General features: G+C 38.0%; 10 protein-coding genes and 1 pseudogene across 17 annotated transcripts in view; 5 read left to right on the top strand and 6 right to left on the bottom strand.

Moving 5' to 3' along the window:
- Nucleotides 1–17,287, top strand: part of LOC131438672 (uncharacterized) — a 21,974-nt gene extending 4,687 nt beyond the window's left edge. Inside the window, exons 2-3 of the mRNA XM_058608840.1 lie at nt 16,716–16,932; nt 17,019–17,287. Coding sequence (XP_058464823.1) covers nt 16,716–16,932; nt 17,019–17,166 — 365 coding nt within the window. The 3' untranslated portion in view covers nt 17,167–17,287. The remainder of the gene's footprint in view (nt 1–16,715; nt 16,933–17,018) is intronic.
- A 6,288-nt stretch (nt 17,288–23,575) lies between these two features.
- On the top strand, nt 23,576–26,490 carry LOC131435837 (protein tumorous imaginal discs, mitochondrial-like). Of its 2 annotated transcripts, XM_058604068.1 has the most exons (6): nt 23,579–23,902; nt 23,997–24,202; nt 24,293–24,891; nt 24,955–25,234; nt 25,297–25,360; nt 26,102–26,490. In XM_058604068.1, the coding sequence occupies exons 1-6, from the start codon at nt 23,710–23,712 to the stop codon at nt 26,224–26,226; spliced, it is 1,467 nt and encodes a 488-aa protein (XP_058460051.1). In that variant the 5' UTR covers nt 23,579–23,709; the 3' UTR covers nt 26,227–26,490. The 2 variants fall into 2 exon arrangements, with proteins under 2 accessions (XP_058460049.1, XP_058460051.1); XM_058604066.1 differs by lacking the exon at nt 26,102–26,490 and having other exon boundaries at nt 23,576–23,902; nt 25,297–25,983.
- On the bottom strand, nt 26,370–27,859 carry LOC131435838 (DNA repair protein complementing XP-A cells homolog). The gene has a single exon (XM_058604069.1). It carries the CDS (start codon nt 27,325–27,327, stop codon nt 26,500–26,502), a length of 828 nt encoding a protein of 275 aa, XP_058460052.1. The 5' UTR covers nt 27,328–27,859; the 3' UTR covers nt 26,370–26,499.
- Nucleotides 27,860–43,410: 15,551 nt separating this feature from the next.
- On the top strand, nt 43,411–138,919 carry LOC131439439 (lysophospholipid acyltransferase 6). 5 transcript variants are annotated; one of them, XM_058610435.1, is made up of 6 exons: nt 43,411–43,563; nt 43,954–44,261; nt 120,494–120,717; nt 128,248–128,590; nt 128,828–128,966; nt 137,089–138,919. In XM_058610435.1, exons 2-6 carry the CDS (start codon nt 44,163–44,165, stop codon nt 138,336–138,338), a joined length of 2,055 nt encoding a protein of 684 aa, XP_058466418.1. In that variant the 5' UTR covers nt 43,411–43,563; nt 43,954–44,162; the 3' UTR covers nt 138,339–138,919. The 5 variants fall into 5 exon arrangements, with proteins under 5 accessions (XP_058466418.1, XP_058466419.1, XP_058466420.1 ...); XM_058610436.1 differs by having other exon boundaries at nt 43,423–43,628; XM_058610437.1 differs by lacking the exon at nt 43,411–43,563 and adding an exon at nt 43,658–43,787.
- Nucleotides 138,920–145,508: 6,589 nt separating this feature from the next.
- Nucleotides 145,509–155,766, bottom strand: LOC131436488 (condensin complex subunit 3). The gene is made up of 6 exons (XM_058605213.1): nt 155,502–155,766; nt 154,631–155,433; nt 154,359–154,550; nt 147,985–149,425; nt 146,910–147,923; nt 145,509–146,829 (listed from the first exon to the last, which is right to left on the bottom strand). Exons 1-6 carry the CDS (start codon nt 155,658–155,660, stop codon nt 145,672–145,674), a joined length of 4,767 nt encoding a protein of 1,588 aa, XP_058461196.1. The 5' UTR covers nt 155,661–155,766; the 3' UTR covers nt 145,509–145,671.
- A 6,198-nt stretch (nt 155,767–161,964) lies between these two features.
- On the bottom strand, nt 161,965–163,431 carry LOC131438031 (putative methyltransferase C9orf114). Its single transcript, XM_058607810.1, has 2 exons — nt 162,971–163,431; nt 161,965–162,904 (listed from the first exon to the last, which is right to left on the bottom strand). Exons 1-2 carry the CDS (start codon nt 163,353–163,355, stop codon nt 162,000–162,002), a joined length of 1,290 nt encoding a protein of 429 aa, XP_058463793.1. The 5' UTR covers nt 163,356–163,431; the 3' UTR covers nt 161,965–161,999.
- A 3,757-nt stretch (nt 163,432–167,188) lies between these two features.
- On the top strand, nt 167,189–169,085 carry LOC131434398 (uncharacterized). Its single transcript, XM_058601066.1, has 3 exons — nt 167,189–167,208; nt 167,279–167,889; nt 168,595–169,085. Exons 1-3 carry the CDS (start codon nt 167,189–167,191, stop codon nt 169,083–169,085), a joined length of 1,122 nt encoding a protein of 373 aa, XP_058457049.1.
- Nucleotides 169,086–169,238: 153 nt separating this feature from the next.
- On the bottom strand, nt 169,239–170,224 carry LOC131435241 (uncharacterized; annotated as a pseudogene).
- Nucleotides 170,225–171,710: 1,486 nt separating this feature from the next.
- On the bottom strand, nt 171,711–172,857 carry LOC131437750 (ubiquinol-cytochrome-c reductase complex assembly factor 1). The gene is made up of 3 exons (XM_058607300.1): nt 172,652–172,857; nt 171,885–172,589; nt 171,711–171,821 (listed from the first exon to the last, which is right to left on the bottom strand). Exons 1-3 carry the CDS (start codon nt 172,682–172,684, stop codon nt 171,741–171,743), a joined length of 819 nt encoding a protein of 272 aa, XP_058463283.1. The 5' UTR covers nt 172,685–172,857; the 3' UTR covers nt 171,711–171,740.
- A 57-nt stretch (nt 172,858–172,914) lies between these two features.
- LOC131437749 (activating signal cointegrator 1 complex subunit 1) lies at nt 172,915–179,626 on the top strand. The gene is made up of 4 exons (XM_058607299.1): nt 172,915–173,151; nt 178,450–178,537; nt 178,600–179,025; nt 179,090–179,626. Exons 1-4 carry the CDS (start codon nt 173,025–173,027, stop codon nt 179,502–179,504), a joined length of 1,056 nt encoding a protein of 351 aa, XP_058463282.1. The 5' UTR covers nt 172,915–173,024; the 3' UTR covers nt 179,505–179,626.
- Nucleotides 179,547–247,389, bottom strand: LOC131437748 (activated Cdc42 kinase-like). 3 transcript variants are annotated; one of them, XM_058607298.1, is made up of 9 exons: nt 246,836–247,389; nt 204,058–204,127; nt 202,539–203,979; nt 197,023–197,319; nt 196,661–196,958; nt 196,495–196,597; nt 196,100–196,430; nt 180,107–181,597; nt 179,547–180,020 (listed from the first exon to the last, which is right to left on the bottom strand). In XM_058607298.1, exons 1-9 carry the CDS (start codon nt 246,837–246,839, stop codon nt 179,832–179,834), a joined length of 4,224 nt encoding a protein of 1,407 aa, XP_058463281.1. In that variant the 5' UTR covers nt 246,840–247,389; the 3' UTR covers nt 179,547–179,831. The 3 variants fall into 3 exon arrangements, with proteins under 3 accessions (XP_058463281.1, XP_058463279.1, XP_058463280.1); XM_058607296.1 differs by lacking the exons at nt 179,547–180,020; nt 180,107–181,597 and adding an exon at nt 182,404–189,485; XM_058607297.1 differs by lacking the exons at nt 179,547–180,020; nt 180,107–181,597 and adding an exon at nt 182,404–189,485 and having other exon boundaries at nt 197,023–197,307.
- Between the last annotated feature and the right edge of the window lie 6,184 nt (nt 247,390–253,573).

The raw sequence follows: 253,573 nt of genomic DNA, 5'->3' as shown, positions 1-253,573 counted from the left end.
TTATCTTGACAACCAAAGCTCAAACAAGGTGGTGCAAGTTAGTGAAACGCAAATATTTTTATCCAAATCGTACCGAAACGCCTTTTTTCTCATCCACTTGTGTACCGAATAGCCTGTGACAACCGGAAAACGACGCACAATGAGTTTTGGTTAGAATAAATAACATACAATCTACTAATTTTAACAAACTAATGATTTACTTGGGTTTCAGGAAGTGCTTTGTCTTACAAAAAGCTAACGGATTTAATGATTGCTGGTAGAACTAATAAGGACATTTTACAGTATATCATTCAAGAATCGCGTATGAAAACCCCCACCTGGCGTGTTAGCAAACTGAACAAGACCGTGAAGGGAAGGGATACAAATATAAAAACTGCGTTTAGAGAACATTTGGGCCTACGTATCGGTGAGCCATTGCCATTAGGAGGTAATTTCAACGACGGAAACACGGCCCGGAAATTTTTCTAGAAGTGGAAAAAATAACAGATTTAACAGGCCTTGATGAAACACTGTTGGAAGGATTTCACGTTGTTCTCAGTGTAATCAATAGCCGATAAGATAAAGGTCGACGAATTCCAAAGTTACACTGAGAAAATACGAGCGTTGTATGTATCGTTGTATGGCTGGTATCCACTATCACCAACTGTTCATAAATTGTTGATACATGGAGCCATGATAATTAGACACGCAATTTTATCTATTGGTATGCTTAGTGAAGAAGCTCAGGAGACTCGAAATAAAAGTATCCGGAACTTCAGAGAGCACCATGCTAAAAAATTCAGCAGAATCGCGAACATTGAAGATGTTTTTAAAAGGCTGCTGTTATCTTCAGACCCTATCTTAGCATTGTCGAATAAATAAAATAAGAGAAGTTCAGAAGACTTACCCGAACAAGCAAAATGTTTAGTTTTAGATAATAATTAGTATAATTCATTGCTTAATTTATTCAATACATACCAAACCGTAATCAACTGTTGTCTTATGTTTTATTTTGAATGTTAGCGATACGATCATTACGATAACGGAATCGAAATCAATTGAATCAGTTATTTTGGTAATAAATTAATTAAAATTGTTCAGCAAAAAATCTATTTTCGGCTGTAGTTTTTGTGTGTCTCATTTCTCGAATGAACAATGTATGGAACACTTGTAGGGCTAACTTGATACTATTATTTTGCTGAAGGAAGTATGTTGATACGTTAAGGCGTTTAAGAGTTATGTAATGTTTGTGAGTTTTTTCAAGGTATTTTTAAGACTAATTTAAATGAGTTAAAAAAAAACACCCTCCCAATTTTCTCTTAAATGTTTACTTATATTATGACCTTTCAGGAACCGCATAGGATACATTTTTATCGATCTGGCATCTAATGAATATTGATATTTGAAGCATGACTAGTTTTTGATGAAAAAATAATCATAACTTTTTACTGGTAGCTCATATGAATAAGCTTGGTGGAGCAAAATTGTGCACAATGATTAGTTCAACAACTCTTCTGAAGACAACTTTTCCGTAGAACGTTTCACAAAAAAGTTAGAACAAAAAAATCGATTTTTCGGGAGCCACCCTACTCTTACCCGGGACAATTGATGTAACTCGGTCAAATGAAAAGCTAGAGAGGTGCTTTTTTCAGCAAAGTTGCTCAAAATAAAATTTCCTACAACTTTATTGTACAATAAAATCATTTTTGAGCTCAATTAAGAAAGTTAGGTTTCATATTTCAATCTAAATAAGGACCACCCTAGTAATATTTTATATCAAAAGAAGCGCCAATTGATAACAAACAACTTTTGTGAAGACACCAACTACAAAAAACTAATATTTAATAGTGAAAATATTTTTGTCACGCTCATTTCCCGTTTCAAACCATAGTGCACTGCTAGGTGGATTAAGCACGTTTTTATTTCAAAAGCTTTTTCAAGTGTCTCAAATATATGTCGGATTGACAAATTAAAGTAACGATATGAACAGCTGAATGCAAGAATCGAACAACTTGCATTTTTCAAATAAAATAAATAAAAAATATCGAGTACAAAAATCGTATGTCCTATCCAACATTGTTTGAATTTCGTCTCGTCAGTTCAGTAAACATGAACCGACTTGATTTGGCTTTTAGCTGGATTTGAAACGCTCAGACACATCTTCAGCAAGTGATCTACTGCCCATACTTGCATATCAGTCCCATATTGAAAATCGACAAGTTGAGAAAAAGATGAACATATATTTCGGAAATAATTCGCTTTCTTCCGCTTCTATGATTCTTGATCCGTGATACTATTGAATCACATACATGGATTACATTATAAACTTTTCATCTGAAATGAAATACTGCATTTTTGTGATTCGTTTATATAAAATCTGTTAACGAACGAAAAAACTTATACGAAACTTTTAATCGTTCGATATAATTAAGTTTGGGATATCATGTCAACTCTTGATGCAACATTGAGAAATATTCTGAAATCTCTCGTTCAGTACAGTACATTCAAGATAATTCGAATTTAAAATATTCGCATATGCCTATATCTGTTTTTGGTCAAAGTTATGGCAAAAGAGTTGATTTTTTTCTTAAAGTTGTTGGTTAGGCGGACGAAATTGTGAGTATAAATAATAATGGGTAATAGGGTAACGGCTCCCTATTTCTTCTGAGCTCCTATTTCCATCTCTTCCCTTCACCTCATTACTTTGAACATGAATAATATTTTACAACCTACTTGAACCAAACTGTGAAATGTTTTAAAATGATTATAAAAACTATTGTCACACATTTCCATTGAAAGAAATGGTTTCAAATTCCTCGGTGAGCGTTTTTTTTATTTAAATAAACTCACTTTTCAATTTAGGACACATTTTCGTCTCAAGATTTACAGTTCGTCATGTTTCTAAATATCTACTAATCGATATGTCTCAAAACATGATCACTATTTCGCACAATTCCACTACCATTGAATGCTGGATGACTTCATAATTAGTAATGTTCACTTACCACTTGTTTAATTAACGATTAAAACTTCAAAAACTACCCGACAAGCAATAAAAATCTTCAAACATGTGGAATGAAAGTTTTTCACTTAGTTCACTTGATTGCGCTTTGTTTTCATCTCATTTGGTTTCGCAAAGTTGCCAAGTTTTCTCATAATGTTACAAAAAATTGTTTTTCTTCTTCAAATATCATCAAAGAGTATGTTTTTGGTATCCGTGACATTAGTTTAATTATATTATTGATATTAATATTTCAATAAAACTGTTTCGGCTTCGAATATTACTAGAAAGAGCGTGTTAATTACTAATGAAATAACCATTGTGGCAAATCTAGTAGCATTGATTTCATTCCGCTATACGTCAACATAACGCTGTGTGTGTTTCATCAGCTGTGCACAGAGATGCCAGATGTTTTCATAGAAAATATTACTTTGCATAAAAAGTCTATATCTGCTCTATCTGTTTTCACTAATAAAATGATGTTAAAAAATAGTTCTTTATTTCCACTTTAACATGTGATTTGTCCGTTGAATAATAAACTTTTAAAGAATCACTGAAATCAAATACTAATAGATACTCAGAGAGAAAAGTCTAATTTTTACTTCTCCCTTTTTTTTTAATTTAGGATATTTGTATAAAATCTGAACTTTGATTTAAATCAGTATGCGAACGCAAAAATCTATACAATATAGATAAATCTGCATAAATGGCATCTCTGGCTTTGCATTTTGTTTTAAGAAGGGCTAATGCGTAAATAGTAATAATTTCACTTTTTGGTTTTATTTAAAGTTCACCAAATTAACTTTATAGTCAAATTTTAAATTCAAAGCGAAAGTAACGGAAACGACCGAAAAATTTTTACACGTTAAAATTATTTCAAACTAGTTCTAAAAATATCGTGTGTTGTTTCATAGTTGGCATTAGGCCGTTTTTAAGAAGAATTCTGACATTTTGAACCTGAGAGTGTAATAGTGGAATATTTTGTTCTGATTGCTGTCGCCATTGCAAATTTATAGGATGAATAAAGGACCAACGATAGGATGGATAAAAATCCATTGAGATGAAATTAGGAGCAGAGTAGTGAACACATCATAAGTGTTTTTAGCTGTTTTATGAATATTAGTTAAATTTTCAAGAATTGTGAATCAATTCTCAACTTTGAGCAAGGCGAATGAAGCAGTAATACGAAACAGTTATAGTGATTTTAGTGGCTAAATCGGAGTTTTGAGGCGACGTCCTTACAAATGAGATGAAATAGGCAGCCCTTACCCTACATTTGATTCTGAAGGAAGCTATTTTGGCGAGGAACTAAGATCGAATCGCAAAATTCAAAGAAAGTTTATCTTACATTATCTAAATTTTTGCATTTACTGCCAGCGCTGAATATTGGTACTGTGACAAGGAAAAATAATATGGCACTGATATGCGAGTATGGGCAGTATACAACCCCGTATAAATTAAAAATCTACAATGTTTACTGTAATATTATAGTACAGTGCAATGAGTAAAAATTTTGGAACCTTCTCAAAATTTCAATATTCAGAATAGTTCAAACATCACTTGAAAACTATCTGCTCTGGGCTGTCTTTTTAACAGTGTTGGTGATTGGCGATAATTTGACAGAAGCTGCTACATGAAATCGCTTCACTTCATATTCTGAGTATTTCACGGCCCTTAAAAAAATTTACAGTTTGGTAATGATCGGTGCTGTGTGGAATTTACCAAGAGAGAATCGCAAGTTGACAATTATCGCAAAAAATCGAATCGATTATTCGACTTGATGATTCTCATACTAGGTTGCAATATTTCTAACCTCTTGTGTAGAGCATTCACATACATTTTCATAGACACCACTTATACGAAGGTTATATGCACATAGTTAGAATAAGCGGCAATAGTAAAATGATTCTATCGCAATTATCAACTGCCCGTATAGAATCGGATCGCAAAACGAGAATAAGTGACCGTTTGCTGCTTCAAAGAGAATCCCCACAGCAGCGTGCTCACCCGTGATGCTCAGACAGGTCATCGAGAGAAATTTCGCTTGACTAACACGACGAAACAAGTCGTATTATGATGGTGACAATGGAGTCAAAATAACACGGAACGACCGAAATCAGCATTTTCGCGAAAAATTTAGTTGATTTGCTGATTTTAGTTAGTTATTTTTTGAGACAACTAAAAAAATCTTACTTTTGCTAATTTAGATTTTTTATTCTCATTCCCTTAATAATAATAAAATATTTGTTGAAATGACTATTTTTTTAGTTGAATTCACAAATTAAACGTGCTGTCTTTTCTTAGCTAAGGCACATTTCATTTCCATTCAACTAATTTTTTAGTTGAATTAAAGAAATAAAATGCTATTTTCAACCAATATGAATGGTTGAATTGGCTTCTGCCATCTGCAGCTATATGGCGCCCTGTTACCGAAACGGTAACACCTTAATGACTACTAGCCACTAGATGGCACACTACTGCCGACAAAATTTCAAACGCGGTTGTCTTTTCTATATTGGCAGGTATAAATATGATGTTGTATTGGAGAAAAAGACATAAACGAAACATAAACATCTTTTTGAATTTTTTTCTTCTAAATCACTGTTTTCTTCATTCTCACTGAAAACTTTGAGCACTCGGAAAACAAAAACCAAATACAAGTAGTACACCGGACGGCGCAGCTCGGAAGGTTTGAAGATACAAAAAAACTTCATCACAATTAGAGTGAAACATTCGAAATTCACTTCACTGTTCCGCGTAAAAACATTATTACGCACAATCGCTTCAAGTGCGCACAAATTCTGAATAAATACGATTTCCACTAACAGTTTACGACATTTTTAAATATCGGTTTAGAAATTTGAATAAAGATATATCGAACACATGCGAAAAACATCAAAACAATTTTCAAGCAGTTTCAACAAGACTGTCCTTTTTAGTTTTCTAATGAATTGTTTTGCTTTGACACTTCTCATGAGTTTTTGGCTAATAATCTTGTTTATAAAACCCATTTCATTTTTGTGTTCTTTCTGCTGTCCTTCAGTAATGATCGTGATAGATAAATAGAAACAAATTTTCTGATTTTAATAACAAATTAGTTGTCAATGAGAATTTCGTGTTGGATTGAAATATTGCTGATTTATGTCCAGGATATTCACCAACTAAACATATTCTCTAAAAATAAGAGTTTTTTCAGCAAAGTAAATTCTTAATTTTAACTAATTTTATAGTTATTTTGGATTTTTTTTTGTTAAAATCAACTAATTCAAAAACAGTAATACGAATTAGGCGCAGAGCTAATTTCGGTCGTTCCGTGAATGTTACGAATTGACATCTCATCATACTAAGTTACAATAAGTTCCAACATAACTTTTCGGAAATCTAACTCTTACAACGTGCTCGCATTGACTGTTTTTAGTCGCCAACTGGTCACCGTAACAAAATGCGACAATGAAAAAGTGACACACTATAAGACAAAGTTAAGTAATTCTTTCATATCGGTTACCGTTTTCGTTGTGATGCAACAAAGAAATACAATTACAGTGTCGGTTGAAAGCTTCCGTACACTATCCCGGACAATAATATCAATTCAATGAGTAAAATAAGTAGAAAATTCCTTTAGTTTGAAAATTGGCTAAAGTTAAATCTGCGCTCATATGCAAATTTTTTACCGGTACAAGTGCGAAGCAAACTTGTTTAGTTTTGGGAAGTACATTCGCACTAACAGGGAGAATATTTCTACACTTTGTCACGGCAGTGTATGCATGGATAAACTTATGCCAATGGCTACCATTATGACCAGGAAATGAAATATTCATTACATTTGAAAAAAGGGGAATTTTTAATTATTGCGATTGGTCAAATGTTTTATCTTTGGTATATGAAAAATTAATATTAATCGCAAAAAAGTTCTAACTGAACACATTTCGACTTTTTAGCTGTAAATTTCATATGACGGGAATGAAAATATGAATATTATTTTGTATGTCGATGTTCTGAAACCCAAAATATCAAAGGCGCGCACGTTTTCAATAAGTACAATGATCAACTTTACCATAAATATCGAATAGCACTTAGATTTTAAGTAGATGTAGTGAGTTCAAAGAATATTTAATTCTATATTTTTGCTCTCATTATCGGATGCAAATTTTTGGTCGTAAATGTTGAATGGGAAAGACATCAACAAATTGTAACTTGACACAAACTTATATTTTCTGTTTCATTGTGACTGATGTGCGCGCTGAATCAAATCAAATATTCTTTAATGAGAAGTTGTTTGGCAACCCTCGGTAAGTCGCACAAGCTCCGCTTCTTACACTTTTCAGGTTACATAGCAGTTATAATGCACGTTGCACAGTCCTCAACTTGTTCCATGAATTTGTGTCATATAAGTTACTGTCATTGAAGTGTAATAACGTGTGCTACTTGGGATAGGCCTCTTCAAGTGTATGCGTAATAAACGTACGCCATTTAGAATACCGGGGAAAAAATCTTCCACTTTTCTTTTTCGATAGAGAGAATCTCTCCGTATTGGGACATAGTTGCGCGAATATAAGAATCGGTGACGCTTGAGTGAAGATCATGCACACGCAGTCTTATAGCACCATATATACTGGAATGTTGTACTTAATGTTCTCGTGCTCCACATAGTGCACATTGTTATTGTCTTTTGCGAATTGAATTGCATCCAACTCTTTATAAAACTGGATGTAAACAACATTATTCGTCTTATTGCATTGAAGTAAATGTACACGTTTAATGTCAAGATGCATTTGCTCCTTAAGCAAACCTTCAAGTTCTCGTATCGTAGGTCGAATTTTGCACTGCCTGAAATCAACAACAATTGTGTTCTTTCGTGTCGGCGGTAGCTTTTGTTCGTTTGGTTCACTCATTTCGAGGTCGTTTTATTGTTCACTACACAATACTGTACTTGGTTTCTTCTGTCCCGAACGTAAGCGGTTTTGTTTTATCGACTGACTTGGATGAGATGTGAAACCGAACTGGAAAAATACAGTTGTAAATGTGCAGAGATACAATGCATATGGTTACTTGGGTAATATCTAATTGAGGTATTTCCAATACCAAAATAATATCCAAATATTTTTAAACTATCTTTAAGGAACGATTGACGATTTCGAAAAGTATGTTTTTATTGTTGATGCATACCAAATGAATGACACCATAAAATAAATCGATGAAAAACTATTTTACTTTTAATGAATATCATACAAAAAAATTGAGTTTCTCTTGGATCTTTACTAAATTCACTAAAAAATATTCTAAAACTTTTCAAGAAATTGTCAAAATTTTCTAAGAATTCATATACATTTTTTTTTAAAGAGGCTTTAACATTAATGTCATTCGCCTCTTCGGGCCAGAAAAACTTTCTGACCCTATGTGCGGGGTTGGGAATCGAATCTAGGCGGGCGGCGTGAAAGGCATCGACTTCCCCATCACGCTATACCCGTCCCCTAAGAATTCATAAAATACGTTGGTCTTATACCTACATGAATAATATTATCTCGCAATTGCGAAATAATAGCAAAACAAGCCTTTATACCAAATGGAAGCATTATTTTGCAGTTTCAATAATAAAATAATGCCTGGCAACACTATCTGAATCATCTGAGTCGCGGCTCGGTACCGAATTCCACTTTGGCAACTGCAAACCACTGTTCCACTGTTCCGTGACTGCAATTTCCAAGCGAAAAGCAACGAAAGAAAATGATGCGATCATAAACGGTGACTGTTCCTCCACGCTGCATCTGTCGAAGATCCTTGACCGAGTACCGCAGATTACCTAATCGCGTACTGACTTGATTCCACCATACCGTCGATTTTTCTCACGTAGGCGCACAGTCGATATCGCAAACAAAAACAACGCACTCACGGCAGAAGCCGGTTGGCCTACTTTTCACCTTCTCCTTCACTTTCGATTTCGCATAAGACGCGCATCCATTTGCCATACCGGGCCCGTCCGAGCGATTTCAAACAGCTGATTGAAATTGATGGCTGGTCGTGCCGAATTTCAATGGCTGCTGATCGTGCTGACTGGATGGAGAAACGTCATACGGTCCGATTTGCCCACTGACCATCACACGGAGACTCTAATTCGCTGCGAATGATCGTGCGTTGCCTCCAAAATGCCGACCTCTGATGACGATGTGCAACTCACAACAATGTGGACATCAAGGTGATTGACATGCACCGACATATATGTATCACACGGCATCGAGTTCAATGATCTTTTTTTGATCGACGTTGAAGATGAATCGTTATCGTGCAGATCATGACATTTGGGTGTGCGTGACCGGTAGTGTTATATTGAATAACAGATAAATAGAAATAATTACAGATTCGCTTACCAAAAAACGTAAAAAGTAAACTCGTCAATCAAGCGATAACTTTTTTCCAGGATCAATCTCTCACGCTTCTAGAGATTCCACAACACAGTTACATAATCAGAAAAAATAAACACAACAATTATAGCACAATTCAAAATACACAATTAGGCAATTTAGTTTTTCTACACTTCGAAACATGCAATACTGCCCTACTAATCAGTTCCATCAATTTGACAGGTAAAATATGACTTGCTATGATTTCAAACCAAGTCGTTAGTTTGTTTTACAACAACAGTTTTTTTTAAAATGGGTCATTGCCGACCGACATGCTGTTGTTAATTCGAACGCTTTGCCTGCATAATTAGGATTGCATATGGATGAAATACTATTAAACTCACACCGACCGATCACGTTGGTTATTGAATTGTTATTTGTTTTGCTTGGACATGATTCACCGTGTTTTCACTATCGCACTCCTTCAGCCAACCAACCATTGAAGCATAATACATGCTTTTAATCGTGCATTCTGTCAGCACAGTTGCCATACCTACGCCGAAGGTTATTGAGTTCGTTTGACGTAATCGCGTACAACTTGATTGAATTTTTACAATTGACTCGATCAGTGAGGGGAAAACTAAAATCTCGAGAATCCCGACTGAAATTTTTCACTAGTGATTCTCAAAAACAAATAAAATCATCGATCAGAAAACTCTCTGAGGAAAAGTTCACTACTGAATTTTGGCAAATGCGATTCTAATTGAAACTGATCTCACATGGTAAAAAAATCAGTTGTGAAAAATTCACTAGCTGATATTCGTTTCCGATGATATTTAAGAATAAAGTTCGCATATTGAATATATCTGATATGACTCTCGAACAGAAGATTTTTGGGAATTGTCATAGCTGTTATATCTCAACCCTTTGCCGAATACTTGATGAATTAGTTCGCCGATGAACAAAAACTGAACTTTTCTGAAAATGTCGAATAAGATTAGTGTAGTTCAAATGGGACAAACAAAACTCAATTTTTTAATTCTTGCAATTTGATGCTTTGTTGATTGACGAATAAAAAGCACTTTAAATATTATCATTTGAAAATTCTTAGTAGCTAGGATAGCTACGAAAATATGTAACATTTTTGATGGGATGGAGTGTTGACTAGTGCATCAATTGCAGTTTAAATTTGAAAACTTTAGGCATTTTCAGTGAACGTAGGGTGGCTCAATTCATAAAAATGTAACATTTTCAATATTATCAAACAGATGCTCTGTTGATTAGTGAATCAATAGTACTTTGAATATAATAATTTGGACACTCGCGGTGAGTGTAGAGTGGCCCAGTATGGAAGAATGTAACATTCTTCACTATTATTAATATGATGCTATAACAGCTTGAATATGATTACATTGGACACTTACGCTTACTTCTACCGATTCACCTATCAACAGAACATCGCATCGGTAATAGTCGGGAATGCTACATTTCTCCAACTTGAGCCACCCACATTGACTCACTGAAAATATTCAAAATTGTCAAATGCAAACTTCTATTTATTAACTTATCAGAAGAGCAGTGATTCGACAGTAAGCAAAAATTAGTTTTCATATTGACCGCCCTTTGTGCATCGAAGATATCACAATCATTATTTCTCATTTGCGATTCAGTTTCGAATTTATTCAGTAGTGATTTTTTTATTGTTGAGAATATAATAATTAAATCTTGCTCGAATCATTTCGTTGTTGAACTTAAGCGCAGGAGAAATTCAGCATAGAAATATCATCGATGGCTCTGCTCCCTTTTGATTATCTCTCAAGCGATATTTCAGTAGGTGAAAATTCGTTACCAAATTTCACTGACACAAAAAATCACAACTTCGAGCTTCAGAGTTCTGTAGATCCATGTTTCATAAATGAAAATTTCGGAAGGGATTTTTTCAATCACTGAGTTTTTTTAAGAAAATATCTTGAACTGATTTGTTCACGAATAATAATGAAATTATTTTTTTTTCTGATCACGATTTTCCCAACACTGGACTCGATATGTTAACATTTTTAGAATCTAATTTCAAATTACTGACTCGCTTAGGGTTATTGTACCAATAGTCAGCGTAATGGTAGAATCTCCATGTTATTTAACCGGTCACTCGACTTTCAATCAACGAATTATAATATAATCTTTGACTCTAAGAAACAATACCGAAGAAAAAATGGTTTAACAATAGGTCGATACTGCTGTAATAGGAATGCGAAAACTTGAAGCGAATACACCTATTTGCATCTTACACGAAAAAAAAAATCCATTGCCAGTACCATTATTAAAAAATCGTGAAATCATGAAACATTTCCTGTTCATGAAATCATGCCTATAATTAATCATTTTATGAGCAAAATGATTCATATCATGAACAATTACTAATCTTACATGAAAATTTTCATGATATGAATCACTTTGCTCATGCAACCATGAATAATAGTCATGATTTTCATACGTGTACCCTTCCAGTCAATAGATCATTCAGAGACAGCAGATTTAACTCTAACTCTTGGTTTGAGTATATGACAGGGCTACTGGAGCTGAGATGAATAGTAGAACCGTCACCTTATTTAAATGGAAAATAGCACACTGAAAAGACGCAGCGTTCAGAAAAATTTTCCTGCACGGAACGACCGAAATCAGCATTTTCGCGAAAAATTTAGTTGATTTGCTGATTTTAGTTAGTTATTTTTTGAGACAACTAAAAAAATCTTACTTTTGCTGATTTAGATTTTTTATTCTCATTCCCTTAATAATAATAAAATATTTGTTGAAATGACTATTTTTTTTAGTTGAATTCACAAATTAAACGTACTGTCATTTCTTAGCTAAGGCACACTTCATATCCAGTCAACTAATTTTTTAGTTGAATTAAAGAAATATAATGTTGTTTTCAACCAATATGAATGGTTGAATTGGCTTCTGCAATCTGCAGCTATATGGCGCCCTGTCACCGAAACGGTAACACCTTAATGACTACTAGCCACTAGATGGCACACTACTGCCGAAAAAAATTCAGACGCGGTTGTCTTTTCTATATTGGCAGGTATAAATACGATGTTGTGTTGGAGAAAAAGACATAAACGAAACGTAAACATCTTTTTGAATTTTTTTTCTTCTAAATCACTGTTTCTTCATTCTCACTGAAAACTTTGAGCACTCGGAAAACAAAAACCGAATACAAATAGTACACCGGACGGCGCAGCTCGGAAGGTTTGAAGATACAAAAAACCTTCATCACAATTAGAGTGAAACATTCGAAATTCACATCACTGTTCCGCGTAAAAACATTATTACGCACAATCGCTTCAAGTGCGCACAAATTCTGAATAAATACACTTTCCACTAACAGTTTACGTAACACATGCGAAAAACATCTAAACAATTTGCGAGCAGTTTCAACAAGACTGTCCCTTTTAGCTTTTTAATGGATTGTTTTGCTTTGACACTGCTGTCCTTCAGTAATGACGGTGATAGATAAATAGAATCAAAGTTTCTGATTTTAATAACGAAATTAGTTGTCAATGAGAATTTCGTGTTGGATTGAAATATTGCTGGTTTGTGTCCAGAATATTCGCCAACTAAACACATTCTCTAAAAATAAGAGTTTTTTTCAGCACAGTAAATTCTACATTTTAACTAATTTTATAGTTATTTTGGAAATTTTGTTGTTAGAATCAACTAATTCAAAAACAGTAATACGAATTAGGCGCAGAGCTAATTTCGGTCGTTCCGTGTGGTCAAATTAAACTATTGTTTACTAGTTATTATGTGTTAAAGGTCTACATTGTCTGAACTTTTCACTACACGATGACGACACAAACGAACTGCCGATGAATCAAGTTCAGCTTTGACAGCTGCCGGTGGTCTGTTTTGTTTTGCGACTGCAATTTAAAAACTGAAAAATTACGGAAAAAGTGCCTGTTAAAAACGTGTTCCACAATGAAAAGAACTAAAAAGATGGCCCTGTATGCGTTTCTAGCGTCAAGGAGTGATTTTTGAATAAATCTGTTTAGTGTGAGGCCTTGCAAATTTTGCATTTAAACGATGAACCTCTGATGAACTTTTAAACTGTAAACAAACCACCGGTGGCTGTCAGGAAATGTTTATTCTGTTCATTTTGTGAGGTTATGTCATGTTCGTGTAAAACCTAATAGTGTAATCTATGTAATTTTGTTGATCCTTCGTTAATAACCATGGCAACAGCACAGGTCTGGAAAGAGGTAAACATATGTGAATATACCGAATAACGTTTCTGATTGATTAATACTTTCATTTTGAAAGAACTACTCGATACACATTTAGAAAATTTCGCAGTATTCGGTAATAATCAGTTCGGTAGGTAAATTGATTACCGATCGTTCGGTAATTGCTGAACTGTCAAACAACTACCGTAAACTGTAAACCAAATGTATCTAAGTGATTGTTCGGTAATTTTTTGTTAGTTTGTTTTCCTTTGGTTAAAATTCTGTATTTTCGGATTTCAAAAAACAACACAAATTCACAAAAACGAATGAAGAAAATTCCAACCAGTTGTGGCTATGGTTTTATTCCACGAAAAAAATGGTCAAATGTTCCGGCTGACCGGAATTATGAGCGCCGTCCAAAACACTGCACAATCCGTAGAGTTCACCAGAAATTACCCTCGAACGATTAGTGTAGGCAGCAAGTGGACAAGTGATACAAAAAAAATTTCTGCCTAGAAGTAAACAAAAAGCTTTTAGTGGTTCTAATGTTTTAAAAACTTTAGCACCTGTACCTTAATCCATTCGATGAACACTTCAAGATTCTTTTCGTTTGGTTAAAAAAAGGAAATTACTGAAAATTTTAATAACTTTTTGACAGTTAGTTTCACGACAATCAGTTTTCACAGAAGTTCGGTTATTGGAAGATAATTTTACCATACGGACAGTATGGTTTTTACCGTACTCGTCGACTATTCAGATTTACCGTATGAATTGTATATCTATTTACAGAATTCTGTAATGAAAATTTACGTAAGACTGATCGTCCGGTAAAAAATTGCATAATTATTGTAAAAGAAAACTCATGTACCGAAATATCGGTCATTTCTACAGATTACCGAAATTTCTCGTCAAAAATATTATTCCGTAATTTCTTTCATGTTGTAGCTCGAGGTTGATTCTACATAAACTAACATTGTCATAGTTACGAAGTATGTAGACGCTTGACGATTTGTTTCAAACAATAATTGAACTGAAACTGACGGTGAACCGAGTTCATCGAGGGGTCCTATTCTAATGATACCTGCAAAATTTTGCAGACCAGTTTATCTTTGTTTATAACACGAACGAAAAATTGAGGGGTTTGCCTATTTTGAAAGTAAATATTTACGAAAATATCTGTGTCATCACATTTCATCCAGATCGAAACACTAGATTTCACATAACAGCCATGTGAATTTTTGTTTAGAAATATTTTTCCAACAACATCCAAATTAAGTTTTATTCACTGAATGTCCAAAATATTTTCAGACTCCAATTATATACATCGTAAGCAAACAAAATTCCTTCCCATTAAAAGTCAGTATATCAGTCAGTAGTATATAAACTCGTAACTAATCGAATTCGATCATAGACGAATCAATTCACGAATCATCCAACATTGGTTTCATCACCGGCACGGCGAGACAGCTGCTGCCTTCAAGGTCAACCAGTTTCAGAGCAATGTGCGCTTCAATTCAAGTGCCGGCTGAACGAGAGTGAAATTTATCACGTTTTCTTTCTTTCTCATCCGAGGAAACACCGTTGCCGGTAGTCTTGCATATCCGCCTGAAATGGGGAACCGGTCGGTCCGCAGATTCGAGCGATGACGAACGGATAGGTGAAATAGAAAATAGAAAAAAAATAAAGCAATTTAAACTGTAATAACTTGACTGATCTAGTCTACGTGAACTGGTTTTCGGTTAATGCTACGGCAATAAACCGATTACAATCTTTAAAGTCTCATTTGCCGAAAAAGAGGCCTTTCATTACGTGGAAGTAATCTATGATATCTATGACAAAATATCGAAATTTAAAAAAATTGGCTGAATTTTTCGTCCCGTTTCAAATATAGAATATAAACATAAAACCATTCATAATTATTAATTAAATTTAACACGAATAACTTGAATCTGTTCTTCCTCAGGTTTCATCTACAACTCGTCAGCGCATAACAGTTTTATATTGAACTGCTATGCCACTAAGTAGTTCAACTTAAATGGCTCAATCTCTACATGAGTTGTATCTATTTAATGTGAAGCAAACATATGATCAATCAGTAGAACTGTTTGTTCTAAACTTGTATCCTGGGTTGGTTTCGGGATTTTAATACGAAAGTGACATAGATGGTGCAAATTGAAGGTAAAACCATACCAAAAACCTTGAATCTTGAATACGCCTAGTGAAATATTACAGATTCTTCAAAATACTCCTTATTGATTTTGGAATAAAAACAGCAAATTTTACATGAGCATCAACAAGCAAATTTAGGAGTTTTTGACCACTATTTCCGGAATCGGGAATTGGAATTCGCTAAATCTGATGTCGGTCCGTTTGGTCAGCATCTATCATAACCTTCAAAATGAAATAGTTGGCGCTTTTAATGACGGATTTGAACTTGTAACACTAATCACCCTGTAATTTCGGTGCCGAAAGTCGAATCCGAGTCTCACTTGAGCCTTCTATGATAAAATTAAGTGACATTCATTTTGGAGCTGTTGACGAGTTGGCGGCTCAATGCATAGGACACTGGTCTTACAAACCAGTTGTCGTATGTTCGAGTCCCGACCTGGAAGGATTCGTAGTGTCAGTAGAATCGTAGCACCAGCCATGCTATGGTTCTGCACACTCTGAATCGGCTGCAAAGTCTGTTGAAACAGAAGGTCAAATTCCACTACAGGAATGTAATACCAAGGCTTTGCTTATTGACGAGTTTCCGGCTCTTCCGGAGCCAGGAACCGGTATAACCGAAGACGATTCGATTGACCAGCTACTAACATAACTTACAAAGGGAAATATTTATTTTTAATTTTAATTTAGATGATTTTGAATGAATTACTTTTCGTTCACCCTGTAATTCCGAATACCGGCCATAATCAACATCAAACAGTGACTTTTTTTGGAATACATTTGTAGCTCTTGCAATGCTTCTGGCTGGTCTTCACGCCAGATGTGGAAATTTTTCTTGTTGACGTAACCATTTAACCAGAAATGAGCTTCGTCGCTGAATACAATTTGTTGATAAAAAATTAATCTTTCTCCAACTTTGCTAACGTCCATTCATGGTTAAATTATAGACCAAACGAAGAATTTACAGAAAAAAATTCTTCCATTTACTATTTTAATTTATTCCAGAAACCTACCAGTCTCGAAGCCGACGGGAAACTTTGGCCGGATCGATCCCAACGGAAGAGGAAATATCTGCCATGGCCGTGGCAATAGCGCAAGCGGAGCGCAGAATACTACAGGAATTTGGCCCGAAAGCCTGCATCGAAGAGGAGCCCTGTCGGTTGCATGCCGCGCAAACCAACCGCAGTGACGACTATCAACCGGATTGGAGTGACATTTTGAAGTTGATTGAAATAATCCTTCTGGGAGCAGTTGGTGGAACAGACACGAACTAAAATCGTTTCTTCTTTTCCGTTTTCTATTTTTCAGAAATTACAAAGTACGGGCAACCGGTATGAAGCAGTGGTACCTGTTGTCGGTTTTCATTGGTGATTACATCCAGGATGTACAGTTCTGTAAGCAGCTGTCCAAACGGTTATCCTGTGATCGAGGACACAAGGAATTCGTCCGAGACTAGGACGCGGAAGGTTTAGTGTTTAGATCTGACTCCCTAGTAGGTTAATTTATCTTGTGTAAATATTTCCTGATTTGTAAGAATGTTACCAAATAAAAAATATTAAAGAGTATAAAATAATCAAGTGAACATAATCATATTCAAACCTCGTTTTCAATCATCAAATGAAATATTACGCACTTTAATACTCTGAAATTCCGAAAGCCAACTGAACGGTTTTGTAAACTACCATGGTTAACTGCAATCGACTATTTTACTAAAATCAGTAAATTGAAGATATCAACTAGCTCGGTAAAAAGCTTCCAGAGATCCGAAATTCGACGACTTGTCGAATTCGTCAATTTTGCTCAGGTTCAAGGCTAAGATTTGTTTATATGAGCAATTTTAAAAATAAAATGATGAAATTCTTGGCTTAATTTGACGAAAGAATTCGTGACCTGTAAGTAGCAATGCTCAAACTCGGCCAAAGGTTTACAAATCACTGAATGATAGCAGTCAAAATTAGTTCATTTTGTCCATATTTGTGAGGTTATGTCATGTCCGTGCAAAACCTAATCAAAAGATGAACTTGATTCATCGGCAGTTCATTCGTGTCGTCATCGTGTAAAACCTAATTAGGTTTTTTATCGTGACGACACAAATGAACAAGTATTCATCCTTGACAGTTCAGCGGTACTGTATACAAACAAGCTTAAACAAAAATCGAAGAGCACATCTAAAACAATCATCTTTACACTTTGCAACTAGTCACTTTTACCTAATAAATATCAAAAAGAACCATATTCAATCGTGAACAAATGTTTAAAAACTTTATTTAGGCGATACGGACCGTAAATGGTCTGATCCAATTTGTCAATAAACAAACAAAAGAAATTTTTGTTTACAAACAGTACTGCTGGACTGTCAAAAAGTGTTCATCCGATTGAGGTTAGCAGTGACGGTAAAAAACCTAATTCAAATATGACCTTTCGATGCATTTGGTTCACCGTCAGGTGCAGTTCAATCAAGTTTTGCAAGAAGGCATCACAAATGAACTCGTGTTGAATAAAGTTCATGTTCGACATGTACCGGTTGTAAAAAAAATGAGAAAATATATGAAATCTTTATTGGAATCGGTAGAACGATCAATATAATTTAATGTTTGAAGATGAATTCATGCAAATGTTGGCCACGACTCCGCTTTAGATGGTCCATGCCCAAGGTCCAATTTTGGCACACTCTTTTCAACATATCGGCCGAAATTTTACGAATAATGCCACCGGCGCATTATCGACATCTAATAGTGACTTTTTTGGGATGAATCGCTGGTCTTCACACCAGATGTAGCAATTTTGCTTGTTGACGTATCCATTCAACCAGAAATGAGCGTCGTTGCTGAAAACAATTTTTCGATAAACATATGGATCTTCCTCCAACTTTTCCAGCGCCCATTGATGATTAAATGATAGACCACACGACGATTCATAATTAAATTATAGACTAAAATGAACTAGTTTGACAATGACACAAGACACGATTCACGTGTGATCGTTAAAAAACAGTGTTGCCAAGAAGATACCAGCAAAAAATCACCCTTTTTTTAAATGTAGAAGTAGTTTAATATATTCAACTAATCAGTGTAAGTTTTCATTCGCTTTAGAAGTAATCAGATCAAAAAATCTAACGCGCGAATCTTGTATACATGTTTATTCTCTTTCGCCATTAGATAGTGTAACTCAAGGGAAAGATCCCTTTAAAAATGCAGCTTTAATTTATAGCCAATTGGCAAAAATGATAATGAATTTACGTTTTCACATTAACTTTCATTGTGGAAATAGAAAATGTTCAGTTAATGTTAAGTCAATGCTGTACACGTACTAAACAAAGAGAATTGATAACTAAAACTAGAAGAAACCCGTAATTCAGAGTTCATACCATTAAATTTCGTTAATATAATAAATATATCAAAAATGATCCACCGCTTAGTGTAACCATAATATTTTTGCAACGAATTTCTTTGATTATGGACGTTTTTTTTTGAAAAGGTGTTAATAAAAGTATGCCATTACTGAGTTCAGCAGTGCACGATTACTGAACAAGCATTATTCATTGATTTATATGGGGCTTCGGAATACTGAGTTTAGCTTTAAAGAAAGTAACCAAACAGAATCTGTTATTGATTTCTAGGTCAATTTGCAATGCTCACGTCGAATTTATTCAAATAGCATTCAAAATAGTGCGATAGTCCCACGACAAAAGGGCCTAACTGCAAATGAGAGCCTCTCTTTGTTCGCAGTCGTCTTCTCAACCGGCAGCAACAACATCAGATTATCAGTAATCGCATTCAGCTTCTGAGTACTGGATGTAAATTCGGGAACTGAGTTTTAAATTAGATTCTGGAACTGAATTTTGAACCTGAATTCTGTACTTAATTTCTGGTTTGAGAATTCAAGTGCAGAACTTTGTGCAGATTTTAAAACTAAGACTCTTAAGCTGATTCCTAGTTCTGGATTCTGGAACTAGATTTTGGAATTGAATTTAGATCATTAGTTTAGTTTTGGAATTCGAATCCAGAATTCCGATTCAGAAATTATTTTTTCAGAATTCTTGAATATAATTCATAATATGATTTTTAAATTCTTTAACTAAATTTCAGATCTAAATTCCGAACCTGAATTTTGGAACAGACTTCTGAACTAGAATTTAATTCCTGAATTCGATTCCAGAATTTGGAACCTACATTTTGGAACCAAATTCGGAACATGAATTCTTGAACAAGAATTCAGTCCTTTAATTCAGGTTCGAAATTCAACTTCAGAATTCTGTTCGAGAATTAAATTCGGAACCTGCACACTAATTTTTTTTTTTTTCACTGAATCTCTGCAAAATAATTGCAGAGATTTGCGCCACCGAGTACTCAGTAATCATCTCGGCAAAGGATAAAATTTTGGAGTCTCGGCAATCTCAAACCTCATAACCTTTACTGAATGTTCGACAAAAGCAACAATGAATTACTGAACCTTACGGATTTAAAAGTAAACAAAGAATTCATTTATTTCCATATAAACACAAAAAGTATATATTACATTACTTATGTTTCGGAAAAGTATCATTGTAAAATATGCAATTCTGACTCAACGCTGATTGTCGAATAAGTTGGTTGACATGTCGATTATAAGTCCAAGTGTAGATGCACCGCTACAATTCTGGAAGCGAAGCAAAAAAATCTTCAAAATTCACACAAACGAACAACTGTTGATTATCGGAAGTGTGAAAGAATCATGCAAATTTTATTCGTACTCACGTTCTCCAGTCATGGCCAGGGATCCCAAATGCTAGAAAATAAAATCTGGTCCTTTCTGAAGAAAAAGTCTGACAAAATCTGGCGTCATCTATATTAACAAAAACGATTTTGAATCATTTGTTCCGAGCTTATTCAAATAAAACTGAGAAATCTGACATTTTATGTGCAGAAAATTTGAACATTGGCAATTCTGGTCATTCTTTATGGAGATCTTGACTTTTTTCGAGTTTACAGACTTTTTCAACCCTGCCTGACGCTGCTTGAAAATTTCACCTAAAAAGCGATAAAATAACTATTATAAATTATCTCTTCTTCTTCACTTCTGGATGGTGTCACCAGAGATGCCAGGTCATTTTTTCAAAAATCTGTGATCAAACCCAAAACCTGTCTGTCCCCCCGTTTTCCGTACCCCAATAGCAGTTCAAAATCAAATTTGGTGAGCAAAAAAAACAAGGTCTCACCACCAATTTTCCGTACCATTTCTGCTGAATCTGTGAAAATCTGTGATTTATTCAAGAATCTGTGAAAATCTGTGATCATTTTCAGAAATCTGTGAAAATCTGTGTTAGTTTTGAAATCTGTGCAGAAAACTCAAAATCTGTGAAACACAGATTAATCTGTGAACCTGACATCCCTGGGTGTCACCTCACGCAAGCAAATGTTGATGAGGATTCAGTAAATATTGCTGTTTAGTCAGCATTTGTTTTACGTTGAAAAGTTACCGAACCAGCGGTTAAACCAACTGATTGAATCAGTAATTTTTACAGTTCAGTGCAGTAGAAAATTAATTTTGAATGATTAAATTATTTCATTTGAAATTTCGGAAAAAAAATCTTGAACAACTGATTGCTCTACGTCCGTTAGTAAGAGTTCCAATACCATATAAAGTGTTCATAATGAACAAATAACACAGTTTATCTGCAGGATGACTTTTACAGTTGAATACTTCAAAACACTGGCACAGCAATCCGAAGCAGTACAGAATATCTCCCTCTACTGGAATTCTAAGATCGCGCCAAGTAATATCTCCTCCTTCAGCTTTGTAAAGTAATATCGGGATATAGGAATTAACCTCAGGAAACGGGTCATCAACCTGGAATAACACATATAAATTCACAGATATAACAGCGTAATTAATACTAATATTATATTCGTTCTTTGTGATGGTATTAACAAGACGGAATTTAAAAAACAAAAAATAGAGTTATTTACCTTTAACCACTGAATTATACCGTTTAACGGGTTTTTTTTCTGTATCTGCATCCTTTGTTCTTTTAGCACCACGAGAATTTTTAATTTCATCCGTTTCGGTATGTTTAGTGTCTTCATTAATTGAATTTGTTGACTCATTATCAGCTATTTCCGCATATTCAAATGCAGATTGAAATGACGAAGAATTCACGAGATATTGCGGTTCTCGGGGATGTTTATCCAAAATATGTCTTTTTAAAGACCAGAACCGACTATAACGCATATTACATTTCGAAAATGTACAGCGTCAGGAAGAAAATCGCGATTTCGGATATGTAAAGAGACATGGCGTCCAAGGTCTTCTACATAACCGGAAACTGCCTTTCGACAGAAAAAAACAAGTGATTGCATCCATTTATTGTAAAACTGAAATGTTAGAAGGTAAACCATATTACTTACTGAATAGTTCGAATAACGATACATCCAAAGATTGGATTTTGTTCAATATATATTCCATTTTACTCACAGTATACAAAAACAAATATGGCGTGCTATGTGCTTGCGTTTTGCAAATTGATTCGGTACTTTTTACCGAACAATTCGCTAAAAATCGATAAATTACTGATCGATCAGCACGATTTCTATTCAATTTACCGAATAATTTCAAAGCGAAGACAGTTCGGTAGATAATTGCCAAATTTTCAGTACATGTTTTTAAAGAGCTGAATTTCGTTAACAAAATATGCTGAATACGTCAATTTTTATTAGAACAGCAGACTAATCGGTAATTTGGATAAAAATAACGAATTTTCCTGTAAAAATATTACCGAACTGAAAATCCGAAAATAAGTGTGTAGCTACACATGCCAATTGATTTTCGTTTAGATTCCAAGGGACTTTCTTTACACCGGACTACACATTTAAAGGAGAGATTTGCACAGCACAGCACAGAGTGCTCGGCAATCGTCTCGACAAAATGTATAATTACTGAGAATCTCGGGAATTGGTTAACTGTCAATTATTACCGAACTTGTCAGCAGAAATTTTGCTGTCAGCTCAGTAAAAGTTATCAGGATAGAATTATGAATTGCCGAGTCATCAGTAATCGAAAAAAGGAAAGATTTTCCTTGATTATTGTATGAAATTAATATCACATAAGCTAATGTTGGTATAAAGGGTATTTTATTGATGTTCTTTCAATTCAGCAAACAAAATAAGCGCAAACACCAAAAAAAATGACGGCTAAGGACAATTGTTCCTAGTGCTCCTTAACGCTCTTACCTGTAATTAAGGGAATATTTATAAATATATATATATATATGCAAAGTAGATAGTTTTCAATTTCACTTATCTTTTCACAAAACGCACAAATCATTTTCCAAAGTCGAAAAGAGACATTAGATGATAAGTGTCTCTCCGAGTTACAGTAACTTACTGTTCGAAATCCCGGTAAACGGTATGCTGATCTCGGTATATTTGTTGTTTACTGACAAGTTCAGTATAATATTATGCCAAGCTTCGGCAAAAGAACGCGCTTTAGCGAGATATCAGCATATTACTTTAACGATTTTCGGAAAAGAGCATGGGAATTACTGAATGATCAGTAAAATGTTGTGTTGCTGATCTAATTCCGCATTTCATTATGTCGAGCTCGAGAAACGGATGTACGTACGAACGAAATTCCTTTCTTTTTCGCAAAATACTCAAATTTTTACCGTACTAACACGATACAACGTGTTCACTCGTTGAGGGTTTCACCGGAAGTCTCCCCTTAACTCATGGTTTCGCTGGAATTCCTTCGCAAAGTTGTTCCACGTTTTTCTAATACCGTAAAATCAGTTTCTTAGCCCCCAACAGAGGCTCGACGGCTAAAACATGAAGCTATTTTAACAGCCGTCGTCAAAACCGCCTGTCACAAAAGAACTGTCAGATTTTGTCGCATGCTCTCGGATGGGTTTCGCAATTTCTGGAGGTATATAGTTTTCTTTGCTGTTTCGATCCCGTGAATGCAAGCTGATAGTGCTAAAAAATAGTGTAACTATCTTACCGAATCAGCTGAAATCGTGTGGAAAATGAACACACGAGGTTTGCTGCAGAAAAGTCTTAGATTTATCAATGGAAAGAAAATTCTGACCGCGCCATCCACAAGGCAGAACAGCTTCTTCAGTCGGTGTGCCGTGTGTCGGAACACGAATGATTCGATCGTAGGTAACAGCAGGTTCGGAACAACAACCACAATCCTAGCCGATAGACAACAGAATGGATGTAAGTAACTTGGGAAAAAAATTCGGTGGAAGTTGCCTCCAGATTACATCACCATAGGAGCAAGGATTTGAAAGTGTTTTCTTTGTTATGATAGGTACGGTTCTGCAGACTAGATCGATTAGCACTAGTAATGCACTGTTGAAAAAAGATTATTACAACATTTTGGGAGTTGCGAAGAATTCCTCGGCCAAGGAAATTAAGAAGGCGTACTATCAGCTAGCGAAAAAATATCATCCAGACACAAACAAGAACGATCCAGACGCGGGAAGGAAATTTCAAGAAGTTTCCGAAGCTTATGAGGTAAGCAATGTTTATAGTTTGTGTTGATCGTTACGTAACAAGTGTGACCGGGGAACTGTCAAACAATAATATGAAATAATTAACACTCAGGTACTCAGCGACGAAACCAAACGACGTGAGTATGACACATTTGGTCAAACATCGGAACAAATGGGTCGTTCCGGTGGAGCCGGTCAAGGTCCTCAAGGATTCTCACAGAATTGGCAGTTCCGCAGTACTATCGATCCGGAAGAGCTGTTCCGTAAAATATTCGGTGATGGGGGATTCAAAAGTGGCTTCGATGATTTTTCCGATTCTCGGTTTGGATTCGGTGGTGCCCAGGAGGTGATGATGAGCCTAACATTCGCGCAGGCCGCCCGCGGTGTAAACAAGGACATCGACGTGAACGTAGTGGACACCTGTCCCAAGTGCACTGGATCGCGCTGTGAACCGGGTACGAAACCGGGCAAGTGTCAGTACTGCAATGGTACGGGAATGGAAACGATTTCCACGGGACCGTTTGTGATGCGTTCGACTTGCCGGTACTGTCAAGGTAGCCGGATGTACATCAAATTTCCGTGTCTGGAATGCGGTGGAAAAGGTCAGACGGTGCAGAGGAAACGAGTGACTGTTCCAGTGCCGGCCGGGGTGGAAGATGGACAAACGGTCCGAATGAGCGTAGGCAACAAGGAGCTTTTCATTACATTCAAGTGAGTGATTTTTTGGGGAAATTAATGAGGGTTGAATTAATTCGGTTTCTCAATATTTTACAGTGTTGAGAAAAGTCGTTACTTCCGTCGGGATGGTGCCGATGTGCACACCGAAGCTAACATTTCTTTGTCACAAGCCATGCTTGGCGGTACGATACGAGTCCAGGGCGTGTACGAAGATCAAACGATACAGATCACGCCGGGAACGTCTTCGCATACTCGCATACATTTGAAAGGCAAGGGTCTGAAACGGGTGAATAGCTATGGAACTGGTGATCACTACGTGCACATAAAAATTCAAATTCCAACCAAGCTAAGCAATAAACAAAAGGCACTGATACAGGTAAAGTCATTAAATTTTATCCAACGATTGAACTGTGAAATATAATTTTCATGCTCTCGCAGGCTTACGCTGAGTTGGAAGAGGATACTCCGGGTCAAATCATGGGTGTGACATTTAAAACCGACGGTAAGTCTTCTTCCTCTGGGTCAAGTTCCGGATCGTCCACCGGGGATTCCTCTTCGGGTTCTTCTTCGTTCTGGTCATCAAACTCTTCGTCCACGGCCTCGTCCCGCTCGAAAACAGCCACCGATGAAACCATTTCTGATAAGTTTACTCAGCGCTCCCAAGATGATGATTTCAAATCCTATAAAGCACACGATCGCTCCAGTGTCCCCAGGGACGAATTCGGTTCTCGATTCTACTTTGGGCTAGGGATTTTGCTTGTATTTGCCTGGGTTGTGTATTACAGTTACGCAAGGATTCCCCAACAACTAGAATTGGAACGGGACGCGGCGTTGGAACGACAACGGCGGGCCGCTGCCAACATCCCGCCCCAGCGTAGTCCATTTGATGATGCCTGAATAAGTGCTCTTCAATGGATAGCAGTCAAAAACAAACTGAACGTTTTTCGGGAATGTTATTTTCGAAACAAAAGAAAAGTTTAGTTCAACAACGATTGTTAAGGTGTTTTGTTACTGCAAGCAAAAGCATCGGCGTTCGATTGGCAATTCATGTAAATTTTTTAAAGTACGAACAGATTATGATAATAAACATTGAAGTAATGCAGTTGCATTTGAAACACTTAACAATCGTTGTTTTAATTGAAAAATCAGTCCCAAAAGAAATTTATTTCATTTTTGTCGTTAACATAAATAATTTCATAGATTTGCTGATTTTCAACTGTATTTTCAATTGACTTCTCGATAGGAGGCAAAGTGTGTTACGCCGAACCACAGGATCTGACGGACATTGTGCGAGAGGCCATCAAGGAACGGAAGACTCTACCAACCAAAAGCGAAGACGAAAAGAAAAAGGAACGAAGCAGCAACTAACCGTCAGTGACTCCAACTCCGAATCAATAGTCCAAAGCGTGAAAACTACTACAGACGCGAAAAAGAATCGGGTAGTGATCTGTAGTTATAAATTCGTGGGCAAAAAAAACGTATAAATCCTTGAAAATTTATAACGAAGAATGTGATTTGTTTGTATAAGAAAATTTACTACAGTTATCTGTTTTAATGATAATCTTACAAGCTACTGATGTTCACAGATAAATAACAAAAATATATCAAATAAAAGCAACCACTAGATCCAAACACCCAAAGTTACATTTTCTCATACGTCTCGCTGTGATTACAGCTTTCACAAGTTCTCGTGTAGGTGTCTTCTTCCTCGTTATAAACCTCGCTGTCTCCCCAGCTGTGAACGTGACCCTGAATAGTCTTATCGTACAGACTACTGCGGACATCCATCCTCAGTTCCTTCAAACGCTTGTTGTACTTTTTAACCTTGGTAACCTCGCGTTTTTCTTCACGCAGTTCCTTTTCTTTGATCAAGTTCTCCTCGGTTCCCCATACTTCTAAAGCACGCTGTTCAATTTGAAGGTGCAAGTACAGTTTCATTTCTCCCCAGCGCACATTGTGCGGATTCTTTCGGCTGATGTACTTCAAAATTGGCTCCCGTTTATCCAAATCGCAATCCTTAAGCAAATATTCCTGCTTGGCTTCTGTTCGGGTAATCAAAGAATGCTTCCCATCCGAATCCCGACACGCATCGCAAATTTTGTAATCGAATGTGTTTAGTAAATACGAATCCGCGAACCGGTCTCCACAATCCAGACATTCGTCAAACTCAATCGGCACTGGAATGGAATCCTTCTCGATTTCTTTCTCATCAACGGGAACATCCTCCACCGGATCGACGCAAGTCCGTTGTTCGATCAGAAATCCACCACCGCTATCGATAAACTTGGTACCGGAAACCTTTATCACGTTATTTACTGCAATGGCCGTTTCCTGTGGACGTTGTTTACCGTTTCCATACGGATGAGCGGTCAATCGTGCCTGACGAAGATTGAGCGCACGTTGACGGTTAGCCTCTATACGTTGACGATCCGAATCCGAGATCGAACTACTGGAAGCAAGACCATCCATGGTTACAGTTGCACAATATATACTAAAATGCCTCAGATAACATGCTACGATCTGACAATTAGTTTTACTGTATAAAAATCAAATCTGCAATAGTCTTTTTTTTTTTTTTATTTGCTTTGTCACTAACGTGATAGGCTAAGGCCAGTGATGGCCCATCTTGCCTTTGTATTGTTAGATTATAATTTAATTTTGTGTTTTAATTCGATTGTGTTTTTTTTGCACATGTGTTGTTCATTTATTTTCTTGTAGGTTATGTTTGGTTGTATTATTATTTTCGATTATTTTATATTTTTCGATTGTAAATTCTTTTACATTGACTCCCGATGATGTTTCGCGGCGTCGCCACACGGATTCACTCTAGGACGAGAAAAAATTTTTCTTCCGCGAAACGAAATACACAAAATTTTATCGCACTAGTGCGAAACGATATGCTAACACTTTGAGAGCTTCACCGGAAGTCACAATAGTCTTTTATTAAGCAGAAACGAGAAATTTTGTATTACTTCAACACACAAAATTAATAACAAAACTAATACGGCGAACGAAAGCTCGCATAAAAGCTTCATACAATTTCATAGCCTTACACACTAAGAAAATACTATTTAGTTTGAAGTAATTTTAACCCAACAGAGAGGTACACTGAAAACCATTTTTACATATTTTCACTCATTAGGCTCTCTGACAGCTCACTTACAACCACAAATGCAAATTAGATTGGTTTGTTTTCATCAGGAAACGAATGCATTAAACACAATTCAGACGATCAAACTACTTCGGTCGACGTTCAGATTAATTTATTATTATTTTTAGCCGAATATTGTTCGCGTATCCGACGTTAAAAAGTTCCGTGAACTTGACGTAGTGTCCTTTGATATGAATTGCTTACAATTAATGTTGTTGTTCCGTAATCGTTCCATTCAGGTGATAGTCGCTTGATGCTGCGTGTGAATCGCTTTTACATATTGTTTTGTTTTCATCAGGAAACGTGTTGGCCACCCATTTTTCAGTAGGGCCACCGTTCATTTTTCACCGGGCATAGAAACCTCAATTGTCGAGTTCTATTAAGTCGTTATCTACTCAAACTTTGACTTGATCGTAAAAAATAGGTAGCTTGATTTGTTATGACATAACACTTTGAGTAAACTTACATTGACCTAAATTGTCAGGTCATCACTCGTTACCTAAAATTAGGGAGATCCCAAGGGGAAAGTTGCTTAACACAAAATATATTGTGCCTCTAAAAATAAACACGTGATCCCACACTCAAATAAAAATTCACGTTTGATTCACTTGAAAAATCACGTAAACTGGTTTCAAATGTCAAATTGAATATTTTACGTGACGAAAATGAATGTTATACGAACAGCCTCTAAAATGAATAGAGTCATCACATAAGGTTTACGTGAATTGACCAAACGTCAAACAATTTACGTGAATTTCCAGTGTGAAAAACTCGATTTTGAAAATGGCGAACAGTGGCCCTCAAAGTGTGAGTATTGTAAATATTTGCGAGAAATGTTATTCAATTGCAAATTTTCTACTACATCGATCGGTTCATTCCAGTATGAAAGTTCCCATGTGTTCGACTGGACCGAGTGCCTGCGTGGGTCCGGAAGTATGCCCGCTCCTGCCGAATGCTTCAAACAGACCGTTGGTTCACCGAACAACGAGTTCAAAATCGGTATGAAACTAGAGACACTGGACCCATGTAATGGGACCTCAACCTGCATCGGTAGTGTTGTGGGAGTTCTCGGATCTCGACTTCGGCTTCGGTTGGATGAAAGTGACAACATAACGATTTCTGGAGGCTTGTCGATAAGAGATTCCACGACGTTATTAGTTGCTTTTTATTTTCATTTTGCTTTTTATTTTTATCTAAAATTCTATGCTGATTTTCTAGAATAAATGTTTGATTTTCCATGGCATTTTTCATTTTGTAGATTTATATAGAAATCTGAAATTTCCCTTTTGACTTCAACCAATATATAAAATAGTGATTCTTTGGTATCTAAATTTGATATCTAAATTTGATATTTGATTATGCATTAAACAGCTTTTAAATTCCAGTCTATTAAAACCTACGTGAAAAGTAGGGTGGAAAATATTCACATAACTTTTCACGTAACTATAACACAGACTAACAGACATGACAGCATGAGTAAATTCTTATAAAAATAATTTTTCATGATGCACTAGTTCCACCTATATTGTACTGCGCGAACTATTTACTATCTGTACACCCCTTGTGTTATGTAAAAGTTTTTTTACTAGTTGACTTCCCCTCGTTTGTCAACACCGATCAGCTGCTTGCTGGGATGCCTGATTTCATCAAAATATTCGAAAATGAATCGTCACAATAAATTATTGGATTACGTTGATAATATATATTTAACTTTTTCGCGATGTTGGAAGGTAACCATTTATTTGACTCAACGTTGTTCATCTAGACTATTTTTTATTGTGTTGGTAGTTTTCACCCGAAATTAAGTGGCGGCAGACCAGAAGCAAGTAAATATTGTAACAAATCGGGTTCAATTTTGTATTGCGTTGGAGGATGAGAAGTAGGCACTATTATGTATATAGTTTTGGCAATATGTATTAAATCTGTATCCTGCATGAAATTCGCATGGACGTATACAAATCAATACGTTACAGGTAATTCTGTAGGAATGGCAACTCTGTTGGTGAATGAAAAAAATAAACACAGTTTAGATGACAGACAGGATGTTTTTGATAGGGTAACGTGGCGCCATCATGACACATGTGAGTACTGTCCCAAATAAAGAAATATTCGAAATGACCGTTAAAATGATTGAAAAATGTGATTTGAGTGTCCTGTCTGTTAGTCTGTGACTATAACATGATTATTATTTTGAGTGCACTTGTACGCGGCGGGCAGATATCCCCCCAGACGGCTGGCTATGTCTGCCAGAATTCCGGCAAAAGTCTGGCAACAATGCAACAACCGTTTCCGGTAGAGAATTTCGCCTAGCGGTTATTAACGGTTCTTTTCTGTCGGATTCTTGCCATACAAGATTGGCAGAACCGTTTTGAATCGGTTCTACATTTTAAGCGTCTTGGTTTTATTTTTTCAATAAAAGATACTTATGGAAGGCAATAAGTTATTGCCCTTCATATATACTAATCATGGAAAATGTTATTGCCAATAACATTACTTTCTCACTACCAAACATACCCATATTTCAATCTTATTTACCTCGTCTCAAGATTCGTTTTTTGTACGTACATGCGGAATTGACGAATATTAAATGAAGTCAAATAAAAAAAAAGGCGGGTGGGTAATGTCAGAGACATAACTGGATGTCGTGAATACGAAAACAACTGACATGATCCTTAACACTTCCGAATATCAATTGTATGAATTATGCACGCATTCCCCTTTTTCACATTTTTCGCAAAAACAAAGAAAGCTTCACTTGATCTCGATTACTGTGAATTTCACACAGCGAAAAGTGCACAAATCTAAGCAAACTGTTCTTGATTTGTAGTAAACTGAGGATATTTCCCTACGATTTGCAAACAACAAATCCTAATAGTTCTTTAGAAAACTTTTAGAGCCATTAGAACGGCTGATATTGTGCAATGCTCTCCACCGTTGTTTTTTTCCCAATGCTAATGACTGGCAGCTGTGACGAATTCGCTCTTGTCGAAAGCGAAACTAGCTGTGCAGACGACACAAAACACATCTGCTCATAGGGGCGATAGAATCCAAACTGATTCAATTTTTGTTAAGAGATTTCCTTTTATGTGATTTCGTTTGTAGCTTTTTTACTAATGGGCGGTCCTAACGGCTATAAAAATAGCCGCATTCAGAATTTTAATGTTGATTATTTCATTTCGGATTTGCATAATTTATTGAAAGAAACTATCAATATGCTGAAGGGACTCGTTTCTAGCATTCACAAGGACCAAATTGAGGAACTCACTGCGATATTCACCACTTTTCGGAACATTTTTCCCGGACGATTTGTTGTACAGCAGCAGATATTTTGTTCTCTTCCTTAGAACGCGTTCTGATTCTTATCACTCTCTCAGAGGGTAAATTTTGAAAAGGCACCCCATAGTAAAGTAAGTCGTATTCACGACAAAAATGGGTTGTATAGAGGTACAGTAAAGTAAATTCCGCATAATTCTTTAGGAGTAATATTATGGTGTTAATAACAACCGAATAGAAGTCTGGAATAGAGAACTGGACCCTGAGTTCAAGACCTAAATTTATATCCAATAACACTCAGAATCCAGTTTCAGTCGCTGCTGCTTCTCGCCTTGGTGGCCAGCAAACGAATGAGAGATGCGACCTGAGCGTTTGAGGATTTAAACCACGCAGAAGGTGCATTCTCCGTCGCTGCTGCTGCTGGCTGGTCCTCTCGCCTCGATGGCCAGCAAGCGAATGAGAGATGCGACCTGAGCGTTTGAGGTTTTTATTAACCACGCAGAAGGAGCATTCTCTCTCGCTGCTGGTGGAAAGTTTAACTCCCGCTGCTGCTGCTGGCTGGTCCTCGCGCCTCGATGGCCAGCAAGCGAATGAGAGATGCGACCTGAGCGTTTGAGGTTTTTATTAACCACGCAGAAGGTGCATTCTCTCTCGCTGCTGGTGGAAAGTTTAACTCCCGCTGCTGCTGCTGGCTGGTCCTCTCGCCTCGATGGCCAGCAAGCGAATGAGAGATGCGACCTGAGCGTTTGAGGTTTTTATTAACCACGCAGAAGGTGCATTCTCTCTCGCTGCTGGTGGAAAGTTTAACTCCCGCTGCTGCTGCTGGCTGGTCCTCGCGCCTCGATGGCCAGCAAGCGAATGAGAGATGCGACCTGAGCGTTTGAGGATTTAAACCACGCAGAAGGTGCATTCTCCGTCGCTGCTGGTTAGCTCTCGCTGCTGCTGCTGGCTGGTCCTCTCGCCTCGATGGCCAGCAAGCGAATGAGAGATGCGACCTGAGCGTTTGAGGTTTTTATTAACCACGCAGAAGGTGCATTCTCTCTCGCTGCTGGTGGAAAGTTTAACTCCCGCTGCTGCTGCTGGCTGGTCCTCGCGCCTCGATGGCCAGCAAGCGAATGAGAGATGCGACCTGAGCGTTTGAGGTTTTTATTAACCACGCAGAAGGTGCATTCTCTCTCGCTGCTGGTGGAAAGTTTAACTCCCGCTGCTGCTGCTGGCTGGTCCTCTCGCCTCGATGGCCAGCAAGCGAATGAGAGATGCGACCTGAGCGTTTGAGGTTTTTATTAACCACGCAGAAGGTGCATTCTCTCTCGCTGCTGGTGGAAAGTTTAACTCCCGCTGCTGCTGCTGGCTGGTCCTCGCGCCTCGATGGCCAGCAAGCGAATGAGAGATGCGACCTGAGCGTTTGAGGTTTTTATTAACCACGCAGAAGGTGCATTCTCTCTCGCTGCTGGTTGATGATTCCACTCCCACGACGTCTGCTTCCATCGAACGCACAAGAAGAAATGATCGATTTTCGACCACGGTTCCCCTTTTATACGCATTCAGTTGAAGATATGTGCCTGACTATCTCAAAATCGTCGTCCTTGCGCGAAAAACCCAAGCGAAAGTAAAAAGTTTTCCGCGTTGTTTTCAAATTTTAAGAAAACTTAATTTTTGAGTTGTTTGTGGTTATCGCACACTGTTCAAAATATTATCCTGAATTCCTGATCATATTTTTGATGAAATGGTGAAAGAATTATGTTGCTACCATTAATACAAGTCGAGATATTCGCGATTAAGTTCCGCCCATTCTTCCATATGGCTAATTTTGAAAAGGCGCCCCATAGTAAAGTAAGTCGTATTCACGACAAAAAGGAAAAAAGAAGGAGGAGGAAATAAACAAGACACGTACGGCGAGATAATGCCGCAATTTCGCCTGGACAATTTTGACAGCAGCCGAAATGCAGCCAGGCTTCTGATGGTTGCCAGAATTTCTCACAAGCGGGATACACTGTGAGCAGAAATGCCATTTATACAGATTTATCGGTATTATACAGATTTTTACATGCTCATACAGATTTTGTACAGATTTCGTATGTTTAATACAGATTTATACAGATTTAATAAAAAGTACGATTTTTTTCTTTATTTGGCCTAATCCATAATTTAGGATTTAGTACTAGAGATGAGATAAAAGTTTCGTAACCAAAGAACAAAATTTGATTTAATTACTAAGTTGTGAAAAGTGAAAATGTCTTTTTCTTCAAGAAAAAATCGAGTTTTTCAAAAACGATGGCGAATTGTTTTTTATTTGAAGTATTAGCATTTTACCTGGAGCGGACGGTATTAATTGTTTCGCTAGGTTCAAAATGTTCGTAATTCACTATTCCTAAATCCATCAGACACTTATCATTGTCTTTTTCTCAAAACTATACGATCTTTAACTCGATGTTGATGATTGTCCTGGCGTTATCCATGATTTCTGCGTTTCGGGTTCCCAGATATATTTATCTTTCGTCGACAGTTACAATCCAATGCAGTTTTCTGAAAGGAGCATTTCGCACTGGGTTTTTGCATGTTCATTCTGTTTGTGTGGAACCCATTTACAAACCGTTTTAAATTTTACCCAAGGCTCTTAGACTATCAGAAATAGCTTGAGGATGAAATTGAAATGCTAGGCCATAATTTATTTTATTTTTGTATCATTTTAGTCCAATGACAATAGTAGTTCGTCATCTACATACATTTACTGTCGGTTTTAAAGTTCTTTGTCAATAACATAATAATAATCTGTTTTGAAACGTTAAAACTAAAGCTCACAAGCTTTGACAGTTGCAACAAGATCCCCATAAGTCTCAACAAGAACTCGGTACCTTTTTCACTTAATTGAACAATAAAATCCTATCAGGCTCTAGTTGGTAAGTAAAATACATTAAAATGCTTGTTTACATTTAAACATATAAATACACAAGTGAAGCATGAATAGATTTCCAATGTCTTTGGTACTTTATACTCATTTACAAATATCAACAAAAGGGAGTAATATCTACTCAAATTTTTTGAGAAGCATATTTCCCCAAAATGTCGTAATACCCAATTTTCAATTTTATGTAGGTATGGTTTTTACAGCCATTGAACTTCTATGCCACCTCCGAGTGAACACGGTGAAAAATCACGCATTGAGATATTCACTTGTGGTCCAGTGAAAAGAAACGAAAATTAACTGGTAATATAGCCCAACTTGCTGTGCCATCAATCGGTGTCATTTCAAGTGAGGTGACACCATCCAGAAGTGAATAAGAAGAACTTCTATGCAGATTTTCTGAAATAAATGTTTATGTTTTTATGGTTAGAATCCTAATGATTTATATGAAAATTTTGAAAATTTCCAACCAATATTTAAAATAACAGTTTTCTGGTATCTGAATGTGATATGAGTACTACACTACAGTTTATATATGAATCAAATAATTTTTACTGGATTGTGCATTTAACATCCTTATAATGGCAGTCCATTAAAACCTACGTGAAAAGTAGGGTCTGACCGTAACATCTTATACCGTTTTCGTTTATTGATCAGAGCAGCCCGAAAGCTGACCCAGAGTCGCCCAAACAACGTTTGATATGTTTGTTTTAGCAACCTGAGGTCGCTCTAGATCGGACTCCAATCGCGTAGTTTCGCTCTCAAAATTTTCTCGGGTTTGTTTATTTTTCGGAAGAATTGTTTTGCAATAAAAAATTCTCGTCAACGTGTTAACATATTTATGTGAAGTACAAATGGTCGGGTAATCGATCAGAAAAAAAAAATTTTCCGTACCCGAGTGAGCAGTAAATTTTTTTACCCGACCCGACCCGTGCCCGATTGAAAATAAAAATTTTTACCCGTACCCGACCAAAAACCCGTCGGGTACGGGTCGGGCGACGACACGACCTGCCACTCGCTATTAAAAACTGTATCGCAAATTTAACTACCCCTCAGTAACTGGTAATGTCAAAACGACATTCCTTAAGAAATTTTTAAAACTGGCAACCCAAATTGATAGATTATTGATTTTGAATAATAGTTATTGTAACCTTGATTACTGTATATTATAGACCAAATGAATGTAATCAAAACAAATCCCGAATCATTTTTCATATGCGAAATAAATGAATGGTAGAAATCGTTATCCTAGATCACTACGTAAACCGAGCGAAGAGAATAAATTACTCACAATGACGCGTAAGTTAGCGACTGAAAAAGCAAAAGCTTATCTACTCAAGGATGATTTAATTTAAAAAAAATTATTGAAAACTGCACTAAACAGTTTACGGCAAGATAAAATATATTGATGGACAAATCTCGAGGTTATTCGATGAAGAACTGAATCCAAAGAGAATGAACTAACAGTGGCATTTTTTTCGAATGGCATTTCCAACTTATGTCAATTGGCAATTGTTGTATATCTCATATATTTCCATATATTGTAGACATTAGAAAACACACAAATATATCTTGCAATTTGGCTTTGTAATTGTTCTTTTTTCTAAACAATGAATTTAATGTAATACAAAACAGTTTGTAACTACCTTCTTAGAGGCTCCACTACCGCCTGAAACAAGGAGATGTCGACTGGTTAAAATATATTGGTGATTACTGGTGATAGTCATCATTCAGTAAAAACCATTCAAGCGAAGAGGTTGTGTTTCGATTGTACTGGCTCGTGAGTTAACGGCTGATACCGAGACAATTCTAAGCTTCAGGTAGTTAAACTGCCCATAGCAAACGTAATATTCGGGGCGTTTCCCGACTGGAAAGCTAGCAACGAAGGCCATCCCGTTCATACGCACAGAGGTGTAGAAACACAGAGGTGCGAGAGCATAGAAGTGACGAGTCACAGAGGTGCCATCGCATAAAGGTGCGAAGACGAAGGGGTGCAAAGGCACAAAGGTGCTAAAGCAACCCAGTGCTGATCTACCAGGTACCAGAATTTGTACGCTGCGTAGGATCAAAAGAGACGGCATATATCGCGAGGTGCTACACTGCAAGCATCGCATTTGATCGCCACCAAGAGCAAAAGCACTGTACCTGGGGTCAGGTACAGGCAGCACAGCAAGTGCAGTGGTGTTCACAACGACGGCAGAGCAACTGAGATAGCAGTAAACGACAGAAGACTGCCAATTGGAAACAGCAGAAGACTGCCAATTGGAAATCGTTGGAAGAGCTTCACGTCGTTCTTCACGATAAAGGAACAGAGACATCAGCTACAAGGTAGATTTAATTTAATTTATTTTTTATTTCTTATATCTGAAATTTTACTAAACATAAGTTTTTATTTTGGTATTATTAATTTACAAAAAAATTTAATGTAATGGATGATCTTATGGAAGATCATCCGAATCCGATTCCGGATACTAGTAAGAGTTTAAATACTCCGAGGGCTAAACATTATCCACAGGGTACCACTGGGCCATGGATAGTCTATCTTCGAAAAAAAGAAAAGATTTTAAATTTGATGCAAATTACCAAGGATTTGACATCACATTTCTCTGAAGTTAAAGAAATATGTAAAGTTAATAGAGATAAAATTCGAGTTGTTGTCAATGACTTGAAACAGGCGAACGAAATTGTAACCTGTAAATTATTTTCTGTTGAATATCGAGTTTACATTCCATCGAAGGAGGTGGAAATTGACGGTGTCGTGACTGAAGCAAGTCTGACGGCCGATGATTTACTTAAAAATGGAGTTGGTCGTTTTAAAAACTCCATGCTTGAGGGAGTTAAGATACTCGAGTGCAAGCAATTGTACTCAGCATCTATTGTCGATGGAAAAAAGTCGTATCGTCCCTCAGATTCGTTTCGTGTAACATTTGCCGGATCTGCGTTGCCTAGCCATGTCTATATCGATAAAATTCGTCTTCCTGTTCGGCTTTTCGTACCGCATGTTATGAATTGCACGAACTGTAAAAAATTCGGGCATACAGCTACTTACTGTAGTAATAAGTCCAAATGTATCAAATGTCAAGGGCCTCATAAGGATAATCTTTGCGATAAAAATGTTGAAAAATGTGTTTATTGTGGGGAGAGACCTCATGATGATCTTTCAGTATGCGCTGCATTTAAGTTGCGTAAAGACAAAATGAAGCTTTCTTTAAAAGCACGGTCTAAGCGCACATATGCAGAAATGCTTAAAACGGTCATACATGTCTCCCCCTTGGAAACCGAAAACGGTTTTTCAAATCTTATGGAGCCAGAGGAATCTGACTCCGACGGAAATAGTGAAGATACCTCGTTTGTCACTCCTCAAGGGTCTGTTAAGAGGAGATTAACAAACCACAAAATACCTAAAAAGACACCTAAAATTACATCTTCAAAAAAAGATCCCCGTGTTAAAGCTAAAAAGCCAAATTTAAAACCAAAAACTGTGCCTCCTGGTTTGTCAAATTCACAAACCAATCCAGAAACTAGCTCAAGGAAAGACAATAATCCAGTGGGCTCCGTTTCACATTCACCAACAGGATTACTTAAGTTTTCGGAAATTGTAGAATGGATTTTCGCAGCATTCAATATTTCTGAACCTCTAAAGACTATCATAACGGCATTCCTTCCAATAGCTAGAACTTTTTTGAAACAGTTATCAGCTCAATGGCCAGTTCTTTCAGGTTTTGTATCATTTGATGGATAATTTATCATCCGCCGCAAATGATTCAATCACTGTCCTGCAGTGGAATTGTCGAAGCATCATGCCAAAACTTGATTCATTTAAAGTTTTGTTGCATAGTCAAAAATGTGATGTATTTACTTTGTGCGAAACATGGCTTACATCAAACATAGCCTTAAGTTTTAATGACTTTAACATTATACGTCTCGATAGAGACTCTCCGTATGGTGGAGTGCTTTTAGGAATTAAGAAATGTTATTCCTTTTATAGATTAAATATTCCTTCGACTTCTAGTATAGAAGTTGTTGCTTGTCAAATAAACATTAAAGGAAAGGACATTTGCATTGCTTCAGTATATATTCCTCCAAGAGCTCAAGTTGGACAACGACAGCTTAATGAAATTGTCGAAGCCCTTCCTGCTCCACGTTTGATTTTAGGAGATTTCAATTCGCACGGAATGATGTGGGGTTCCGTTTACAATGATAGCAGATCATCCTTAATATATAATATTTGCGACAATTTTAGCATGACGGTACTAAATATGGGTAGCATGACACGGATCCCAAGACCTCCTGCACGTCCAAGTGCATTAGATTTATCTCTTTGCTCGACTTCAATTCGACTAGATTGCACCTGGAAAGTATTTCCTGATTTACACGGTAGCGATCATTTACCAATCATCATCTCAATTAGCAGTAACAAAGGCATTGCTAATTCAGTTAATATTCCATATGATTTGACAAAAAATATTGACTGGATTAAATACCAAAGTAATATTTCAAGTGCCTTAACTTCAATGGAAGAGCTCCCCCCACTTGAAGAATATGACTTCCTCGTTTGTTCGATTCTGGAGGCCGCAGAACAAGCCCAAACCAAACGATTTCTTGGTCCATCGTCTAACAGAAGGCCTCCAAACCCTTGGTGGGACAAAGAGTGCTCAGATGCTAAGCACGCGAAACAAAATGCCTTCAAGATGTTTTTAAAACGAGGAGGAGGAACTCCTCAGAATTTTGAAAAATTCTTGACTTTAGAAACCAAGTACAAGAGCATACTTCGGGCCAAGAAATGTAGCTATTGGAGACATTTTGTCGAAGGTTTGTCAAGAGAAACCTCAATGAGCACTCTTTGGAATACGGCCAGACGAATGAGGAATCGTAACGTAGGAAATGAGAGTGAGGAATACTCGAACCGATGGATATTTGATTTTGCGAGGAAAGTTTGTCCAGATTCTGTTCCTACGCATAGCATTATTAGGGAATCTTTTTCAAATAATGGTTCCATTGATAGCCCCTTTTCTATGATGGAATTTTCCATAGCACTCATGTCTTGTAACAATAACGCTCCTGGGTTGGACAGAATTAAATTCAACTTGGTGAAGAATCTGCCCGACCTCGCAAAAAGACGTTTGTTGGAATTGTTCAACAAGCTTCTTGAGCAAAATATTGTTCCACCTGACTGGAGGCAAGTGAAAGTTATCGCCATTCAAAAGCCGGGGAAACCAGCTTCCAATCACAACTCATATAGACCCATCGCGATGTTGTCCTGCATCAGAAAATTGTTCGAAAAAATTATTCTACGACGTCTCGACACTTGGGTCGAGACGAACGGTTTGTTGTCAGATACTCAGTTTGGCTTCCGTAGAAATAAAGGGACGAATGATTGCCTTGCATTACTTTCGTCTGACATCCAAATTGCCTTCGCTCAAAAGCAACAAATGGCATCTGTATTTTTAGACATTAAAGGAGCATTTGATTCAGTTTCCATTGATGTTCTTTCAGACAAGCTTCACCAAAATGGACTCCCAGCGGTTATAAATAATTATTTGCACAACCTTTTGTCAGAGAAGTGCATGTATTTTTCACATGGCGATTTGGCAACATTCAGAATTAGCTACATGGGTCTCCCGCAAGGCTCATGCCTCAGTCCGCTCCTCTATAATTTTTACGTGAATGACATTGACAGCTGTCTAGTAACCCCATGTACACTAAGACAATTGGCAGATGATGGCGTGGTTTCAGTTACTGGACCCAAAGCTATTGATCTGCATAAACCATTGCAAGATACCTTAGATAACTTGTCCGATTGGGCTGTTCATCTTGGTATCGAATTCTCTGCGGAGAAAACAGAGTTAGTCGTCTTTTCAAGAAAGCATGATCCCGCGCAGCTTCAGCTCCATATGATGGGAAGAATGATCCAACAGGTTTTGACTTTCAAATACCTCGGGGTGTGGTTTGATTCCAAATGCACGTGGGGAGGACACATTAGGTTTCTGATAACAAAATGCCAACAAAGAGTAAATTTTCTTCGAACAATAACCGGATCTTGGTGGGGTGCTCATCCGGAAGATCTAATAAAATTGTATCAGACAACGATACTTTCAGTGATGGAATATGGATGCGTTTGCTTTCGTTCCGCTGCAAACTCTCATATTATCAAATTAGAGCGAATTCAATATCGTTGTTTGCGAATTGCTTTAGGCTGCATGCATTCGACACATACAATGAGTCTTGAAGTTCTGGCGGGAGTTCTTCCATTGAAGGATCGTTTTTGGGAGCTTTCGTCGCGACTGCTAATAAGATGCGAGGTACTGAATCCCCTAGTTATTAATAACTTCGAAAGGCTAGTTGAGCTTCAATCTCAAACAAGATTCATGACTGTATATTTTAACCATATGTCACAGGAAATCAACCCTTCAAGATATATTCCTATCCGTGTCAGCCTCCTAAATGTCCCTGACTCAACTTTATTTTTCGACACATCCATGCAGCGCGAAGTGCGTGGAATTCCGGAACACCTACGCTCGTTGGAAATCCCAAAAATATTTACAAGTAAGTTCAGGCATATCGACTCTGAGAAAATGTTTTACACGGACGGATCGCGAATTGAAGAAGCGACAGGGTTTGGTATGTTCAACAATAATGTTTCGGTCTCCTTTAGGCTTCAAGAACCTGCATCTGTTTATATAGCAGAGTTAGCAGCAGTTCATTATAGTTTGAGTATAATCGTCACATTATCTCCAAACCATTATTTTCTTTTCACAGATAGTCTGAGTGCAATTGAAGCCATTCGCTCAAAGGCTGCTGGCAAAAATGAACCTTTTTTCTTGGGCAAAATAAAACAGTGCCTGAACGTCATATTGAATAATAATTATCAAATCACAATAGTTTGGGTTCCGGCTCATTGCTCCATTCCAGGCAATGAAAGAGCCGATATTTTAGCCAAACGTGGTGCTATTGAGGGTGAAATTTATGAGAGACCAATTGCTTTCAATGAATTCTATAGCGCGTCTCGCCAAAGAACACTTGCCAGCTGGCAAGCTTCTTGGGATAAAGATGATCTGGGTCGGTGGATGCACTCAATTATTCCTAAAATATCGACAAAGGCATGGTTCAGAGGACTGGATGTGAGTAGAGATTTCATTCGTGTGATGTCCAGACTCATGTCCAATCACTACACGTTAGATGCACATCTCCTTCGAATTGGACTTTCCGAGACTAATCATTGTGCTTGTGGCGAAGGTTACCGCGATATTGACCATGTTGTTTGGACATGCGTGGAGTATCGTGATGTCAGATCTCAACTAATAAATTCCTTGCGTACCCAAGGTAGACTATCCAATGTCCCAGTTCGCGACATTCTTGCTTGTCGTGACGTTCCTTACATGAAACTTCTTTATTATTTCATTAAGTCCATTGGAGTTCCAATTTAAATTTTATTTTATGTTAGATTGTTTTCTCTTCCATGAGCTCAACCAATAGCCAGCTATCTTATATTAAATAAAAGTGATGAACTGATACAAACAAACCTGAAATAGTTATAAGATCATGTACAAAATAAATGTATTTCATTTAATGTAATTTATAATAGCAACTCGCTTGATAAAAACAGTGTTTAGATTAACTAATGAATACCAACATACTAATAGGATATTCGAAATGTATTAGGTTTAAAGTACTATGTATTGTAGATGCCACGGCGAAGAAAAACTTATGTATATTGCCTATGAAATAAACGTATTTATGAAAAAAAAAAAAAAAAAAAAACTGGTGATAGTAAACCTTTATTGGGAGCCATTACATCTATTATTGAACCACTAATAATTTTTTAAACTATTCCAAAAGACAAATTGATTCACATTTCAAACCTGTTATGCACGCTTGCACGTATCTACGTTCTTAAGTTGTTTGTTTATTTATTCTTGAACTCCATAGCAACTTGTTCTTAGTAAATTGAACAGTGTTGCTCGAGAAGATTATTTCGATCATTCTCAAGGGGTCACTATATTTATGGTAACTGGCGGTGAATCGTTAACGGACAATTTTCATGTAGATTTTTCTTCGAAGTGCCTGGTCGTGTCGTCGGGTCGGGTTTCGGGTAAAATACCCGATACCCGACCATCTCTGTTAGGCACTGAAATACCATGTCGACTCAATAACTCAAAGAGCTTTGTGCATATTCTAAAAGTTTAGCATTATACTGTTCAAAGACTTGGAGGGAGGGATTGCTGATCTGGCATCTCTGGACTGTTCGCCTAAGTGTGCCACTCTGTGCCCCATGAAACAGCTGGAAACACTGTTTTGACACAACTAGTTTATTTCAAGATAACGATTTGAATTTTTTGGCAAAATTTACTTCATCCATTGCAAACTTAGCAGCGTCCGCCCTTTGGGAAATGGACTTCAGCTGATTTTGGGTAGGTTCTGACCCAAAATTAGATAGCGTCTGGTACCCGCTTGTGAGAAATTCTGGCAACCGTCAGAAGGCTAGCTGCATTCCGGCTGCTGTCAAAATTGTTCAGGCGAAATTGCGTCATTATCGCGCCGTACGTGATTTGTTTATTTCTCTCTTACTTTTTTTTCTTTTTTTATTCGACTTCTTTTGATATTTGGCAATCCCGCATGTATATACAAAAAACGAACCTTGAGACGAGGCAAATAAGATTGAAATATGGATATGTTTGATAGTGATAAAGCATAGTTATTGGCAATAACATTTTCCATAATTAGTATATATGAAGAGCAATAACTTATTGCCTTTCATATGTACTTTTATTTGAAAAAATAAAACCATGACGCCAATAATGTAGAACCGATTCAAAACGGTTCTGCCAATCTTGTATGGCAAGAATCCGACAGAAACAGAACTGATAATAACCGCTAGGCGAAATTCTCTGCCGGAAGCGGTTGTAACATTGTTGCCAGACTTCTGCCGGAACTCTGGCAGAATTCCGGCAAAAATAGCTGGCAGACATAGCCAGCCGTCTGGGGGGAAATCTGACCGACGCGTACAAGTGGGTGTGGGTCGGTTCTTACCAAAAAGTCCCGGCAGTAATCGAAGTGTAAATTAGGTTAGGAAAATTCAATTATTGCATACATTTGTAGCATCGTGTAGACTCTCACGAAACTCATCCTGAATTCGCCTCTGGAAATCTTCGAACCAACTGACAATTCTCTGCCATCTTCGGAGAGCTCTCACGTCATCCGATCAAGTCGAACACAAACGAAACAATAATAATAAGAATATATTTTAATAGTACATTCAGTTCGAATAAAAAGTCCGAACAGTGTGGTTTGCTTTAGGGGCTGTTTCCACGAAAAGCGTCTGTACTGCGGTCAGCGCGTTTCAATTGTTGGCTGCTGCTAGTGTTCAATTTTTTTCGTACGAAGCTCTCTCTCTCTAACTTAGGCATAGCGAATTAAATTTCATTGTTCTTGTTATTTCTGGTGCGACAAAAAGAACAAAAGAATACATTCTTCCCTTCATTCTCTTGAACTGAGATCATGGATTTCCTCTGTGTCATTCAATAGTTTTTGTATAGTAATATGCTTGTTTAGGATGCTGAAGAAGTGTTTTCTAATTCGAGTGCTATAATTTTGAAAAAAGTAAAATTCTAGTTGAAACGAGTGCAGATTACGTAAAGAATTTTCCGTCGAGAGTGTGGAAGGCGAAGATGAGAAAAAAATAAACACAACCCCTTTCCGTACCTCCATCGTAAAATTGGGTTATGGAAGGTGTGTCATTATTTGTGTGATGTGTTTTTTTTTGCAGCAAGAAAAATCTACGGATTGAAAAATTAGAAGAAAAGTTTTTGTTGTAGAAAAAAGAAGTGTGCAACAACAATACGGTGACTTTCGGTCACTGGTGCTAGAAGTGAAAACGAAACCAGTGGATTACCTAAATTTTTTCTATCGTTCATCGGTAGCAGCAAGCGGTGCCGGTGGCGCAAGCCCCACCCGCAAGCAACAGTGACACCAACAATGCAACAAATTGCTAACATTGTTGGAACCAACGCCTACTACGATGGTAGTCGGGTCTTCACATGGTTGGCCGATCTGTGCGGTTTATCGGTTGATTTGGTGAGTGTAAGATTGTCCACACGTAAAACAAATATTGCCCGATGATCTGTCATCGTTGCGTGCGTTGTCACCTGAAGGTCACTTGTTGGTTTCACTGCCTTCTATAGACGAGACGAACTGAAACAAACGGTTCTGTTGCGACCAAAGCTGAGTAATAGGTTTTAGTCTATTTAGCAATTCGTCCAGTTTAACTCATGATTGTGATTAGCTAAAAAGAAGCATTGATTCGAAGCCTGCATATGAGTCATCATACTAGGTACACTGCAACGATGTTTTTGTCCAGTAACAAATTTTAAGTTCACGCTAAACTTGGGTATAATTTAAGTCAAATGTTATTCCGACGCAAGAAAAAAGTAAACGTAAACTGCGTCATATTTTAAACTAGCGGAAATTTCCTGTGTAGACCAGATAGGTGACTATAACAAGGTTTTATTCAGCGCATTGCCAGCTGCAGTTCGCTTGACGTCGAAGGAAATGTTTTGCGGTTCGTTTTCCCATTCCTACAAAGTTATTAACTCTGAAGAAATTCTTTTGAAGATGACAGAGGAACCAAAGTTGACCAAGCTTTTATTACTTAGTTTTCACTTCCGTTCCATAACAGTCCCTATCTTACCTTCTCAATTAGGTTACACTTTATCAGTAGGAAAAAGTTTCAGTGGGTTCTAGGTATTTGCTGAGCAAGAGGTTCACAAACTGAGACGTTAATTAATAGCGTCAGAGTAACTTACGTAGAGTTTGCGGGTAATTTCGGAACACTTTTTTGATCATTAGTAAACTGCCCCTCTGACGCAAAGTCATATTTGGGACAAATTTTTGTTGTTTTTGTAAATGAAAATCTCTTGCAAATATTATCATACAGTAATTATATTCATCATCAGTTGAACAAATTGTAAACAGAAGGGCGATTATTGATCTGAGTAATTTCGCGAGTTCACTTCTTCGACGATCGTCCAACCGCTGTAAAAATAGAACAACTTACCAACCGAGCTAGCGTTTACTGTATAAACCGGTCAACGATCCATAAACACACCAGCCAGCAACCGACTCGCCTTGAAAACAGCTTCCTTTTCTGCACAAAGAACGGTTGCATTTTCCAGCCCAGCAGCGTGAAGACTTTAGAAGCACAGAATTGTAATGGGACGCAGTAAGAAGTCTAAAAAAGTATTACCTATGGATTTGCAGTAGTCGCCGCACCTTGATTTGAAGCATCGTGCGATGCTTCGCAAATTAAATGTCTGGGAGATTCATACATTATGTTGGTTGAAATTTTGACAAAACGGTGGTGAGCATTGTTTTGCATCACGACGATCTTGAGTATTTCGGAACGTTGCAAGACCGACCGTTCACAGAAGCAGCAGACAGTTTCACAGTCGTGTTGTTGCTTCACCTAACCTTGGGCATATTTTTCTTGCACGATACAATAACTGGCTTTACTCGGCATATCTTAAAGCAGTAGAGCTGGCCGAAACGAAACGAGCTTCAGTGTACGTAGTTGTTTAGATGATGATGATCTTAAATTGTAAGTAAGATCTGTATATAACGTCACCTTCCATCATGTTTTTATGCAATTATTTTTTGGTGTGACTAAGTGATCGTGCATTCTGCTCTATTAAGCATAACTGTAAAAATCTGGCTCCATTGATTCAGAAATGTCTTCATCGGTTTATAATAATATTTTAAGCTGTATGAGATAAGCATGTATATCAATATGTGATGTGATGTGCATAAAGTTCGGAGAAATAGAAAAAAAAAAAGCTGTTCACAGTTAGGCAGTTCAAATACAAGAGAGCCAGCTCTCAAGCTTTATTTAGTATCAAACCTGAATCCGTCGATATATTCGAAAAACTATTCCGAAAACTCAAAAAAATAAGCTTATCAAATCGAACATGCAACATGTGCAACTATCTTTTGAAACATACACAAAATTTTCAATATTCAAAATGATCATACAATTTTGTTTTTTCGAACACGCTTCGATCGTCGAAGTTGCTGGTGGGTTGGGCAATCCCTGTCTCATTTTGTTTCCTTTTATTTCCTGGAATTCGATCGTCCTCAGGGAATCCGCAAAATTCCTCTTCACTGATAATATCCCTTTGATCCATCCGAAACCAAAGTGGAAATCACCACGTTTGGCCGAACATTTCGCTCGCTAGCTCTAATAACCCGAAGTTGATTACGATGCGCCATCATTTCGCCGCTTCCAATGAATATCTGAAAAACATTGTGAGAATATTTTTTAGAATGTGATGATTTTATCCATCTAGCCTGATTGTGGGGATTATCATTCTTATACCAAACTCCATCACCTGCAATCAGATTATCTAAAGGGTCAGTTGACTCCTTTGCAGGGTGGCAAGTGACCGGGAAAATCGGGAAAACCGAGAAAAAGTCGGGAATTTAGTTTTACCGGGAATAATCGGGAAAAGTTGGGAATTTTATTGCAAATCCGGGAAAAAATTTACTAGTCCTAATCTTAGTAACGATTTTCAGCATCATGATTTTCCTGATACAACAAATGAAAAGACGAAGGCCATTTTGTGTTTGAACTAGATGTTCAGTACAAGTTTTGAAACTTCTTATTGTCCCTCACAGGTTCAATGGTGCACAATCCATTGAAAATGGGGCCAACACGTCAGCAATTTTAAACCAATAAGAGCTTTCTTAGTTGTCATCAATAACAGCACAATGAATGCTCATAATGAAAAATAAGAATGATTTGAATGCTTCTACTGGATTTCTATTAAATCCCTAAAAATATTAGAAAAGATTCCAAGTGCAAATGACAGTTTCTCTTTGGTTATTTTTTTTTTCAATTATTACGGCGTATTCCTGTATTTTTCAACATATTTTTAACAGCAAATCGAAAGTTGATAGTTTTAGTCGTTATTCTATTCAAAGTGTAAGATACAAAGATTGCCTATAGGACCGTAATAATCGATAGAAAGAGGAACTGTCATTTACATTTAGGACCTTTTCTAGTGTTTCTTCAAATTTCAGAATAATGCATAATGGTAAAAGTAACATCAGGTGTCGTGTTTGATAAATTTTATAAGAATTCTTAGGGGCCGTGTTTTTAGTTGCCAGCCAATGATTTCCCTAATTTCACCAAAATTTGTCTCAGTAATGTCAAATTGTGACAATACTTGTTTAGTAAACTTGGTATTGATTTCAATAGGGTTCACAAAATCGACAAAGGAGTCGGATTTCATTTTATTCACCGTTTGCAAGGAGTATTTGATTTCCTTCTTTGACAGCTAAAATCGATTTTTCAGAGTTCGTAAGAGCTTGTTCAGTGTCGATGATAGGAGAATCAAATTTAGATCATCTCAGTCACTAGAGGCATAGATTGTTGTTGTTTTTCCAAAGTAACAAGCGTACATTTTAAGAATTCTAAAAGGATTTTGTTCTCTCGCCAAAACCCAACTCTGAAAGAATATCGTATATGTTGTTAGCAATGGCCTCTCGTCCTCATGTGCACCTCGTGCACTCCACAATTGGTCAAATAGGCTCTGTGAGAACTTGTATGCACACATTCAGGAGAGGCTTCAGTGGCTTATGCTTATGGCAGTTGAAAACAAATTGCTGTCTCAGTTGCAATGTCGAAACGGTTCTGATGTCATACCATATAAGCAGTGCACAACCCGTAAATTTTGACACGAGACGCCACTAATTGTTAAAACGAATCGGGTTTGCGGGAGGAGTGTTGTGCTTTAGTTCATTCATTTTTAATGTTTAACCTTATACTATACCAGACTAAAAAAGTATTGGAATACAATAGGGATGGTCAGTCCGCGTACGGTCCGAAAGAACTAGTTTTCCTCGAAGATTGAGTGAACTGGAGTTCTTTATTGAAGAATGATTTCTCTATATTCCTCTCAATAGAATAGTCTTTCGAAACGTTTGCTGGCTTGTGGAATCTGGTAGAAGTTTGCGAACTTTGAAAATGTATACAAAAGAGAATGATTATTGGTAGAACACATGCAAAAAGACTTTATTATTTTTGAATCCATTTACTACAAAATATAATTTATAGCTCTCATATTAATTTAGAAGAAACATACAAAGTTTCAGAAAAACGAAATAACGGTTTAATGTAACTAATTCTTTCGGTACAACTATCAAGTTTTCAACAGTTCTTTGAAATGAACGGTTTTGCCCATTTCTAGAATACACTCCTAACTGGCATAAGTTTTAAGAAGAACTGATTTTCCAGATAGCCTTTGAAAGATTGATTCAGTGGTAGTCTTGAAAAAGATTGAATAGTTCGAAAAATAATTATTTTAATTTTATTTGTAAGACTTAAAATTTATTTTTTCATCATTATGCTTTCAAATATCTAATGGTATTTCTGGAAAACTACAAAACACCACCAATAATCGTCGAATATGATGTGAAAGCTGCGCTTAGGAGCATTCTTGGAAAAAGCAAGAAGATTAAATAAATGGTGTTGATTTTTCAAGAAAATTGCAAGAATTTTGATGCTTCATTCCTTCATGAAATCACTTTCATCACCGTTGGAGAGATATGTTTCTTGTTTTAATCCTATTGCTACATCGAAGTTACTGGCGAAGTAAAAGAAAAAAAATAAAGATGGAATACATTGGGCTGGACTTAGTTCAGAAGATAAACGTTTGGACAAACTATGGATGAGGTGTCCAAGGAGATACCCGAAAAATAGTTGTTTCTCAACGCTCGATGTTTTTTGGACATGTTAAAAAAACCGGGAATTATAAGTCTCGCGCACCGGGAAATTGAAATCACTATTTCACTTGCCACCCTGCCTTTGCAGGACAAACGACATTGGCCGGTTTGTCTACGTCATCATTACTTTTGGGCAAATTATCTTTATCAGTATGGCTAATTAGATGTTTTTGTTAGGATTTCAATGGAATGCCAAATTGATGTTTGATTGATGTCTACTGACAATGACTATTAATTGGAATAATTTCGAGGCAAGTTAAGAACATTTTTTACGTGTTTTGTTTCGCCGCTTCAAGTGACGGTATCCAATTTTTAACACACTTCACCATATAATTCCGGAACCGGAAGTCGGATCCGGATGAAATGCAGAAGTTTTGTTTGAGAACATCGGTCACGCCATCTCTGAGAAAAGTGAGGAAGTAATTTGAAATAAGATTTTTTTCACTAATTGAACTGTAACTCCGGAACCGGAAGTCGGATCAAATCGTCGGAATTCAGGAACTTTGTATAGGACAATTGTACCCAGTGTTGGTGATTACCGAAAATTTGACAGAAGCTGCTATATTGCTATCTATATTGTGAACAACATTTTCAATCCGGTAGAAGATGCTACAAGAACTCGAGTCTCTCAATGCATGAACCGCGAGAGAATTTCCTACATTCCTTCGCTCCACTTCATACTCTGAGTATTTCACGGCCCTTAAAAGAAATTTCAGTCTGATAATGATCGCCGCTGTGTGGAATTTACCAAGAGAGAATCACAAGTTGGCAATTATCGCAGAAAATCGAATCGATGATTCGACTTGATGATTCTCATACTAGGTTGCAATATTTCAAAACCCTTGTGTGGAGCATTCACATACATTTTCATAGACACAAATTATACAAAGGTTATAAGCACATAGTTAGAATAAGCGGCAACAGTAAAATGATTCTATCGCAATTATCCACTGCCTATACAGAATCGGATCGCGAAACGAGAATAAGCGACCGTTTGTTGCTTCAGAGAGAATCCCCACAGCAGCGTGCTAGCCGTTGATTCTCAGACGGTTCACCGAGAGAAATTCGCACTCGCACTAGTGTCTATTCTATGTTAAATGAACCATGCCGGGTTTTTGTTGTTGCGATGATTTCCAACTCTCTTTGATGGCACTGATTCAATCGTTGAAGAGTTGCCAGTGAACGTTCTTTGATACGATAAAAGCCATCCTTGATCTCCACACTACCGCGGAGAGAATCCGGTTTCGAACTTAGGTGATTGGAAATGCGAACTTTTTGCGATTGCTATGGACTGTAAGTGTTAGCTATAAGCGTTAGTGAGTGTATGAAGTTCTAAGCATGTATAACTAGGAATGAGAATTCTTCGACACAGTTTGTGGACTACTTAGAGGAATATACAAATTAAAATTTTCTTGATGGCTCCTCTAAGCCACTAGAGTATTATTAAGAATTAGCCCTAGGTTCTGAAATCTGAGACTTTCAATATTCGATGTTCGAACTTCGTAAACAATGAATTTTTCCATACTGTCGGATATAAAGTTAAGGGTATTTTCAGAACGGGTTTGGTGAGTAGATTATTTTCGCCATCCAGGATTACAAATATCGAAACATTTTTTAAACTGAACGCAAAAATTGTTACAGGATCTGATACTTAGCGTATCTGGAAGGAAATTGATGACGTCAAATATATTTCTCATATCAAGTTCTGAAATAAGCTCCTTCTACGGCTGACGACCAGCAAGATCGGCATGCCAAAGCCACTATTCAGATCGACCAGCTTCAAACAAACGTAGTACCGATGATCGCCAATTTAACTAATGCCTCCCAGACGTGTGGTTTGACACTAATATTCTGGTGGTTAAAAAGAAGGAGCATTATTTGCGTAAAAGTTGAAAAAATCGTTTCTTCGCGGTTATGGTTGCGGTCAACTGCAGGATCTCGGCAGGATGTCAAAGCATTTTTGTAAAAGGCAAAATAGGATTGAAAGAATAATTCTTCCATTGAAACTTAACTTTGTATTTTTGTGTTGCCATTTGAAATTTGCTCAATTTCAATGGATTCACTTTTGCCTTTAAACAACCAAATGATAACATAATGTGATAATAATTGAAAATTTGATGAGTCGATATCATATTAGGATTTCAATATGATGTTGCTATCATAATCAGATTTCAATTTGATCTCATTTTGATGTTAGACTTTACTCGGGTATTGTCTCAAGAAACGTCACACTGCACATTCGTGAATACGGAGTTACAATTTGGGCTCATGTTTACATCGGTCTTGGCTGAATCGTCTTTAATTACCACGTTACGAGAATCGCGGTGTCCTCATTAACCTAACCTAACCGGAAGAAACCATAACATATTTGAGATTTTGAGCACTAAAAATTCTGTATTTCTGAATCCAGAAACTGAATTCGGATGAAACTTTTCATTTAAATCCATTCTATCATTTGTGAAAATCGGTCTAGTCATCTCAAGTAAATCTATTTGCGTTCTATTTTGGATTTTCTGACCGCTACTACCGGGACAGAAAATCGGCAAAGCCAAGTTTGTATGAATTCCGACGGTTTTGACCGGTTTTTTCCGGGGCTTCAGGAACTGGTAAAGTTAACTGGGTCCTCCCGAGACGAAATCCTGGGTACGGGCCTGGTTCTTGAAATAAATGTTCACTATTTGGAAGCGTTGTTCTGGTGTAAATCTATCCATGATGAACTGTCGAAGATTACTGAACTAATTCTCATCTGACGAGTCGAAGACGAAACGTATAGAACGTATAGATCATGTACGTGTTTTTGATATACCCGAATTGCTTAATCACCGATCCCCACGAACCGTGCATAGTGTACATGTACGGTCGGTTTGCATTGGCGACTTGTTATAGTTTTCTGATTGGAGATTTCGAGCCTCAAATCTTTATTCCGAAGAAAACTTTATTTTCACTATTTTTTTTGCTATTTTTTTTCTGGACAAAATCGGGACGACATTTAAATAAATTGTTCTGCGGGTCAGGCAAGCTTTTCATTTACATCCAAGCTTGTGAAAATCGCGTTTTAACCTATATGTGTTACCATTTCATAAAATACCAAAAGCTAACCCAGCATTGCACGACGTTGTGTGATACCGAATAGCGAATTTGTCAGTGAATGGCAACGTAATTAGAATCATATTTATTTTCCTTAATTAGACGAAGCAATCCGTTTGACGTCTTTGACTTGACCGCGGGTGAGATACGTGTGATTGTGTGGTAAATATCACACCACGGGCTAGAAACTTACCAATTTTGTTTACATCATCCTTCTTCTACACTCGCGTGATCCACCAACTCATGGCCAAGCAACGAGTGCGGGAACTAGTGGTCGTGGATTGGAAGACTTTGTGTGTGTTTTTTTTTTTTCTAAAGAGCTAAGTCAAATTCTTATCTTCGCTAGTGTGCGGTAAACCACGACTGATGAGCCGTTTATTTTATGTTTCATTCATGTCTTCCGATGTAAATGAAAAATTACCGAGAGTTCATCACTTGAGACAACCAGAGACGAGTAGGAGCTAAGATGATTTCACATCTCGCGAATTTGATGTTTTTTTTCTCGAAATTCTAAGAACGGATGTGATTATGTCAGTAGAAAATAAATTCAGCCTAATTGTGTGCTAACCTAGGAAACATAGAAAAGTTTTTAATTCTAATATACAAATTCTGTTTTAGGGTTCAAACGAACAGATCTACGTACGGCAGCATTGAAAATTTAAATTCACGGTCGCTCGATCGTGAGCACGATGTCTACTCGTTTCATAATGAACACAACATCAAAATCACTCTATCGGCTATGTTAAACATAACCGGACTGCGTCAAGTGCGAGCCGGTCTTTTACCAAGGTCGATTTTACTTCGTTTTTTAGCTGTGTATTGGACCGGTTATTTACATCTGCCGGTTTTATGCTTCGTGAATTATTTTGTTACAGTTTTCTTTCCATGGGACTTACTTTTATTTGGGATACAACACGATAAATTCAGTTTCGATTGTCTATTTCAATAAATACTTTACTTAAAGCTACGATGAATGATATCATTTTTTCATTATTGTTTTAATTATTCATGTATGACCTTACCTAGTAGTACGTAACGTACATCACTACCAATTCGTGATCAGCTTGACGTGAATGTCTTCTCCTCGTCATTTTTCTGACGAGAAAGGATCTGGAAAGAAGACCGTTTAATAAAGAAAATAGACAGCGTAAGTCAAACTGATCAGCTTGCAACTTCATAAAAGAATTAGACTATACCCTCGCGGACCTTTGAAACTGGGAATCAAAGAAAAAGATGGGGTTTGCGAGGGAGTTGAAACTCGTCCCTATGTCAATAAATCTGTTTTAATCCACCTAGTGGTGTAATGATGCCTTTCTCATGTACATATAATATTGTGGTATTCTATTCAAATTTTTCTCTTCGATTTTTGAAAGAAACCAAGAGATTGTTTGTGCATAAAAATACAGAATAAAACAGTGCTTTTGATTGCGTAAATCATCCTTAAGAAAACGAAGTGGGTTCACTATTATATGCACTTCCGGCACCGGAACCCGAGAATCAAAGTCGGTTCGTACGGCCACCAACTAACATGACACACAAACTCTACTAGTACGCACTCTAAATTATAATTACATTTTGGTATATATGACCACTATTTCCGGTACTTCCCGGAACCGGATACCGGTAACTAGGATAGCCGGAATCGGTTTGTTTAGTTGCCTACTGATAATGACTATCGATTTGTGTAGTTTTGAGACCAGTTTAGGAAATTTATTACGTTTTTTGTTTCGCCGGTTTAAGTGACGGTGTACAATAATGAACACACTTTACCCTATAACTCCGGAACCGGCAGTCGGATCCGGATGAAATTCAGGAATTCAGTATGGGACCACGAGACCTTTCATTTGAATCTAAGTTTGTCAAAAATCGGTTCAGCCATCTCCGAGAAAACCTAGTGAGATTATTTGACACATACACACACACATACACACACACACACACATACACACACAGAGAAAGAGAAAGAGAGAGAGAGAGAGAGAGAGAGAGAGAGAGAGAGAGAGAGAGAGAGAGAGAGAGAGAGAGAGAGAGAGAGAGAGAGGAGAGAGAGAGAGAGAGAGAGAGAGAGAGAGAGAGAGAGAGAGAGATAGACAGACAGACAGACAGAGAGATAGACAGACAGACAGACAGAGAAGACAGACAGACAGACAGACAGACAGAGAGAGAAGAGAGAGAAGAGAGAGAGAGAGAGAGAGAGAGAGAGAGAGAGAGAGAGAGAGAGAGAGAGAGAGAGAGAGAGAGAGAGAGAGAGGAGAGAGAGAGAGAGAGAGAGAGAGAGAGAGAGAGAGAGAGAAGGAGAGAGTTAGAGCGAGAGAGAGAGATGCTCAGCTCGATGAACTGAGTCGAATGGTATAATGACACTTGGCCCTCCAGGCCAATTTTCACTAGTCGGTTTTTCAAGTGATTGCATAACCTTTCTGTATGAGAAAGGCAAAACCTGCAATCTGGAATCTCCAAAATATAGTCCCAGAATCCATGTTCCGAAATCAGTTCCAGCGTGGAGGTTCTGAATTTCACCATGAAATTCTGGAATTGAATTAAATTAAACTCTGGTTCAGAGGTCAGTTACAAAATTCAGATCTAAAATTTAGTTCCAGAATCCAAATCTAGAAGTCGTATCTTGAATTTTGTTTCAGAATTCTGAAGTTGAATTCCTGTATCAGAATTCTAGATACAAATTCTGAACTTAAATCAAGGCACTTTATTCACTTCCAAAATCGAATCAAGAAACCATTTCTAACAATTTAGTTCCAGAATCTGAAATTAGGATGCAGTTCTAGAGTCTCAGTTTTTACCATATAACCTGTATTCTGGAACTAAATGCTAAATCTAAATCCTAAACTTTTAATCAAGCTCAGAATTGAGGTGGATCAGAATCCAAGTTCTGAACTTGTTTTTTTCCCGTTTGAGAATTCAGAATCCAATCCAATTAAGGCTTTGCGCCAAGTAAAAGGTCTGTCTTGGCTGCTACTGCTTGAAGGTGACCATTGTACATCCTATAAAATCAACTCTGGAAAAATTCGGTCTACTGTTTTTGGTACTCAGCAGTATGAACTAACTACTGAAATCTATACTGGGTTCCACAAGGATCTTACAGATAATTCGAAAAAATTTGGGCCCGGGGGGCAAGATTTATTTGTGTGTCCCTAACAAACTGATTTGTAAAAACTGTAAAAGCGACCCCGCAGTATGAAAAATTTCGTGCTCTCAATATGACAAAATATACACTGATCAAATCAAAAAATACCAGACATTCGTTTCAAGAAACACTGAAATGTCAGAAAAATTGGAAAGAAATTACCACATTATTTAAAGTGGAAAGAAGGAAGAACGTTATATATATTTAATGAAAATGAAATCTTAGGTTAGGTATTAGTATTAGCATTAGAGACCGCCGGTGTGTTGCTACTCCGTTATTAATCAGAACCAATTAAGGTTGCAAAATGTTTTTTTCTGAAACAACTTGCATGGGAATAACACGTAGCACATAGCACATTGTGTAAACTGCATCCTCTGCATTTCCACATGCATCACAGGAAGGGGTTGTTTGTTGGTAAATTTCCGAATAATATTATGTGTTTATTGCTCTGGGTAGCCGGCTACCGAGAATACGTTGCAATTTTATTGCGTTTTACATAATATGGGCTTCCATTAAAATATGAAATTTCTTCCGAAACTCGCAAAACTCCGGACTGCCGGCTGTCGGGAGGGTCGCCATCAATTCATACATTAAATTTATTGTGTTCTGTTTTTTTTTCAATAGATAGCCATAATACTGGCAATATATCACTCGATCACCATCAATCGAACAACAACGCCTTACGCGATACGTAGTGGTGTCGATATCTACTCCCTAACCTAAAATAATAAAAGCACGGTCGCAAGGAATATCAGCACCGTTATAAACTTCACGTGCGCTTCTTAAACTTAGCGCTCAACCCGAAAAAAATAGATCCATTGATCAAACTTTCTTCGAATAATCGACGGAGTTTAATCTAACCTTAGTTTACTCTTGTTTAGTGAGTAGAAATATTATTCTTCTTTCTTCTATTCGCATTGCTATAAACAACGCGAAATGACACACCAATACTAGATAAATAAAATAAAATAACCACTTGCGGATGGGTTTGCTGCAGACCTATTTTAGATTTTCAGCTTGAATCCTACGATTGGCCTGTAAAATTTTCACACATTCCATATAAATCTGATAATAACGACAACGATATGCAGATGGCGCTTCGATCGGTTGACATCGTTAAATTTTGGGCGGTAAATTCTCAGTATCCGTCGCTTGAGCATTTCATAGTTTCTCGAATCAGCATTATTCAATAAATAACACTTAACATTTTTCATTAATCAACACACACTCAAAGTAACTATTTCGACAAATTACTTCACCATGAATTGGGTTGTTATGATTCCAGATGTAATGATGTGAAATTTAGTAGAATTAAAAGGTGAAGCTGTTCTAGTCCATAATTTTCCTCTAGCTCTATGTGGTCGATACTATCGTATGCCGCTTTGAAGTCGATGAACAGGTGATGCGTTGGGACCTGGTATTCACGGAATTTTTTAAGGATTTTAGAAACCTTACCGGCTGCTTTGTTGGTTTTCAGCTGGTGCATGGCATCCTTAACTTCCCTCAATGTGGGAGGCTCCCGTCCTTATCCCTGCACATTTCGGCTCGCGGCACAGGGCCGTTGCGGGATTTGTTGAGCTTCTTGTAGAATTTCCGTGTTTCTTGAGAGCGGTACAGCAGTTCCATTTCCTCGCACTCCGCTTCTTCCAGGTGGCGTTTTTTCTCCCGCAAGATGCGGGTATGCTGTTTCCACTTCTGTTTGTATCGTTCCACGTTCTGCCGGGTTCCATACTGCATCATTACCGCCCGCGCTGCGTTCTTCTCCTCCAAAATCACTCTGCACTCTTCGTCGAACCATTCGTTCCGTCGACTCCGTTCCACGTACCCGATGGTGCACTCGGCTGCGTTGCTTATGGCTGCTTTTACTGTACTTCAGCAGTCTTCTAGGGGAGCCTTCCATCAATCAGAACGTGGTCGATTTGTGATTCCGTCTGTTGTGGTGATCTTCAGGTGTAACGATAAGGGAAGATATGTTGGAAGAAGGTCCTACGAATGGCCATGTTCTTGGAGGCGGAAAAATCGATGAGTCGTAAGCCGTTTTCGTTTGTCAGCTGGTGGGCGCTGAACTTTCCAATCGTCGGTCTGAACTCCTCCTCCTGGCCTACCTGAGCGTTTAGATCTCCTATGATGATCTTGACGTCGTGGCTTGGGCAACAGTCGTACTCATGTTCGAGCTGTGCGTAAAATGCGTCCTTTTTTGTAATAAAGTTTTTATTCTGGACTTTTTGCGTAAAAGCTTTACGTGGTCGATTGGCTTATATTTTTGTTACTTAAAAATTTTTTTTTGCTATTGGATCTCGTTGTCACCCTTTTTCTAGGGGGAGATGAGTTTTCATTTCCATCCAACGAGGATCGGGGGTCACTTCGTCCGTAGCTTATCCCATCATCCATTGCTTCATCGTCGGTGTTGTGTGTGATTTCCGTTTTCTTTTCTTTTTCCTTGTTGATCGTAGTCTTGGGCTCGTTGCTAGTTGCTGTAGATGCGCCTTGTTGTACATTGGTTGCAGTTGATGGTTGGTTGGAGGGTAAGTTGTTAACTGCAGCTGGTGTACTTTGTTCTATAGGGGATACTGATGGTTTCGTTGAAGAGGATGCTTCATTGTTGTTGGTGGCTGTCACAGGTGTACTGGGGTTGCTTGGGGTTGGTGTGAAGGAAGCACCGTTGTCCTTTGGTGTAGTTGTCTCCTTGTCCAATCTATCACATGGCTTACCGTAGTGAACAGCTTTTTGGCAATATTGACATGTGGCCATCTGATTGTCATAGGAGACAAGTGATTTGCACGGAATTTTTGTATCTTGACCGAAAATCACATAAGAAGGTATAGGCCTCTTCAAGTGTATGCGTAATAAACGTACGCGATTTAGAATACCGGGAAAAAAGTTGTTCCAATTTTGTTTTTTCGATAGAGAGAATCTCTCCGTATTGGGACAGAGTTTTGCGAATATAAGAATCGGTGACGCTCGAGGGAAAATCATGCACACGCACTTCTATAGCACTATCTTCCATATATACTGGAATGTTGTACTTAATGTTCTCGTGCTCCACATAGTGCGCATTGTTATTGTCTTTTGCGAATTGAATTGCATCCAACTCTTTATAAAACCGGATGTAAACAACATTATTCGTCTTATTGCATTGAAGTGAATGCACACGTTTAATGTCAAGATGCATTTGCTCCTTAAGCAAACCTTCAAGTTCTGGTATCGAAGGTCGAATTTTGCACTGCCTGAAGTCAACAACAATTGTATTGTATTGACGGTAGCTTTTGTTCGTTTGGTTCACTCATCTCGAAGTCGTTCTATTGTTCACTACACAATACTGTACTTAGATTCTTCCGTCCCGAACGTAAACGGTTTTGTTATATCGACTGACTTGGATGAGATGTGAAAGCGAACTGAAAAATGCGTCCTTGTCATCATCAGTACTTCCGGAGTGAGGGCCGTGCACGTTGATTATGCTAAAGTTGAAGAAACGACCCTTGATCCTCAACCTGCACATTCTTTCGTCGATCGGCCACCAACCGATCACGCGCCTCTGCATATCACCCATCACGATGAAAGCTGTTCCCAGCTCGCGTGTATTGCCGCAGCTCTAGTAGATGTTATGATCACCTCTAAACGTTTGCACCATAGATCCTGTCCAACACACCTCCTACAGCGCTACGATGCCGAACCCGCGGTCCTTCAGTAGATCGGCGAGTATGCGGGTATGGCGATGAAGTTGAGAAATCGGCAGTTCCACGTACCGAGCTTCCAATCACAAGTCCTTTTTCGTCGCAGGGGTCGTTGCCTTTGGTCTCGATTCGTATTACTCTCTTGCTGATTTTCCGTTGCAAATGTTTTTTTACGGCTGGCTCGCAGGGCCGGACAACAGCCCTCTAAATTTCCGGAGGACCATAGTGCACAGTTGAGCTTAGAGTCCTTCACTGGCACTCGGACGTAGATCAGCCGCCCCTAACATGGGGAACAGACGTTCAGGTTCGCAGAAGGAAATCCCTCCCCCCCTCCTCCCTTCCCTGTCAGCCTACGACCAAAGTTCTCACCGGGGTTGGTTACCCGATCTTCCCTACGGTTGTTCGCAGCCCAGCCGGTTCCGCGGGATAGGAGTTACTGGGAAGAGGCTGATGTTCTCAATGGTATCTGTGTTGCGCGTTACCCAAACTTTACCAGCCATGCTTATGGCAGTTGAAAATAAATTGCTGTCTCAGTTGCAACTTCGAAGCGGTTTTATTGATTAAGTTATTGACAGGTTTGCTCGACGTGCAGAGTGCCGAATTCTTATATTGTACCATGATTCGAAATAAGTTTTATGAAGAAATCCCATCCACAAGTATACCGTTATTTCATTGTATTAAAGAACACAATCGAATGTCCATTCCTCAATCTTGAGTTTTCACTTTTTCGCGAAACATCGAAAAGTAGGATTCTCGGCTTGTTCGTGAGTGCGCAGAGTTAGTTTACTTTTCTCATTTTCCGTCTAACACATGGATCAACATAATCACCTTTTAAAAACCACCAAAAAATTATCTTTCGCTTCAAAATAAGCTTTAGTTTCAGCGATGACCTCCTCATTTGAGCCAAATCTTTTTCCCTGGAGCATTTTTTAAGATCAGCAAAGAGCCAGTAGTCACTGGGGGCTAAATCTGGCGAGTATGGGGGGTGGGGAAGCAGATCAAAGCCCAATTCATTCAATTTCGCCATTGTTTTCGTCGACTTGTGGCAGGGTGCATTTTGTTCCATCGAAAGCAATCGCGGCACCCACTTGGAAAAAACCCTTTTTCATGCTCAATTTTTCATGAAGGATAGTAAATACACTTCCATATGATATCTGTGTTATCTCAGCAATCTCACGGAGCTTCACTTTACGATCTTTCATTATAATTTTTGTCACTTCACTCACATTTTCCGGTGTAACGGCTTCCACAGGTCTACCCGAGCGTTCCGTGTCATTTGTGTCGGTGCGACCACGTTTAAACTCGGCGAACCACCGACAAATCGTTGCTTTTGATGGACAAGAGTCCGGATAACATTTTTCAATCCATTGTTTCGCTTGCACGGTGTTTTTACCCATTAAAAAACAATGTTTTATCAAAACACGAAACTCGGTTTTTTTCCATTTTTTAAACAAACTACAAAACGACTTTACTCCAACCTCGATAACTCAGCTGTTTCTGGTCGGATCGATTTAAAATTTTGACCCGTTTCAAGCAAAGGTTAGTACTCTAGAAAGACGTGGTTACTGGTTTACTACGAGCGCCATCTCTGCTTTAGTCTCGGGAGTTATTGATCCATGTGTTACTACAATACTTATACTAATGAAAACAAAAACCTTTCAAAACTTACTCAACCTATAGTATAGAAAAAATTTGGTGCAGTTACTTGTTATTTACAAACAGTTTATCGTCCGCAATGAAGAATATTTAATTGATTCAAACTTATTGTGTTTTTTTCTCTTTTTCTATTTCAGGTAAGTTTTCCATTCCCAGAAATCTCAAGGGCTAGGAAGAAGATCAAATAATTTGGAAACACTGATATGAGTTCTGATTCAACCGCACGAGTTATTGAATTTTAATTAAACGGGTAACTGTTCTAGTTTCACTAGAAACCTTCACAGCAAATAGAGGTGCCGGATCGTCCTACGGCTTATCAATTCAACTGCTACGGTAGTTTGTTTTATTGTTTACCTATTTGATTCGTTTTTGAAAATGTTATTCATTATGGATGTTGTCGGTAGTTTATTGAAGCTGGAAAACCCACCGGCACGAGAGTATTGGTCAACTTTTGCGCCACTCACTCTTTCGCGACAATTCGCTGTGTGTCGTCAACGTGATGTGATCATGCATTGTTGACCATCGAATCGTTTCTGTCGTTTCCAAAAGTCACCAACTGCTCACCTCTAGGGTACTAGTATCAGTACTCAACCTTTCCGATGAAGCCAATCTTATTATACCTTTCGCTAACATGGGTATTGGGACGGTTACCCTAGACATATATTTATAGGTTAAGGCTACAAATATTCGTGCTTGCGAACGTTGGCTGCTTAGTCAAACGCTACGCGCAAATTGTCGATTGTCGGAGAACTTCGCGCCGACTAACTGCGCTGAGTTCCGAGTAAGGAACTAGTTTAGCGCGTGATTCCTTCGCGATCGGTTTCTAATTGATGGGTTGTCTTCGAACGTGACGCAATACAATCTAAAAAAATAAATACATAAACTTGGATGGCGACACGTGCAGGGCACGGTTCAAAATATAAATTGTGCGGGATGAGATAATTTCCCGTAGGCGTAGACTGAGTTACGCCTTGAAAGGTGCATCGTATGATCATCGAGTAACGTTCGTGAGTGGCCATTCGTTTCCAGCTCAGTAACCGAGTCTAGTGGTAGCGTTTTGTTTATTGTTGTTTGGTCATCATCGCTCGTGGTGAAAATTTCATAACAGAGAGAACAGTCTTTGTCCAATTGGTGCTAAGTGATATAGACCCGAACCAAAACCGTGACATTGTTAAAATACAGTCGTAGTTTGACAAAAAAGAAACGTACCTACTACTAAGCAGGTATAATGTTTGGTGGCAGTTTCCGTAACGAGCTGGAGAAATTGAATCAAACATTCAAATTAGAATGCGCAGTTTGAGCATGAGTCGGTTGAAACCAATTCAAACCGAAACAAACGAAATCATTCCGAACGTTGTATTTGTCGATTCATCGCCATGCAAACGGCAGCAGTGTGGGATAGTCTCACCCACAGGTTCTAAGTCGTTATCTGTCAGTCAGTGGTTAGTTGTCGGCTAGGGCCCAGCGAATTTCACTGTGAATTCTAGTTCGAAGTGATCGATGTAATTTTTTTCGATACCGGAAGAGCTTGTGATTCATTGACTGGTAGTAGTTTGATTTGTTGTCGTTAAGTGTCAAACCCCGAAATTGTATTTCGTGTTAGAAGAATTGTCTTTGCCAACATTCAAGTTTTTGAAATTTCGATTTAAGTGGTTTTAAGACTGATGGCTATATTCTTCCAAGTTATTAGTGAAGGTTTGAGATCCGAATCGGACCAAAATGCATGGCTTTGGAATGGTCGGAGTCCAAACATAGGGGCACTGACTTGAAAATCCAGCGCTCATAATTCAAACCGCTATGTCCGTCTCTATAAGCGCTACAAAACTAAACTCTAAATGTTAATCTATTCAACCAAAATAAACGCCTTCAGCATATTGCATTGAAAAAAAAATGCTGCAATAAGTTTTAAACAATTGCAATCGACTATGAAGGTGCAGAGTGCAGTGTCTCGACTGGCACCATTTTCTTACACATTCTTCGTTCATTTGCACACAATTCTGTACTCGTACTGGCGTTTCGTTACGTCCGCTCACCTGAACTTGGATGTTTGATATATTCATGTAAATATTTCAATTAAAATAATTGAAACACGATGTTTTTATTACTTTTTTTTATTAGGACGATCTTCCTATTTGATTCTCTACCTCGTACATTGATTTAATGACACAAGAGGTTCAAGTAGCAACAATTCTACTTAGTTGGTACTAAATCCAAAACAATATAATTATAATAAAAATTGCTGATAGTTTACTAATACTTTAATACAGTCATCGCGCTTCGGTACAATGGTCTAAAAATAGTTACAGATTTACAGTAAGCTTTACGACTGACTGTTCTATTCGATCATTGAAAAACCTCAAAAAAAAAAGATTTTTGACAGTTATAATAAAATGAAATTTTTCGTCAAATTTTTTATAAAGTCATTCTTCAACAAATAAACATATTTTCATATTTGAATGAAACTTTCACAGATCGTAGATAATAAGTTATAGTTAAAGTTTATTGTATTATGTACGATTTGTAATAGTTTCATTCAGATATGTTTATTTGTTAAAGAATGAATTTAAAAAAAATCATATACCATTCGACTCAGTTCGTCGTACGCAAAATGCCTGTGTGTGTGTGTGTGTGTGTGTGTGTGTGTGTGTGTGTGTGTGTGTGTGTGTGTGTGTGTGTGTGTGTGTGTGTGTGTGTGTGTGTGTGTGTGTGTGCGTGTGTGTATGTAACGTTTTTTTTTGCACTAACTTTTCTCGGAGATGGCTGAATCGATTTTCACAAACTTAGATTCAAATTAAAGGTCTTGAGATCCCATGAAAAATTCCTGAATATTATTTGGATCCGACTTCCGGTTCGGGAGTTATGGGGTAAAAAATGAAAAAAAAAAAAAAGAAAATATGTGTTCTAACTTTTCTCATAGATGGCGCGACCGATTTTCACAAACTTAGGTTCAAATGAAAGGTCCTGTGGTCCCATGCATAATTCCTGAATTTCATGCGGATCCGACTTCCGGATCCGGAAATATAGAGTAAAGTGGGTTAAAAATTGTATGCCATAACTGAAAATGGGCAAAACCTTAAAAAAATTTCTAAATCGACCGCAAATCTTTTTCAACTGATAGTTTTTATCAGTAGACGGTCAAAAAATCCGATTTCGGTTATTCTTTTAAGAATCGAAGAAAATTATTTTGAAGAATACCACAGTATTATATATGATAGTATGATTGATATGAGAAAGGCATCATTACACCACTAGGTGGATGAAAACAGGTTTTTAACTTTGTTTTCGGAGTGTCATTTCATTGATAAAACAGAACTAAATTATCAATACATGAATAAAAAACAAAAATATTGTTTTGGGTAATTTCACGATCCCAGCTATCGACAATTAGAAGACGGAGTCGGTAAAAATTTAATAGTAACCTGTGTGACCATAACACTTATCATTTGAGTCCTAAAGACTGTCCCAGAAAGTATGGACGCACTTTGATTTCGCTGTAAATAATTCACAAGTGTTAGATATTCAAATTTTATTCGATATACTGATAATATTAGACTACAAGAACAGAATATTATTCTCAACATTTGCTACTTAGCCATTGCAGATTAGCGCGCACCTTCTTGCAAACGTTTCTCATGAAATTCCGTACAGACGACTTCTTGGCGACTAGTTTTGACACTTTTTTCCAATCTTTTTCGAACTGTTGAATGGTTTCGTCTACCGAGACATGTTTCCTTAGATGTGCCTTCGATAAAGCCCAAAATTCCTCAATTGGTCGAAGTTGTGGGCAATTTGGTGAATTCATGTCTTTTGGGACGAAAGTGACATTTTTGGTAGTATACCATTCTACCGTTGATTTCGAGTGGTGGCAAGAAGCAAGATCAGGCCAGAATACAACAGGATCCTTGTGGCTTCTAATCATTTTTGTAAACATTCCTTGATGTATATTTCGCTGTTCATTGAAGCAGTGGTGATGAAGAGTTTCGAAATCTTACCGCAGCTACAAATTGCTTACCAGACCATAGCTTTCTTACCAAATTTTTCGACTTCAATCGATGTCTCGGACTGGTTTACCACTTGCACTTCTCGCACCGTATAATATTGTGGTCCCGGCAAGGATTTGTAATCGATTTTCACGTAGGTTTCGTCGTCCATGATTATGCAGTTCAAATTTCCAGAAACAATCGTATTGTACAGCTTTCAAACCCTCGGCCTGATCGATGCTTCTTGTTTCGGACTACGTGTTGGTTGTTTCTGCTTCGTATAGGTTCGAAGATTCAAACGTTTTTTAGCACGAAGAACATTTGACTTCGAAGTGCCCTCTTTTTTGGCCACATCCCGAACTGAAACCTTTGCTTCTTTTGCTCGAACGCCTTCAGTATACGTTTACTGAGGGTTAGCAGGACCTTTTTTTCGAATCGATTTTCCAAGGCCGTTTCCAAGAAATTGATGTGAGTTCCGGTTTTGAAGCTTTTGACCACTATTTCCGAAAACGAAACCGCTTTGCTTGACCATCAACTAACATAAATTACAAACTGAAACAGTTTTGAGCCAAATTTACTAGTATTATTCCATTTTTTGCATCGTCACTATAAATTTTAAACACACTTCATCCTGTAATCCCGGAACTGTACAACATTTTGCTTCGCCTTATGGAACCATCATACCTTTCATTTGAATCTAAGTTTGTGAAAATCGGTTCAACCGATTCTGAGATGGTGGAGTTATTTCCGGTTTGGAGTATACGTTCTCTTTTTACGGTGCTTCCGGAAACGAGAACTGAGATCCGGTACACGAGAAAAATTCCGATTCTAGAAATGAGCAAAACGAATCATGATTTGGGAAAAATAGTGTATCTTCATATTATGATAAATCACCATGGTTAAAAGCTCTCGAATCATGATCCATTTGGACTGACTTCGCTGAAATTTAAGGGTAACGCAGTTGACGTTCACGGGTTCAACTTCAGGCGTGTTTCTGGTTCAAAATATGGTACTATGACTCCACGAACTAGAATATGGTTCATTGATCCTCGTTTTGCAGCCATCGTAGATAACACAAAACGCATTCGAATGCCTGTCGGGATCGAAACAATCAGGAATGAATGTTGTTTGTGTTCCTATCTGCGAAAGACCGGCGATCTTTTTCACCTCCTTCAAAGCCGGTTTAGACTTTCAAAAATGTCGGAAACCGTATATTCAATCATTGCAAGTGATTTGTTTGCAGAAAAACAATATGGGTTTATGCCGAAAGGATTTACAGCTACAAATCTCTTGTCCTACGAGACATTTGAGACGGATGCTATGTCCTGTAACAAACCACAAACTGGCCTTATCTACACGGACCTTACCTTCGACAATTAACCACACCATTACAGTCGCTAAGTTAAACAAATTGGACTTTGGTTCTAACATGCTGCGTTGGTTTCGTTTATACCTTGATAATCGTCGAATAGCAATCAAGCAAAATGACTCAGTATCCAAAGAGTTTATCACTTCATCTGGGATTCCACGAGGCAGCCATCTTAGACCTCTGATTTTCCTCCTATACTTCAACGACGTTCTTTCTTTGGAATGTCCACGCCTATTTTGCGCTGATGATCTCCAACTATTCCAAATAGTTTGAAGCAACGGGGACGCCGTTTTCCTCCAACACCAATTTAAAAAAATTTCAAAGTAGTATGAGGTAAATCGATTAACTATTATTGATCTACAACGAACATTCAATAGAATATCTTCCGGGTTCGACTTTCAAATTACGCGTAGCATTATTTATGGTTTCTATCACAATCAAAGCATGAAATTTGTTCTGAAGGTTTCGTTCATTGAACAAACGTGTTTGCAAGCGGTTTTCCACAATTTAAACAGAGGCGATTTATGCATTTTTTGAAAACCAAACATTTTTATCTCAAAAACCTCGAAATTGAAATCGGCAAATCACTAAGCTTGAGGACATTGGTCGAGCAGTCTCTAAAAAAATCAAGTGCACATTTTTATTTAATGTGGAACACATTTTTGTTTTCTATATAGCGGTGCAAACTAGAAACTCAAGAAAAATACACGTAGAAATGTGGTCAGGTTTTGAACAATTACAGCTCAGTCAATTTTGTATCAATTATTAATATTATGTCACCATTTGATTGGAAATATTTCTACGTATTTGAATGTTCATAGCCATGTATTTTTTATTTTGAATGTTCATAGCCATGTATTTTTTATTTTATATCATTGAAATGTTGATTAATAGCTAGCAGTGTCCTATTTTGGCTGCAAAGAATCTCCGGCATACCGGATTTCCCTGCCATAGTCGACGGTTTTGAAGGAGTAAGCGATATATCAAAGGGAAAGCAGCGCTCTGATTGGTCAATCGAAGCAAAAGCAAAGCTGTTGGAAGCACGCGAATCTACAAATAGAAGCGAAATTATAGCTAACGTTTCAGTCTTATGCGTAGCTTGCTAGAGGTAGGTTGTTGCTACACAGCAAGATAAAAAGTGCCATAAACGATTTGAAGCTTTTATTGGTATGCTCTGATCTTGTGTCATGCAAGATTGGATGAAATCCCATGTTATGTCGTTTCGCCTGAGAAATTGACAACTACCCCAGGGTAAATTTTGAGTGCATAAGACTAATTTCTAATTTATATACGATGAGCTCGATTGATAATGAGAAATATTCTATCGCTTCAACCGAAATCGCAAAATGGTAGTAATGGTAGCGAAACGCTATAAAAATAACTGCTTGCACACAAAACTTGAACACAAGCTTGGTGAAGAGAAGCTTAAATATCGATATCCGTATCGCAAGCATGTACAAACATTTAATTGTATACATTTGGGCTATTGATGTAATTTCGTCGGCTACGAAACAAATACAAATCACGATAACTAGAATCTATATTCTGGGTTCGCGTGTTCGGTGTTGATTCCTAATATGGATCAATCTAAGCAGACTCTTGTGCATTTGCGTATTCAAAAGTGTGACGATTAATTGAAAATGTCAATCATTGGAAATTTTGGTTGCCTTGTCCCACATCAACGGCTCGAACAACCCCATGGGGCTGATCGTTGTAGTTTTTTATAAATATTTCACCCTAAGTTGGATCCTGAAAAAAAATCAATAGAAGGTTATGGGATCAAGTATTCTTTCGTTTGAATCTAATGGCGTTTTTCATTGAGAAACACTGGTGGCGTGGACTGCTCTGATTTAGCACTTTCGAGCAGAAATGCAGTATTCAGACGGTGTTTTATTGCTATTTCTGCAAACGAGTTCTCTCATCTCCGAGAAATTCTTTTGCATTGAAAAACATGGCATTTTTCAAAACAACATAATAACACAATAGTCTTGGAATAGAATTTTTAATAATGCTTATGTCGTATCATCGATGCAGTACAGGAATTCGACTTCTTCGACGTTGCAACTGAGACAGCCAACTTGTTTTCAACTGTTAGTAGCATAAACCATTGAGCCTTCCCATCGTTAAAACTGCGCAAGATTAAGAAATTTTTTTCAGTCGTCACTGTGGTCATTAGTAGTCTGCTGAGCTGAGTAATTTCTGAAAAGTCATCTTTGAAGTTGCTTACCAATTTCCAAAATTTTTGGCACCCTAATTCCGGTCAACTCTGATCAAACTCGGCGAAACGAGCACAAAGTTCGATTTTTGGTAACTGTCGTAAATATCGCGATAATCCTGTACAAACAAGTAGGCTTAGAAAACTTAGAATGTGTAAGTCCAAAAAATCGTACTTCTAGTTCGATTAGGATACGGTCGATTAATGAATTGTACATCTTGAGATATTTTGAAACCGTTTTTTGTCTAAGATATATCACACGGATTCATGTTTAACCATTCCAAAGCTGCCAAACGGGTTGCAGACGGATTAAACATGACATCACAGTTGCAAAATTGGATCGACTTGGTTTTGATACAAACGTACCTTTGGTGGATACAGTCATATCTCCGGAATCGTCATCTTGTGGTCGTCAATTTAGATTATGTTTTGGAAGATTTTTTTGTAACATTTGGACTTCCGCAGGGGTGCCATCTCGGCCCTTTGATCTTCTTGCTGTACTTTAACGAGCCGCAGTTATCTTTTGCAGATGACTTCAAAATCTCCCATGTTATTCACAGCTCAAAGAATGTGCTTCGCTAAGTTCATTGAAGTTGACCAGGCACCCCTGCTAAATAAGTTTAAAAATAAATGGAAACCCAGTGAATATGCATGATTGCTTTATAACTTGGCTTCTGTATCGCTTTCGACCCCCTGGATTTTTCTATGTCTACACGTTGTTAGCAATTTTCAACAAATTGTTCTATTTATTTCCAAGCTTGTTTAGAAGCGGTGTCTCGTTAATTTCATATGCTCTTAGTGAAGTACTAAAAAATAAAATAAAAATTGAGCAAAAAATTCAAAACCATCGTAACTAATTAGCAACTAATTAGCAACTTCCACTGGGTTCCGATTTTGTTTTCCGGCTTACTCAGTAGAGGTGCTTCGATGACTTCATATGAATCACATTTATACAATTTTTTTACCTTGAAGAAACATTCTTTGGAAATGTTGATAAACTTACCAGGCACATAAATTACGCATGCATAAACCGATTGCTTCACGAAACAATGTTTATCAGTTGCATCATTGGAGGAATTTTTATTTGAGTATCAAAACAATAGCTAGAGTATTTTCCTTTACACGTTCTAAGCAGAACGAAATGCTCGGAAGGGTCGGAGCTAAAGTTCGTCGTTATCTTTCGCCCCAATCGTGATCATTATTTTTTTCCCTACATAATTTCTCTTGTCTAGACCGGAACTATTTCCGTAACCTCCTTCTCTCTTATGGATTTCTGCACAGCGCATACATTTGCGGCTGGTATTTATATTTCTATCGATGAGTCTCCCCTTCCAGTTGACCGTGCCGTCACAGCCGTAGCCATTGGGCAGTCATCCGCCGACTGTGGGTGACTCGCACAAAATCGGACAATTTTCCACTCCCACCTATGGTTTAGGTGTGAATCTAGACGGAGAATCGATTGACCTATTTTTCTAATCGACTAGGTTGGATGGCCGCAGTTTTTGTATCGCACGTAATGGGGTTACGTACACAGGCATCATAATTCGATTTTGTGGTGCTTTGTTCTCTCGAAACTAATTTTATTTCTAATAAAATATCTGTGAGGGTGCTTCATCCAGTTCGCTGTTTTGTCTTCTACTCTTCGAGAAAGATTTAGAAGATCAACTTTGCTGTTGGTAAAATACAAGCAACATAAATTGAATGGAATCGTCATTCGTCGATTTCAACCATGCCTAGGTAAAAGTTAGTGAAAAGCAACCATTTGAATTCGAAATTTAATTGAGGTATCCGCGTCTCTATTTCGATTTGAGGTTTTGATAGATTGCGCCCTTTGTTCAATGCATGGAGTCTAAAGCTGGTGCATCGCATTAACAGCGCTATTGCACATTTTGCAGACAATGACCGAGTAATCCATAAAATCATTTATTTGCTTGGCTAACGGAATGACCATTGGTACAGTTGTCCTAAACACGAACAGAATTTTTGCAAAAAATATACCGCAGTGTGACACATACCTTTGGACTATTCTAGTAAAACAACTTTCACAAGAAATAAAAATAATCAGATTGACATTTAAATCTAGTTCTAATGTGTCAGGAATTAGTCTATTAGCTTGAAAATAGTTCATATCGTTTAAAGGAAAACCCAACATTTTTTTTTTCATAAATACGTTTATTTCTTAAGGCAATTTACATAAGTTTTTCTTCGCCGTAGCATCACTTTTACATAGAATTCTTATCCTAATATAATACTAATATAGTCACAACGATTTGAATTTAATAAAACATATTCCTTTTATTTTTTAAATATCATATTAGGTATTTCGTTATTTATTATTGAATCTACTTAAGAACATTATTTGAACCAAACGATTACCTGCTATAAATTATAAAATAAGCTGAAATTTTTATACATTTTGTTGTTGATCTCGTAACCTATTTTGAGTTTGTTTTTATCAGTACATCATTTTTATTAAAATTTTTCTATTGGATGAACTAATGGACGCGGTAGGAGTCAGAACCAACCCTTAAAAGGGTCAATTATTAAATTGAAACTTTAATTATCTTTATGAAATGATAAAGAAGTTTCATGTCAGAAAGGTCACGACAAGCAAGAATGTCTCGAACTGGGACATTGGATAGTCTACCTTGGGTACGCAAGGAATTTAATAGTTGAGATCTGACATCACGATACTCCACGCATGTCCAAACGACATGATCAATATCGCGATAGCCTTCGCCACAAGCACAATGATTAGTTTCGGAAATGATTTCCAATTCGAAGGAGATGTGCATCTAACATGTAGTGATTGGACATGAGTCTGGACATCACACGAATAAAATCCCTACTCACATTCAGTCCCTTGAACCATGCCTTTGTCGTTATTTTAGGAATAATTGAGTGCATCCACCGACCCAGATCATCTTTATCCCAAGAAGATTGCCAGCTGGCAAGTGTTCTTTGGCGAGTCGCGCTATAGAATTCGTTGAAAGCAATCGGTCGCTCATAAATTTCACCCTCAACAGCACCATGTTTGGCTGATATATCGGCTCTTTCATTGCCTGGAATGGAGCAATGAGCCGGGACCCAAACTATTGTGATTTGATAATTATTGTTCAATATGTCGTTCAGACACTGTTTTATTTTGCCCAAGAAAAACGGTTAATTTTTTGCCAGCAGCGTTTGAGCGAATGGCTTCAATTGCACTTAGACTATCTGTGAAAAGAAAATAATGGTTTGGAGATAATGTGACGATTACACTCTAACTATAATGAACTGCTGCTAACTCTGCTATATAAACAGATGCAGGTTCTTGAAGCCTAAATGAAACCGAAACATAATTGTTGAATATACCAAACCCAGTAGCCTCTTCAATTCGTGATCTGTCCGTGAAAAACATTTTCCCAGAGTGAATATGCCTGAACTTATTTGAAAATATTTTTGGAATTTCCAACGAGCGTAGGTGTTTCTGGGATTCCACGCACTTCGCGCTGCATGAATGTATCGAAAAATAAAGTTGAGTCAGGGGAATTTAGGAGGCTGACACGGATAGGAATATATCTTGAAGGTTTGATTTCCTGTGACATATGGTTAAAATATACTGTCATGAATCTTGTTTGAGATTGAAGCTCGACTAGTCGTTCGAAATTATTAATTACCATGGGATTCAGCACCTCACATCTTATTAGCAGGCGTGATGAAAGCTCCCAAAATCGATCTTTTAATGGAAGAACTCCCGCCAGAACTTCAAGACTCATTGTATGTGTCGAATACATGCAGCCTAAAGCAATTCGCAAACAACGATAGTGAATTCGGTCCAGTTTGATAATATGAGAATTTGCAGCGGAAACAAACGCATCCATATTCCATCACTGAAAGTATCGTTGTCTAATACAATTTTATTAGATCTTCCGGATGAGCACCCCACCAAGATCCTGTTATTGTTCGAAGAAAATTTACTCTTTGTTGGCATTTCGTTATCAGATACCTAATGTGTCCTCCCCACGTGCATTTGGAATCAAACCACACCCCAAGGTATTTGAAAGTCAAAACCTGTTGGATCATTCTTCCCATCATATGAAGCTGAAGCTGCGTGGGATCATGCTTTCTTGAAAAGACGACCAGCTCTGTTTTCTCCGCAGAGAATTCGATTCCCAGATGAACAGCCCAAACGGACAATTTATCTAAGGTATCTTGCAATGGTTTTTGCAGATCAATAGCTTTGGGTCCAGTAACTGAAACCACGCCATCATCTGCCAATTGTCTTAGTGTGCATGGGGTTACTAGACAGCTGTCAATGTCATTCACGTAAAAATTATAGAGGAGCGGACTGAGGCATGAGCCTTGCGGGAGACCCATGTAACTAATTCTGAGTGTTGCCAAATCGCCATGTGAATAATGCATGCGTTTCTCTGACAAAAGGTTGTGCAAATAATTATTTATATCCGCTGGAAGTCCATGTTGGTGGAGCTTGTCTGAAAGAACTTCAATGGAAACTGAATCAAATGCTCCTTTTATGTCCAAAAATACTGATACCATTTGTTGTTTTTGAGCGAAGGCAATTTGGATGTCAGACGAAAGTAATGCAAGGCAATCATTCGTTCCTTTATTTCTACGGAAGCCAAACTGAGTATCTGACAACAAACTGTTCGTCTCGACCCAAGTGTCGAGACGTCGTAGAATAATTTTTTCGAACAATTTTCTGATGCAGGACAACATCGCAATGGGTCTATATGAGTTGTGATTGGAAGCTGGTTTCCCCGGCTTTTGAATGGGGATAACTTTCACTTGCCTCCAGTCAGGTGGAACAATATTTTGCTCAAGAAACTTGTTGAACAATTCCAACAAACGCCTTTTTGCGAGGTCGGGAAGATTCTTTACCAAGTTGAATTTTATTCTGTCCAACCCAGGAGCGTTATTGTTACAAGGCATGAGTGCTATGGAAAATTCCATCATTAAAAAGGGGCTATCAATGGAACCATTATTTAGAAAAGATTTCCTGATAATGCTATGCGTAGGAACTTTCCTCGCAAAATCAAATATCCATCGGTTCGAGTATTCCTCACTCTCATTTCCTACGTTACGATTCCTCATTCGTCTGGTAGTATTCCAAAGAGTGCTCATTGAGGTTTCTTTTGACAAACCTTCCACAAAATGTCTCCAATAGCTGCATTTCTTGACCCGAAGTATGTTCTTGTACTTGGTTTCTAAAACCAAAAATTTTTCAAATTTTTTCTCCTCGTTTTGAAAACGTCTTGAAAGCATTTTGTTTCGCATGTTTAGCATCTGAGCACTCTTTGTCCCACCAAGGGTTTGGAGGTCTTCTGTTAGACGATGGACCAAGAAATCGTTTGGTTTGTGCTTGTTCTGCGGCCTCCAGAATCGAACAAACGAGGATGTCATATTCTTCAAGTGGGGGAAGCTCTTCCATTGAATTTAAGATACTTGACATTTTACTTTGGAATTTAATCCAGTCAATATTTTTTGTCAAATCATATGGAATATTTACTGAATTAGCAATGCCTTTGTTACTGCTAATTGAGATGATGATTGGCAAATGATCGCTACCGTGTAAATCAGGAAATACTTTCCAGGTGCAATCTAGTCGAATTGAAGTCGAGCAAAGAGATAAATCTAATGCACTTGGACGTGCAGGAGGTCTTGGATCCCCATCATTTATGTATACTTATTATAACATCTGCAAGTTAGCACTTCCACTTTTCCTAAACAAAACGCTTTTACCAAGTGTACTGATGTTTCCTCCATATTTTCTGATTCATGTTTTAACAATTACACTGACAGCGTAACTGTGAACAAATTTTACTAAATGCTCAGTCTAAAAAACTTGCAATTGCAATATTTGTGTTTTCAAAGACAAAAGTCAAAATCAACGGGTCGATGAATGTAAACTAAATTACTATTTGCTAATTGTAAAACTAATTACTATTTCAAAGATCCACCAAGTGAAACTTTTTCCTTACCAAAATTCCCGCGATTCAATCAACTATTTTAAAATCGTCGTAGAATACAAAAAAATCGCGTATATCTGTTGCACTAAGAATCGGCTAGAAAATGAATCGTAGAGAGAGAGCAAGTTCCGCAACGGAATGTCGTACTTTGACTTTACTTCATCAATTCAACTAGCCAATGATTTCCGACCTGTTCATCAAGGCTGACTGTCTCAAGCCTGAAGCAAGCACCACCGAAATAGAAATGTTCGTTGAGACAGTTACAGCGAATCAGCTTGAGAATAATCTTCCGCTGTCTTTCTTGCGTAACTAATCTGAGCTTTTCTGGTTGGAAGCGCATTTCCCTCGAGTCCAAGGAGCAGGTCATTCCAAATAATCAATCAATATAATCCGCTACCGGCGTTCGCGGATTTCTCTTCGTTCTTTCGGACAATAAATCGAACCCTCAGTAGAGGAAAAGCTTCCGAGCCACGTGGTACCACTTCGCCGAGTTTGGGTGTGGCATGGCCACGGGCGCGCGGAGTTCCGAGGGGGCTTTGGCAAACCATCAAATACGGGCACGAGGTACGCGTCATCGACGTTTGTGGGTTGGCTGATTTGTTTGATGCATAGACGACGTGCCGAGGCCGCCAAACCGGACGAACCGAAGTCGCATGCCTCAACATAATTTTCCGAAGACTCGTCGAAATGTGAATCGCGCCTACGATGGTGGGTGGTTTACTGTTTGGGTGGTTATATCGTGCTCGTTTGAACAACGTTAGTCGCGCTAGACCGGATTGGAAAGCTGGGAAGGGAGTGCGACGTGCATGTTTTCTAGAATAACCTTGATATGACTAGATCCGTTCGTTGTTTTTCCTTGTATTTCAAGCTATTTTCACGACTGTTCTATATCGGGCGGTGTGCGTGTAAATCGTAGTAGATTCAACTGGTTGCCTCTGATAGTTTCCGACCTTGGCTCTCTGTTCCAAGTTAGGAAAAAAACTGGTTACGACGCTAATAAAAAGATTCCGTTTTTAGCTAAATTGTGTGCCCGGTCTATGCTTTGTTGTCGATAAGGCTTACAGTCATGAGATGATTGTTCGATGAACACAAAGTATATGAAAAACATCCACCCCACAGGACAGGACAGGTCGAAAACTATAATCACTTTTATCGAAGAAAACTAATGCTTTTCCATTTCGGATTAGCATTAATCGTAACCTCAGCTGGTCTTTTTGACAACAAAAACGCAAAGGAACACTAAATTTATATGAAGTTGCTTCCATCTAGAACTAATAAAGGGTGATTTTTAGCTGGTATCTTTTTTACAACTCTGTATTTATCGGATGTCTTTTTTAAACTTGTTCTGATTGGTTTAATTTAATTATGAATCGACTTACAACGTGTAACATTTGGTGAATGGGCGCTGGTAGAGTTGGAGGAATATCCACTTTTTTTCGAAAAATTGTGTTCAGCCACGAAGCTCATTTCTGGTTGAATCCCAGAAGCGTTGCAAGAGATTTCAATGCATCCCGAAAAAGTCACTGTTTGGTGTGAATTATGAGCCGTAATTTTTCAAAGGTGACGATGGGCGGACCGCTACTGTGAATGGCGAGCGCTGCCGTATGCTGATTTACGATTTTTTTTGCCCAAAATTGACATGCCTTCAACAAGACGGTGCCACATCCCACACGGCACGCGAAACAATGACAATGATCTCACGTTTTAGGCCCGCCAATCGGCCGCCTAGATCGATTGATTTAACACCTTTGGACTATTGCTTGTGGGGCCATGTCAAGGCTCATGTCTACAAGGATAAACCGGCAACGATTGACGCACTGGAAGCCAATATTAAAGCATTTATTCGTGCTGCGGCCAACATCGTCAAACATTTAATTATATTCATCGTTTTATCGATTCCAATAAAGATTTCATCAATTTTCTCCAATTTATCTATTAATCTATTTTTTTTTTAAATCGCCTTCATGTTATAGCATGTGTAATGAGTGAAGAATTTTCAATTTGATATCACTTAAATCACCTGGACCCAATATAAAGATTGATGCGCTTAAATTTTACACACTAAAATCTAGGGCAATTCAGTATTTCTATTATATAGGAGAATGGAATTTAACCTAGCTAAAAGTATGTTATTTTACTTTCACAAAAAAAGCAAAATAGCACCGACAGAATCAGGAGAAAAACTCTCAAACTTTATTTGAAACCTCTGTCATTATCTGCATCTCCGTGGCCTTGGTTTTCCGCAGTTACAATTTGCTTGACAGATCATCAGTTTCCAAGGTTATGAAACAAATTGAATTCACTGGCACATCACATTGCACAATCACCAAATAAAACTGTTGTCCATGAGACCTCGATTCTTCGTCAAAACCCGGTACGGATGTTGCTCAAAATGTTTAGGTAGTTTGTTGTTCCTCTTCGTAGACGTCAATATTTTCCAGTTCAGTTGCCGATCCAATGTTCTAGCACGACGCTTGCTTTGAACCTTTTGGATACTTTTCCGAATACGGATTCACTGGAGAATCACCCTTAGCCAAGGGTGTTTGTTTGGAGTGTCCCATTTTCTAATAGAGATAACTGACCAGAATCATCCAACTGTCGAAGTCACAATATTTCGATTCTTGAAACGCACAGAAAACTGCGTGATGTTTTTGGCGCTCATGGAAGGTCCACTGAGCGTAGCATGATTGGGACAATGAGTTTGTGAACAAACAAAATTGCCGTTTTCGAAGCGAGACCAATCTACACGAAGTTTTCGGGACACAATTACACCTAGAAAATTTCACTGTTTGGCAAGGAATTCACGCTGGTGGCATCATTAATCCTTATTTCTTTAAAAATAAGGATGGAAATGGGTCCCGTTACCGTGACATGGTCAACGATTATTTCTTCCAAAACATCGAAGACATCAATCCTGAAGAGTTACAGTTTGACCAGGACGGCGCATGATCCCATACTTCGGGCGAATCGGTTATTTTATTGAAGACTGTCTTCGGTGATCATGTTGTTTCATGTTTTGGCATCGTCAATTGGCCGCATAGATCGCGTGATCTGACTTCCCCTGATTATATTTTGTGGGGCTGTGATTAGTCACTGGTCTATGCAAACAAGCACAACACTTTGGATACTTTGGAGGACAACATTAAGTTTGTTATCAGTGAAATACATTCCGATTTGTGCAAGAAAGTAGTCATAAATTGGACCCACTTTATGGCTTTCGTGCAGAAATCATATTCAAAAATAATTGACATGAATTGATCTTTCAAATAAAACTAAATTTGGGCCCAAAATTTACATATTTGCGTGTTATTTGAAAAAATAGTTATGACACACTGAAAAAAAATTTATATCCGTTTACATGCGTAAATTCACAACTTATTTTTTTCGTTTTCAATCGAACCCAACTTTTGTTTATACCGCACATTTCAAAACCAAACTTACTGCACTAAACCAAGCAAAGTTTCGGAAGAAATTGTTGCTGAAACGGACCCACTGGGTCGGTGTGATAGGATAAATATTGCGTTGGGACTTTAAATATACAAGACATTAGCAATAATGTTTAATCAATTGACAATTGACGTAAAGATTATGAAAAGGTTCAACACTTTTTTTAGTACAACTTTTTATTTCATGGGTAAAAATAGATAAATTGTCGAGTGGGTATACACACAGTCTTCAAGCAAGAAGTGCTTCGACAAAAAATTTTTAGCGCTGTCGTGGAAAATTCAGGCCAGTTCCACGGGTGCTACCGATTTGCATCGTAATGGACGACGAAACGTTCATCAAAGCGTACTTCGAGCGGCCTGAAGTTTTTCGTTGGCAAGTCCCGGCTGGATGATTTGGAAGAAGAAGCTTGACAAATTCGGCAAATTCAGCAAACCGTAAGCCGTACCGGCACCATCAACGGGCTAATATATAACGAAGAATAAAGGGGGCGGGTATAGCGTGATGGGTAAGTTGATGCCTTTCAAGCAGCCCATCTGGGTTCGATTTCCAACCTCACATAAGGTAAAAAAAACTTTTCTGGCCCGAAGAGGCGAATGGCCACAATATTAAAACCTCTATAATCGAAACAAAAAATAAATAAAGAAGAATGCCGTAGAAGCGCATCTTGCGCGAAGGTAACAGTCTGTTTTGGCCGGAACTGGCATCTTGCTATTACGCGAAACCGGTGATGAAGTGGTACGAAGTCAATTCGTGATTTCGGAAGCGCCGCTAATATGTGTTGATTTATTCCCTTTGGAGTTTCAAATATATCCGACATAAAATGAATTTCTGGTGATCAGTTTCGCCTGTGCATTTTTCCAAGTACAATATTTAGACTCAAGATGAAAAGTTATTTTAAAGCAGTAACAGCTGACTAAGTAGCCGTCTACTTTCCCATAGTTTTCTTTACATATTTTCCTAATACATTCAAAAATTTTTGCTTGTTGGGGAAATTTGCATTTCTCAAAAGTTGAGACCACATCTGTAATTAATTTGATTTTTTTACTTTCCCTATAGAAAGGTAATAGAATTGCTGAAAAAAAGCGGTTTTCGAACGGAGCTTCGGAAAACCTTAGTGTTATGTACTATTCGACTCAGCTCGACGAGATCGGAAAATGTCTGTCCTTTCAACGAATGTTTGTACCGCTCAATTTTCTCAGAGATGACTGAACCGATTTCAACAAACTCATTACCGCTCAATTCTCTCGGATATGGATTACCCGATGCTAATAATTTCAGGCTCGTTCGAGACTAAAAATAGATTATTGGTCGATTTCGAAGTTCATATGGCTGACACGTCATATTTCGGAGATAATAACGTACAAGCGATGGATTTGTCAAATTATTTTTTATATCCGCATGATTGCTTCAAATGTATTATTGCTAATAGGTTTGGTTTTATAAAGGTTGCCGAACATGTGACATAAACGCTGAAGCATACTTTTGTGAATTACTCGAATTGATCTGAATAAATTGGTGTCGTATCAGCGCTTTCACGCATTGAAGCAACGGTGAAATTGAATGATTTGCGGTACGGATTGGTCCACCATCCCCTTGTATTCTCCAGACCTGGCCCCCAGTGACTATTATCTTTTTCTAAACCTGAAAATGTTTCTTCAGCGAAAGAATTTTTCGTCGAATGCTGAGGTCATTGTAAATCTTTTTTTTTGTTCAAAGGGCATCAAAATATTGGAGGATTAATCAAGAATCAGATGAAATAAAGAATTTATTTAAATTATATCAGGTGTACAACTTTACTTCTGCCGTTTTCCGATAGGTGGCTGTACCGGCTGAGACTGGTCAAAACACATAGATGATAATGCCTTTAAAGAGAGTGTGTACAGTGCCTAACGATTTGTCATCGCCGTTTCAGTGACAGTTGTTCTTGTTTTCGTATTATTCACGCTCGAAAATGTCTGTTTATGTGCCCAATTCTCGCCATTTGCGGGAAGTTTTACTTTTCTGTTACAATTCGAAAAAAAATGCAACTGAAGCGCATCGAATGCTTTCAGAAACTTACGGTGATGCTGCTCTGAGTAAAAGAACGTGTCGGGAGTGGTTTCAACGTTTTAAAAATGCTGATTTCGATGTCGAAGACAAACAGGATGGTGGAAGAGAAGAAACCTTCAAAGATGAATAACAATTTACTACGAGCTCTTAAAACCGGGTGAAACCATCACAGGAGATCGCTACCGAACGCAACTGATGCGCCTTAGTCGCGCGCTAAAAGAAAAGCGGCCACAGTATCAAGAGCGACATGACAAAGTCATCCTGCAACACGGCAATGCTCGGCCTCAAAAGTGGTCAAAAAGTACCTGGAAACGCTGAAATGAGAAGTCTTGCCCCACCCGCCGTATTCCCCAGATGTCGCCCCTTCTGACTTCCACCTGTTCCGTTCGATGGCACACGGCCTGGCAGATCTACATTTTCAATCATTCGAAGAGTTGGAAAAATGGATTGCTTCATGGATAGTGTCAAAAACGGACTCCTTTTTTCGATCCGGGATCCGAAAATTTCCGGAAAGATAGGAGAAAGTTGTCGCCAGCGACGGACAATACTTTGAATAATACATCTGTAAGCACTTTTTTGCAATAAAGCTTTAAATTTTGAAAAAAAAAACGGCGGAAGCAAAGTTGTACACCTAATAGTAGAAATAAAAAATTCATTTTTGAATTTTTTAATAATACACATAAATAGAATTTAATAGCTTGATAAAAATGGGTGGGCGAAATTGTGAAGATGATATTGCGAGAAAGTATCCTCAGAGGCAAGACTTGAACCAGAAATTATACAACTGCACTTTGATTATGGAGTGTCTCAGTAAGCTTTTGTTGAGCAAATCAAGTATTTATTCCATTGTATTGTACTCTTTTATACTTTACTACAGTTCGATGTCACGTTTCCGAGATCCATTTATGTGTACACCAAAGAGCGGAATTTTGATCTTACGCTGTCCATTAACTTCACTACAGACTGTTTGCCAAGTTTTCCACTCTTTTTCAAAAGTTGTATAGGAATTCGCTGCCTTAACATGTTTCTGCAAATATGCCTTTGTCTGGGCCCTAAAGGTTCCAATTAGTCTGGTCTGGGAACGGTTGGGTGGATACATCTCCGTTGGTTTTGTATCGGCGTTCTTCGTCACTGATGCCAAATTGTCCCCCAAATTTCACGTAAGATTCACTATCTATGATTACATCCTGTATACGGATGAAAGCTTGCATTATTTTTTGGTCCAGGTCTTGGTTGACAGGGCAAATTATAATCTTGAACGACGAGAAATATCATCAAATGAGTAAAACAGGGAAAAGCCTTCTGGAGATTGGATTTTCTAATCTCTTTCTCCTAAAGGCATAAAACCTCCTCATCTTTTCTACCAACAGATTTACAATATCCAAATCGTACAATTTAAGGCTTAGATTAAACTAAATCACATTACAATCTAGTTGTACGAGGTCTGTTCAAAAAGTTCCCGGATTTTTTTAATTGCGCGCGTCTGGAGAGTCCGGTGGTCAAAATTTTTTTTTATTGTGTTGGTATATATGTCCCTAATGTATGGTGAAATTTTCAGCTGTATTCATTGTTTACATTCTGTCTTATAGCGGCTGGTGTAGACGTGTTTTTTTTGAGCTCGGAGATTTTTGTTAGTTTAAACAATGGAAGAATTGAAGAGTCAAATAATTTGTATTAAATTTTGCGTGAAAAATGAAATAAAGTGTAACCAAGTGTGCGAAATGTTACAGAGAGCCTACGGTGAGTCTGTTATGAAAAAAACAAGTGTTTACGAGTAGTATAAGCGTTTCCAAGATGGCCGCGAAGACGTTGAAGACGACGAACGCTCCGGTCGACCCAGCACGTCAATAATCGATGAAAATGTGGGAAAAGTGGAAAAAATGATTATGGATGATCGCCGAATCACTATTAGAGAAGTTGCTGATGAAGTAGGCATATCAGTTGGCTCATGCCATCATATTTTTTCAAATGTTTTGGGCATGAAACGAGTGGCAGCAAAATTCGTTCCAAAACTGCTGGCTAAAAACAAAAACTTTTTGGCTAAAAACAAAACTTTAATCATGCCCCAACCTCCTTATTCACCAGATATCGCTCCGTGTGATTTTTTCCTGTTCCCAAAGTTGAAGAGACCCATGAAAGGACAGCGTTTTTCATCGATTGAAGAGATAAAGGCAGAATCGCTGAGAGTGCTACAGAGCATTACAAAAAGTGACTATCAGAGGTGTTTCGAAGACTGGAAAAAACGCTGGCATAAGTGTATTATATCTAGGGGGGATTACTTTGAAGGGGACCATAGATGTAGACGAATAAATAAATATTTTTTTAGAAAAATGAGAATTCCGGGTACTTTTTGAACAGACCTCGTATAGTATTTGCTTGTAATATCATTATATCCGTAGTTGGTTCTAGCAGCGGAAATTCTAAGAAACGGGTGTGAACGAAGACTGCGACGATGAATGTCGAAATTAACCAACTGTAAGAGATCAGTACCATCGATACGTAATTGTGATAACATTCTTTCGAACAGGCAGCAGATCCAAGTCGATAAGTTGGCAGCGATCCTCGTAGCTTAACAGGTTTATTGGATCACTCCATTATAGATTTCGAAGTGCGAATCTAATGAATTTGCGTGACCAAACAATAGCTGCATATTCGAGAATTAACCGGACAGTAAAGAGCTTTCAAGCAGTATATGTTACGAAAACTTTTAGCAATTCGAAAGATGAAACATAAGTTTGGAAGCCTTTAAAATTACTTAATCGACGTGATTCTTGAAAGTTTGCTGTCTAAAATAACTCCTAAGTCTTTCACAAACGGTTCACGAATAATAGCTTGAAACATTTTACGGCGAAGTTGAGATCATTGAGATGGAGTAAAATTATAAACGGCCTCGAATGACTTCCTTGAGGCACTCCAGAATTAGCAGGAAATGGTGTTATCCTGTTTCCTATTTTATAGCATTCCAGTAGAGCACCGTTAAAGCCAAGATGCTTTTAAAAAATTAGAATAAATATTAAAACTAAAATTGTAAAATTGAACGAAATGATAGTTTAGTAAAATGCGTGTGCTGATTTGAAACATTGAACGAATTTGGTAATCGAAGGTTGGAAAAGAGAAACTTCTGCAATTGTAGCCTTTCACGACTTGGAAGTAGGAAACCATTGAATCGATTCTTGGATATTTTTCTGCCGGATTCCACACGGTCTCTAGGCTGGTTCTATACAGAGAAAGATAATAGTAGGTACTAGTAATCTCCTATTGAATTTCCAACTCCAACTTTTAAACAATTGAACAATTTTCCCCGTCATGTTTCGTTTTAGACACATCAATGCAAAGCAGTTGCAAATGAGCTATAATTGCCACTTAGCAGTTCAACTTGAACCGTCGCAGTTCATTCTATTTGAGTGTCTGTATCCAACCAAAGCTTTACCATTTATCAAAATCAAGCCCTTCTTCGTTTTACTATTTCTTTATTTTCTGACAAATAGCGAATCCCTGATCTGTGTATGACCGAATCTTCAAATTGTGTTTTTGTTATAATTATAAAGTATAATAGTGAAATATCTATATTCAACCGAAGTTTCAAGAATCGATATTACCAAAAATTGAATCAACCTGTTTTTGGTCATATCTAATAATTTTAGACACCAAAACAGTTCTTTGAATGTATTACCATTAATTTATCGTACTTTTGGCACAGTTTCTGGTTGGAGCGAAGGACGAAAATGTCTGTTCTTTTGTTAAAAAAATTAAAAAATTAAAATTAAAAAACAAAAAAACTAAAGTGAGAGTGTTGGCTTATAAGAAATGGGAAATCCCCAAATTTCTATTCTGAGGATCATGACGCCATACAGAACGAAAAGAAATCTTTGCCAAGAAATCAAGGATACTATAAAATTGATCGATTGCTTGCAGAACAAAACATATTCCCGAGTTTGAAATTTTGTTTCGATATACTTCGATTCGTAGTGTACCGGACAATTGCATGAAGAACTAAAACAAAAATAATCTAAAAAAATCCTTACTAAATTTTCTGTAGCATTAGAAATATGAGCTCTAATTCTACCAAGAGGTGGCACTGGAATGTGTTTTCCATCATTTGTCCCAGAAAAACTGTCCACTGGCAGGGTAATAAAAGTGAGTAAGTAACAGAAAGCAAACAAAATATGATTTATTCTTGCTTCGGGTGACGTGAATATATTTCGTCCCTGACTCAAAGATTTCACTTCCATCATTTAAATCGAGAGGAAGCAAGAAATAGAAGAACACAAAGTATATTTCCACCCAAGATTGCCAGAATTAAGAATTTGTAAGCCATATTGAGGTACAACAAACATTTCCTGTAGCAACGTCCGACATTTTATTACTACTGTGTATGAAAAAAAAAGTGTTTTTCCACGAGAGCAACTGTACATCGTGATTAAGTAGATAAAATACACGTCTGAAATATAATACAAGTAAGTCAGAGGAATGGCTCGGTGGCAGCGACGTGCACAAATTTTCTAATGAAATTTTCCTCTCACCATTATTCTGGTGGATTTACAGCCACTGAAGTCGGTGATACCAGGATGACGGAGGTTACAGGGGGCTACCGAAAAGACAGAGCCAGACCAACTACCGACATTCCTGTGAAACATTATGATGTCACGTGCGTAGTGGTTCATTGATCCAGTTGGACTCCCACTATCTAGAGCCTCATGAACCTCGAAAAAAATCCTGATTACGTTTGTTCCATTTTCATATCGATCCAAGTGCGTATATTAGAACCAAACAGAAAAGCACTATTTTCACAGCGTAGCTCTTGCGGACGTGTCTTGTAGAAATGATTCGCATTTTTCGCATTGTCCAGTCGTAAAAATGCGCTTGTCATTCAGTTCATTCCTAGTCGCCTTCCATCTGTTGAATCCCATCCTTGTAGCATGGGAAGTTTCTGTCTATTCTTCGTTCGAAGAAATTTTCCATGCGGTTGGATGGTTCTGGGAAGCTGTTTCTCTTTCTCTCTCTCTCTCTCTCTCTCTGACTATCATCATTCCGTGTTTATGATCGTTTCCGAGTATGAGCATCATGTTTGCAGCAACAGTTTGTCCCCGACATTGAATGGCTGCAGGGTGGATTTTTTTTACTGACGTGAACGCAATTCCACGTCCTGACAGAGTGTTTTTATCTGATGGTACACCTCTGGAAGTTTTGATGAGGAACTTGCGTTACCATCACACGGTCGATACCAACAGAAGTTGGTTGGCGCATCACCTTTCGACTTGCCATACTTGTCGTGTACTCACCAACAGTCAAAACAGATGCATTCCTTAAGGCAATTGACCGAGAACAATGGTGGGTAGCAATTTTCCATTCGTCGAAAATATGTGATTTGCCTTCGACTATCTGAAACGGAAAAATCGTTTCAGAAGCTTGAAATTTGAAACAACAAATAGAGTTTTTATTGACTAAGCATTCGTTTCTCATGATATTTTGGTGTTTGCTGTCTAAATTATCTGAACAATTTAAGAACTGAGTGATACCCTCAAGGCAGTCAGTCAGGATCGTTTATATATTGTATCTATCTCAAGGATGTCGATTTTATTTTAAAAACGTGCTTAATTCACCTAGCAGTGAGATGATACCTTTTTTTTATCAAACCGCATGTGTTTTTGCATGAATATTCTTCGGTGTTTTAGTTCTCATTTCATTATTTTAATGACCGTAGTTCTAAGCGCCAATTTGAGATTTTAATCACTCATTGCTCTGTAATGGCGAAACTGCAAATCGGATCGAATTTGAATCTAAAAGTGTGACAATCGGTTTACGGTACAACTATTTAAGGTACTTCCAGAGCCGGTATTCAGGAACCAGTATAACACAAACCGATTCGTATGGTCATATGACGAATAAATTGCAATAGTTTTGAGACCAACTTTAAAGCTTTTCGGGATTGTCATCTTCTATATCCGTTTGAATTTTAACAATTAATCATTCTGTAATTGTGGAGCAGGGAAAAGCCCAGTGGAGCTAGTTTAGTGAAAACTTTCTCTCAAACAGGCATAAAACATCCTCATCTTTTGCATCAACAGATTAGAATGATCCAAATAATACATAATACATAATAACTTAAAACTAAAACTTAGAAATTATACAATGATGAGAGAAAACTAATACTAAATATAGTATTCTAGTTACTAGAACCTATCGAGACAGATAACTGAGAAACAGCCTTTTTAGAACATTACGAGAATGATGAAAGTCAAATACATTGGAGCAATTATTTATGGTTCGTAATAACCGTAGTTAGTTCTAGATGAGAGTATTTTAAGAAATGGTTGGAAACGAAGAGTACGGCGATGACTATCTAAGTGTAACAATTGTAGAAGATCTGAACAGTCTATACGAAATCAGTGACAAAAATGACCTTACAGACGTCACGTCCAACAGATAGCAAATCTAGGTCAATCAGCTGGCAACGATCTTCGTAGCTCGGAAGGTCCACGAAAGACGACGAAGTTCAAAACGGACGAGTTTGCGTTGAATGTCTCGGAGGTAAAAATGATGCATACTCTAGAGTTGAGCGTATCAAGCTACAGTTAATAATTTTGTCTTTGTCGATTTGGCTTTTTTGAGAAAACGATCGAGCTTTGAGAAACGATTTGATACTGGAACCAGAATTCGAAAATCGGTGTAGTCGAAGTCAGATAAATTCACCTGAGGAACTGTAAAATGTTTGAAAATCAGTGTAGACATCTTTGAAAAATCGTAGTGCGAATTAAATCCGATTCAAAAACTGAATACCACTAAAACTGAACTATCCAAATCTACAAACCCGATAAACCCGATTAATTTATGTGAAAAATCATTTTTATCTTAATCACCTCGAGTACCCTAAACCGGAAAATCTGACTGAAAAGCAGGATGTGTGATAGGATCATAATACTTTTCCTTTGAATCTTAGATGATTCTTAGATTTTCATATCATCCTGTAGTTCCGGAACCAGAAGTCGGATCCAAAAATAATTCAGAAACCCTATTTAGGAGCATACGACTTTTCATATGAATCTGAGTTTGTAGAAAACAGTTGAGTCATCTCCAAAAAAATTGAGTGAAATTATTTGTCACACATGCATTTGCTGATCTCGAAGAACTGATTCGAATGGTATATAGGTGTTATGTTCTTCCAGCATTTATTGCTGTAAGTAGTATAAATCAATATAATTATGGAATTGCTTTCAACTCAAAAATGCTGCCATCATCTGGTTTACATATGTCATATTCGAACGATTATGTTGCCAAAAACGAACCGTGCTAAAATCGGTCCGAGGCAAAATGTCATGAAAAAGGATGCTAAACACAGTCTTTTCGGTACTTAGAAACAATTGGATGTAACAGTATAAAAAATCATGTTTCACGTAGCTCCCAAGCATTGCTTTGTCATACAGCGCTCAAAACTCCTACTGCTGAAATAAGGGGAAAAGTCGCTTACGCAAAAATGTCGATATTTCCGTTAAAAATGGACGGATTTCAACAATCTATTGCTTGTTGGATAGCTATTTTCGAGCGAAATTTAAGTTCAAAAACATATTCTGTTTTCATGGTCAATTGTGACAGTCATTGTCAAAAAACTGAAAATTTTGACTTAAAACTTTGTATAACTCAAAAAGTAAGCATCCTATCTCAAAACCATTCAATTGCGTTCAGGGTGACGGGAAGACCCTTCATTTGCGACTAGTTTGATCAAAGTTCCGGGTTGGCGGTTCAATGCATAAGGCACTAGTCTTACATACCAGTTGTCGTATGTTCGAGCCCCGACCTGGAAGGATTCGTAGTGTCAGTAGAATCGTAGCACCAGCCATGCATTGGTTCTGTAAACTCTGAATCGGCTGCGAAGTCTGTTGAAACAGAAGGTCAAATTCCACTACAGGAATGTAATACCAAGGCTTTTTTGATCAAAATCGGTCCAGCCATCTCTGAGATCTCGACCTCTTAGTTGACAACACACATACAGACACACACTGACACACACACACATACACACACACACACACACACACACACACACACACACACACACACACACGGACATTTTCTCAGTTCGTCGAGCTGAATCGATTGGTATATAAGTTTGAGCGAATTCTATTTCTATTTTTTATATTTATAAAAAAAAAGCTAAAAAATATGAGCTATCTTTCACAGACTACTTCCAGTTTTACATTTTTTTTTTCAAATTTATTCGAAAATTGGTATAAATTCAGTTGGACTGTATTAAACATTTAATTGTTAATATGATTAAAGTATTTTATTGTTGTCAATTTTTGTCACAGAAGTACGAATGTTAGGGGAGACCGTGGCTAAGCTGGACACTTTTTAAAAACTGAAAACAAAAACATTGCACGTAGGATTTTTATTCAAGTTATCTACATCATTGTACAGCTACTATCGTCAGCTACAATTCCCAATTTGTGATTTGTAAAAATTATCATTAGTTATTTAGGGGTTTGGCTAAAAGCCGGGCTCGTCAGTGCAGAGCAGTGCACAAAGCGGCTTGTAGTCAAACCTCTAAATAACCAAAATCTGTGGTCGGTCAGTTCAGTTGGCTATTCGTTTCCTTCGGGACGTCAGAAAAGACTTCGGCGCAATATAAAAAAGGGTTTTCGCAAATAGCTGCTGCTGAGCAGTTCAAATTGAACTGTCTAAGTTTTTGCACTAAGCAGTTCAATTTGATGAGCATGAACTTAGCGAGGCACCTCTCGTCAATGACCAACGCAAATAGGTGAATAATTTGTTGCTAATTAGTTAGGGTAATTTCAAATTTGTTGCTCAATTTATTTTTTATTTTGTTGAGTACTTCGCTAAGTTCATATGAAGTTAGCAAAGTCCCTCTCCCAGATATGCTTCAAAACAAATCGAAACACAGTGAACAATTTGTTACAAATTGGTTGCCAATTAGTTACGGTAATTTTGAATTTGTTGCTCAATCTTTTATTTATTTTTTGAGAACTTTGCTAAGTTCCTATAAAGTTAGCAAAATACTCAAAAAAATAAAAAATAAATTGAGCGAAAAATTCAAAATTACCGTAATTAATTAGCAACAAATTATTCGCTGGGCTTCGATTTGTTTTCAAGCATATTTGGAAGGGGGCTTCGCTAACTTCATATGAACTTAACGAAGTACTTTGAAAATTTTTTTAAAAATTGAACAAAAAATTCAAAATTACCGTAATTAATTAGCAACGAATTATTCACCTATTTGCGTTATCATCGGCGAAAGGTGTCTCGCCTAAGTTCATGCTCATTTCAATTTGAACTGCTCTGCACTGACAAGTCGAAGACGAAGCGTAAAGAATAGAGAAAATATTCATTATTTTCGTACCAAGTCGCGATGAAGTGACCAACTCGAAATTCAAAATTTCAGAAATCGTGGGGCTTAACCGTACACTTTTTGCAAATCGAAAAAACACTCATTATCATGAGGTTTTTACACAAGTTAACTATACCGTTGTAGAGCTTTAACCTTCAGCTACAATTCCTAATTTGTTATATGGAATAAGACGCATTGATTCTCGTGTCAAGTCACGACGAAATGACCAATCCAAAATCCAATACACAGAGGTCTTTTTTTTACGCGGGAGATACGTACTGCGTCAAAAAAACAGCGTTAAAAAAAAAGAAATCAGCGTTAAAAACCGCCAAATTAAAGAAATTCTTTTCTGATCCGAAATGTCTTAATGAATAAAGCGTCCAGATCTGGTAAAATCTCAGAAAAAAAAATTCAAGTCGACTTTTAAAAATAGAAAAAAAATTTGATGCCGAATGTATTAGAAATGCATGAAACGTCGAGATCTGATGTAATCTAAAAAATATTTTTTGGAAAAAAACAAAAATTGTGCCAGAGGGGGCAATCTCGGAAATCCACGTAAAAAAAGTTGCGCAAAAAACCCGCATATAAAACGCGTAAAAAAGACCTCAGTGTGTTCTAAAAAAAACACGGAGCAAAACCGGACTATAAAGTCTCACACGAAAATTTAAAACGAATAAAGTAGCGTGCAAATCTCAAGATATTTTAACTTTTACCATGTTCGAATGGATTGTCTGTTGGTTTCAACCTTTCGTGAGACATAAACCTATTCGTAAAAAATAGTTCCAGTCTTTTTATTGTAGGCTATTTGATTGTTTCGCTACGTATAGTGAACGTTTTGCTTAAATTTCTAATAAATCTGATTTTAATAAGTGATACAGAATAAAATAGATATATAGATATCAATATAAATATATTTCTAAAATCCGTTAAGAATTTCAAGTCGAAAATTATGTGACCGGTTTAGTCCCATTTAGTCATTTTCGAGATATAGACAGTAGTGTCTAGTGATAAAATTTACTAGTTGTGCACTGCTTATGTGGTATGAAATCAGATGTAACAGTTCAGATTCGCTTGAGTTTTCCAGTACAATCAATTTTTGGGGATTTTTTTTTATTAAACTTATTTTATCTCATCGAAATTTATACAATAGAATAATTTAGCGCTCTGCACGTCGAGAAAATAACTTGATTGAAAAAATCACTTCGACGTTGCCTCTGAGAAAGCAGTTTGTTTTCAACTGCCATAAGCATAAGCCACTGAAGCCTCTCCTGAAGGTGTACATACAAATTCTCACAGAGCCAAAAGTATCAGAGAGAACAACAAATCTCAGTGATGAGCTTAGTAATTGCTTCTACTGTGATTCTATTGTACTGTGGACAAAACCGCTAATTATTTTATCATCTCGATTCTGTATTTCGTTCGAAATATTCCATACGAAATTTCCATACAAAAGTATCACTCGATCAAATCACAAAATGCAAATTTTCACATTCGATCCGAATAATCCGATTCGATCGAAATAGAGAAAAGGGAGTGTATATTCGATACCATTCGACCTGCTTTCATCGATTAAATAGAGATTGAATGTGGATTAGGATGCAGTTAATTTCTTCAATTTGACCGGTTGTGCAGTGCACGAGGTGCACATGAGGACGGAACCCCACTGAGATAAACCCAAAAAAATCAGAAAGTTAAATAAAATTCTGTGAAAAACGTGCCCGTTTCAACATGAACACGATTGACGCCAAACTGAATTGACTCAGCCTAATCCAGCTAACTGACGTCAGCTTGTCACATGAAAGCGCGTTTACAAAGTCAATTCATGGATCTGAATTATTGCTGCTTTATAAGATATTCAAACTATTCGGTTTAGTATGTGTCCGGGATAGCCCCGGTCTCCCCTAGTCGGCGTAAAATAATTTCCATTGTATGCGGGAGGTCTTATTTCTTATTTCTCGCCTTACTTGACCGGTATGGGCTAGTTGTTGACATGTGCCAAGCTAGTTTTTTGTAAATAACCAGTGATTTATCAGAGTAAGTGGTGTTTCAATCGAAGACCACATAAGATGGAATGTGAGTTTTATTTTTTCCCATCAAGGTACATTTTCCTCTTATGAAATTTCATTAACTGTTGGTAAAAATCGGCAGCGTTTGAAATCAATAATGCTGCGGAAGCTTCCAAACACGGTATATTCTGCTCCATAGTAAGGTTTGAACATCTCAAAATCGTCATATTGTTCATAGCTAATCTGCTTGTTTCAGGACAATAGGGTTTTATGCCTTCTGGAGATGAAGAATTAAATTTGTATTGTAATTATACTCAAAAGCACTCAGAAACATTTTCTAATGTATGTCATAAATAATACATTTCCCTGGTGTTCGAAAAAGGAATCTAATCTGATTTTTCTAATTGCCATGTAGATCTCCCATAAGTTCTCAATCGTAATCGTATCGATTTTCCATCATTTGATGGGAATGTGAAAAATTTCAAAGTATAAAACTTGCCAAATTGAGCTTCATTATTATCTCATCGACGTTCAGCGTTGACCTTCGCTGCGACTCGAATGACGCCAAAACAGCATGTTCAATTATTATCAACGTTTGAGTTTCGGCCTATTGCGATGTGATATGATCTCCGCTTTGTTGGTACCAATCTAAATAATTCTAGCTACCATAATTTGTGGGTAGTGATTGGAATACCGATTATTTCTCAATCCTTCATCAGATTTTACGACTAACCTTGGATCCAAACGCCAGGAGCAAAATGAGCAAACTAATTGGCACAATGACGTCTTTTTCTCAATACTCTATTCCAGGAAAAAAAACTATCCTTATATTGTTTATTTTGGTAGAAAATGTAAGCAAACACACCACCGAGACCGGTTTGTTTGCTGCAAAACAAATGTGCGTCAGATTTCCCTTGTTCCATAATTTGGAAACACCGATACCCGCTCAGCCCATGTCGAATGGACGGGTAATCAATCATGTTTGACAAAGTACTGCTTCTCATGCTATTATTGGGGGGTTTGTCAGTGGAAAAATTTTCCGTTTCTTCTTTGCACTAATCAAACCAGGATTTGGTACTACTCAGAGCTTTCAGAATTCGGTGGAGATTTTCAGCGTAGATGTGTGTCACGTGATTCAAATAACAACCCAATTGATTGGAAAATTACTTAATCTTTACTTACTTTATCCTAGTGATACTTGATATTTTCTTGATATTTCATCGAACATATCAAGAAACTGTACAATATCTGTTCAGCATCAAAATTAGTTATGTTATATGTTATTTCGTTATTGATGTGTTATTCCAATTTCATTAGGTTCAATTGATCCAGTATTTCTATCTTCAAATAAAATACTGTTGAATAAACTGCATTAAAATCGGATAAGATTTATGCTATTTTCCAATGCAGACTTTGTTATAATTTTCGATATTTTAACTATTATTTCAAACTAATAATGTTAATTTCTACCATTCAGATGTTTGGTTTTAATAATGGAATTGGTTTGCTAATCACTTCCACCCGGGTAGTGATGGTATAAATGAAATATTTTCCAATATTCTGATCTCTGTGGTGGGACGAGAAAACAATGAGTACTTTTTATCAGTTTACGAATTATATTGAATATTGAATATAGTGGACATGTAAATTTCTTAGAGGTCGGTTTTTATTTTCATTGAGATTAACGTGGAAAACCGGTCAATTTTTTCAATAGTATAATATTTTTAGGCACAAGCTCTAAAAGATGCCAAGGGTATTTTCTAATCTTAATTAAGGACTAACTTAAATATTGCATGAGTCTTTCAGATGGCGTTGTTAAATATCTATGGCCGCTTCCTTCGATTCGTGTGGGTACGCGGAAAACACCCCCAGTCTACGAAGGTCCGGCGGGTGGGGCCCGCATGCTGGTCATCGACTGGAGCGGTCTTCCGTGTGCGGTGATGGTGATGTTACGGAAGAGAATGAGAAAAAAAGTACATATTGCGGAACACGGGGTGTGTCTATTCTAAACCATCCCGTCCATCCATTTCTGAGGAAGAAATAACGGTCTTTTTTTACACGGTTTTTAATGCGATTTCGGAAAACTCAAAATTTTTCAGTCCCTAATTCTCATATTTTTTATAGATTACACCTGATTAGATTCGGCATGAACAAAAATTCTTTTGCAAGTTTGGCAGTTTTTTTTTTCGCGGATGGGTTATCAATCAAGCTCGAATATAAAATAGCTGTCACTTCTGATTTCAAAGATATAATGTTAAAAGTGACATAGGCGTCAAAACGCACTTTTTTCCTTCCCCCCAATTTTTTCGCAGATGGTCTTACCGTTTCTAACAAACTTAAGCTCGTTCGAAAGCTACTATTGAGTTCAAAGCTCGAATATCTATTGGCTGTCACTCCCGTTTCCACAGATATAAAGGTAGAAGCAGCTATCGCCGATGATACCGCAAATAGGTGAATAGTTTGTTACAAATTAGTTGCTAATTAGTTACGGTAATTTCGAATTTGTTACTAATTTTTTTGTGTGTTTTGAGCACTTCGCTAAGTTCATATGAAGTTAACGAAGCACTCCTTCTAAATAAGTTTGAAAACAAATCGAAACCCATCGATAACTCCATTTGAGCTTAGCGAAGTACTCAAAAAAAATTGAGCGACAAACTCAAAACCAACCTAACTAATTAGTAACAAATTATCCACTGGGTTGCGACTTATTTTCGAGCTTTTTTAGGAGGGTATTTTGTTAAATTAATATGACCTCAGCGAAGTACTCAAAAAATTTGGCAAAAAATTCAAAATTACCATGTTTAATTAGCAACTATTAAGCAACAAATTATCCACCAGGTTTCGATTATTTTTTTTTTAATTTGTGTCGTTTATTTATATCCGACTTAAATCTAGTTACGGTCGTTCACCGGCGAAGGGTTTCGATTTATTTATTTTTTTCTTATTTTGGAGATGAGACGTTCATTAAATTCATACAAACTTAGCGAACTCTTAAAAAAATGAGCGACATATTCAAAATTATCGTAACTAATTAGCAACCGGCACCGGCGATAAGGGCTTCGCAAAATTCATGCTCATAATTTTTCCAGAAAGTGACCTGTCTTAATCCACCTAGTGGTGTAATGATGCCTTTCTTGTACAACACGCATTTTCATGAAAATTACTCGTCCCGGCTGCAACTGGCTAAGAATAACACTACGGTTCACTTGTCCCGATGGTATAAGTCCACCAAACAGGTAAGCCGGGTGTCATCCGGTGGTATTATTTCCCCCAAAAATTGATCCACTGGTTTCCTGTTCCATGTCGTAAAAGGCCACTAAAACTGGAGCTCGCAAGTCCAAGTGTATTTCCGTGCCGATGACTGAATGACTGCAGGAGCCTAAAAAATGGTAGTCGTAAACGAAACATTTGTTGGCTTTGCCCTTGCGGAGCTCAAAACTCCGTGTCACAATTAGACTGACTAACTTTAAAATATATTTATTTTTCGGGGTATAACTGGTTTTCGCTGAACTTTATATTCTTCCTATCATATGAATTCCAGTGGAACTAAAGCCATCAAAAGTAAATAAGTAGTTGCCTTTCTTATATAGAAATGCTATACAATCACCGCAAATACCGACTTTTGAACCGAGGCCTGGAATTTACCATTGAAGTCATATACCATTCGACTCAGCTCGACGAACTGAGAAAATGTATGTGTGTGTCACAAATATAGTCACTCACTTTTCTTGGAGATGGCCCAACCGATTTTCACAAGCTTAGATTTAAATGAAAGGTCTCATAGCCCCATACAAAGTTCCTGAATTTCATTTGGATCCGACTACCAGTTCGGGAACTTCATCGTGATATGCACCAAAATTGTGAAAAAAATGTCAATCACTTTTCTCGGCGATGGCAGAACCGATTCTCACAAACTTAGATTCAATTCAAAGGTCTCATGGTTCCATACAAAGTTCCACAATTTCATTTGGATCCAACTTCCGGGTCCGGAATTACAGGGTTTTATGCACCAAAAATGTGAAAATAATATCACTCACCTTTCTCGGAGATGACTGAACCGATTTCCACAAACTTCCAATTCTCATTCGGCTTAAACCCCTGCTTCCGGAGGTAGGGTGCTCAGTGTAAAAGTGGCAATTTTAAGAATTTTTTTCATAAACTACCTCTTTATATTTGTTAGTTAATTCCTCTAGTTTGCCGACCATGAGAGTCTGTAACCAAATAAACCAACCGTTGATAATCCCATAAAAGATCTGCTAAATTTTATTCAAGTTCGACTACTAGTACTTTTTTTTCTTCCAAAATTCAAATCTTCGCAGTTTTTGATTGCGGAAGTACCAACAATAGTAATCAAATGTAATAAAATGTAGCTCACCTCACTTTCTCACATATGATTGAATAGATTTTCACTCACTTAAATTCAAATGTAGTATATCAATGTAGCAGTATTATTCAACAGAAATCTTCATAACTATTTTCTATACTTTTTTAAATTGTAGTATTTCGGGAAATTTCTGCAGTAATATACATGAGAAAATGAAAATGAGAAAGGCATCATTACACCACTAGGTGGATTAAAACAGGTTTTTATAGTGTTAATATAGCTTGCATACCAGATTTGAATCTGTAAAAAGTTTAAATGTCTATTGCAATTTTCTTGATGCAGGATTCTGGTCAGAGCTCTGACTGGACATTGCAAACTCAACCATCACATGGCTACTATTCAGCGAGCTGAGAATTAGTTTTGTGATTTGTGTAAGTGTGATTACGTACTTCATAGAATCTGATGTGTAACTCTCCCGCATTGACGCCACTACGTATCCGGGTTTTTGGTTCTCCATACATGGTTGAGTCTGTGCATGGGGAGCTAAAATTTGAAGATATTCCATCTGTTTTCATCCAACGTGGTATGGAGTTATAGTCAGAGGGGTTCATCGTTCTTTCTGGAGTGAATGAATTTTTTCTGTCAAGCAAAGTCTTGGCGTTACATTTCTTTTGTGGAATTTGGCCTTTCTGTTTCAACAGACTTCGCAGCCGATTCATAGCGTACAGAATTGCATGGCTAGTACTACGGTCCTACTGACACTAAGAATCCTTCCAGGTCGGGGCTGGAACATACGACCACTGGCTTGTCAGAACAGCGTCCTATGCATTGAACCGCCAATCCGGGAATCCTTTCTATATTAACCTCAAATAGGTTTTAGCAGATTGTTTGGCATCCCGAATTTTCTTCTGTTCATACATATTGCGAATCGCTCTACACTCTTCCGGGAATCCAGAATGGTGTCGCTTTTGTAAAATCTCTAAATCCTCTGGAGAGTTATAGGTTTTATTAAATGTGTATTTTGGCAACTGCATATCGTTTTGTTTAGTGCTGTTTTCTCACCTCACCAACTTCACATTTTCCTGCCATGTTACCATGTTTTATCCTTCCCTTCCCATCAGGAAAAAGAATGAGAAGTCACGGCAAGGCATAAGTCGCTAAATATCTAGCGGAACGTACCAATTGAGCCAATTAATTCTGATTCTTAATTCCTGAAGGGATTCGTCAACATTCTGTTCTTTGAGTCTCTAATAAGAACAAGAAAATTTATTTGAGCATCGAAAGGATTTAGAAGAATTCATAGGTTTTTTTGCATTATCGGTCTAAGGAGTGTATCGAAAATAAGCTATCCACATACATTGTGGATAGCTTATTTTCATTGTATTTGTGATGGTTTTTATGCTCAGACCACAGCACAGTCGGCTCACTATGCCAAAACCACTTTCAATTGGCTTGCGGAAAAGGATATAAATTTCGTTGAGAAAAATATCAATCCACCAAATTGCCCTCAGCTTCGACCCATCGAACGTTACTGGGCAATCGTGAAGAGGCAGTTGGGAACATGCAGGAGTTAAAAAAAATTGGGCTCAAGCGTCCAAAAAATGCGATACAACACTTGTCCGGAACTTGATGAAGAGCGTTCGATCAAAAGCTCGAAAATTTGTGAAGGAATAACTTAAATTTCATCCGGTTTTCATTATGCTCAAGTTTACCCTAGTAAAGTAAAGGATCAATTTTTAGTTTGAAAAAAATATCGTTTTTTATAATAATTTGAAAGAAAAATTTGTGGATAGCTTATTTTCGATACACTCCTCAAATGGCAGTTAGAAATTTTAACCACGCTTCACCATGTTGTTCCGGAACCGGAACTTGGATCCGTACAAAAGTCAAACTTTCTTATGAGTCTAAGCTTGTGAAAATCGACTCAGTCGTCTCGGAGAAAATGAAGAGAGTCTCGGCTTCGACTTCTTCCTGATCCAGGAACTGGGAATCCTTAAAGGTGAAATTGGTTCGTTTGGCCAGCAACTAGTACCTATAAACTAGAAATTGAAACAGTTTTGAGCCAAATTTAAAATAAGTTTCCATTTTTTGCATTGTCGCTTTAAATGCTGGGTTACTATTTCATACACACTTCATCCTATAATTCCGGAACTGGCAGCCGGATTCGGACCAAATTCTACATCAACATATGGGTCTATAATACTTTTAATTTGAATTTATTTACGAATGTTATATTTTCAGGATACTCGATCTTGAACCGACGAGAATTGCGCAGACGTGCCAAGTATACAAACATGCGGACATTGCAAGACTCATCAAACACGGCAGACTACAGTGGATTTCGACGTCCAGTCACTCTGTAGTCCTGCTGCGCGCACATCTTCTTCGATTGCGCACACCCAGTGAGTGCAAGGTCTACCCCGCAGTCGACGACCTCTCTCAGGTTCTCTGCTAAGCATCACGTAGGTCATTCGCTATTCCGGCATTCTTGCTACATGTCATGCAAACATGCGGACTTTGGAAAACTCATAAAACACGGCAGACTACAGTGGACTGTAGTCTGCCGTGTTTTATGAGTTTTCCAAAGTCCGCGTGTTTGCTTGTATACTTGGTACGTCTGCGCCATTCTCCATTCTCTTCTTTATCGCCGAGTATTGAGCGCAGGATTTTTTTCTCAAAGACGTCAACGACCATGCCTCGTGGCCGTATAGGGCAACTGGTAGTATCAACGACTTGTATAGAGCAAGTTTTGTGCGTGTCTGCAAGCTACGGGACTTCAGCTGGTTACGGTTTCCGTAGAAAGCCCTATTAGCAGTTGCAACCAGCGATGCCAGATAGTAGTAGTGTCATTTCCGCAGATATATGAACTCGTCAGCAACCTCATATCGTACCCCATCAATCTTCACCTTGGATCCTACACCGTTTGGTGTGCCACGTTCTCTACCAGCTACTACGTACTTTGTTTTGGCAGAGTTTCTTGAAGGGCATAGAAGCCTCTTCCACAGCTCTGCTATCCACACCAATAATATCAGGGTCGTCTGCAAAATCAAGTAGCATGCGAGACTTATTGATGATGGTTCCGTTTCTCTGCACGCCGGATCTTCGTATCACACCGCTATCGAGCGCTATATTGAACGACAAATTTGAGAGCGCGTCACTCTGCTTCAATCCATTTAACGTTACGAAAGTCAAATTAAGTATATGAAAATCGGTCAAACCGATTGTGAGAGATTGAAGTGATTTCCGGTTTAGAATATACGATCACTTTTTACGGCATTCCGAAACCGGGAACGAAGATCTGATACACCCCAAGATCAATATATTTGGTTATCAACCTACCCAATTGAAGAAATTCTATAGGGTTCAATGGAATTGTAACACCTTTCATTTGAACCTGAGCTTAGGAAAAAAGGCGGGTGGGTAATGTCAGAGACATAACTGGATGTCGTGAATACGAAAACAACTGACATGTTCCTTAACACTTCCAAATATCAATTAGTTGATCAATTGTATGTATGTAGAATTTGAACCGATGCACCTAAACTAAAGTACAGATTAGTTACATTTAACATTCTGAAACACAAATATTATGAAATAACCAGTATAGTTCTTTATAATAAAATAATGGTGGCTCTGAAAAGAACCTTTTATGAAAGCGTTTGTAATGGAGAGTGAGGAGTTGAATTCGAATTCCGATGGATGCCGCTGACTTCCGTTATCTAATTCCAGGCTGAACTGTTGTACGTGGGTGCGATACTGATATGGTTGGTGTAGGTGTAGCGTTTACAACCGATTATAATCTTCCAATAAAGAAAACATTAATTCGCTAGGTTGATCAATGATACAATAGGCCTAATTTATTGAACTAACTATCAATATGCTATAGAGATTCGTTTCTAGCATTCAAAGGGTCAAATTGCGCAATTCTCTACGACATTAAATTCTGGAACATTTTTCGCAAAAACAAAGAAGGCTTCACTTGATCTCGATTACAGTGAATTTCACACACCGAAAAGAACACAAAGCTAACCAAACTGTTCTAGATTTGCACTAAACTGGGGATATTTACCTTCGATTTGCGAACAACAAATCCTGATAGTTCTTTAGAAAACTTTTGAGCCATTAGAACGGTTGATTTTGTGTAATGCTCTCCACAGTTGTTTTTTCACCAGTGCAAATGACTCGCAGCTGTGACGTAATCGCTCTTGTCGCTTTGCAAACGACACAAAATACATCTGCTCACAGTGGCGATAGAATCCAAACTGATCCAATATTTGTTGAGAGGTTTGTTTTTACCTGATTTCGTTTGTAGCTTTTTCACTGATAGGCGGTTCTAACGGCTATAACAATAGCATACAGAATTTTAATGTCGAGTATTTCATTTCGGATTTGCATAATTTATTGAAAGAAACTATCAATATGCTGTAGGGATTCGTTTCTAGCATTCAGAAGGACCAAACTGAGGAACTCACTACGATATTCGCCACTTTTCGGAACATTTTTCTCGAACGATTTGTTGCACAGCAGCAGATATTTTGTTCTCTTCCTCAGAACGCGTTCTGATTGGCTGGTGTTGACATGGGTCAAATGAGACAGGTTTTTCAATAGTGTACTATTGAAATACTTCAATGCTGTTGATATACACGTTTAAGTTGAAAATTTTCGATTCTATTGGTAGTTAGATTATATAAATCCTTTCACAGATCACTAAGCTATGAGCTTTAAAAATACGAGCAAGGCAAACGCGCCTTATGGATTATCCCCTTTGATACTCGTTTATACCAAACATTTCAGAAAAGTTTAATTTTGAATTATTTGAGATTATGTCACACAACTGAAAATTTTATCATAAAATTGTGATCATATTTCCGATGGCATGTAGAAAAATTATGTTGATTCGTTAGATACAACAAGAGATATTCACGATCAAAAACTTATCACTCTCTCAGAGGGTACATTTTGAAAAGGCGCCTCATAGTAAAGTAAGTCGTATTTACGACAAAAGAAAGAAAATCGAGTGCACTTTTTTCATTGTTTCACTTTCCATAGGATCGTAGTAGGCTACACTAGGTAATTGTCCCGAACCCGACCCGTACCCGATTAGAAAAAAAATCTTCCCACATTACCAACCCGACCCCGTACCCGATCAACAATAGAAATCTCTATCCCGTGGCAATCGTGGTCGGTTAACCAACTCGGATGAAAAATTTTATCCATTGCCGAACATTCGAGCTCCACAAATTTTCTTCTTTAATACCGCATCGGGTTTCGAAGGAATATCTCAACCATATCAACTGAACACAACAAAGTTTCTGCGATTTTTTTTTTCTTGTTGATGCAAGATTTCAAGTCCCGGCATCGGAATGTAGTACCGAAACATTGCTTTTCAATCTGATGCCATGCCGTTTTGACTACATTTTGCTGTGTAATTCTTAGAGCATAGACAAAAGAAAGAAAATGCTGGAATGTCAAATGACAAGTTACTTGTACTGGAGTACGATTACCGTATGCATATGTAAATATTCGATACGGACTTGGTGATATCGCAGACGGACACGGTTGGCTTGCACGGATCAGGAAGCCCCGAAAGGTGAAGGACAACTAAATGAGCAGGGTGGAATCGAGAAACAAAAACAAAAATGTATGTTCCACAAGCTCCTCTCAAGTAACTAAAGGGAGGGGAGACAAAATGGCCGGAACGTGTCCGATAATGTTGTTTTTCTATTGATATAAAAAGATCATCAGAGGCCGGAGGATAAGAAGCGTGATGAGTTCGGTTGAATGAATTTCCCAATTTCCACCGAAAATGTGGGCTGATGCGGGAAACGAAGAAAGTTTTAAATGTTTTATCTTGAATATTTGACAGCAGAGGAAGAGTTTGCCGGTCCGTTGAATAATTGATTTAATCGTTTCACCACTGGAAAAGTTTCACTACTCTTAAACAGTTGTGCTCTGTGAACTTTTAAAGACTCTTGGGTCACAAAATGTTTAGTTTTTATTCAGTCGAATCTGGGGAAGACGAATAATTACGTAAAGTAGATTCAATTGAATATCATTGAAGCTTTAGTGACACCTTTTGTGTGCCGTACGGAGTCGGAATTATGTTCTAAAACTAAAATTAAAATTTTAACATGTGCCACATGGAATCTGAATCTGTTGTTGCTAAATTGAAGATTTTTCATTTCCCAAAGAGAATATTCGTTGCGGAATGCACACTAGCTAGAAAAATTGTACGATTCATATTTCTGTGGAGGGGAAAAAAGTTTCGTTTTCCTGTTCTTCGTCGGTCATGATACAAATTTTGACACTGGTGAAAATTGCATATGCAATTTGAAAAAGGACGATTGTCAGCCGTGGTACAAAAACTCATTGCATGATTCCGTGTTGATTGTTGCAACCGGGAGCTTTTTCCCAATAGAAAACATTCATGTTTTTTGCTTCTGTTTTCCTTCTGAATAATGTTTGGTTTATGTTTCGGCAAAAAAAAACAATCATCAATCTATACTCCGCTAGATTCAACAATTACCAATACGTTCGCGATGGCCCTGCATGCATGGTATTTCCACTGTGGGAGGATTATCGCCACGCCGGATGGTGGTACTCGAACGATGCAAATCAGGTCGCTCTCGAACGAACCCCTATAAATTATATAATTAGCTCCGTCGGCCATTTCTGGCAGCGGTTTTCCATTATCAGTTTCTGTTTGTTTCTGCCTCTAATCGTTCATATTTTTCACTGTATGTACATCGGAAACCGACAGGAGCCCACAGATCCCGCTGCTGCCGGCACCTGTCCGTGCGTTTGTTTGCTGCGTCAAGCGAAAATATCTGCTCCCATAATCAATCGGTGATACGATACGGAACGGTCCGCTTCGTTCGGCGATGAGTCCGTCCACATTGATTACAGCAGTGTAATTTAGATAGAACACTGGTGCCTTTAACTGATGGTTTGAAAACTGTTGGATTTTCGTTTTATTGAATACCAAAAACAAAAGTGATCAGGTGACCGACCATTGATGTTGAAGGTGTATTTATATTGCCACGATTCTCGAAATGGATTATCTGTTGGACATTCAGGAAAAGATACGTGACTATCTTGTCAATATTGGACTGAATAAATACGTAAGTTGATCGCCATTTAGCTCATAATGAATCACGAAGCAGTTAAATAAGCCTACCAGATTGCATACTCGGTGTTCCCATCACATAAAACTAACAATATTTTCCAGTTGATTTCGCCAAATAAACCGTACTAGTTCACAATCATAAATGCACAAACAAAACGAACAATGTGTTGTGACTTAAGCGTGTCTTTGTTTTCAAATTTACATAAGCGTAAAATGACAATGATTAGTGGTTAAGTTTTGAACGATAAACAGTGCAGTCATTTTTCAAGCTATGTTTAATATTGGCTATAATAAAACAAACGAAAAGTAGAATAATGTTAGGTACATATCCAAAAAAAATCAACGGCCTGATTCGACATTCAAAATAAAAGAAGCAGTCTTCTAATTCGGCGATACTTTATTTATTTAGTTATTAATTTATTTATTTATTTATTTATCTATTCGTTTATTTGTCGTCAAACTATAGTGGACATTACTATATTACATTGCATTGCACAGTGGTCCGGATCCACAATTTAGGGGGACAAAAACATTTGTGGCTTAGCCTTATACTTTAGAGCTATGATGTCTTCAGAACAAATAGTCAGTGACAGATAAGCCATATTTTGATGCATATAGTATTAGGGTGGTTCTAATTATTAGGGTGATTCAAAAATTATTTTCCGTGTGTGTTGAGATAGAGGACTGCACTCTTCGGGAAAACTGTAGGAAAACTTATATCAAGCAACTTTGCCTGTAGTATCTCTAACGGAAACTGTGCCCGTAGATTTTTCAAAGAATATAACACAGTAGCGCAAATCACCGAGTTAAATGGAAATATACTAGAATGGTTTTTTATAATCTTAACGTCGATAAACAGTAAAGTGAAGATTTAGGTACCTGCTTTCCAGGAGTTTGCTGAACAAACAAGAATTCGTTTTGCGGAGCTGTATGGATGGTATGCTCTGTCGCCAACCGTGCATAAACTTCTGGTGCATGGGACTGCAATTATAAAACATGCTTTGCTTCTTATTGGTATGTACAGTAAAGAAGCGCAAGAGAGTCAAAATAAATCAATTCGCAAGTATAGGCAGTTCCAAACGCAGAAATTCAATCGTTTAGTGAATCTAGAGGATGTATTCAAACGATTTCTTTTAACGTCTGATCCTGTAATGGCATTATCGAATAGAGTAACAACCAAACTGAGTGTATTCCATCTTTTCGACTATGCAACTGAATTAGTTTTAACACGCTAGAAGACAGCAATACCTAATTTTAATATATACTAGCTGAATTACCAGGCGTTGCTCGGAAATGTTTCGTGAAGGGAAGGCCGACAAAATAAATTCTCGAAGTTGTCCTGCTTAGTGAAATACTCTAGTAGTGAAACATAACTTAGACGGAAACCCGATCGAACAATACTCCGTTCATGTTCAGACTGCGAATGATCAGTGTCCCATCTTAGATCTCACAATAATCATAATTTTCATGGTATTCTCCACAAATTGGATCAGTTTTATATTTGAACTCTTTTGTTAGGAACATTTAAAACACCTTTCTCTCTATAAATACCTTTTTAGTAACCTCCGAGTTTAATATGTATATGTGCTTGTAACGTACTTCCGTACTTCCTCGTCACAATCGATCTACAATACCTTTGGCTTCCATCGATGTAATCACTTGCTATTCCCTCCTCTTTATAAAAAGTTTATGACAGGGACGTACTACATCCACCCCACATGAATACCCTAAGTTGCACAAAAAGTATCTATGGTCTCCAAAAAGTATCGATTCTCGTCAAATTAAATAAATTTTCTCATTACTCCTGTTAAGGATAGTTGCTACGCTCTCTCCCCCATAAAAATACGCCCACAACTATCTCTGAAGAGCAAAAAGCATCTATGCCAAGTGTGATAGCAATCCGTTCAGTAGTGTCGGAGCTATGCCGTTACATTCCCCTTTTTGAATGCACTTGCTACATCCACTCCCTATATCTATCATATCTAAGGTATGAAAAATGTTTGCAAGATCTTCGAAAATTATAGATTCTTGTCAAATTTTATGATTTTTTTTTCATGGCCCCTCCTGTTAATGATACTTGCTACGCTTCCTCCCCTATAAAAATACCTTAATGGCTATTTATGAACAGCAAGAAATAACTGTACCAAATTTTATAGCAATTCGTGCAATAGTTCCGGAGTTATGCCGTTACAAAAATTGCACTCCTTTTTAGAGGCACTTACTACACCCTCTCCTAACAGAATATCCTTATAATCTTATCTAAGTTGTGCAAAACGTGTCTTCAAAAAGTACCGATTCTCGTCAAATTCGATAATATTTTTAATGACCACCTTTGTTAAGGACACTTGCTACGCTCCCTCCCCCCATGGAAATATTCTTATAACCACATCTGAAGAGCAAGAAGCACATGTACCAGGTTCAATAGCAATCCGTTAAGTAGTTTTGAAGTTATGCCATTACAAACATTACACCCCCTTTTAAAATGCACTTGCTGCATCCATCCCCCATTAAATTATATCTACGGTATGCAAAATGTTTCTCAGATCTTCCAAAAATATCGGTTTTCATCAAGTTATATGAATTTTTTCATGACCCCTCCTTAGTTATGACACTTGCTACGCTCCCTCCAACCATAAAAATACTCTTATGACCATCTCTGAAAAGCAAGAAGTACATGTGCCAAGTTTGATAGCAATCCGTTCAGTAATTCCGGAGTTATGCCATTGCAAACATTACACCCCCCTTTTTAAAGGCACTTGCTACATCCACCCCCCATATAATCATATTTAATATATGCAAAATGTTTCTATGGTCTTAAAAAAGTATCGATCCTCGTCAAATTAGATAATATTTTTAATGACCACCTTTGTTAAGGACACTTGCTACGCTCCCTCCCCCCATGGAAATATTCTTATAACCATATTTGAAGGGCAAGAAGTACATGTACCAGGTTTAATAGCAATCCGTTCAGTAGTTTCGGAATTATGCCGTTTTAAACATTACCCCCCTCTATTTAAAGGCACTTGCTACATCCACCCCCCATATAGTAAGGTATGCAAAATGGGTCTACGGTCTTTAAAACGTATCGATTCTTGTCAAGTTATATGAATTTTTCCATGACCCCCCCTTGTTTATGACACTTGCTACGCTCCCTCCCATATAAATATACTCCCTAAACCATCTCTGAAATACAATAAGTACCTGTGCCAAATTTGGTGGCAATCCTTTCAGTAGTTCCGAAGCTATCGCGTTACAAACATACAAACTTACATCCATTTTTATATATATAGATAGCTAATAAATGTCTTACATAAAAGAGCATTTTTCAATGAAAAAACCCAGTGTTTGAACACAATTTAAAAAATTTAAAAAAATATCTCGTCCGCCATTTTTTTTATAAACATACTCGAAAGTATTTCCTATCAAATGAAAGAAACAGATTTTTTTTTCATTTGCTCTAATGTTAGATATAGCAGTTCAAAAATTACCAGTTGTTGAACTAGTTTTGCTCATAACTTCGGTTCAGAAAACGCTACCTGAATGCGCTAGTCATCAAAAAATTGTTTTCAATAAACTCTAAAAGATATTCAAAGACACCAAAAACGAGAAGTGAAAAATAAGAAAGCTAGAGCAAAAAATCTGATTTTTTTAGAAACACCCTAAGTTACTCTATTAAAATAGCTGTAACACTAAAACCGTTAGAAATACTACAATAGTGTTTTCGGCAAAGTTGCTTGATATAAGTTTGCCTACAATTTTCTTGAAGGGTGCAGTCCTCTATCTCAACACATACGGAAAATAATTTTTGAATCACCCTAATAATAAGAAACACCCTAATACCATATGCTTCACAATATGCCTTATTTTTCACTGATCATTTGTTCTGAAGACATCATAGCTCTAAAGTATAAGGCTAAGCCACAAATGTTTTTGTCCCCCTAAATTGTGGATCCGGACCACTGTGCATTGGTACATGTGCCAAACTTAGTGGCGGTTCGTTTAGTTGTTCCGTAGTTATGCTGAGACTTGAATACACTCGCGTTCATAGGCAGATACAGATTATTTTCCCTTAGTTCTTTGAATTTCCCGGCAGAATGGAACCAGCTCCTTTAAAAATTTTTAAAGAAAATTGCGTTCTATTCGAATTAACAACAGCAATACTATCTACTACGACCTTGAAACTCTTGCCTTTCTCTTGTTTTACAAAAAAATGGAAGATGAAAATTTATTTCCAAAAACCGCTCCTTCTAGTCTAAATGTCGATTCTTTTCAAATTATATAAATTTCGTCATTGACCCCCTCCCCCTGTTAAGGACAATTGCTACACACTCTCCCTGAAAATGTTCTAATGATCATCTCTGAAGAGCAAGAAGTATCTGTGCCAAATTTGATAGCAATCCGTTCAGTAGCTCCGGAGTTATGCGTTACAAATTTTACATTCCTCTTTTTAGAGGCACGTACTAACATACATTCACCCCACACGAATACCCTTATAATCATATCTAAGTTGAGCAAAAAGTATCTATGATCTTCAAAAAGTATCGATTCTCGTCAAATTGAATAAGTTTTTTTCATTACCCCTGGTAAGGACACTTGCTACGCTTCCTCCCCTATAAAAATACCTTTATGACTATTTCTGAAGAGCAAGAAATAACTGTGTCAAATTTTATAGTAATTCGTGCAATAGTTCCGGAGCTATGCCGTTACAAACATTACACTCCGTTTTTAAAGGCACTTACTACACCCTCTCCCCACCGAATATCCCTATAATCATATCTAAGTTGAGCAAAAAGTATGCATGGTCTTCAAAAAGTACCGATTCTCGTCAAATTAGATAATTTTTTTAATGAAACCTTTGTTTGGTGTCAATTCGTTCAGTAGTTTTGGAGTTATGCCGTTTTAAACATTACACCCCCCCCCCCCCCTTTTTAAAGGCACTTACTACATCCACTCCCCGTTTAGTCATATCTAAGGTATGCAAAATGTTTCTATGGTCTCCAAAACGTATCGATTCTTGTCAAGTAATATGAATTTTTCCACGATCCCTCCCCCCCTTGTTTATAACACTTTCTACGCTCCCTCCCCTTTAAAAATAGTCCTTAAACCATCTCTGAAATGCAAGAAGTATCTGTGCCTAGTTTGGTGGCAATCCATTCAGTGGTTCCGAAGTCATGGCGTTACAAGCATACAAACTTACATTCATTTTTATACATATAGATTAGTTAAACGTTAACAGTATTTTATCAGGTGTACAATTTTGCTTCCGCCGTTTTCCGATAGGTGGCTGTACCGGCTGAGGCTGGTTAAAATACATAGATGATAATGCCTTTAAAGTGAGTGTGAACAGTGCCTAACGAATTGTCATCGCCGTTTCAGTGACAGTTGTTCTTGTTTTCGTATTATTCACGCTCGAAAATGTCTGTTTCGCCATTTGCGGGAAGTTTTACTTTTCTGTTACAATTCGAAAAAAATTCAACTGAAGCGCTTCGAATGCTTTCAGAAACTTACGGTGATGCTGCTCTGAGTAAAAGAACGTGTCGGGAGTGGTTTCAACGTTCTAAAAATTGTGATTTCGATGTCGAAGACAAACATGATGGGGGAAGAGAAAAAACCTTCAAAGATGAACAACAATTTACTACGAGCTCTTAAAACCGGGTGAAACCATCACAGGAGATCGCTACCGAACGCAACTGATGCGCCTTAGTCGCGCGCTAAAAGAAAAGCGGCCACAATAACAAGAGCGACATGTCAAAGTCATCCTCCAACACGACAATGCTCGGCCTCACGTCGCAAAAGTGGTCAAAAAGAAACGCTGAAATCGGAAGTCTTGCCCCACCCGCCGTATTCCCCAGATGTCGCCCCTTTTGACTTCCGCCTATTCCGTTCGATGGCACACGGCCTGGCAGATCAACACTTTCAATCCTTCGAAGAGTTGGAAAAATGGATTGCTTCATGGATAGTGTCAAAAAAGGACTCCTTTTTTCGAGCCGGGATCCGAAAATTTCCGGAAAGATGGAAGAAAGTTGTCGCTAGCGACGGACAATACTTTGAATAATACATCTGTAAGCACTTTTTCGCAATAAAGCTTCAAATTTTGGGAAAAACGGCAGAAGCAAAGTTGTACACCTAATATTATTTAAATTTAAATATATTTAATATAATTTACTTCCACTGGGAATTAGTTAATTGCACATTTTAAAATAAATTGTTTGTGATCTCGGTTTTGTTCCTAGTTAGTATTAATAATGCAAGTGTTAATCACCTGAGATTTGTTGCGTCCATTACCAAGGGGCTCCTTGTTGAGCTTTTTGGTGTGGGGGAATGTGGCAGGCAATTAAAAAAAATAACTTGAAAAAAATATTCTTAAAACTGCCATTTTTACACTAAGCACCTCCGTAAGCAGGGGTTGGATCCAAACGAAAATTGGGATATTCTTATAGCATCTTAAGACTTTTCAGTTGAAACAAAGCCATCTCAGAGCAAAGTGAGTGACATTATTTTTATATTTTTAGTGCATATCACCTTATAATTCCGGAACCGGAGGTCAGATCTTAATGAAATTTAGGAACTTTGTGCGAGATCGCAAGACCTTTCATTTGAATCTAGAGTTGTGAAAATTGGTTCAGCCATCTCTAAGAGAATCGAGTGAGAAATGTAGAGTATGTACATACTCTAAGGACCAAATTAAATTTTACAGTTAACTTCCCCTTTTCAAGAGTACAACAGCCATCCCCTACTCTTATGACAACCTTTGAATAGTGCGGAAAGAATCTGTTCCAGTCAAACAGTATCGATTATCATCGAATTCGATTAGTTTTGTCATATTACCCTCCTGTAGAAGACACATTTCCCCCACTAAAATCACTTAACCAAGTTGCTCCGGGGTTAAAAAAACAGTAACCATATCCAAAAGAGTTGCTTATCTTAACAGGCAAACACTCAATTCCATCACATCATTCCGACAGTCAGCTCATTCTGTTAACCTTCACTGTCACTGATTTTGATACGATTTGATAGCTAATATTTGCACCGAAAAGGCCTTTATCGTGGTGAATACTGCTCATTTCTGTGGTATCAAGTTGATATCTGTGGAAAATAAATAACATTTGATTTGAATCCGCTTGAATACCACCACCAGTATCATCGAGCACAGGTGCAGAGTTTTATACTTGCACCTCTCGGCAAACTCATTTCGTGACTATTTACAAACACTAGTAATAACTTGAATGTGACGATGTGCTCCATAAATACGTTAAATGTAAATATATTTACAATTTGCGCTGCGCCGGTTTATCGCTCTGCACACTTGGAAGGGTACACACACACAAAAAAAAACAAATTAAAATCATACGAGACTTGCTACAATTTCAAGTATTTGTGTGATCATGCAATGCATTGTCCGACGTTTAATTTATATACGTTTTGCGAAACCGTAAATCGTTTCGTTTTTTTATCAATGTAACCAATTTTGTCACAAAGATTTGTCAAAAGCTGTTCTCGCGTATAACGAAAGCGCCAGCCATCAGTTGCTTAACGATCCGTCATAGCTGATTGGTTTTATTAGCATATAAAAACTCTCCTGCTTTATCCCTAATTTTCGAAAACTTTTTTTGAACTCGGGCTCTAATTTAATGTAATTTGCGTGCATTTCAAATTATAGACTAATCATTCAAGGTCAACTTTTGAGTTCTCCGTCGCCATTCATGTTAAGTAAACTCAACCTATCGAATCACAATCACGGCTTCTGCTGGCGGTCATGGTCAAAGTCATGGTTTGTTGTAACCTAACGGTAATTTATTGAATAATTACACCAATATAGGTGCCGTTTAGTAAGGGAGCATTCGTGCGGTTCACCTTGCTTTTCATTGGAAACATCGTGTAAGTAGCGAGTATTGGGCGATTACTGCTTGCTCGAACGAACCATTTTCCAAGTAATTTGCTAGACGTGTCTCACCGAGTTCGGCTGTTCGTTCCGTTGGCGTCTTAGAGAGTGCTAGTGCGTGATGCAAATTTTGGATTCGACCTACTGTTGATTCTTTGATTCTCGAACAACATCAGCCAGAACGTGAGACTGAAGTAATATTAAGAAGGTTGGAAATTTACCCTGTTGCAGCTCTCCTTCGAAGTGTGGTTCGCGAGAATTTCGCAATACTTACTCATATGTTTTTGTTCGAAGCATGACGCAAACTTCAGACAAGTTCAAAATTAAACTGAATCATTCACGAAGCAAATCATAGCACCTAACACTCTTTGCTACAAGTTTGAATAACTTTAAGGGTGTTTCATACTATGAAAAACTATCAGCGTCCGTGTCGGCACTGGCTACCAACACAACCATGTGTGAATCGAGCTTTACTGTTTTCATTTCGTCGCAATTTCCTTCGCCTTGGTGCTCTGGTGGTTGTACGTCATGATTGTTCTACTTCGAGGGTGGCTTCTTACACTTTCACACCAACCAACAACCATAAACGGGAACAAACAGTCATTGTAAGAAGTAGTAATTCTTTAATCCACTTGCCGACAAGCTTCGGTCGACGAAGGCAGTGTTAAATTTGCTTACTCTCATCATGAGTACCCGTGACCCGTACAGCGCTGAGTGTCTTTTGTCGTCGTTTGGCAAAGCACACAATATCTATTTCGACGAAGAGCAATTCAAATGTAAATTCCCTGAAGCCGGCAAGATAAACGAGACAATTTACTGGTGGGTCGTGTACTCACCGCCTCGAACTACATTTAATTCCTATCCTGTGTGTGAGACGACAGATTGTTAAATACAATCATAATTTTTGGGATTAAGTCTCATTCTACTTGACAAGTTTAATTTCGTTTTATGGTGATTTATCCAGGAAGATTTGTCCATGCTTCGAGTTTGAAGGCTTTACGCTGGATTTACAATCCACAAAATCTCTTCATCGTTATTTCAAATTAGGATCTCCGTTGCTGTATCCAGCCAAATCTTGAGGAGGGAGCTCAAAGCTCAGTTGTTTTCGATCCGAAGACTTCATAGGAGGCATATTCTGGTTTTCTCACCGAAAACCCAAGATTAGGCATTTGCGGTTGTCAATTAAAAAAAAAATGATCAGATGCCTACGCTCGATTTCTCTGGTAGAAGCTGAAAGTTAAGTTACTAAAAGATTTCTGCGTGCATGAAATACCCTTGTCACGTCTCACCTTTCCGTTCTATATCTTTACATCCTCGCTCTCCCTTGAGTACAATCATTCTATAATTTTCATTTCACATCTTCATTTCTGCTGATTATTCATAATTTTTTCAAAGATTGTTTCGCAGAACATCGATTTTTTCGTGTGCTGTGTGGCACGTAGCGCCGTCCTGTTGAAACCAAGCATTTTTCATAAATAAATTTCATGAATCAATCTTTCAAATAAATGTACAATCATTGAAATCATCAATGATCAAACAAACTGTTTCTTTTATTATTGCATTTTTAAATTCATAATTTTTCGTGGGACACCCTGTATCTGTATATGAGATGTGAGATATGACACGCAAGGTCGGTGCACATTGTTATTGATCAGCAAGTTTAGGGCTGTGCTAGGGTGTGGACAAAATCGCTTATTATATTATAACCATCCGACCTGCTTTTTGCTTTAAAAAGAAATATTGAATGCAATCTTGGTTCGATTGGAAAATGTTGATTATACTAGAATACATAAGCAATACGCGTCCATTGGTTGCCAATTGCAAGATATCGAAAGCTTTTCTGCAATGCTTAAATCCATTTGATGCAACCATTTCATTTAGGCGGGGCTGTTCGATGGAACGATGACCTCGGAACATATTATTGAGTGTTGTATTTTTTAAAAGATATACCGTTTTGACAAGTAGTAAGAACAACTACTTCCGAATACAAAAACTGTATATTTCGAATAATCAGTCATTGAAATTCTAATGAATAGTCAATTTGAACTAATTAATTCGTCTTCTAATCCGATTAGATGGCGGAAGTAGTCTGAACGCGTAATTCTACAGGATGAGTATCAAAGTTCTAGTTCGCTTTGAACCTGAATTGTACTGAAAAGCAATGGAAAAAGAAGGACGCCTTTACCCAAGCAGCTAGCGATTCAATCAGATCTCTTTGTCAGACGTGCCAATTATTTCGTTACTCTTCGATTCTCTTTATAGGCGGCAACTAGCAGAGATTCGCCCCGAGACTAATTTTCAAAAAAAGGTGAATGCTTTTTTGGAATGCTTTTCTTTCAAATCGTTGTTGGAACCGGAATTCTAAAATCAGTGTAGCCGAAATCAGTTAAATTCGCCTGAGGAGTGTGTAGACATCTTTGAGAAATTGTAGTGCGAATTAAAATTTGGGGGTACATTCCGAATCCAAAAACGAATACCGCTTAAAGTGTAATAAATTTATTTGGTAGTCGACTATCCAAATCTGCAAACCCGATAAACCTGATTAATTTATGTGAAATGGACATTTTTATACTAATCACCCTGTATCTCCTAAACCAGAAGTCGGATCTGACTAAAAAGTAAGATGTTTTATACGATTTTAAGACCTCATTTGAATCATAGTTGATTCTTAGATTTCATTTGAATCTGAGATCAGTTCAGCCATCTACGAGAAAAATGAATTGCATTATTTTAATTTCGTTTCACATATCATCCTGTGGTTCCGCAATCAGAAGTCGGATCCGAATGTAATGCAGGAACCTTGTTTGGGAGTATACGACTTTTCATATGAATCTGAGTTTGTAGAGTTTGTAGTTTAGCCTTCTCCGAGAAAATTAAGTGAAATTATTTGTCACACACGCATTTGCTGATCTCGACGAACTGATTCGAATGGTATATGGGTGTTATGTTTTTTTTAGCATTTATGCTGTAATTAGTTTAAAACAATATAATTATGGAATTGCTTTCAACTCGAAAATTCTGCCATCATCTGGTTTACATATGTCATATTCGAACGAATATGTTGCCAAAAATGAACCGTGCTAAAATCGGTCCGAGGCAAATTGTCATGAAAAATTGTCTGTACACAGTCTTTTGGATACTTAGAAACAAAGTTATGTAACAGTATAAAAAATCATGTTTCACGTTGCTCCCAAGCAATGCTTTGTCATACAGCGCTCAAAACTACTACTGCTGGAATAGGGAGAAAAGTCGCTTATACAAAAATGTCGATATCTCCGTTGAAAATGGACGGATTTTAACAATCTATGGCTTGTTGGATAGCTATTATCGTGTTGAATTTAAGTATTGAAACATATTCTGTTTTCAAGGTTAAATGTGACAGATACTGTCAAAAAACTGAAAATTTTGTCATAAAACTTCGTAAACATACGATCTCAAAACCATTCAATAGCGTTCTGGGTGACGGGGAGACCTTTCATTTGTGACTAGTTTGATCAAAATCGGTCCAGCCATCTCTGAGATCTCGACCTCTTAGTTGACAACACACATACAGACACACACACGGACATTTGTTCAGTTCGTCGACCTGAATCGATTGGTATATGACATTCGGCCCTTTTTCTAAAGTTTGAGCGAATTCTATACCTATTTTTGCCTTTCTCATATAGAAAGGTTATGCAATCACTGTGAAAACCGACTTTCGAACCGAGGCCCGGAGGGCCGAGTGTCATATACCATTCGACTCAGTTCGTCGAGTACGCAAAATGTCTGTGTGTGTATGTGTGTGTGTATGTGCGTATGTGTGTATGTAACGTTTTTTTGCACTAACTTTTCTCAGCGATGGCGTAACCGATTTTCACAAACTTAGGTTCAAATGAAAGGTCTTGAGGTCCCATACAAAATTCCTGAATATTATTTCGATCCGACTTCCGGTTCGAGAGTTATGGGGTAAAATGTGCAAAAAAATGAAAATATGTGTTCTAACTTTTCTCATAGATGGCGCGACCGATTTTCACAAACTTAGGTTCAAATGAAAGGTCCTGTGGTCCCATACGTAATTCCTGAATTTCATCAGGATCCGACTTCCGGATCCGGAAATATAGGGTAAAGTGTGTTAAAAATTTTATTCCATCACTGAAAAGAGCGAAAAACCGTAAAAAGTTTTCTAAATGGACCTCAAATCTTTTCCAATTGATAGTTTTTATCAGTAGACGGTCAAACAAATCTGTTTTGATTATTCTTTTAAGAATCGAAGAAAAATAATTTTGAAGAATACCACAGTATTATATATGATATTTTGATTGATATGAGAAAGGCATCATTACACCACTAGGTCGATTAAAACAGGTTTTTATATATAAAAAAGGTAAAACTTTGACTTTTACTAATTTGATGTTTTATTAAATATTGAATCAAAAGCAATTTTTTTTTTAATTTTGAACATTCTTATCGACCGTAGGGTGGTTCTATTTGGAAAATCGACAAAAATTTAATTTTCGATCAATTCGATGGTCTGTTGATCTGTGAATCAAAAGCAATTCGAATCGAATAATTTTGGACATTTATGGCGACCGCAAGGTAGTGCTATTTGGAAAATTATAAAAATTTTGAATAATGTCGATTCAATGCTCTAAAGATTTGTAAATCAATAGCAGTTCCAATAGGATTATGTTGGACGTTTCCAACGATCCTAGTGTGGTCCTATTTGAAAAAAATGTGAGTATTTTAAATTACAGATCCGATGCTCTATTGATTTTTGGAACATTTTGAATTTAGGACATTTTCAGTGAACGTATGGTGGCCTAATATAAAAATATGGAAATATTTTAACTTTTGCTAATTCAATGTTCAGAGCAGCCTAATATAAAAAATTGTGACTTGTTTTTGCAAATTGGATACTATATTGATGAATATATCAACAGCAGTGGTGGTGGACTATCGGTTTCTAACATGCAAATCGTTGAAACGCCTGTGATTTCGACTGTAGTATTTAACGCGCTACTGCTTTGCTTATCAATTGCAATAGAATTTTAGTTTTAAAGCAGTAGAATTGTAAATAGTATAAAAATTACAATTTCATATATTAAGCCATCCAGCGCTCACTTAGAAAATCTGAAATTAATTAACTTTAATTGCAATTAATGCACTAATCAATATAGCATCGCACATGCAAAAGTCAAAATATTGAACTATTATTATTTTCAAATTTTCATATTGCGCCACCCTACACTCGCTGAAAACGTCTAAAGTTATCCAAATCGAACTGCTATTGATTCACCAATCAATAGAGCAATAAATTGACATTAGTCAAAAAATTTTCAATTTTTCATATACAGGCGCCCTACGCTCGTTGGAAATGCTCTAAATTACACAGGGTGGCAAGTGACCGGTAAAAAGTCGGGAATTTTAGTGAAAAACCGGGAAAAATGTGACTAACTCAAATATGAGTAATATTTGTTAGCAACATGATTTTTTTTCGGAAACTGGACCAACACCCCATGTCTCATCCAATGACAACGATTTCTAAGGGTTTGCAGGCAGTTTTGAATCAATAGGGAAGCATCACAGTTTTTCTAGTTGTTATCAATTACAGCACAATGAAAGCTCGTTTTGAAAAATAAGGATAATTTGGATGCTTCTGTTGCATTTTTATTAAGCTTTGGAATTAGTATTCAAAGGTAAGAAGGAAAATTTCGAATAAAATTAGGAATATCGGCGGCAACCAAATGGATTTTATCCCGGATCCGGGATTCCAATACATACACACGCCGGCAGATCAGTCATCGCCGATGGGAAAAAAAATCGTCCCGGTCGTCCCGGTATAGTGCGAACAGGCTTTAAAACTTACTATTTACCATATCGAGCCACTCTACGCACAAAGATAATGTCCAAAATAATCCCATTTGAATTTCTATTCATCGATTTATCCAAATCAACAAATTTAATTTCAAAACCAGGATGCGGGAACTGAAATCAACAAAGCATCGCATCGAATGCAGTTTACCTCGACCCCCGCCGATGGTCCACCAACCGAACGGTTCGAAACAGATTGCAGAACATTTTGATGCTTGTAATTTGTTAAAAAATTTTGATGCTTGTAATTTTGTTTTGAAATTTATTGAAACTATAATTTCTTCATTTAAAAACAACATGTGCACGTTTTCTGACTCTTGCAAAAGCCCTATAATTCCGAAACCGGTAGTCGGATTCCACTTTTTCCCTAGTATATTTTTTGCCTTTCTAATATAAAAAGGTTATGCAAAGGATGTAAAAACCAACTTTTTAACCGTGGCCCGAAGGGTCGCATGTCATATACCATTCGAAGATTCAATCAAATACATTCAAAGATCCGTATAATTCTCGATTTGTACACATTTGGTTAGTTGATGACCAAATACCTTGATTTTGGGTATACCGGATCTTCGTTTCAGATTCCGGAAGTATAAAAAAGTGATCGTGTACTCCAAACCGGAAGTCACTCCAATGTCATAAAAGCGGATGAACCAATTTTCACAAACTTAGATTCAAATAAAAAAGGTCTTGTAGTCCCATAAAAAATTCCTGAATATTATTTGGATCGGACATCCGGTTCCGGAAAGTTGGGATAAAATATGCAAAAAATTGTTAAAATAATTGCACCAACTTTTCTCAGAGATTACTGAACTGGTTTTCACAAGATTAGATTCAAATGAAAGGTTTTGTGATTCCATACAGCATTCCTGAATATTGTTTGGATTGGACTTCCGGTTCCGGAATTATTTTTAGTATTTATTTATTTATTTATTTCTGTTTATGTCCATCGGATAAACGAATCTAAATGGACAGATTGGGTGGGAAAAAGCCCATTTGAGTTGAGTCTTGTTTGTCATTCTCATACGGGCGTAAAAACCACCATCTTTTAAAACAATTACAGGAACAAAAACAAGAACAAAACAACTACAATAATCTTAAAACGGCTAACTACATACTAAGTAAATAACATAAAAAATAAATATTGTGAAACATTGTCAAAACATAATGGCACATCGTTTAATTTTACTAGCAAAGCGACTAGATGATTCACCAAACTCGAAGTAATCTTCGACTGCAGTGAACGTTCGAATACAAGCGGCTATCGGTTCATTATATCCGTAAAGAGTCCTGTGGAATCTGTACTGAAGCAGAGTTGCATTTCGCAGTGTTCTACTCGGTGTCCGAAAATTCATTTCACAACGTAACTCAGGTGCATCAATCTCTCCGTTAATCAATTTTGCGACGAACAATGCTTGCTGAATTTTTCGGCGACGTTGCAAAGTATCGATTCCTATTAGTTTACATCTATCAGGATAGGGTGGCAGATTTGCTGGATCTCGCCACGGCAGGTGTCGCAGTGCCAAACGAACGAAGCGTTTTTGAACACGTTCAATTCGCATGCACCACGAAATTTGATGATGAAAACCAAACAACTGACGCGGTCTCAAGGATTGGCCGAACCAGTGAACAGTACAAAGCCTTCAAGCAATGTGGATCTTTGAATTCCTTAGCGATTTTAGAAATGAATCCCAATTGGCGTAACGCTTTCGTGATTATTAATGATCGATGTGAATCGAATGTCAATTTTTCATCCATTTGTATTCCCAAATCATTCACCAGGTTCACTCTAGTCAGGACTGAACCACCAATACAGTAGTCGAATTTAACAGGATGCATATTACGATGAAACGTCATCACCTGACACTTTGAAACGTTGATAAAAAGTTTATTCACGCAGCACCAATTGACGAAGAGTTGTAGTTGATGCTGTAATCGCCGCCAATCCTCCACAGTTCGAACTACGACATACAATTTCAAGTCGTCGGCATATATCAGTTTGAAACCATCTCCCAGAGCCAATGAAACATCATTGAATAACAGTGTGAATAGCAATGGTTCTAAATTACTGCCTTGTGGAACTCCAGAACTATTCGAAAATTGCGATGACGTACAATTATCCAATTTCACTCGTAAAATCCTACCAGAAAGATACGAATTTAACCACGACACAAGCTGAGCAGAAAACCCGAGATGAGACAGTTTGCACAACAGTATTTTATGGTCAATTTTGTCAAAAGCAGCTTTTAGATCCGTATAGATAACATCCATCTATGCCTTAGTCTCCATGCAAGCGATACACTTTGACGTAAACGTCATTAAATTAGTTGTTACTGATCGTCCTGGCATAAACCCATGTTGGTCGAATGAGATGTAGTTATTTGCACGATCCATGATAGCCTCGCTGACGATAATGATTATGGGGTAAAATATGCAAAAATGGAAATATGCGTACTAATTCTTCTTAAAGATGGCGTGACAGATTTTTACAAACTAAAATTCAAATGATTGGTCTTTTGGTTCTATACAAAACTTTCGAATTTTATCTGAATCCGACTACCGGTTTCGGAATTATAGGGTAAAGTGTGTTAAAAATTTTATACCATCGCTTACTTACTTACAAATTACTTTAAAAAAGTTCTAAATCGACATCAACTGCTTAAATCAGTAGTTATTATCAGTAGATAGCCAAACAAAGCGATTCCGTTTATTCCTTCAAGAATCGAAGAAAATTATTTTGAAGTTTACCACAGTATATATAATACTGTGAAAGATAGAAAGATTGATATGAGAAAGGCATCATTACACCACTAGGTGGATTGAAACAGGTTTTTAGTGTCCAGGTATTTTTTTATAACAACATTTCTGCTCATTTGATAGCTCCCAAGCTCCCAACGATTTAATGAAAAACGACACAATTAAACGAAAACTTGATTTTATACTTACCACTAATAAAGAGTAACAGACTCGTGAAAATAAGGAAAAAATGACTTTTTTGCGACAAAGTGTCGCCCAGAGTAAGGACTCGAACCTACACCCTTCTCTCGAACCTACATCCTTTTCCTCCCGTTGAAATGCTCTACCAATTGCGCTAGTCTGGAACAAGAGTAGAACACGTTCCTAAAAGCACGAAGTATCACGCAGAAGTCGAGCGCTATTCCATCTATCTATTAATGTTTTAACACAAGCCCCAATGAAAATGAAAACTTGAATTCTTTAAATTTCATGTCTAACTATTTCGACTTCATCTAGAAGAAAGGTAAGAAATTATTTCAAACGGTCCATAGTTCATCTACAATTTTCGAATCAGTTGAGATTTTAAAATTGAAACCAAATCTCGAACGAATCAAGCCACAGTTTCACCACATAGCCCAAAACAAGATTAGGCATTATTCCATCCGAATCATAAATCGCATGTTAAGTATAAAATTGCATTTCACAGTAACGAACTCCGATTACAATGAATTGGCGAGCTCTCGCGTCATTCGGTCGGGTGTCGTCCTATTTTGATAAGCGTTTCAATTAGTGTGTGCCCCGTACCAATCATCTGTCGGCTCCGTCAATCAACGTCTTTTTGCTCTGTGCTGTTTGCTCAAAACATCCGTGGGTAGCTTCATCGAGCGGACGATGCTCCCCGGCGGCCCCATTTGATGATCCCCGCAACGTACGTACGTTCACCTCACATGTTGTTGAATGCAGATACGCAATACCGAATAAAGTCAAAGTTCGCACAAATGCTAGATTCGGTGTAATGAGCTTCAAGGGGGGTTGATTTGAAAATTAATTTATCTATTTGTGTGACCCGGGGTCGATTGGTTATTTGACCTAAATTCATGGCTTGTACTGTAATCGGAACCAATACATTTTTAGTTTGATCATAAGAAATACAATCGCAGCAAACTTGAAAAAAAAGGGAATACTTGTGACATAACAAAAGCTAAATTCGAATTGAATGCACCTATTTTCATAGCATCCTTTGACTCAGTGTATTTAACAGAGAAGAAGTAATTGGATGCGCTTACCGTAATTTTTTTTCAATCGTTTATATCGTTTCGCTTGTTGTTATTTTTGTTTCTTATTTAGTACTTGAAGTTTGCTGCTGATTCGATGTAAATACGACACTGAGCCGTATATAGATTTATATACGGTACAAGTGTACACATCACACCATTTGCTTTGTTTTAGTTACTTTGCTCGGGTCACGTTTTTTTTATTAGCGCGCGAGAAACCCTCATTATATTGAGATCAACGTCGATGGAGGACGCGTCTTGTATTGCGCATTCTACCGTGACAACACACTGCCATTTATTGTTGCTTAGTACCGGGGGTGTTTTGCTTAGTTGATTCCTCCCTCTCCAACCAATCATATTCACGAACTAAGCGGTTTAATTTTTTTTTCTCGTTTTCACTTTCAGGTCAACTTCCTCATCACACAGTTTCTGGCACTGATCCTAGCGTCAGTCTTCCGTTCCTATTTGCATCCGTCGAAGGTAACAGCCAGTACCCGACATGCGATCGGGCTGGTAATTGGACTATTCTTCGGATATTTCTGCTTTGGACAGCAAGCCATCCACATTGCCGGACTTCCAGCCGTTTGTTATGTCGTCATACGCACACAAAACCCGCAAATCGTACAACGGTAAGTTTAGAAATATTTCAAACTTTTATCGAAAATGAAAACGGAGTTACTTTTTTTTTACGTTCCGTCTTCGATTCGTCAGTGCGTGACAGTTTATCACAGAGAACAGACATACAAGCTAGTACGAACTTTTTCAAAAAAGCTGTGTAAAAATCCGTTAAAAATCACCGTTGCGCACGAGTTTGCATGCATGAATTACCATTGTATGAAAGCTCGAACGCAACAGCCTATAAGGGATTACTGGGCTGCTCGAAGCATCTCTACGGGAGAATTGCTGTACGGTGATTGCTCTTTTTAAAACAAACGTTAAATTTCTTACACAAATTTAAATCTCTACTTGGATGTCTGTTCTCTGTGAGTTTATGTTTATCTTCTAGGTCGCCGTTCTCCATTCTTCCTCGAATGCACACACTTAGTCGACAACATCTTCCTGCTTCTTTGCAGAGCTTCGTGTAAACCAGTCTTGCTACATGTCCAGTCGACTGTAGTTTGCCGTATCTTCCAATGTTGGGATGGTTGTATCTTGCACCTGTGCCTTTCTTTATTCTCTTTTCTTGTTTCTTTTTTCTGGATATTATAGTACTTAACGATAAGCAAGGATGTTAAGATAAAATGTGGAAAAGTGAGACGTGACAATGGTAATTTTAAGTAAACAAAAAACTACTCGCAGCTAAACTTTTACCTTCTACCAATGGCGTCTCGTCATCGTGTGCACCTCGTGCACTGCACAACCGGTCAAATTGAAGGATTTGACTTCATCTCCAAAAGCCTTGGTATTACATTCCTGTAGTGAAATTTGACCTTCTGTTTTTAACAGACTTCGCAGGCGATTCAGAGTTTACAGAACCATTGCATGGCTGGTGCTACGATTCTACTCACACAACGAATCCTTACAGGTCGGGACTCGAACATACGACAACTGGTTTGTAAGACCACCGCCATATGCATGGAACCGCCAACCCGGGCACATCCCCAGGCGTATTTAATTATTTTTTAGATTCTCTATTTATTTGATGAAAGCAGGTTTCAAGTATCTCTTGTCGCTGTGTTAATGTCTTTCCCGAGCAGATAAATTACTGCACAGATGCAAGAAGCGAAGAAATTATTCAGCTCAGCTCTGAGATTTGTTGTTCTCTCTGTCACGTTTGGCTCGGTGAGAATTAGTATCCACACCTTCAGGAGAGACTTCAGTGACTTGTGCTTATGGCAGTTGAAAACGAATTGCTGCCTCAGTTGCAACTTTGAAGCGGTTTTATTAATGAAGTAATTGACAGATTTGCTCGACGTGCAGAGGACCAAATCCTAAAGTATCATGAAGCGAAATAGGTTTAATAAAAAAATTTCATCCAATGTATTGAAAATTACAAGGGAATATCCAATCTCTAATCTTTCGTTTTCACTTACAACGATCTGTTACATCTACACTACAGGTAAAGGTACCATTTTCTATCCGAATCGGCAGTCCGACTTCTCCGGTAGAAGGTAAAAGTTTAGCTGCGAGTGGCCTTTTGCTTCAGGAATCAAAACAAATTGGCTCAAATGGCACGTTCCCCTTGATATTTGGAGATTTGTGCCTTTTGCTTACCTAAAATGACCCTGGTCACATCTCACTTTTCCGCACTTTATCTTCACATCCTTGCTGACTAGAAGTCATAAATAAAAAAGTAGAAAGTTTTTTTGTTATATCGGTATACCGCCTTAGAAGGACTACGATACGCTGTTTTGAGCTTTGTCTAACATGGAGAATGTTTTCTCGTTTTCCCGTTCCCTGTCAGTATACGACATAGCATACGTTATTCAGTTTTTCCAATCGATATGTGCAGTAACTTCATAATTACGTGATTGATTTTTATATTTGCCCCATCAGTTGTGATAAAAGTATCGAAGCAACAGAAACTTTAAAATTTTTGCTCGTGCATCGCGACAATCCAAACTACTCGCACTTCAAGTGGGTGAAATTTCTGAATGTAGTCAAATCAACCAACACTAACGAAGTAAAACCAACGCAGCAAAACCGAGATTCAATGGTCGCAAATACGTTCGAAAAGAATGACCAGAGGAACCACAATCTCTCCGTCCGAGATGTCGCAAGCATGCTGATAAAGCCGGCTACATCCGTGGATCGAACTTAAACACAAGGAAAAAGCGGGTGGGTAACATCAGAGACATAACCGGATGACGTGAAAACGAAAAAAATTTATGGTTTTTTTTTTTCAATTATATAATTTATTAAGGCACACTGCTTAAGCTAAAATGGATGGTTCTGCACCTCGATTTCTGAACCGAATGTTAGAACTGAATTTGAAATTTGAATTCTTAACTTCAATGCTAGATTCTGGAGTTGAATTCTGAAGTTTCCGAGTTCGTGGAACTGAATTCTGTAGCAGCATTTTCGAATTTAATTCTAGATTGTTGAATTGATCACTGAACCTGTGTTGTGGAACTGAATTCGAGACCAGGATTCTGGTTCAGAACCTGATTCCTAGTACTAAACTATGGGTCTGTATTCTGTTCTACAGTTGAATTTTTATAACAGAATACCGGTACAGAATTCAGATTTCAAATTCGGGCCTAGATTTCAGCTTCGAAATTTATTGCTAGTGTCCAGATCCGGAATTCAGTTTAAAAATCTTCAGAATCAAGAATCCAGTTCCTGAGTTCAGAACCACTTCTAGAATTATAGAACTGAATTTTTTGAACCAAATTTCAGGCCTGCATTCTGGAACTGAATTCTGGAATGCATTTCAGAATCGAGTTCTGAACTGTAGAACTATGATCCTGATTTTCGATGTTCCAGAATTCAGTTTCAAAATTCACATCCAAGGCCAGTATTTAGTTCTGATATTTAGCACGACAATCCCGGTCTATGATCAAGCTCCTAATCTCAGATCCAGATTTTGGTGTAAAAATCTTGGCTCTGAATCAAGTTCTTGAATTCTGTTTTGGAATTCTGGAATTCGATTCTGGCCCGGACGAGGAACTCAAATATGAAGATCTGGTCTTGGATTCTGAATCAGAATTTCAGAACTGAATTCTGGACCTGGATTCTGCTCTGAACTGATCGAGTCAACTACGCAGACTTGAATGAATGAATCACCAAATTTTCACCTTCTTTACTTATCAAACATTCTAGGAAACTTTACTTTCGAGTTACTTGTGGTTGTGGTTGTATGAGACAACTGAAAATTCTATCACGAATTTCTAATCATATCTCCGAAGATGTGGGAAAAAAATATGTTGATACGTTAAATAAAATCTGAGATTTTCACAATCAAAAAATGTATCTCTCACCTATAGGATGAATTTTGGAAAGGCGTTCCATAGTAAAGTAAGATTCTCGTCAAAATTTACCGTACTGTCGACTTACAATAAAGGTGGTCACTGCGAATCGTGATGATAAAAGCTAGATAATTCGTCCAAAGTACGATTGCATTCTAGATGTGCCAGGTGATAATGCTGGATTTTTGGAATGTAAAACATTTTAAAAAATAGGTTCGAGATACCTTATTCCAATTAGTAGCCTTCGAAGGCTATAAATTTTTCCATCTTTCCATCAACTCACGAATACCATGTTGAAACAACTGTTCATTTTTTGAAGCGATTTCATAACTGTTGTCTTGCTGCAAAATGGCTTTTATGTCGTCTTCCGGAGGATTTTAATCGTTTTTCGAGTAATACTGGATTCTATCTCATCATTTTATTTCAGTAGCGATTACTATTTACTGCTTCCCCTGGTTTGTTTCATACTTAGAAAGTGAAATTTGGCACTCAGGCCAACTTTTCCAACTTTCTATCATTCAGCTCACGAGGAATCCATTTTCCCACCTTCAGAATCTTTCTCACGACGAGTTAACGAACAGAAATGGCTTAGGAACTAAGGTATATTTACTATCGAAAACCCGACTTTTGATCGGAGCTTCTGAGACCTCTACAATTGTATACCATTCGGCTCAGCTTAACGAGATATGAAAATGTATGTGTGTGTATGAGTGTGCACCTTTTTAAAGATTTTCTCGGGGAAGGTTGATTAAATCTGAACAAACTTAGACTCATTCGATAGTTTCTATTGGTTTGTGAATCAAGTTCTAAGATCAAATGGCTTCCGGTTCCGGAGATATATTGGTATAAGTGACGTAACCGACACAACGCGTTTTCCTTCCATTCGCACATTTTTCTAAACAGTGTCGAATGATCAAGCTGAACTAACTGAAACAATCTGAATGAATTTGTGTTAAAAATCAGCAGTGTCAGGAATTATCGCAACGAAAAAAAAAGTTCAATGAGACTGTTTGAATAACAACAGAAAAGAATTATCACACCACTAGGTGAATTAAAAAGAGTTTTTTTATTCTATCTAAGTTCAAAAATCTACAATTCAGCATCTGCTCATGTTTGGGTTGATCTGTGCATTTGGGAGAAGTCAAATATATTACCCGATCCGAGTCAAATATAAAACATGGGCTAAAAAGTCACCTTTTTCAGTTAAAATCCACAAAATCGTTTTAAATGATCGAAAAGTGAAGTTGCGTGAGTTAGCTGACATCGTAAAGATATCAAAAGAACGTGTTGACTTCATATTACATGAGCATTTGACTATGAGAAAGCTCTGTTCAAAGTGCGTGCCGCGTTTACTCACTGTTGACCAAAAATGAGAACGTGTTGATGATTTTTAGCAGTGTTTGGCCATGTTCAAACGAAACAAACCGGAATTTTTGTGTCGATTATGTTACAATGGATGAAACATGGATACATCACTTCACTCCGGAAACAAAACGATCGTCACCTGGGTGGACAGCAACTGGTGAACCTCGTCCGATGAACAATCGGCTGGAAAGGTTATGGTCTCGGTATGTTGAGATGTGCGTGGAGTAATATTTATCGACTATCCTGAGAAAGGAAATACAGTGAATTAACAGCGAATATTTTATAGCGATTTTGGAGCGTTTGAAGGCTGAAATTGCATATACCGTGTCACAAGTCAATCAAAACAATGGCAAAACTACATGAATTGAACTTCGAATTGCTTCCACATCCATCGTATTCGCCAGATTTGGCTCCCAGTGACTACTGGCTGTTCACACACCTGAAAAAATGAAGAGGTTATCGCCGAAACTGAGGCCTATTTTATGGCAAAAGATAAATCGGTTTACAAAACTGGTATTAAAATGTTAGAGCGGCGCTGGAATGATTGCGTTGCTTTTGATGGAGATTACGTTAATGAAAGTTAATTTTGAACCAAAATATCGTGTTGTCTTTGTTAGCCCTGGGACTTTTCAGCCCATGTGTTATAATATGACTGCATAAACATTTTGCCAAAAATCGTTTCTATTCATCAATGTATCCTTCAAGAGCAATACAATCATTCCAACGCTTCTCTAATTTTTCGATGCCGTACCTGTAGAAAGGTTTGTCTTTTGCCTCAAAATAGGCTTCACATTCAGTAATTGCTTATTCATATAAGTTGAATTTCTTATCAGTGGGCATCAGCTAATAGTCATTAGTCACTGGGGGCCAGATCTGGACTATACAGTGTGTGAGGCAGTAATTCTAAGAGTAATTTGTTAAATTTAACCATCGTTGCCATCGATTTGTTAATCGTTTCATTGTTTTGAGAAAACAGAGGTTTTTGTTCTTCGACATATGTGAGATCGTTTTTCCTTGATTTTTGCGTTCAAACGATCTAACAACGCTATTAAGTATTCGCTATTGATTGTTTTTTTTTTCGTTCTCAAAATAATCTATAAAGATTATACCTTCTACATCACAAAATGATGAAACCTTAACCTTCCTAGCTGACTGTTGTTTTTTGGCGATTCGGGCGAGGTTCACCGCCTGCAGTCCACTCAGATGATGATCGTTTTGATTTCGGAGTAAATTAGTTTGAATTTTTTACGTTTCGCCTTCGGCTCATCAGTGCAATTAGCAGATTATGTTGATCTGCTAATGCCACGTCACGGATCAACATAATCCGCTAAGCAGACGTAAAGTACTTGCTATTTACAAGTCACTTTTTTTTTACACCGAGGTGTAAGGTCTTTCCTGACGTCCCGAAAGAACGAAACAAACTGACGGTATTCTGACCGCCAACAACTACAACCTGTTGGCGGTCAGAATACCGTCAGTTTGTTTCGTTCTTTCGGGACGTCAGGAAAGACCTTACACCTCGGTGTAAAAAAAAAATGACTTGTAAATAGCAAGTACTTTACGTCTGCTTAGCGGATTATGTTGATCCGTGACGTGGCATTAGCAGATCAACATAATCTGCTAATTGCACTGATGAGCCGAAGGCGAAACGTAAAAAAAAAAATTGAAATAAGTCATGTGTACTTTTGCACAAACCGGTACCCATGAGGTACCAAAACCCCTAAATGAAATTAGTTTGTTTTAAATCGATATGAGACAATGGACGAAATCTGGATCCATCAAACTAATTTATTACTTGTAAATATGACCAAACACTGCTCAGAATTAGCAACACGTTGTTTTTTATCAACTTTCAGTATATCACGCAATTCAATTTACGATTCGATATAACCGATTTGTCGTCTGTGTGTCAGTCACAGAGCTTATTGAGTGATGTGTTATATTGGTGATACAAATAATAATACCCCTCGGTCCCATACAAACGAACCGCCATGTTTGGTTCACAGCATGAACAAGTAAGCCTAACTAATATCTGGCTTTCATTGCGATAGTTTGAAAATGTGGAAGGAGATCGTTTCTGGCAACGCTTTATGCTAGTTGCTACGGAGCAAAACAAACTTGTTTGTTTATGTTTATCGTTGCTGTATTAAATTGCAACAATCAGTCTAAATATCGCCGGCACTAGCACAAAAGATGAAAAATCAACACAAACACCCACGAATCTACAAATATCAATACAATCGAATATAAAATCCGCTAGTTCTATTAATCACGATATGAATTACCTTCACAGTACATTGTTGTAATTAGTAATAAACAGAAAACTAGTAGTGAACCATGTCTCGTTTTTGTATATCTTCATTTTACTCCGGTTTTAATCGTAGAAGTCGTTCACCTAGGCGTGAGATCTATTTATTCCGTGCGGCTCCTTCTTTTGAAATATGGAGACGCATGGTATACAACAAAAAAAAAACGTTCGTTACAATGATTCATGATCAACCACGCGGCTCCTCCTATAACTGATGTGCGAACGCGAGTGTTAAACATATTTATCAGTTCGTTTCAACCTAAAATATTCATGGTGGCTTAACCATTCTAGATAATTGTTTAACTTACATTTCGCTTGTAATCTTGATTATCAGATAAAAACTGTTTGTTTATTTATTTTTCACTATAATAAACAGTAACTATGGTGAACTTGTTCTTATCCTTCAGCGTTGCTAGTTTTATAGAGAATTCGTTAAAGTACATTGTCACTCGGACAGTGTACCGCACGATGCAAAATGTGTCCTTGAAAATTTGTCGAAGCATTCCGTATTATAATTTGTATTTGTTATAACTTCTGTAATTCTATTAAACCGACAATTAATGTGTGTCTCTTTACAGAATCGTCATGGTGGTCGCCCTGGCGTATCTATCCTGTATCCATTTGCACCGGCAGTACTATGATTACGGATCGTACTCACTGGACATCACCGGTCCGCTGATGATTATTACCCAGAAGGTGACCAGCTTGGCATTCAGCATCCACGATGGTTTCACGCGGGAGATAAATGATCTCACCGACAGTCAGCAGCAGCACGCAATCCGGAAACTTCCCTCGGCACTGGAGTTCTTCTCCTACACGCTGCACTTCCAAGGCCTGATGGCTGGACCTTTGGTTTTCTACAAAGATTATATCGAGTTCATCGAAGGCTATCACATCCTGAAACAAACGGCCGTATCAAATGTAAGTTTAGTTGCGGCAAAGTTAAACAACTAATTCCTCGGCATTGTCGGTCGAGTACAAATAAATAATGCAACAACCGAGAGGAGGTCCCAGTGCAACTAAGCTAATAAATTTCGTACCACATTTCTAAAGCTTATGTTGTCTGGAACTGGTTCTCTCACTCTCTCGTGCATAATTTGTAATATTGTAATTAAAGCATTTCGAAACAGTTAAAGCTCATTGTGGATTTTCTTACAGGGCAAATACGATATTGATAAGAAAATCGTACATGAACCGTCACCGGTAAAAGTTGTCGTGAAAAAGGTGATCGCAAGTTTGGTCTGTGCTTTGATATTCGTCAAATTCGCCACTATATATCCAATCAAGGTCATGAAAGGTAAGTAGAGTTGGATTCAGATTTATTGCAATCAATAACTACTCGATCTATAAAACTCTAACCATGCTCACGATGGCTTTGCCGTTAATCGAATTGTCAGTATTTCATGAACAAAGTTATACCGAATATCAACATGTTAAGTTCTTGAATTTTATGCGCCATTGTTTTGCAAAGCTTGTATAGTCCAAGATAAGAGAAATATGAAGATAAGACCACCGTTCATTACTTTTCGCATTCCTCTCAGTGTCTCCGACCTAAATTATCATTATATTGACTGATCTCCACAATCAGTGCAAGACTTATCTTTCTCTATTTGCCAACAGATTTGTTTAACGAATGATACGTCAACATCTGCTTTGATTTTTGTTTCTGGTCTGGCCTTTTGCAGAACTTATTATTTCTCGAATGACCTTTCCAGTACTATCCGACCCTTAAGGGCGGAGTACCGACAGTACCGTGAAGTGGTAGGTGTTTTGCTATTTTCCCGTTTCAAATTAAATTTTCTAGGAAACGGTGCAGAATATAGAAAAACCCACCTGACAATGTCTTCGAAATTTAGTTGAGAATATTCTGCGAAATTTTCAGAATGATTCATTGAGTTTAGCGGTCGTGTTGTATTTTTTCTGACTGAAGAACTGCTGAAAATTGGAACGCTCGGAAATGCATACTTCTACTTGTTCATAGAATATCTCGGCTTTGAAGGCTTGTATCATAAATCTACCGTGACAAAGGTTAGATCATTTAGTTTAGATGCGATTAGTACATAAAAAACATATTTGTTATCGCGATAAAAATAAAGTCTTGTATTTTTCGGCGAAACAAAGTCAGTTTCAATGCATCCACCATTGTTTTTCGCTTTGGTTTCCTAATAGCATTCTGAAAAAGGAGAGAGAAATAAAATTGGCTCGAAAAGGCTGCCAAACACACAGACATTCAATCTTTGTGAAAGTTGAATATTTTTTCATTGTTCATTGGAATCCATGTAATTTCCAACCCATACGATAGATTAATGTGATAAAACTTCTCATCAAAATAATAAAATGTATGCTGGCAACCCGGTACAGTTTGCTCATATACAAGAGAGTACAAGAGAAATACGATGCGCAAAGGGAATTGAGCGAGCCACGTGGTCGATTTAAAACTCAACACGTGGCCCCCTGTCCTCAGACCTTAAGTACCGGATTTTGAATTTAAATTTTTTCCAATTGAAACTTAAATCACTTGGTACTAAATGAAGGACAGAAGCAAAGCGTAAGTGGAAATTTTTCATGAAGAGTATTTTTCACAAGCGAAGTGCAAATTTTTCTAAAACTTACTGTTAAATTCATCTAGTTGGCAGATCTTGTTAGTTAGTGGATATACAAACTTACTTCGGTACTAGTAGTCCCCGGTTTCCGCTTCCAAAAGCACCGATAATAGTGGAGCTCCAAAAACGGAACTCCTTCGATTTCTCAGCAACGGTCAAACCGAATTGCGCAAATTTGGATTCAAATTTAAGCTGTCTCAAAAGACACTGCACTATTTCATCCAGATCCGACTTCCGGTTCCGAAATTATATGACGATGAGTGTCAAAACTTTCGAACCGCCATACAAAATGGCAATGCAAAACCGGTCCCCATCAGTATGTGCTGGTACGGAAGAAGAAAATGCCACCGCCTAACACACAGTTGTTCAATTTCGTAATTTTAAATCTATATTGTTCAGGAGAAAAATCTGTATCGGGGTATTAAAATTCTCTATTGAAAATCAGTATATGAAAATGATAAAAAATTAAAGCGCAACGAATCTGAAAATGACAGCTACTTTTTGTTTAGATAGATTATTATGATTAGCATTAGAGACCACCCTTGTGTTGCTACTCCGTTATTGACCAGAACCGGTTTTGCTTGCAAAATGTCTTTCTGAAACAACTTTCACGTAGTTTCGCATTGTGTAAACTGCACTAATTCCTGCATGCTGATCTATACCGACGCCAGCCACGTCCGAGTGCAGATCTACTTTGGATGGAAGGATTGTTAGATCAATACATGTTGCAATTAGAAACCGAGGACTCCTCTGCATTTCCACATGCATCACCGGAAGGGGTTGTTTGTTAGTAAATTTTCGAATAATCTTATCATCTGTTTATTGCTCTGGGTAGCCGGCTACCGAGAATACGTTGAAATTTTATTGCGTTTTGTATTAATATGTGCAGGGTTGTTACGGTAGCGCGGATTTCGCGATTTTTGCGGATTTCGCGCGGTTTCTGGTCAGATTTTGATGCGATGGCGTGGATTTCGCGCGAATTGCAAGAAACATTTTTTCAGATTTGTTAGGCATTTGTTCGCGAAAAAAAATCCTTACATATTTTTGAAGCTTGTGAGTTTTATGAAACCCCAAAAAATTGAGATGGAGAACGTTTTAGCAATCGAGCCAGCAGATCGAGCTGACCGAAAGGGTGAATTTGATAAAACCAAAGTTTACGAGGATGCGGCTCTAGTAAATATTTTCTTTAGTGGACAAAACTTCAATTTTATACTCTCCAACCTCGAGTTGTACACATCGCTATTTAAGCATAGCTGTTACCAGGAATTACAAAAACTTTTCGATATGTGTGCTTGCGTTGTCCCATTCTAATGCGAAAATCGAAAGAAGATCTTCGCACTCAAAGATATTGATGGAAGATATCGTCTCAGTGAGAACACATTCAGTAATGCAAAGAATTTTGTTAATGGAATGCTATTTTTCGATAATATTATCACAAATTTTGTTTGTGATGAAAATCTCATTCTTAAAGCAAAATTTGCGCGACAGGCGTACGAAGCGAAGTTGGACAAGAAAAGAAGCGGAGAAGAAAAATTAAAACGTTCATCTAGTGCTGGGCCCGACAGAATTCCATCCGTAGTGATAAGAAATTGTTCTAAAAGTTTGTTGGTTCCACTATCCAACATTTTCAATTGCTCTTTGCGTTCTGGATTTTTTCCTCAAATATGGAAGAAATCCTATGTGTTTCCGGTTTACAAAAGTTGCCATGGTGTTTTTTGACACTTTTTGATATCTGAAATGGAAGATGATATACCTTAGGATCAAAAAGAACCGGAATTTTCATTTTAAAATTCCCGCGCTTGTCCAATCGGTAAACTTTTATTCTCTCAACGTTGGCAACACTTTTATACACATTCTGTCAAATTTTGACGCATATCGTACGATTAGTTTTTGTTTGGTGTCTATACAAAGAAGTTGAAATATTTTCGTGTGGCGATTTTTATAATGGATGAAAATTTAGAACAACGTGCGTGCATCAAATTTTGTGTTGCAAATGGATTTAAGTGAATCGTGTCTAGGAAAAACACAGGCATGCGAGTGGTATAAACGCTTCAAAGGTGGTCGTACAAGCTTGGATCATGATGAGATCCCTGGCCGCCCAAAATCAAAGTTATGCTGAATGTTTTTTTTTATATTCGTGGTGTGGTGCACTATGAATTCCTTCCGGACGGTTAATAAGGAATATTATTTGGCCGTTATGCGTCGTTTGCGTGAGGCCATTCGTAAAAAAAGGCCAGACTTATGGAAGGAAAACTCATGGATTTTACACCACGATAATGCGCCGGCTCACACAGCGTTGGTTGTGTCGCAGTTTTTGGCCAAAAATTCAACCAATATCATCAACCAAGCACCGTACTCTCCAGATATGGCCCCGTGTGACTTTTTCCTCGTCCCCAGACTCAAATTGCCATTGCGGGGAACGCGTTTTGAGACCATAGAGACCATAAAAGAGAATTCGCTGCGTGAACTAAAGGCCATACCTTCGGCGGCCTATAAAACTTGTATGGAAAATTGGATCAAGCGTTGGCATGCGTGTATTGCCGCAGGAGGAGAGTACTTTGAAGGCGATAATAAAGAAATTTATAAAAAATTGAAATTTCGCGATTTTACCTTTTTTTATGAATATAAAAAACTTTAGAAAAATATTCCCCGGGCCGAATGTCATATACCAATCGATTCAGCTCGACGAACTGAGCAAATGTCTGTGTGTGTGTGTGTTGTCAACTAAGAGGTCGAGATCTCAGAGATGGCTGGACCGATTTTGATCAAACTAGTCGCAAATGAAAGGTCTTCCCGTCACCCAGAACGCTATTGAATGGATTTGAGATCGGATGTATACTTTTTGAGTTATACGAAGTTTTATGTCAAAATTTTCAGATTTTTGACAGTATCTGTCACAATTGACCTTGAAAACAGAATATATTTTCAGACTTAGATTTCGCACGGTAATACCTATTAAACAAGCCATAGATTGTTAAAATCCGTCCATTTTTAACGGAGATATCGAAATTTTTGTGTAAGCGACTTTTTCCCCTATTCCAGCAGTAGAAGTTTTCAGCGCTGTCTGGCAAAGAAATGCTTGGGAGCAACACACGATTTTTTATACTGTTACATACATTTGGTTTTAAGTACCCAAAAGACTGTGTACAGTATGATACTTTGCCTCGAACCGATTTTAGCACGGTTCGTTTTTGGCAACATAATCGTTCGAATATGACATACGCAAACCAGATGATGGCAGAATTTTCGAGTTGAAAGCAATTCCATAATTATAGTAATTTAAACTACTTACAGCAATAAATGCTGGAAGAACATAACATCCACATACAATTCGAATCAGTTCGTCGAGATCAGCAAATGCGTGTGTGACAAATAATTTCACTCAATTTTTTTTGGAAATGACTCAACCGTTTTCTACAAACTCAGATTCATATGAAAAGTTGTATACTCCCAAACAAAGTTCCTGAATTATGTTTGGTTCCGACCTCTGATTCCGGAACTACAGGATGATATGTGAAACGGAATTAAAACTGTTTAACTCATTTTTCTCGTAGATGGCTGAACCGATCTAAGATTCAAATGAAATCAAAGAATCATCTAAGATTCAAATGAAAAGTTTTGGGATTCTATAAAACATCTTGTTTTTCAGTCAGATCCAACTTCCGGTTTCGGAGATACAGGGTGACCCCAAACCAAATGAAATTATTTCATTTTTGGTTGTATTCAGTTTTCGTTTCGGAAGGCCCCCAAAAATTTAATTCGCACTACGATTCCTCAAAGATGTCTACATTGATTTTCAAACATTTTGAAACGAATGTAAACTATACAGCTACGAAGGTGAATTTGTCTGACTTCGGCTACACCGAATTTCGAATTCCGGTTCCAGTATCGAATCGTTTCTCAAAGCTCAATCGTTTTCTCAAAAAAAGCCAAATCGAATTTCGGAAACAAAAGTTCAAATTTAAATAAATCCAATTTCACCCAATTCTGACTTCCGATTCTGGAATTGTAGGATGATGAATTTTTAAAATTCAAAGCGATATAGAAGATGACAATCCCGAAAAGCTTCGAAGTTGGACTCAAAACTATTGCAATTTATTCGTCATATGACCATACGAATCGGTTTGGGTTATGCTGGTTCCTGAATATCGGCTCTGGAAGTACCTTAAATTGCCCTAAACTCTAAAGTGAAAATTATTTCGACATATCAAGGAATGCTTAATATATTGTTACACTTTTAGATTCAAATTCGATCCGATTTGCAGTTTCGACATTACAGAGTAATGAGTGATTAAAATCTCAAATTGCCACTTAAAACGACTGACATTAGAAAAATGTCATGAAAACTGAAACACCGAAAAATATTCATGCAAAAAACACATGCGGATTGATAAAAATAGGTATCATCTCACTGCTAGGTGGATTAAGCACGTTTTTAATTAAATTCCGGTTCTTTTCTGATCATAAGGTATTGTGTGAACTTTGCATACTTTCTTAATTTCCAGAGTAAGAATTTCTATGGAAAAAGTATCAAATCTTTGGTACTCGTTGATACCCAACATTTTAGAAAACTATGATTTTGAGTTATTTGTGGTTATTTGATGCCACTGAAAACTATATCACAATTTGCTAATCATATTTTTTATAGCATGAAGAAAAAAATATGTTGTTGGGTTTAGTTCAACAAGAGATATTCATGATTAAGTTCTACCTATTCTTGTTCAGTGTAAATTTAGAAAACGCCCCCCTATAGTAAAGTTAGTCGTATTCACGACAAAAAAAAGTAACAAGGGTATAGTATCCAACCATCGTGGAATTGCTGCTTTCTGCACTGTATCGAAGTTGTTTGAAATTATAATTCTGAATTTTATAACACATAGTTGCTCTGATTGCATATCTAAGACTCAGCATGGATTCATACCAAAGCGTTCCACTTCCACAAATTTAGTAACCTAAACTTCCTTCATCATATGTTTTTCACAAGCACATCTACAAGTAGATTTTATAAACACCGATTTCTCTGCTGCGTTCGACAAAATCAAACATAACATAACGATCTACAAGTTAAATAGACTTGGATTTAACGGAACATATTTGAATTGGCTTCGATCATATCTAGCTGGTCGTGAAATGATAGTGAAAATAAGAGACTGTACAATTTCACCAGTTACTGTAACCTCTGGAGTTCCTCAAGGAAGTCACATTGGACCGTTTATATTTTTACTATATCTCAACGATCTAAATTTTTCGATCAAGTGTATGAAACTATCGTTCGTCGATGACTTTCAAATGTTTCATATAATCAAATCTGTAGCTGACTCAGAGTACCTACAAGAACAGTTAGAAAGTTTAACTAATTGGTGTAAAATCAGCAAAATGGTTTTAAATGCCTCTGAATGCTGCGTCATCTATTTTAGTCGCAAAAAGTTTGAATTCAAGTTCGACTATAATATTTCATAAACTGTTCTCGAACCCGCATCGTCTGTTAAGGACCAAGTTAAATTTCAATTTTGATTTTGAAATTTGTCGTAACAACCCTGTATGTGCTTCCTACTAAAATACGAAATTTCTTCCGCAACTCGTAAAACTCCGGACAGCCGACGTTTTGTTTTTTTTTTTTTCAATAGACAGTCTTGGAAGATATCAATCGATCGTCATCAATCGAACAAACAACGTGTTACTTGATACGAAGTAATGTCGATATCTACTCCCTAACCAAAATGAATAATCTTCGCAGTCTGGATTTATATATGCAGTGCAATCAGTTTATCAAAGTGGCTTGAACGATTGAGTTTAGGACAATTTTTTTTAGCAATAATTTATTCTCAAACGAATGTTAAGCCTGACTTTTTGGATTAAATATCAGTTTTGATCAATTTTTCACCAATGTTTGAAGGAAAATGGAAACAATATGCATTGCCTTTCGCGTGTTAAAATCAAGATTCCTATTTTGCGGGACTAGTAATAGAAGATACGTAAATCTTTATTTCGCAATAATTTCTGCAAGAGAATTCATTCCATATAGGAATGTGTTCGTTGCGAATCAAATGTGTTAGTGAAAGTAAGCAGAAACTGAAAAAAATTTTCTCGAGCAGTTTTCAGAAAAAGTGTTTTAGACTAAGATTTTTGCTTTTATTTAATTGCAATTCTAAGCAGAATGAACTTATTTGTTTATTTTTCAACCTTATGGATGATTTATTGATTTAAATCAGGAAAAAAACGCAGTACTTTGTTTTTACGCACACATGGTTGACACTCATACGCTTGCAAAGTGTCTTGTTCCTTAAACTTAGCGTTTCACCCGAAGAAAAATAGATCCATTCATCAAACGTACCCCGAATAATCGACGGAGTTTAGTCTAGCCCGATTTTTAGTAAGACATTGAAAAAAAAAGAGAAATTATATATCTCTAAGTAACGATCTCACCAGTATCCTGATTCTTCTATTCGCATTCGCAGCATACAGAGCCAATGAATAGCATTCTGAACAGTCTGCTTTAAGGACTTGTACACACTTGAATGTTCACTCGACGCAGTAGAACAAATCTCTTTGTTCAGCTTTTAACCAGGGAGAAAGTTAGCTCAGAATTTGTTGCCAAAAAGTGTCACGTGTATTTCAAAGCAGTAAGAAATTGGATATTGTTCAGATACTGTGGAACTTTTGGGTTGAGTAAAAAGCCTTTACTTTCGCACAAATCTTGGTTGTTCCTTAAAACCACAATCAATGATTTTATCTACTGGCCTTTTTTTGCAATCTAAGTTCTCAAAATTGTATCTTCCATTCTAAAACCATTGATATATTTTCTCTCTTTTACAGATGACGGTTTTATAGAAAGTACCGGTTTCTTCTATTCCTTCTGGTACATGATGATGGCAACAACGGCTGTCCGATTCAAGTACTATTTCGCCTGGCTGCTATCGGATGCCATCTGCAACAACTCGGGGCTCGGATTCAACGGCTACGAGAAAGATGGCGTCACGCCACGCTGGGACATGGTGTCCAACATAGACGTGTGGGCGTTCGAGTTCGGTACGAACTTCCGCAACTGTATAAATTCATGGAACACCGGAACAAATCGATGGTTACGGATGGTGGTGTTCGAGCGCGTTCCAAAGCGTTATGGCACAGTATTAACGTTCAGCTTGAGTGCACTCTGGCATGGCTTCTATCCCGGATACTACATTACCTTTGCGACCGGAGCGTTCATCGTGATGTCGGCACGTGTCGCACGGAAGCTGTTCCGCGATCGCTTCCAGGAGACGCCATTCATGCGGATACTCTACGACGTCCTGACTTGTCTTGTTACGCGTGTTTTTATGGGTTACACCACATTTCCATTCGTTTTACTCGAGTTTAAGGCTAGTCTTCGTATGTACCTGAATGTTTTTATGTGCCTTCATCTAGTCGCTTTGATCACTGTATTAATTTTAACGAAACTCATGCCACGAGGCGAACGGAAACGTTTGTCCCCAGTTGCCACCACCGCCAGCATTACTACTGCTGTTGCCAATGACCGTGTAACCGATTCCACCCGTGATTATTCGACTGTAGGGATCACAACCACCTGCGACGGGTTTCGCTTATTAGCAGGTCACAATCTACCCGGACATAATGGAACCACCACCTTCAACGGAAGTGCCCCCACTACACCACTTAACGTTGATGACGGGGAATCACACGACCAGCCAGCAACACCCGCAGTAGCAGCAACCAGTAAGACTGAGAGGGAAAGTGATAATCTATCTAATCTTATCAAAGAAAAGTTCGAACAGGAGACACGCAACATCGAGGAGTTGATAGATAAAACCGTTACTGGAATCGTTGAGCTCAAAGACGACCTCATGCGTATGAACGAAAACAACGAGATTTTCATCTCGGCCGAAACGCTTCGCAAGCGTCAGCAAAACAAAGCAATGGTTGATCTTAAAAATCACAACGGATCCGATCATCTAAGCGTAAGCGGTGGAGTCGATGCCTTTATCAAGAAGGAAATCGACGCATTGAATGCCGCCGTGCAGCAGGCAAATGTTTTGCCGGCTGTTCTTAGTAATGGCCATGCCAAATAATATTCTTCCAGCCATCGCGACAACCACGTCGAGTTAGAAGGCGCCTAAATTATATATCCTGCTGATATTGGATCGGACACTTGCCGAGACGCCGATGCGCATCGGGAACAAGATGAATAAAACACTTTTTTCCGTACAGAGACGAATAGTTCTCTCTCTCTCTATCTCCATTTTATTAGATTCAAGCATGCTCCTTAGAATACAACAACTAAATTCAAGTGAACAAATCGATAGGTGTGCGCAAAAATTCGCTTTAGAGATGAGATAAATACTAAGTCTATAGTGATTAAAACGGTAACCAGATATTTCCTAACTTTATGATCAAATCTTATTGAACAAGCAAACGCAACTTAGAAGCATACTCGTGAGCAGAACGAGGTCGAGCATGATGCTAAGAAAAACACACAACAGGATGAATTTTAATTACGAAGATCCAAGTTATTAAGAAGAGATTAGTTATTAGTTATTAACATGTAACACAAAAAGTATGTGAAAAAAAAACACAAACACACAAAACAGAAACAGATCACACAAATTAATCTAAGTTAAAAAAGAAAATAAACTGCTGCGTGATATGCGAACCAAGCTACTTGCGTCATTGGGTGAATTTGAAAGAACATTAGATTCTGAGGCGATTCTGCAACAGTTCTACGCATAATTGTCCCATATTACTTTCGGTCAATTTAGACTTTTCGCTACCAAACGGTTTATAAACACATATATTTAAAGAAAATAAAATAAAATCTGGCAGTTTGTTCAAAAACTTTTCGAAAAAATATTAAGTCAAATTGTCCCATCTGTTTTATATTCTACGCTCAAAGGTGTAAGCACCTAGAAAAAAGTTCCTACACACTTCAATTAACTGTCAACTATTGCCGAACTTGTCAGTAGAAATTTTGCTGTTAGCTCGGCAAAAGTTATCACGATGGAATCAAGAATTGCCTAGCCGTCAGTAATCGAAAGAAAGATGGATTTTTATTTATTATTGTATGAAATAAATATTACAAAAGTTTGGTAAAAGGGGTGCTTTATTGATATTCATTTTAATTCAGCAAACGAGTGCTAAAAAAAAAACATCACGGCTAAAGACATTTGTTACTCTACCCGAAAAAAGCGGATACTTATAAGTATATATGCAAATTAGATAGTTTTTGATTTTACTTATCTTTTCACAAAATTTACTAATCTTTTTCCTTAATCCACTTTATTTCCAGTTCCACGAGCAATGGCGATGTGATGCTTTGAAAAATCGAAAGGATACATTGTATGACAAGTGTCTTATCGAGTTTCAGTAAAAGCTTAGTCGCTGTTCGAAATCTCGGCAAACGGTTTTACTGATTTCGGTATATTTGTTGTTTACTGACACGTTCAGTATAATAATAACTTCAGCAAAAGAACGCGCTTTAGCGAGATATCAGCATATTACTTTAACTATTTTCGGAAAAGAGCATATTAATTACTGAATAGTCAGTAAAATGTTGTGTTGCCGATATAATTCGGCATTTCATTATGCCGAGATCAAGAATCGGTTTTAAGTGTGTATGCGAATATTGAGCTAAATCAGATATGGGTTGGTGGTGCCGGTCAAAGTTACATGAATTGTCGGAAATCGAAAGTTTTTGTTTTATGTCAAAAGCCCAACCTTCGTGATTTTTCAACCATTGGCCAGGCGGCACTCCTTTATCCATATCCGATTCAGCTCAAATTTTGCGTTAAGACTTTATTTGATGTGCTAAAACTTTTGAACACTAACGAAATTAGAGATGACCCTAAAGTATTCACCCCTTACTTGGCTTGAATCAGATTTTGTCGAACGAATGTAAAAATTTGCATTATGTAGCTCGATCGAGTTCGAATTTTCCATACAAAAGCATCACTCGATCGAATTACAGAATGCAACTTTCGCAAAGTTGTCAAAGTTGACTGAGCCGATTTCAACCCTCCTTAGGGTAGTTTGAAACTTATTTATTCACTAGGTGAAGTACCCGGCGTTGCTCGGAAATGCTTCGTGATGGGAAGGCCGAAAACAATTATCGAAGTTGTCCTGCTTATGGCGTTTTCGTTTTTAATTTGCACTACACCGGTGCAGTGCTACACTGAGGCATGAATAAACGGACAAAAATGACGAAAACATAAACAGTAACCATTGACTACAATTAACGATTCCATTGCACAGAGCTACACCAAACTTTTGATGAGTGCTACACCAGTGGTATCGGTGCAGAAACAGTGTAGCACTGGTGTAGTGCAATTGGTAAAAACGAACGGTTTAGGTGCAGCTTTCGCTACACCGGTGTAGTGCAATTTAAAAACGAAAACGACATTAATGAAATACTTTGATTGTAGTGAAACATAACTTAGACGACAACCGATTGAACAATACTCCGTTCATGTTCAGATTGCGAATGATCAGTGTCCCATCTCAGATCTCAAAATAATCATAATTTTATAGCATTCTTGACAAATTGGGTCAGTTTTATATTTGAACCCTTATGTTAGGAACATTTAAACCACCTTTCTCTCTATAAATACCTTCTTAGTAACCTCCGAGTTTCATATGTATATGTGCTTGTAACGTAAGTCCGTACTTCCTCGTCACAATCGATCTACAATACCTTTGGCTTCCATGGATATAATCACTTGCTACTCCCTCCTCTGCATAAAAATTTTATGACATGATTATTTTATAACACAAGGTTGTTTAACATCATAACTACATTCGTAATATAGAATAACATTTTTATATAAATTATTTTACCAAGGCTTTAACCATTTTGGCCGTTCATGGGGGAGGAAAACTTATGGAATAACGATTCAGTTAATACAAATGTTGTTGTAAACTTATTTCCATTACCTTGAGTTGACAGTTTTTTCAATTTACATAATAAAATACACATTGGTTGTATGATTTCGTCAATTCAGATCAATGTTGAGAATACTAATTCCCCCTCAATCTTGTGAATATTTTTGTGAACCTCACTCAGTTGCTAGAAATATACTGTACTCGTAATTTTTCGTCAAACCCGATCAATTTTCCCTTTCACTTTCCATGTTCGGGGCACTTACTCCACTCTCACACCCTCTAAATAACCTTATAATCTATTTTTATTTAACTTCTTTTTTGTCAGTGAACTTACTACAGATATCCTTCATGATTACCCTGAGTAGTGTAGAAAGTATCTGTGCTTTTCAAAAAATATCGATTCCCACCTTTGGTACATGTGTCAAACTTGGTGGCGATTCGTTTAGTTGTTTTGTAGTTATGCTGAGACTGGAATACACTCACGTTCATAGGCAGACAAAGATTCTTTGAATTCCCCGGCAAAATGGAACCAGATCTTTTGAAATTATTTAAAGAAAAATACGACCTTGCAATTCTTGTCACTCTCTTATTTTATAAAAAATGGGAGATAAAATTTTTTTTTTGAAAACCCCTCCTTCTAGTCTAAATGTCGATTCTCTTCAAATTTCGTCTTTGACCCTCTCCCCCCATGTTAAGGACACTTTCTACACACTTTCCCCCCTAAAAATGTTCTAATGATAATTTCTGAAGAGCTTCTTTGATAGCAATCCGTTCAATAGTTCCGGAGTTGAGCCGTTACAAACATTATCACCCTCATTCTTGTTTACGTCCGTATCCGCAATACGACGAACGGGTACTTTCGAACGAATACGAAAAAGCCATTCTTGTTTTCACTCGAATGAATTCGAACGCGAATCGTTTGCCACAAAATATTCAAATATCAGTAAACTTCTTAAAATAAATGCTAAGCCTTGATGTAATCAGTCCAATTCATGTGATTAACCATATGCGAAACGCTAGAATGTATGCCATTTTAGTTTCAAACGAAACGTGTGTTCGAACATCATTCGTACGAACGAAATGTCCCATTCCCGTTTACGGACGAATAGACGAAATGCCGTGGTTTCGATTCGTCAGTTTCATGTTGCGAATCAACGATTCGAACACATTGAAAAAAGTTTAACCGATCTCTAACAAAATTATTTTCGAATCTAAAGGTGATTTGTAATCATATCATAAATTTGTGTTTTGCATAAATCATTTAGAAAGCATAGCAGTATAGTAAAATGCTGTTTTTTGTGGGGAGCCTTTGAATATATGCGAGGTTCAAAGTTTTTACGCATTAATTTTGCATCTATTAAGTACTTTATGGAAAATACACCATGGGTAAACATGATTTTTTTTATATTAAATGCATGATTTTACCAATGAAATAAATATGTAGGCTATTGAAAACATGACAAAATTGCAAGAAAAATACAACATATTTTTCGCAGATACTACTGATCGGACTGCAATATCAAATGCTTTTTTTTTACTTTGCACGAAGTTTAATTTGAAAATTTCATTTACCGACTTGAATAAAATTGGTCCTGAGTACGATATTTATTTATTATGTAGCATTCGTCACTTCCTTGATGCTTGGAATCTTCCTTAAAAAACTACCTGTGCTACCGATCCTTCTTTTGCACAGGAGTCGCGTACGTACACGTTCGAGTGAAAACAAGAATGGCTTGTTCGCATTCGTTCGAAAGCATGTGTTCGTCGTATGGTCGATACGGACGTAAGCAAACATGATGATACAAAATCAGTGAAAAAAACAAGTCAAATAACAAATGATATCAAAGATTTTTATTTACAACTCAAATCTGTACCAGAACTGATAGTTTAAAGTTGAATGGGCGTTTTTATGCATGTATGATGTTTAAAAGTGTGATTGATTCGAACGTAAACGGGAATACGAATTTGCTATACTTTCGAACGTATCGCATACGGCCGTAAACAAGAATGAGGGTGTATATCTCCTTTTTAGAGGGACGTACTACATCCACCCCACACGAATACCCTAAGTTGCGCAAAAAGTATCTATGGTCTTCAAAAAGGTTAAAGGTCTTCAAAAAGTATCGATTCTCGTCAAATTAAATAAATTTTTTCAAGACCCCTGTTAAGGATAGTTGCTACGCTCTCACCCCCATACAAATACCATTACAACTATCTCTGAACAGCACCTTTATGACTATTTCTGAAGACCAAGATATAACTGTACCAAATTTTATAGCAATTCGTGCAATAGTTCCGCAGTTATACCGTTACAAACATCACACTCCTTTTTTAGAGACACTTACTACACCCTCTCTCCACAGAATATCCTTATAATCTTATCTAAGTTGTGCAAAAGGTGTCTTCAAAAAGTACCGATTCTCGTCAAATTAGATAATATTTTTAATGACCACCTTTGTTAAGGACGCTTGCTATACTCCCTCCCCCCATGGAAATATTCTTATAACCATCTCTGAAGAGCAAGAAGTACATGTGCCCAGTTTGATAGCAATCCGTTCAGTAATTCCGGAGTTATGCCATTACAAACATTACACCCCCCCTTTTTAAAGGCACTCGCTACATCTACCCCCATATAATCATATCTAATATATGCAAAATGTTTCTATGGTCTTAAAAAAGTATCGATTCTCGTCAAATTAGACAAATTTTTTCATGAGCTCCCCCTGTTAAGAACACTTACTACGCTCCCTCATCCAATAAAAATACGCCTATGACCATCTCTGAAATACAAGAAGTACCTGTGCCAAGTTTGGTGGCAATCCGTTCAGTAGTTCCGAAGTTATCGCGTTACAAACATACAAACTTCCATCCATTTATATATACAGGGTGATTTTTTAAGAGCTTGAGAACTTTTTTAAACAATAAAACGCATAAAATTTGCAAAATCTCATCGGTTCTTTATTTTAAACGTTAGATTGGTACATGACATTTACTTTTTGAAGATAATTTCATTTAAATGTTGACCGCGGCTGCGTCTTAGGTGGTCCATTCGGAAAATCCGCTTTTTTATCGACAAATTTTGTTCAGCGATGAGGCTCATTTCTGGTTGAATGGCTACGTAAATAAGCAAAATTGCCGCATTTGGAGTGAAGAGCAACCAGAAGCCGTTCAAGAACTGCCCATGCATCCCGAAAAATGCACTGTTTGGTGTGGTTTGTACGCTGGTGGAATCATTGGACCGTATTTTTTCAAAGATGCTGTTGGACGCAACGTTACAGTGAATGGCGATCGCTATCGTTCGATGCTAACAAACTTTTTGTTGCCAAAAATGGAAGAACTGAACTTGGTTGACATGTGGTTTCAACAAGATGGCGCTACATGCCACACAGCTCGCGATTCTATGGCCATTTTGAGGGAAAACTTCGGAGAACAATTCATCTCAAGAAATGGACCGGTAAGTTGGCCACCAAGATCATGCGATTTGACGCCTTTAGACTATTTTTTGTGGGGCTACGTCAAGTCTAAAGTCTACAGAAATAAGCCAGTAACTATTCCATCTTTGGAAGACAACATTTCCGAAGAAATTCGGGCGATTCCGGCCGAAATGCTCGAAAAAGTTGCCCAAAATTGGACTTTCCGAATGGACCACCTAAGACGCAGCCGCGGTCAACATTTAAATGAAATTATCTTCAAAAAGTAAATGTCATGTACCAATCTAACGTTTAAAATAAAGAACCGATGAGATTTTGCAAATTTTATGCGTTTTATTGTTTAAAAAAGTTCTCAAGCTCTTAAAAAATCACCCTATATAAAGATTGATCAGCTTTAATATCAAATGTCTGTCTCTTCCAATTTCTCAGTTATAACGGTATATTTGGCTTAACTGACAATTAACACTTTGTTCTATTGGCTCAATTTGATCGAAAACGACTTAATAAATTTAGATAAACTAACTAAGATTAATTTAGGTAAAGATGACTTATTTAAAAGTTACTATGAGGTCATTGATTAAGTTCGAACATTTCCGGTTCAGCAGCTGTAACCTTATGAATGACCTAACTGCCAATCGTAGAGGACCCCTAAATCCTCTCGGAGTTGCTTAAATTGATTTCGAAAATCTTAGACGCATTGCTAATCAAAATCTAATATAAGGAAACGTTAAACTGTATGTGGTTTCTTTCATTGGACAAAATATAGAACTGAGCCAAGATGGTGTGTGAAGCGAATGGCTGTACCTTAAGGGATTTTCGTGCAGTTGGAACTTTTAGTGCGTTTCTCAGGCACTCGGCGAACGTTCGAAAAGGTGAGAGCCGAGACTAATGAAAGAACATGGTAGACCAACAAATAAAAGTAAAATTCATGTCTTATGTGGCATTTATTGGTGATATAAATAAAGAAACTGATCTAGCAGATAACTAAAAGACCTGTCGACAATAGTGAAAAAAAAAATTCTAAACTTCACACTCAAAAATAGGTTTTACAAAATCTATCATACAACAAACAATCGGTTCATATCCAACTCAAGATAGACTATTTCTTCGCCAATTTTCTCGCCGGTCGAGTTGGTGTTGACGTGGCACGTGTCACCGAACGGGCAGCACTTAGGGGCGTAACAGCAGCCCGCTTAGTACGAACCGGACTGCTGGTCGATGAATCGCTGCTACTGATAGAGGAAACCGATGAAAGCTGTGCTACAGTTGAGACGCGCCCTTTGGAAGCTCGTGTCGATACCGATCGCTTTGAAGGTGTTATACGATTGTCTGGTGATAAGCCACTACTCTCTGTACTGGCCGGGCTTCGATTGCTACTGGTGCTGCTTAGCGAAGTGTTACTGGCGCTTTTCTGAGCCACCTTTTTTCCCCGAGAAGGAGTTGCAGGAGAGGTGACTGCTTGCTGTCGACGCAAAGAGCGGTTGTTCACAACTGACGACGAAGACTTGTTCTCGTCGGATACTTGATCTTTAACTGTTGAATTTCTGGATTTCGATAGATTTCCAATGGATTTATCCGGTGTCGCAACATCCTTCTCCGAAGTTTTCCTTGTCGTACGCGTAGGAAGAGATTTTCTAGACGTAGTTTTCTTAGGAACTGTGGATTGTCGCTCTTCCAAAGTCTTGTTCATCAATTTGTTGCTGCTTCCTGTTGTGGACGACTGTTTTTCCGCCGTTTTTCTTGTGGGTTTGTTTGATGTTCTCTCGTCGACTTCAGAACGTGAATTTTCAGTTGTTTGTTTTGTCTTCTTTGTTTCAGTTGTTTTACTTTTTGTCGGTTTTGGCGACACAGCTTGTTGCTTGTTTTTAGACTCGGAATCGTTCGTCATAGACCCTCCTGATCGTCTACCGGATCTGGTCGAATTAGCCGCTTTAGCAGCTGTCACTTTCGGTGGAGTTTTTGTTTTCGATGCATTTTCGGTGCCAGTTCTATCGGAGGAACCAGTGGGTTGTTTTCTTTTCTCTACCTCAGGACTCAACGCCAGCGGAATAATTCCCGTTAGGCTGGTACGAGATGTTCCCTTGCCCTTGGAAAGTTCCGTCAGTGATTTTCGCGTCAGCACCTTCTTATTGATGATCTCCTTCTGGGTCGTGATGCGAGTTCGCGGTATGGTTTGCGGATCCACACTTTTCGATTTAGTAGATTTAGCGCTTGCTTTCACTACGGTCCGGATAACCGAGCGGTCCAGGCGGCTTATCTGTAATGGGAAATTATATAGGTATGTAAAATTAGAAGTTGATTTAAAAAACGGAAAAAAAAAATATTAATGACACTTACCGTGGCATTTGGGGATGCATCGACTACATCCACTTCTTCTTCTTTTTCGTCTTCTTGTTCTTTTTCTTCAGGTTGCCTAACAATGTGCCTATTTTTACCACCAACCGATTCATCTGAGGAAGCAGAAACAGGTTCATCTCTGTTATCCACGGATATTTTTCTTTTGGTGGGTGTCCGCCGAACCGACTCCGTTCGATTGTCCTCGGAAATCGAGCGTTGAGTCTCGGGAATATCCAAATGAAGGATAGACTGATCGCCATCGGAAGACAGTGCGGTTGTATCTTGCGTTGATGGTATAGAAAACGACGAATCGATTTCACTGGGGCCTGGGGATCTCCAGTCGTGTTCCTCGGGTGCACTTGACCTAGGTTCATCTTCAACAGGAGATTGTTTTTTTCGTCCCGCTGCTTTCAGTTGCTTCTGACGTAATTGTTTTGCCGTATTTGCGTCGGGGACTTTAAAGATATTTTTCGGTGCGACTTTATCCGTTACTGCCGCCCCAGAGAAGTTCTTCGACTTGCGCAGTGATTTCATTCCAGAAGTGTTTTCCGCTCCGAAAGTGGTAAGTGTCGGAGAAGGTGTTGCCGGTGGTACAGGCGAAGCAGGTCCAGCCTTCGCCGGAGACGATTGACTTAATATACTGTCGTCCTTCTGTAAAGATGATTTATTGATTTGAGGTATTTCTCTCTCGCTGTCTCGAGCCGGTTCCTCTTCGGCTACTTCGAGAACAGGCTCTTCCGGTTCTGAGTTTTCTGCTGCATCTTTATCTTCGTTAGTTAATGGAACTCGTGACGATGAAAAAGACAATGGTTCCCGATAGGTCCCTTGAAGCATCTCCTTAAAATCATTCAAATTTTTCACAACTTTCATATCCAAAGATTGCTCTTTCAAGATATTTTCGGTGCAACTAGTTAAATTGCCCTTTAGTACCGAGTCGTCTGAGATCTCTAACGAAAGTAATTCTTTGCTGAGCAGTTTGAGTAAGTCTTTGTAGGATAAATTATCCAGCATAATCTGAAAATAAAAAAAAAAGGATTATTAGATATTGACGTATTAGCAAATTGGAAAAACTAACTTGTAAAAATTGTATTGCAATTTGATTGTGCGGATTTAATCCTGGACTGCAGAAAACCGGTTTGGTTGAATCGATGACGAACTTCAGCACGTGTTCAGGCTTCACTTCCTGTAGGGGGCTATCGTTGGGTGCTTCCAAAATTATAAACAGCGTACTGAGCAGTGCTTTCTGCAGAATCTCCTGACGTTTCTTTTTGATTAGATTCTCGAAAAATATACCCAAAATTTGTTGAGTCTTGGGCTCGGTCATTGGATTGAAATACTTCAGCAACAGTTTTGCCATGATATCCTGAGAAGTGCAGTGTCCTCGTAAGATCATGCGACAGAACCCATCCACGATGGCAATACAGATCATATTGTCTTCACATGTTTCAAAGAAATGCGTCATCATTCGCATCAGTCCAGCCCCGGTGCCTGTGTTGGAAGTGTTGGCCTCTTCATCCTGGTCCAGATATTCCATAGTGTTGTACAGCTGGCGAGCATTTTTTCTCGATTCATCCTTCTTAGACTCAATCTCGAAGTGTTCAAATCCGTACCGGTCCATCAACTCGAAAATGCCTTCAATTGACGTCCGCCAAATTCGAGTACACGAATTACGAAAGAACTGCTGGAACAACAACTGGAAGGTATCTTTAGACAAACCATCATACAGCATACTAAATGCTGTGGCACAGCGCAGAGCCCAGTCTCTAGTTACAATGTCTGCTGTCTCCACATAGCGGCTGATGAAAGTTTTATACATATCACATACGATTGGTGTGAGTGAGCGTACGGTTGAACTATTCACCAGATAGAATGATATCTGTAAGCACTTGTTAATGGTCGCATTCGTAATCTTCTTCGGCTTTAACAACGACTCACGGTATATTGTACTACCTTCGCTAGACGAAAACTCCATTAGAATTGGTTTCAGCAAGGCAGCGTACTCTTCGTTGGCCTTGTTCAACTCTTCCGAAACACGTTGAGCTCCGGAATAGTCCTTCGTGTTGACTTTCATCATTTCCTGTTCCTTCAACTCCATGATCGCTAATCTAAGGGAAGAAATTTTCATCTGCAGAGACTTGTCCGGGTTTTTCTCCAAATAGTCATCAACCATCGAGCGGGACGAGTTAGAAACGTCTGTCCTTGATGGCTCCAGTACGCTATTGATCAGATCTACAAAGAATTTGAATCGAGTTTCCACATCACCTATCAGACGTTCGAAGATGAAAAGAATGATTTTAACATTCTCCTCGGCCAGGTCGCAAGTGCACAAAACATTGGACAGCACAGTCCTGAGCGTATCGCGTCCATATTCATCTCCGAAATCGAACGAGTCTACGATTTCCAGCAATATTTGTAGCATTGTCTGAAAGTACATCATTTGCAACTTTTCGGTCATCATTGACGGATCGTCAGCCAGCATTCGGTTGTAAGTGCATGACGAAGGATTTTCTACGAACCTGGGAAGGAAATGATTCTATACATTACTGTTAAAAATAACAAAGCAGGCAGTTGTATATTTATATTCAAGAACTAGTACAGGTAGCAACGGTTGCCAACAGTAACCAGATGATATAAAAGTAAATGCTAGCCGTTGGAAACACCAAGTCATTAAATGAGCATTGCTCTTAACGTTCAAACCGTATTGCTTTACAGGTTATGGGCTCAGTCGCGCCAAACCTACGAGTAAAGTGATAAAAAAAGCTACGTTCAATTACGGTTATTTTGTCTACAATTCCACTGGACATGTTTTGCATTTAAGGTCTTGTGAGTTTCTGCAAATCGCCTTTAAAGAAATTTGATTGTTAACCGGCACATTGGAATAGTTTCAATTTAGATTCCCAAGCTTTCGATTACTTTAGTATTGAAAGAAGGTATAATTCGATGTTTGATTTGCCGTTGGATGTTGCCGATTCCCGCACGGCCTTTTGGCTACCTGGGCAGCTATGGGCACCAGACGGCTACCAAAATTGTTTCAGTGACGGCTGTCAAATCCAATTTGGCAAGAGGGCAAAACATAGTCGCCTATATCTTAGTTGGCCGAGCGTTTTCATCTTCGCTGAAAATGTCAAAGATTCCCATCGGTATGACAAACAGTGGATCCCGCATACGCATGGCTGCCAGACGGCTGACTAAACGCTGCCAGCTGGAAAAATATGGCTGGCAGACATTCTGGTGACCGGCTGCCTCACCGCTGCCAGGAATACAACTCACTCGATACAACCGTATCCACCAGGATTTTTCCACATTGAAATCTTTGACATTTTCAGCGAAGGTGAGAAGATGAAAACGCTCGGCTAACTTGGATACAGGCGACTTTGTTTTGTCAAATTGGATTTGACAACCGTAACTGAATCAATTTTGGTAGCCTTCTGGTGGCCATGGCTGCCCAGGTAGCCAAAACGCTATGCGGGATACGGTTGTCTCGTTTAAGGTGTATGTCTGGTAACGCTGAGGCAGCCGGACACCAGAATGGATGTGGATTGCTTTTCAATTTGACATTTGGTTTAAGAAATGTTTCTGTCACAATAGCAATATGATTTTGAACTTTGAGAAAATTATAAAATTTATCATCGATGTTAATAATCGAGCATTCCAATTTAAAGTGTTTAAATAATTATTTATCATGATAGTTAAATTTCCAATTCAAGATAATATTATTGGCAAATTTCCGCCCAACTTGACATTCTTCAAAAAGTGACGAAGTTCATTTTGTTTGTTCACATAAGAAGAATTAAGTGCATTAAAAGTAGAAGGAAAAAGCGTACCAGTTTTTTTTTACATTCAAAGAAATAAGTGCAACTGAAGACTTAGGTATGACATTTGTATCGTTTTGATTTGATTTTAAGGTATATTCTGTAAATTGAAGGTCGTTGATTTGACTGGTTGTTGGTTAAGCGAACGAACGTTTGATTTTTTTTCCCTGACAGGACATTTCAAATAATTGGATTTATGTTTTCCATTACAATTAGAACATGAAAAATTTATTAGTGGTTTTATCCATTGGACTGCTCCAAAACTGCTCTAAAAAAACTAAAAAACTGCTCGAAAACTGATTAAAAAGTGCTTCCAAAACTATTTTATAACTGCTCTAAAACTGCATAAGAACTATAAATACTGTTCGAAACAGCTCTCAAAACTACGTAAAATTGCTTTAATAACTGCTCACAAACTGATTGGAAACTGCTACCAAACTGTTATAAAACCACCCGAAAAACTTCTTGGAGACTGCTCTAAGAACTGGTTTAAAAATTGCTCTCAAAACTACATACAAAATTGTTTCAAGATGCTTTTAAACCTGCTTAGAACTGCTCGAGAACAGCTCAAATAAATGCTCTAAAAACTATTCGCAAACTGATCCAAAAACTGCTTTAAAATCACTCAAAACTGCTTCAAAACCGCTCTAAAAATGTTTAAAAACTGCTCGAAATTTTTATAAAAACTACTTTCAAAAATGCTCAAAAACTGCTCTAAAAATTGCTTTTAAAACTGCTCGAAAATTACAGCTAAAATTGCTCTAAAACTGAAAATTGTTTTGAAAAACCGCTCTAAAAACTTCCTAAAAACTGCTCGAAAATTTATTATGCTTTAAAAAATGTTCGAAAACTGCTCTAAAAATTGCTTGAAAACTGCTGGGAAATTACTACTAAAATCGCCCTAAAATTGTTTCAAAAACCGCTCTAAAAATGTTAAAAAACTGCTCGAACACTTATTGAAAACTGCTTTCAAAAATGTTCGAAAACTGCTCTTGAAACTACTCGTAAACTGCTCCAAAAACTGCTCGGAAACTACTACTAAAATCGCTCTAAAACTGCTCTAAAACTGAAAATTGTTTTAAAAAAACTGATTTCAAAAATGTTCGAAAACTGCTTTAAAAATAGCTTCAACTGCTTCAAACCTGCTTAAAAATTACTCGAAAACAGCTCCAATAACTGCTGTAAAACTGCTCCAAAAACAGTTTTAAAAACTGCTTCAAAAACTGCATAAAAACAGCTCGAAAACCGATTGGAAACTGCTATCAAACTGTTATAAAACTGCTATGAAAACTTCTTGAAAACTGTTCTAAGAACCGCTTTGAAAATTGCTCTCAAAACTGCACAATTGTTTCAAAAATGCTTTAAAACCTGCTTAAAACTGTTCGAGAACAGCCCAAATAACTGCTCTAAAAACTGTTCGAAAACTGATTCAAAAACTGCTTTAAAAATTGCTCGAAAACAGCTTCAAAACCCGCCCTAAAATGTTTAAAAACTGCTCCAAATTTATTGGAAACTGCTTTCAAAAATGTTCGCAAAACTGCTTTAAAAATCGCTGTGTTCAGCTCTAAAAACTGATTTGAAAACTGCTCCAAAAACTGATCCAAAAACTGCTTTAAAAATTGCTCGAAAACAGCTTAAAAAACCGCCCTAAAAATGTTTCAAAACTGTTCAAAATTTATTGAAACCGCTTTCAAAAATGTTTGAAAGCTGCTCTAAAAATGGCTTGAAAACTGCTTTTAAAACTACTCAAAAAACTGTTTTAAAACTACTACTAAAATCGCTCTAAAACTGCTCGAAAACTTATTGGAAACTGCTTTCAAAAATGTTCGAAAACTGCTCGAAAACTTAATGAAAACTGTTTTCAAAAATGTTCAAAAACTGTTTTGAAAATCGCTGTTTTCAGCTCTAAAAACTGATTTGAAAACTGCTCCAAAAACTTCTCGAAAACCACTACTTAAATCGCTCTGAAAGTGCTCTAAAACTGAAAATGGTTTCAAAAACCACTCTAAAACTACATAAAAACTGCACGAAAACTTATTGGAAACTGCTTTCAAAAATTTTCGAAAACTGCTCTTGAAACTTCTTGAAAACTAATATAAAAACTGCTTTGAAAATTGCTCACAAAACTGCATAAAAAATTGTTACAAAACTGCTCGAAAACAGCTCAAATAACTGCTCTAAAAACTGATCCAAAAACTGCTTCAAAATTCGCTCTAAAAACTACTCGATAACTAATTGAAAAAACTGCTTTCATAAATGTTTGAAAGCTGCTCTAAATATTGCTTGAAAAGTGGTCTTAAAACTGCTCCAAAAACTGCTATAAAACTACTACTAAAATCGCTCTAAAACTGTTCAAAAACTTATTGGAAACTGCTTTCAAAAATTTTCGAAAACCGCTCTAAAAATTGCTTGAAAACTGAACGAAAAACTGCTCAAAAACTTATTGAAAACTGCTTTCAAAAATGTTCAAAAACTGTTCTAAAAATTGTTTGAAAACTGCTCCAAACCTGCTTAAAAACAGCTCCAATAACTGTTCTAAAAACTGCTTCAAAGACTACTATTAAAATTGCTCTAAAACTAAAAACTTTTCGAAAAACTGCTTAAAAATCTTCGAAAACTAATCTCAAAACTGTTCTAAAACCTGCTTAAAAACTGTTCGGAACTAGCTCCAACGACTGCTCTAAAAACTGCTTTAGAAACTGCTCAAGAACTACTTTGAAACCCGTTCGAAAAACTGAAAACTAATCAAAAACTTATTGAAAACGTCTTCCAAAACTAGTAATCTAGTAATAACTTGGAAACTGTTCGAAAAACTGCTTAAAACTGTTTGAAAACTTCTCTCAAAACTGCTCCAAACTGTTTAAAAAACTTCTCGAATAATTACTCTGAGAACTGCTCCAAAAACTGTTTTAAAAACTGCCTAAAATTGCTCGAAAACTGATTAAAGACTGATCGCAAAACTGTTCAAAAACTGCTTTAAGAATTGATGGGAAACCTGCTCTAAAAAGTTAAGTATTTTATTATTTTTAACCTTATGCTTGTTGGCTTTCCGGTTGGACGTAGGCATTTTTGAAGAATATAAATTTACTAGGCTAAATTAGTCTTCGATTAGACTCCTAGTTTGGTTAAATCCTAATAAAGACTGATTATGTGGTAAAAGTTCGAAAAATTCTTTGGATGGAGAGCCCAAAAAAAGGCTGAATAATTTAATAAGTTTTGAAAAAGACTGATTATATTAGAATATCACTCTTTGTATAGCCTTGAGATAGGCTGACTAATTGTTAGTCTTCAAAAAGACTATTAGGAATTCAGGTCGCCTTGAAAAAGACTGAAGCCTTGAATCAATGAAACTCTAGGTAGCCAGACAAAATTTCCAGGAGACAACATTGAAACCGTTTTTAAGGCAAAATTAAATGCAAACTTGTTGCAAATTTGATTCCATTTTGAAAATTGTACAAAGTCGAGGACACGCACAATTGCAGATGTACTCAATACTTTTGCAAATTTCCAGGTATCAAGCTGAAAATTTGATATAATATCAATGACAGACGTGGCAAATCCTTTTGAGGACTCCTAAGCATCCATTCAATACTAATTCAATAGAAAAAAGAATCAAGACCTTATCCACGCTACTCACTTTTCGATGTAATTGCAGAACGTTGATAGATCCACCATCGTATTCTCCAATTCATCCGACTCGGTTTTCTGCAGGAAATCCAGTAGTGCTTGCCAGCAGATGGCTGTTTCTATCGTTAGATTCTCTACCGGTACTGTCTTATCCTGTTCGTTGAAACCCAGCACAGTAGTTGCGTCCTCAATACCATACTTCCTGCGAAAAAAAAATCAGAAATTCGTGTTAAATCACGTTAACGTACTCATCCGTGAAGGCAAATGTCCGCTAATACGTACGAGAAAATTTCAAACAGTGCCAACTTTGTCGTGTTCCGAAACCGTTCCAATTCCTTTTCGTCGGCATCGATCTTCAGAGCCCTAACGAATAGCACATAGTTTTTCTGGTACGACTCGAACCATTGCGGTATCAGTACATTTTTAACCACCTTCCGAACCGACTCCGAATGATCGTTTAATCCTTGCTCCAAGAACGTCAACCGTTGGGCAACCTTGTACTGTTTCACAGGATAGCTGCTCATCTGCAGATACGTATGACGACGAACACGTTCCTCCACATCCCACAAACGCTCCAGTATGTACGGAATGGTTCGATAATTACGACCCACTGAAGTTATGATAGTTTGTCTTACTTTAAGCGACGGATCGGTATCCAGGTGATAAATGTACGTCCGAAAAACGCAATCTTCCGGGTCATCTGGGTTCTGTAGCCGTTGCAGTGCCAGTACTGCTTGTACACGCACGTTCGGGGCCACATCACGCATCCGTTCTAACATGTATCGCAGGATCTTATCGCATATGTCATCATCCAGTGATGCCTCCGATCCCATAGCATTCAATACCAGATTTACAAATTGGCAAATGCGAAAGCGAATGGTTGCTACTGGACTGATTGTCCCCAACAGCCAGTCAAATACTGTTATAATTATAGGATGAGTCTCGCTTCGTTCACAATAGTCTGGATCGGCAATAAACTTTGCGCATAATTTTAAACGGTTGTTCGCGTACTCGTTAGCTTCTTCATTTCTCATAGCGCCTTTTAACGATTGTATAAAGGACTTCATGAACGAGTCGTGGGGTACCTTTGTAACAAAAAAGAAATAGTTGCTTAAATCGTAATTCAAACCGCATTACCGATGCCAATATTTACGGTTGTGTAAATGTTTTTCAATTCCTTGTGCAACTTAGCATGGCTAGTTTCGTTTTCCTGTCCGTTGAGAATCGTTTGTATGACAACGACACTGTATTTTGCTTTTTCTGGAGAGCTCGATGCAGCAATAACTTTAATTTTACGCTTACGTGGCGCCATGGTGATCAATCGCTTAAAATACAAATTATGCGAACACTATTTCACTGTATAAAGTTGTTTAAAAGCAAAAAAAATATAAAACTAATTTAAATTGACGCCATGTAACATAGCCATAAGCGGTGTTTATAAAATTGTGATGTATCTGTCAGTTGGATTTGAACATAATTTTCCTAACGTTATGTTTGCGTGATGCGTTACAGGGTAACATTGATTCAAGCAGTGATGCCAAATTATTCATCTGTAAAATAAAGACATTAGCATTTAATTCACGCTATTCCGAAATAGATCAAAATTTATTGAAATTTTTAAAATTTACACACTTAAATTGGATTACCGACCTCAGCTGTTCAAATCTCGGTAGGTGATTTTATCGGTAAAATTCACGTTTTAACACTGCGGTACCTTGAGGTACTGCTGTCAACAAATGTTCATTTGTGCTGATATATCAGTAGAATGGAAATATTCGGCAGTTCGGCTGTTGAAAACTCGTCAAAAGAGACAAGAATTACCGAACGAAATTAAGTGTGTATGTTAATAATGAGACCAATATAGATCTATGCAGATGTAGCAGAACATTTGAAATGGGTCATTGAAGATTAGAGCAAATCAAGGGGCAAATCACTCTAAACTCTAGACAATCTCATACTAATAAACTCATGTCATTCCAAAATAATCTTCTCTTATATCATTTAATCCCAAATAGTCTAGATAAGTTTGGGTAATTTAAAACTAATCCAACCTAGTTTTGCCTAATCTTGTTTGAAGTGTGTCTGTCATTCGAGCTCCCACGCAGAGATGCCATTTATACAGATTTGTCTGTATCATACAGATTTTTGCATGCGCATGTAGATTTAATACAGAGTACAGATTTTATACAGATTTCTCAAATTTAATACAAATTTATACAGACACCACAAAAATTAAGAAAGAAATAATGAAACTTTTCCATCTGAGCGTGTTTGATTGCCCATCTGATCTGATGTTCAAGAAAGTCATGGCGTTATGAAACTTTATTGTCAGACTGAAAAGTTGTATGACCTGACTTGACGTTGCGTATTGGGCGTTTGAATTCCATGTTTGAATTTCAAGTCATCATTTTCAAACGAAAAAAGTATATGGATTTACAATTCAATTGCGGTTAATAACAAAAACAATTAAATTTCGTCGTTGAATGATCCTGTCAGTGCGGCAAGGACTTACGATATAAAGGAATGCTCCTTGCATCTGCCATTCTATAACAATAATCTAATGGAATAACATCTTTAAACATCATTTTATTTCCGAAATTTCCTTTTCATTAGTGAATACAGATAAATACAGATTTTTTATACGAAGCAATACAGATTTTCTATGAAAATATCTGGCATCTCTGCTCCCACGTTTATAGCTTCTTATGTCAAAATAATGCTTTTCCAGATCTCGACTAAACTTCTCTAATCCCATTCTAATCCAGCGAGATCCCTGCTAAACTTTTTTACTCCCGGTAAAACTTGTTTGAGTTCAGACAAAGTTTAGAGTGATTTACCCCTTGGAGCAAATTATGTGTTGCAACAACTCCAAAATAGTCGATAACATTTGTTGTTTTTTAGAAGAAAACTTACACACTTAATTTCCTTTACAGAACCCAGTTATATTTTTACCGACTTTTACTCAGCTGAACCCGTAAAAAAATAAACCATTGATTGTACAGCATAAACAATTGATTCACAATTAGATATATGGGTTACAATACATTTTATTGTATCTTGACAAGATTTTTTAAATTTCCAACGATTCAATATATTGTTTCTACGATTCTACAATTGAATTTATTGTACACGTGCTGTTTCAAACAATATGAAAACTGTACATTTTATTGTTTTCCAAGAAAACATGTATGAGAAAATTTTATGATTTGAATTGTTACGATACTTAACAACCTATACATTCTATTGTAAAAAGCATTTTCACAATTAATTGAATAGTGTATAACAATACATTAAAATATTTTTCAACGGTCAAAGCATAGTTGTGGCAGGTTTTGTAACAGCAAATCGTATTGTTTTTTTACAATATTTTTTATTCGGGAACGTATCGCAATCAGTTCATCAATTTATTTAGTGACGAACGTTAAGTTCAGTTCAGTTCAGTGCAGTATGAAATCAATATTGAAAATTTATTATAATGTTTGAAATTTCGGAAAACACACACCGAAATAATTGAAATTCAAGTGCGTTTTGTTGTATATTTAATATATTTTATTTATTTAATTTGATGAAATTCAACAAAAATGCAATATGGGGTGCTAGGTGTTTGCATATAACAATTGGATTTGGCAATTTTTGCCGAACGATTCGTTAAAAGTTGATAAACTGCTGATCGTTCCATACTATTTCTGTCAAATTTTTAATGAATTATTTCAAACTGCAAACTAATCTGTACAAAATTAACAAGTTTTTGTATTTTAGACAACCGAATTTCGGGAAAAAATTATGTGGAATGCGTCAATTTTTATAAGAAGAGCGGACAATTCGGTTATTTGGATCAAAGTGATGATTTTTTCGGCAAAAACATTACCGAACTTAAAATCCGAAAAGAAGTGTGTATGGATTACAATTCTGAAAGTACCGGAAAAAGAAGTCAAAAACTCCAAAATGGAACTAACTTAGCTTTCTGAATGATGTTTTCTCATAAACCGCAATGTATGAAATCTTCGAAATAGATATTTAAGTATTTAAGCTAATGCCAAGGGGCAAATCACTCTAAACTCTAGACAATCTCATACTAATAAACTCATGCCATTCCAAAACAATTTTCTCTAATCTCTTTTAATCCCAACTAGTCTAGATAAATTTGGGTAATTTAAAACTAATCCAACCTAGTTTTGCCTAATCTTGTTTGAAGTGTATCTGTCATTCGAGCTCCCACGCAGAGATGCCATTTATACAGATTTATCTGTATCATACAGATTTTTACATGCGCATACAGATTTAATACAGAGTACAGATTTTATACAAATTTCTCAAATTAAATACAGATTTATACAGATACCACAAAAAGTAAGAAAGAAATAATGAAACTTTTCCATCTGAGCGTGTTTGATTACCTATATTCATATGAAATTTTTTTCGTGCAGCGTCATGAAACTTTATTGTCAGACTGAAAAGTTGTATAACCTGACTTGACGTTGCGTAATGGGCGTTTGAATTCCATGTTTGAATTCCAAGTCATCATTTTCAAACGAAAAAAGTATATGGATTTACAATTCAATTGTGGTTGATAACAAAAACAATTAAATTTCGTCGTTGAATGTTCATGTCCGTGCGGCAAGGACTTACTATATAAAGGAATGCTTTTTGCATCTGCCATTCTATAACAATAATCTAATGGAATAACATCTTCAAACATCATTTTATTTCCGAAATTTCCTTTCTGAATACAGATAAATACAGATTTTTTATACAAAACAATACAGGTTTTCTATGAAAAATATCTGGCATCTCTGCTCCCACGTTCACAGCTTCTTATGTCAAAATAATGCTTTTTCAGATCTCGGCTAAACTTCTCTAATCCCATTCTAATCCAGCGAGATCCCTGCTAAACTTTTTTACTCCCGGTAAAACTTGTTTGAGTTCAGACAAAATTTAGAGTGATTTACCCCTTGGCTAATGCCATTTATATGTCCTGTACGCTGATGCCCGAATTATTTTCCGAAATTTCAATAGCTGAGATCGACAATCAAATTTAATTGTGGACACACTTCGAAAAAATATTTTTTGAAATGTGCCAGAATTGTAAATGTCACAATATTGATACAAATTTTCGTTAAAATAAACAGAATTTATTTCCCCGATTTTTTTTGTGTGTATAGTGGTTTTCAGCTGGACATAGAATACGACCAAAGATATCATATTAACAAGATATCCAGCTCTCACATTTCCCGAACAAATCTTTGGCAACATCCTTTTTTGCGAGCATGGCGCCCTCAGGCGAGTCCGCATCGAATCACGTACATAGAAGTAAGGGGAGAGAAATGTCAAATTCGTACGCGCCAAAATAGCAGCACTGCCCGAATAAAAAATATTGTAAAAAAACAATACGATTTGCTGTTACAAAACCTGCCACAACTATGCTTTGACCGTTGAAAAATATTTTAATGTATTGTTATACACTATTCAATTAATTGTGAAAATGCTTTTTACAATAGAATGTATAGGTTGTTAAGTATCGTAACAATTCAAATCATAAAATTTTCTCATACATGTTTTCTTGGAAAACAATAAAATGTACAGTTTTCATATTGTTTGAAACAGCACGTGTACAATAAATTCAATTGTAGAATCGTAGAAACAATATATTGAATCGTTGGAAATTTAAAAAATCTTGTCAAATTACAATAAAATGTATTGTAACCCATACATCTAATTGTGAATCAATTGTTTATGCTGTACAATCAATGGTTTATTTTTTTACGGGTGCGCACCCATACAATTGACATGACATGTTGAATGAGACGCCGTGCGATGGCGTTGCTGAACTGAAGATTGAGATCGCTCCAAGCTGACAGGGTCTGATGCGACGGAATCGTCGCATGATTGCGAAATAATGAGCGTCAGAACCACTGATGCCAGGTTTGCAGATTGGTATGTAAATTTGCAATTTTGTTTGTTAGCAGACTTTGCAATTAAGCCGACTTTTTTGCAGATTTTCGAAATTTTTGTAAACTATTGTCCATTTTAATGGCATTTGCTATTACTGTAGGGTTTTCGTTTGGTTTTTTCGTCATACTTCTAAATATTGAGGTCTAATAGGACCATTTCTAATACGCAGACGCCTAAAATTTCACCTGGCATCGCTGCCAGAAAATTAGACAGTTGTTTTAACCCCTTCGCTGTCTGTTGTATTGAAATTAACTAGCATTAGAGTCAAAAGAAAAATTAATCGGCTGTTGAGGCCGATTGCATTTTCAACTGGTGAAATTCCTTAGCGACAATTGTTATTTCATTGTTCATCGAAAGCATCAACAAATGTATATCTGTCAAAGACGACCAACTTTTTAGAGTAGACAAATAGCACAATCGAATAAAGCACGAGGTTTTGAAAACCAAGGCGTCGATTAATACAAAATATAAAAGAAAAGGGAACATACTAAGCACAAAAAACCATTATGTACGATTCAGACGATCCGTCTTCTTTTGTCACAGTCAATCTCCGTCACCGGCACCGTCAACATTAATTACATGCATTCTTATGGAGCCATTCACACGTAACGTCACCGTCACGGAACGTCTTGACGGACGGAGCGTGTGAACGTTCCGGTAAAGAAAGTATTAAACTAATTTTGACAGAAGCTGACGTTCCGGTGGCGGTGACGGAAGGAGGCGGATCGTCTGAATCGTACATTATGTCAAATAAATAGCAAACGCTTAAAAAATCCGTGCTAGTTGTAGCCGTAATCTGCCACATATGCATTATCAATATGAATTCATTATGACTGAAGTTTTCTTAATAATAAATAAAAAATTAGTCATTGTAACGGTCAATTTAAAAAATATTTTTTTCTGGCTTGTGGTCTCGAAGAGGTTGAATCGATGCGAATGACAGTTTCGCGATCTTTGCGGCATTTTGTCGCTATCTTATCGCATCGCAATCTTTTCTAGCCGACAATGAAAATCACTATATCATTAAATTCGATTTCGGATCATGAGCGTACCGCTGTAACAATAAAACTGTCATATCAAAGGTAATAAAGTATCGAAAATCCTTAATTTTGAACCAAAATTAAATCATCAAATTGTGTGGTACGTTTAATAAAACTAATACCCCAAACGCCTAGTAACTAGAACGTAAGTTTTTTGCGTATTATTTTCATGAACTAGAGTTCAACAAAAAAGAAAATAAATATTTTCTTACGACAATAACAAACAGCAGTCGAAAATTTACATTAAATCATTAAACTTTGTGTTTTAATTATTAGATAAACTGTGTCGAAATATGTAACTATGCTTTTCATTCTTAGATGCACATCAACAGCATGACCCAACCAAATGGCGAAAGCAATCAAAACTCGAATCTCTTCCTGCGTCTCCAGCAATCTCAATCCGTACGCGCTAATATCCAAAACATATCACAACTGCTAAATACCGGACTGAGCATGGAGGCATTGGACATCTGCATCAAGCTTCTAGAGGCCGGTGTTCATCCACAATCTCTGGCAGAGGTGGTAACGCAAATACGGCGTGAAATGGCGAATCTCGAGACAGATGAACAATAAATGGTTCTTTCTTTTTATATTACAATGCGTAAATTAAAAAAAAATATTGAATTGAAGGTATCAATTGTGTATAGGAAAAACATCTTTTAATCAAATCTAGACATATCATCTACAATCGTCGAAGATTCAATTTCAGTGGTGGATAGTTCTTTACTTGCTTTCTTTTTCTTCTCATTGAATGCGTACTGTTGAACTCCGGTATCATGACTGTGTGGAATGGCATCAAAATGTTGGAATTCTTTTGGTTTTATAACTGGATCTAGTTTCTCACCAAGTGCTGCTAGAGAAATTAAAATTGCTTCCTCCGTACGAACTGTTCTTGATCCTTGCCGTGGCACAGTGTTAACATATTCATCAAACAGAAGATCGACTTTTTCAACATTTAGCTTTGGGTCATTTTCAAGCGCTGGTTCCAATCCAAAAACTCCTCCAAAAACTATCAACGCGTGCTTAAATGTAAGACTGCTTGATTTCATCTCCTGAACGTTGCTTCCTGTGTCTGATGTTCCTATTGTTAAATCGTATCCTCCTTTAAAAGGACTTTTTGTGAATACTTGGGAAAGCGTATTGGCGATACGGACACTGTAACCCCAATAAATTCCGGTTTCTTGGCGAGGTTGTGTCGGGGGCACTACTTTAGCACGAATTTTTTTCGATTTCAATTCCACTCCATGTGGTATTTTCACAGTCACTCGCAAACCGGGATCCAAATGGCTATCAACAAGTACATCGTTCAACAGGCCGACATTGACGAAACTAGACCGGTCATTTTTTGTCGGTTTGTTGGTAACAATACCTTCGCGAAACTCGAATTCGCTGGCTTGCCGTAAATGGTGCTGCGAATCGAGAGGACTCAAAAGACCACAGAATTTAAGATCATTATGAATCGGAAAAAAATATTTTCGTAAATACTGCGGGCACTCAAGATATTGCAGTATACGTGCTAACTGGACGCAGCATCGACGAGCAGAAACAGTTCCTTGGGTAGTATCTGCAGAAACAATGGATGGTGGTGAAATTGACATAGTCTAAGGGGACATATTCTGGTTTAGTTTACCTACTGTGGCCAGTCTATCCGTAGCTTGATTAGCATTGCCACAGTCATCGAAAACAACAATTTCATCCACTTGGAATATGCAAGCTGCCCGAGCTATTTGACCAGCCAGATAGGTTCGTAGTTCTTGGGATTGCGCATTGTCTAAAATTGATCCAGGAACGGCGATGCTTATTGTAGAAACACGACCTTCATCCGGAACCGTTTCAACCTTTACTTCACGTGTGGCTGCTTTTTCGCGTTCTACCTGTTCAAACTCTCGTTTCACTCGTTTTAGAAGTTGATCTTGCTTTTTCTTGCGTTTTAATTCTTTACGCTCGTACCGTTGAGCAGGCGTTAGTTTTTTCGGCATTGACGAATGAGTCGATTTCACGGTACTGGAATTCATAATGCAATATTCGGAAACTATGCATGCAGCAGATAAAAAAGGAAAACAACTCGACCAATAAAACAAAATTGACAGTTCTAATGGGTAAGGTCGTACACGCTCTTTGAATATAACTCATGGTTTGAGTTGCGATTACTCAAATTCATAAACTGGAACAATATGTCAAAATTTGAGTATGGATTTGAGTAAAATAAACTCGTTGCCATGAGTTCTCTCACATTTATTCTTACATTAGAGTAAGCGTTTAGTTTTTAAACATTTGAGTGAAAAAAATACTTCTTGCAGTTCAGTGCGTTTTCATTCTCGGAATATTCTTCGAAATAAATAATTGAAGAATACGTCGTTTTCCATTGCCGTTTCTAGATCCGGTTTTGAAAACATGGATCAACGTCAATCATTGATGTTTTGTGGTTTCAATTATGCTTGGTGAAAAGCGCAACATAAGGATATCAAAACAATTCAATTTTTATTCCAAACCGTTCAAAAGGAAACGGTTTTGAATCACTATTTTGTGAATTCAAAAGCAAGAAAAATAACTTTGTATATGAAAATTAACGAAGAAATTTTTTTTCATTTTGAGAGCAAGGAACTAAAATTTTGAGTTGAAATTACTCAAATTTTGAACAAAATATTTTTTTCTTATTCTGAGTAAAAATTACTCAAGTTTTGACAATTTCGTCCCTTAACGCAAAAATGAGTAGATAAGTGGTAACTCAAGTATAGAGTACGTGCACTTTTTATAAATTTGAGTGATGTGTCACTCAATTTTGAGTTATGTTCAATGAGAGTGATCGAATAATCAAAAAAATCCCATAGTGATAATCGAATGAATAATCGAGTTATCGATTAATAACCCAGATAATCGAATAAATTTCAATCGATTAGTTTCAAAATTATACTTGATTATTAAATAATCGAGTAATTCAAAATTTCCGACATCCCTAGTGGTAAAGGGTACTGAATAAACAAGTAGTTAGTAATATCCAATTTTTAGTAATCCATTTTTCTTCGTTTTTTGGGTTTTGCAGAAGAATGCTGACCACAGTTACATGACTTCCAGGTAAGTCAGTACCTTTCACGCAGCCCGTTCCCGCAGCAGGTTCGATTCCCAACTTCGCACATAGGGTCAGAGAGTTTTTCTGGTCCGAAGAGACGAATGACCTTAAGGTTAAAATCCTCTATAATCCTAGCAGGGAGCTAATCCCATAAGTTTGTCTTATGATGTAGAGTGGAAATTCTTCAAAACGTTTACTTTAGATATTTATAGCATAGAAATTCACGAAAATGATGGAATGAATTTCATTAGTCACGTTTTATGATAATTATTTTATAGTATCGTACATTTTGTTCGAGACCATATTTTCAGTACAATTCAAGCTATACTGAAAACTAATCACATTACAAATATCTGCGGTTTTAACTACTCTTGATTCCTGCGATAAGGGCATGCAAGGTTAATTTTCGTTTAATCAAAAGAAAATTGACGGCTCTCCTAAAAATTCTCCCCAAAGTAAATTCACAGATAACAGATGCTCAATCAGCATGGCGAACATTTGCAGATGTCACCACGATCGACACGAGGTGCCACCACTATTTGGGTGCCGCTTTCACTTGAGACACAACTTTGGGTGCAACATTCAGTTCTCGCTAGATTTTTGTTTTGCTGTTGGTTAAAATGACAAGTTTATTTTTGTTTTATTCCGATCGAATTCTCGTGCGATTTATGCGACAGGGAAATAAAATTGTCTTTAACACTTCGGAAAATCGTGTGACAAGTGCTAAAATTGTTGTAGTTGAAATATTTCTATAACAGGCAGGAGCATTTTGTTATCGTTCCGGAACGTAGCGAGCAGTCGAGTAGGTGGCAATAGTGTTTCCAACGTATAGCAAATTTGAAATTTACACAGGATTTTGAAAAATTTTGTTCGAGCCTGTATATCTGTTATCTGAGGTAAATTATAACGATTGGTTTTTAAATATATCACAGTTTCAAGGTTTGAATAATAGAAATTGTGAAATTATTTGTATATTTTGACTGTCTTGAAGTAACTGGAAAGTTTGAACCAAAATTAATCCTTCTTGGTTCATATTTTTGTTAGTGATGAGATCATAAGGCAACATTATGAAATTTTCACATTTCGGACAATTTAGAAAAGAATTTTTGGAAATTTCTGATTTTATTAATTTATTATTGAAAAATCAACAGGAACATTGTAGTCCAAATGATAATTTCTAATACTTCTAATGGAATTGATTTCTACTTGTTTCATAAGCACAAATTCATTGATTGAATGTAACAACACAGACTAACAGACATGACAGTAAGAGTAAATTGTTATAAAAATAATTTTTCGTGATGCACTAGTTCCATCTATATTGTACTGCGCGAACTATTTACTATCTGTACACCCCTTCTGTTATGTAAAAGTTTTTTTACTAGTTGGTTTCCCCTCGTTTGTCAACACCGATCAGCTGCTTGCAGGGATGCCAGATTTCATCAAAGTATTTGAAAATGTATCGTCACAATAAATTATTGGATTACGTTGGTAATATATTTAATTTTTTCGCGATGTTGGAAGGTAACCATTTATTTGACTCAACGTTATTCATCTAGACTATTTTTTATTGTGTTGGTAGTTTTCACCCGAAATTAAGTGGCGGCAGACCAGAAGCAAGTAAATATTGTAACAAAACGGGTTCGATTTTGTATTGCGTTGGAGGATGAGAAGTTGGCACAATTATGTATTGTGCTTGCAGAAAAAAATCAGTAGCGATGCGTCGCTCGCCTGAGTATGCTCCTCCAGCGAAGTTCACAGTACTCCAATGGTATGTAGGCCTCAATAAGATACGGTAATCGCACAGAATATAAAAAAACAATTGTATTTAAATAGCGAGAAGTAAACGATATTTATCTGTATTTGGTTTGCAAAAGAACATCATTATTGTACTGTTTATGTATGTGTGTATGAGGTAAACGTATGTCCTTTATTTTTTCAAACATGACTTCCGATTTTTGGTAAACTTGGAAATTTAGTTTTATTCGAATTTCGGTTCCGGAATTACCAGAAGATCCCAAGTAACAATTCGAAAGCCTTATGGTTTTGATTATAATTTAGTTCTAGCATAAATCAAATAAACATAGATTTCCCAATGTAATACTAATGTAGTTGAGCAACCCGTGACAGCAAAAGCACCGTCTGGTGGAGAATGGGTGCGTAAATGCTCCTAAAATGCATGCATAAAGTTGCCTGCGCATTTAACAAAACCACAGTAGCTAGTGGAAAAAAGTACACCCGTTTCTCACTAGAGGTGCTGTTAGTGTCACCGTACAGTCGGAAATCTATGTTTATTTGATTTATGGTTCTAGTGAACTGGTCCGTTTATCCAAATCCGAAAGTATCAGAAATATTGGTCAATAACTCTTAAGTGTTATATAAATTACTTAAATAAATTATCTCATCGGCTTCTATTGGATTTGTGTAAAAAAATTCGACTATCGCTTTCGGTGTTTCAAAAAGAAGAATTTTTTAAAAGCGGCATATAAGTAAAAACTCAAAAAAAAAATTCAAAATCCTAAGAACTATTTATAGAATCACTTTAATTGGTAGAACTTCTTAGTTGATGTTCAATCATAGTTACTTCAATTACACCTTTCTCTGGTTTGCGATTCTGGAAGAACCGGCATAATGGAAAGAAAAACTTTGAATGATCACAATCAAGACAACAAAATATTTTTGATGTAACATAGTTTTATTCATTGTTTATTATGAATTGCTCAATGCACAGTTTTTGATTTTGTTTTGATATGATGAATAACCTGTTTAAAACTTGGAATGGAACCTAACGAAGATTTGTAAGTATTATTTGATATACTTGCAAAAAATATCTGGTCACTAACGTAGTACTGTTTCACTGTTTTTTAGATTTGAAACGGCAGAATATTTGGAGGACAATGAAGACACCGGCACTGAACATTTTTATGGGCAACAGAAACCTCCTTTGCCAAGCAGAGACGACTCAAATGAAGAAGCTTTAATAGAGTATGTTGATGAAGTTGAAAGTTGTGGCCGATCAAGAGACGATGATGATACAGGCATGTTGAAAACTGATCTGGGAAATCACTTATACTTTTTCCAAGGTTCATTCCATCGACGACTTTACCGGGGACAAATGCGTCCTAGAGACGTAGGAAACAAAAATGTTGTTGGGGATTCTATTGATGATGTAATGAAATGCATTTGGGGTTTCGCTGACAAGCATGTATCGAGGCAAATTGAATTTGATAATAATGGGCCTAAATGGGCAGCAAAGATAAAACCGGACAGAGAAGACATTGAGAAGTTTATTACTTTGCAAGACCAGATAAAAAGAAAGTCGTATTCAACTTGTTCAATAACTTCTCGATTGCTTACTTCTTGGAGAGGTGAACAAATTAAAATATTCATACATTCATACTCTGTGAATGTCGAAACCAACGCTCAACATCAAATGGTTCTTAAACAACTGTTATCACCCAATAATCCCGATCGTTCTGGCACAGACTAACAGACATGACAGTATGAGTAAATTCTTATAAAAATCATTTTTCGTGATGCACTAGTTCCACCTATATTGTACTGCGCGAACTATTTACTATCGGTACACCCCTTGTGTTACGTAAAAGTTTTTTTACTAGTTGGTTTCCCCTCGTTTGTCAACACCGATCAGCTGCTTGCAGGGTTGCCTGGTTTCATCATAATGAATCGTCACAATAAATTATTGGATTACGTTGATAATATATTTAACTTTTTTAGCGATGTTGGAAGGTAAACATTTATTTTACTCAACGTTGTTCATCTAGAATATTTTGAATTGTGTTGGTAATTTCCACTCGAAATTAAATGACGGCAGACCAGAAGCAAGTAAATATTGTAACAAAACGGGTTCGATTTTGTACTGCGTTGTAGGATGAGAAGTAGGAACAATTCTATATATAGTTTTGGCAATATGTAATTAATCTGTATCCTGCATGAAATTCACATGGAGGTATACAAATCAATATATTACATGTAATTCTGTATGAATGGCAACTCGGTTGGTAAATGAAAAAAATAAACACAGTCTAGATGACAGACAGGATGTATTTGATAGGGTAACGTGGCGCTATCATGACATATGCGAGTACTGTCCCAACTAAAGGAATATTCGAAATGACCGTTTATATGGTTAAAGAATCTAATTTGAGTGTCCTGTCTGTTAGTCTGTGGTTCTGGTGCTTATTCCACCTATGATGATGCGGCACTAGCTACTGAACTGAAAGAGAGTCATCCTGAACTGGAAGGTCATCACAGTTCTTGGTTGTTGTGGGCTAACACAATTCATTCATCCCCAGCTCACAAGCAAGAAGAGATGAAAACGGCTCCTGCACCTCCGTTGGAGCTTGCTAAATATATTAGGTGGACAGGTGTTTCGGAAGCAGCAAGATTACAGTCCGTTCATCGAGGTGCTTCAGTGGCACGTACTGTGAATAGTAGCTGGATGATCGACGCTGAGGAAATATATCGTGGACTCACTTCAGCTATTTTTATTTTGTCGAATATTGCACAGAAGCTGGATAAAATGCTCTATAAGGGAAAAGCGGCAGAGGAAATTATTGTTGCTGTGCAATCTGCAGTGCGACCAGTGGAATCGGAAATAAGTACAGGTTTGGCGGACAGTGTATCCAACTGCCCGGACATCGATCACATTTAACAATACACTACTTTTTAATTCAGAGATAACTGATTGTTCTTGAATAGTACATTTATTAAACAGAAAGAGTAAATGCAATTTCAATTATTTTTATATTTTATTTTATTTTTTATTCAGATATTTTGCTGTAATCTATACATATTACATAAGAAGTTATTCAGGAATCATACTGAATCCTGAATCCAGGGGATCCTGTTGTAAACCTTTCTCAGGGAAAAAATTTCACATACGTCACTCATTATTAGTGAGTTTTCTTGACGAATTCTTTTCAAGAGTTTTTTTTTATTAAGCCAAAAACGATTTCTATGGGATTGAAAAAAGGACTATATGGGAAATATGGGAAATATACCTATTGAACGAAGATATCTAATAAGGTTAGCATCACAATGAATTCTTGCGCCATCCATTATCCAAATTGAATGGAATCCCGGGTATTGATGGACCTTCGAGTTTCGTAGTGCGAACTCACGACAACAGTTGAAGAATTTCAAACGGTTGTAAGTTCCTTTCACCCAGAAGCTATCCAAAATTCCATCTACTCCCAGAAAGCACAAAAACGATAAACGAGCTTTACGACAAAACTCACCACTATAGAAAACTTTTTGACCCACAACCCCATATCCTTTCCGGCGTTGCATGTCCCTATTGTCAAAACTCACTTCATCTAAGAACACTAAGTTATAAATGTCCCACGGAATCGCCGGAAGATCTCGCATAAATCGCACTATTTCTCTTTCCCGTATTTGAAATGCCCTTCTTTCAATCGTCTTCCAAGATAATCCAGCTTCATGAAGAATCGAACAAACCGAGGAAATGCTAATGCTTATATGGAACTGTTTCTGGAACCTGGTCTTAGCTTCATCCAAGAAGAGTAATGGATACTTGTGGTACAATTGCACTAGCCATAATCTTATTTCCACTTGAAATTTCTTAAAATCCTGTGTCCGCTTTTTTCTTGGGTAGGCACCTTCATTTTCAAATTTTCGAATCCATGCGTATATTGTAGATAAACTCTTGCCATACATTGTAGCAACATCCTTTTTAGTCATTCCCAAATAGTAATGCGCGTAAAGCGCATGATACACAGTGGTTGGTAGTGCATGTTGTTTTTGTACTACATGAATAATTACATTGGCCATTTGGAATCAATCAAAAAAATTTGGAATCAAGTGTAACACTAAATTTATTAAACTTTCCAAATTTATTTCAAGTGAATGAAAATGCATGTTCTTACATTTTTCTAAATCCAAAACGTCAAAAAAACAATGACAACTTTACTGACGTCGCTCGGCAACGTCGCTGCGCTGGACTATCCAGCGAATTGCAGATTAGTGCTGCAGCGACAATATATAGTTTTGGCAATGAAATTCGCATGGACGTATACAAATCAATACATTACAGGTAATTCTGTATGAATGGCAACTCTGTTGGTAAATGAAAAAAATAATCAGTCTAGATGACAGACAGGATGTTTTTGATAGGGTAACGTGGCGCCATCATGACACATGTGAGTACTGTCCCAAATAAAGGAATATTAGAAATGACCGTTAAAATGATTGAAGAATCTAATTTGAGTGTCCTGTCTGTTAGTCTGTGGTAACAATATTATGTTTCAAATCTTGCATCGATAAGTACACAAAGAGAAAAGCTCCAGAAATAAGAAGTACTCCAGTGTGTATACTAAACGCTGGAAAAACATTTTTACAGATAAATAAATTCTGGTTAAAGTCTTTTTGCCTTTCTGAATAGAAAGGTATTATTATTCTTTTTTATATCATTTATTTTACCCCGGCTTTAACCATTTTGGTCGTTCACCGGGGCGAAATTAAGGTATTAGAATTGCTGTAAAAACGGACTTTCGATCGGAGCCTTGGAGACCCATAGTGCTATATACAATTCGACGAGATCGGAAAATGTCTGTGTGTGTGCACTTTTCGAAAATATTATTACCGCGCGAGTTTTTCAGAGATGACTAAATCGATTTCAACAAACTTAGGCTCGTTTGAAAGCTACTGTCGCGCCATTGATCAAGCTCAAAGATCAAATCGCTGTGACATTTGGTTCCGGAGATCCGGAGGTGTTTTTACCGCTCTAATGTATATAAGGGTGCCAATACTAGTAGCGGTAGAGCTCAAAAGTTTAAGCACCCCAAAAAAAGTCCACAAGCAAAATTTGAGCTAAATCGGATATGGGAAAGGCGGTTAAGGTTTGAAAATGTTCGATCTTGAAAAATCACCATACATGAGATTTCTGAAATCGAAAAAATTGTTTTGATGCCAAATGTCTTAGAATTGCATGAAAAGTCGAGATTTATTTTTTATTTCGGATCTTTCATTCATGAACTTTTTAAGTAAAATTCCTAATGAACACTGACAACGAATAATTATTAAAATGTGAGTGAATTCCTATTATTTTCAAGACTTTCTCAACTTCTATTCTACAAAATCAAATTTTAGTAGCGTTTAGTGCTGAAATATGGTAAACGAAATATTGTTTTCTCATGTTTCCATATGGCATTTTATGTGTGGTAATAGTAATGTGTTCAAAATTTCTTCTAAAACTTAATTGAAAAATGCTTTTTTGATTACAAATATTTCAGCACGGAACGCCACATAAGATAACATATCAGAATTTAGTCCAACCACTGGTGCGTTTTTATTTCTCAATTAACGGTAACCATTTCACCTTAGGTTTTATGGCAAAATCATAGCGGCTTATATTGTCTAGCATCGCCATCTGAAAAATACGAATAAGTTACAGCAAAAAAAACTTCTATATTTTAGACAACGTAATACAAACCTGCTTCCTAACGTATTTAACCAACAGTTCCAACATTTCGTAATCTTCGCATTTCCCCGAAAGGAATCTCCTCCACAGTGCAGCTGCCAGAATTTTGTCCTCACTATTGATGCCTTCGTCATAAGTTAGAAGCGCTGCTTGAAACTGCTCAGAGAGCAGTTGAATTTGAGGCCGCACAGCGGACGGATTATCGGCCGATAGTTTTTTCGCTCGATTTGACACATCATTCCACATTGATTCGACTATACAGTTACGCATGTATCTTCCTGCTGCATCCTTTTCAGACCCTTCGGCCATGGCTCGTACTAAAAGCATCCAAACGTGCAATTCAGTAATCAAGAACCAGGTATTAAACGTGTTAGGCATGTTAAAATGCGTGAAAAATTCGTTATAGTTGATACAGTCGGCTACGGATTCGTAGAGATATGCACTGGAAACACGTAATCTGACTCGGGAATTGTCTATCCAGCCCATTTTTGTTATGAATCGTTTCAAGAATCCACCTTCATCTTCTTTGGTTGAGGCTAGTTGTGAACTATTTACGGTTGGGTGTGTGTTGGATGTACCACTAGACAAATTTGCCATTGTGACCAGCATCGGTTTGCAGACCTCTGAGCCACAACGGTCATATCTGTTATGAAGTGCGTGAATTGAGGCCCGGTTAGCGTAATTTCGCATTAAGGTGTGAGCAAATTCGCGGGTCAACTAGAATTAAGAATTTTCAAAGTAAACATGCCTGAATTTTTTCACATATTAATTGTACTCACCACAGCCGCCCTTCCGGAAAGGAAATTTGACATAGCTCGAAAAGTTTTGTTTTAGAAAAAATGGTTTTAATCGTCACACTATTTCTGTAAATCAAATTTAGATGCTTGTTTCAATTAGTTAAATTTTGACCAATTCGTTATATAAATTCGTTTGGCTGGCAGATACTTCCACCGATGGCATGTAAACAAAACGAACAGCACGACGAAATGAATGTCGGAATTGTCGGACAAACCCCGAATTTTGACAACTCTGATCAGCTGTTCAAAGTAAAAGCAGTAAAATCGGCTTGTTTGTTTGAATTCGTAGGCCTAGCTTTAACGGTTGATTATAGATTAGTTTTTTATTTGAAATAACGTATTAATTTACGACATCATGGATGTTATGTCACCGCAATTAATGTGGATTGGGACACGATGCTATCGTGTGAATTCGGTCTCTGATCAAAAAGTGCATCAAATGTACGGGCAACAGGAGGAAAGCAAACCGTACATCGAAGAAGGTATGTCTACACGATGCAAGAAACTTACATAATGACATTTACTTTTTACTCATTAAGTTGGGTGCTGGAAATTATTTATTAGTGTAAACAACAAATCTATTCAAACCAACTCGGTGAAAGACCGTAACTAGGTTAAAGCCGGGTATAAATAAACCAATAATAATAATAATAGTAATCTATTTGCACCATTCCGATTCGGTTCAGTGTCGACACGGCGTCGTGAACGAACGCTAATATTGTTTTCTTTCATGCTTTTCAATGCGTCAATATCGCTTCGGCGTGTTCTATTCGAAAATTTCCTTTACATTCGGATTTTTTTAAAATTTAAACACTCGGCATCACCTTGAGTCAACAGTTTTCTCAATTTACATAATAAAATGCACATTGATTGTACGATTTCGTCAATTCAGATCAATGTTAAGAATACGTATTCCCCTATTTTGAACCTCACTTAGTTGCTAGAAATATGTTGTACTCGTGAATATGTACCAATTTTTCGTAAAACCCGATCAATTTTCCCTTACTTTTTCCATGTTCGGGGCACTTACTCCACTCTCTCACCCTCAAAATAACCTTACAATCTATTTTGATTTAACTTCCTTTTTGTCAACTTGGAACTTACTACAGAGCTCCTCCATGATTACCATAAGTAGTGTAGTAGTGAGTCTGTGCTTTTAAAAAAAATATCGATTCCCACCTTTGGTACATGTGCCAAACTTATACCGTTTTCGTTTATTGATCAGAGCAGCCCGAAAGCTGACCCAGAGTCGCCCAAACAATGTTTTATAGGTTTGTTTTAGCAGCCTGAGGTCGCTCTAGATCGGACTCCAATCGCGTAGTTTCGCTCTGAAAATTTTCTCGGGTCGCACCACGCATCCAGCCGAGTTTGTTTATTTTTTTCTTTTTTTCATGAGTTGTTTAGAGCGCGTACCACGTGTTCGTTTTACTCGGAGTCAGAGTAGCCCGCGTCTAGGTTCAAAAACGAAAACGGTATTAGTGGCGGTTAGTTTAGCTGTTTCGTAGTTATTCTGAGACTTGAATACACTCGCGGTCATTTTTTATAGCAAATCGTGAAATAGTTACGGAGTTATGCCGTTACAAACATTACACTTACTTTTTGGGATGCACTTACTACACCTTCTCCCTACCGAATATCCTTATAATCATATCTAAGTTGTGCAAAAAGTATCTATAATCTTCAAAAAGTACCGATTCTCGTCAAATTAAATATTTTTTTTAATGACCACCTTTGTTAAGGACACTTGCTACGCTTCCTACCCTCTGTAAGCAATAAGTACATGTGCCAAGTTTGATAGCAATCCGTTAAGTAGTTCCGGAGTTATGCCATTACAAACATAACACCCCCCCCCCCTTTTTTTGAAAGTACTTGCTACATCCACCCCAGTATAGTCATATCTAAGGTGTGCAAAATTGTTCTATGCTCTTAAAAAGTATCGATTCTCGTCAAATTAGATAAATTTTTTCATGACCTTCCTCCTTGTTAATGACACTTACTACGCTCTCTCCCCTATAAAAATACTCTCTGAAATGCAAGAAATACCATTTGTTTCTTTTTTAATTATGCTTATTTGCTAAAGAAAACAAGAGAATATTTAAAATAATCAGCCGAAAATTCGGTACATGAAACAATATGGTAAATTCCACAAATTTTTTATTGAACATTCGCATGGAACCCTGACTGCACAAACAAAACTTTTTTGATATGAATCAAATAACAAATTCTAAGTCCCTCCCACTGGTTGGTGGGCTTGACGGTATTGCAAACATCATCACATAACACATGGATCAATAATTCCCGAGACTAACAATGGAAACAACATCTTTTTTGGCAATTTTTTTTTAATTCATCAACATAATCACCTTTTAGGGTGATACAATGGTTCCAACGTTCTTTTTTCGATAAACTGCTTTCTGAATCATCGACTCGTTGCTGTTTTTGTTCCATCGAAAGCAATCGCGGCACCCACTTGGAAAAAACCTTTTTCATGCTCAATTTTTTATGAAGGATAGTAAATACACTTCCATATGATATCTGTGTCATCTCAGCAATCTCACGGAGCTTCACTTTACGATCTTTCATTTTAATTTTTGTCACTTCACTCACATTTTCGGATGTAACGGTTTCCACAGGTCTACCCGAGCGTTCCGCGTCATTTGTGTCGGTACGACCACGTTTAAACTCGGCGAACCACCGACAAATCGTTGCTTTTGATGGACAAGAGTCCGGATAACATTTTTCAATCCATTGTTTCGCTTGCACGGTGTTTTTACCCATTAAAAACAATGTTTTATCAAAACATGAAACTCGGTTTTTTCCATTTTTTAAACAAACTACAAAACGACTTTACTCCAACATCGATAGTTCAGCTGTTTCTGGTCGGATCGACTTAAAATTTTGACCCGTTTCAAGCAAAGGTTAGTACTCTAGAAAGACGTGGTTACTGGTTTACTACGAGCGCCATCTCTGCTTTAGTCTCGGGACTTATTGATCCATGTGTTACAATCAATTAGCGTTACAATTTGATAAAGATATGCGTTACAGCTTTAGGCTTCATAATTGAATTAAATAAATAAGATGTTGATTGCATTACGCTCCAACATCCGGGGTTGGAGAGGCCGGTAGGGCTTACCCAACTAACCAAAGTTCGGATAAAAGTGACTGATTTGGCATAAGCAGCTGTCAAAGTTAATCAATAGCATTCTAAGCAGCCCATTTTTTAAGTAATTATCCACACTTGAAAGTTCGCGCGACGCAGCGGAACGAACTTCTAAGCTGCTTCTAGAATACATTGTTCAGCTTCTATGCAGCTAGAAAGTTCACGCGGAACTTGATCTTTACTTTCAAGTTCCGCGTGTACTTTTAAGCAGTAAGAAAGTAGACTTTTTAAGTAATTGTGGAACTGCTGGTTGCTTGGGTAACTGAGCTCTTTTTTATGTTTCATTTTCATACTACCGGCCCTTATTACCAGTGTGAAGTGGAAATTAAGTGAAGTGAACGTATCCCAATTGGGTTTCACACGATGACAACAAATGAACGGTAAATCGAGTCCATATTTGACGTTTATTGGTGGTTTGTGTACAATGGATTACTGTGGAATGAGATAGAATATTGTAGAATAGAACGAAGTAATAATGACTTTACCAATGAGCAAACCACTGATAGCTGTCAAACTATGTTTGTATTGTGAGGATGTATCGTTTGGGACCTGATGGGTGAGATGATGTGTGAGTGAAATGCAAGAGTAAGTGCATGCAAGAATGGTAATAAAGGCCACCGTTTCAGCTCAGGACTAACGATCGACCATTAGAAGAGATAGAAATTGGGTAACGGTACCCCCATTCATCTCAAATCCATTAGTCATTTCATATACGAGAACCATTAGTTATAGGGAGATCTGTTATCTCTGTTTGATAGATTAACTTCAGAAGTAACATGAAATTCGGAGCATTTTGCTTCGCTAAAACAGCAAGTATTGAACTTTGTATTCGATTTTATCACAATTCATTTGTTGAAAGTCGAGTGATCGCTTAAATAACATGGTGACTCTACTAATGAGATGACTATTAGCACACTAGTTTTAGTTAGGATCTATTAGAGTAGAAATAGTAACTCAATGTTGTAATACTTGCGTGTGGAATACATGTAGGTATGTGTGCCTGTGTGTATGTATGTATTTTTGTGTGTATGTACAATATACATTTTACCGTGCCTTTGGGTGCGTTGTATCAAATTGGTAGTGATGCATTTCGATTGTGGGTCAGTGTACACCAGATACCCAAAAGTGCCTGAGCGGATGGTAACACTGTCAAGGATCATCCGAAGATAACGAAATGTGAACATGCTGTAGTAATACTGATGGGACCCAAGTGTCAATATAATTTAAATAAAAACGCATGTCCTCAGTTCTTTTCCGTCAAACCATCATGACCAGCCTCACAAAGATATCATTAAAAACACTAATCCTTTTTTTCGGAAATGGAGCATGAATGAATAATTCGGAATAAAGAATAACAAATGTGATAGATGTGGAACTGAAAAATTGGAAAATAATATAATTAACACTCTTAGGAAATCTTAGATACAAAATGGAACATGGGTAAGAATAAAAACACCACTGCATACAACTAACTTTTACATTTAAGGAAATAAAATAACATATCAGCAAAAGTACGGAATGGAAATAAAATAGAATGACAACAAAAGACACTTACGAAACACAATTGAATAGAACCACTGGAATTAAGATAAAACAAAATATAAACTATGACCAAAGCTAAGAAAACCAACATAAATGAATAATAAAAACTGTTGGGTAATAATATATTTTCCTCATATTGAAAGAGGCGTTTATATCGCGCGCATGCGCTAATTCGGCCTGATACAAATTAACGGGGAGGGAAACACATTTTGGACAGGGCTGCAAAGCTGATTGGAACCCTTTCCCCAACAAAATGTGATATAAGGTAACTATAAGGAATAAGGAATCAAATAACAAATTCTAAGCGAAATGAAATTAGATCCAGATTTAAATAAAATATATTTGAATTCAAAGCACAATATATTAGATTTTATTATATATTTTTTCTTGCGTGTAGAAACAAACAATGTTTGAATTTGATCAGTATTTAACGGAGAAAACAGATTAAAAAAGATATTTTCATTTCCCTTTGATTCAAATACATTTCATATTTATTTCAAAGTAAAAATTATTTTAACGATTTGTGTTCTTTTAGTATTGTTAAGCCGTCTTGAGCTAGTTTCAATTTTGATCAGGAGCTAACGGGGAAAACAGATTAGAAAATTGACATGCGAATGAAACTATGTAATGAAAACCGCGAAAATGTTACTGCGGACACGGGACTTGAACCCGTAGCTTTTCCCGGTTAGGAGTTAGCTCCGGGTTTGAGTCCCGTCTCTGCGGTAACATTTTAGCGGTTTTTATTACATAGTTGCATTTGCATGTAAAGTTTCTAATCTGTTTTCCCCGTTAGCTACTGATCAAATTTAAAACTAGTTCAAGACGGCTCTACGGCTTAACAAGACTTAAAAAACAACAATCGTTGAAATAATTTTTACTTTGAAGTAGGTATGAAATGTATTTGAATCAAAGGGAAATGAAAATAAGTGCCGCCTAAACAAAAAATGGTGGTACAATTAATTTCTCATCGACTTGATGTTCCCAATAAACTATTCGGAAAATAGTATGAACGAAAATTGTAAAATATATCTATTCCAGACGAGCGATAACAAAGATTTCATTGTGTTTACTTTGACAGATCTTTACGAAGAAGATGACCGTGAGTTGGAATATGATATTCAAATCAAAGAAGGTGGCAAATTTCAAACATCATTCCACGTTCCATCGTAAGTAATTGTTTCCGGAAGAGTCGCTCAGACGATAACTATTGTTTCCACTTTCCAACAAGGGTCTTTTTTGCGATGATAATCGGAGCCAAGGGTGCCACCAGGCGACGACTGGAGGTGGAAACAAAGACACAAATCATCGTGCCCAAGCAGGGATCGGAAGGGGACATCTTGGTGAAAGGCAGTTCGCGCAGGGGGGTAGTCTCCTGCCGGCAAAGAATCGAACTGATTGTGCTTGGTGCCCGTAGTCGGCAACCATTTACCCATTTCCTGTCGATTCCGTTGAACTCCGAGGAGATCAAACGAAATTTTCGAATTTTCCGCGAGAAAGTGCTTACAGAGCTACCGAGTGCTTTCACTTTAGATGATTCATTGTTTCAGAAGGCAGAAAAGCTTCACCTGACGTTGTGTACAATGAGTTTGATGGACAACGAGGACCGATCACTTGCTGCTCAACTGTTACAGAATTGTCACGAAACGATTATTAGGTAGTTGTTCAATTAGTTTAGCAATTCGATTGTTATTGTAATTAATCATATTTCATATTCCTAGACCAGTTGTGGAAGAATTTGGCTCCGTTACTCTCCAACTGCGCGCTTTGGAATACATGAACGATGATCCACGTGCCGTCGATGTTCTATATGCCAGTGTAGAGTCGGATGCTCTTCAGCGGATTGCTGACCAGATGATGGAGTTGTTCGTGGCCAACGGACTGATGCAGAGAAAGTATGACCGGGTGAAACTACACGCAACGTTGATCAATTCGCTGTTCCGCGACAATGCCGACGGGTACGGCGGCGTTGACGAAAAACGAGGCCCGAGGGTCACCTTTGACGCCACGGAAATACTGCGAGATTTCGGACACTACGACTTCGGCACTCAGAAAGTGACGGAGATTCATCTATCCCAGCGTTTCTCGACTGCCTGCGATGGGTTCTACGAAGCAACGGGAATGATAAAGTTGTGAATAATAAGGGAACTTTCACATAAATAAAGGTAGACGGGTGCGGAATATTAAAACATTAAAAAAATGTCAGAATATAATATGATAAAATTGTTAACTTATTTTGGCAATTATATTTCGATGCGATCTTATTGGAGCTTTGTTAACGGGGGTTTGCTTTAGCGCATTTTTGTAAGAAGATATAAAAACTGAGAAATACTGCTTCTACTGTAGAAGAGTAGATTTTGATTGTTCTTGGCCCTATAATACTTCATTGTTCGGTTCGGCTCAGGAAGACGTTTTGTTGTACAGTTCTACGGGATTCCCGTATTTTTTTGTTGTTGTTGTTGGTTATTTGTGTGATTTCATTTTTAGCGCAGTTGTGTGTAGATCCCAGTCGTAATTTTCCAACGCTTCGCGACATTCCTGTAACGATAGGTCGGCAGTGGATAGGATGGTTTGCAGTTTGCAAAGTTTGATAGCCTTATGGATGTCCCAGTCTATAAAATCCAACGTTAACATGCACTGCTCTGGGGGCGTCTGAAAAAAAATAGATACGGAAAAAAAAATAGATAGTTGTTCCGTTAGTTGTTAGTTATTGCGAAACGCAAAAAAAAAATACTAACATTCTTCCCTAGCACTTTGGACATAATCCGAACTTCGTCCGACTCTAGGCCACGGGCACGACCTTTCGGCTTTTCAGCAAACTCCAGCAGATCTTCGCAACTTACGTAATTGATGGATTTTTTCAAATCTCCTTCGGCAATCGATACTGGCGAAATCGGTCCGTCGACATCGTCTGTTTGGGCTGAAACAGCAGGTGGCGGCACAGGTGGTGCTACTCGAGCAGCGTTGTACGATTCAGCGATGGCAGCATTTAGTGTGGGAGCCGGCCCCGTTGGAGGCGGTGGAGATTTCAGTATCGATTTTTTGTCGACACTTTTCGTGTCCACCATGTCAACGTTACGCAGGACATCTTCAACAAGTTTGGTAGACTTTTTGCTTTCGATATCGTACAGGGCACTGGTGAAACTGTCGACAACGTCAATCGCAGTTGTTGGCGAAGACAGATCCGGAACTTTGTCGGCATCATTCTCCAGAATCGATTCACAGTGCAGAGAGGCAGAGTCAACGTTGAGGCTACCGTTGTTGAATTGATGGGTTTGATAAACATCCAGATTCTCATAGGTCGGATCACGATGCAGAGACTGTCGGTTGGCAGCATCCTTCTCGTTGCGACGTCTGGTCAGAATGGTGCTGGTAGCTGGAATCGTCGCTGGCAGTGTAGTCAACTGCGAGAGGGGTTTCAAGTTGGGAAAATTGTTTTCGACAAACTCTTTGCCGAAGGAGCTTGGCAGCAACGAATTGCCATTGTTGACATACGAATTGCCAATTTCGTTGAGCTTTGAAGAATCGGACGATGATTTTTGAAGTACGTTGTTCGAATCTAGATTGACGGAGTCGTCATGTGGCACGGTGAAAACATCGGTTTTCTCCTCGATTGGAGTAATTTGGGTGACTTTATTGAGTGTTCGTTGCAAACCGGAAGCAGGTATAATCAACGGGTGTTTGCGAACGTGTCGTTTCGGATTCGCCACTATTACCTTATTGCGGTCTCGTGGTGGCAAAGGGATTGGATTCGTACTGGCTGTCCCATCCTGAATACGATCTCCTCCAACGGCAGCATTGTTATACGTGTATTCCGGATTTGTCAGATAACTTGGGCTCTCACAGGAACCGTCCTTATCGTCTACGGACACCAAATGTTCTTCGACACTGGTTTGGGTTTGAATTTTAAGTCTTGGTCGCACGACAGGAAAGTTTTTACTTCTCAGCATACGCAACGGGTTGGACTCATCATCCGGATTTTCGGTGGACGATACCGGTCCGGGAGATTTCGGTGCTGGATGGGATGGCGGTGCCGTTAGATCGATTTCCTTAAATCGAAAGCTTCCGGTACCGGACACGAACGAACTAGCGACGCTTGTGTTGAATCTTGACCTGGGTAGCGTGGATGCGGTGAAACACTTGAGATCACTAGGGAACACACCTACTACTCCTTGCGGATTTTCAACCAGACTGTTGTACGCCTGTCGATGCTCTTCCGTTATAGTGCTCTGCAAAGTCAATAGACAGTCCGGACGGACAGAAGGAGACAGGAATAGGGGGCAGGACAGGACAGGATTGGCCATTGAAAACCGGAAACAGGAGCCAAATAAAAGCGCGTTCAGCGTATATTGTGTGTTGGTTTAGACAAAAAAAAACAACAGGTTAGAGGCCAAGGAGAGCGAGGATTAAGTTGAAATCAAAGTATGAACAGAAGATTAATTCAGGAAAACAAACGAGAGGATAACTTATTCTAACCGAAACCAGACAAATCAAGGTTAATAATTTATATTTATAAACCACCTTCTTACGTTGAATTAGTGTTTTGTTAGGTAGTATGGTAAAGAAAAAAAAATACGAAATTTGAAATAAGAAGCCAAACCAAACATAACCAAACAGATCCGAATCTAACGACGTTCCGGGCGTGACGAACAAAGCAAAAAACCAGTTCCGCTAACACAATCGAGAATAGCATTCTGCTTTTAATGATCAGTATTATTCATTACAATCGTATGATTGATCGATAGTTACAATAGTAATGATAGTGGTTGTTTTAATTTTTTCAATATTTTTACTTGCTTTTAACTTTAAATATCACCTTTTAGTCAGTTTTTTTTTCTCTTCTTCAAACACTCTTTCGTTTCATATCGCACATAATAGCCAGTGTTCGACAAATCCTTAAACTTTAGTTACGTTTATGCCGCGCTCGGTGCACCTATACTATTAACCGTCTCACTTTCTGGGGCGTTCCGATTCGAAACTGGAAATATATGTCAATGTATCATACGTAGAGAGTACATAGCTATGAGATTCTGTGTGTGTGTAATACTTCAAGCTTGCACTGAAATAGATATGATAGTCTCGGACAGGACGAGTATGTTTTAACATTCAAAGGTTTGATGCAATTTCTTCAGAGCAAAAAAGCGAAAGTACTAAATAGGTAGCATCAAACAACTAACTCGAACATCATAAGAATTTTTCTTCTATGACTAGAACAACCATTACCCCATCCCAGCGGTTTTATTTCATCGTTTTTTTTTCTCGCAGATCTGTGATGGTTGGTTTTTATGTTAAAAGTATTTTTTGTTCCTTTCCTGTTGCCCATTTCTCAGTACTTAAAAGTACGATTTCTGAACTTCATCCGCTCTTTACTCATGGCTCTTATGTTGATGGCACATCCTTTTATAAGTGCGTGTGTTAGACAGAGTTGTAAATATACATTTTCGCATAATGCTTCGGATAAGAGTAGTAAAGCTTTTGTGCGCATCTGTGCGACAAAGTTCTCCAAACTTCATTACAGTTGTTTGGTTTTCTTTTGCTTAGAAAATTATTCACAGTAAGTAATTGTTTCGATTATGAGTAATGGTTTTCTGTCTACTAACAACATTCTAATGCGTAACGTATTTTTAAGTTTCTTGAAATCTGGACATACTTCTCTTATGGTAGGTAGTACTTGTTGTATGTTGTTCAATAATGACCCTGCAGATGTTTTTTTTTGTAATGATCTATACACATGTTGCGGACTAAGCTTCGATGTGCCCGTCCGGTGTTTTGGATACTGTATTGTTAATTGTCCTTGGATGTTCTAGAGAATTATTCCACTGTCTCCGCCCGAATCAGCATTCCAGCGAGTACCTCCATCGCAAAATTTCCTGTTACTATTTTAATCTGTGAGGCTAGGACGTGTGATTAACCGAGACTGAAATCAATTTAATATCCTTCTTTCTTCTGTTTTCACAAGAATCCACTCAATCCGTTAAAAACTCGTATTTACTTGGGCAAACGGGAAACGCTCTGCTTAAAAGAAAATAATGTCGTCACGAAAATGTCATTGAATTGCCCTCCGCTTGCTCGTACCGAAAGTTATTTAGATGTTGTAACATAGTAGGCGATGCCAAACGCAGGAATGAAAAAAAAATCGCTAACAAAATGAATGTCTCTGAGTCGTGGATTACTAGATTTGCGCGATTTGTAATGAAAATTTTGTAGCGTCGAATATTCAACCACACAGAGCCGGTGAAACATATTAAGGTCTGAGGACACAGGGCCACGTGTTGAGTTTTAAATCGACCACGTGACTCGCTCAATTCCCTTTGCGCATCGTATTTCTCTTGTACTCTCTCGTATATGAGCAAACTGTACCGGGTGGCCAGCATACATTTTATTATTTTGATGAGAAGTTTCATCACATTAATTTATCGTATGGGTTGGACATTACATGATTCCAATGAACAATGAAAAAATATTCAACTTTCACAAAGATTGAATGTCTGTGTGTTTGGCAACCTTGTCGAGCCAATTTTATTTCTCTCTCCTTTTTCAGAATGCTATCAGGAAACCAAAGCGAAAAAAAATGGCGGATGCATTGAAACTGACTGTTTCACAGAAAAATAAAAGACTTTATTGTTATCGCGATAACATATACTTTTTTATGTACTAATCGCATCTAAACTAACTTATCTAGACTTTGTCACGGTAGATTTATGATACAAGCCTTCAAAGCCGAGATATTCGATGAACAAGTAGAGGTATGCATTTCCAAGCGTTCCTTTTTTCTGCAGTTCTTCAGTCAGAAAAAAATACAACACGACCGCTAAACTCAATGAATCATTCTGAAAATTTCACAGAATATTCTCAACTAAATTTCGAAGACTTTGTCAGGTGGGTTTTTCTATATTCTGCACCGTTTCCAAGAATTTTTTAGTTTGAAACGGAAAAATAGCAAAAAACCTACCACTTCACGGTACTGTCCTCAGCCCGTGGGTAATTATTCGTACTGGGGAGAGCGACCCACTATTTTGAAGTATTATTTAGTCGATTTTTAAATAATATTTTGTTTCGATAAAACTTTGCATGAGACGCGTAAATTCGAAGCTTGAAGCGTTTTCGATATTTTGTTGTAAAACAAAATTGCGCATTTAAGGGTTAAATACAATATCAAACTACAAAATTTCTGCCAATATTTGTTTGGAATATTAAGTCAGCAGTATTTTAGGTTCCGTATAAACTTATTTGTGTTTGCAAATTTTCGAAATTATTTCTTTGAGAATTTTGGTTACCCTGATCGTTTAGTTGGTTGGGGTTGATGGTGAAAGATGTCTCGCATGAATCGAAAGCAATGTCTTGACATTACATTCCTTCTGTGGAATTTGGCCTTTCTGTTTCAACAGACTTCGCAGCCGATTCTTAGCATACAGAATCATTTTATACTACGATCCTACTGACACTATGAATCATTTCACGTCGGGGCTCGAACATATAACAACTGGCTTATAAGATCAGCGCCGTATGCATTGAACCGCAAACCCGGGCGAATCGAACGGTGCACAAAACAAATCCAGCCGCTGATGTGCATAGCACATTGTTAAAAAACTCCCGGGACCAACTGAGATGACGTTTGTAATATCAAACTATCATCATCGTTCAGAAGACAAGTGTCAAATTTTCACGTCAATCGCACCACAAACACTAAACTTACCGACATATAAGTGACGTTACTTTTTGATTAACGAAAACTTAAAAATAACAAAATCAGTTTATTGATAAAAGGAAAAACCGGGCAAGTCCAGCAATGGTTTAAGAAGTGTTACCCGCACTCAGATTAAAAACAAAGATTTGTGGTATTCTGATTTTAACGTGACCAAATTAAGCAGTCATCCGGAAAAAATGTGAGCTAGTTTTGATAATCGTTATGGATGAACACAAAATCAAAGTCCGACTGAACTGAAAGTGCTTTTATGATCGTATGCGAAAATCTGGGCATGAAAAAAATCTTTTCCAAATAGGTACCTCGTTCGCTCACAATCTATCAAAAGCAACAACGCATCAACAATCCAGAGAGCTGGTCGGCACTGTTTAGTCGCAATAAAAAAGGATTTCTTGCGTTGAACGAACAAATCAAACCATATTCTAAACCTTTCTAAGATTTTTTACAAGTCCTCAGAATCCAGTTCAAGCTCTCAAAGAAGAAGTCAAATACTCCCTGTAAACAGTGGATGTGGTCAAAGTCGACAACTTTTTCAATTTTGTGAGTCCTACTGAAACCAATATCTCACACAAATATAAGCGTAACACATGTATTGTTTCAAGATGACATTACTGGAACAAATTATGATGAAATTAGGGTAATCATTAGCAAACATGAATTTTTGATAACTTTATTAAAACATTTGCCAAGTTTCAAAATTTTCCAAGTGTTTCGTATTCTTTTTTTCCAATTTAATAAAAATACAGCAGAAGCATCCAAGTTATCCTTATTTTTCATTATGAGCTTTCATTGTGCTATTATTGAAAACGGGAGCGGGTCATTTCGCCGAGAGTTGTTTCGCCGAATGCCATTTCGCCGAAAGGGTCATTTCGCCGAAAGGGACATTTCGCCGAAAGGGTAATTTCGAATAGATCATATTATTATTTTTTTGTGTTATTATGCCTGTATAACTGATGTGACGTAGCCACATAACCGAAGCCAAGATGGCTAAGCGGCACAAAGCCGCCGAGGCGACGCCAGCTGAGTTGGCCGCCGACCCGCCGTCGGAAGCGGTGGCCTCTTGCATATAAACTTGTAATTGCCTCGGTAGATACACCTATGCAATTGCGTTGATGGCTAGTGGCTAATAGTCAACAAGTTTCCTTGGGAACTCTGTTCTTAGGTTCGTGAATCATTCTTTTTTCAAGAGTACAAGAATCAATCTCTATTCAATTGTACAATTGTAGGTCAACAAAACGAGCGTTAACGTTGTGTTTATTTTAAATCAATTCCAATTATAATATAAAGACAATTGCAGGAATCGGCGAAAAGGGTTTCTGTGAAATGATATTCGTCGAAGTGACCAATCCGGCGAAATGTCATTCGGCGAAATGACCCTTTCGGCGAAATGACTTTCGACGAAACGGCTTTCGGCGAAACGGCTTTCGGCGAAATGGCCTTCGGCGAAATGACCCTGATCCATTAAAAACAACTAAGAAAGCTCTGCTTTCAGATTGATTTAAAATTGCTGTTAAACCCTCAAGAAATCGTTGGGCGAAACATGAGGATGTTGGCCTAATTTCCAATGGACTGTTTTACGTAGAACCTGTACTGCCGTTCTACGCATAATTGTCCGATATAGGAAATTCCATAGAACATGGGATAATTATGCGAAGAACGGCAGTTGTAGCAACATTTCTCGCTCAATCACAAGATTGGGTACTGCTTCATACTTTTCACTTGTTGAATCAGGAAAACCACGATGCTGAAAATCGTTACTAAGATTTCGGCTATCACTATTAAATTCCTGGCTTTTTCCCGGTTTCTCCCAGTGGAACCAAATTCTCGACTACTTCCAAGGTTTTACCGACCTTCACGGTCACTTGCTCGACTCAATTCAATTAGATTACGTTTACCTATGTATAAAGGACACAATTATTTAATATTTTTTTCAAATATAAATCGTATTGAATCAGAAAAATGTTCTGTTTCCCAAGACGCCGCTTTCAAACCGGTCTATAATAGGTAAATTTGAATGGTTCAAAGTATAATAGTTGTGGAAATCAAGGCTAAGAATGGATGTATAAAAGAACAATCCAAATATGCAAAAAAAAACTTGTTTTAGTTATACCCAAACGGTGTCAGGAGTTTAAATTTTTTGATACAAAGCTATTTGCAATGAGTATCGACGACCAAATTAGTTTGAAATTAGAAAAAAATCCATTTGAGCAACCGGCATCAAATTTCTATCTTTTGAACCGCACTCGTACGTATGTTTAAGTGTGCCTTTTCTAATTTCAAAAATCATATTCAAGAACATGAAAGATTACCATGGTCTTGCTACTAACTAGGGTAGCTGGTGTGTTCACGAACCATTATCGACAATATGGACAACGGCAGGAGAACGGAGAATAGCGCAAATACGTACACAATCATGTCACAATCGAAAGAGTTGAATGATCAACCGGACCGTATAACTTTTAGTGCGGGGCACATCGGCCGGTTCGATTCAATTCCCTCGCCATGCAACTGAGTGCACGCCAGGCCAGTCACACGATCCTAACCTCGTCCTTCTTATACCCTCATGGAGCCGGACTGGGCGGCATCATGGGAACAAACTCACGCCGAAAGTCAACCGAATCCGTTTCGGTGGAAGAAGTTTCACTCGAGTACCGATTATCCTTGCTGACGGCAACACTACTGATTCCAGTGCCAGCAGCAGGAGTAGTGACACCGCCTCCGCCTCCGCCTCCGCCTCCACCGCCTAAAGTCGAATTGACCGAACCACTGTAGAGCTGTTTCTGCCGCCACAGCATGTCGTTATGCTTAACGACGGCACCGTGTATCTTCTCCGGCCACTGAAACCCGGGTTGGGGATGGACTTTCAGCTGCGGTTGTATCGCCGCTGTTGCCACGATCGCTGACGCGGGAATTTGCGACGGGAGTTGATTGGATGTTTTCTGAACCTGCTGCTGCTGCTGCTGCTGCTGGGCAGCGAAGTAGCTTTGAGTGGTTGGACTTTTACCGGTCAGTTTCGATACGTCAAATTCCGAATACAGATAGTCCCGTTCTAGAGTTTTATTCGCAAACGATGGTGGCGGATCGTTTGCGTATTTGGCCGGCGGTGGCGGAGGTGGTACCGTGCGTCCAAAATCGTATATATTTTCATCGTCGTCATTATCTGCGTAGTCGGTATAGTTGAACGGATAGTTACAAAATTGTCGATCACTACTGTAGTTATACTGAGGTGCACTTTTGATACTGGCATTCGAGCCGTAAAGTTTGTCCTGACTGCTGGCACTGTTGCTGTTGGACCGCCGCTGCATGTACTGGCGCCTTCGGCGTGAGTTTATCTTCGACCGAATGTCACACTCCGATTGAGCGTGGTTGCGATCGAGTTCACTTTCGCTACTGGACGAGGAACTATCGATCATACTAATCGGGTTGTAGCTCAGACGCCGGAGGTTTCTCGCTCGAATGCTCTTCGGTTTGTAGGTGATCACTTTTCGGGTTGTGGTTTTGGGTTGACTCTGTGGGCGTGGCCCGGGTTTTGAGTGGCAGATGTTCATCAGCTGCGTCTCGATCGACGTCGGTGATTTCAGTTCGTAATTTTCGGTAAACGAAAGCGAACGTTGACGGTTTTGATTGGCGGAACTTAAAATCGTACCAGGATCATCATACTTACTACTCTGAACCGGAGTGTTATAAATTTGATACAGTTGATTGATCGATTGATTGCTCGAGTTTGCAGTCTTTTTAACCGGTGACGACAAAAGCACCTGATTCTGTTGCTTCCGTGTCAGATCCGACAAATATTCATTTTTCATATTGTAGTAATCCGATCGATCCTTGCTTCTAGCATCAATCGTTTGACGAAACTTAAAATCCCTGATGGGCATCCCTTTAGGCGACCGTATTGTTCCTATGGTACCGCCGTTCAACTCGGAATACAAGTTCATCTCGTATTGCTTTTTGGCCGGTGGACTTTTTCCCGTAACTGATGATCCACCACTTCCACCTCCACTTTTTTCACCTGGTATTAGAATCGCCTTAGATCCACTCTCCAGTGAAGAACCTCGAACCAGTGAACTCGCCGGTGGACTCTTGCGATACGGTGTCCCACTGACGTAACTCTCACCGAACAGCGTTTCAGCCGAGTCGGCTTTTTCCAGTTCCTGATACGTCTGCAAAAAATCCAAGTTCAGCGCATTCAACGTTTTCTCGATGTCCATCAGATTTTCCCCTATCAAATCACGTGTTTTCTTATCGAAATGACGATTGTCGAGCGTCGCACTTGATATGTCCAGGTTGAACGGTTTACTTAGCAGTTCTCGACTTTTCTCGAAACAGAAATCGGACGATTCTTTGTCAAACAACGGAATCCGGATGTCGTTCCGTTGGTAGTTTTCGATGCCGGTTAGCGAACGGTAACGCTGATGTTTTGTTTGTTCGATTGTTACCAGAGTACAGAATGAAATAAATCAAACAGGTAAAACAAACAAACAAACAGAAGAAAAAATCGGAAACAATTGCGGGTTGAAACGCGTCACACATTTTGTTTTAGTGTCCGATAGAATTGTAGTTTATTGATTCAATCATTAGGAATAGCACACAGAAAGTAAAAAAATAAGTTAGTAATATTTTTCGCTGGTGGCATGGTTACAAGTTACAAGTCGACGGTATCGAATAAGTAATCAATAAACTATTGTTTGCGATTGATATCAAGTACAATTATTCAGATCAGTGTAATGACAATGTTGAATGAGTTAATCAGCAATGGTGTGATAATAGGAGGATGTAAAAATGTACAAATGATATTGAAACAGCACGACAAACAATGAATACGAATACAATCACCAAATGAAGTAATTCATTAACGATGGATTAGTGGATGTTAATGATTTGGAAACAAATCAAAGAAACCAAAAAAAAAATGAAGCACAAGTTAAAATAGGCAAATCAAACAGTCACAGAATAAGAACAGGTGTTAGAAATATCAGATCAGTGGGAAGTGATTCGAGCGCACGTAACGTTAGTGAAGAAAGGAGAACAAATATAATAATCGGCGTGAATAACAATATGTTCGATTATACGAAATACTGTGTTTTGATTGTAAGTTAATGACATTTGAGTACTAGAAACGAAAACATTCTAAAAGGAACTAATGGTAGGTGATGCATCGAATAGTAACAGATTGTAATTGAGAAATTAGGACACTAAGAGGGTGAATGACAGATGTGTTCAACAATTTTATGAACGCTACTGCTAACCAACCGTTGTGTGGCAACGAATATAATAACGATAATAATGTTTTGATCTCAGTAGGCCACCAGTGGTAGTGTGACTGCATAGAAGACTACGAGCTGCAAAGTATTACCTTTGGCAACTCCGACAAAGTACAGAGTTGATGAAGAAAATCGAATTCAAATAACCGGCTACGAACTAGGCGACGAATCATGGACTACGATTCGGAAGCTCGGAGCGAAAAACTGAATATCGCTTGGTATTCCCATGGTGAGACCTGATGCTGCACGACGATTTACAAATCTCTAGCCTGTTGGAACAGCTGTCCAACGGTCACCTTTATACAGGAGATTTGATACAAGTCGTGTCTCAGAAAAAAGATCAACGCCTCCACGAGATCAGGACTATTTTGGTAGAGGATCTATCACCAATAGCTAAGGAATTCGTAGGGCCGTACCAAGCGGGATTTACTGGAGCCCGCGCCACTACGGATCACATATTCGCGATAAGACAAGTACTCCAGAAGTGTCGTGAATACAAAGTACCCACGCATAACCTATTCATTGACTTCAAAGCGGCATACGACACAATCGATCGAGAACAGCTATGGCAGATCATGCACGAATACGGTTTCCCGGATAAACTGACGCGGTTGGTCAAAGCAACGATGGATAGAGTGATGTGCTACGTCCGAGTATCTGGGACACTCTCGAGTCCCTTTTAATCTCGGAGAGGGCTACGGCAAGGTGATGGACTCTCTTGTATCTTGTTCAATATTGCCTTGGAAGCTGTGATTCGAAGAGCAAGTGGCACGATCTTCCGAAAGTCCGCACAATTTCTTGGTTTCGCTGACGATATTGATATTGTAACACGTAACCTTGAGAAGATGACGGAAACCTACATCGGACTGAAAGCTGAAGCTAGGCGTATCGGACTGGCCATAAATGCGTCAAAAACAAAATACATGAGAGGAAATGCTCTAGAGAAGAAACACTACGTCTCCCACCACGAATATTGATTTGGCAGGGAATCGTGCGTACTTTGGACTCAGAAAAACCTTTCGATCGAGAAAAGTGCGCCACCGCCCGAAATTGACCACCTACAAAACGCTCATTAGACCGGTTGTTCTCTATGACCACGAGACCTGAACTATGCTGGCAGAGGACCAACACGCCCTCAGTGTTTTCGAAAGAAAGGTACTGAGGACCATCTATGGCGGAGTGCAGATGGAAGACGGAACGTGGAGACGGCGTATGAATCACGAATTGCAACAGCTGCTAGGGGAATCACCCATCGTACGGACAGCAAAAATAGGACGTCTACGATGTGCTGGGCATGTCATGAGGATGTCGGACGACAGCCCAGTGAAAATGGCTCTTGGATCTAATCCGACTGGTACAAGAAGAAGAGGAGCGCAGCGAGCAAGGTGGATCGATCAAGTGGAGGGTGATCTCAGAAGCATCCGTGCCTTGAGTGGCTGGCGACGAGCAGCCATGGACCGAGTTATGTGGAGACGTATTCTTGATACAGCAAAGGACACCCCAGGCCTATAGCTGTTAGGTACGGTAAGGTATCAACGCACCGTTACTATTTTCGAAGGAAAGGGATTTTTAACCTTCTATGGTGGAGTGTAGATGGAAAGCGAAACGTGAAGAATTCATGTGAACCTCGAATTGCAACAGCCACTTGGAGAGCCACCTTTACGTACAGAAAAAGTTTCACAACTGCAATGAGCTAGGCATGTCATTAGGATGTCGGACGACAACCCAATGTATTTTATTTTTAATCTGGTACGTATTCCTATTCCTACCGCCACGTTGTACTGGCTGGGATACGATCAACCCTTGCGAAGATTTGGTAACCAACCCCGGTGGAATTAAACCCGAACCCCTAGAAAAAAAACCCGAACTCGATTCGTACCTGTTAGAAAAAAACAAAAATCTTCACCCGTACCCGACCCGAACCCGACAAAAACTTTGGTACACTGATATGCGGGGGATACGAACCGCGCAAAAAAAAAAAACAGCGTAACTTCGGAAATCCGTGTAACTACGGAAATCCGAGTAAAAAACTGCAGAACTAATGAAAATTTTTCATGCCAAATATCTTGGAAATGCATAAAAAAGTCTCGATATGGAATAATTAAAAAAAAATTTAAATCTGATTTAGAAGTTAAAATTTTTTTGAGATATCCGAAATCGTAAATTTTTTTTATGCCAATAATAAAATATTTTTTTGGAAATAATCGAAAATTTTCCAAGTGTCAAAGAATTGACTTTCGGGATAACAGCAGGATCTCGACGTTTCATGCATTTCTAAGGCAAAACAAGATACCAGCGTAACTTCGGAAATCCGCATATAAAAACCGCGTAAAAAAGACTCCAGTGTAATCGGGTTCGGATACCAGAAACACGACTAAATTTTTAAACCCGTACCCGTCCGGTTCGCGTTCGTGTTAGATTTCGGGTACAAATACTCGAAACCCGACCATCTCTAGTCTGTACCCCATGTCAGGAGCGGCTTCAAACAGCGTCTGTTCTGACATCTAGCGGTTGAATGAGAAATACTGTATTTCGTCGAACTAAATTCAGCTCTGCAGTAGCTTTTGTTGGACGGGATAGAAGACGTGGAAAAAGCTACTAAAGCTGTGGCACAACGAATGAGTTCAGAACTGTACTACTGCAAGACGCGTCAGCGAGTGATTGGGTGGCAGCCGATAAATATAACAGGCCGTTTTTTCAACAACAGCATTGTTAACGTTCACTACCCACACGAAGGAAGACCTTACGACGAGAAAGAAGCGTGCTACGTGCAACAAGCTTTTGACAGCTGTCCACGTAGAGACGTAAAAATGGTCATGAATGCACAGGTAGGAAGGGAGGCAATGTACCGACTGGTAATTAAGTCGAACAATCTGCATGCTGCAGCGAATAACAACGGCCAACGATATGTTAACTTTGCGGCTTCCCGAGGAATGGTAGTTAGAAGTACCTTATTTTCCCGCAAGGACATTCACATGCACATGCTGGTGATTGCATGATCCCCTCCAAGGGATCACTGAAGCAATTGGGAGTGATGCTTGACGACAAGCTCAGTTTCGGCAATCACGTGGAATATGCCTTCCGGTTCACTCGCCGGCAGCCCGGTATGGGCATCGGCACTCCGGGTGGAACGCAACGCAAAATTGCTGGAGAGCACGCACAGACTGATGTGGTATCTGGAGACGCAGCCTGCGTGGTGGCGTGCATGATGCCTATTGGACTGCTCATCAAGGAGGACGCGGACGCCCGTAGGACTGCCAACGCAGCCTCCCTTCGCGAGTGGCAAAGAAAATGGGACAGCTCAACCAAGGGCAGGGGGACATATCGGCTCATTCCAAGAGTCTCCGGATGGATCGACAGACCCCACGGCAAGACTGCAGAACACGTTCTGTTTGCCTGTCTCCGCTTGGCGACATAAAGGAATGGTCTCCTGGATGTATGTGGCAGAGAAACTACAGCAGAGAACCTAGTCCAGAGGATGTGCCACAGCTAGGAGAACTGGAACGCAGTGTCGACCGCGACCTCCCAGATCGCGGGAATCTTACAGCGGAATTGGAGCGCAAAATAACAGGCAACCGCGACCGCCGGCCGCTAAAGAGGGATCAGCGAACAAGCGTCGGTTCGGAAGTTTTTCCGTTGTCGGGAAACTCTCCGTCGGTGTAGTCTAAATCCTTCACCGGGGATTAGACGAGTAGATTGTGACGTAACTCTGATATGGATCGTCGGGGCGCCAGTGAACCGGAAGTCATCCTCTAACCGGAATCACGGGTCCGACCCAAGCATCCTGCCGTTCGAACCGTTCACGGATTTCGGGAGCGTCGGACCCGGGGAAACTTCCATCGTCGGGGAACTTTCCCGTCAGTGTAGGTTATATCCATCATCGGAGATTAGCCGAGTAGTTCGTGACGTAGACCAGCCCTGGGTCGTCGAGGCGCCAGCGAACCGGAAGCTAAGCTTCAACCGGAATCGCCGGACCGACCTCGACATCCTCCTGGTCGACACCCTGTAGCGAAACGAGTGGCTCAAAGTCAAGTGATAAATGGCCTAGAAGTAAAAGAGAACGACGCAGACGTCCATGACGATGCATAAGTTCGGGAAGGGTGCTTTGAGCACCGATAGCCTTCCAACCGGATGTAATATCTAACGGTAGTTTTGGGGAAGTAGGGTTGGAGATCCAAGGTGTTTTAGTGGGTAGTTCCAATTATACAGTGGTAGTCCTGTGGAGAATCCCACACTCTGTGCGTAAATGCATTGCACATTGTAAAAAAAAGGACATTCACAAAGCTACCTGTAAATCACCTGACCAACAGACCGAAAACCAAATCGACCACACTACCAACGGAAGAGCAGCTTGGTGCAGCTAATCTTGAAGATGGCTGGAGAGACATTCGTTCTGCCGTAACTTGCACTGCATTAGCAATGCTAGGTACGGCGGCTCCGAACGTAAGAAACGACTGGTTCGACGACGAATGTGAACAATTAGTGACCGAGAAGAATCAAGCAGCATTCTTCTCGGCAACTAACTTTTCACATTCGTTGTCGAACAAGCTGGAACACCGGACGAGAGTAAACGAGAACCAATACCGACAGACGCGGAACATATAAACTCGGCATCCCGTAGGAAGAAGCGTCAGCAGATCGAGATTGCTAATGACACAAGCAAGTGCTACGAACGAAGGTGATCCATTCACACAGAGGCCATGTGCAACTTGTGCAAGGACACCAACGGGAATCTTCTTACGAACGACTGTGCGATGATCGAGAGATGGCAGCAGTATTTCTTTCGACGAGCACCTCAACAGCGATGTAGTGAAAAATGAAAATGGCGGCACGGTAACGAATGTGGGATCACGTGCGAAGGACGATAGACCGCCGGTCCCAGACCTCCAAGAAGTCAAGAAGAAGGTAAGCCGGTTGAAAAATAAAAAGACCGCCAGCGTTGATCAACTACCAAACGAGCTACTAAAACACCGTGATAATGCACTAGTGTAAGTACTGCACTGAGTCCCTACCAAGATCTAGGAGGACGAGATTTTACCGGAGGAGTGGATCAAAAGAATCTTGAGTCCCGTCTACAAAAGAGTTGATAAGCTGGATTGCAGAAATTACCGTGCAATCACTCTGCTGAACAGCGGCTTCATGGTACTTTCCCAAATCTTATGCCGTCGACTATCGTCGATTGCAAACGGATTTGTGGGACCATATCAAGCAGGATTCATGGGCGATCGTGCTACTACGGATCAAGTGTGCACCATCCGCCAGGGGTAGCAAAATACAATGTGCCCACACATAACTTATTCTTCAATTTCAAATCAGCTTACGACAGAATCGATCGAGATCAGCTAACGAAAATAATGCACGACTACGGATTCGAGGACAAACTGAACCGGCTGATCATGGGTACGATGGATCGAGAGATGTGCGTTGTTCGAGTTGTGGGAATAAACTCGACTCCCTTCGAAACTCGCAGAGGGTTACGGCAAGGTGATGGCAATTCGTGTCTGCTCTTTAACATTGCTTTGGAGGGAGTAATAAAAGAGCGGAGATAGAAACGAGTGGCATGCATTTCAGAAAGCCCGATGATATTGACATTATAGCACGCAACTTTGAGTACAAAGTACATTACATTAAAATCCAACCGATTATCGTACCAAACTCTAGGGCTATCCTACTTTCGTTGCCACACAACTGAACTGGTCGTTCACTTCTAAACCTAGATGATAACAACGAGTGCGTGTCACAAAAGAAAAAAAAATACTTACATGCAAATCAGGCACATTCTTTGCCTCCTCGGAAAAGTTTCGTCTCTCCCGATACGCACTGGACAACGTTCCGAGTCCATGATGATGCCCGGAGGACGATGAAGCCAGGTGATCCTTATCGGAACCGCTGCCACGGCTCCCACTCGCCGATCCACCTCCCATTCCGGCCGAGCCCGAACCGGACGAGTGATGATGACTGCTGCCGGCACTGCCGCCGCTACCCCCACTGCTACCACCAACCACACCATGAATATGCGGAAACCGGAAGCTAAACTTACGCTTCGGACTCGACGTTTGCTGACTCGAGTCCGAAACTAAATCCGTCATTGATCTAAAACGAATTGAAGGCATATTATTCAACTGAATCAGTTAACTTAGAATATTATCGATCCTACTTTGCACTGATTTCATTGGCAATTTCAATGGCTTGGTTAAGTAACCTCTCGTCTTTCACGGATATGGGTTTTACAGTGCTTGTCTTCTTTTTAGATTTGTGACCTATGAAATAAGATATTGATTAGTGAACTTCCTACAGCTAGATGCCTTTTACAATCAACTCACCGTTCTTATTGCTAACAGTTCCCGAACTGGAACTGTTTTTACGATTCAGTTTGGATGATAGTTCAACCAGTTCGTTTCGTTTATTCACATTTTCTACATCCGGCGAAAGTGGCGGTAACTGTTGTTGTTGTTGTTGTTGTTGTTGTTGTTGCTCGGTAGCCGTCGTCATCGACTTGAACATGTACTCCATTTCGTCCAGTAATGAGGTTCCGTGATCGAACACCTTTTCCGTGGGTATATCATCGTCAGATATTTCATGGTACTCATGTGGGTCTTGATTGTCGGAAGATTTTGTTCCCTGAAAAATGACAACATGCATTATTGTTTGAAACATTTTTGGCCAGTATCCTGTGACAACTTACTTTACTTTGATTGTGCGAGCTCGTATCTCCGTTCGCATCCGCGTTGATGAACGGATTGCTATCCTTGAAGCCACTGTTGCGGAAATCAAACGTGTTAACCAGTCCGCTGTCCACCATTGTGATGTCCTGATTTTCGCCAGCATTCACAAAGTTTTGATGACCCGTTTGTAGTGTTTCGGAAAAGTATCCACTAGCCGTTTGGATCGAGTCCGGACTGGTGGGTGTGGGCGGCAGCAGCAGTGGCGTTTGTTCCAGATCTTCCGAGGGTTTGTACGGGGTCACTATCTGTCGGGGTAGCTATTTCAAATTTTAAAAATTATTTTCTGATTCTGCGACGGATGTGTGTTAACGATGTGGAATGCGATTGAGCTGTCATGATATGTTTGTTTTTTTTTTCTGACCATAGAAGTAGTTTGTCAATTCACGGTTAATAAATTCGCTAAGATTCTTGCTCAAACCTTAGAAGAGAAAGTGAGGGTTAAGTTCGACAGGCTATACAAACTAGTAATCTCTAAAATTCTCATTCGGAAATTCATGAACATTGGATTGTAATACCAAATGTTTACCATATTTTTCTGTCGTGAAATATCGACGATTTCTTTTCGACGTTTTGGCCTAAGTTCGTTACTATCTTGGTTATACTTATTAGCCACGAGTATTGACAATTAGATTTAAAAAGGGGTAGATGAATTAAATAGCGAAAATGAAACTTGCGACAAAGCATCCCGAGTACGCATCTGCCAGCCTTTTCCATTCCGTGGAATGGCACTGCCGATTGAGTTACTCTGAAGGTGTAAATTTTTTGGGTACGTTCCGGGATCGAGAACCGAATACCAGTAAAACTGAAATAAGTTTATTTGGTCGTCGACTCTAAAAATCTGTGAACCCAATAAACCCGATAAATTTATGTGATTTTTTACACTAATCACCCTGTATCTCCTGAACTGGAAGTCGAATCTGAATTAAATACAATCAGTTTTTAAGACCTTTTATATGAATGTTAGATGGACGAAATCGGTTAAGCCAGTTCGAGGTTGGAGCAAAATGAGTGGCATTTTTTTTATTTTTCTTACATATATCATCCTGTTGTTCTGGAACCAGAAGTCAGATCCAAATGATAATCAGAAACCTCATATGGGAGCATAGGACAAAGTCTAAAATTTGAGCGAATTTTATACATATTTTTTATATTTAAAAAAAAGGTAAAAACTATGAATATACATTGAACCGGTCCTGGAATAATCTGAAAAGGCTTAATTTACTAAAACGCTTCAATATTAATAAACTAATCATGTGGCCAAACTTCCTTGAGGGTACTGGAATAGGTGACAAGAATTCCGAAGGAACTTTTTTGAATCGATATAAAAATGTGTTCAGGCATAACAGGGATTCTACGAGGTCTGTTCAAAAAGTTCCCGGAATTTTTTAATTGTGCGCGTCTGGAGAGTCCGGTGGTCAAATTTTTTTTATTGTGTTGGTACATATGTCCCTAATGTATGGTGAAATTTTCAGCTGTATTCATTGTTTACATTCTGTCTTGTAGCGGCTGGTGTAGACGTGTTTTTTTGAGCTCGGCGATTTTTCTTAGTTTAAACAATGGAAGAATTGAAGAGTCAAAGAATTTGTATTAAATTTTGCGTGAAAAATGAAATAATGTGTAACCAAGTGTGCGAAATGTTACAGAGAGCCTACGGTGAGTCTGCTATGAAAAAAACAAGTGTTTACGAGTGGTATAAGCGTTTCCAAGATGGCCGCGAAGACGTTGAAGACGACGAACGCTCCGGTCGACCCAGCACGTCAATAATCGATGAAAATGTGGGAAAAGTGGAAAAAATGATTATGGATGATCGCTGAATCACTATTAGAGAAGTTGCTGATGAAGTTGGAATATCAGTTGGCTCATGCCATCATATTTTTTCAAATGTTTTGGGCATGAAACGAGTGGCAGCAAAATTCGTTCCAAAACTGCTGAATTTTGATCAAAAAAACAAACGCATTACCATCGCTCAGGAGCTGTTAAACGACGTCAAACGATCCAAATTTACTTGAAAGGGTCATAACTGGTGATGAAACATGGGTGTACGGTTATGATGTCGAAACAAAAGCACAATCGTCCACGTTGAAGAGATAAAGGCAGAATCGTTGAGAGTGCTACAGAGCATTACAAATGCAGTTCAAATGCAGCATTGACTATCAGGGGTGTTTCGAAGACTGGAAAAAACGCTGGCATAAGTGTATTATATCTAGGGGGGATTACTTTGAAGGGGACCATATAGATGTAGACGAATAAATATTTTTTTTTTTAGAAAAATGAGAATTCCGGGTACTTTTTGAACAGACCTCGTATGTAAGAATGAACAAAATACAATGTAAAACTGCATTGGGACCGTAGAACCACTTAAAAATTTTCACCGGTGAATCCGGATTATGGTCCCGGAGAACTATCTCCGAATAAGTTTTGAATGAATGAAAGAAGATTTTGCCATATAGTTGCAAATACATCGTCTGTATTAGAGCTTCTTTAAGAAAAACGAAACATTGACAAAGATGTTCACTGATTGCTGAACTAAAATCGTCTTCCTCACTCTAGAAAATTACTATGGAACGAACATCAAAAATAACATATAACAGAGACATAATTGTTTTTTGGTTATTTTGCCAGCTATGATTGAACCATTACTATCAAAATTTTATAGTAATCTATTGTCATTGTGGACCTTCAGTTTCATTAAAATTTCTGCGCAAAAAATTGGTAACTTCTGAGCAAAATGCAATTGTCTCAGGGCAAAATGCAATTGTCTCAGGACTTTTCAAAACTCCCTGCAAAATTTGAAATTATCACCGTTGATTGATTCTAAGCATGTGCAGCGCAGAATTCACAGAAGGCTGAATACTTGATAAAGATTATGAAAAGCTCTAGTGCCACAGTACAAGTAAGTAATTGAAAAAAGTTAAAACCGACGTCCAACGAACGAATAACAATAACTATTATTTTTTTCTTTTAATCTTTTGCCAATCTTCTACCAGAGAAATCAAACTGAAGTTCCTTCTTCGCATTGTTCTACTGAATATAAATTTAATTAAATCAAGTCTAAACTAAATTTTCGATTGTTATCAAGCCAAACATTTAATGAAATACAAATGAGTCAACATTGAACCAACAATTTTCTTAAAAATTTTCGGCTTTCCATAATTTGCATAAGTGGATCTTTTTCGATATCTCTCACGGTTGCTGGGCATTTATTTTCTTTAAAAGACTCACTCTTGTTATAAAGACTGTCCCAGAAAGTATGGACGCAACCAAAAACCGCTGCCATTTCGCAATGGTTCAGAATCTGTCAATATTTATGGCTGCGTAGTGTTGTTTACACTCTTATCTAACCACTTGTACAGTTGTTTATTTGTTCTCATTAGTTTGTTTCGAAATGCGTGGACTTTCAGCAAAACAACGTCAAAAAATTGTGTACAAATGGTGCACAGAACGCGGACTGTCACTGAGAAAGATAGCAATAATGGAAGGAGTAAGTGAAAAGCCGTGCGAAATGCAATCAGGAAGTTCGGTGAGGATAACACCTTTGAGGATAAACCGAAAACGGGTCGAAAAAATGGACCTGCTAACCCTCAGTTGGATAAACGTATACTGAAGGCGTTTGAGCAAAAGAAGGAGGTTTCAGTTCGGGATGTGGCCAAAAAAGTGGGAGCTTCGAAGTCAAATGTTCTTCGTGCTAAAGAACGTTTGAATCTTCGAACCTATACGAAGCAGAAACAACCAAAACGTAGTCCGAAACAAGAAGCATCGATCAGGCCGAGGATACGAAAGCTGTACAATACGATTCTTGCTGGAAATTTGAACTGCATAATCATGGACGACGACACCAACGTGAAACTCGATTACAAATCCTTGCCGGGACCACAATATTATACGGTGCGAGAAGGGCAAGTGTTAAACCAGTCTGAGACATCGATTGAAGTCGAAAAATTTGATAAGAAAGCTAAGGTCTGGCAAGCAATTTGTAGCTGCGGTAAGATTTCGAAACCCTTCATCATAACTGCTTCAATGAACAGCGAAATATACATCAAGGAATGTTTACAAAAACGACTTCTACCCATGATTCGTAGCCACAAGGATCTTGTTGTCTTCTGGCGAGATCTTGCTTCTTGCCACTACTCGAAATCAACGGTAGAATGGTATACTACCAAAAATGTCCCTTTCGTCCCAAAAGACATGAGTCCACCAAATTGCCCACAAATTCGACCAATTGAGGAATTTTGGACATTAACGAAGGCACATCTTAGGAAACATGTCTCGGCAGCCGAAACCATTCAACAGCTCGAAAAATATTTGAAAAAAGTGTCAAAACTTGTCGCCAAGAAGTCTGTACGGAATTTAATGAGGAACGTTATCAAGAAGGTGCACCAGCTAGTCTACAATGGCTAAATAGCAAATGTTGAGAATAATATTATGTTGTTGTAGTCTAATATTATCAGTATATCGAATAAAATTTGAACATCTAACACTTGTGAATTATTTACATCGAAATCAAAGTGCGTCCATACTTTCTGGGACAGTCTTTACTAATGTCGTTTTTGCTTCATGCCAAACCTAACCCAGTTTTCACCCTAATTGCTGTCAAATCGTTTGTTTGAAGCTAGTTTCGAACCTAGTTCCAACATTGTTGAACTAAAAATCGAAGTTTCGAACCCCATTTTTATGTCATGTTTGCTAAGAATCCCGTTGCTAAGCGCGAAACCAACACAGTTTCGTTAAAAGTGTTTGTGTGAAGAAACTACCCTGGGTTAGTTTCAGTTTTCTCAATCTGAAACGACAAAAATAAATACCGTACTACTTTCAATGGTATGAATTTACACAGTCCGACTATATCAATCAACGCATTAAAGTAAATATACTGAATATATTTTTATGACTATCATTTATGCTATCGATAACCACCCTTGAATAAAAAGAAACGAGATCGAAAATTTGAAGTCGATGGCTATATTGCATTCGACCATTTCTTATCGAGTTTGGTCGTTTATGATCGCGACTGAAGCCGAACAAAACTCGTTGATCGATTTCGAATTGAGAACCATAACACAAAACATGATCGATTCGATAAAATTATAGTCTTATCGAGATACATAATGTCACTCCAGTTCCCAGTATTGGAGAAGATTTGCAAGTTTGAGTTATGTTACTGTTTTTTATCGAAGAATTTTTTACCTGTTTTTAGAAACTAGAAAGCAAATGCTTGGTTGCCATTTGTGGAATTTAACCTTTTATTTCAACCGACTTCGCAGCCGATTCAAAACGTATACGATTCATCAAATGGCTACTACTATCCTACTGACGCTAAAAACCCTTCCAGGACACGGCTTGAAACATACGACAGCTGGCTTGTAAAACCAGCGCTCTATGCATTTAACCGCCTAAACATTTCCTTCTACACTATGACCAGATAACAAAACCCCGATCCACGAATAAACTAAAAATATAAACCCAACTCTTGTTTACTCACATTCTGTGGACTGGCAAGAAAAGCCACATCGCCAAAGTAGGCTCCATCAATTCCCACGTGCCCGGTGTGCTTCAGATCGTTCTGCGGTCGGGAGATCATATCCGTACGTATTTTGCGTTTGCTGGTTCGTTCCGAGGTCCTGCTGAAACTGTCCCGGTTGATCGACGAGGGAAGACTATCCAGATAGGCAACGGTGTTGGCCGGATTGAACAGACCGGTTTTGCCCGAATTCAGTACACCTTTCCAGTACGGTGACGTGCTGCTTTTGTCCAGCACGGTTATAATTTCTCCTTGTCGGTAGAGGAGATGATCTTTTTTCGGTTCACTAAATGATACGATTGTTTTCAGCTGTTCCGGTTTCATATCTGGAAGTAGTAGGTGAATTTCGGAGAATTTAGGTCGCTTGGCAGCATCATGTTGCCAGCATTTCAGCATCAGAGAGTAATACTCTTTTGGGCAGCATTCGGGCTTTTCCAACCGTTGATAGTTTGGTTCATCTATGGCTTCAAGGATTTGGTGGCCGGTAAGGGCGGCCCACGGTTGGAATCCGTACGAGAAGATTTCCCATAGACACACACCGTAAGCCCAAACATCTGAGGCATTTGTAAATCGAAGGAAGTTGATACATTCGGGAGCGCACCACGCAATCGGAAGCTTAAGATTCACGTTGAAATTTGTTTGATAATAATCCTTGCCAACACCAAGCGCCCGTGACAGACCAAAATCGGAAATTTTCACCTTGTTCTTACTAAAAACTAGAATATTTCGTGCTGCCAAATCTCTATGAATCAGTCGTTTGTTCTCTAAATACATCATGCCGTTGCAGATCTGTGCCGCAAACTCGCATAGCGTTGGAACGGTTAGGAAGCTCACTCTTAGTCCTGGATCCTTGAGACATTCTAGTAGTGACCGCAAATGAGCCAATTCAGTCACCAGCATTAGCGACTCCGTGTCTAGCACCACTCCGTACAGTCTCACAATATTTTCATGCTCAATCGAATGCATGATAGCAGCCTCCTTTAGAAACTCCATCGGGTTCGACTGCATTCGCTCCCGACAGAGACACTTGATGGCCACCTGAATTCGTTCGGTTCCGTTTGTCCAAACGCCTTGCTGAACGATCCCAAATTCTCCCGTTCCCAGCTGTTTGTTCACAGTAATGGCATCAGGCGGGATGATGTGCTTGTTGTTGGGAATTTTACTGGGCGAAGGACATGTCCTCAGCGGTTCCACACTGGACGCCGGACTGCCAATACCCCCTTCGTCCTTTTTCGGCGTTTGCAGCAATCGTTTGATCTTGTTCAAGTAACCATGGGGAAAGTATTTCTCGTAGTATTTCCGCAACCGCCGTATCTCCGGTCGAGATAGTCCGCACACCTGCCGCAGGTCCTCATCGGTGGCATACTTGAGGTGGACGATGGTGGTGATTTTCAGATCGTTTCTGCGAGGAAAAAAGGCGCAATTTTGTAAAAGTCAAGCTAGCTTCAGCCTTTAAAAGTTTGTTTGTTTGTGCACTTACTTCAATGAGTTGTAGTACTGTTGCAGTTCCGACTCTACGAGAAACTCGTAGAGGTCCATGGTTTTTGGCTCTGGAAATGAGAAAAAAAAACAAGTTTAGTACTTGTTCAGAAATCTGTTCAACTGAGATTTGATCACCAAGTCTCGTACAACTTTTGATCAAATACAACGAAACGAAGGAAAATGTAGAAATTCGTATCGAAACACTTTATTTGGCAGGCAATCTACACCGGCAGAAAGCGAGGAAAAATTTTCGTCATAACAGGCCCCACCAAAGATGAAATTCACACTAGTGAATGTATCCAAAAACGTTTTTAACCATGTTTTTGTGCAACGCAATGAAAATCCTTTATTTCGGTTGGATTTAGCATCACGTCACTATTTTAAAAGCGGAAATTTAGTTCCCAAGAACTTGGGTCCACCGAACTACTTGAAACTTTGTCCAAGAAAAAAACTATTGGACCTCTTCCTCATCCACCTAGTGATTTGATAATACCTTTCCCTTGTCATTCAAACAGTCTTATTGTAGCATTTTTTGCATTAAATTATAATACTTGTTGACACGAATTTTAACAGATAATTTCTAACACTAATTCGTTCAGATTGATTCAAATAGTTCACAAAAGATGACAACTGCGCTTACGTCGCATATTTGACAGCATTCTTGGAACCAAACTATCAGCAATAATTCATTTGAACTTGATTATTTGCCAAGTCACTTATACGATTAGGTTCCCGGAACCAGAAGTACCTGAAAATTATTCTTTGAACTTGATCAATGATGATTTCAAACGAGTTTAGGATTGTTGAAATTGGTTCCGCCACCTCGGAGAAAGTTCAATAAGAAAATATCACAATTAAAACAATAAATGTTACGATAAGACTGTTTATATAACAAAAGAAAGGCAAAGACTGTCCCAGAAAGTATGGACGCAACCAAAAACCGCTGCTAATTCGCAATGGTTCAGAATCTGTCAATTTTTATGGCTGCGTTCTGTTGTTTACACTCTTCTCTAACCACTTGTTCAGTTGTTTATTCGTTTTCATTAGTTTGTTTCGGAATGCGTGGACTTTCAGCAGAACAACGTCGAAAAATTATGTACAAATGGTGCACCGAACGCGAACTGTCACTAAGAAAGATAGCAAAAATGGAAGCAGTAAGCGAAAAAGCCGTGCGAAATGCAATCAGGAAGTTCGGTGAGGATAAACCGAAAACGGGTCGTAAAAAAGGTCCTGCTAACCCTCAGTATACTGAAGGCGTTCGAACAAAAGAAGGAGGTTTCAGTTCGGGATGTGGCCAAAAAAGTGGGCACTTCGAAGTCAAATGTTCTTGGTGCTAAAGAACGTTTGAATCTTCGAACCTATTAGAAGCAGAAACAACCAAAATGTAGTCCGAAACAAGAAGCATCGATCAGGCCGAGGGTTCGAAAGCCGTACAATACGATTCTTGCTGGAAATTTGAACTGCATAATCATGGACGACGAAACCTATGTGAAACTCGATTACAAATCCTTGCCTGGACCACAATATTATACGGTGCGAGAAGATCAAGTGTCAAACCAGTCCGAGACATCGATTGAAGTCGAAAAATTTGGTAGGAAAGCTATGGTCTGGCAAGCAATTTGTAGCTGCGGTAAGATTTCGAAATCCCTCATCACCACTGCTCCAATGAACAGCGAAATATACATCAAGGAATTTTTACAAAAAACGACTTCTATCCATGATTCGAAGCCACAAGGATCCTGTTGTCTTCTGGCCAGATCTTGCTTCTTGCCACTACTCAAAATCAACGGTAGAATGGTATACTACCAAAAATGTCACTTTCGTCCCAAAAGACATGAATCCACCAAATTTCCCACAACTTCGACCAATTGAGGAATTTTGAGAATAATATTCTGTCGTTGTAGATACATTTTGAATTATTGTGCTCTGTTAAATTACTGTTCCAGAATAGTTAAATCAGGAAGGTTATCAACTATGGTACGGAAGGTTGCAAGTGATGTCCGGCAAAATTATCTGATTTTTGGGTAAGGCTACAGTACACAAACTACCATTATAGAACTAAACAAAACGGATCGTAAAACATTATCGACGCCTTATTTGTTACCTTAAACTTTTGACACATTGGCTCACACAATTTTATTGACAAAAACCTCTAATGATATGGTAATAAGGACATGAGTATTTCCGGATCTTAGCTCCTATGTAAATTGATGTATCGCAAGGTAGCAAAATAGGGGCTTTATTGTTTCTCTTATACATCAATGCCATAGGTAACATGCGCCTTATTACAACTAAAGATTGTACGTTGATTACACAGCCTTGTTTAATACCTTAATAATATAATAACAGTACTATCATTAGCTAGAAGAACAGTGACCTAAAAGTCCTTGAATTAAATAGATTGTTATGGTTTTTTATGTATGTTTCTTCGCTATACAGAGCCGGGTGTCATTTTGAACAATGCAAAACTAACCGCGTAACCTATTTCTGTCATAATTTTGAACGCTTATAATTCAGTCATTTTTTTTATGGATTTAAACAATTTAACTACCAATTAAATCGGAAACATTTAGCTTAAACATATGAGGTCTGGTTTTTTAGGTCAAAAATGCATTTATTTCAAAATAAAAACAAATTAAAGATTCATTAAAGTATCGTCCATCGTTAGTTGCTACTTTTTTCCACCTATCAGGCAATTTTCGAATTCCATCTCGAAAAAATGTCTCGTCTTTTGAAGTGATCCAAGTTTGAAGCCAATTTTCGATTTCTGCGAAAGATGTAAACCGGTGACCGACCAGATCGTGCTTCATCCATCGGAACAACCAGTGATCAGAAGGAGCAATCTGAGGAGAATACGGCGGGTACGGCAAAATATTCCGTTTGAGCATTTGCAAATATTTTTTCACGACTTTTGCGACATGAGACCGAGCGTTGTCATGCCGTTCTCCTCGTAATGCACGGCTCAAACGCATCAATTGCAGCATATACCGATCACCCATTATAGTCATATAGACCTTCGAACCATGAATATTCGGTTTGGGTGTTGATGTTGAGGTCGATGGCAACAACTGCCCGGGAATAGCGTAGTATTTTTTCTTCTTGGGGTTATTAGAGAACATCCATTTTCCATCCCCAGTAACAATTTGATGTGAAAATCCCTTTCTTTCATGCCTTTAAATCAGCTGCTCGCAAGTGAAAAATCGCCTTTCAATGTCTCTCGGTTTCAGTTCATAAGGCACCCAATTGACTTGCTTTTGAATTATTCCCATGGATTCTAATCGTACAGAAACTGCTTATTGAGTCACATCCAATGATCCCGTTAGTCTTCGATTTTTTTTTGATGCCCAGAACGTTGCCTGTCTTCAACGCTGAAATCTCAATTTTTAAAACGACGAAACATAATTAACACAGTAAAAAACAAGTAAAAAAAACTCGAAGCAATATGAACTGAATATTAATGACAGATTCATAACATCCAGAGCTATCTTTTCAAAACGTACCGAGCTAAGTTGTACTCTCAATACATCAACAGTATACCATTAAAAAATTGGTTTGAATTGTGCTATGTTTCCACGAGCCAATCACAGCTAACCATAATGATGTCATCCTCTAGTCCGATTTGCGCAGCATGAACTATCGCACGAAACGGAATCTATAAATAAAGCTTGCTTCATTTACAATTGGAACAAACTTTTGCTCATATTGTGGCGTTCCCGGTGGACGGATTTGAGAGTTCTTGGCGCCCACCTGTCGGAAATTTTGTCAGCTTCACGTATGATTTTTGACATTCCGCAAATCGACTGTACTTTGGAAACAATCAACATGGAAGCCGAATGAAGGGAAAAAAATTGTGCAGTTATTTGGAAAATCCATTGTGGTCTGCATCTAGGCTAGCTAAACAGCTAAAATTGTCCAGAAATACCGTATGGCGCGTTATCAAACGGTATAAGGAAACATTGACGACGATTCGAAAGCCTTAAGCCAATCGTCGGAGTGGAACTGTCGACCGGAAACTGCGTGGTAAGATTTTGAAGACGATTAATCTTATCTGTCGTACCGTGATTTGACCAGAAAATTAGGTGCTGCCCATAGTACCGTGAGGAGAACTCGACTCCGGGAAAAAATCAAGTCGTATCGAGCTAGCAAACAGCCAAATCGGACCATAAAACAGAATAGTGTGGTTAAAATTCGTGCTCGGATACTATATGACCAGGTGCTGACCAAGTTCGACGGGTGTCTTCTGATGGACGATGAAACCAATGTCAAGGCTGACATCGGGCAAATCCCAGGTCAAAAATTTAACTTGGCAACGGCTCGGGGGGATGATCCAGTCAAATTTAAATTTGTTTTTGCCGACAAATTTGCAAGAAAATTAATGATTTGGCAGGGCATTTGCAGCTGCGGCAAAAAAAAAACGAAAGACATCGGAACTATACCAAAAAGAGTGTCTCTAAAAACGAATTATGCCGTTCATTCGATCCCACGAACATCCCGTAATGTTTTGACCAGATTTGGCAAGCTGTCATTACAGCAAAGTCGTTCAAAAATGGTATACAGAGAAAGGGGTCCAGTTTGTTCCGAAAAACCTTAACCCACCCAACTGCCCCCAGTTCCGCCCTATTGAGAAATACTGGCAATCATGAAGAGGAGACTCATGGCAAAGGGAAAAGTTGTCAAAGACATCAATCAGATGACGACCTGGTGGAATAAGATAGCTAAAACGATGGACGAAGAAGGTGTGCGCCGCCTAATGAGCCGTGTTACAGGAAAAATTCGAGAATTCCTTCGAAACCGTGACGAATAATTTTATCCGTATTTTTTCTTAAAAGTATGAAGAAAACGCTACATTTGTATAAAACAATATCTTGAATTCAATAATAAATAACTGAAATATAGGCAATTTTCTTTGTTGCAATTCTATCTCAAGCAAGCTATATATGCTCCAACACATTTTTGTTTAGTCAACCCCTAGCTGTGAGCGAGGAAGGTGGATGACGAAACTGAAAGTTATATCCATTCGCTCGCTGTATAGTCACTCTAGTATGTGTGCAGTGTGTTGATGCCGTGTTCACTTGAGTATATTGAATACCAATTAGCTGTTGATTTTGATTCTTTGGTAACTAGCAGACCAATTTAGAACTATCGGCGATAGATTTTTCGAATCTTAAAATGGATTGATTTATCGACAGGATCATGTGCATTCTGGAATCTCCTTTGACACACGAACGAAAATTGTGTTATGATGATAATCATAGATAATTTTTTTTTCAATAAATGTAGCTAAAAATTATGAACTCAACATAAGCCCTCAGACCCTATGATTGAACCAAACAACAATCGTTTAACCTAATTGAATTTTAAGAAGTTGATAAAGTCTTATGAAGCATAATATTTCGGTCTAATCCTGCTTCCAAGAATCACATGAAAGGAATCCAGACTATGTATAACAAAAGCCCTTCTTTGGTACATTATCATACTGGTTTAAATCATTTATTGAAATTTTTGATGATTTATGTATTTATTTGAACTCAATATGCTAGAAAATGGAACAAACTGCACTCTGGTAGACTGAGCTTGCTGCTATGAAAGCTCTATTGCCTAGCCACCAGGAGCCACATCCTGGTCATATGTTGTGAAGGCATGACCTCGATTTCGCCTCCGTTTAAAGACGCCGTATACGAGAACGAAGGTAGAAACAAGGAATAATTGAATGAAGGCACGCTAAATATTCAAACTAGAACGAAAACTCACGAAACCCTTCTAATTTAATCATATGATGGTCTAAAATGTTCTTGATGGAAAGTACTTCACACAAATGGGTCATCACACGCAGTCAGAATAGTTCTTTGCCAAACTGTTTGAAAATACCTACTTTGCCTACTTCCACAAGAATCGCGCTTCGAAGTTTCTGGTATCGAGTTAAGGTACATCTTCATTCAAACTGAACACTTATGGATTTTTCGACTTGAATAACATGATTTCTTTCTAGTTTTGAAGTGCACCAACTGCGATCGAATTTTGACTTCATCTGAGTCTTGGTGGATGGTAGACACTTCAGTAGGAAATAGATACACATTTAACCGCGGTTCGGAAGAGGCAGTTTTAAGTCACATTCTTAAAATTCAATTGCTCCATATTTCATATCGCATTATGCGGTAGCAAAGAAGGAAGGAACGGGAAATCAATTATTGCGCGTTAATTTTCTGGCTTTTTCATCATAATCGCGTTTTTCCGACGGACGAGTCGTGGGGTGGATGTTTTTCCTCTGTCGGCGGTTTTTTCTTCCGTATTTTCACTCAAACAATATAAATCAACGGATTATGATGTTTTGTTTTTAACTAAATAAACACAATAAATTTAAATTCGATTGTTTGCAAGTTTTGCTATGCCGACTGAATTTTACTCCTTTCATCATTCTCGTTTTGATCTAGTTTTCATTGTGAAAATATTGTTTTTTTTGTTTGTTTAGAAATGACGTCATATCAAGCAAATACAAGATTCTATGTGTCGTTATGGTTACTAACGTCAGCAATCTATATGTGCGGATTCTGCACTACTTGATTGTACCCCATTACCGTAAATCGTCCAGAAAGCTTAAAATATTTAGCTAGAATTACTGCTCCTGTTTCGATCAACCACTCGCGGGGAAACCTACATGTATGTACGTATGTATGTGTGTGATTATATATGTATGGAGCTATCATTATCGCCAACGTTAGCTCTAATATCAAAACAGGGCACCGTACCACACTTTGCTTCGATATACTTTCCGGATGGCGCCTATGAAAAAGACGACGACGACGACGACGACGACGACGGTGACATTGTAGACGTTAGGTGTGGTTATTACCCTAGATATATTGCCGTAAAGGTATAAAGAAATACCGCAATCTACTACTCTTAGGAACCAGCAAAGAAGAAAAAAAAAGTTTTTTATTTTCGGGTGAAACCGTCACTCACTACCTGTATCTTGCTTTGAACCGAGATTTACTTCCGCTTGATGTATATGTCCCTTCCGGTCTTTTTTTTGTCTATCGTTCTTTTTATGCCATCATCGCGTGCTACTTTTTTCCGTAGCTATTTTGTTTTAGGTTCCAGGCCGGCTAATTTAAAGACTGTCCCAGAAAGTATGGACGCACTTTGATTTCGCTGTAAATAATTCACAAGTGTTAGATATTCAATTTTTATTCGATCAACAACAGAATAATATTCTCAACATTTGCTACTTAGCCATTGTAGACTAGCTGGTGCACCTTCTTGCGAACGTTCCTCATTAAATTCTGTACAGACTTCTTGGCGACAAGTTTTGACACTTTTTTCCAATCTTTTTCGAACTGTTGAATGGTTTCGGCTGCCGAGACATGTTCCCTAAGATGTGCCTTCGTTAATGCCCAAAATTCCTCAATTGGTCGAAGTTGTGGGCAATTTGGTGGATTCATGTCTTTTGGGACGAAAGTGACATTTTTGTTAGTATATCATTCTACCGTTGAATTCGAGTAGTGGTAAGAAGCAAGATCTGGCCAGAAGACATAGGATCCTTGTGGCTTCGAATCATGGGTAGAAGTCGTTTTTGTAAACATTCCTTGAGGTATATTTCGCTGTTCATTGAAGCAGTGGTGATGAAGGGTTTCGAAATCTTACCGCAGCTACAAATTGCTTGCCAGACCATAGCTTTCTTACCAAATTTTTCGACTTCAATCGATGTCTCGGACTGATTTTACACTTGCCCTTCTCACATCGTATAATATTGTGTTCCCGGTGAGGATTTGTAATCGAGTTTCACGTAGGTTTCGTCGGCCATGATTATGCAGATCACATTTCCAGCAAGAATCGTATTGTACAGCTTTCGAACCCTCGGCCTGATCGATGCTTGGTTTTGTTTCGGACTACGTTTTGGTTGTTTCTGCTTCTTATAGGTTCGAAGATTCAAACGTTCTTTAGCACGAAGAACATTTGACTTCGAAGTTCCCACTTTTCCGGCCACATCTCAAACTGAAACCTCCTTCTTTTGCTCGAACGCCTTCAGTATACGTTTATCTACTGAGGGTTAGCAGGACCTTTTTTTCGACCCGTTTTCGGTTTCTCCTCAAAGGTGTTATCCTCACCGAACTTCCTGATTGCATTTCGCACGGCTTTTTCACTTACTCCTTTCATTTTTGCTATCTTTCTCAGTGACATTCCGCGTTCTGTGCACCATTTGTACACAATTTTTCGACGTTGTTCTACTGAAAGTCCACGCATTTCGAAACAAACTAATGAAAACGAATAAACAACTAACCCGGCGAACGAACAAAATTAGGTTAAAGCCGGGTACAAATAAACAATATAAAAAAAGAATAAACAACTGCACAAGTTGTTAGAAAAGAGTGTAAACAACAGAACGCAGCCATAAAAATTGACAGATTCTGAACCATTGCGAAATGGCAGCGGTTTTTGGTTGCGTCCATACTTTCTGGGACAGTCTTTAACGAGATATACATTTTCGTTTTAGCGTAAGTTGCGAGGAACATGATGAACAGAGAACATTTCTTCAAATTTTATCACATTTTCCGGCTAGTGAAGAATCCTGAAGTAAAATCAATTCAATATGTGAAGATGTGAAATTTAATCATCGATTCAAAACAGACTTCGCGGCCAATTCTTTCTTGTATTTTTTTATTTGGCTCAAATTCTGCATATTCATTCTTTATGGTCAAAAGAGACAATTTGCATCATAAGTTTGCCATTTTTACTCTAGCTCTATTTTTGAGAAGAGACTAAGCAAAAATCCCTTGAAATAATATATGTTTCAGAATCAGTGGGTCCGATTGATTTGGTGTTTTCTGCAATGTTTTTGGTAATTATAAGGACTAAGTAAAAAAATTAGTCCTGCTGACAACAATTTAAAAAGAACACCTAAAATTCCATTATCTCAAAAAATATATTTTTGGTTCTTTTATTATTTTTTGATATGTTGTAACTGAAGTCCAACGTAAGATACTGTCAAATTTCTAGAATGGAGAAATAATATTTGAGAAGGTAACATATTTTCAAAATAATGTAAATTTTTGAAAATCATGAGAAAAATTCAGCATTCAACATCTATATCATAGTTATTCTTCTATTGGCAAAGACTGGAAAAGTTCTTTCTACTATTATATTGTGCTGCAGCTCCATCTGATATGAAATAAATTTTGTTCACATGTAAGTTAACGGATATATCTACTCTTACATTTTGGATGCATAGTAGCTTGCTGCGCATTCACAGTGGTGACTTCGAACTTCATCTTGCAGAACAAAAGTGTAGTTTTTTGAAGGTTTTTCGAAAAACTAGCTAAAATTTTCCTTCCTGCAAGATATTTTTTGTATTTTTCAAGAAAAAAGAGTAGAGAGTAGACTGCTTCCTTATAATAAAATTATGCGGTATAGATTTCTCCAACTTTTGAACAAATAGGAAACAAACTCTTCCTTCTTTTTTTATAAACGTTTCTATATTGCATCTGTTCAATTGTTCCAAAATAATTTCATCAATATATTTTTCATCCATTTCTTTTAATAAACATATTCTAATGAGGCTGAATCTATGCAATTTTTGCTTTGACGTAAAAATATTCTACTCTTACATTTTGACATGTCAAACAATTTGTATACACTTTCAATTCATTAGATAAGCCATATTTTTTTAAGCTTTGGATGATGAAATTCACATTTTCGTGAATGGCGTTACACAATAACGCTGACCAGGTATTGGTCGGCTGGTTTCATGATGCTCGTAAAATTGCATAATGGTGTCTCTAATATTTTCATCTAGTCCACTGGATGCCCTCGATCCAATAGTAGAATGCACACCGCTCTCATTCAGTAATCTTTTTGCTTCCGTTGCCGTATATATCGTCGTATTAAATGTTTTCTTTATTTTCTCGGCTGTGCATGACTTAGGCAGTACACTTGAGAGTTGAAATTGTTCTGTCCTTGTCGAACCTTCACTGGAAAACTTTTCTTTGAACTGCTCAATTATTTCATACAGCTTGTAGATTATTCTTCAAAACTAACTTTATTGTTTAGAACAAATATATGTTTTCTAATGTTGTTTATTATTTCGTAATATTTCCCCAATTTTTTTTATGAATACGTTTATTTCATAAGGCAATATACATTAGTTTTTCTTCGTTATTGCATCCGCAATACATAGTACTTTAACCCTAATATATTTCGAATACAGTCAAACCGGGTAGTATTTAGAAAAACATATTACTAGTAGTTTCCTTAAATATATTAGTATGTTAGTATTTATTAGTTAATGTAAACACTATTTTTATCAAGTGATTTGCTATTATGAATTGGATGAAAAAAAAAACATTTATTTTATACATGATCTTATAACTATTTCAAGTTTGTTTGTATCAGTTCATCACTGTAAGGAAGGTCACGCCACGCGAGAATGTCGCGAACTGGGACATTGGATAGTCTACCTTGGGTACGCAAGGAATTTATTAGTTGAGATCTGACATCACGATACTCCACGCATGTCCAAACGACATGATCAATATCGCGATAACCTTCGCCACAAGCACAATGATTAGTTTCGGAAAGTCCAATTCGAAGGAGATGTGCATCTAACGTGTAGTGATTGGACATGAGTCTGGACATCAAACGAATGAAGTCCCTACTCACATCCAGCCCCTTGAGCCATGCCTTTGTCGATATTTTAGGAATAATTGAATGCATCCACCGACCCAGATTATCTTTAACCCAGCAAGCTTGCCAGCTGGAAAGTGTTCTTTGACGAGACGCTTTGTGGAATTCATTGATAGCAATCGGTCACTCACAAATTTGACCCTCAATAGCACCACATTTGGCTAAAATATCGGCTCTCAAATCTCAAATTTTTCCAAGTGTCAAAGTCGATATTTAAAAAAAATTTTTTCGTAAAAAAAGTTTGGACTTCTATTACTGTTATTTCTATCGAACTTTCATAACAAGTTGATGGAATTTTTCCAAAAAACGATACTTCTTGCTAAGTACAGATATTATTTGCACTTGAGAAAGATCCTAAAAGCAGGGGGTGTAGTACAGTCTGTTACACACGAGCGTGGTCACGATTACTTGCGATCGGTCAAGTGGACTGGTGTGATATTATTTTTTTAATACAGAGGGCAGTAGTGTCATTGATGCAATGCGAGAATAAATCAACTGGGTATTGTTTACAATTCGATTTCAGCATTTTTCCAAAATGAGTACCGCGTACGCTACGCGCTTCGAAGCAGTTTATTTGTGCTCGCACCCGAAAGGTCCCAAAATGATCCAAGCGGCTGCGGCGAAACACATGAAAAAGTCGAAACAGTTCGTGAGTAAGTAGGTGAATCGTTTTAAAGAGGGGAAAAATGTCGACGACTTTCCAAATCGCGGCTCTGTCGGTGTTTTGTTGGAAACAAGACGAAAAAATGATTTGTGACCTTTTTTTGAAGAATTCGACATTAGTTTTACGCGAAGGTGCTTCAAAATTGACCAAAAAAGGTTTAAATAAATCGTACGGAACTGTTCGCAAAATCTCGCTCAAAGTATGTCTCGAAGGTGTCATGCCATTATTAACGCTGGAGGGGATTGGACTTGCTATTAATGTATTTGCATGCAAGTTTTTGATCTAATAAAACAATATTCAAAAGCATTTTCATGTTGAGTTTTTTTCATTTTATCACAACAGTGACCACGCTCTTATGTAACAGACTGTAAGTGTTAACTAACAGGGGGAATTTGAGGCATGGTAAATGGCAAATCGAAAAATATTACTTTGTCAAATATACCAAAAGTGTAGGTCGCACCGTTTCGGATATACAAAACGTTTTTATGGCAACCCCCTTAAATTCAGTTTTTTATTCATAACTTGTTTCGAGTTATTTTTTTATGCATACTTTGTTTGGAATAATTGAAGATAATAAAAAATCTCATATTTTTGTTGAAGGTAGTGCATAGGTTTGTTGTTTCCTGGCAAAGTTATACAACATTTTACCTTTTTTAACCTATGATAAAACCTCACATCAAAGCGAAATATGCAACTTTATGCAGCTGATTTTTACAAAATTTTTAGGAAAAGATATGCCAAAAATAAAAAAAACCTAAGTGGAACTCGATGGAACCTTTTTAGGCCTTTTCAAAGTTAGTATTAGTTATTGAATTATGACAACCCCCTTAAAACTAGTTTTCTAATCATAACTTGTTTCAAGTTATTTTTTTATACATACTTTGTTTGAAATAATTGTAGAAAATATAAAATCCCATAATTTTGTAGAAGGTAATGCATAGGTTTATTCTTTTCTGGAAAAGTTATGCATCATTTTACCTATTTTTACCAAAGAAACCTTGTATAGAAGCGAAATATGCAACATAATGCAACAAACTTTTACAATACTTATAGAAAAATATTTTGTCCTAATCCAATTTATTTTCCATTGAGAATATCCTGAGTACTATTAGTCTGATTCATTTTCACTATGGCCATGCTGAAACCATGAATGGTTGAGAAACGGAGGGCGTCACGCGTCTGCTATTTCTGTAACTCACTTTTGCAGTGTGCGTAGAGATGGGCAATTCGCTCCTGAGCTATTTCAGAGAATCGAAACTTTAAAGTGAGCTGATAGCTCACAGCTCTTTTTAAAAGTACCGCAGTTCACCAGTTCACCGCACTGTTAAGCAGGGATGCCAGGTTCACAAATTAATCTGTGTTTCACAGATTTTCAACCTTTTGCACAGATTTAGAAAATGGCACAGATTTCTGAAATCGATCACAGATTTTTTAAATTGATCACAGTTTAGCACCAAAAATTACAGAGCGGTAGGAAATAGTGAGAGCTTTTTTTGCTTACTAAAATGATTCCAATCAGCTATTATGGAAACGGGGAAACGAGCACAGATTTTGCACAGACAGGTTTTTGGCTTGATCACAGATTTTTGAAAAAATGACCTGGCATCCCTCCTGGTAAGGTGGAAACAAGCTACGAGCTGAACGGATCTTCGGCTCTTGAAGAGCGAGTTATAAATAAAAAGAAATCTGTGCATGAGCTTTTGTTCGTTCTTCCAAATGGGCATCTATCCTTCTTTAACAGATTGAATGAACCATCCGACTTCCGGATCCGAAAATATAGGGTAAAGTATGTAAAAATTTTTATACCATCACTGAAAAGGGCGAAAAACCGTAAAAAGTTTTCTAAATCGACCTCGAGAGCTTGTTTATGCGCACGCTTTGTAGTAGATACTAAGGTAATAGAGGTAAATCGTAGATGAATCTAAAAAAACTGCTTTAAAAATAAAGTGAATATTTCTCAAGAAATAACTTTTTTACATTATTTATATCTTCAGCAAAAATACTTCAAATGTTTTTTTTTTCTTCAAAATGAGATAGGAAAAAAAATTTTTGTGAAAAAAAATTACCCCCTTAACAAAAATTAAGGTGCTACTTTCAAAAGAAGCGTAATATAATCTTATAAAATTCCTTCGAAGACACGTTAGCTCTTAAAAATCAGTGAAAGTCAGTACAGACTTTTGACCGTCTTTTTCCAGTTTTGGACCACTGTGCAACGTCGGGTAATTTAGCTAGTAACGTATAAAACCAGCATCAGAAAAGAAACGAGAGAAGCTAACATTATCCGAGTAGCATGTAACTAAATGATGGAGAGCTTCTTCTTTATGAGTAAAATGAGCCATGTAAATGTTAATTAATGCTAAGCAATGTTAATGTATTTCCATTGTTATCGTAACATTAAAAAATAACATCGAAAACACAGGTTCAGAAACATTACTGCATTTGGTTAAGTTGAAGAATATTTCTTTCAGAAATAATATCCAAACTGAGACACCTTCATTGCAGTTGTGCTAAAACTAACATCGTTCACTAAACCCCCTGGGTCCTTGCAACACTGCCCTCATTACTACGGCAGTGACTTTTAGTAAGGCTATTTATATTAACTCCAGCAAGTTTCAACAATGAAACAGCTGGATACTAGCGCAGCATCGTAGTTCGTTGTGCTACCGAGGACGAAGAAAATATCCGCAACGTGGAAGGACTACAACTACGCTGTCTTTATTTATACTGCAAAACCATTGGAACCAGGAAAACACGAACAAACAACCTTTGTCATTTTATACTTTCGTTTGCCCTTTCTGCCGAAGGCACACACCGAACCAGGATTCAACGGGCGGCGCTCAGAGGGTTATCTTCATAACCAGTGCTGGAAGAGGGTCCGGGTGTGTGCTGAATCGGAAACGAAAGATGAATAGAACTGGCGACCGACAGCAAACTTGAGTAACGATAAAACGGTAGAGCTTATATGCGATGACGTTGACATGAGGTTGCTGTCTTCTGTGAGGATTTTCAGGACATGCAGGAATGTGGGACTCAAAGAGGGTGGTCAGGTTAAAGGAAGGTTGAGATTGTTGACTCACGGTTCATACAACAGAAATTTGTTACACATAATTATCACACTCTCGTTCGTAGCTCATATTTTCTTAGTGAACGAAATAAAAATATCAAGATCATGAAAGATGCAAGCGTTGTAAATATCCTGATGAGACACGTTACGGAACATTGTTAGAGCGCCTACGCTACGCTACTGTCTGGTCGAGTTATAAATATCTTCTCACTCTCTATTCTATCTAAATCTGCACCGTAGCTGGCTCCATATTTTATGCTTCAACTTGTTTCATCAGTATTTTACCTGTTTGCCTTTTTCATTAAGAAAAGCTGTGGCGTCAATGTGAATAAAGACTTTTGAATCTACGCCCGGAAAACCGATTGTCATATACCATTCGAATCAGTTCGTCAAGATAGCTAAGTGTCTGTCAATGTATGAACGTAATATTTTTATGCGTTCGCTTTTCTTGGAGATCAAACTCAAATTCAATCGAAAGGTTCTATACTTCCATACTAAGTTCCAGAATTTCATCTGGTTCTTAATTTCGGTTCCGAATTTAGAAGTGAAAATAAGGTCACCCATTTTTCTTGCTTAGCCGATTTTCAAACACGCAAATTCAAATCATATACATTCATATTCAATTTCCGGTTTTGACATCTCTGCGGCCGGAATTTTTCTTAAGTTACTGCAGTTATCGAAAGACAAGGTCACAACTCCGTGCAGTTAAGTGGATTCGTCTCTTCCGGTACAAGCTGGACTACATTCGCTATATACCATTTTAATACATCTTTGGTGTAGTGAGAAGATGCCAAATCGAGAAAGAATAGCGAAGGAGCGTCGTAGGAACGGTAACAATCGCTTCTTTAAGCATTCTTCACGGTATATTTTCTTGTTTACCGTTCCGGTAGTGATGAAGCTTTGGCTTGCTAGACCACAGCTTCGTATTACCGGCCAAATCGAATATTTTTTCAGGAAACTTGGTCTTTTTTCTTCGTCCTGAAACGCTCCTCTATGTCGTTCCGATGCACGACAGTAAAAAAAGATATTTTCGGAAGCTGTACGGGGAGCCGCCTGCTACTGGACGCAACTGATCTCAGATGATTTGATTGATTTGTTGTAACGTCAGGAGGAAGTGCATTAAATTTTGTAGGACCAATAATAAAGAAAGCTATTGGTAGAGCTTTATGAGCTTGGTCGGAATACAACAAAAACGTAGAAGACAGCAGAGGTTTATTAAATATGGTTTTAGGGCACCTATTCTGAAGAGTTTGTATTTTTATTCAGATGAGAGCTTGCTGCAAGTTCCCAAGATCGATACTGGATAATTCAGTTGTGAGTGAATGAAAGCATTGTAGTAGTTCAAAAGTGCATCCCGAGGAACGCACTCTCCTCGTGATACCACATGAAGATGCGATACGTTTTTCAACCAAACTTATATGATGAGTTCAAGATAACGTAGGGTTATGATTCAAGTTACCTAACAGATCGGCTGAAAAGGTCGTATCGTTTCTATGAGAGGGCGCCACTAGAATTGAATCCATACCATTTTCAGTTAGTACCAACCTTCAAAAGATACGTGTATAAATTTGACAGCTGTCTGATTATTAGTTTGTGAGATATTGCATTTTGAGTGAAGCTACTTTTGTTATTGTGAAAAAAAATGGAAAAAAAGGAATTTCGTGTGTTGATGAAACACTACTTTTTGATGAAAAAAAGTGCCGCCGATACCAAAAAATGGCTCGATGAGTGTTATCCAGACTCTGCACCGGGCGAAGCAACAATTCGTAAGTGGTTTGCAAAATTTCGTACTGGTCATATGAGCACCGAAGACGATGAATGCAGTGGACGTCCAAAAGAGGCTGTTACCGATGAAAACGTGAAAAAAATCCACAAAATGATTTTCAATGACCGTAAAGTGAAGTTGATCGAGATAGCTGACACCTTAAAGATATCAAAGGGACGTGTTGGACATATTATTCACGAATATTTGAATATGAGAAAGCTTTGTGCAAAATGGGTGCCGCGTGAGCTCACAATCGATCAAAAACAACAACGAATTGATGATTCTGAGCAGTGTTTGGAGTTGTTGTATCGAAATAAAACCGATTTTTTTCGTCGATATATAACAATGGACGAAACATGGCTCCATCACTTCACTCCGGAGTCCAATCGACAGTCAGCTGAGTGGACTGCACGCGATGAACCGAACCCAAAGCGTGGAAAGACTTAACAATCGGCCGGTAAAGTTATGGCGTCTGTATTTTGGGATTCGCATGGTATAATTTTCATCGACTACCTCTAAAAGGGAAAAGCCATCAACAGTGACTATTATATAGCGTTATTAGAGCGTTTGAAGGACGAAATTAAAAAAAAACGGCCTAATTTGAAGAAGAAAAAAGTTTTGTTTCATCAAGACAATGCACCGTGTCACAAGTCGATGAAAACCATGCTGAAATTGAACGAATCGGGCTTTGAATTGCTCCCTCATCCACCGTATTCTCCAGATTTGGCCCCCAGTGACTTTTTCCTGTTCTCAGACCTCAAGAGAATGCTCGCTGGTAAAAAATTTAGAAGCAATGAAGAGGTAATCGCTGAAACTGAGGCCTATTTTGAGGCACAGGACAAATCGTACTACAAAAATGGTATCGAAAAGTTGGAAGATCGCTATAATCGCTGTATCGCCTCTGATGGCAATTATGTTGAATAATAAAAACGAATTTTGGCAAAAAATGTGTGTTTCTATTAAATGATACGAACTTTTCAGCCGAGCTGTTAAATCATTTATGTAAAAGAGGAATAATAAAGGTCCTATTTGACTACCTTGCGGTGCAGCCATTTTCAAGTTGCTACGTTCACCATCAACGCATACAAATTGCTGCCTATTTGTCAAGTAACTACGAATAACTTTGTTAGCATCTGATACCATAACGTTCGAGCTTTTCGTATAAAATCGTGTGATTTAATGTGTCAAAAGCTTTTTTAAGGTCAAGAAATAAGGCACCGAACATAAACTTACGATCTATTTCTCTTATTATCTTGTCAACTAGTTTTATAATAACTTTGTATGTAACCGTATGAAACTGCCTTTATGTTTGTTCAAAGATTCAAGCAATCTTGTGCCTACTAGTTTCTCAAAAATTTGGTTAAAGACGGATAATGTAGACATGGGACGATAATTATTACAATCACAACGATTACCGGACCTAAATGCAGGAACATTCAGGAAAACTTCGTCAAATATTCGCAATACAACTTACGAGCCCGGAATTGAATCGTCTCATTCTATTCATCATAACGGTTCGGTACGGTTTTCACCTTGAACGACTTTCAAAGATGGCTTTCATCGTATCAAAGAACGTTCACTGGCAACTCTTCAACGATTGAATCAGTGTCACCAAAGAGAAACGAATATCATCGCAACAACAAACACCCGGCATGGCTTATTTAACATAGAATAGACGCCAGTGCGAGAGCGAATTTCTCTCGGTGACATTTCTGAGAATCAAAGGTTAGCACGCTGCTGTGGGGATCCTCTCTGAAGCAACAAACGGTCACTTATTCTCGTTTAGCGATCCGATTCTATACAGGCAGCTGATAATTGCGATAGAATCATTTTACTATTGCCGCTTATTCTAACTATGTGCATATAACCTTTGTATAAGCTGTGTCTATGAAAATATCTGTGAATGCTCCACACAAGGGTTTTGAAATATTGCAACCTAGTATGAGAATCATCAAGCTGAACCATCGATTCGATTTTCTGTGATAATTGTCAACTTGCGATTCTCTCTTGGGAAATTCCACACAGCAACGATCATTATCAGACTGTAAATTTTTTGAAGGGCCGTGAAATACTCAGAGTATGAAGTGGAGCGAAGAAATGTAAAGAATTTTTCTCGCGGTTCATGCATTGAGAGGCTTGAGTTCTTGTAGCATCTTCAACCGGATTGAAAATGTTGTATGTATTAGTATTTTGGTATTCATTAGTTAATCTAAACACTGTTTTTATCAAGCGATTTGCTATTATAAATGACATTAAATAAAATACATTCATTTTGTACATGATCATTCCTGGCTGTTGTCAGACGTGTTTCGAAAGATTTGAGGATATTCTGGACAGTTCTTGCAGGAAAACCAAGCTCTTTTGCAAATTTTCTTACTGACAGTTCCGGATTCCCATTGCGATCATACAGAATTGCTCTTTTTTCAAGGTCATCTTGGATCGAAAAGCTTGTAGTGTCACCAAAAAATGATTTTACACAATGAATAGACCAGTGTCGCATTCAGTTTCTCTTGCAAGCTCTCCCACTGAAAAGTTGCATATACTGTCAATTATAATGTATGACCGTATGTATTACCGAAGATTTACTAACATAACGAAATCAACACCAGTTTTGCATAATCTTGTATGTTAGTTGATGTCAGAAAATGATTGTGAACATCAAAGTAGGCTTTATTACAAAGTTGGTAGTTTTATAGCTTTTGTAGAATAAGAATCCCAACTCTCTTTACGAGATCGTGTTGCGATGGTATTTTTAATCGTAGTAGGCAATTCTAGAATAAATAAATGTAATCAAAACAAAACTCGTTTGTCTCAATAGAATTAGAATAGTGCATTATTGTTGCATTTCTTTCAATGCAAATTAGGTCATGTAACATAAATACATATTTAAGAATCAAAAGCTTTCAGTTTAATAATGATTCTTTACTTATTTTCAGGGAAAAGGAAAGGAAAAACGATTCATATGTATATACAGTTGTTCCTGGCTGTTTGCATGTTAATTGCTTCCGAAATTGGGTCCTGAAACATTTGTCGGCGTTCCCAGTTGAAACATCGCATTGGAAGATTATGACAAATAATGAGTTTTAAACAAGCTTCGGAAAAACTTTATATATCGATGACCACGGGTTGTTTAGTAACTGCACGTTTTGTGGTAGCAGTTTCGTAAGATTTTTTGTCAATGCCTCAAAATTCAGCTTGCTCTGGATGTTTTGTATGGAAATGACGAGTGATTTTGGGAGCAACGTATTTCTTTTGTAGATATTCTAGTCTCCACCTTCGATTTAATTGCATTAAAAATGGTTTTTTCTATTTTTATACATTCTGGGACAATAGTTTTTTTTGTATGATTGACAATGTTTTTCCCGAAAAAATCATTATTTGTATATCACTTTTTCGGAATAAACATTGCAACCCTATATTAATTGAAAAACTATCTATAGCAATTAGGAACAATACCTGCACGGAGAACCAGCAGATCACAAAATTATATATTGCAATTGTTGTTTCACGCCCTGATTGTTTCAACTAAAATGTTGTTGATTTAGCTAATATATCTGTTGCTTTTGTCATAACCATTCAGGTAAACGAAATTGCTGTATTCAAATGCTGTCACTTGGCTGAGAACGAAGACAGGAAAACAACAATCCTCTTTCACAATTTCCTCAGAAAATGTTGAAAATTTTCAATGGCAATACAGTAAAATTTTCTCAATGCCCTATGAAAATTTTGCTGGTTAATTCCATCTTCGGAATTATAATCTATTGCTGCATTTCTACATCATATGTGAGTTTAGTGTTAAAGCTGTAAGCAGCTACTCAGGCCACATTTTGTACTTTAAATTGTAAACGATTAGCTGCCCCCGAAGAGACTAACAGTAAAAAAAAAATTTACATTGCAATAAGCATCTCAAGTTCAAATTACTGAATAATTGGTTTGAGCAACTGAGACAGTTTTGGCTTTCATGCATTCAGGTAACTTTGCTGGGAGTGTGTCATTGTTCAGTTGCACGAGTGACACCTCATTGAAACGTTTCATTGTCCGTTTAGGGTGTATGTCATTGCTCAACTGTAACGTTCCATTACTCGTTTGTGGTGCGTGTCTTTGCTGGATGTCATTGCTGAACTGCCAGCATGACAGTTCAGTTAAAACAACAATCGTTTAGTTGTACCAAATTTTAACCAATGAAATTCAGAGAAACAACTAACATTTTAGTAGTTTTGCGATCGCTGGCTTTACCGTGTAAAAATTTGGAATCTATTGATTCATTAGTTTTTGAGATATCGTGCTGACTGCAAATGATTTTCAAAAAGCCATTTTACGGTAGGGGTCGTAAATCTGCAATGTTTCACATATAATGATAAAAAAATTTCACAGTTGCAACAAAACATGTATTATTCGATTCACACTTGCTATTGGGAGTAAAAATTATTTCGGTCCTTTTTTTCGTAGTTGAAAAAGTATTTATTTAAAAATGAAAAGAATTTAAAGATTAATCGAAGTACACTGAGGTCTTTTTTTATGCGGTCTTTTTTATGCGGTTTCCCTTCTGCGGTCTTTTTTTATGCGAAGTTTCAGAGTTATGCGGTTTTGAGAAGTTTCAAAGTTATGCGGTTTTTCTATGCGAATTTTCAGAGTTATGCGGTTTTTTTATGCGGATTTTTTCTTTATGCGGTACGTAAATTCGCATAAAAAAAGACTTCAGTGTATCGTCCATCGCTAGTTACTACTTTTTTCCACCTTCACCACGAAAAAATGTCTCGTATTTTGAAGTGATCCAAGTTTGAAGGTAATTTTCGATTCCTGCGAAAGAAATAACCGATGACCTACCAAATCGTGCTACATCTGTCGTAAAAATCAGTAATCAGGAGAAGCAATATCAGGAGAATACGGCGGGTGCGGCAAAATGTCTCACTTGAGCGTTTTCAAATATTTGTTCACGACTTTTGCGACATGAGGCCGAGCGTTGTCCTGCAGGAGAATAATAACTTTATCATGTCTTTGCTTGTGTTTCGACCGTTCTTCTCGCAATGCACGGTTCAAACGCATCAATTGCAGCCTATACCGATCGACCGTAATAGTATTGACTGGTTGTAACAGCTCATAGTACACAACACCCTTTTGGTCCCACCAAATGCACAACATGGCTTTCGAATCATGAATATTCGGCTTTGGTGTTGATGTTGAGGTCGATGGTAACAATTGACCACCTTTTTTTTGTTCGTCCAAGTCATCTTTCCGGAGATACAGTTGAGCCTTTTTTTTTTGTTTACTAAACCAACGATATTTGAAATGATGAAAAAGCATCATCTCTCCGTAAGGTGAATTAGGCACGTTTTTTGTTGTTTCGTTTCGCTTATAAATTTTAGGATTTTAAAGTTTTGGTGTAATGCAAAGGTTTATAAATGAAATAATGTGCAAAAATGTTCTACGAAAAACCAAACCAATCATACTTTTTGGAAATAGTGTAATCTGGCGGTCCAATGCATTGACAACGAAGCCTCAAAAGCCAATTGTCGTATGTTCGAGCCCCGATCGGAAGGGAATCTTTGTGTCAATAGGAACGTATCACTAGCCAATCAATCTACCATTTATTGAACGGCACGAACTCGTACCGAACGCATTTACCGACGATAACGAACCGGGAATTGACGATAAACCAATAACCTACATTCATATGCGACCGGTCATCGGTCCAAGCTTTAGATTCACTATTTTTTGCTTTCTTCGTTTATGATTTACATTTCGTTGTTGGGTGGTGTTCAGGTATTTTTTCGAGTCATCGAGGGAACTATGTTCGAAGACATACACACACACATACGTGACCTGCATTCTAACGGAGAGGATTACCACTTGTTGGGAATGGTTCTGGTATCCAATATTGGTTGAAGGCAGTTTCCACTAGAAATAAAAAAAAACAGACCAACGGGTGAATGTCTTCCGCTGCGTTTCAGATGTCCTTCTGGATTCTTTCGAGCAGTCGTGATAAAATGACAAGTATCGGGATTATGTATTAGAGCATTCCTTGTCGATGACGATGATGGAAACCATTCTGTTCGATGTTTCCGGAGAAGATGAAACCATATTGTGACCTCCTTTTGCCACAGCCCATTCACCAGTAGAATGATAAAATGTGAATGATAAATGTTGGAAACGAGACCACTATAATTATAGCCATACTCGACCCAAACAGACATATGCGAATTTCCATGCCGTAACATCATCACAAACATCCTTTGGCAGAAAAAAGAAAACTCAAAGCCCCAAGATGCAATATCTAGGAGCTGCGATTTCTGTTCTGGCATCTTGCCGCCAGCAATAGTGTGAGAAGTGATGATATTACACATTCTTTCAGTCACTTTCTAGAAAGCTCAAGGACGGCTCCGGTGCCCCCCATGGAGCTGCATACGACAATATCAAGGTCTCGCATGGCACACAGGCTCGGTCACAAAGTAAATGTTAGTCTAAACACTCCGTGCTCCGTACACGGCTCTGTGCAATGCCATGGATGCAGGCTACGTCAGCTGCGTTCGTTCTATCCAATGTAACAGCTTTACACAGATTGCTTTTCATTTATGCTTTTTTTTTTTTTTTTTTATTCAATAATATATATTAAGGCACACTGCGTTAAGCTATAAGATGCCGAGGGCATTAATTTTACTACTTAAAATTAGAGTAATTTATTCTATTTCCTGATGTGATTTCGAGATCAGATTTCAAGGATGTAGTCTCCAACTAGTCATCGGCAGCGTCTGGTCGGTTGGAACTTGTACGCTGAATTATCCTGGTGACGTTGGTACGCATCGATGGTTTTCGTATTCTTTCGTGTGGGTCCGCGGGAAACACCCCCGGGCAGCGAGAACCCGGCGGGTGGCCCGCGCGTTGATCATCGACTGAAAGGAGTGAAACAAGGAGAAATAAATGTTGCTGGAAAAAGGGATAAGAAAGTGAAATTACTTAGCTCAGCGAAAAGATCTAATTAGTTAACGTCGAGATAGTGAAGAGACGAAAGAAGGGGGAGCAAAACAAAATTAGTGTCAGCACAAAGATCTTGTTAGTTCCGAAGAAGATGGTGAACATATGTTGGATGAGGAGTTGCGAGCGGATGTTAGGATCGAGGTTGAACTGAAATATCATCGGGGGATAAGTGAAGACTTTCTAAGGAATACTAGCTCATTTTGCAAAAAAGCAAGATTTCGTTTCGCTTTTATTTCATTGGCTTAAACATCCACGTGGAATGGGATAAAGGTTTCTGAGAGAACACAGATCAGACTTGTACGTTGATGATTTTTATGAACTGGTATAAGAGTGACATATAGGGAAGGTCTCGATGAGCCAACACGTCTCGTACTGGAACCCCGGGTGATATACCTCGGGCCCGAAGGGAGTCCATTAGCTGCGATCTGGCGCCACAATACTCGGTACATGCCCAGACAATATGTTCGATGTCGTGATAACCCTTACCGCAAATGCAGAGACCGCTCTCCACGAGGCCGATACGCCGGAGGTGTGCATTCAAGATGTGGTGATTAGACATGAGCCGGGACATCACACGAATGAAATCACGACCCACATTCATCCCTCTGAACCAAGGTTTCGTCGATACCTTCGGGATAATGGAGTGTAACCATCGTCCCAGCTCCCCATTACTCCATGAAGTTTGCCAACTTTCGAGAGTCCTTCGACGAGATATACTGAAAAATTCGTTGAAGCAAATTGGTCTTTCGTAAATTGCACCATTTAATGCGCCCGCCTTAGCCAATGAGTCTGCCTTTTCATTTCCCGGAATGGAACAATGTGAAGGGACCCAGACTAACGATATTGAATAAGACCGTTCAGATAAAGTTCGCAAGTGTTCCCGTATTTTCCCCAGGAAATATGGGGGATACTTTCCTGGCTTCATTGCCCGGAGAGCTTCTATTGAGCTTAGACTGTCCGTGACAATGAAGTAATGGTCTTTGGGCAAGGTTTCAATGATCTCAAGGGTGTACTGAATAGCAGCTAATTCTGCGACGTAAACTGAAGCCGGATCACTGAGTTTGTAAGAAGCGGTGATGTTCTGATTGAAGATACCGAAGCCTGTGGACCCGTTGAGATTTGATCCGTCAGTGTAAAACATCTTTTCACAGTCGACTGCTCTAAAATTATTGTAAAAAATATTAGGGGTCACTTGAGGGCGTATGTAATCTGGAATTCCACGAATCTCTTCTCTCATGGATGTGTCGAAAAACACAGTAGAATCAGAAGTATCCAAGAAATGAGCACGGTTGGAAACAAACGAAGAAGGATTAATATTCTGAGCCATGTAATCAAAATACAAGGACATAAAACGGGTCTGAGAATTGAGCTCAACAAGCCTTTCGAAGTTTTCAATCACCATTGGATTCAAGATATCGCATCGGATTAGCAATCGATATGAAAGATCCCAGAATCGGTTTTTCAATGGTAAGACGCCCGCCAGTACTTCAAGACTCATCGTATGAGTCGACTGCATGCAACCTAAGGCAATACGCAAACAACGATACTGAATTCTTTCCAGCTTGATAAAATGGGTGTTTGCCGCGGATCGGAAGCAGAAGCATCCGTATTCCATTACGGACAATATCGTTGTTTGGTACAACCTGATCAGGTCTCCTGGGTGGGCACCCCACCATGATCCAGTTATTGTACGAAGAAAGTTGATTCTCTGCTGGCATTTCTGTTTCAGATACCTAATATGACATCCCCAGGTGCCTTTTGAGTCGAACCAGACCCCGAGATATTTAAATGTGAAGACCTGAGCTATGGTTTCACCCCCTAGTTGAAGCTGTAATTGCGCAGGTTCTCGCTTCCTTGAAAATACAACCAGCTCAGTTTTCTCCGTAGAGAACTCGATACCCATTTGAAGAGCCCATGTCGACAAGTTGTCGAGGGTATCTTGCAATGGTCCTTGGAGATCGGCAGCTTTGGGTCCTATAATAGACACAACGCTGTCATCGGCAAGTTGTCTTAGCGTGCAAGATGTGTTGATACATTCATCGATATTACTTACGTAAAAATTGTATAAAAGGGGGCTTAAGCATGAGCCCTGAGGAAGACCCATGTAGCTGAATCGTATTGTCGACAAATCACCATGCGCAAAGTACATGTGTTTCTCAGACAATAGATTATGTAAAAAGTTGTTCAAAACTGGCGAAAGACCATGCTGATGCAACTTCTCAGATAGGATATTTATAGAAACTGAGTCAAAAGCCCCCTTAATGTCTAGGAAAACTGACGCCATTTGTTCTTTACGAGCAAATGCCATTTGAATTTCTGTTGAGAGCAACGCAAGACAATCGTTCGTTCCTTTGCCTTTGCGGAAACCAAATTGTGTACCTGAAAGCAAGCCATTAGTCTCGACCCAATTGTCTAAACGAAAGAGAATCATTTTTTCAAACAACTTCCGGATGCAGGAGAGCATAGCAATCGGCCGATACGAATTGTGATCGGAGGCTGGTTTCCCAGGTTTTTGAATGGCGATAACTCTCACTTGTCTCCAGTCATGAGGGACAATATTACCCTCGAGGAACTTGTTGAATATATTCAACAAGCGCCTTTTGGCAGAGTCAGGCAGATTTTTCAACAAGTTGAATTTAATTCTGTCTAGCCCCGGGGCTTTATTGTTACATGACAGAAGCGCAAGTGAGAGCTCTACCATCGAAAACGGTGTTTCGTTTGTATTCGATATCGCGACGCGGGAGATCTTCTGTTCCGGAACAGAATCGGGGCATACTTTTTTAGCGAAATCGAATATCCAGCTGTTAGAATATTCCTCGCTTTCGTTCGTCGTGTTTTGGTTACGCATTCGTCGAGCAGTGTTCCAAAGAGTGCTCATCGATGTTTCTTTTGTTAATCCGTCAACAAACCGTCGCCAATAACCTAGTTTCTTTGCTTTAACTAAGTTCTTCATTCGCTTGTCTAGCGCCGTGTAATTCCGATAATTATCAGATGTTCCGTTTTTTCTGAATTTTTTGAATGCTAGAGATCTTTCAGCGTTCAGAGATGAGCACTCTTTGTCCCACCACGGGTTGGGAGGACGGATGTTAGTTTTCGCGCCGGGTACACGTTTCGTCTGAGCTTGAATCGCGGAGTCGAGAATCAAGCCAGCCAAAAACGTGTACTCTTCCTCCGGAGGAAGTTCTTGTGTTGTTTCTAGTTTCTCAGATATCAAGATTGCGTAGCATTTCCAATCAATATTTCGTGTGAGGTCATACGAAACATTGATTGTCTCCAATGATCTCAATCCCCTGGCGACTGAAATTACGATAGGTAGATGATCGCTACCATGGGGATCAGGGATTGCCTCCCACTTGCAATCTAGTCGTAACGAGGTCGAGCAAAGGGATAAATCCAGCGCACTTGGTCTTGCTGGTGGTGGGGGAATCCGTGTCATTTCTCCCGAGTTCAGAATAGTCATATTGAAGCTATCGCAAATATCATAGATCGCGGTTGATCTGTTGTCATCATGAAGACAACCCCATCCCGTACCGTGAGAGTTGAAGTCTCCTAAAACTAACGTCGGCGCAGGAAGAAGTTGCATGATGTCGCTGAGCCATTGGAACCCAACCGAGACTCTTGGGGGAATGTAAATGGAAGCAATGCAAAGGTCCTTGCCTTTGATTGTGATATGACATGCGACCACTTCAATACCTGGTATCGAGGGGAGGTTAATTCGATAGAAAGAATAGCACTTTTTGATCCCCAAAAGTACTCCTCCGTAGGGGTTATCTCGATCCAAGCGAATAATGTTAAAATCGTGGAAGTTGAGGGAAATATTCGAAGTCAACCAGGTTTCACATAATGCAAACGCGTCACATTTCACACTATTTATTAAAATTTTGAAGGAATCAATTTTCGGGATAATACTTCTGCAATTCCACTGTAAGACAGTGATTGAATCCTCAACCCCGTTCGATGAGTTAGCCATCGAAGGATACAATCACTGAAAGGAGGGGCCATGTAGCAGTCAACTGCTTCAAAAATGTTCTAACTGTTGGCATAAATGTCATAATCATACTTTTAAGAGGATCAGTGATATTGAAGGTTCTGAAAATCCAGTCCACAATATCAGAGAATTTCAGTAGTCCAGCACTTGATTGATTCTCTAGTTGAATTTTGGGGGTACTGGGGGTGTTTGTTGTACCAGGAAGTGATGGAAATTCTTGGTCTGATCTTAAGTTTGCCAGACCAGGAGCCTTTTGCTTCGGTTTCTGTGAAGCACTTCCCCGTGTTGTAACTTTGTTGATCCCCACAGAGGACACCCTTGGGCCTTTACAAGGCAGTTTAGGAGATGAGGTTGGCTTTCTTTTCCTAGAACCGCTAGGCATAGCAAAGGATGTTCCCTCTTGAGGGTCATCGGAGTCAATCTCGTCAGAAGGCAAACAATCATAAAGGTTTACCGATTCGACAGGTGGCATGGCGTTCTTCAGCATCTCTGCGAAGGTGCGCTTGGAACGTTCTTTAAGAGATCGTTTTAATTTTTCCCCGCGCAGTTTGTATGTGGGGCATGAACTCAATTCATGTGGATTTTCCCCACAGTAAAGGCACTTTTCAGCTTTTTTACCGCAGGAATCATCCACATGGTCCCCCCCACATTTAATGCATCTCTGTTTATTGCCGCAATAGGTGGCTGTATGGCCCAACTGCTTGCAGTTAGTGCAATTCATCACCCGCGGCACAAAAAGTCGAACCGGTAAGCGAACTCTGTCCAGAAGGATGAAGTTAGGAAGGACAGATCCAGCAAAAGTCACCCGAAACGAGCCTGATGGAGAATATGTTTTTGTATTATCCTCTGCAATTTTTATTGAATTCAATTGCTTGCAGTCCAATATTTTTACCTTCTGAAGTGTAGGGTCCCTGAAACAACCAACCCCATGCTTCAGAAGGTCTTCGCAATTCAGGCTCGCTTCCGTGACCACGCCGTCAATTTCTACTTCTCGCGCTGGTATGTAGACTCGATAGCTCCGTGTAAAAGCATCGTGGCGAGCGATCCTATTCGCCTGCTCTATGGTTTTTACGACCACTTTCAATTTTTTTGCTCGAACCTTTGTTATCTGAATCACGTCCGGATAATGTTTAGCCAGTTCGCGCGATATTTGCATCAAATTAAGCGGTTCATCTTTTTTGGACCGGAAATATACCACATAAGGCCCAGCAGAACCGATCGGCCACACGCGAGTACGAGGGGGATTGTCAGAGGAAGGAAGATAATTTTGGTCTTCTATAACATCCATATTGATGAGGGGTTTGCCATTTGAGGGGGAAAGGCCTCCACCCTCGCTCATAATAAGGTGAAGGAGACGCTTCACAAAGATATGCTAGCGAGAAGGAAAGAGAGAACAAATACTATAATAATACTTAGCTTGTATCACTTCAAGGGTAGCAAAATGATCGTCCCTGCTGCTGGTGTGCAGAAAACTTCTCAACACAGCAACCAATGAACACTGACCACGTGTTTGGTTTTACGATGGCGGTAGATGCTAAGCAGTATCTTCAGACACACTCTCACTATCACACAAGTCTTCACTGCACATATACAATATAGCCGATGGCTATCAGTTTACGCCTGGAAGGCTAAGTCCGAGCTGGCTACCGTCCGGGAGGCAGAGCTCGACCTTGGCAGCCAATATGGAGATTCGTTGCTGTAAGCACGTGTTATCACAACGATTTTTGTGGTATCGAAAAATGCACTTTTTATCCGTACAACGGATCGAATTGCACTAGATCGGGATGGGTTAGCTCCGATCCCATACACTGGCACTGAAATTACCCGTAACAAACGGTCGCAATCCACAAATAGGCACTCTACAGAAAACACTTGGGGAGATTCTACCAAAGCGACCGATGACAACGAGTGTTCGATACGAAGTGATTTCATTTATGCTTTGATTGAAATCCGGAAATAAAACTCACTTAATCTATCGTAGCCGGGAATGGAGGGAAAAGTGTAACAAGTGGTTTAAAGAACCCGTCCGTCCGTTCGTCGGATTTGAGCACGATAGTTTTTCATCGTGTCAATCGCAAATCAGTTTTTAATTCTGATGGTGACAAAGGCAAACATTACTGGAGAGGATTGTCGCGGTGTTGTGCTATTGTTAAGAAGAAATGATTATGTCATTGTTCTGCTTATCATACTTTTAAATAAGTTGTTTTTTGTGGTGTCAAACAGAAACTATTGAATTTTTCTCTAGATAGGTTGACAAGTGTTCTCAATATCAAGTTTTCATATGGAATTCAGGTGAAAACAAATATTAAGGGCTTAGGCCAGTGTGTCTTAGGATGTTTTAGAAAGCTATTTTCACGCTTCAAATCAGATTTTCTCAGAAACGGAGACGAATATCAAAAAACCCAACTGACAATCTCTTAGAAAATTAGTTTAGATTATTCTGTGCAAATTTCAGAATGATTCATTGACTTTAGCACTCGGGAAAGTCTTTTTTCTGAAGGAAGAATTGCATAGCTGAAAACGCTGTCTTTCAACTTTTTCATTGAATATCTCGCTTTCAAAAGCATGGATCAAAAATCTATCCTGACAATGTCTAGATAATTTAGTTTGGATGCGATTAGTGCAAAAAAAACATAGGTGTTGTCGCGAAAAAAATGAAGTGAAGGTAAGTCGATTTCTATGCACTCGCCATGTTTTCTGCTCCAGTTTCCTGGTAGCTTAACGAAACATGAGATCAGGCGCGTACCCAGAGGGGGGCCCAAAGGGCCCTGGGCCTTCCCAAAATCGGACACTTTCATCGGTTGGATTGATACATACTATTTATACATTCATTTGATCACTACTTCCGGGAACCGTAATCTGAGAACCGGTATAGTAAAAACCACTTAGTTTGGCCACTAATAAGACCTACATATTGGAAAAGTGTTATAATTCCAAAACCGGAACTCGGATCTATACAATCTTTCACTTGAATGTATGAAAACCGGTTGAACAGTCTTCGAAAATTCGAAGTAAAGTAATTTCCATTTTGCGATTTCCAATCACTATTTCCGGGATTGGGAACAGAAATGAGTTTTATGGCCATCAACTAACAGAATCTACTAACTAGAAGTTTCTAGCAACCAGTTTTAAATAACTCGATTCTTTGAGGAATCGAATTTTTTTGTGCTTATCACCCTGTAACTTCAGATCCGAATTTTAATTAAATTCAGGATTTTTCTTTCGTTTGATTGGTTCCGCCATCTCTGAGAAAAGTTTGTGCACATATTTTTACTTTGGAACACTAAAAACCCTGTAACTCCGGAGCCGGAAATCGGAGCCAGATAAAATTCTGGAATGTCATACCTTCCAACTTTCAACTAAACTTAGGTTTGATTGAAAGTTTAGTTTTGGTTTATCTTTTTTTTGTACAAGGTGAAATGCATTTACGCACGGAGTGTGGGACTCTCCACGGGACTACCCAACTGCTGATTGGGTAACACCTTGGCACCACCGGTAGGTATTACTTCGTGGTGGAAGGCTCACAGCACCCTCCCCAGATTTATGCAGAATGGGGATCAGCATCCTGGGGTGGAATCATGTAAGGTGATTATCACCAAGTTCTGTCACCACTGCTGAAAGGCTATCAAATGTTGGCATTACGTAAGGTGCTAGTCACCACGATTGAATCACCTTCATGTCAAAATTGAGGTGATAACAATTTAGTTATCACTTTTAGTAGTGATTTGATTTTTTAAGAAGTGGCTTTATAAATTATTGTCCGTTAGGTGAATTTTAAGCCACTGATATAAACCTAACTTACCAAAATTGGTCGGAGAGGATAACTTTTTAATAAAATTCGTACTGATATTGTGTCAAAATTAAATACCAAAATGAAAAGTAACTTAGTTTGTATAGTTTAAAGAATTCATAGAATGAACGGTAGTATTTATCAATTAAATCAATTCATTTATGTTGTAATTATTATTGGAAGGAGTTGGGGTATTCGTAGAGTCAAATATAAATTGCTTTCTGGAAAAGTGATAAGTTTATGAATGTGGACATCTTCTGTTGCATATAACGTAACAACATAAAAAATCTATGCTAACATTTTCAGTAGAATTAGATGGTCGTGACTTAGTGAGCGACACATCAGTCTCGTTCAACTGAACGAGCAAAAAAGATTAAACTGCGTTCTTAATTTTCTTCTTGTGAGTGGAACTAAATAAGGCGATATTTTTGGACAAGTAGTTGCTGCTAATCATAGTGGATATTCGTAGTACCGGTGGGTAAAATTTCCAAAATGGAACTAGCATTCGAAAGCTCTGTGAAATGCCATGATCGTAAAGTGAATTAAAAATTTTCCACAAAATTATTTAACGGATCTTTCTCATTCGAGAGGAATGCCATCCGTTGTGGAACATCAAGAAGATCTAACAATTCGTGTCATTTCAAAGCTAGCAAATTTATCCCAAAGAACTGATTGCGACATTGATTTCCATTGAAAAATGAAAATCGGCACTAAATTAAACCAACAAGTGAATTTTTTATTTGTTTGTGCGCAGTTTGCCATACTCGCGAGGCAATTTTTTTCAACGTTACTCTTCGATCCATACAAATCATCATTGATAAACATGACTCGAATTAATGAAAAGGATTGAAAACTATAGAAATAAAAATTTTGATTTTAAAATATTATATGGGTATACGCCACATTCAGATTTTTAGATGTGATAAATGGAGTGAAGTTGGCTCAATCACCGGTGATGGTGATAGTAAAAGTGATCACCTTCGGTGATTCCAAACATTCTGGTGATCACCTCTTTATCACCAGGAGGTGATAGTCACTTATCACCTTACATGATTCCACCCCTGCTCTTGAGGGATCGACCAGTTGGATGACGATGTCGGTCCAGTGATGCCGGCTGGAGGTTAACTTCCGGTTCACTGGCGCCTCGACGACCCAAAACTGATGCTACGTCGCGGAACTACTCGACTAGTCTCCGCCAAAAGATCTAGTGCACACCGACGGAGGGTTCCCCGACGAGGGAAGTCCTCCCGAACCGACGCTTACGGTACGCGTCTACGACCCGACCGAAAGGATACCTAAGTCGATGCAATGATTCCGGTTGGAGCGTGACTTCCGGTTCACTGGCGCTCAGACGATCCTAGCGGTACCACGCGACGATCTACTCATCTAGTCCCCGACAAAGGATCTAGACTACTCCGACGTAGAGTTCCCCGGCGAAGGAGATTCTCCCGACACCGAGTCCTCTCTTACACCACACGGGACACCCGATGGAGTGCCGAGGTCGGTCCCGCGATTCCGGTTGGCTTCCGATTCGCTGGCGCCTCGACGACTCGAATCGGTGTTGTGGTGGTTACTCGACTAGCCCCCGCCGAAGGATCTAGCCTACACCGACGGAGAGTTCCCCGACGAAGGAGGCCGGGTTTGGTTTATCTCGACGAACTTATTCGATTTGTATGTAGAATTCAGCCCTCCCGGCCTCGGTTCAAATGTCGGCTTTCACAGTGATTACATACCCTTTCTATATGAGAAAGGCAAAAAGGTTTTCGTTCTAAAACATTTTTTTTGGGAAGCACAAGTTCAATAAATATTACTGAGCTAGTGCTTCTACAGAATACATCGTGAAATAGTGATTTCGAGAGAAATCACAGTTGCAACCTTCCATTGCGATTGCAAAAATCAATGTCAAAATTAAAGGAAATGGTACTGGATGACCAGCAGTGCCATAAAGATTAGTACTGAGCAAACATGATTCCGCAAATTAAAAAGATGTCCTGCCGCTGGATGCAGCACTTGCTTACTCAGGATTGAAAAGAAGAACGCGAGCACACTTCGGAAGCATGCTCGCCTATGCTAATGCAGATTGGTGTCGGACTGAAATTGGGTGGAATAGTTATGAAGTCGGTTCTTTGGGTTTGTCAGAGTATAGTTTTCGTTGACTACCGCGAGAAAAGAAAAACACTATCGACAGCAAGTGTAAGTGTGCATTATTGGAGCGATTGGAAATCGGAAAAATCGGTACAATTTCAGCTAATCCCGATCAGTAACGGAGTAGCAACCAGGGGTGGTCGCTCAAGCTTAAGCTCATCAATTTCTTGAGTGATTCAGTTCGCCTTTACATCTCACCCAAGTCAGTCGATAAAACAAAACCGCTTACGTTCGGGACAGAAGAAACCAAGTACAGTATTGTATAGTGAACAAAAGAACGACCTCGAAATGAGTGAACCAAACGAACAAAAGCTACCGCCGACACGAAAGAATACAATTATTGTTGACTTCAGACAGTGCAAAATTCGACCTTCGATACGAGAACTTGAAGGTTTGCTTAAGGAGCAAATGCATCTTGACATTAAACGTGTGCATTTACTTCAATGCAATAAGACGAATAATGTTGTTTACATTCAGTTTTATAGAGTTGTATGCAATTCAACTCGCTAAAGACAATAACAATGTACACTATATGGAGCACGAAAACATTAAGTACAACATTCCAGTATATATATTTTCGGAAAACTATGTCCCAATACGGAGAGATTCTCTCTATCGAAAAAGAAAAGTGGAGGATTTTTTTACCCGGTATTCTCTATGGTGTAACATACGTTTATTACGCATACACTTGAAGAGGCCTATACCTTCTTATGTGACATTCGGTCTGGATACAAGAATACCGTGCAAATCACTTGTTACCTATGACAATCAGATGGCCACATGTCAATATTGCCAAAAAGCTGTTCACTACGGTAAGCCATGTGATAAACTTGACAAGGAGACAACTACACCGAAGGACAACGGTGCTTCCTTCACACAAACCCCAAGCAACCCCAGTACACCTGTAACAGCCACCAACAGCATCCCCTTCAACGAATCCATCATCATCCCCTATAGAAGAAAGTACACCAGCTGCAGTTAACAACTTACCCTCCAACCAACCAGCAATTGCAACCAATGTACAATAAGGTGCATCTACAGCAACTAGCAACGAAAATCCACGAATCAATCCTCGCAGGAGGGAAATGGAAGCTCCTCTCCCCATAGAAAAAGGGTGACAACGAGATCCAACTCAAAAAAAAAAAATTATTTAAAAAATCGGCTCAATCGGCCACGTAAAGCTTGTACGCAAATAGGCCTGAATAAAAATATCTTTTAAATAAAAAAAAATTTCTTCAGAGATGGCTAAGCCGATTTTAACACGCCTAGGCTCGTTTGAAAGCTACTATTGAATTGTTTTTTAAAGTTCAAAAATCAAATGATGGTCATTTCTAGTTCCTGAGATATAATAGTATGAGTGACGTAACCGATTAACCGCACATTTTGCATCGGCTGCATTTCACTGAAGATGACTCAACGAATTTCGATAAACTTAGGCATTTTTGAAAGCTGCCAATGTTGATCAAATTTGGAAAGGTTAATGCGAATATTTCCGATTCGAGAGATGTAATAATATGTGTGACTTAGACTTGTTGAAAAGCTACTAGTAGGTTATTTGATAATGACCGAGTAGAGATTCTTATAAATATTTTAATGAGACTATTTGAATAACAAAGAAAATTAAACACAAAAATGTCGAAAAAAAACAACGCCGAACAAATGGACGAAAACGCTATCAGTGTATGCACCACCCCTCAACTTGAACTTATTAGGAGTAAAATACTCTGTTTACCAACCGAGTCATAGTGGTGGTATTTTACCCGGAATCCTTGATTTTCATTATTTATTCATTTCAAAACAGATACAAAAAACAAACATTGCACTAAAAGCCGGCCGTGAAAGGGTGAAACCGTTCGTGTTCTTCCTCCATCAGCCGGATGCGGCAGCCGCCCGTTACCTCCGATCGATCAGACTTGCAGATATCTGTTTGTTTTAATCAATTTTTCGTCCCACTTTTACCCGATGGCACTCTGGTTGGCTCGCACTGACGCCATCGATTGTTCGCACAGTAGCTTTGTGACGCCCAAAGGTCGCCACCGACCGACTCGTTGCTCGATGGCGAAGAGAGTTTTGATTGAATTATCCATCCATCATTTGCAATCCGTGTCCCGTAGTGGAACGACGCACACGAAAAAAAAAACCGTCGCCCGTTTGTTATCCTGTCTCGTATGAGTCAAAATCGAATGGTTTTGCAGATTTCCTGACCGGAAGTTTGCGAAAAAAAACCTATTTTAAGCCACCTAGTCATGTAATGATACATTTTGTTCGATTTCAAATTTTATGATCATCGGAATAACCAAATAAATTTGTATAGCCATGGCCATTTTAAATGAAGGTTAACATATGAAAAACGATGAAAGTTCTATTTTCGAATTTGTTTTGTCAACAACTACTCGTCATCCTGTAACTCCGGAACCGGAAGTCGGATCTGAATAAAATCTTAAATTTTTTTATGCGATCAAGCCCTTCCAGTTGAAATTAAGTTTGTGATGTAATTCCGAAATCAGAAACTGGATCCGTTATAGATTCATGAATTTCGTATGAGACCACAAGACCTTTCATTTAAAATTTTGTTGAAATCGACCCAACTATCTCGAGAAAAGTGAGTGCAATTTTCGATCTCGACGAACTAATTCGTATGGTATATGACTCTCGCCCTTCTGAGTCTCGATTTGAAAGTCGGTTTTCGCCGTGAATGTATAGCTTTTCTATATGAGAAAGACAAACATGTAATATAAGAATAGGGATATGAAAATTTACAGAACGAACGGTTGATTGATGTGAACGAGAGTCAGGTTGGCCGGTCGGTTGGTTGGTTGGTAGCGCAGTTCAATTCATTCACGCGAATCAACTTTCCTGAACGATTTGCTTGCTTACACGTAGCTGTGTGTGCGGCAAATCAATTCAACCACATCCACATGCGGCCGAGCGTCAACGTTTTGGAAGTTTCCCGTAGCTCCCGGCTCATTCGTCGTATCGCGTTGGGTTGAATTATTCTGCCAAAGGGTTAACCAGTTTATTGATTTACTCTCAATTTTTTTCTAACTCTCAGATCAGAAAAAAAGGCAAATCTATCTTGATCGACTCAGAGTCTAGATTTCATCACATCGTAGAAAATGTAAATCGATTCGCACTCCCATTCTGTACCCGGGTATATGCCCATTTTGGTTCGGCATCAGAGGCCCAGAGAAGTACTAGACATATACAAAAAAGAAGCTAAACAGAAAAAATCCTAAGTAAAATAGTTGTTTTCTTGTTTGTGTACAGTTACTGTCTGAAGTACATACATGGGACACAGTTTCGCTCAAGGATCAAAAGAATTTCGATCTTAACAACGTGTAATCGCTTCAATTGAATAAAATGAATAGTGTTATAAACGTTCTAATCTTGAAGAGCAAAGCCCTGGACATTGACGCAACCTAGAAATAGATCCACTCAATGGAGAAGCATACGCACCAGTGGGTAATGTCTGACAAAGAAGGCAAAAAAACACAGAAAAAGAACAATAAAATGTGCATGTTATTCATTTTCAATAAGCCAAATTCGACACACATTGCTCTTCATTGCGTGTGATTTGAAGCAAATATATTATATATCAATATGGATCACTTTGACGAATTCAATACAAATAGAAAAAGACATCACAGTACCACCAGCTCGTGACGGGAACGGCAATTAGTTCAGTCATGTTTAATAGTTTGCGTTTAGCGTGCACCCAGAAGTGAAATGTCAAAAATAATTGAGCATGATGCCCACATAGAGGTGTGAACATTTTCATATTCAAATATATTTTTTCTGATGGACGTAAATATCGCCTATAAATAATGTAGAATTACGCTCTTTTAGACCTATCGTCTTCACTTTCAAGAGTTATGAAGTAGTATTTAACTTTGCTCATGAATGTTATGAATAGTGCTGAAAAGACGAAACCTATAGGCTGTGAAGGTAATGTTTGGCAGGATTATAAATCATTTTTATAAATCGTCTATAAATTAAAAGCGATTAACTAAGCGATCTGACCCTTGCTGTGAACTGTTTTGCGAATAATTTAAACTTTAAATCAAAATTTGAAATTTCGATATTTATTTCCTTAAAAGTAATTGAATTTCATTTAACAGACGAACCATTCTAAAATTCGACAAATAGAAAGTTTGTTTAGCACTGAACAAATGTTAATAAATAGTATGATAAGTGCAATACAGTAAGTAAAAGAACAAGTTATACTTATTACTTTTACTTCAATTGATAGCTCTCTTTTACTAAATAAATTGACTAGTTGTGCACTGCTTATGTGGTATGATACCAGATGTAACAGTTCGTTGTAAGTGAAAACTAAAGATTGAGGAATGGAGATTCGCTTGTGTTTTTCAATACGATGCGATAACGATATATTTTCGGATGGGATTGTTCATGAAACAAACAAATCTCAGAGCTGAACTGAGTAATTTTCTCTTCTTGAATATGTGCAGTAACTCATGTGCACGGAAAAAAAGACATTAACACAGCGACAACAGATACTTGAAATTTTTTGTCTGATGTATATGAGATGCGTTCGGTGCAATTTCGGTGCGATCCAACCTGCTTTCATCGAATAAATAGGGATTCCAAAAAATAATTGAGTTTATGAGGATAAACCAGCAACGAATGATGCTTTGGAAACCAATATTTAATGTGTCATTGCTGAAATACGCCCTCAAATGCTTGAAAAAGTGGTCGAGAATGGGACCTCCAGAATGACCTATGTGGAAAATAGTCGTGGCGGCCATATGCCCGAAATCACATTTAAATGTTAAAGGCCAAGATATTGTCTACCAAATACAAGAAAATTTGGTCATTTCATAATTTGACATATGTTTTATTTAAATTTCAAATCAGTCAAAAAAACACCCTTTAATTTCATGTAAATACAAAATTTCATACAAAATTTAATAATATTTAAATTGTAGTCGCAGAGTGCAGATCTAAGATACAACTTCAAAATTTAAATTTAAATTCGAAATTCAATTTCAGAATCCAGATTCAGAATTCGTTCACGTACAAAGATTCAAAGTTCACGTACAGGTACAGATTTTAGTGCAGGTTCAGGTATAGAACCTAGGGCCAGAACTCAAATTCCATGCTCAGAATCTAGTTCTAGATTCAGAATTCAGTACAAGAACTCACAATCCAAGTTAAGAACTTGATTCCAAAATTAAGGCCTCGGATTCAGATCTGAAACTCTAATCCAGATTTCAGGATCAAAATCCAGGACCAGAATTCAGTTCCAGAATCCAAGTGCAGGAATCTGGTCCAGAATCCAAATCCAAAGTTTGGAATTTAGTTAGAATTTTAGAAACTCTATTTCAGAATCCAGGTCCAGAATTTAGATCCAAAGTTTAAGTACAGGTACATTCAGTGCAGGTCCAGGTATAGAAGCTAGGATAAGAAGCCAAAATCCATGCCCAGAATGTAGGTTCGGAATTTAGATCTTGATCCAGAATTCAGTTCTAGAATTGAGGTACAGAATTCATGTCCAGAATTTTAATCTAACAGTTCGGCTGAAAAGTTCGTATCGTTTGATAGAAACACACATTTTTTGGCCAAAATTCGTTTTTATTATTCAACATAATTGCCATCAGAGGCGATACAGCGATTATAGCGATCTTCCAACTTTTCGATACCATTTTTGTAGTACGATTTGTCTTTTGCCTCAAAATAGGCCTCAGTTTCAGTGATTACCTCTTCATTGCTTCTAAATTTTTTACCAGCGAGCATTCTCTTGAGGTCTGAGAACAGGAAAAAGTCACTGGGGACCATATCTGGAGAATACGGAGAATACGGTGGATGAGGGAGCAATTCGAAGCCCGATTCGTTCAATTTCAGCATGGTTTTTCGTTGTTGTTTTTGATCGATTGTGAGCTCACGCGGCACCCATTTTGCACAAAGCTTTCTCATATCCAAATATTCGTGAATAATAAGTCTAATATAATATTCCTTTGATATCTTTAGGGTGTCAGCTATCTCGATCAACTTCACTTTACGGTCATTGAAAATCATTTTGTGGATTTTTTTCACGTTTTCATCGGTAACAGCCTCTTTTAGACGTCCACTGCGTTCATCGTCTTCGGTGCTCATATGACCAGTACGAAATTTTGCAAACCACTTACGAATTGTTGCTTCGCCCGGTGCAGAGTCTGGATAACACTCATCAAGCCATTTTTTTTGTATCGGCGGCACTTTTTTTCATCAAAAAGTAGTGTTTCATCAACACACGAAATTCCTTTTTTTCCATTTTTTCACAATAACAGAAGTAGCTTCACTCAAAATGCAATATCTCACAAACTAATAATCAGACAGCTGTCAAATTTATACACGTATCTTTTGAAGGTTGGTACTAACTGAAAATGGTATGGATTTAATTCTAGTGGCGCCCTCTCATAGAAACGATACGAACTTTTCAGCCGATCTGTTATAAATCCTGTCCACAATCCAGAACTCATGTTCAAAATACAGATCCAATGATCAGAAATCAGGTCCAGAATTCAGATCCAAAGCAGAACTCCATAATTCATGTTCCGAAATTCAGTTCAAAGCTCAAATCCTGAATTCAGATCGAAGGTTCAGGTCTAAATTCCAGGTTAAGAATTCGGGACCAGGGCCAAAATCAAAGAATTCAGGCTCAGATCCAATGCTGTGGGATACTTGAGACCGGTATAGAAATGTTTTCGGCGTTCTTGGGTGCAGGTCTTCTGTTAGTCCGGGGTGCAGGTCTTCTATTAATCCGAAATGTGTAGATTTCAGACAGTATCGACATGTGGCTCGTTGACCCTCGTATGTAATCAGCAATTTGCAATGGGTATCTTTGTTTTCGAAGATCAAGTAAGAAGGAATAGATCTCTCTAGACGCATACGTACTGCACGAATATCATGGAAACAAAAAATTTCCACACTTTGCTCTCGATTGAAATAACCTCGTCGTACTACGTTGTTTTTTTTTGGATAGAGCATTCTTTACGGGGGAACATCATACAGACACACGGATATTTTAAACTTGACACTGTTATGCTCAACGCAGTGGGCTTTATTTTCCGACGTGAATTTTGCTACTTTCGTTTAATATTTGAGTAAATATGTCATAGACATAGTAAAAGATTTGTTACTCTTTTTGTTCAGTGAGTTTTTATGAGACATGCTTCGCAATCGAACATTATTACACACAAATTTTAAAATTTGTTTTATTAATCTGACTTCCAATATCTTCTCTTGTAGTTCTAACATGCTAATAGGTTTCTTATGTGTTTGTGTAAACTCTAGTTTCGAAATTCAATTGAAACAGCCGAAAACTAAAAAGTATGTTGATTTCCATTTGATTTGGTATTTCTTCATCACCCGAAGCTGCGCAAGAATACGTTCAAGCACTTAGTGATTGAGTTTGTTGCTTCATCGTGCATCCATCCATCAACCGAAACAGCTACTAACAGTTACCTACGATATAGAAAGCAGTTGAAGTGCAGCTCTTCAACTGCCGACAGAATCCGCCTCATTGCCTCACTTTTTCCTTCTCTTTCTCGTCGGGAATTTCTTTTTCTGCTACGATGATTTACATCAGTCAGACTTGTTCATTCAGGCTCATCCAGTGCGGGTCGTCTTCTGTTGTCAGTTTTCCAACTGAAACAACCGTCGATCGTCAGCCAACGATGCACCCATCCGTGCAACAGCGCTGAACGCGAAAAACGCCAAGAATACTCTCATTCTTAAAAGTTACTCGGCAAGAAATAATTACAACGAAAAAAAAAATGCCCTCGCGAGACTTTATTTTTCGCGGAGTGGAACACTTTTAATGGAAAATGAAAAACTAGTCTTGGCAGTTTTCCTATTTTCCATGATAAGTACAAAAAACTACAACTCTGAAATTAACTTTTTTTTCTTATTCCGTGAATTACACTAGGGATTAATAATAGGAAGATATTTAGAAGACATGCGGTAAAAAAGTGAGACTCCTAACGTCAATAATGATTTGACAATCCGCAGGGAAGCCATTTGCAACTCAACATATGTTTGTTATTCATCAACAATTATTTGAATATTATTTAATAAACAATCTGACAACGCTGTTCTAAAAGGTTACCGAAATCGTATGTAAACGACTTCGCTTTTGCACTGAGGACAACGCAATCAAACACAACAAATTTTGTTTAATCAGGTCTTTCAAATCTAAACAAGCCCCGCACAAAAAAAAAACTTACAATCAACCGCATTAAATCGACTGCGCTCCGCACCGACCGAGGCCACGGAGGAATGCTTTCCCACACTTGTTCGTGGGGGGGGGGGGGAGAGAGAAAGAAAGATTGCAATAAATGTGAATGTGAGCAAAACGAGAAGAAATAAAAACAAGCGTTTGCTGGTAGAGAGCAATAAATCAACAAAATACAGCCGGTTTTAAAACCTTCCCGTTCTTTTTCGATAGCACCCGTTGTCTTCTACCGCAGAATATTTTCCGATGTGGGTGATGTAAAAACTAAACTAATTCAGAACGGATTCGTCGGCCAAGACCGCAGAGACAATCCGAAGATCATGCGGAAAACAAACATGTGTCGGGTTTGGAATTGCCACAGCAGCAACAGCAGCACCGTCGCCGAATCGAATTCTTATATGTTCATAAATGATTCATCAAGCGGTGCGGTGCACGGATTTCTTCGGTCCAACCATTTTATGAGCTTCGTGCACAGCACCAAACAAACCGTCAGACTATGTTCCGTAATAACAGCGCGGTTATGTGCATTTAATTCGCATGTGTATGCTAAATTCGAATTTAAATCGAGCGATTCATTTAAAATTCTTCGAAAGTGTTGGACTCGTTTTAACTCGATGACACAATCTTTCGATGTACGCTTTTAGCAGTGGTTTATGAGAGCTAAATGAAACATGTGGATCTCGTTCCGTCGGTTATTTATGGATTGGGTCGAGTCAATCACTACATAGCATACCAAATCGATCGGAATAATGGACGAGGTCGGTTGAAGCCCGATTCACATGTTCTTGTGGAGACGTGGAGACAGACAACGGCACCGACACGGAACGAGTGGCATGTGGGAATACACTCAACAGCACAGCACCACATCAAACCCGACAGAATGATGACGTTGACGAAGCTGGTGTTTTATCTTAATCAAACCTAAGCGGTTCCCGGAACCTATACAAGTTTTGATTTATATAAAATCGTCAAAATCGTGTTATTATAAAGATAGTCGTTTATTTAACCTCGTCGCTCTGTCTACAATCAAGACAACTTCAAGTTTGATTAGAGTCTTTATCTATACATACAGACAGTCTGATGTTTCAGTGCCATTCTAAATCCTATGTTTTATTGTCAAACAAGGCATACAGGTTTAGCAAATCGTTGAAATTTTTGATGCAGACAGGAAGAAGGATGCGCTGGCAACATTTCCGACAGACGGATACCATGCTTTGAAAGGTTCCTATTCCCAGTATTCCCATCTGTCTATTCTAGAATGCAATGTTTCGGAGCAAATTTCCTCCTCATCTATCTGCATCACGAAAGGGTTCAATGGAACTTGTGCCAGTGATTCCCGGAGGGCCAACATAAAAAAAAAAGATTTTCCTCCCGATCTGGAATTATTAAAACAACTGAATTGTCCGATAGGCGAAACAAAAATAGAACTAAGATTATTTTCCACTAAATTCAACGAAACAAAAAATTTCACGTACCCATTTTCAATGCACACCGTTCTCCAGCGTTTTATTTCGTTCGTCTATGCTGTCGCTTTGGTCTCTAAAGCACTGTCAAATCGGTTCCTGCCGTCGCCATAATCCGGAAGCTAGTTTGCTGATGCTGTCTGCAACTTTTTCGTGGCCACCCGAGCAAGACGAAACATGTAATCAACTTTTAAAACACTACTCGAACTTCAAATGATGATAAATTTCGATTTTCCTGCTTCCAGACAGATCACACGCCCCGAAATTGTTATTTTACCACTTTTCTTTTCAGCCTCACTTGGAAATCTTCACCACAATCCACTCTCGAACAAAGCGCGAGCACCTTTGCCAGACATTTGCAATATCACGCACTCAAGGTAGTGAAAACCAGGAACAGGAAAAAAAGCCACCTTCTGTTTGCACAATGTGTAATAAGAAATTACTATTGATAACACTATAATTATCCACAATCCGCGAAGGCACGGGAAAAAACAGTGCTTTCTACGCACGTACGCACCCGACCGACGGTGACGGATATTCGATTCAATCTGTTGACCTGACGTTCGGTTTTCTGATGGCTGACTGATGCTTGCGCAGAGATGCCAGGTAAAAAATTCAAATATCTGCAGACAGGGTCTGTAAATCTGAAAAAAAATCTGAAGTCAGCAAGTATGTCTTGCTGGCAGCAATTTCTGCAATTTCTCTATAAAGTATGACACGCAAAACTGACTTGGCGAGCAAAAAAAAAAAGTCGCGGAAATTTCAAAAGTCTGTAAATACAGACGAAAGTCTGCGAGAACTTCAAAAGTCTGCGAGAATTTCGAAAGTCTGTAAAAGTCTGCACAATAAAAAAAAGTCTGCTGCACTATACCCCAAATCTGCAGATTTACAGACAAATCTGCAGACCTGGCATCTCTGTGCTTGCGGGAGAGTCGATTATCGAATACCTTTTTTGACAATCTGTTTTGATTGCGTATTCGTTCTGTCAGTTGCTGCACGCTTGGCTCGGTTAACCGAGTATGGGGTATACTCTTACCCAGTGGAAATAATATGAATGGGCGATCTAACGAAGTGTTTCACAGTAAGAAGCGTACGTATGCGAGGAGGATGATTGCAAGTTTATCTATCAAAATGCAAGTGAAAACAAATTTTGCACTTGTAAAATGGTTTATACATTATTTACAAAATCATTTATTCATGCATATAGGTGATTTTCGTGTGAGGAAAATCATTTTCAACCTCTAATATATTTCACCCAAGGTTCTGTTTTAAACATTGAAAATTTTCAGTTCCGATTTTAGCATCCGAAAAGGGTTATGCTGACCATTTCAACATGATTTCATACGTCGCGTACATTATAAAATGTACCTTGTAGGACCGTAGAGATGCGCAAACCTAACCAAATATGCTAAATTATGATGAGAAATAGTTGTAAGCCGCACTTTAGATTTCTTCCTCTAGCGTTCAAAACAACGAACGAAAGAATATAAATTTTCTTTCATTTTCAAATGAACAGTTCTTTTGACAGATCGAAAAATTCCACAAAATGATTGTAATCTGTGTAAAATAGAATCGTCATCCTAAGAAAGATTCAAATAATAAAACATAGATGGCGCGTCAGATAAAATTAGTTTGGCGAAAGATTGCAAATAAAAGGCGTATGGTTGTTAACAGATGAATATTGATCTACAGTTTATTATTTGGTGATTTTTAATGGCATTTACTTGAGTCCTTTCAAAATAATGCGGTTTTGTTGTGAATACGTCTCTGCAAAATTCGCACCGTAGAAGAATGGGTAGAACGTTATTCGTTAATTTTTCGAGTTTTACTAGACGCAACAACATAATTCTTTCTCCATGTTATCAGAAATATGATCATCAGTTTACGAATCAATTTCCAACAGCGTGAGACAACCATAAATAACTCAAAAATTAACTATATTCTAATATTTAAAAACAATGAGGAAAATTATCACGCTTGTTTGCTTTCCTCGTACCCACGACGACGGTTTTGAGGTAGACCCGATGTTCAACTGAACGAGTATAAATGGTAAAAACGGTCAAAAATCGATCATTTTTTCTTGTACTTTATTTCCGTGGAAGTCGTGGTGAGGACCTTCCACCAATAGCAATAAAACAGACCTTCTGCGTGGATTCTGGAATAAAATTTTAGATCTGAAGTCCGAATATGAATTTTGAAACTGACTTCTGAACCAGGATTTAATTCCTGAATCCTGTTTGAAAAATTACTTCCAGAATATAGAACCTGTATGCAGGAACTAACTTCAGAACTTGCAACTAGATTTTAAACTGAGCTCAGTTCCTTAATTCAGGTTCAGAATTCAAGCTCTAGGCTAAAATTCAGAACCTGGATTTGGAAAATGACTTCAGTTCCAAAATTCATGAACTAAACTCTTGATATGGACTTTTAATATGAATTTTGCGACTGACTTCTGAGCATGACCCTAATGTTGTTCTTGTATTCAGTTCCAGTTCCTAAATCTTGGTCCAGGATTTAGGTTCTGGTGTATATAAATGATGACAAAAAGTATTCAACAGTTTTAATACTCCCAAAGAACTATGTGAAGGATTCCTGTAAACATACAAAACAAAACATTGTGTACTCATTTGCTCCGCGTGGTAGTAGTTTCTAAGTCAACTGAATATAGAAACTATTACTTCGGTACAATTCTGGAAGTGAAGTAGTTAATGTTGCAAAATTCACAAAAACAAACAACTAACACGAACGTTTATCGATTTTTGGAAGTGTGAAAAAAGCATGTGAATTACCTACCCGCCTTTTTATCTTTGTGCAATCGATACGTAATTGTTATAATATGCTTCTGAGACATTCCTTCGAACAGATAATATATCTAAGCCTTTAAGTTTACAGCGATCTTGATTCGAAGGGGTTAATTGATTTAAACTACTTACTGCAATAATTACTGGACGAACATAAAATCCATATACTATTCGAATCAGTTCGTCGAGATCTGCAGATGAGTGTGGTAAAGAATTCAATTTTCTTGGAGTTGGTTTAACCGATTTCTACAAACTTAGACTCATATGAATAGTCCTAACTAAAAATATTGCTACTCATTTTTCTTGTAGATGGCTGAACCGAAATCCTCCATCTAAGATTAAAATGAAAGGTCTTGAAATCCCATAAAACCTTATTGTTTTTGAATCAGATCCGATTTTCGGTTCAAGGTATACAAAGTGATTAATGTAAAAATGTCAATTTTACATAATTAGGTTTAGCAGGTTCACAGATTTTGATATACGATGACCAAATAAACTTATTTCAGTTTGGTCCCATACAAAATTGGTAAACTTTATCCGATTCCGACCTGAAATTCTGGAATTACAGGTTTTCAAACCTTTATAGAAGATAACGATACCAAAAAATCTTTGAAGTTAGGCTCAAAACTATTGCAATTTATTCGTCATGTTGATTCATAGTCATACGAACCGTTTCAGGTTCTGCTGATCCCTGAAAACCGGTTCTGCAAGTATCGTAAATAATGACAAAAAAGTCTAAAGTGGAACTCACTTCGACATCTCATGGAATGTTTAATCGATCGTCACACCATTTAGATTAAATGGAATAATTTTATGATTTCATACAATTTCTCTTTTAGATTCAACTTAAAGTTCCAAAATTACTGGGTAATGAGTGATCGAAATATAAAACTGTTATTTAGAGCGATGGTCATCAAAATAATTTCAAGAAAACTAAAAGCATTGAAGAGTATTCTCGCAAAAAACACTGAATGGGTGCTGGGTAGATTAGGCACGTTTTTAAATAAAATTTTCATACACACTTCTCTTTTAAAGAATAATAACCACATAAAAATTGAAGATTAGTCATCCCATAATTTTTATTCATTCCTAGAAACGAAAAATTAAATCGCGGATCAACTTGACACATTAGCTGAGTTTCACATAACCACTTTGAACTTGAAGATGTCGCGTCTGAAACTTTTATTCAGTTGTAAAATGGAACGTCCATTGAACATGCAACTTTGTATCACTATGAAAAACCTTGCATCCGTTTGTGGAATCGTAGGTACAAACGGTTGTTGATGGGCGCAGGAAATGAAAATGGTAGTCATTGTGAATCGTTTTCTTGTCACTATCGATTCTCAAAGCTTCGGTTGAATATCGACCCTGCATGGGATTTTCACTGAAAACTGAAAACCGACTAATGAAAGAAAGAACATAATTTTGAAACTACTGTTCCGTTTATGGATCATAGACATGGATCCCGTCTTCATAATTTGCAAGCACAGCTTAAAGTGACATTTATTTTTCGTATATTTTGAGTCATTGAACATGACTTTTCGTAGCTCTGATTTTGAAACTAAATGCTGAAAACAAATTCCAACACTACATTCTAAAACCAAAATTAATTTGAAAAATCACTCGGTACTAAACTAATATGTATTACCGTTAAAAGGTCCGCATAAAACCATTCAAATTCAAAATTTTGTTCTCGAATCCAAATACAGTACTAATGCGAATATTGACAGTTTGTTGCTGCTGTGAGTTAAAGACGACTGTTCCACCTGACGACCGAAGTCCGAATGAGAGCACGATTTGAGCGTCTCAATCTAAATTGGAGTTTTTGAATACCTAAAACATATTTTCATTCAAATCATAATAACGCCCTTTTGAAATGTAATAAAATGTTTTGACAGAACTAGACAACCAACATTTTTGTAATGCTTGAGAATAATGGGAGCTGTCAAGTTATTATCCGGTCGGAAAACTCCTATTTATAGGAGAAGCTTTTCTTCAAAGTTCAACGTCAATCACTAAGAAAACGAAAAGTTCACGAGCATTTTTTTTCTTATGACGTCCCGAATAGTGATGTCTGGTTTTTCGTATTAATCAATTATTAGGTATTCGAATAATAAAAGAAACATAGATTAGTGTAATCGATTACTATTAATCATTAATCAATTATTGTAATTATTCGATCAAACTATTCTAAACAGAATCAGAGCTGCCAAATGAAAATCTGTGTCGAATATCAAATCTTTACCATTAGTGTATCATACAGCAAGCAAAAATATGAGAAAATGTGGTTGAAATGTCTAGAAAATTCAATAAAATTTATGATCAAACGGATGGAAAAATGTATGAACATTGTAACCGTGGGCAGAATTATGACAGATTAAACTGCAACTCTCATCATAGCAAGGTTTTACCTTAGGCTGCAGACAGAGTGAGCGCGAGAGTTGAGTCGAGCGTGGTGCTGACCAAAGTAGGAAACGTACTTACAGCAAAACAGAGGGACCCTGTCAGAGTGAAAGCTGAGCCGATTTCTCACTTGTACTGTAAAAGAGTCCTTTTGATTTGCTACTAGTATCATTCTCGCTTTTGATTTGCCAATGTTAGTCACCAGCTCGGCTTCGCTTCTCGCGCCCACTATGTCTGCAGCCTAAGACTAAACGTTATCTACTAAGGCTGTGCACCATTTCGCGGTTGATTTTAACTTTTGGTTGAAATATGACACTCGAGCGGTTATTTTGATGCTGTCAAAAATAACCCTGCTCGAGAGCATGGGTATTTTTGACAGATCGATGGTTATTTTCCGACACTGAAAAAATTTTTGCAATGATAATTCTAATATTAATTCTTTAGTTGAAAAATTTTCAGTGGAAAATAAACTCAAATAAATTTTCGTCCGTCAAACTTTGAAATGGGCCGCAGTTTTAGTTAAATTTAACTACTCGACACAAAATAATCACTCAAGTGTCAGATTTCGACCAAAAGTTAAAATTAACCGCGAAATGGTTCACAGCCTAACTGATATAAATCTCGATTAATTGATTGCTATTAATCGATTAGCTCGATTAGTGGCACTCTTGTTAATCGATTACAAATACTCGATTACTTTAGCCTTTTAATCGATTATTTTGATTAATCGAGTAAAAAAACATCACTAGTCCCGAAGAAAACGGGTTATGGCTAAACAGTCTATTTTGTTTTATTTCTTTATGTAATTCCAACTGCCAACCAGTGCTGTCAACTGTTTTTCGCAAAAATCTGTATTTGGGGGAAAAATCTATCGGTACAATACCTTTCTCGAAAAATCAAACATCGATTTAGTGCGGAAATTGATTTTGCGACCAAAAAAAAAGGTCGCTCGACCTGGTTTACCCCTATGGAATCCAACACAAAAAGGAAAATCGGTATTTATCTGTATGAAAATTGATATATCGGTATTTTGAGAGAGCATATCTGTATTCCTGTATCGAGTCCAAAAATCGGTATAAATACCGAGAAATCGGTATAGTTGGCAGCGCTGCTGCCAACACTGATCAAAAGCTTTCACCATTTTTACTCAATCTGTACGCAATTAGAAATAAGAGTTTTTGCGTTCATTGGGCTAGTGACCAGTAGATGGCATTTCCAAAACGACCGTTTATTTTGTTATCCATGACTGCTATTTCGAAGTGGCCCTTTCACGTGGCATTGTCAATTCCGTCGCCCTGGACGCAACGTTTTTTGTTGGGTGGCAAATCAATCCTGGGACATTTAAGGGTTATCCTGTTTGTTCTTAGGGCACATGTCTGTTTTGAATTTTCTTTACGTTTCGTCTTTGACTTGTCAGTGCAAAGCAGTTCAAATGGAACTACTGAATGCAAAACTCGGCAGTTCAAATTGACGTAAAGTTTCTGTTATTTGCAGAACACTTTTTAATTGGCACCGAAATGCTAACGTGCCGAACAACGACGGGGGC

Source organism: Malaya genurostris, chromosome 3 (assembly GCF_030247185.1).
Source record: "Malaya genurostris strain Urasoe2022 chromosome 3, Malgen_1.1, whole genome shotgun sequence".
Classification (NCBI taxonomy): domain Eukaryota; kingdom Metazoa; phylum Arthropoda; class Insecta; order Diptera; family Culicidae; genus Malaya; species Malaya genurostris.
Note: the sequence above shows the minus strand (reverse complement) of the source record. Positions and strands in the feature narration are given on the sequence as shown.

Bases quoted from the DNA above. Each gene is read 5' to 3' on its own strand.
- LOC131435837 (XM_058604066.1), top strand. From the start codon at position 23,710: ATGAACACACGAGGTTTGCTGCAGAAAAGTCTTAGATTTATCAATGGA. The intron at 23,903-23,996 runs GTAAGTAACTTG...TTGTTATGATAG, and splicing joins CGATAGACAACAGAATGGAT to GTACGGTTCTGCAGACTAGA. The intron at 25,235-25,296 runs GTAAAGTCATTA...ATGCTCTCGCAG, and splicing joins AACAAAAGGCACTGATACAG to GCTTACGCTGAGTTGGAAGA.
- LOC131435838 (XM_058604069.1), bottom strand. From the start codon at position 27,327: ATGGATGGTCTTGCTTCCAGTAGTTCGATCTCGGATTCGGATCGTCAA.
- LOC131439439 (XM_058610435.1), top strand. From the start codon at position 44,163: ATGCAACAAATTGCTAACATTGTTGGAACCAACGCCTACTACGATGGT. The intron at 128,591-128,827 runs GTAAGTTTAGTT...ATTTTCTTACAG, and splicing joins AACAAACGGCCGTATCAAAT to GGCAAATACGATATTGATAA. The intron at 128,967-137,088 runs GTAAGTAGAGTT...TCTCTTTTACAG, and splicing joins TCCAATCAAGGTCATGAAAG to ATGACGGTTTTATAGAAAGT.
- LOC131436488 (XM_058605213.1), bottom strand. From the start codon at position 155,660: ATGGCGCCACGTAAGCGTAAAATTAAAGTTATTGCTGCATCGAGCTCT. The intron at 154,551-154,630 runs GTACGTATTAGC...TTTTTTTCGCAG, and splicing joins GCACTGTTTGAAATTTTCTC to GAAGTATGGTATTGAGGACG. The intron at 149,426-154,358 runs GTGAGTAGCGTG...TTTCCTTCCCAG, and splicing joins TTCTGCAATTACATCGAAAA to GTTCGTAGAAAATCCTTCGT.
- LOC131438031 (XM_058607810.1), bottom strand. From the start codon at position 163,355: ATGAATTCCAGTACCGTGAAATCGACTCATTCGTCAATGCCGAAAAAA. The intron at 162,905-162,970 runs GTAAACTAAACC...TTGTTTCTGCAG, and splicing joins GGATAGACTGGCCACAGTAG to ATACTACCCAAGGAACTGTT.
- LOC131434398 (XM_058601066.1), top strand. From the start codon at position 167,189: ATGGAACCTAACGAAGATTT. The intron at 167,209-167,278 runs GTAAGTATTATT...ACTGTTTTTTAG, and splicing joins ATGGAACCTAACGAAGATTT to ATTTGAAACGGCAGAATATT. The intron at 167,890-168,594 runs GCACAGACTAAC...CCTGTCTGTTAG, and splicing joins CAATAATCCCGATCGTTCTG to TCTGTGGTTCTGGTGCTTAT.
- LOC131437750 (XM_058607300.1), bottom strand. From the start codon at position 172,684: ATGTCAAATTTCCTTTCCGGAAGGGCGGCTGTG. The intron at 172,590-172,651 runs GTGAGTACAATT...TCTTAATTCTAG, and splicing joins TTTCCGGAAGGGCGGCTGTG to TTGACCCGCGAATTTGCTCA. The intron at 171,822-171,884 runs GTTTGTATTACG...CGTATTTTTCAG, and splicing joins TTAAATACGTTAGGAAGCAG to ATGGCGATGCTAGACAATAT.
- LOC131437749 (XM_058607299.1), top strand. From the start codon at position 173,025: ATGGATGTTATGTCACCGCAATTAATGTGGATTGGGACACGATGCTAT. The intron at 173,152-178,449 runs GTATGTCTACAC...TTACTTTGACAG, and splicing joins CAAACCGTACATCGAAGAAG to ATCTTTACGAAGAAGATGAC. The intron at 178,538-178,599 runs GTAAGTAATTGT...CTTTCCAACAAG, and splicing joins ACATCATTCCACGTTCCATC to GGTCTTTTTTGCGATGATAA.
- LOC131437748 (XM_058607296.1), bottom strand. The intron at 196,959-197,022 runs GTAAGTTGTCAC...GTCATTTTTCAG, and splicing joins GCTCGCACAATCAAAGTAAA to GGAACAAAATCTTCCGACAA. The intron at 196,598-196,660 runs GTGAGTTGATTG...CTTATTTCATAG, and splicing joins AACTGTTAGCAATAAGAACG to GTCACAAATCTAAAAAGAAG.